Source organism: Lucilia sericata, unplaced genomic scaffold, assembly GCF_015586225.1.
Source record: "Lucilia sericata isolate MDLA Ls3-8-SP2 unplaced genomic scaffold, ASM1558622v1 Contig000017F_arrow, whole genome shotgun sequence".
NCBI lineage: Eukaryota > Metazoa > Arthropoda > Insecta > Diptera > Calliphoridae > Lucilia > Lucilia sericata.
This window is the reverse complement of record NW_023994056.1, coordinates 1,181,330-1,435,168: the sequence shown is the minus strand read 5'-3', so window position 1 is coordinate 1,435,168 and position 253,839 is coordinate 1,181,330. Positions and strand designations below refer to the sequence as shown.

At 29.9% G+C, this 253,839-nt stretch overlaps 18 protein-coding genes across 29 annotated transcripts; 12 read left to right on the top strand and 6 right to left on the bottom strand.

Annotated features, from left to right (window-relative positions):
* The first annotated feature begins 9,738 nt into the window (after window positions 1-9,738).
* LOC119606598 (chitin deacetylase 1) lies at window positions 9,739-22,285 on the top strand. Its single transcript, XM_037960168.1, has 5 exons — window positions 9,739-10,610; window positions 15,545-15,714; window positions 16,822-17,071; window positions 20,535-20,853; window positions 20,995-22,285. The coding sequence occupies exons 1-5, from the start codon at window positions 10,559-10,561 to the stop codon at window positions 21,821-21,823; spliced, it is 1,620 nt and encodes a 539-aa protein (XP_037816096.1). The 5' UTR covers window positions 9,739-10,558; the 3' UTR covers window positions 21,824-22,285.
* Window positions 22,286-53,251: 30,966 nt separating this feature from the next.
* Window positions 53,252-58,994, top strand: LOC119606607 (chitin deacetylase 1). 2 transcript variants are annotated; one of them, XM_037960175.1, is made up of 6 exons: window positions 53,252-53,359; window positions 53,441-53,557; window positions 55,560-55,680; window positions 55,979-56,106; window positions 57,386-57,535; window positions 57,609-58,994. In XM_037960175.1, exons 2-6 carry the CDS (start codon window positions 53,506-53,508, stop codon window positions 58,757-58,759), a joined length of 1,602 nt encoding a protein of 533 aa, XP_037816103.1. In that variant the 5' UTR covers window positions 53,252-53,359; window positions 53,441-53,505; the 3' UTR covers window positions 58,760-58,994. The 2 variants fall into 2 exon arrangements, with proteins under 2 accessions (XP_037816103.1, XP_037816111.1); XM_037960183.1 differs by lacking the exon at window positions 55,979-56,106 and adding an exon at window positions 56,843-56,955 and having other exon boundaries at window positions 53,259-53,359.
* A 1,064-nt stretch (window positions 58,995-60,058) lies between these two features.
* Window positions 60,059-62,371, top strand: LOC119606632 (guanine nucleotide-binding protein subunit beta-2). The gene is made up of 7 exons (XM_037960198.1): window positions 60,059-60,275; window positions 60,695-60,910; window positions 60,971-61,200; window positions 61,262-61,463; window positions 61,594-61,723; window positions 61,790-61,876; window positions 61,971-62,371. Exons 1-7 carry the CDS (start codon window positions 60,207-60,209, stop codon window positions 62,075-62,077), a joined length of 1,041 nt encoding a protein of 346 aa, XP_037816126.1. The 5' UTR covers window positions 60,059-60,206; the 3' UTR covers window positions 62,078-62,371.
* Window positions 62,372-70,867: 8,496 nt separating this feature from the next.
* LOC119606662 (ER membrane protein complex subunit 8/9 homolog) lies at window positions 70,868-71,801 on the bottom strand. The gene is made up of 2 exons (XM_037960220.1): window positions 71,485-71,801; window positions 70,868-71,418 (listed from the first exon to the last, which is right to left on the bottom strand). Exons 1-2 carry the CDS (start codon window positions 71,668-71,670, stop codon window positions 71,008-71,010), a joined length of 597 nt encoding a protein of 198 aa, XP_037816148.1. The 5' UTR covers window positions 71,671-71,801; the 3' UTR covers window positions 70,868-71,007.
* A 280-nt stretch (window positions 71,802-72,081) lies between these two features.
* LOC119606566 (GATA zinc finger domain-containing protein 10) lies at window positions 72,082-75,430 on the top strand. The gene is made up of 5 exons (XM_037960125.1): window positions 72,082-72,368; window positions 72,459-72,704; window positions 72,763-72,907; window positions 72,967-73,842; window positions 73,906-75,430. Exons 1-5 carry the CDS (start codon window positions 72,296-72,298, stop codon window positions 74,831-74,833), a joined length of 2,268 nt encoding a protein of 755 aa, XP_037816053.1. The 5' UTR covers window positions 72,082-72,295; the 3' UTR covers window positions 74,834-75,430.
* A 56,728-nt stretch (window positions 75,431-132,158) lies between these two features.
* On the top strand, window positions 132,159-157,530 carry LOC119606544 (protein Teyrha-meyrha). 4 transcript variants are annotated; one of them, XM_037960099.1, is made up of 8 exons: window positions 132,159-133,026; window positions 147,310-147,558; window positions 147,655-147,802; window positions 153,952-154,439; window positions 155,764-156,352; window positions 156,415-156,622; window positions 156,690-156,924; window positions 157,131-157,530. In XM_037960099.1, the coding sequence occupies exons 1-8, from the start codon at window positions 132,910-132,912 to the stop codon at window positions 157,377-157,379; spliced, it is 2,283 nt and encodes a 760-aa protein (XP_037816027.1). In that variant the 5' UTR covers window positions 132,159-132,909; the 3' UTR covers window positions 157,380-157,530. The 4 variants fall into 4 exon arrangements, with proteins under 4 accessions (XP_037816027.1, XP_037816018.1, XP_037816035.1 ...); XM_037960090.1 differs by having other exon boundaries at window positions 156,690-156,984; XM_037960107.1 differs by having other exon boundaries at window positions 156,690-156,984; window positions 157,135-157,261.
* A 2,771-nt stretch (window positions 157,531-160,301) lies between these two features.
* Window positions 160,302-164,780, top strand: LOC119606621 (ornithine aminotransferase, mitochondrial). The gene is made up of 6 exons (XM_037960194.1): window positions 160,302-160,614; window positions 160,761-161,086; window positions 161,803-161,971; window positions 163,757-163,897; window positions 163,969-164,473; window positions 164,545-164,780. Exons 2-6 carry the CDS (start codon window positions 160,773-160,775, stop codon window positions 164,703-164,705), a joined length of 1,290 nt encoding a protein of 429 aa, XP_037816122.1. The 5' UTR covers window positions 160,302-160,614; window positions 160,761-160,772; the 3' UTR covers window positions 164,706-164,780.
* Window positions 164,781-176,226: 11,446 nt separating this feature from the next.
* LOC119606575 (nuclear hormone receptor HR78) lies at window positions 176,227-180,136 on the top strand. 2 transcript variants are annotated; one of them, XM_037960137.1, is made up of 4 exons: window positions 176,227-177,017; window positions 177,116-177,424; window positions 178,066-178,371; window positions 178,435-180,136. In XM_037960137.1, exons 1-4 carry the CDS (start codon window positions 176,990-176,992, stop codon window positions 179,760-179,762), a joined length of 1,971 nt encoding a protein of 656 aa, XP_037816065.1. In that variant the 5' UTR covers window positions 176,227-176,989; the 3' UTR covers window positions 179,763-180,136. The 2 variants fall into 2 exon arrangements, with proteins under 2 accessions (XP_037816065.1, XP_037816074.1); XM_037960146.1 differs by having other exon boundaries at window positions 177,116-177,418; window positions 178,435-179,879.
* Window positions 180,137-182,017: 1,881 nt separating this feature from the next.
* On the bottom strand, window positions 182,018-185,086 carry LOC119606648 (probable aminoacyl tRNA synthase complex-interacting multifunctional protein 2). 2 transcript variants are annotated; one of them, XM_037960202.1, is made up of 5 exons: window positions 184,811-185,082; window positions 184,580-184,696; window positions 182,800-182,973; window positions 182,502-182,730; window positions 182,018-182,437 (listed from the first exon to the last, which is right to left on the bottom strand). In XM_037960202.1, exons 1-5 carry the CDS (start codon window positions 184,946-184,948, stop codon window positions 182,061-182,063), a joined length of 1,035 nt encoding a protein of 344 aa, XP_037816130.1. In that variant the 5' UTR covers window positions 184,949-185,082; the 3' UTR covers window positions 182,018-182,060. The 2 variants fall into 2 exon arrangements, with proteins under 2 accessions (XP_037816130.1, XP_037816138.1); XM_037960210.1 differs by lacking the exon at window positions 184,580-184,696 and having other exon boundaries at window positions 182,023-182,437; window positions 184,811-185,086.
* A 100-nt stretch (window positions 185,087-185,186) lies between these two features.
* Window positions 185,187-187,848, top strand: LOC119606535 (U3 small nucleolar RNA-associated protein 14 homolog A). Its single transcript, XM_037960079.1, has 2 exons — window positions 185,187-185,697; window positions 185,763-187,848. The coding sequence occupies exons 1-2, from the start codon at window positions 185,302-185,304 to the stop codon at window positions 187,737-187,739; spliced, it is 2,373 nt and encodes a 790-aa protein (XP_037816007.1). The 5' UTR covers window positions 185,187-185,301; the 3' UTR covers window positions 187,740-187,848.
* Window positions 187,786-193,093, bottom strand: LOC119606588. Its single transcript, XM_037960159.1, has 8 exons — window positions 192,431-193,093; window positions 189,885-190,036; window positions 189,658-189,808; window positions 188,921-189,331; window positions 188,727-188,852; window positions 188,514-188,664; window positions 188,348-188,454; window positions 187,786-188,134 (listed from the first exon to the last, which is right to left on the bottom strand). The coding sequence occupies exons 1-8, from the start codon at window positions 192,957-192,959 to the stop codon at window positions 187,839-187,841; spliced, it is 1,923 nt and encodes a 640-aa protein (XP_037816087.1). The 5' UTR covers window positions 192,960-193,093; the 3' UTR covers window positions 187,786-187,838.
* Window positions 193,094-193,806: 713 nt separating this feature from the next.
* LOC119606475 lies at window positions 193,807-195,926 on the top strand. The gene is made up of 7 exons (XM_037960006.1): window positions 193,807-193,872; window positions 193,933-194,103; window positions 194,160-194,736; window positions 194,802-195,046; window positions 195,123-195,294; window positions 195,359-195,747; window positions 195,813-195,926. The coding sequence occupies exons 1-7, from the start codon at window positions 193,807-193,809 to the stop codon at window positions 195,924-195,926; spliced, it is 1,734 nt and encodes a 577-aa protein (XP_037815934.1).
* Window positions 195,927-196,128: 202 nt separating this feature from the next.
* LOC119606671 (phosducin-like protein) lies at window positions 196,129-197,732 on the top strand. Of its 2 annotated transcripts, none has more exons than XM_037960226.1 (2): window positions 196,129-197,150; window positions 197,215-197,732. In XM_037960226.1, the coding sequence occupies exon 1, from the start codon at window positions 196,241-196,243 to the stop codon at window positions 197,078-197,080; it is 840 nt and encodes a 279-aa protein (XP_037816154.1). In that variant the 5' UTR covers window positions 196,129-196,240; the 3' UTR covers window positions 197,081-197,150; window positions 197,215-197,732. The 2 variants fall into 2 exon arrangements, with proteins under 2 accessions (XP_037816154.1, XP_037816155.1); XM_037960227.1 differs by having other exon boundaries at window positions 196,129-197,154.
* Window positions 197,733-203,126: 5,394 nt separating this feature from the next.
* On the bottom strand, window positions 203,127-236,771 carry LOC119606111 (rho GTPase-activating protein 20). 4 transcript variants are annotated; one of them, XM_037959499.1, is made up of 7 exons: window positions 235,919-236,771; window positions 218,252-218,453; window positions 217,966-218,149; window positions 215,697-215,759; window positions 213,744-214,867; window positions 207,295-207,832; window positions 203,127-204,701 (listed from the first exon to the last, which is right to left on the bottom strand). In XM_037959499.1, the coding sequence occupies exons 1-7, from the start codon at window positions 236,365-236,367 to the stop codon at window positions 204,340-204,342; spliced, it is 2,922 nt and encodes a 973-aa protein (XP_037815427.1). In that variant the 5' UTR covers window positions 236,368-236,771; the 3' UTR covers window positions 203,127-204,339. The 4 variants fall into 4 exon arrangements, with proteins under 4 accessions (XP_037815427.1, XP_037815433.1, XP_037815442.1 ...); XM_037959505.1 differs by having other exon boundaries at window positions 203,128-204,701; window positions 213,780-214,867; XM_037959514.1 differs by lacking the exon at window positions 207,295-207,832 and having other exon boundaries at window positions 204,409-204,701; window positions 213,780-214,867; window positions 235,919-236,767.
* Window positions 236,772-238,342: 1,571 nt separating this feature from the next.
* Window positions 238,343-240,454, top strand: LOC119606510. 2 transcript variants are annotated; one of them, XM_037960046.1, is made up of 6 exons: window positions 238,346-238,762; window positions 238,830-239,206; window positions 239,441-239,518; window positions 239,609-239,748; window positions 239,813-240,070; window positions 240,126-240,454. In XM_037960046.1, exons 1-6 carry the CDS (start codon window positions 238,500-238,502, stop codon window positions 240,264-240,266), a joined length of 1,257 nt encoding a protein of 418 aa, XP_037815974.1. In that variant the 5' UTR covers window positions 238,346-238,499; the 3' UTR covers window positions 240,267-240,454. The 2 variants fall into 2 exon arrangements, with proteins under 2 accessions (XP_037815983.1, XP_037815974.1); XM_037960055.1 differs by lacking the exon at window positions 239,441-239,518 and having other exon boundaries at window positions 238,343-238,762.
* Window positions 240,273-241,441, bottom strand: LOC119606525 (probable 28S ribosomal protein S26, mitochondrial). The gene is made up of 3 exons (XM_037960067.1): window positions 241,104-241,441; window positions 240,751-241,039; window positions 240,273-240,683 (listed from the first exon to the last, which is right to left on the bottom strand). The coding sequence occupies exons 1-3, from the start codon at window positions 241,310-241,312 to the stop codon at window positions 240,477-240,479; spliced, it is 705 nt and encodes a 234-aa protein (XP_037815995.1). The 5' UTR covers window positions 241,313-241,441; the 3' UTR covers window positions 240,273-240,476.
* Window positions 241,442-243,207: 1,766 nt separating this feature from the next.
* Window positions 243,208-246,022, bottom strand: LOC119606372 (UDP-glycosyltransferase UGT5). Its single transcript, XM_037959810.1, has 4 exons — window positions 245,136-246,022; window positions 244,649-245,078; window positions 244,360-244,591; window positions 243,208-244,301 (listed from the first exon to the last, which is right to left on the bottom strand). Exons 1-4 carry the CDS (start codon window positions 245,606-245,608, stop codon window positions 243,475-243,477), a joined length of 1,962 nt encoding a protein of 653 aa, XP_037815738.1. The 5' UTR covers window positions 245,609-246,022; the 3' UTR covers window positions 243,208-243,474.
* Window positions 246,023-246,058: 36 nt separating this feature from the next.
* Window positions 246,059-252,309, top strand: LOC119606380 (sideroflexin-2). Its single transcript, XM_037959823.1, has 7 exons — window positions 246,059-246,302; window positions 246,652-246,908; window positions 246,985-247,265; window positions 249,406-249,651; window positions 249,717-250,009; window positions 251,682-251,729; window positions 251,807-252,309. The coding sequence occupies exons 2-7, from the start codon at window positions 246,902-246,904 to the stop codon at window positions 251,916-251,918; spliced, it is 987 nt and encodes a 328-aa protein (XP_037815751.1). The 5' UTR covers window positions 246,059-246,302; window positions 246,652-246,901; the 3' UTR covers window positions 251,919-252,309.
* The last annotated feature ends 1,530 nt before the right edge of the window (window positions 252,310-253,839 follow it).

The window sequence follows — 253,839 nt, the reverse complement described above, 5'->3', positions numbered from 1 at the left end:
CTATAGTCTAGTCTATAGTCTAGTCTATAGTCTAGTCTATAGTCTAGTCTATAGTCTAGTCTATTAGTCTAGTCTATAGTCTAGTCTATAGTCTAGTCTATAGTCTAGTCTATAGTCTAGTCTATAGTCTAGTCTATAGTTCCTTGTCTATAGTCTAGTCTATAGTCTAGTCTATAGTCTAGTCTATAGTCTAGTCTATAGTCTAGTCTAGTCTAGTCTATAGTCTTGTCTATAGTCTAGTCTATAGTCTAGTCTATAGTCTAGTCTATAGTCTAGTCTATAGTCTTGCCTATAGTCTAGTCTATAGTCTAGTCTATAGTCTTGCCTATAGTCTAGTCTATAGTCTAGTCTATAGTCTAGTCTATAGTCGAGTCTATAGTCTAGTCTATAGTCTAGTCTATAGTCTAGTCTATAGTCTAGTCTATAGTCTAGTCTATATGAACTACAACCTAGTCTATAGTCTAGTCTATATAAACTACAACCAAGTTTTTTAGTATTGACTATAGTTTATTTAGCCTATAGTATGAATTATAGTATTTAGTTTGGACGAGGTTATATAGTCGTGGTTATAGTTTAGACTATAGCCTAGCTAATAGTCTGGACTATTTTCTAGACTATAGTAAATAGCCTAAAAAATAATCTGTTTTTAATCTAGATTATAGTCTCGTTTGTTGACTGGTTTATGTTTCAGTCAGGACTAAACATATAGTCTGCTCTTAAATCTTTGCTATAGTTTAGTCTTTATTCTTGTCTATAATATACAAGCTAATTATTAAAAATTCTATTAAAATTATTGACATTTAACCTAATGTCGAATATGAAAATATTTTTTATTACATGTGGCAAGGAAAGTATTTGTTTTTTTTTTTCTGTAAACATACTTCAATTTTATGAAGGATGTATCTATTTGCTGCATGCAATTTATTTCTCTCTCTAAAATAAAATACATGTACAGTTTTTTTTCTGTATTTAACAACATCATCATCATTATTATATATTTTTGATGATGTTGATTATTATGACTTGTTATTTTAATTTACCGCGTGTAGTGTTTTTATAGAGTTTTTTGTGTAAAAATAATATAGCGAAAAATGTTACTTTAGTAGTTTGTAGTTTTATTTATAGTTCGTGGCAATTAAAATATTATTTGAATTGTATTTTTTTATGTATTTGGGACATGCAAAGTAAGATTTGTTGCTATATTAGAAATATTAAAGTTGAAAGCTAGAACTTAGAACTGATTTAAAGGGAAAATAAATAGTTTGCAAAATTTTGCTTTAATTTTAGGGGAAAATGGATTCAGTTTTAATCCGAGAAAAGTTTTATAACTTATGTTTAGTTCACTGCTATTGTGATTGAATTAACACAATTGTGATTGATCTGTGACAACAGTGATTTAGTGACCATTGTGATTTAACCTCTTTTTTGAGGTGATTTTGCTTAAAAAATTAGATTTTGAATCTTTTTATAAAATTTAATTATTTATTACGAAATACCGGTCTTTTTAGGTTAATTAATTATTTACTACTCAAGATCAAGGGAGTTTGGTTTGGTCGTTTAGCTTATCTTAATATTTCTTTAAAAATGGCTATTTTAAAACAAAATTCCCATTAAACTTCCATATTTAAACAGAAATTTAAATTTATTTTTTTCTGCATTCATTTATATTAACATAAATGAATTAATTTTTTTTTATATTAAAACATGCAAAAATTAATTTATGTTATGTTTTATGGGTTATAATATTTTTACAAACATTATGCTAATTTTTATAAAATAATTATGACAATTTTGGCAAAAATTTATAGCCTTTTCAAATAAAGAAATAAATTTTATATATATATTTTTTTTTTGAAAATGTTAAAATAATAATATAATGAAATCATTTTAATTTTAAAAAATTAATAAAATTGTAATTTTAAATTCAAAAGAAATTGAAATTTAAAGTGTTGGTAGCAAATCTGAACAAAAAATACATAAATGGCATTAATAGTGTTGTTGTAGTAGTTTGATTATATTAAATGCTAAAACGATTGATGGCTCAAGGTCGAGTAGATCTTTAAACAGAAGAAAAAAGCTCTACAACTAGAAATCTTGGCCAACCTCAGCGTCATCAGCGTAAACAACTAATTTTGTAAAGTTAAGAAGATAAACAGAAAACAAAAAAAAAACTTTAGCTAAAACACAAACATTTTAAATCAAAACATCTACAATTAAAAAAAAAAAAAAAAAAAAAAAACTACCAACGTCAAACATTTGAAAAAAACAAGAAAGATTGACTATAAATGATGACGAACTATTGACAACAATACAAAACATATTTATTTAAAAAAAAACTACAAAACGATTTAAGGTTACTTTGCAAACTACACAAAAAACAAAACAAGAAAGCAACAACAACTACTATAACAATAAAAACATTAATAATAGTAGAGAAACAAAATTTAAATGATAAATATTCAAGAAAAAATTATAAAAAGTTAAAGGTGTAACCGGCCATATTATTACTGATGAATATAATATGAAAATTTATTGTACAGTGTAACGAATTCAATATGAATTAGAGAACAACTTTAATATTAGTTAAAGCAACCTCTAGCGGTGAAATCTCTTAAACAGATAATTTTTATGTAATATCTCATTTGTTTTATATACATTATATAGTATTCACTGAATGTATTATCGTCCAATGTTAAGAAACTTAGTTTCCTGGACGTAATTCCTAAGAATTTTCTAATCAGTGTTCGTAAGGGATGTTATATCTGGAATAATATCACTCCCAAGATATTTGGATGAAATTCGGCGAAAGCCTGACAGTGGCAAGAAAGTGCTCCATAGTTTCATTACTTCTCAACATGCTCTACATTCGTCTGAATCCGCACGTCAAATTTTGTATAGCTGTGCCCGTAATCCTATGTGTCTACGAACCTAAGACTTGCTCATATTGAGGAGGTTTCTCGCTTTGCCCACGTTAGGATCGCCCTTAAGATATCTGCAGTTCCACCCACCGTTTCACTATTCCAACAGGGTTTCTTTCACCTAATTATACCCTCGTTGCGTCCAATGCTTTTGCATCTGTCAGGTTAATTACTTCGAGCTACCTTCCCTTTCAAACTATTATTTGCTGACTAGTTCCGAGTCTTACGGTTTTAGATTTAAGTTTGTCATCTGATACCGCCCTAATGCCTTCTGGCTGTGCGTAAATATGAAGCCATGAAGGGCCATATTATTCTAATCCAGTATTTTGTTTCTGAGTCTTCAATATAGAACCCAACCCGAAGCTAGCGAGCGAGAGAGCGAGCGAGCGAGAGAGCGAGCGAGCGAGACGAGCGAGCGAGCGAGCGAGCGAGCGAGCGAGCGAGAGAGCGAGCGAGCGAGAGAGCGAGCGAGCGAGCGAGCAGCGAGCGAGCGAGCGAGCGAGCGAGCGAGCGAGCGAGCTAGCGAGAGCGAGCGAGCGAGCGAGCAGCGAGCGAGCGATCTAGCGAGAGATCGAGCGAGCGAGCGAGCGAGCGAGCTAGCGAGAGAGAGAGCGAGCGAGCGAGCTAGCGATCGAGCGATCGAGCTAGCGAGCGAGCGATCTAGCTAGCTATCGATCGATCTATCTACTATCTATCTATCTATCTATCTATCTATCGATGATCGATCTATCGAGCTATCGATGCTATAGCGAGCATCGACGAGCGAGCGAGCGATCTAGCGAGCTAGCGATCGAAGAGCGAGCGAGCAGCGAGCGAGAGAGCGAGCGAGAGAGCGAGCGAGCGAGCGAGAGCGAGCGAGAGAGCGAGCGAGCGAGCGAGCGAGCGAGCGAGCGAGCGAGAGAGCGAGCGAGGAGCGAGCGAGCGAGCGAGCGAGCGAGCGAGCGAGCGAGCGAGCGAGCGAGCGAGCGAGCGAGCGAGCGAGCGACGAGCGAGCGAGCGAGCGAGCGAGAGAGCGAGCGAGCGAGCGAGCGAGCGAGCGAGCGAGCGAGCGAGCGAGCGAGCGAGCGAGCGAGCGAGCGAGCGAGCGAGCGAGCGAGCGAGCGAGCGAGCGAGCGAGCGAGCGAGCGAGCGAGCGAGCGAGCGAGCGAGCGAGCGAGCGAGCGAGCGAGCGAGCGAGAGAGCGAGCGAGCGAGCGAGAGCGAGCGAGCGAGCGAGCGAGCGAGCGAGCGAGCGAGCGAGCGAGCGAGGAGCGAGAGAGCGAGCGAGCGAGCGAGCGAGCGAGCAGCGAGCGAGCGAGCGAGCGAGCGAGCGAGCGAGCGAGCGAGCGAGCGAGGCGAGCGATCGAGCGAGCGAGGAGCGAGCGAGCGAGCGAGCAGCGAGCGAGCGAGCGAGCGAGCGAGCGACGAGCGAGCGAGCGAGCGAGCGAGCGAGCGAGCGAGCGAGCGAGCGAGCGAGCGAGCGAGCGACCGGGATGAGCGAGCGAGCGAGCGAGCAGAGAGCGAGCGAGCGAGCGATGCGAGCGAGCGAGCGAGCGATGCGAGCGAGGCAGCGAGCGAGGAGCGAGCTGAGCAGCGAGCGGCGAGCGAGCAGCGAGCGAGCGAGCGAGCGAGCGAGCGAGCGAGCGAGCGAGCGAGCGAGCGAGAGGGGGAGCGAGCGAGGCGAGCGAGCGAGCGAGCGAGCGAGCGAGCGAGCGAGCGAGCGAGCGAGCGAGCGTAGCGAGCGAGCGAGCGAGCGAGCGAGCTAGCGAGCGAGCGAGCGAGCGAGCGAGCGAGCGAGCGAGCGAGCGAGCGAGCGAGCGAGCGAGCGACAGGGCGAGCGAGCGAGCGAGCGAGCGAGCGAGCGGAGCGAGCGAGCGAGCGAGCGAGCGAGCGAGCGACGAGCTAGCGAGCGAGCGAGCGAGCGAGCGAGCGAGGCGAGGCGAGCGAGCGAGCGAGCCGAGCGAGCGAAGCGAGCGAGCGAGCGAGCGAGCGAGCGAGCGAGCGAGCGAGCTATCGAGCGAGGACGAGCGAGCTAGCGAGCTAGCGAGGCGAGAGCTAGCGAGCGAGCGAGGCGAGCGTAGCTAGGAGATAGAGAGCGAGTCGAGCGAGCGAGCGAGCGAGGCGAGCGAGCGAGCGAGCGATCGAGCGAGGTCGAAGCGAGCGAGTAGCTGAGCGAGCTAAGCGAGCTAGCGATCGAGCCGAGCGAGCGAAGTCGAGCGAGCGACCGGTAGCTAGCGATGTCCGAGCGATGCGATGCTAATATGCTATCTTATCTATCGATCTATCTCTATCGATCTATCTATCTATCTAGCTATCTGATCTATAGCTATCTATCCTATCTATCTATCTATCTATCTATCTATCTATCTATCTATCTATCATTTTTTCTCATTTCTTCGGCACTCTTATCTTGGACTTGATTTAACTGACGTATCCGGCTTCACAATATCTTAATTGTTTTTGTCTCATTACTCGCAGGACTTGAAACTACTTCAATTGATGTGTAACTTGTTTTCTTCTTGGATTTCAGCTCTTTTGGATAACGGATCCTCATCAGATATCAAGAGAGAGACTCCGATACAGCCTTCAGAGTGTCCTGAGATTGACACAATATGATGTTTTCGATCATACTCTTCAACTTCTTTCTCTGTGCACCAGAGATATTATCAATATTGCAGCCCATCTCCATCCCATTACTTCATTATAATGGTATTATATATGATGATTTTGTTATTATCATCTGAGGATACAGAGTGAATATCCTCACCTCTATTTAAAGGCTGAGGTTTTGCTTATATCTCGCACCAAGTACATCATTTGCTATCACCTATAAACTTTTGCTATTGGCATGCTAAAACACCTAGTGCTTGTAATCTTGGTAAGCCAAGTACAAACCCTATTGATTTTGATTGAAATCAGCCAATTATTTCACATAGCCCCCATACAAAGGAATCTCCCTAATATAGCTTTGGAGGTCATAATTATCATGAATATACATGTGCCCAACTAGACCCATACAAAGCCCTAATTCAGCCACAAAACTAATTTTCATTCAATAGACTACAGACTAGACTATAGACTAGGCTATAGACTAGACTACAGACTAGACTATATACTAAATTATAGACTAGACTAATTTTCATTCAATAGATGATAGTATTCATTAATAGAATGAAGAAATAATATAAGCCTTAACAACATTTTATAAACTTTACAAGGGATATTAAGGTCTTAAACCAGCACTGACTAATAGGTCCTTCGAACCAAGCGTTGAAACATTTTAATAGAAACAGTGTTGATAACACTTTAGAAGAATTAAATTTTAGAGAATAAGCCATAGACTGGCGTCTATAGCTTATTAGACTTAATAAAGTGTTTAATATTAAATTGTAATTAATTTTATAAAATCATTTATCTTCATCACACTGTTCGAAAACGAATGAAAACATAGAGTATTTTTGTGTAAGCCCACATCTAATGCATATAATAACACTAATATACTTTTTAATTATTATTATATTAAAAATTAAGTTTGTTTTTTTCATATTTTTGGTTACAAAATCCTCAATATACAACAGCTAAACAATAAAAGAAACATGCAAAACAATTGATATTAAGCCACAACGACATTATAAACATACTGTTGGTTGGTCGGCCGATAAGTCCGTCTATTACACTATAAAGACAAACCACCATACATGGAGTTTAAGATATTATATGAATGAAACGAAATGAAATGCTTCGTTGATTTGATTTTTAACCATCCCATATAAAATTTTAAAGTTTCATCTTATTGCTGAAGCTGTAACATGATTTGTCTGTTGATATTAAGTGTCAAAAAATTGTGGCACACTTTTATAGCCAAAAAAAAAAAAAACAACATACACACAAAAAAACTATATAAATTTTTATTTTATAAAAATGTACATTATATTGGTTATATATGTATAAGAAAAACCAAGAAATTGTTGAGGATTTGTTTAAAATCAAGGTCGTCTTATAAAACCAACTAGTTTTTATATTTTTTGTAGATTTTTTTATTGCGATGACAAACATGCTGTAGCTGATTATAACACACAACTCGGGCTTTAATAAAACTAAAACACACACTTTTTTTTGGTGTGTTTGCTGGGGTATTGCTAAAGTAATAGGAGTTTTATATGCAGTTCTTTTTTTATTGGCGTTTTATTTTTGAAACATTTTTATTTTAAAAAAGAAAAAAAAAACTAATGAATTTGAAATTTGTATAATTTGCATAAGTAGAGCAAAAAGATGTTGCCTGCATGCAAATTTTAATTTGACATAATTAGTTTAAAAGCAAGATGACGTGTTTCTTATTAAGTTTAAATAATAATTTTTTTATTGTTTAATTAAATTTGTTAGATTTTTTTGTTAGAAATATTTTTAAACAAAAACTTTTAATACTTTTTAAAATATTTATAATTTGTTGCTTTTTAAAATAAATTTCAATTAACTGCATGATTCAGCAGCAACAAAGTAATTTTGTTGCTGCTTTTTTCAACGTATAAAAGCAAAAGAAAGAAATTATTAAACAAAAGACTTAAGACACAAACTTTATTAACATGCATTACTTAATCCCCCACCTCGTTCGCTCACAAAACAACTCAAAAACAATAACAACACTAAAAAAGTTACCACACACCAAACATGTAAAAAGTATTGAAATGTTACTAATTTATAGCAAAAATAGTACTTTTTTGGGTTTTAAAGTACTAAATTAATTTTCTAATAAAATATAGACTATAAAATTGACTATAGACTTAATCATAGACTATAGAATATAGATACTATAGGCTAGACTATAGACTAGAGTAAGAACTAGACTATAGAATAGACTATAGACTAGATTATAGACTAGACTGTAGACTAGACTGTAGACTAGACTATAAACTAGACTACAAACTAGACTATAGACTAGACTATAGACAAGAATATAGACTAGACTATAGACTAGACTATAGACTAGACTATTGATTAGACTAAAGACTATACTATAGCCTAGACAATATACTAGACTTTTGACTAGATCATAGACTAGACAATATACTTGACTTCTGACTAGACTTATGACTAGACTATAGACTAGACTACAGACTAGACTAGACTAAAGATTAGACAATAGACTAGACTATAGACTACACTATAAACTAGACTATAGACAAGAATATAGACTGGACTATACTATAGATTAGACTATAGACCAGACTATTGACTAGACTATAGATTAGACTATAAACTAGACTATAGACTAGACTATAGGCTATACTATAAACTAGACTTTAAACTAGACTATAAACTGTAGATTAGACTATAGACTAGACTATAGACTAGACTATAGACTAAACTATAGACTAGACTATAGACTAGACTATAGACTAGACTATAGACTAGACTATAGACTAGACTATAGACTAGACTATAGACTAGACCATAGCCTAGACTATAGACTAGACTATAGACTAGACTATAGACTAGACTATAGACTAGACTATAGACTAGACTATAGACTAGACTATTGACTAGACTATAGACTAGACTATAGACTAGACTATAGACTAGACTATAGACTAGACTATAGACTAGACTATAGACTAGACTATAGACTAGACTATAGACTAGACTATAGACTAGACTATAGACTAGACTATAGACTAGACTATAGGCTTGACTATAGACTAGACTATAGACTAGATAATAGACTACACTATAGACTACACTATAAACTAGACTATAGACTAGACTATAGATTAAACTATAGACTAGACTATATACTAGATAATAGACTAGTCTTCTGGCTCGACTAGACTATAGACTAGATTATAGACTAGACTATATAAATTAGATTATAGACTAGACCATATGCTAGACTATATATAGGATATATACTAGATTATGGACTAGACTATACACTAGATTATAGACTAGAATTTAGACTAGACTATAAACTAGACTATAGACTAGACTATAGACCAGACTATAGAGCAGGCTATAGACTAGACTATAGACTAGACTATAGACTAGACTATAGACTGGACTTTTGACTAGACTATAGACTAGACTATAAACTATACTATAGATTAAACTATAGACTAGAATATAGACCAGTCAATAGACTAGACTATAGACTAGACTTTTGACTAATCTTATGACTAGACTATTAACTAGACTATAGACTAGACTATAGACTAGACTATAAACTAAACTATAGATTAGACTATAAACTAGACTATAAACTAAACTATGGACTAGACTATAAACTATAATATAGCCTAGAATATAGAAGAGACTATAGAGTAGACTATAGACTAGTGTAGATTATGTAGTAGACTATAGACTGGACTATAGACTACTCTATAGACTAGACTATAGACTGGTCTATAGACTAGACTATATACTAGACTATAGTCTAAACTATAGATCAGACTATCGAATGTAATATGTCAGTTATGAAAAGTACTGAAATGAAAACGTCATGGGCATTTTTCGATGTCAAAAAGTACTGAAAAATGTACTGGATTTTCCATGTCTGTCACACACCACTCTACCACTTCTAACAAGACAACAACACACCTCACATATTTATCACTCACACATTCTCTCCCAAAAACCAGTTACATACTTCAGTTATGAGACTAACAACAACAACCAAGAAAAAAAGCTGTTTTAAGCAAGATCAGACATATTTCCCCTTTTTTTAATTGTTTACTTAATGCAAGGAGAAAAACAACAAACTCACCTCTATTGCTTAAAGTAATTAAAATTACCCCTGATAATGCAAGACTTGCATTTGATTATAAAAACCCTGCTGACGTGCGCAAGGCGCTCTCTCGTGTTTTGTGGCACGTCGCGTTATGTACATTTAAAACTAACAAAGGAAAAACAACAAGTGTCGTTTAATGTAGAAAAAAACTAACAATTAACTAACATTAACAATTTTATTTAAAAAAAAAATCATTTAAAGTTGAATTAAACAAAAACAAGATTTAAACAAAAAACATAAAAATTTGCATAAAAACATAAAAAATAAGGCTCTCTCGCTCTTTTAGCCTAAACTTACTACAAAAGAAAAAAACAAAACAATAAAAGCTTTAAAAAATCTACAAAACTCACCTCTCTCGCACAACAAGTTTGTATTTTGAAAAATAATTCACCTCTTTTTCATGTGCCAACAACAACAAACAGGGGTTTAAATTATTAAGTTTTTTGCATACAAACTTTTTGTAATAAAAGAAGAAGAAAATCGCTGTTCACTCTTTAACTTTTAAAAGAAGTTCGAGAAATTTTAGTGTGCTGCGTTTGAAAGTGTCAGTGTAAATGAAACATTGATACCGATCGGAAGGACAAATTGCAGCTCTTGTTGTGCTCTGTTTTGTGCTTGAAGATCAATTTTAACAAAATTGTTTCGTTTATATTTAAATTCATAAAAAATATATAAAAATAATATAAATATATATGAAAACATATAAATAAGTGTGTTATAACTTTAAAAGAAATCAGTTTATAACAAAGTTTTTTCTTAACAAATACACCCCAGACCACAAAAAATATAAATAGTTCAAGTGTAAAATAAGAACCGAAAATATTTTTTTTTTTTTTTGAAAAACGAAACTTTTTTGAAAGAAGATAACAAACAGTTCAAATATGGCAAAACTATTTGTAGTTTTTGCCGTTTTAGCTGTAGCTGCTACAACAGGTAAGTTTTTTTCTTAGTTTTTAATTAAATTAAAATAAATTTAATAAAAATCCTCTTAAAAAAGAAAACAGTTTGAACATTTTTTAAAAAAATATTAACATTTTGAAAATTTTTAAGTGAAATATTATTATGAATTTTAAAAAATATTGTAAAAATGTAAAAATTTCAAATTTGTAAGTTAAATATTTTGAAAATTTTAAGAATCTTGAAATATTTGTTTAAAAAATTTCGATTTTTTTTTTTGAAATTGTTAACATTTAGGACGTTTTCAAAAAATTTAAAATTTTCTCTAAAAATAAAAAACATTTATTAAAACTTCAAGTTTTGTTAAACAATTTTGAACAAAAATGTTAAAATTTTTTTTAAAAATTTTCTAAAATTCTTAAAATTAAAATATTTTTTAAATTAATTTTTTTTAAATTTGAAAAAAAGTTAATAATTTTTGAAAACTTTTCTGAAATTTATAAAATTTAATATAGTTTTTAAATACATTTTTTTCAAATTGTGAAAATTTTTGTAAAATTTTTTACAAAATTGTATTTTTGAAGAAATTTTTAATACATTTTTTAAAACATTTTGTTATCAAATACTCAAAATTGTTTAAAATTTCGAGTATTTGATATGAATTTACGAAAAATTTTATTCAAAATTCAACATTTTTCATAATTTTTTTAAATAATTGAAACTTTTGTTCAAAATTAACAAATTTTCATAGAATTCAAGAGAAATTTTTAACAATTTTTAAAATAATTGTTTTGAAAACTTAAAGATTTTGAAAATAGTTTTGATTATTTAATAAAATTTTAATAAATTTTTGTGCAAATTTTTAATTTTTCATAAAATTTTTCATTTTAAAAAAATTTTTAGATTTTTTAAAAAGAATTGTTTTAAAAACTTAAAAATTTTGAGAATTCTATACAAAATTTCTTATTACAAACAGTCAAATCAAATTTTCAAAAAAATTTAAATTTTTTCTTTAATTTTGGCAAAAAATTAGTATAATTTAAAATATTTAAACTTCTAGCATTTAAATTAAAAATTTTGAATATTTTTGTTAAAAATTTTGAATTTTTTTCTAAAAATTTTGAAATTTTTCTTAAAAATTTTACATTTTTTTACAAAATTTTAATTTTACTTGAAAATCTTTTCATTTTTCTATAGAAAATGGTTTGTCAAACTGTAAAACGTTGAAAAGTTTTTCAAAATTTTCAAATTATTGTTCAAAATTGTTAATTGTGGATTCTTTTTTTAAATTTTCATAAAAATCTTGTAAATTTATACATTTTCTTTGAAAATCTGTTAAATTTTCCTTTAAATTCTTAAACAATTTTAAAATGTTTAAAAATTTAACATTTTGAAAGAGTTTTAAAATTGTTTATTACAAAATCATTTCAATATCTTTTCTAAAAACCTAATATTTTATAATTTTTAATAAAACTTTCAATATTTCAAAGTTGTTTCAACAAAACAGATTTGAAAACATTCAACAAAACTTAATATTTTACAAGTTTAAGAAAAATATTAAATTTTTTTTAAAGATTTCAAATAAAATAAGACTTAATTTCTTTAAAAAAAATGAAATCTCTTGGAGAAATCTTTATGTCACACTTATTGAAAGATATTTCATAAATTTACTTTTAAATCTATTGATTTATGATCATTAAAACCCCTTTTAAAACAGTAACTAGCATTCACAAAGATTTGTTTATGTTTTGATAAACTTGTTATCATTTCCCGTGAATGCCTATTACAGTTAATGACGTTTAGGTAAAGATTTAAAGAAAATTTGCTTGGGTGTCTTAACATTTTATAAAATTTTCATTATTATTGTTTAAAATACATAAATTGCAAAAAACTTAAATATTTTGACAAAAACTCAATCTTTGTTAATTGTGAATTGAATATTTACTTTATTAAAGTTCAAAACTATAAAATTTAATTACAAATAACTGTCAGTATTAAATCTTGAAACTAAAATGTCAAAGTAAAACTAAATTTATGACTTATTAAAGAACTTTCAAACATGAATGTTAAGAAAAATAGCAATAAGCTTTTTTTTAAAATAAAAAAACAATGACATTTTGCACAACACTTGATTGATTGATAGTTTGATTAACTAATTGATAAATCGTTTATTTATATACAGTGATAAAGAAAACAAATACAAAAAAAAACTTTAAAGGATGTTGTTAAATACACTCAGGCGGCGGCATGTGTAGTTAACAATCCCTTTTACTTTTCTAAAAATAACTTTACAAAATGAAAATGCATGCAACCAAAAGAAAAAAGTAAATTCCTAGCAACAGACAACCTTGATAACAACATGTAGCAACAACAACAACAACTAAAAGGACAACTTGACCATAATCAAAATAAATGATTAAATGGACTTTAATAATTTTAAACTAAAATTTTTCGGAATAATAAAACAAATATACAAAAAAGTAACTGAAAATGTGGTTTAAACAACTTTCATTTTTTTCGCCAACGCTGCTAAAAGTAATAATAACAACAACTACGAAAAAATATATATAAAAATTTATATTTATCAAAAAACTATAACTCAATACCTAAAGGCTTGAAAGTTACATTCAAACAGTTAAACAAACATGTGTGTGCATTTAATACCTAAAAGATACAAACATACATTTGTATGTATAAAATGTACTTACACACATTTTTTTACATAATTTTTTTTTTACAGCAAAGTGTCTTTATAGATAATTTGTAATAAATTTCAAAAAGATATAAAAAGAAACAAACAATAATAATAAAAACACCTTTGACATTTGAGACATTAGCTTAATAGCAACAAAAAACAATGCAGCAACACTTTTTGTTATGCATCATTGACAATACTCAAATGGTGATAGAGTTAAACTCAACTTAACCCACCTCACTCTTTCTACCACACTCACTCCCACATGTAAATGTTAAAAATGTTTGTAATTTTTAATGAAATGGCTACGAAGGACCATTTTAAAGAGAATTTTTAAAGTTTTAACAGATTTTGTAAACTGTTTTGTATAATATGATATATCTGTCACATTTTCTTGTTACTTGTTGTTTCTTTACCATTTTGAAAACAATTTGTTTATTTCAAACATTTGTGGACTCGTAGGACCATTGTGAAAAAAGTTTTACTACAAACTTTAAGATGTTAAGTTAAAGCGAAAGAATTCAGTTTTATTAGCAAAACAAGTTGTTTTTAAATCAACTATTGGGTCCAACATTTAGTGGACTCGAAGGACCATTTTGCTATTTATATAAAATTTATTAACTTTTCTTAAACTTTCGAGCAGTAAATGAAAGTTTTCAGAAAGAATTCATTATAAAACAAAAGGGGTTTTTTATAATCCTATAACTAGTTACTTGATGGTTGCCTAGTGTATAGACAAAGCACTAGTTCTTATAATTTCACTTAAAAGTCGCTTAAATATTGTTTAGTTACTTGTTTTTCTTTTCTTCAAACACTTTTTCTATTAAAATATAACAAAAAGTTGACAGCAGTTCAGTTATTATAGAGTTTTAGATTAAAGAATAACTTAACGTTTCCTTATCTTATAGTTTACCGATTTATTTAACATTTACTATATAGTAAACTTAATTATTAATTAAAATTTACAATTCTTATTAACACCTGTCAAATGGTAATAAATTCTCAGCATTTTCTAAAGCATTCAACTTATACACCCCTGCGTATCGTTTGCTATAGTGTAACCACCTTTTGTTTACATAATTAGACAATAATGTCAACTTTTAAAAGAAAGAAAAAGCGCCAATAAACTTATACAACAGTTTACCACTTTTTTTTAAAGTTTAACACAAATTAATACAAAATTCCTTAAATAGTTTTAATATTTAATTAAAACACATTTGTTTTTTACTATTTAAAAGCCAATTTTAAGAGCAGATACATAACAATATTTAAGACAAAGCTAAAAACAAGACTTGTCTAGTTAAATAAAACACTTGTTTCAAAAAAAATCTTAATAAAAATGAAATAAAGCTTAATTTAATAGACCTGCATAAAATGACAAAACAAGTACTAAAACAAGACGTTTAATAATTTATGGTTTATGTTAATTTTTATTAAGTAAACCGGCTGTTAGCTAAAGGTTTTTTTCCAACAAACTGTTGCCAGCTTGTTGGTTTCAAAGTGTTATAAATATTTAACTCTAAATGTCAAAGTATTATTTGAATTAATTTAACAATTAATAGCAATTTTAAGGCTTTAAAATATAGAAATAAATATAAACATTTTATTACTTTTTAATTATTAAGTTAACTATTAAAATGTATAATTTTTTTATGTTTAAATAAGGCTAACGTTTTAAATTAGTTGTAACACATTTTTTCTTATTCAACAAATTTAGTAAATCTTATTGAATGTCGTTTGAACAGGAAGTTAACGTAACTTTGTTTTTTTTTTGTATTTCTCTTTAAGCCATGTTTTCATAGCATTGTTAACTGTTTATGTTTTTGGCTTTTGTTTATGGCTGTTAAGAGTCTAAGTTAGAAAAAAAAACCACCTACCTACATTTGAAAATAAAAAATACCATTTAAATGCTAAATAGTATTAATTATTATTTAAAATAGTGTTTAAGAAAAGAAAAACATTTCCGGCTAAAGAAAATTTGTTTTCAACAATTTAATTGTTGTTTAAATGTTTAAAAAAAGGTTCTAAATACTAAACATACTAATTTAACCTTGTTTAAATCAAGTACTTGTTACTGCTTACTGTTCTGTAAGTAGGCAACACTTAACATAAACAAGGTTGCATTTTGTGTTTACTTAATGCAACTCAGTTTGTTTACATTTTGTTTTTGACAATTTCAAACTGTTTTCTTTAGATTTTTTAGGAAAATATTATAAATTTTTAAATATTTTCATTTTATTTACCTTTTCTATGTTTTTATTTTTATTTTTTCCAGCTTCGGCCTTAAATTCCGAACGTGTTAAACGTCAAGCCACCACAGAAGAGCCCAAGAAAGAAGAATCTTTCGAAAAGGAATTGTGTAAAGATAAAGATGCCGGTGAATGGTTCCGTTTGGTAGCTGGTGAAGGTGATAATTGTCGTGATGTTATTCAATGTACCTCATCGGTAAGTGGACTAAAAATTGAACTAAAAAAAAAGAAAAAGCTTTATTTACACAAGGTTTTTTATAAAAGAACTTTTATATGGAATATTTTCTGTACAGAAAACTGTTATACAGCAAATTTTCTAAAGAAACGAATTGTTATAATGCTACAAAACTTGCTATAACGTTACAAAACTGCAATAACGCTAATGATACAAAAACTGTTATACACCAAATTTTCTAAAAAAAACTGTTTTACTCAAAAAATTTTCTGTAAAATAACAGTTTCCTATAGAAAAACAGTTATAAAGCAAATTTTTTTGGGAGAAAACTGTTATACACAAATTTTTCTATAGAAAAATGTAGTTATACACAAATTTTTTAAACAAATAATTATTATATAGAAAATTCCTCATTTAAAAAACTGTTATAAAGAATATTTTCTATAGAAAAACTTTTTTTTATACAAAAACTGTTATACCCAACATTTTTATAGAAAAAAAAGTTATATACTAATTTTTTATAAATTTTTTAAAGAAATAACTGTTATACATAATTTTTTCTATAGTAAAACTGTTATACAGAAAATTATTTATAGAAAAAAGTGTTATAAACACATTTTCTTATAGAAATATTGTTATATAATAGTTATACGGACATTTTTTCAAAAGAAATAACTGTTATACAGAAAATTTCCTATTAAAAACTGTTATAAAGAGAATTTTCTATAGAAAATACCAAACATTTTTATAGAAAAAACTGTTAAATACAAATTTTTTATAAAAAAAACGTTATACATAAAAATTTTTAAAGAAATAACTGTTATAAAAATTTTTTCGATAGTAGAACTGTTATACAGAAAATTTTTTATAGAGAAAAAGTGTTATACCGACATTTTTCTATAGAAATATTGTTGTAAAGACATCTCCTTTTCTTCTTCTTTAGAAAAATGGTTTCCAAACTATTTTTCTATATAAAAAAAACTGTTATATAGAAATTTCTTTAGAGAAAAAACTGTTACATATAAAATTTTCTCTTAAAAACTTTATAATACGAAAATATTTTATTAAAATCTTTGAAAATTATAAAAATTTATTGATTTTCCCCTTTCTTTTTTCGTATAATTTTAGGGTCTCCAAGCTATCCGTTGCCCAGCCGGTTTGTACTTCGATATCGAAAAGCAAACTTGTGATTGGAAAGAAGCCGTTAAGAATTGTAAATTCAAGAACAAGGAACGTCGTGTCAAGCCTTTGTTGCACACCGATGAACCTTTGTGTCAAGATGGTTTCTTAGCTTGCGGTGATGGTAACTGTATCGAACGTGGTCTATTCTGTAACGGTGAAAAGGATTGTTCAGATGGTTCTGATGAAAATACTTGTGGTAAGTTGAAAACAAAAAACAATTTGTTGTTATATTGAGTTGCAACTAAAAAACTTATTAAAACCGGTACTCCAACTTAAAAGCAAAAAATAAGTATGCAAACCACATTTTTTTGTAAAAAAAGCTTCGTTTCTTTGTAAGTTATACAATTCAATAACTGGTTGAACAATTTTTTTTAAATTTAGGCCTTTGATATTGAGTATGCACCTTGTACCCTCAGTACTTTAAAGTAGTACTTTCCTTTGTAACCAAAAAAAAACTTGATTTTTGTTGGTTACTTTTTATTTAAATACATTTTGACTTCTTCATAAATAAAACGGTTTTAACCTTGCTCTCAAAACCTTAAAAAAATAAATTAACACTTTCATTCAAAATTACATAATCGCGAGCAAAAACAGCCAAATACCAAAATATATTGAACTAATTATAGCTTTTGGAAAAAAATAACACAATAATTCAAATAATAATGAGTTATGAAAATATAATAACAAAAAAAGAGTAAAGAGAAGAAAAAAACAATAATAAACATAGAAAATAAAACAAAATATAAACAAAATAAATATAAACTTGAAATTGTTTAAAAAATATTACTTTCTTAAAGTTTTATAGATAAAAATACTTATTTTTTGCCTAAAGCAAACAAATTCTTAAAAACTTTTTAAATTTTATAAAATTTAGTAAATTTTCCAATAAATTGTCCTTTTCCTTTGATTGTTTACATTTTACAATTGGCAACACTTTTACTTTTTTCGCATATGTTTACCAAGAGAGGCTGTCACTTTAATTGAATAGTGTTGATTAGTAAAGACGTAACGTTATTACTTAATACATGATGTTGGTAAAACTCTAAATAAAATTGAAAACTGAAGGTTTTTTTATTTGAAAAACTAAGTTTATGTTTACAAGTCAAGCGTAAATAAAGGAAGAATAATATGATTAATACTTTTGCAAGGTGTTAAGCTTTACAAAATTGTAGTTTTGTTGTTACTGTTGTTGTAAATTCCTAAGCAATTGTTTAACACACAATACAGCAGAAAACTAAATAACAAAAGCAATTAGATTGCGAAAAATCAAATAAAACCCACCACCATAAATTTATATACAATTGTTGTTAAACATAAATGGTCAATTAACGTAAACAATTCAAAAGGCGGGTTTGCAAAAAAAAAATAAAAGAAATATTTAAACAAAATATATTTTTTATAAAAAAAAGTAAACATAACGATTAAAGCAATCAAACAAGTTAAAGGGAACGTTAAATTCGAATAATCGCTCACGAATAGTTCTTAAATCTAAACAATAATAAGTTACTAGCAATTAGTTATTTTTGGTTTCCCTCTCTGAAAAAGGGAATATTCGCTCACGATTAGTTCTTAAACCTAACAAGTGTTAAACAAAATTTGTTTTGGGTTCCCCGAAAAAGTGTGTATTTCTTAATGAAACAAAATTCTCTTTGGAAAAGGTTAAACCCCTGGGAAATTAAACAAACATTTAAACAAATTAAAATTCTTTTAAAGAAAAAAAAAATTTTAAATAAATTTAACATTTATGGCAAAAATGTTGCAATAATTTTTGTTGCTTATTTTTTTTTTTTATAATCCATGTGGTAATTTTAACCAGTACCGTAAGATGACATAACAACTTCTTCATACAGCGTGCAATGCAATATAAATTTACTTAACTTTTACACATAATCTTTTGAATTTTTTAACAACTATTTGAAAAAACTGCAAAACTAAACTGATTAACGTTAAAAACTGTTAACTGTTTAACGCGTGTCAGCAATTTTTAAATTACTCGTCTTGTTGTTGAATTTATATTATATTGTTGTTGAGTTATGTATCAGATTTCTTAACAGATTTGAAAAAAAAAAACAAACAGAATTTAAAAGCTGAACGGAATTTTATATGTATTATTTTAAAATAAAATTAAAATGTTTTAAAAAAAGTGAATTTCTCACTCTATTTAATAAACTTGATTTTATTTAAATACTAAAGGTTAGTTTAATAAATTAAATAGATTTTTAGTTTTATTAAAACCATTAAAACCAAGTAAAAGCAACAGTTTTTACACTTGATTTAAAAATACAACACTGCACTTGGCACAAATGGTGATATTTGTCAAGTCTCATTGTTTTTGTTTACATTTCTAGCTGTAATTTTCCCCTCTCTGTTATTATTACTTTAAGGAGAGAAATTTATACTTTGTTATTGTTTACATTTACATTTCACCTTACTGCAAGGAAAAACAGAGTTGCTCTTGCTATTGTTTACCTTTTTTTATAACAAGATTTCAACACACTTGAAGAAAGATTAATCCTTTATTAATGTTATTGTTTACATTAAAACTCAAAGTTAAAATAATATTACAGTTGTTTTGCTAATAAAACTCTGACATTTAACTTTGACAACATTGTTATTGTTTACTTTTGAGTGTGAAATTTTCACCACACCTTTCTATTAGCTTAAGAAATCTAAGCACAATTATCTTTTATTAAGAAAAAAAAAATTGTAATTTATTTAAAATTTCATGACACGCAACTGCAGAAAAGGAAATTTACAATTGTCTGTAAATTACCAAACAATAAAAGACTCTAAAAATAAACAAAAGAAACTTGAACTTTCGCAAAAAAATTTTGTAAAAAAAAAAACAACAAAATAACACTGCATATAAGAGAAGAAGAAGAAAAAACCTGGCAAACATAAAATATTAGAGTCATGCGATATTTGTAAGAAATTCCACATAAATTACATGAAATTTTAAAGTAAAAGTTCAATACTATAACATGAAATATTTGACCATAATTAAATGCAAACATTTGAAAACCGTTATCACTTGAAAATGTTTTTTTTTATATCAATTATACCCCGAAAAAAACGTGACAAAACTTTATAAATTTTTAACAAAAAAAAAGAAACGTTTAGTGACGTCATCATTAATTGTCATTAGCATTCATCAGATGACGTTTGTTATTTTATATGTCAAATTATTTTTACCTCGCTTGCATACTTTTCAATTTCAAATTAATTTTTCCTTATTTTATTTTATACATTTCTTTTGTTTTTCAAACTGTTTATTGGTTTTTTTTCGCTTCATTACACTTTAAAGTGTGGAAATGTTGGAAGTTCAATGACATTTACCATGGCCCCCTTGTAAAAAAACACCATACTGATGGTTATTAACACTTTACCGTTATTTTAAATTGTTTGCTGTAACTGTAAAAAACAATAAAAACAAAAAAACATTTAAGAGATTTTATTTCCAATGCATTTTTTTGTAAAAAGTTTAATGAACCTGCCGGCTAAAGAAAAAATCACAATTAAATTAATTTTTATTTTAAATTTAACGGTGAATGTTTTCCCAAAAAAACAAAGCAAATGTAGCAAAATATTGAAACTTTTACTTTTTTGTTTTTTTTCAACATAATTAACATGTTTCTGTTTTGTTCCTTTATTTTAAACAGATATTGATAATGATCCTAACCGTGCCCCTCCTTGTGATCCTGCTGTTTGTGTTTTACCCGATTGTTTCTGTTCTGAAGATGGTACCGCTATTCCCGGTGATTTGCCCGCCAAGGATGTTCCCATGATGATCACCATTACTTTTGATGATGCCATTAACAATAACAACATTGAATTGTACAAGGAAATCTTCAAGGGCCGTAAAAATCCCAACGGTTGTGACATCAAGGCCACTTATTTCATTTCTCACAAATACACCAACTACTCCGCTGTCCAAGAAACCCACCGTAAGGGTCATGAAGTTGCTGTCCATTCTATTACGTAAGTTTCAAATCTTTCTAAGAAAAAACTTAAAATTCAATCGTCTATACAGACTTATAGATCTTTTGCCCCTGCCTCCCCCCAAAATTTTCAATTTTATTAAATTTCTTTTCTCGCTCTTCTTTCTCTTCTCTCCTTTAGCCACAATGATGAAGAACGTTTCTGGTCTAACGCCACCGTCGATGACTGGGCCAAGGAAATGGCTGGCATGCGTATCATTATGGAAAAATTCTCCAACATTACCGATAACTCCGTTGTAGGTGTACGTGCTCCTTACTTGCGTGTCGGTGGCAACAATCAATTCACCATGATGGAAGAACAAGCTTTCTTATACGATTCCACCATTACCGCTCCCTTGTCCAATCCTCCACTATGGCCCTATACCATGTATTTCCGTATGCCTCACCGTTGTCACGGTAACTTGCAAAGCTGTCCCACTCGTTCTCATGCTGTCTGGGAAATGGTCATGAATGAATTGGATCGTCGTGAAGATCCTGCCAATGATGAATACTTGCCTGGTTGTGCTATGGTTGATTCCTGCTCCAACATCTTGACTGGTGATCAATTCTATAACTTCTTGAACCACAATTTCGATCGTCATTATGATCAAAATCGTGCTCCTCTTGGTTTGTACTTCCATGCCGCCTGGTTGAAGAACAATCCCGAATTCTTGGATGCTTTCTTGTACTGGATCGATGAAATCTTGGCCAATCACAATGATGTCTACTTTGTCACCATGACCCAAGTTATCCAATGGATGCAGAATCCTCGCACAGTCAGTGAAGTCAAGAACTTCGAACCCTGGAGGGAGAAGTGTACCGTTGAAGGCAAGCCTTCTTGCTGGGTACCCAATACCTGCAAGTTGACTTCCAAGGAAATTCCCGGAGAAACCATTAATCTCCAGACCTGCGTAAGATGTCCCAACAATTACCCCTGGGTTAACGATCCTACCGGTGATGGTTTCTTCTAAGTCAATCAAAAAAACCAACAACAAAGCCTTAAATTTTAAACTTTAAGCACAAAAATTTCTCTAACTTAATAACTCCCCCCTACATTTCCCTCTTTCGTAATTGTTGATTTTATATTCGGTTCCATTCTATTGTTTCCTTTTAACAGCAATTTTTTTCCCAAAATCACTTACTTGTATATATAATATTATATTTCAAAATTTTCTCCCTCGTTTATATATTTTTTTACCTTTTTTAGTTTGCCTTTTAGTTTTCTCCGAATATATTATTTTTTTTATTATTGTTACAAAATGAAAATTTTATTTTTCACCTTTGCAAGACTTTCTTTAGTTGCGTCTTTTAGACTTTTTGTTTTTATTAAAGTTTAAAAGACATTGCTGTGTTAATTATACATTATTAAAATTAAAAAAAAAAAAAAAAAAACAAAAAAACAAATTTATTTCGTTGAAAAGCAAAGAAAAAAACAACTATTAATGAAAATTAACAAACGAACAAATGTTTTTCTTTTGTAATTTGTAGAATATTATGTTATTTGTAACGTACTATATTTAAATATATATATTTTTTATAATAAATACATATCGTATCGTTCAATTTATATAAATTAAGAAAAAATAAATAAAAAACATATAAATTGTAATTATACAACACATTAAAAACAAACACAAACAACAAAAAAATTAAATAAAAAATTGAAAAACAAAAAAATGCTAAAAGAGTTTTTATTTATGTTAATGGGAATTTGGGTGGATAAAAAACAAATGGGTAACACCTTTTTATAAAGCAAACATGAGGTAACAATCCTTGTTTCGTACATTTAGCAATTGGGTTACATTTAGCAGGCTTTGAAAGATTAATACATTTTAGAAAACACTATAGACGATATTATAAACAAGTCTATAGCCTGTAAGCTGAACTATAGACTATGAACTAAGATAATAGACTAGGCTATAGACTACCTGTAGACCAGAATATAGACTAGACTATAGACAAGACTATTGACTAATCTATAAAGTAGACTATAGACAGACTATAGACTACACTTTAGACTAGACTATAGACTACACTTTAGACTAGACTATAGACTACACTTTAGACTAGACTATAGACTAGACTATAGACTAGACTATAGACTAGAATATAGACTAGACTATAGACTAGACAATAGACTAAACTATAGACTAGGCTATAGACTAGACTATAGACTAGACTATAGACTAGACTATATAATAGACTATAGATTAGACTATTGAATACTATAGACTAGACTAACGACTAGACTATAGAATATACTATAGACTAGACTATAGACTAGACTATACACTAGACTATACACTAGACTATAGACTAGACTATAGACTAGACTATAGACTAGACTATACACTAGACTATACACTAGACTATAGACTAGACTATAGACTAGACTATAGACTAGACTATAGACTAGACTAGACTATAGACTAGACTATAGACTAGACTATAGACTAGACTATAGACTAGACTATAGACTAGACTATAGACTAGACTATAGACTAGACTATTGACTAGACTATAGACTAGACTATAGACTAGACTATAAACTAGACTATATACTAGACTATAGACTAGACTATAGACTAGACTATAGACCAGACTATAGACTAGACTATAGACTAGACTATAGACTAGAATATAGACTAGACTATAGACTAGACTATAGACTAGACTATAGACTAGAATATAGACTAGACTATAGACTAGACTCTAGACTAGACTATAGACTAGACTATAGATTAGAATATAGACTAGACTATAGACTAGACTATAGACTAGACTATAGACTAGAATATAGACTAGACTATAGACTAGACTATAGACTAGACTATAGACTAGACTATAGACTAGACTATAGACTAGACTATAGACTAGGCTATAGACTAGACGATAGACTAGACTATAGACTAGACTATAGACTAGGCTATAGACTAGACTATAGACTAGACTATAGACTAGACTATAGACTAGACGATAGACTAGACGATAGACTAGACTATAGACTAGACGATAGACTAGACGATAGACTAGACGATAGACTAGACGATAGACTAGACGATAGACTAGACGATAGACTAGACGATAGACTAGACGATAGACTAGACTATAGACTAGACTATAGACTAGACTATAGACTAGACTAGACTATAGACTAGACTAGACTAGACTATAGACTAGACTATAGACTAGACTATAGACTAGACTATAGACTAGACTATAGACTAGACTATAGACTAGACTATAGACTAGACTATAGACTAGACTAGACTAGACTATAGACTAGACTATAGACTAGACTATAGACTAGACTATAGACTAGACTATAGACTAGACTATAGACTAGACTATAGACTAGACTATAGACTAGACTATAGACTAGACTATAGACTAGACTATAGACTAGACTATAGACTAGACTATAGACTAGACTATAGACTAGACTATAGACTAGACTATAGACTAGACTATAGACTAGACTATAGACTAGACTATAGACTAGACTATAGACTAGACTATAGACTAGACTATAGACTAGACTATAGACTAGACTAGACTAGACTAGACTATAGACTAGACTATAGACTAGACTATAGACTAGACTATAGACTAGACTATAGACTAGACTATAGACTAGACTATAGACTAGACTATAGACTAGACTATAGACTAGACTATAGACTAGACTATAGACTAGACTATAGACTAGACTATAGACTAGACTATAGACTAGACTATAGACTAGACTATAGACTAGACTATAGACTAGACTATAGACTAGACTATAGACTAGACTATAGACTAGACTATAGACTAGACTATAGACTAGACTATAGACTAGACTATAGACTAGACTATAGACTAGACTATAGACTAGACTATAGACTAGACTATAGACTAGACTATAGACTAGACTATAGACTAGACTATAGACTAGACTATAGACTAGACTATAGACTAGACTATAGACTAGACTATAGACTAGACTATAGACTAGACTATAGACTAGACTATAGACTAGACTATAGACTAGACTATAGACTAGACTATAGACTAGACTATAGACTAGACTATAGACTAGACTATAGACTAGACTATAGACTAGACTAGACTATAGACTAGACTATAGACTAGACTATAGACTAGACTATAGACTAGACTATAGACTAGACTATAGACTAGACTATAGACTAGACTATAGACTAGACTATAGACTAGACTATAGACTAGACTATAGACAAGACTATAGACAAGACTATAGACAAGACTACTTTACTTTAGTGTCTTTAATCTAGTCTTTAATCTAGTTTATAGTCTAGACTTTAGTCGAGACTGAACCATAAACCAAAGTCCTGACTATAAACAAGTGTTTTGCTTAATTTTCTTTTGATATTGCACATGAAAGCATTTATTAAATAAAATTTTAAAAAATCTATTTTTAAATAAAACTGCAATTAATTCTAAAGTATCTTTACTGGTTTTTTGAAAGTAACCTAAAAGAAGTTAATTTAAACCTAATTAATGCAAACATTTAACGGTAAACTTTAATTAAAAAATAACTTATGAAATGAAAGCTAATATTTCCTATTAACTGAATACTTAAAAAAAAAACATAATTGTAATAATAAATTATTAAAAAACATAAATTTCTTAGAAATTTTCAATATATAAAAACATAATAGGTTATTAAGACCCTAATCCCTAAACAGCTAAAGCAAACCCTAAAACCACTGTGACGCAAATGTTTGAAATGTTAATGGAAACATTAAAGATTTTGTAATATTTATTTTGAAAATTTTAAAATAAATTAATATTTAATTAACTTCCCATATTATTATGTTTTGATTAATATGGAAATATTAAGTTAATTTAAAATTCAAATTTTCTTTATGGTTATTTTATGTTTTCAATATTTATTGTTAAAAACTTGTAAAAATGAATTTTAGTTAAATTGGGTTTAAACACGTGTTTTAAGTTTTTTTTTTTTTATATATTTGTCCAAAATTAACATAGATTTTAAGTTAAGATTTGATGTTTTCAGTTTCTTGTTTCCAAATAATACCTATTTTGAAACACATGACATTTAGGATTTTGAACAAAAAAAAAAACATAAACCCCAAAAATGTTGAATACCCGTCGACATCGTCGCTTATCATTTTTGTGGGTTTAAAAATAAACCGCTCAATAAAAATCGTATACGTAAAATCATAAATTCGTTGAGGTAATTTAAAATAACCATAAAAAACCTACTAACTTAGTAACCAGTTTTGTTGTTTTTGTTGTGTTTCAATAAATTTCACACTTAAAAAAAATCGAATAACTAAAACTGCCACCTCAATTTGTTGGAGATTTTTGTGAAAAAGATTAAAATTAACACGAAGTTTTAATGAGCTATAATAACTACATTGATTTAAAGCTCAGACTAAGGACTTATCAGGAATCCAAACTATAGCTCAGACTACAGTCCACACTATAGTTCAAACTATATATAAAACTATAGTCCATATTTTAGTTTAAACTACAGTGAAGAATGCATTCCAGTCTATAGTTCTGCTAATGGTAGCCCCACTATAGTAGGGTATACCAAAAATATGCAAATTTAAAATTTAATTTAATCTAAAAATTATTCAACACAAATGAAACTGAAATGACTACATCCATACATACGTACAAACCGATATACGTCAAATAAAGTAGAAGAAAAAAAAAAAAATCGAAAAAAAAAACTGGTACACATCTATTTAGTAATTTTTGTTAACAAACAAATTAAAATTTAAATTTAAATCGTATTGAAACTAAAAGTGAAAATTAAAATAAAACCTCAAACAAGAAAAGACCTAAAAAACCTAAACATAATCATCACATAATAATAAATTTTAGCCCGGTTTTTTAAAAATCTTTTGTATTCCGATTTAAAAGCTTTTTTTCACATAAATGTGAAAACTAGAATTCATCACAATTCATTGATTATTGTGTATTAATAAATTCCTTAGCATAAATTTCATTTAATATAATTTATATTCATATTTCTGTTAAATGCTTTAAGTGTTTAAAATTTATATATATTATTTCTAAATTTATCTAAATTATTTCAAGTCGTTCCTTGGAAACGCGATTTTTGCAAAAACAAAACTCTTAAATCAAGTTTGTTTTAAACAAAAAAAAAAAAAAAAAAAAAAAAAACACAAATTTTGTTTAAATAAAAACTTGATTTAAGATTTTTTCAAGTTACTGAAATTTAAAGTTAAATTTGTGGTTGGTTTTGTCAAAAAAATTATATGCATACCAACAACCACCAGCCAACGCTGGCGACAATAGCTTTAACAACTACAAACAACTTAAATTCCCCCAAAAAAAAACAACATGTTTATGATTTTTGACATTTTGCGTAAGTAAATGTCAAATATTTACTCAGATCTCTGAAAACAAGGAAATTGTAGTATTTAAATTTTTCAACACAAAATTAATTTGTAGCAAAAAAAAAAAAAAAAAACGTACAACAAAAACTAAGTAACAAAAGAATTCTTTAACAAAATAGCGGCACAGTGAAACGACTGAGACAAAATTCTATAACATTTAGTTAAAATTCACTTAATAAGAGATGGATCTGAGTTTACAATCTAGTCTATAATTTAGTCTATAGTCTAGTCTAGTCTATAGTCTAGTCCACAGTCTTGTCAATAGTGTAGTCTCCAGTCTTGTCTACAGTCTAGTCTATAGTCTAGTCTAGTCTACAGTTTAGCCTATAGTCTAGCCTACAGTCTAGTCTACAGTCTACCCTACAGTCTACCCTACAGTCTACCCTACAGTCTACCCTACAGTCTACCCTACAGTCTAGTCTACAGTCTAGTCTACAGTCTAGTCTATAGCCTAGTTTAGTCTATAGTCTAGAGTAATGTCTTGTCTATAGTCTAGTCTATAGTCTTGTCTATTGTCTAGTCTACAGTCTGGTCTATAGCCTAGTCTATACTATAATATAGTCTAGTCTCTACTCTGGGCTATCGTCTTGGCTATAGTCTGGACAACAGTATAGTCTACAGGATGGACTAAGAAATAACCTTTAGTCTGAACATTAGTGTAGTCTATGTCTGGATTATAGAGTGGACTATGGTCCAGTCTATAGTTTGGACTATAGTCATATCTGATCTTTAGTTTAGACTATAGTCTATAGCGTTATCTAGTCAATAATCTAGTCTATGGTGTGGTATATAGTCTAGTCTACAGTCTGGACAACATTCTGTAGTCTAACCTACAGTCTAGTCTAGCCTATAGTCTACTGTCTAGTCTATAGTCTAGCCTATAGTCTGGACTAAGACTAGTTTATAGCTTGGACTATAATAGTTTCTACTCTTGTTTTTAGTCTATAGTCTAGTCTATAGTCTAGTCTATAGTCTAGTCTATATTCTAGTCTATAGTCTAGTCTAGTCTATAGTCTAGTCTATAGTCTAGTCTATAGTCTAGTCTATAGTCTAGTCTATAGTCTAGTCTATAGTCTAGTCTATAGTCTAGTCTATAGTCTAGTCTATAGTCTAGTCTATAGTCTAGTCTATAGTCTAGCCTATAGTCTAGTCTATAGTCTAGCCTATAGTCTAGTCTATAGTCTAGTCTATAGTCTAGTCTATAGTCTAGTCTATAGTCTAGTCTATAGTCTAGTCTATAGTCTAGTCTATAGTCTAGTCTATGTCTAGTCTATAGTCTAGTCTATAGTCTAGACTATGTCTAGTCTATAGTCTAGTCTATAGTTAGTCTATAGTCTAGTCTATAGTCTAGTCTATAGTCTAGTCTATAGTCTAGTCTATAGTCTACTCTATAGTCCAGTCTAGTCTATAGTCTAGTCTAAGTCTCTAGTCTATAGTCTAGTTTATAGTCTAGTCTATAGTCTAGTCATAGTCTAGTCTATAGTCTAGTCTATAGTCTAGTCTATAGTCTAGTCTATAGTCTAGTCTATAGTCTAGTCTATAGTCTAGTCTATAGTCTAGTCTATAGTCTAGTCTATAGTCTAGTCTATAGTCTAGTCTATAGTCTAGTCTATAGTCTAGTCTATAGTCTAGTCTATAGTCTAGTCTATAGTCTAGTCTATAGTCTAGTCTATAGTCTAGTCTATAGTCTAGTCTATAGTCTAGTCTATAGTCTAGTCTATAGTCTAGTCCAACGGTTCCCAAAAGGGGGTCCGCGGACCCCTAGTGGTCCGTAGCAAAATCCTAGGGGGTCCGCGAAGACGAACGAAAAAAATCATGAATAAAAAATATTCTCTATATGTTACAAAATATTAAAAATATCTCCAAATTTTTCATAAATACTAAAATACACAATTTTTATTCAATAATCCCAGATTTGTTGGTGACTCTTTGAATTTTATTGTTTCGGTCGTTTATCAGGATGAAGCTAGGCGCTACAAATTTATTGTTTCACTTTTATAAAGTAAAGTATTACGTGATTTGTAATTTTTATAAATATATATGTATCGAAATAAATGTTTTTATAGCAGACGGATAATGATTTGCCTTAGAATTAAATACTGATACTGGTATCCCGGAATATGAAGTTAGGTCACATTTCATAATATTTTTTTAAATTGCAAGCAAAAGTGTTAATCTAGTTAATTTTAAATATAAATATTCCATTCCAACGTGATACACAGATTTTAACTTCATTTTGTTGTCCAATATTATTAAATCAACATCAGAAAATTCATAGCGTTTTGCGTAAATAGTCAAAACCACGCAGTAAAATAATTCGTAGGTATTTTAAAATTCAAATTTAAGATCCAAATTCACAGTACATTCGCAAAGAGTTCAGGTCATATTTTATGTGGATAACGCATTCCGCAACAACATCGAAGAAGTCTAACTTTCACATATTTTCCCGAAAACTTAGCTTACATACTCAGCTCACTCCTATGCAATCGCAAAAAAATTTAGAAACATGACTCTTTAAGCACATGTCGACAATACTTGTTAAAGAAACCTTTTCTCTACCTTGACGAGAAATGAACATGAAAGCTCTCACGATCATAAAATTAAACATCATGTTAGAAGTCATTCTATATTTAAAACCATGAAATTGAAAACATCTCCGAAATACTAAATGTTCTCAATGTACGGGAATATTTTATAGGGTTTATGGACCAGGACTAAGACAATTTTCGGACGAACAATTACACAGTGATACAGCAAAAAAATGCAGGGGTTCTCATATACCAATTCCATTTCGTTATAGTCCATAGAGTAGGAATTTATTTTTAATTTTTCCCGATCACTTCGTTTAGTTCCTTTTTAAGAGCAAAAGTTGTGAAAAAGAGCTATTTTTGAAGTTTTAACTTTAAAAAAAATATATGTTTGGTAGTTTGCAACCGATTTTCAAATTGGATATTTTGTTTTAAAGATACAAGTGTTGTCTTTCAACCCAAAAAAATAAATCCAAAATTTATGATTAATGTCTTGGTTATGGCCATTTAAGTAAAAAAACTAACACTTTTTTCACAATTTTTAATTTTCATACTGCTCTACGTTGGCCATGAAGCGGTAACTTTAGCTTTTATTACATTTGAAAAAAGGCACATTAAGTTGGGTTTCCAATGATGGTCAATTTATGATAATCGATGAAAAAGGTTATGAGTTGTGCTAAGTTTTATAAAAATATAGCATATTTCTTCCATACAAAAACGTTCATGTTTCTGGTTTTCTTTGTAACAAGTTTAAAAAATGTTTATAAACATTTTTATACAAAAATTAATTTGTATGGAGAAAACCAAAAATTCGAGAAACATGCTATTAGAAAAATTGGCATAAATCATCCAGTTTTTCATAGATTTTTATGAAATAACAAGTTTTAGAAACCTTCCTTTATGTGATTCTTCAGGAAAGTAATAAAAGATGAACTCACTGCCTCATGGTCAAAGTAGAGCATGATGAAAATGAAAATTTTTTAAAAAAGTGTGAGTTTTTTTACTTAAACGACCGTAACTCAGACATTTGACCATAAATTTTGGATTTCTTTTTTTGGATTAAAAGACACTTGTATCATTAAAAAAAAATATCGGATTTGAAAATCGGATGAAAACTACTAAACTTATGATTTTTCAAATTTAAAACTTCAAAAATGGCTCTTTTTCGCATCTTTTGCTCTTAAAAAGTAAGTTAACGAAGTGATAGGGGAAAACTAAAAATATATTCGTACTCTATGGACTATAACGAAATAGAATTGGTATATGAGAACGCCTGCATTTTATTTTTCTTCACTTTTGTATCACAGTGTTATTTATAACAATACGATATCAAAATATGTATGGGGGTCCGTGAAATTAAATAAATTCCTCAAGGGGTCCGCGAAGTAAAAAATGGTGGGAACCGCTGGTCTAGTCTATAGTCTAGTCTATAGTCTAGTCTATAGTCTAGTCTATAGTCTAGTCTATAGTCTAGTCTATAGTCTAGTCTATAGTCTAGTCTATAGTCTAGTCTATAGTCTAGTCTATAGTCTAGTCTATAGTCTAGTCTATAGTCTAGTCTATAGTCTAGTCTATAGTCTAGTCTATAGTCTAGTCTATAGTCTAGTCTATAGTCTAGTCTATAGTCTAGTCTATAGTCTAGTCTATAGTCTAGTCTATAGTCTAGTCTATAGTCTATCTAGTCTAGTCTATAGTCTAGTCTATAGTCTAGTCTATAGTCTAGTCTATAGTCTAGTCTATAGTCTAGTCTATAGTCTAGTCTATAGTCTAGTCTATAGTCTAGTCTATAGTCTAGTCTATAGTCTAGTCTTATAGTCTAGTCTATAGTCTAGTCTATAGTCTAGTCTATAGTCTAGTCTATAGTCTAGTCTCTAGTCTAGTCTATAGTCTAGTCTATAGTCTAGTCTATAGTCTAGTCTAAGTCTAGTCTATAGTCTAGTCTATAGTCTAGTCTATAGTCTAGTCTATAGTCTAGTCTATAGTCTAGTATCTAGTCTATAGTCTAGTCTATAGTCTAGTCTATAGTCTGTCTATAGTCTAGTCTATATGGTCTAGTCTATAGTCTAGTCATAGTCTAGTCTATAGTCTAGTCTATAGTCTAGTCTATAGTCTAGTCTATAGTCTAGTCTATAGTCTAGTCTATAGTCTAGTCTATAGTCTAGTCTATAGTCTAGTCTAGAGTCTAGTCTATAGTCTAGTCTATAGTCTAGTCTATAGTCTAGTCTATAGTCTAGTCTATAGTCTAGTCTATAGTCTAGTAGTCAGTCTAGTCTAGTCTAGTCTATAGTCTAGTCTATAGTCTAGTCTATAGTCTAGTCTATAGTAGTCTAGTCTAGTCTATAGTCTAGTCTATAGTCTAGTCTATAGTCTAGTCTATAGTCTAGTCTATAGTCTAGTCTATAGTCTAGTCTATAGTCTAGTCTATAGTCTAGTCTATAGTCTAGTCTATAGTCTAGTCTATAGTCTAGTCTATAGTCTAGTCTATAGTCTAGTCTATAGTCTAGTCTATAGTCTAGTCTATAGTCCTAGTCTATAGTCTAGTCTATAGTCTAGTTCTAGTCTAGTCTATAGTCTAGTCTATAGTCTAGTCTATAGTCTAGTCTATAGTCTAGTCTATAGTCTAGTCTATAGTCTAGTCTATAGTCTAGTCTATAGTCTAGTCTATAGTCTAGTCTATAGTCTAGTCTATAGTCTAGTCTATAGTCTAGTCTATAGTCCAGTCTAGTCTATAGTCTAGTCTATAGTCTAGTCTATAGTCTAGTCTATAGTCTAGTCTATAGTCTAGTCTATAGTCTAGCCTATAGTCTAGTCTATAGTCTAGTCTATAGTCTAGTCTATAGTCTAGTCTATAGTCTAGTCTATAGTCTAGTCTATAGTCTAGTCTATAGTCTAGTCTATAGTCTAGTCTATAGTCTAGTCTATAGTCTAGTCTATAGTCTAGTCTATAGTCTAGTCTATAGTCTAGTCTATAGTCTAGTCTATAGTCTAGTCAAAAGTTCGATGTAAAATGACTATAATATGAGCTATACTTAGTACTGTCGATAATTTGAACTAAATATAATAGACCTCAAATTGGGCTATTTCCTAGGCTATAGTCTGGAATATTGTTTCGACTATTGTTTACTACACATGAGGCAATAGTTTAGACCATTGTCTCTGGAATAGTATAAACTACTGTTTAGCTTACAGACTGGACTATTGTTTATTCTATAGTCAAGACTATAGTGTAGACTGTGTAAAAAGGCAATTAATAATAGAAAGATATATAAATTTCCTATTATCTTACAATTCATATTTTCAATTATTAACAGTTTCCTGACTGATAAATTAAGACTAGAATAACAATTTAGCTTTAGGCCCAACTTCAGTTATGACGTGTGACAAACTAAGGAACAAAATTGAAGGTTAAATATTTATTTTTTGTAAAAAAAAACTAAAACATTTAAATGACAGCATATGCCGTGTTTCTTAAAGTTAAACACTATTGATGTGGTAATAGTTGCAGTATTTCCTGAAAATTCTAGTAATAAACTAGTTATGTTTTTGGTACGAAAACAAAGAAACCGAGAAGTACTTAATACTTATATTTAATAAACTCAATGTTATAAAGAAAATACAACTCATGATTATTAACACTTACAAAAGAAGACCACTCCCACCCACCACTTGATATTCTAAACAAAATAAAGAAATATTTTATGCAGTTTTAAACACACATAGAGACCTGCTGGCTTACAATTGAAAAATGTAGAACTATGAACTACTCTGGCACGAATGAACAGTAAAATGCAGAGTGCAGCAGCAGCAGCAGCTACTGCAATTTGCTATTGCCAATTGCCATTCAAATGAAAAAAAAATAAAAATAAATACTGGAAAAAAACGCAAGACGCCAAAGAATTCAAATGCCACAGCTTACAGTCTTATAAGCCCTCGCCTCAATTTTTAGAAAAAATATAAAAAAAATACACAGCAACGTATTCAAAACATGGCTGTTTAGTTTCAGTTGTTGGAGTTTGAAGTGCAGTTTGGTGCAATTGAAAAAAAATTCTTGGAATTAAAATGAGCTCATTAATCGTTGTTAAATTGCTGTTCGTTCATTCGTTCATCAAGCAAGTTAGTTAAATAAAAAGAGTAGACAGACAGACAGACATTATTAAGTAAACCTTTTTTCATATTATGTATTATTATTTAGTTATTGCAAATATTGTTTTTTGTTTGGTACAAATTATTTGCAATAATATCTTCTGATAGTTTGAATGAATGGTAAATTTAATTAACTTTAGATTTAATAATACGAGGGTGTTTAAATAATTTCAGTTATATGACTAAAATCCTCATGGAATGGAAAATCTTTATGAAATTGATAACTTAATTTGGTTTAAGTTTTACGTCTTAAAATAACCTTGGTCACGAAAACGCTCTGGGATAATTCCTACAACTGGACAGCTAGAGGCCTGTAACAAACTAGCTTAGCTTTAGCAGAGTTGTATAACTCTAAGATAATATTTCTATCATTAAAAACTATTTTTAGCAATAGCCCCAAACATCCAAATTACACAATTTCATCAGAGAATTTAATCATACTTGTACAAGTACTAACTTGCTTTAGTCGTAATATTATTTTTTGTTTATTGCAAAAATACCAAAAATATTATTTGTTGTGTGTGCTAAAAACCTACATCTCAAACCTAGAAATACTTGTATCTGGTGGATGGTAGTAAAATGATCATGATGATGATGATGAGTTTGGTGATGGCGGCGGGAATTTTGTTTGGTGGTGGGTAGGTTAAATGTACAAATATAACGTGATGCCTTTAAGGCGATAAACTTTGACTTGAAAAATAATTTTATTTATTATGCACTACGAAACAAATTATTTTTTGTGAGAAAAATATAATTAATATTAGAGTTAGGTAAACTTTTCAAGCATGTGTAACACAAATTTGTCAACCACTTTTTAACAAAAGAAAATTATTGATTATTATTTAAAATAAAATGTTTTTTAAAGATTTCTTTTTTTTCTCCCTCTTTTGTAAGATATTACATATTACAAAATTATGTAAATTTCATGAACAGCCATAATTTTGAATTAAAAATTTTAAATTTTTGATAAAAGAAATTTGTAATAATAATGACGCCAAAATCAATTATATGATTGTGATAAGAGTGCGTGTGTTTTGTTGTAAATTTATTTGTAATGAATTAAAAGGTTTTACATACATATTTTATATATTTACAGAGTAATTTGTAATAATTCTTACAAAGATTGTATGATATGAAGATTACAGTTTAGTCTACAGTTCAGCCATTTATATTTTAGACTAGTCTATGGTCTAGTCTACAGTCAAGTCTATGGTCTAGTCTATAGTCTAGTCTATAGTCTAGTCTATAGTCTAGTCTATAGTCTAGTCTATAGTCTAGTCTATAGTCTAGACTATAGTCTAGTCCATAGTCTAGTCTATAGTCTAGTCTATAGTATAGTCCATAGTCTAGTCCATAGTCTAGTCTATAGTCTAGTCTAGTCTATAGTCTAGTCTAGTCTATTCTAGTCTATAGTCCAGTCTATAGTCTAGTCAATAGTCTAGTCCATAGTCTAGTCCATAGTCTAGTCTATAGTCTAGTCTATAGTCTAGTCTATTGTGTAGTCTATAGTGTAGTCTATAGTGTAGTCTATAGTGTAGTCTATAGTGTAGTCTATAGTCTAGTCTATAGTCTAGTCTATAGTCTAGTGTATAGTCTAGTCTATAGTCTAGTCTATAGTCTAGTCTATAGTCTAGTCTATAGTCTAGTCTATAGTCTAGTCTATAGTCTAGTCTATAGTCTAGTCTATAGTCTAGTCTAGTCTATAGTCTAGTCTATAGTCTAGTCTATAGTCTAGTCTATAGTCTAGTCTATAGTCTAGTCTATAGTCTAGTCTATAGTCTAGTCTATAGTCTAGTCTATAGTCTAGTCTATAGTCTAGTCTATAGTCTAGTCTATAGTCTAGTCTATAGTCTAGTCTATAGTCTAGTCTATAGTCTAGTCTATAGTCTAGTCTATAGTCTAGTCTATAGTCTAGTCTATAGTCTAGTCTATAGTCTAGTCTATAGTCTAGTCTATAGTCTAGTCTATAGTCTAGTCTATAGTCTAGTCTATAGTCTAGTCTATAGTCTAGTCTATAGTCTAGTCTATATTCTAGTCTATAGTCTAGTCTATAGTCTAGTCTATAGTCTAGTCCATAGTCTAGTCTATAGTCTAATCTATAGTCTAGTCTATAGTATAGTCTATAGTCTAGTCTATAGTCTAGTCTATAGTGTAGTCTATAGTGTAGTCTATAGTGTAGTCTATAGTGTAGTCTATAGTGTAGTCTATAGTGTAGTCTATAGTCTAGTCTATAGTCTAGTCTATAGTCTAGTCTATAGTCTAGTCTATAGTCTAGTGTATAGTCTAGTCTATAGTCTAGTCTATAGTCTAGTCTATAGTCTAGTCTATAGTTTAGTCTATAGTCTAGTCTATAGTCTAGTCTATAGTCTAGTCTATAGTCTAGTCTATAGTCTAGTCTATAGTCTAGTCTATAGTCTAGTCTATAGTCTAGTCTATAGTCTAGTCTATAGTCTAGTCTATAGTCTAGTCTATAGTCTAGTCTATAGTCTAGTCTATAGTCTAGTCTATAGTCTAGTCTATAGTCTAGTCTATAGTCTAGTCTATAGTCTAGTCTATAGTCTAGTCTATAGTCTAGTCTATAGTCTAGTCTATAGTCTAGTCTATAGTCTAGTCTATAGTCTAGTCTATAGTCTAGTCTATAGTCTAGTCTATAGTCTAGTCTATAGTCTAGTCTATAGTCTAGTCTATAGTCTAGTCTATAGTCTAGTCTATAGTCTAGTCTATAGTCTAGTCTACAGTCTAGTCTACAGTCTATTCTATAGTCTAGTCTAGTCTATAGCCTAGTCTATAGTCTAGTCAATAGTCTAGTCTATAGTCTAGTCTATAGTCTAGTCTATAGTCTAGTCTATAGTCTAGTCTATAGTCTAGTCTTCAGTCTAGTCTATAGTCTAGTCTATAGTCTAGTCTATAGTCTAGTCTAGTCTATAGTCTAGTCTATAGTCTAGTCTATAGTCTAGTCTATAGTCTAGTCTATAGTCTAGTCTATAGTCTAGTCTATAGTCTAGTCTATAGTCTAGTCTATAGTCTAGTCTAGTCTAGTCTATAGTCTAGTCTATAGTCTAGTCTAGTCTAGTCTAGTCTATAGTCTAGTCTATAGTCTAGTCTATAGTCTAGTCTATAGTCTAGTCTATAGTCTAGTCTATAGTCTAGTCTATAGTCTAGTCTATAGTCTAGTCTATAGTCTAGTCTATAGTCTAGTCTATAGTCTAGTCTATAGTCTAGTCTATAGTCTAGTCTATGGTATAGTCTGTAATCTAATCTATAGTTTACTCTATAGTATATTATGGAATAGTTGATAGTCTGGGCAATATTCTATTGTATATCTAAACTATTTGTTTGACAAATTCTTAGTTCAACTGTTTCGTTCTTTTATTTATGATATTAAATTGTTCAAAAATTTTCCGGTTTTTCAATTTCAATTTTTATTGAAAAATTTCTTATATAGAAAATGATTTTGTATATTTTTGTATGCAACAACTTAAAAAAAAGTCTCAAAAATATGTAATTTGGTTGTAAGGTTGGTTATTTTTGTAATGTTTTTGTTGTTGCTAGTATAAATAGCAGCAACAGCCTCAGCAGTAGTAGTAGTTCGAATGCATAAAGTTTTCTCTTGAAATTTCCGAGGAACCAGTTTCTTTTGGGGATACAATATTGAACTAAATACCAAAGTACGAATAACAACTAGAAACTACAAACCACCAACTTAAACCACACACTGCCACCACCAGCAACACTCAAGAAAAAAAAAAGAAGTTTTTTCTTCATAATGAATGTTGTAGCTGCTGCCGGTGTTGGCCTGTTTGGTTTGGTTGATTGGTAGTAAGTAGTTGGTGGCAATGGTTTGGTGGTTGGTGTTGGTTACAAAGTTATATCACTTTTGGTTTCAGTTGATGTTTGTTTTTATCTTACAATTTTCATTGTAAACAAAAAAAAAAAAATGTTGTGCTATTTTGGTATTTTTTTATAATTGTCTGTCTGTGAGATAATTATGCAATTTTTATTTATTTTGTTTTCAAAATGAAATTTCTGTTTAATAATAAAAAAATCAATACAAATTAAAACAATAAAAAAGAAATAAACAATTAAAATACCATGGCTATGCAAAAAACTAATTAAATAAATAAAAAATAAACAGAAAAATTCATTAACTGCAACCTCAAACTTTAGCAAATACACACACAACAAGACGTGCCAACATTTCACGCAGATGTTTAAGCCCCTAAAATAAACTATAGACCCTCTTAACATGATACCAGCAGTATTAACTGCAACAATCTGTCCATCTTTTCTTTCAGCTCAATACCCTTTTATCGTTATTAGCACTGCGTGTGTGCTGCTATAAAAATTAGCCATATGTTGTTGCTCCAAAATGAAGATAAAAATGATGATCATGATACCCACCATTATATGGAGTAGTATTCCAATAACACTAAAGCCAATAAAAAAAGGCTGATGCCGCTTTTTTAAAACTGTTAAATGCATAACAGATTTTTTTAACACATTTTTACCAAAGTCAAAAATTACATAATTTTCTGGCTTTTTGTTGAATTTTAAGTTTTTGTTGAGTGTATGGTTGATTGGTTGAATGATTGCGCGATGGTTGTTTAAAGTAAAGGAGAAATAAAACGTATGTATGTAGAGATTTTGGGCGAGGAACACACCTTTAACCATTACCTCAGCTTCATCATCATCATCAGCACCATCATCAGTTTACTTGAAAATCTGAGGGTAAAGTTGAAATTAGTGTTGTCAAATTATTGGGTAACGAAGAGATGAAGTGCTGTATTTTAATTGATGGGTTAAATTGCTTACACTGTAGTCTTAAGCAATAGTTTTACCACAGCTTAACCTATAGATTGGTTATAGTTTAAACTATAGTTTCAACTACAGTTTGGTTATAGTTTAATCGTTATTTTTCATATAGTTTTAGTTAAAACTATAGCGTAGACTACTATACAGACTTGTAGTTTATTAGACTATGGACTTGGCTATAATATAGATTAAAGGTCAGACTATAGATTATACTAGAGACAATGAGTATCCAATATACTATATGCTAGACTATAGACCAGACAACAGTACAGACTAAACTAGAAACTAGGCTATAGGTTATACTAAAAACTAGACTATAGACCAGACTAAACTATAGACTAGACTATAGACTAGGCTATAGACTAGAATATAGACTAGACTATAGACTAGACTATATACTAGACTATAGACTAGACTAAAGATTATACTATAGATTAGACTATAGAAATCACTATAGACTAGACTAGAATATAGACTAGAATATAGCCTAGGCCATAGACTAGACTATAGACTAGCTAATAGACTAGAGATTAGAGTATAGACTAGACTATAAACTAGACTATAGACTAGACTATCGACTAGATTATAGACTAAACTATAGACTAGACTATTGACTAGATTATACACTAGACTCTAGATTAGACTAGAGAATAGATTATGGACTAGACTATAGAAAATACTATAGAATAGACTATAGACTAGACTATACATTAGAATTTAGACTTAACTATATATTAGACTAGACTATAGACTAGGCTATAGACTAGACTATAGACTAGACTATATACTAGACCATAAACTAGACTATAGACTAGACTATAGACTAGACTATAGACTAGACTATAGACTAGACTATAGACTAGACTACAGACTAGACTACAGACTAGACTATAGACTAGACTATAGACTAGACTATAGACTAGACTATAGACTAGACTATAGACTAGACTATAGACTAGACTATAGACTAGACTATAGACTAGACTATAGACTAGACTATAGACTAGACTATAGACTAGACTATAGACTAGACTATAGACTAGACTATAGACTAGACTATAGACTAGACTATAGACTAGACTATAGACTAGACTATAGACTAGACTATAGACTAGACTATAGACTAGACTATAAACTAGACTATAGACTAGACTATCGACTAGACTATCGACTAGACTATAGACTAGACTATAGACTTGACTATAGACTAGACTATAGACTAGACTATAAACTAGACTATAGACTAGACTATAGACTAGACTATCGACTAGACTATAGACTATACTATAGATTGGACTAGAATATAGACTAGACTAAAAACTAGACTATAGACTAGACTATAGACTAGACTATAGATTGGACTAGAATATAGGCTAGACTAAAAACTAGACTATAGACTAGACTATAGACTTCACTATAGACTGTACTGCAGACTTCACCATAGACTACACTATAGACTAGAATATAGACTACACTATAGGCTAGACTATAGGCTAGACTACAGGCTAGACTATAGACTAGATTTTAGACTAAACACTATACTATAGACTAGACTGTAGACTCAACTATAGACTAGACTTGGGTATAACCTAGTCTGTAGACTAGAATATTGACATTCTAGACTATAGCTTGATTATAGTTTTGACTATAATTGGACTCCTGTTTATACTACAGTTTGACTATAGTTTAATATACAATTCGACTATAGTTTAGAATTTACTTTAACTAAACTTTAACTATTAATTTTCTACGATTTAGACTTAAATTAAAAAATTTTTAATTTCTTGACACAACTTAATTATTAATGCATTTTTTTAAAAATAACAATTATTTTCCTATTTTTGAATTTCCACTTTTACATGATCGTAGGAGTGAAAGATGATGCATACATATGGATTTACTTTGTGTTCAATGATGAAGATGATAATGATGATTTTGCAATACCAGCAGGAGGGGATTAATAAGAAAACATCGGCAACAAATAGAGAAGAAACTAAAAATTTATGGAAATAAACATTTTTGTAAAAGCATATTTTAAGTCTAAACAAGTAGAGTCTGCAGTGAATCGGAATAAAGGGTGTGCTATGCAAATCAATGGTAATTTATCATCAGAAATGAAATAATATTTGTCATGACAATAAAAGAAAAAAACAATCACAAATATGGGAGTAATATTGGCTACGTAACGTGTGTTTTTTGTCTTTAAATTGTTTGCAATAGTTTTGAAGTTCCGTATAAGAGACTTTATGCATAAAGTTAAATGACAATCAATGTCAAGTATTCGACATGATTTTTTTGTTTAAATAAGAAATACTCCCGGTTTTAAAACAAAAAGATAAAAACATTTTATTGTCACATTATAGAGAATTCTAATGAGCCATAGAAAAACTATGTATTTTTTCTATAAAATCAAGGTTAAACAAACGAATTTTTGAATGACTCTAGGAGTTAAATTTCAGGCTTATGAATCATTTTTTTTTTCAAAACTTCTAAAATTTCTTCTTAGAATTTCAGTTTATTCTAGTTATTAATTAATATTAAACCACATCCGTCATGACTTAAAAAGACGCAACATTAACTAATGACGTATATAATTAAATTTAAATAAAGTATTTTTTTATAAGATATTGCCACATTCCAAAACTTTAATGCCAAATTTTTATTTAATACCCTTTTAATGAATTTTAATCATCATTCCGCTATTTTTCATGTTTTTTCTTAAAGTTTTAATTAAAAACTCCAAACAACACTTCACTGATCAATCATCATTTGCTTATATAAAATTAAGTTACATAATCAAGAATTAACCAAAAATTAAACTGAAAAAAAAATCTAATCTGCTACAAATACATTTGCACAAACTGTCCATTTGAATTACGTTTTTAATTCCTTTTGAAGCCATTTTAACATGAAATTCTCAAATGTTTATAGAAAATTTACATAAAATTCCACTATGAATGTTAATTAAAATTATTGCAAAATCATACTCGTATAAAATATAAATTTTTTTGTCTTTAATTCTTTTTTTTTTTTTTTGGTTTTCGGTTGACAAATAAAAATTCTGTTTAAATTTTGAAACAAGAAAATCTTTAAAAGATCTATATCATCAAGTATGACAGACAGACAAACAGTCATGGAATAATAACAACATTTATAATAATGATCAACAATATATTTTATTTCGACAAAACAAAAAAAAGATAACCAGTATCTTAAGGGAAAAAACAAGAAGTATATGAATCTGAAAGAAAGATTAAGATACATATTAGACGAATTTTAGAATCAGTACAAAAAAATTTTTTTTATTCCACTATAGAGTAGCCTATAGACTAGACTATAGATTAGAGTTTAGACAAGACTATAGACTAGACAATGGACTAGACTATAGACTAGACTATAGACTAGACTATAGACTAGACTATAGACTAGACTATAGACTAGACTATTGACTAGACTATAGACTAGACTATAGACTAGACTATAGACTAGACTATAGACTAGACTATAGACTAGACTATAGACTAGACTATAGACTAGACTATAGACTAGACTATAGACTAGACTATAGACTAGACTATAGACTAGACTATAGACTAGACTATAGACTAGACTATAGACTAGACTATAGACTAGACCATAGACTAGACTATAGACTAGACCATAGACTAGACTATAGACTAGACCATAGACTAGACTATAGACTAGATTATAGACTAGACTATAGACTAGACTATAGACTAGACTATAGACTAGACCATAGACTAGATTATAGACTAGACTATAGACTACACTGTAGACTACACTATGGACTACACTATAGACTACACTATAGACTACACTATAGACTAGACTATAGACTAGCCTATAGACTAGACTATAAATGAGACTATAAACTAGACTATACCACAGACTATAGACTGGACTATAGACTAGACAGTTGTCTAAACTACAGTTTAAACTACAGTTCAAACTTTAGTTTAAACTATAGCCAAACTATAGTATAAACTGTATTCCAAACTATAGTTGATACTATAGTCTTACGATAGTCTGATAGAAAAAATCTCTTAAAAATACTATAAATACAACTCCAGGGTTGCAAACTTTAGCACTAAACGTCAAAACCTTTCGTAGAGTATCTTTTGAAAAAAAGAACATTAAGGTAAATTATTAAGAAGACAAAATCACACACAAATATACAACTAATGACGCACAAAATCATTTGTTATGCAAAAAAAAAAAATTTATGAAATTTAAGAATTTAAATTAATTAACTCAATAATAAGAATATTGTAACTTTAAGAACAACAACGTTAAACCACAAATGTTGTTGAATTTTTTATTATTATGCAAAGAAAAAAGATCAGGAAGAATTTATCAACAAGTATTTAAATTATTTTATTATGCTTATTTATAGTTAACTTTTTTAGAATATTATTAGCAAAGTTTAAAAAATAAACGTTTGCAGCAACAAAGTTACTTTAAAGAAAAAATTGTATTTAACAAGTCATTTACAAGTATTTTTTTAAAAAAGCAATTAGTAAACATTTTATGCAAGTCCATATGGTCGTTATTTTTTTTTTAATCTAGGAATTTCTATATTCTTTTGTTATTTGTCTTTATTAATCAGTTTTAATTTTTATTAAACATAAAGTTGTTTATTTTTTTTCTTGTTCAGAAATGCATTTGAAATATTTTGTTGATCATGTAATGTGAATATAATATTTGTATTCAAGTAATAAACAAGGTGCAAAAAAAATATTTATAAAAAAAAACAAAATTTACAAAAACAAACACACATTAAGCAAAAGTAAAAGTTTCCTTAGCTACAAGTAAACTGATGGTAAAAAAACTTAAAGTTTGAGTACCATATTGAAATGGGACCAACTGTCATTACAAGGGGGACAAAAATATTAAAATATTTGATAGTCTAGGCTAAAGACTTGACTATAGACCAGGCTATAGACTAAACTTTAGACTAGACTATAGCCTAGATTATACATTCACTATACTATAGACCAGTCTATAGACTATACAATAGACTGAACTATAGACTAGACTATAGACTAGACTATAGACTAGACTATAGACAAGACTATAGACTAGACTATATAGTAGAGTATAAACTAGACTATAGACTAGACTGTATACAAAACTATAGACTAGACTATAAACTAGACTATAGACTAGACTATATAGTTTAGTCTGTAGACTAAACTTTAGACTATACTATAGACTAGATTGTTCACTATACTATAGACCAGGCTATAGACTAAACAACGGACTGAACTATAGACAAGACTAAAGACTACACTATAGGATAGACTATAAACTATACTATGGACTAGACTATACACTAGATAAAAGACTAGACTATAGACTGGACAATAGACTAGACTATAGACTTGTCTGTAGACAAGACTATAGACTAGACTATAGATTAGGATATACACTAGACTATAGAATAGACTATAAACTAGACTATAAACTACACTATAAACTAGACTATAGACTAGACTATAAACTAGACCATAAACTAGACTATAGACTAGATTGTACACTATACTATAGGCTATAGACTAAACAATGGACTGAACTAGACTATAGACTACACTATAGACTAGACTATAAACTATACTATAGACTAGACTATACACTAGATAAAAGACTAGACTATAGACTGGACAATAGACTAGACTACAGAATAGTCTATAGACTAGACTATACCTTGTCTGTGGACAAGACTGTAGACTGGACTATAGACTAGACTATAGATTAGACTATAGACTAGACTATAGATTAGACTATAACTAGACCATAAACTAGACTATAGACTAGATTATAGACTAGACTATAGACTACACTATAGACTAGACCATAAACTATACTATTGACTATACACTAGATAACTACTAGACTACAGATTATACTGTATACTAAACTATATATAAAACTTTAGACTAGAATATGTATACAAAAACTACAGACTAGGCTATAGACTAGACTATAGACTAGACTATAGACTAGACTATAGACTAGACTATAGACTAGACTATAGACTAGACTATAGACTAGACTATAGACTAGACTATAGACTAGACTATAGACTAGACTATAGACTAGACTATAGAATAGACTAGACTATAGACTAGACTATAGACTAGACTATAGACTAGACTATAGACTAGACTATAGACTAGACTATAGACTAGACTATAGACTAGACTATAGACTAGACTATAGACTAGACTATAGACTCAGACTATAGACTAGACTATAGACTAGACTATAGACTAGACTATAGACTAGACTATAGACTAGACTATAGACTAGACTATAGACTAGACTATAGACTAGACTATAGACTAGACTATAGACTAGACCTATAGACTAGACTATAGACTAGACTATAGACTAGACTATAGACTAGACTCTAGACTAGACTATAGACTAGGACTATAGACTAGACTATAGAACTAGACTATTAGACTAGACTATAGACTAGACTATAGACTAGACTATAGATCTAGACTATAGACTAGACTATAGACTAGACTATAGCACTAGACTATAGACTAGACTAGCATAGACTAGACTAGCTATAGACTAGACTATAGACTAGACTATAGACTAGACTATAGACTAGACCTATAGACTAGACTATAGACTAGACTATAGACTAGACTATAGACTAGACTATAGACTAGACTATAGACTAGACTATAGACTAGACTATAGACTAGACTATAGACTAGACTATAGACTAGACTAGACTAGACTATAGACTAGACTATAGACTAGACTATAGACTAGACTATAGACTAGACTATAGACTAGACTATAGACTAGACTATAGACTAGACTATAGACTAGACTATAGACTAGACTATAGACTAGACTATAGACTAGACTATAGACTAGACTATAGACTAGACTAGACTATAGACTAGACTATAGACTAGACTATAGACTAGACTATAGACTAGACTATAGACTAACTATAGACTAGACTATAGACTAGACTATAGACTAGACTATAGACTAGACTATAGACTAGACTATAGACTAGACTATAGACTAGACTATAGACTAGACTATAGACTAGACTATAGACTAGACTATAGACTAAAAGACTAGACTATAGACTAGACTATAGACTAGACTATAGACTAGACTATAGACTAGACTATAGACTAGACTATAGACTAGACTATAGACTAGACTATAGACTAGACTATAGACTAGACTATAGACTAGACTATAGACTAGACTATAGACTAGACTATAGACTAGACTATAGACTAGACTATAGACTAGACTATAGACTAGACTATAGACTAGACTATAGACTAGACTATAGACTAGACTATAGACTAGACTATAGACTAGACTATAGACTAGACTATGACTACTATAGACTAGACTATAGACTAGACTATAGACAAGACTATAGACTAGACTATATAGTAGACTATAAACTAGACTATAGACTAGACTGTATACAAAACTATAGACTAGACTATAGACTAGACTATAGACTAGACTATAGACTAGACTACAGACTAGACTATAGACTAGACTACAGACTAGACTATAGACTAAACTATAGATTATAGACTAGACTATTGACAAGACTCGAAGAGATTTCTATTGTAAATTGCCAATGGCAATAAATTAAAAAAGCATTAGAGAGCAATTTTCATAAAATGCTTACAATAGCAAGAAGTTTTCTATAGTAAATTTGCAACAGCAAGTAATTTTCATATAAAATTTGCAATAACAAAAAGTTGTCTATAGTAAATTTGCAATGGTAAGACGATTTTTGTATAATATTTCTATCAAAATTTTTCTAAAGAAAGTTTGCAATAACTATGAATTCAATCTAGCAAATATGCTATAGCTTTACATTTGCTTTAGATAATTTATAGTTGGTCTCATTATTTGCCTCTTTAGGTTGTTGTAATATAAACTTAATACTTTAAAATTGCATTCAGTGGTCAATTCATATAAATTGTTGTTGTTTTATTTTTCAAATTAGATTTGCAAACAAAATAAAAAAAGACCATTCTATCTAATAGCACATGATCCGTGTTAGCAGCAGCTTTAGCAATAGCTATAGGAAAGCTTTTTAATAAATATAAAAAACCGCAAAAATAAGCAACACCCTTTTGACCACTTCTTCTTCATTTCTTTATAAAAGTTTATTTAATACTTCTTCTACAGCTGCTGCCACTATGGCCGCTCTACTCTTTATAAACAACAAAGATCCTCTATATATAATTTATAATTTTTGTAAATTTTATTATTATTACTCTTTTTTTCTTCTTTTTCTACTACTTTTGCATTCATCTATTTGATTACAATTCACTCTCATAGTAGTAACATTTAATGGTTTAGAGTAGATCGATCGTTTGATCGAGCATTCAAACTATCGATCTATCTAGTATATGATTACTATATGTTTGTACAATGGTGGTGTCATGGCGTGTCGTGCACTCTGCAGTTTAAGTCCAGACTTGTTTTGAACGTTTCGTTATATTGAAGCCGCTCACCTTGAGCAGTGATAAAAGTTATTTATATGTGTGCGCAAGTAAATATTTTTTGATACGCTTCGCAAAAAAAGTCATGTATATATAAAGCAGACACGATCAGTCAGCAACAACAACAACATAAATTAAATAATATTTAACCAAACAGCAGCAGCAGTAATACCACACAATATTGATAGTATTTCTTTTGTTAATTTGGCAAAAATATATTAAAAATTCATTTGCCAATAATAAAAAAAAGAAGACGATCATGATGCTGTAATTAATAAATTGTATTGAGTTCATTATGTCTGGGTAATTCCCGGCAGGTTTTCTGAGGAATTTTAAATTTTATATATTTTTATATAGTTTATAATGAACACAAAGCAATTGCAGGAAGTTCTTAGAATTGTATTTCTTTCTTTGCTGAAAAAAGTTTTATTTTGAAACGTAATTATTAGTAATTAGTTTTCCTTAAAGTTTAATTGCTATAATTAATGTTAATAGCAAAATGTTTTATATAAAAAATATTAAGTTTGTTTTTATTTTAATGATTAATTATTAAGACGGTAGTATTGCTGCTGCTGCTCTAAATATCATTTATTATCACTTTATTAAAAACAAATTTTTCAAAGCATAAATATTATTAAAAAAATCATTAAGAAAGACTACAGTCTAGTCTACAGTCTATTCTATAGTCTAGTCTATAATCCAGTCTATAGTCTAGTCCATAGTTTAGTTTTAAGTCTAGTCTAGTCTATAGTCTAGTGTATAGTCTAGTCTATAGTCTAGTCTATAGTCTAGTCTATAGTCTAGTCTATAGTCTAGTCTATAGTCTAGTCTATAGTCTAGTCTATAGTCTAGTCTATAGTCTAGTCTATAGTCTAGTCTATAGTCTAGTCTATAGTCTAGTCTATAGTCTAGTCTATAGTCTAGTCTATAGTCTAGTCTATAATCTAGTCTATAGTCTAGTCTATAGTCTAGTCTATAGTCTAGTCTATAGTCTAGTCTATAGTCTAGTCTATAATCTAGTCTATAGTCTAGTCTATAGTCTAGTCTATAATCTAGTCTATAGTCTAGTCTATAATCTAGTCTATAGTCTAGTTATAGTCTAGTCTAGTCCTATAGTCTAGTCTATAGTCTAGTCTAGTCTATAGTCTAGTCTATAGTCTAGTCTATAGTCTAGTCTATAGTCTAGTCTATAGTCTAGTCTATAGTCTAGTCTATAGTCTAGTCTATAGTCTAGTCTATAGTCTAGTCTATAGTCTAGTCTATAGTCTAGTCTATAGTCTAGTCTATAGTCTAGTCTATAGTCTAGTCTATAGTCTAGTCTATAGTCTAGTCTATAGTCTAGTCTATAGTCTAGTCTATAGTCTAGTCTATAGTCTAGTCTATAGTCTAGTCTATAGTCTAGTCTATAGTCTAGTCTATAGTCTAGTCTATAGTCTAGTCTATAGTCTAGTCTATAGTCTAGTCATAGCCTATAGTCTAGTCTATAGTCTAGTCTATAGTCTAGTCTATAGTCTAGTCTATAGTCTAGTCTATAGTCTAGTCTATAGTCTAGTCTATAGTCTAGTCTATAGTCTAGTCTATAGTCTAGTCTATAGTCTAGTCTATAGTCTAGTCTATAGTCTAGTCTATAGTCTAGTCTATAGTCTAGTCTATAGTCTAGTCTATAGTCTATAGTCTAGTCTATAGTCTAGTCTATAGTCTAGTCTATAGTCTAGTCTATAGTCTAGTCTATAGTCTAGTCTATAGTCTAGTCTATAGTCTAGTCTATAGTCTAGTCTATAGTCTAGTCTATAGTCTAGTCTATAGTCTAGTCTATAGTCTAGTCTATAGTCTAGTCTATAGTCTAGTCTATAGTCTAGTCTATAGTCTAGTCTATAGTCTAGTCTATAGTCTAGTCTATAGTCTAGTCTATAGTCTAGTCTATAGTCTAGTCTATAGTCTAGTCTATAGTCTAGTCTATAGTCTAGTCTATAGTCTAGTCTATAGTCTAGTCTATAGTCTAAACTATAGTCTAGTCTATAGCCTAGTCTATAGTCTAGTCTATAGTCTAGTCTATAGTCTTGTCTATAGTGTAGTCTATAGTCTAGTCTATAGTGTAGTCTATAATCTAATCTATAGTCTAGTCTATTGTCTAGTCTATAGTCTAGTCTATTGTCTAGTCTATAGTAGACTTGCAATAGTCAAAAATTTTCTACAGTAAACTTGCAATAGTCATAATTTTTCTATAGTAAATATTTTATTTATCTGGCTCCTTTCACAAATGCTTCTTTCTTGGAAAAACTTAACTAATTTGCATATTTTTTTAATGAACTTCAAAAAACCGTTAATAAAATAACACCCCACAAAAAACCGTTAACTTTTGTAATATACCTTCGAATCAACACAAGCCTTGATCGAAAAAAAATCGTTTTAACACTCAACAAATTATTGTTTTTAAAATAAAAACGGACGTGTTTACACGCTTTAAGTTTTAATTTAAGTCACTGTTGACTCATATTTTATTTCAATTGGAAAATATCTAAGTACTTGTGTCCCAAAAAAAAATACACCAAACACACACACGTTTTAACTAACTAATTATGCATCAAAATTTAAAAAACCTTTAAAAAGTACAGACAACGCACTCAAAACTCTAAAGACTTATCATTTAAGTACCTGTTCTTAAGAATTTAATTAAATTTGGTTTGTATTTGTTAAACAAAATAAAGAATGTTTATTTATTTAAATTAAACTGCAATTTATTTATTTGTTAAAGCATTTGTTTACATAAAACAGAACTTTTTTTCAAACTTGAATTTTAAACGAAAATTAAAATTTTCATAAATCACTTTATAGACCAGTCTACAATCGAGAATGTAGACCAGTTTATAGGCAAAAATACAGAGACCAGTTTAAAGTAGAGATAATAACCCAATCTATAATCGAGACTGTAGGTCACTCTATAGTCAAGACTCTATAGTCAAGTCTATTGATCACTCTTTATTCAAGACTACAAATCCCTCTAGACTATAGATTACTTTATAGTCGAGACTATAGTCCAATCTAAAATCAAGCTAATGGATAACACTATAGTCCAGTCTATAGATGACTCTAAATCACTCTATATTCGAGACTATAGATCAGTCTATATTCGCGACTATAGATCACTATATAGTCGAGACTATACATAAATTACTCTATTGTCGAGACTCTAAATCAGGTTATACTCAAGACTAGAGATCACTCATAGTCAATACTACAAATTACTCTATAGTTAAGACTATAGATCACTCTATAATCTAGACCATAGATCACTCCATAGTAGAGACTATGTATTAATCTATAGTTGAGATTATAGATTACCCTACAGTATAGACAATAAACCATAGTCTCGACTATAGATCACTCTAAAGGCTCGACTCTAGATCACTCTGTAGTCGAAGCTATGAATCACTCTATAGTCAATACTATAGATCACAATATAGGCGACAGTATTGACCACTCTGTTGTCGAGACTATAGACCACTTTACAGTCGAGACTGTAGATCACTCCATATATGCAGTAATCACGACTATAGTCACTCTATAGGAGAGACTGTGGATCCCTCTTTAGTTCAGACTACAAATCAACTTATAGTCAAGTCTGTAGATCACTTTATAACCGAGACTGCAAAGCTCTCTATTGCCAAGACTGTAGATCACATTATAGTCAAGACTATAGATCACTCTATACTCAAGATTACAGACCGTTTTATAGTGGAGATAATAAACCGTTCTATAGTCGAGACTATTCGTTCTATAGTGGAGGCTTTTGACCAATTTAGTTGAGGTTATAGACCATTTTATTGCCTATACTACAGATAACTCTTTTGTGGACAGTGTGGATCACTCTATAGTCGAGACTATAGATCATTCTAAAATAAAGACCAATCTATAGTTCAATATAGTTTAACTCTCTGTAGTTCAGTCTATAAATAACTCTGTAGTCAAGACTGTAGATCACTCTGTAGTTGAGACTGTAGTCGAGACTGTAGATCACTCTGTAGTTGGGACTGTAGTCGAGACTGTAGATCACTCTATAATCATGACTATAGATCATGCTAAAGTAAAATTCAGAATATAGATCACTCTGTAGTCGAAAATGTAGAACATTCTGTAGTCACGACTGTAGATCACACTGTAGTAGAAACTGTAGATCACTCTGAACCCTAAAGTTGAAAAGAATTTTCTGAAATTTACTTTATTTTTCTCAATGCGTCACTTTGTTTCTGACAGAATCAGACAATTCAACAAAAATCTGATATTTTAAATTAGCAACAAGTTTAAAATTAAAGCAGCAAGTTATGTTTTTAACAAAAAACCCGACAACAGGCGTATGATTTTCAGATGTCAGCGATAAAGTCAGTTTAAAACAATTTAAAGAAATCATATTTTAAAACAATCTCTTTTTGAAAATCTCATTACTCCTTTGTTAACATAAGTTTATAAAAATTTTGAATTTTTCAAAAGTTTAATAACCTTTTTATGGAAACCTATAAAAATATTTCATTATTACAATTGAACAACCGTTAAAAAAAGGCTTTAACTTAAAGTACAATAATTTTTCAAATAAAATTGAATTGTTTATTATTATTATTGATAGAAACACATGGTTGATAGGTGCTTTTAACCATCTATAAAAACAAAAAAATCTAAAAGTTACTAGATATTTTTTGCCACGTTAAAAGAACTTTAAACGTGTTAAGAATTACAAAATATGTTTAAGAAAACAAGAAAAAACAAACAACAGTAAAGTGAATTATGTTTATAGTTTAGTTTTTTTTATATATTTATTTCTGTTATTTGCTAGAAAAAGGTTTAACGATATTTAAAACGAATTGTTTTAACAAATAAACAAAATAATTAGTATTCACCTCAGGTGGAGGTGAAAATCATTATAACTTCTTACACAAGCCGGCTTTAAAATTAAATTAAACAAAATTTTTATATAAAAAAAATTATACTAAGAAATTGAAAACAAAAAAACAGATTTTATTAAGAGGATATAGAAGGTTTTAAAGAAGAATTTGAATATTTAATTATATATTGTGGTTAAAGGTGGTTAATTTTTGTTGTTAAGTTTAATAGTAGTGACATTTAAATGTTTTTGTAATTTGTTTTTTTTTTAAGATAAAAAAAGTTTTACGCCTGCACGACATTAAATGTCAATTTCATCATTATTAGTTTTGTTTAAGACACTCCTTGTTATTTTGTTTTTTTTTTTATAATTTTAATTTATGTAAGTTTTTAATAATTTAATGGAGTTTTTTTTTGCTTTAAGTTCATATAAGAAATTTAATATATTTATTGTTTTCTTGAGTTAAAAGTTTTATTTAAATAATTTGCGCAATTTTGTTGTTAATAATAACTGATTAATTAAATAAATAACAACAATAATAACAAACAAATAAAAAACTGGATTTAAATTTAATAAAATAATAACTAGAAATATGTTGTTGCTGCAAAACAAAAGACTTAAGCAACAAACCTCTAGCTCACTGGGGAGAGTTTCACAGAGTGGTGAGTTTAAGCGTTTCTTAAACATTTAAACAAACCCCCTTCCCCTGTTTTTAATGAAATTTTTATTAACAAATTTGTGTTTTTTTTTCTAGTTATATAAACTTTAAAGATGAGCTCCTTTTAAATTTTATACCCAAAAAAAAAAAAACTGGATTTGAAGTGAATAAATATAAAATTTGTATGCATTTATGCATATTAATAAGGTTGTTAAAGAAAGAGCTTTTTCTTAAGTTCCCCTTTTTTTCCAAAAACAAATTCACCTCTAGCTTATGTTACAGAGAGCGAGCGAGTATGAGAAATATGGTTCTTTTAAGTCTACTTGGTGAAGCTGGTTTTGTTTAAAGGTTTTTAACCATTTCTTATTCACCATTCTGCAAAATTTTTTTACCTTTTTGTGTTTTGAAGTGTTTTGTGCATCTTAATAAATAGAACTTGCTGCTAGCAGCCAACACCTAGTGTAATCGTGGCTGTGTATTGAGCAAGTACGCTAGCTAACGTTTATAGTTTATTTACAAACTATAATAAAAAAAGTTAGTATTTTTTTTAATATATATATTTTTGGTGACAAGTGTTTTATTTAATTTTTTCTTTAATTTTTTTCTCCTTTAAAGGTTTTTGTGGTTAAAAAACCCACTCGTTCAGTCTACACTAAACAAAGAAAAAGCACATACGCAAAATGGCGCGTGTGTGGCCTGTTTTAGGTTTATTTGTATTGTGCTGTGCTTTGGGTAAGTTTTTTTTTATCAAATATTTTAACTTAAATTAAAGAAATTTCAAAAAAAGTATTAAAAAAAGTGTTTGTGTTAAAAGAAAAAATGGCCGTTTAAGTAATTACAAAAAAAAGGAGCTAATAGAGGGCGCTGTTAACAAAGTATATACAAATTAGTGCTGCCATATTACTAAAACAAAAAAACTTTAAAGGGAAACCCTTAATAAAAAGTGTTAAAGTTAAAATTTTAAAAAAAGTGTTTAAAATTTAAAAAATATTTTGAAAAAATCACATGATATTTGTAATTGTTGAAAATATTTAAAAGTTGTACATTTTTCTCTAATAAACTTTAGTGACCTTTAAAATTTTAGCATATTTCTTATAGTTTAATTACAATGTTAACTTTTTTCTTACTTTTTCCATTTAACTTAACTTATAATTATGGCATTTAATAATACAAAGCTTTCAAACCAAGGTTAACCACTTCAATTAAGCGAAGAAAAAAATCCAAATAAAATAAACAAACAAGAGTTTAAACTCAACAACAACCAAACAAAATGTTAAATAATTTAACAAACAACTAAAAATAATTGAATAATAATATATAAAACCCCAGCAAACATTTGCCAATTTTGGCAATAAATACCAACAGAAATTATTACAAAAAAAACTATTAAAAGTTGTAGTTTTCTATATAAAAATTTACATAATTTTTACTCTACAATAGTAGAAAATTTATGCAATATTCCCCTTACTTAAAGCAACATAAAAACTGGTTAAACTACTTCAACTGGCTGCTGCACTATTATATATTTTTTTACTACTTTATGCATTTTAATACTTTTACTCTTTACATCAAAAGAGTTTACAGGCATAATTACGGAAACTGGTTGTATATAGTCAATGTAAACGATACTTTATGGCATTTCCCTTTCATTTTCTTTATAACCATAATAATGGTTTAGTAATTTAGAGGATAAATATTTGCTAAAAACAAGTTTTTTCATTACGCAATTAAAAAGCCGGCTTAAAAGTTAATTAGGAAAATAAAATTGATGATTCAAAGAAAAATGTTTCAAATTTTTTAACACAAAATTCATATGCTGGTTATTTAGAGCTGAATAATAATCTTATTTATTATTTTATAAAGAAAATAAAAAAAAAATTTAAAGAAATTTACCTAAATTTCAAATATTTTCAATAATTTTCTTTAAAAATAAGTAAATATATTTAAATTTGATTGAAAATATAAACAGACCTCATAAAAATTTGAGAATTTTCTTTAAAATCTATTAATTTTGCTTAATTTTTAATCTACAACAATAAATTTCCTGTACTTGGTATAATTTTTATTATTTAACAACTAATTGTTTAGTAAATTATACAAAAAAAACCCTTAAAAATTCCTTAAATTTCTTTAAAATCATTTAATTTTCCCTAATTTAACTTAATTTTTATTATTTACCCATGAGTTTCTCTAATTACGCAGCATTTTTATTGTTTACCATCAATGTACACCAATTTACAGTTATTTACAAACATTTCTCATATGGCAACACTAATTTCTACAAACTTACCACTATAGAGTAAAACATAAACAAACAAAACAATGATAGTAAACATTATTTTAACGTCAAGCCGCAAACTGCACAACGTCAGTGGTATTTGTAATAAAATAGAAAACTAGCTGTAATTTTTAAAAGGCTAAACCGATTTGCATAAGATTTGGCACAAATACAGAAGAGGTATAGCTGAATTAAAATTTTGCTATTTGGACCTTTAAGATTTATAAAGAACAGGTATAGAAGCTGGCAAAGTGGTTAACCTCGGTTTTAGGAAAATTTTAAAATTGTTCTTTATTAATCGGTAGTTAAAGGGAGATCTATTGGTATATAGAAACTACTAAATGAGTTCTTCACAAAACTCTGTTAAAAACACCATTTAATACTTTTTTCTTTAAAAATTTTGTAAAAAAAAATCAATTAACTAAATGTTTTTTTAAATTTCTTTTAAACCTTTAGCCGCCAGTCAAGAAACAAATGATAAATTAGAAGGTATCGATGTAGAAGAAGTCTGTACCGATAGACCCGGTGATGAATACTTCCGTTTGGATACCGAAGGCGATTGTCGCGAAGTCTACAGGTAAGTTATCCTTAGTTTTTTTTAAACAACACATACACATAATTGAATTTCATGAAAAATCTTTTTTAAAAAAACAACAATATTTTTCCCCCAAAAAACTACTACAAAAAAATGGGCAAGATTTTGAAAAATTCCATAATATATAAATTTTATAAAATTTTGAAAACAAGAAAATTTAATTTTATGGAAATTTTTGGCAACTTTTATAAAAAAGACTATAAAGTTTTTCATAATTCATGTACATAATTATAATTATGTGATTTTTTAATAAATTTATATATTTTATATAAAAATAAAGATGTGATAAAGGTGAAACGGGTAAAACTCGTTTAGCATCAATTAAATGCTCTGGCGGTTTGGCATTTGATATTATGAAACAAACCTGTGATTGGAAAACAAATGTTAAAACTTGTAATGAAATTGAGAGTAAGTTTAGAGTTTATACTCCTACTCCATACTTCCTTCTACTTTCTGTTTTTTTGGTGTATATATATGATAATAACTTCTTAATCTTACTGTCAAAAGTCAACAAACGGAACAAAAATGATAAATTGTCTAAAAAAATTTCAAGTTTTTTTCTTTTGCTAAGACTTGTTCCTTTTTTCCAAGGCTCCTTTGTCTATAAAATTCTGTTTTGTGTGTCTCTAAACTTGGTGATTTGTGTATTAAAAACATCTGGCAATAAATGATATCAAACAATAACAAACAACTGGCAGCTTTGTTTAGAAACTTAGTTGTCAAAGGATGTGAGAGCGAGCTGTGTTTTGTTTGGTATTTTCTCTCTATTTTTTTAAAACAAAATTTTAATTAAATGTGTGTTAACTAACTTAAGTTTTCTTTGGTATTTTATTTTATATATTTATATATAAATGTATGTGTGATAATTATTTACACTCTGTATATGTGTTTCTTTATTTATATTTACAAAAAAAACAAAAAACAAATTTCCGCTTCCTACAAACCAAAGTTCTAAGCTGTCAAAAAAAGCCCCACGAAACCGTTACAATTTGAGATGTTTTTGTATATTTGAAAAAATTAAAAAAAAAAACAAGATTTTAAGGGAAAAATACAATTTATAATTTTGTGTGTAAAAATTACAAAAATTAAAGAAATCCGACCCTTAAATATCCTGCATTTTCCACCTTTCTCTGTGTGTTTTTAGATGTACCAAATCAGGTTTGAAAGAAATCCAATGCCCCTCTGGTTTGGCCTTCGATATTATGAAACAAACTTGTGACTGGAAGGCTAAAGTAACTAACTGCAATGAAAAAGAAAGTAAGTGGCCAAGCTTTACACTCCCCCCACCTACTCCACACCCCTTAAAAAAACCCATAAACAAAATAACAACAACAAAAACAACACAATTTGGCAACGGACACAGGGCACATAATTCTTTTATATTAATTTCTTTTAGTATAGAAAACAATTATTATAACTTGGTTTAAAAAAAAATTAGGAACTTTGGTTTTGGTTTTGTCATAAAAAAATTAAGAAACAAACCTTTTTTGGACTAACCCTATCTAATCTTTTGTCTGTTACTAATCTTCAATAACAAAAATTATACAAATATCTATCTAAAGCTATAAACTAATACTTTCTTAACTATTGAAAAACTAAAGCTTGCTTCAAAACTTCTTTAAATTTCCCTATTTAAAATAAAATAATCTAATTTAAATTAAAATTTTTTACAATTTAAAATAATTAGAGCCACGCAAAGTTAAGCCCATCTTGAAAACCGATGAACCTATTTGCCCCGAGGGTAAATTGTCTTGCGGTGATGGTGAATGTCTTGATAAAGAACTTTTCTGTAACGGTAAACCCGACTGCAAGGATGAATCCGATGAAAATGCTTGCTGTAAGTTTCAAATTCAAAACTTGCTTAAGGAATTAAGAAACTAATAATTTATTTCCTGCTCTTTCCTCTATAGCCGTCGACGAAGATCCCAACCGTGCCCCTGAATGTGATCCCACCCAATGTGCTTTGCCCGATTGTTTCTGTTCCGCTGATGGTACCCGTATCCCCGGTGGCATTGAACCCCAACAAGTACCTCAAATGATTACCATCACCTTCAACGGTGCCGTCAATGTTGACAACATCGATTTGTACGAAGATATCTTCAACGGCCAACGTCAAAATCCTAACGGCTGCTCCATCAAGGGTACCTTCTTCGTTTCCCACAAATACACCAACTACTCCGCTGTTCAAGATTTGCACCGTCGCGGTCATGAAGTGTCTGTGTTCTCTTTGACCCACAAGGATGATCCCAACTACTGGACCAGTGGTACCTATGATGATTGGTTAGCTGAAATGGCTGGTGCCCGTTTGATCATTGAACGTTTCGCCAACATTACTGATGGTTCCATTATTGGTATGCGTGCTCCTTACTTGCGTGTCGGTGGCAACAAACAATTCGAAATGATGGCTGATCAATTCTTTGTCTATGATGCTTCCATCACTGCTTCTTTGGGACGTGTTCCAATCTGGCCCTACACCTTGTACTTCCGCATGCCCCACAAGTGTAACGGTAATGCCCATAACTGCCCATCACGTAGCCACCCTGTCTGGGAAATGGTCATGAATGAATTGGATCGTCGTGATGACCCCACTTTCGATGAATCTTTGCCCGGTTGTCATATGGTAGACTCTTGCTCCAACATTGCCTCTGGTGAACAATTCGGTAGACTTTTGCGTCACAACTTCAACCGTCACTACAATAGCAACCGTGCTCCTTTGGGTCTCCACTTCCACGCCTCCTGGTTGAAATCTAAGAAGGAATACCGCGATGAATTGATCAAATTCATTGAAGAAATGTTGGGCCGCAACGATGTCTTCTTCGTCACCAACTTGCAAGTCATCCAATGGATGCAAAACCCCACAGAATTGAACGCTCTACGTGACTTCCAGGAATGGAAGGAGAAGTGTGATGTCAAGGGTCAACCCTACTGCTCTTTGCCCAATGCCTGCCCCTTGACCACCCGCGAATTGCCCGGTGAGACTTTGCGTCTCTTCACCTGTATGGAGTGCCCCAACAATTACCCCTGGATCTTGGATCCCACTGGTGATGGTTTCTCAGTTTAAGTTGCCACTCGCTAGCTAGGCCAGGGAAGTAATTTATATAATGTTTAAGTTTTTGTTAGGATTCTTAAAGAAAAAGAACATAATTTTTTATATAAAAATCTAAAACACAGAGAATTACGTTATTAAAGTAGTTCCAACTAGAGTCTGATTTAAAAAAAAAAAAAAACAAAAAATCGAAATAATAATTCACAAATTATAATGCTTTATAAAATTATACTAAATCCTAGAAACTCTACAAAATACTCAAACTCTACAAACTGTCATCTCTGAAAGTTTCTTTCAGTGTAGTTAATTTTTCTCTTACTCTCATTTCTCTTTCATACTCTTTTTTTAAGTGTTACTTTTTTTATTATTTTCCAAAATCTTTTAAATTGTATAAAAATTTTTCTGTTGATTATTATGATTTTTTTTTAATAATAGTAAGTGAACTTGTTTCCTTTTTGTTTTGTGTAGAATTTAAACGAAAAAAAAATGCTGCCTTTTCCAACTATTGTTTTCTAATTTGTTATAAGAACCAAAAAAATACGACACATTTTTTTTAAGCAGCTACAAAAATAATAATTTTTTTTAATTATTTTAGTATTTTTTAAGAAATACCAAGAAAAGAAAAAAAGAATTTGTAAAAATAAATAAAACAATAAAAAAAATTATAAAAAATTAAAAAAAAAACAAAGTTTGTTTTCATTTTGGTTTAAAAAAAAAGTAAACAAAGCAAAAACATGATGGTAACGTTAAGCGACTGGCGGCTTAAATAATGGTAGATAAAGCGAATTTTTGATAGTTTTTAAAGGAAAATGGTGGGAAATGTTTTAAAAACAGGAAATATGTTTAAATTATATTTCTAAAAGCAGGATAATATATTAGAAAGGGCTTAAAAGTACAATTTATAAAAAAAATGGACCACATTTCGATAGATTAGTTAGTTATCAATATTCCTTATAATATTTCTAATACTTAAATGGCCATCAATTCCAAACAATATAAGCTATTTGTTTGTTATTTATTTTGAACAAAAGTACATTAAAAACCTCATATATTTAACAAAATGTTTACTCAATTAAGGGTTGTTCTTTTTTTAAACAATATAAATGTCAGCAACTTGTTTGTTCTTGCTTGTTCTAAAGACCTAATTTAAATTTCCCGTAAGCAAAATAAAAACGCATTACTATTGCTCTAATTTTCGCTCACCCGTCTTTTGTTTCACCGCGCCTCAAGTATTTTGACAATACCAAATCCAATTAAATAGCAACTAATTGCATTAAGTTGAAAACTAACGGTAACATAACGTTTTATGAAAATCTGTAGTTTAGTATTGAAACGGTTTTGAAAGGGAGAACTTTACAAAAAAAAAAAAATTAAAAGAAAATTAAAAAAAGATAAAAGGAATAAAATCTATTGTGGGATTTCTAAATCAGTTATAAAAAGTTTAAGAAAATTTTAAATAAAAATGCCTAAAGTTGATCCAGAAACTCAAAAATTATACGATGAAATTAATGGATTAATACAAAAGTTTCAGGTGACATAAAAAAATTAAACATTTTAGAGGAATCTGAACTCTGAATTTTCTTTTAAATGTTTAATCCACAAAGTAAATTTAACAATTAGCAATAGAATTAATTAAAAACTTTGAAAAACTGATCAAATTTAGGACAGAATTAATAAAAATGGGCTTCCCCGGTAAAACACTTCGTTAAATTTGACAAGTTTCTAACCAGCTAAAAAGAAATTCTATCGCCAAACCAGTTATGTTTTCTATCAACTTACAAAAATGCTTCCTGGAATGTAAAAAACAAAACTTAAGAGGACACCCTAAACAGGGATTCCTTTCTGGTTTATCCATAATCCTAAAAAAAGCTTATTTAGTTAAACAAACATGAATATAATTAAAAATTTTAAGAATTTTCTTTAAACTAATTTAATTTCTTTCACACCCAGGATGATCAAAAAGCCAAAGCCGATTGTACACTACAAGAAAAATGTGGTGATATGTCTGATATACCAAAGATACGTTTAGCACCTAAAAAAATACTCAAAGGACATATAAATAAAGTCAATTCGGTGCATTTTGCCGGAGATTCAAGGCACTGTGTAACCGGATCACTAGATGGCAAACTTATCATATGGGATACCTGGACAGCCAATAAAGTGCAGGTTGGTATTAAAAACTTTCTTTAAAAACATTTTGACATTTGATAATTTTCAAACTTCAAGGTTATACCCTTACGTTCGGCCTGGGTCATGACGGTGGCCTTTTCTCCTTCTGGCAATTTTGTAGCATGCGGCGGTATGGACAATCAATGCACGGTTTATGATGTTAATAATCGTGATGCTTCGGGTGTGGCCAAAATGACTAGAGAATTATTGGGCTATGAGGGTTTCTTAAGCTCTTGTCGCTTTCTGGATGATACCCATTTGATAACCGGTTCGGGAGATATGAAAATGTAAGTGAATTGTTTAGTAACGACAATAATAAGAAGTAATATTTTGCGTTTTCGTTTTAAGTTGCCATTGGGATTTGGAGAAAGGCGTCAAGACTATGGATTTTAATGGTCATGCTGGTGATATAGCCGGTTTATCTTTATCGCCCGATATGAATACTTATATCACGGGTTCTGTAGATAAAACCGCTAAATTATGGGATGTACGCGAGGATACGCATAAACAAATGTTTTTCGGTCATGAAATGGATGTTAATTCGGTTTGTGTAAGTATTTTTGTGAAAAAAATATAATAAACAAGAAGTAAATTTAGAAAAACAAGAAGATTAAATAGACAGAAAATTGTTAATCTATAACAAATCTAGTCTTTTAAATAGAAAATTACTTTATTTTTAGTATCATCCTAGTGGCAATGGTTTTGCTTCTGCTTCTGAGGATCAAACAGCACGTTTATATGATATAAGATCTGATCAACAAATTGCTTTATATGAACCGCCACAAAAAAATACTGGTTTCACTTCTTGTGGTGAGTATCTTAAAGTAAAAAAATTTCCAAACTTTTCTAACCAAATTTTTTTTCTATTATTTTCAGCCCTATCAACCAGTGGACGTTATTTGTTGTGTTCAGGTATTGAGGGCAATATACATTCATTTGATACCATGAAAGTATGTCATAATGGTAAGTATTGGAAGCACTAAAAGGTTTTCTTTCAAGAAAAAACAAATATAATTCAATTAAATTATTGATTTTTTGTTTTCTTTTGTCACTTAAGGTATAATGCAAGGTCATGAAAATCGTATTACATGCATTAGTTTGTCACCCAATGGCATGTGTTTGGCCTCTACTAGCTGGGATCAACAAGTACGCTTGTGGCTTTAAGTTAACTTGCTGTAAAATTATTTGGAAAACTTTATATATTAATAATTTTTGGGGAAAAGCCATTACAAGCAGACAACATTTATAAATGATAAAAAAATATTTAGCTGAATTAATTAAAAAAATTATAAGGGTGTGAAGTTAAATTCGTCGGCCAGATACGTCCCACACCACATATGTCAAATACGTTCCACATACTATAAAATTCGTTTTCAAATGAATTAAAATTTATTTTTTAATAAAACGAGCACCAAATAATATGTTTTTTAAGAAATAAAGTAAAATTATATTAAAATATATTCAAAAAATTAATATATAAAATAAAAATTAGTTAAAATAATTTTATACTCGTCAAATATGGTAGTAAAATATAGAATTTTCAAATGCAAACAACAGACACTTGGAGAAGACATGAATCGGGGTACCGGCAGAGTGGAAGTAGCCCAGGACTAGTTCTTTCCAAAAACATATAGTTTGTATGCAATTCCAGCTCTGGATAATTTTGACGAATTTTTTGAAAAATCATCAAATTTTGCCAAAAATAATGGAATTTTCAAGTGGCTCCAAAGAGCATTTGGAGAAGACATGAATCGGGGTACCGAAAAACTGGAAGTAGCCCAGGACTAGTTCTTTACAAAAATATATAGTTTATATGCAATTCCAGCTCTGGATAATTTTGACGAATTTTTGAAAAATCATCAAATTTTGCCAAAAATAGTGGAATTTTCAAGTGGCTCCAAAGAGCATTTGGAGAAGACATGAATCGGGGTACCGAAAAACTGAAAGTAGCCCAGGACTAGTTCTTTCCAAAAATATATAGTTTATATGCAATTCCAGCTCTGGATAATTTTGACGAATTTTTGAAAAATCATCAAATTTTGCCAAAAGTAGTGGAATTTTCAAGTGGATCCAACGGGCATTTGGAGAAGACATGAATCGGGGTACCGAAAAACTGGAAGTAGCCCAGGACTAGTTCTTTCCAAAAATGTATAGTTTATATGCAATTCCAGCTCTGGATAATTTTGACGAATTTTTGAAAAATCATCAAATTTTGCCAAAAATAGTGGAATTTTCATGTGGCTCCAAAGAGCATTTGGAGAAGACATGAATCGGGGTACCGAAAAACTGGAAGTAGCCCAGGACTAGTTCATTCCAAAAATGTATACTTTATATGTAATTCCAGCTCTGGATAATTTTGACGATTTTTTGAAAAATCATCAAATTTTGCCAAAAATAGTGGAATTTTCAAGTGGATCCAACGGGCATTTGGAGAAGACATGAATCGGGTTACCGAAAAACTGGAAGTAGCCCAGGACTAGTTCTTTCCAAAAATATATAGTTTATATGCAATTCCAGCTCTGGATAATTTTGACGAATTTTTGAAAAATCATCAAATTTTGCCAAAAATAGTGGAATTTTCAAGTGGCTCCAAAGAGCATTTGGAGAAGACATGAATCGGGGTACCGAAAAACTGGAAGTAGCCCAGGACTAGTTCTTTCCAAAAATGTATAGTTTATATGCAATTCCAGCTCTGGATAATTTTGACGATTTTTTGAAAAATCATCAAATTTTGCCAAAAATAGTGGAATTTTCAAGTGGCTCCAAAGAGCATTTGGAGAAGACATGAATCGGGGTACCGAAAAACTGGAAGTTGCCCAGGACTAGTTCTTTCCAAAAATGTATAGTTTATATGCAATTCCAGCTCTGGATAATTTTGACGATTTTTTGAAAAATCATCAAATTTTGGCAAAAATAGTTGAATTTTCAAGTGGCTCCAAAGAGCATTTGGAGAAGACATGAATTGGGGTACCGAAAAACTGGAAGTAGCCCAGGACTAGTTCTTTCCAAAAATGTATAGTTTATATGCAATTCCAGCTCTGGATAATTTTGACGATTTTTTGAAAAATCACCAAATTTTGCCAAAAATAGTGGAATTTTCAAGTGGCTCCAAAGAGCATTTGGAGAAGACATGAATTGGGGTACCGAAAAACTGGAAGTAGCCCAGGACTAGTTCTTCTTAAAAATATATAGTTTATATGCAATTCCAGCTCTGGATAATTTTGACGAATTTTTGAAAAATCATCAAATTTTGCCAAAAATAGTGGAATTTTCAAGTGGCTCCAAAGAGCATTTGGAGAAGACATGAATCGGGGTACCGAAAAACTGAAAGTAGCCCAGGACTAGTTCTTTCCAAAAATATATAGTTTATATGCAATTCCAGCTCTGGATAATTTTGACGAATTTTTGAAAAATCATCAAATTTTGCCAAAAGTAGTGGAATTTTCAAGTGGATCCAACGGGCATTTGGAGAAGACATGAATCGGGGTACCGAAAAACTGGAAGTAGCCCAGGACTAGTTCTTTCCAAAAATGTATAGTTTATATGCAATTCCAGCTCTGGATAATTTTGACGAATTTTTGAAAAATCATCAAATTTTGCCAAAAATAGTGGAATTTTCATGTGGCTCCAAAGAGCATTTGGAGAAGACATGAATCGGGGTACCGAAAAACTGGAAGTAGCCCAGGACTAGTTCATTCCAAAAATGTATACTTTATATGTAATTCCAGCTCTGGATAATTTTGACGATTTTTTGAAAAATCATCAAATTTTGCCAAAAATAGTGGAATTTTCAAGTGGATCCAACGGGCATTTGGAGAAGACATGAATCGGGTTACCGAAAAACTGGAAGTAGCCCAGGACTAGTTCTTTCCAAAAATATATAGTTTATATGCAATTCCAGCTCTGGATAATTTTGACGAATTTTTGAAAAATCATCAAATTTTGCCAAAAATAGTGGAATTTTCAAGTGGCTCCAAAGAGCATTTGGAGAAGACATGAATCGGGGTACCGAAAAACTGGAAGTAGCCCAGGACTAGTTCTTTCCAAAAATGTATAGTTTATATGCAATTCCAGCTCTGGATAATTTTGACGATTTTTTGAAAAATCATCAAATTTTGCCAAAAATAGTGGAATTTTCAAGTGGCTCCAAAGAGCATTTGGAGAAGACATGAATCGGGGTACCGAAAAACTGGAAGTTGCCCAGGACTAGTTCTTTCCAAAAATGTATAGTTTATATGCAATTCCAGCTCTGGATAATTTTGACGATTTTTTGAAAAATCGTCAAATTTTGGCAAAAATAGTTGAATTTTCAAGTGGCTCCAAAGAGCATTTGGAGAAGACATGAATTGGGGTACCGAAAAACTGGAAGTAGCCCAGGACTAGTTCTTTCCAAAAATGTATAGTTTATATGCAATTCCAGCTCTGGATAATTTTGACGATTTTTTGAAAAATCACCAAATTTTGCCAAAAATAGTGGAATTTTCAAGTGGCTCCAAAGAGCATTTGGAGAAGACATGAATTGGGGTACCGAAAAACTGGAAGTAGCCCAGGACTAGTTCTTCTTAAAAATATATAGTTTATATGCAATTCCAGCTCTGGATAATTTTGACGAATTTTTGAAAAATCATCAAATTTTGCCAAAAATAGTGGAATTTTCAAGTGGCTCCAAAGAGCATTTGGAGAAGACATGAATCGGGGTACCGAAAAACTGAAAGTAGCCCAGGACTAGTTCTTTCCAAAAATATATAGTTTATATGCAATTCCAGCTCTGGATAATTTTGACGATTTTTTGAAAAATCATCAAATTTTGGCAAAAATAGTTGAATTTTCAAGTGGCTCCAAAGAGCATTTGGAGAAGACATGAATTGGGGTACCGAAAAACTGGAAGTAGCCCAGGACTAGTTCTTTCCAAAAATGTATAGTTTATATGCAATTCCAGCTCTGGATAATTTTGACGATTTTTTGAAAAATCACCAAATTTTGCCAAAAATAGTGGAATTTTCAAGTGGCTCCAAAGAGCATTTGGAGAAGACATGAATTGGGGTACCGAAAAACTAGAAGTAGCCCAGGACTAGTTCTTCTTAAAAATATATAGTTTATATGCAATTCCAGCTCTGGATAATTTTGACGATTTTTTGAAAAATCATCAAATTTTGGCAAAAATAGTTGAATTTTCAAGTGGCTCCAAAGAGCATTTGGAGAAGACATGAATCGGGGTACCGAAAAACTGGAAGTTGCCCAGGACTAGTTCTTTCCAAAAATGTATAGTTTATATGCAATTCCAGCTCTGGATAATTTTGACGAATTTTTGAAAAATCGTCAAATTTTGCCAAAAATAGTGGAATTTTCAGGTGGCTCCAAAGAGCATTTGGAGAAGACATGAATCGGGGTACCGAAAAACTGGAAGTAGCCCAGGACTAGTTCTTTCCAAAAATTTTTTGAAAAAACATAAAAAGCATATGTTACACAAAATCATAAAATACATTCATACAAACGTACAAAAATTACCTTTCGATCCTCAACACTTGTGTTGTTATAAACGATCAATAAAAGAATCGACATTTTGCGAATTTTCTCAAATAATTGCTTCATTTTTTGACTTATTGTAGAGTTTTTTCAATTTTCACAACGAATACGAAAAATATTACCTGAGAATGGTTATCGTGGTAGTCAACTAGCGCGGTCAAGTAGAGTCGAAGGGACTCTACTTTTACATTATTAGTACCTGAGAATATAAAAAACACAAGAAAAAAATCGTGCTGTCATAAAAAAATTACAGAAATCATATATAAAAAACGGCTATCCCAACAACAACTTAACAGCGCCCAAAACCATCAAACCTATTGGCAGCGAAGCAATAAAATATGCATAATTTTCATGGAAAACTTACAACAATATTTTGCTACCTCCATCACTCTCATTATTTATTCACAAAATAAAATTATGAACTACCGTCAAGATAATTCTTTAAAAAGAGTTCATTGAGTGATATTTAATATTAACAAAAGTGAAAAACAATATGAAAGAAATGTTTATTTTTTATTGAAAGTATTTTATTTATACGTAAAAACTGTTAACGAAAATTCAAATCAAATACTGAACAACAGAAGTTGATTTTTTAAATATTTTTCATAATAAGAATAATAGTATCGACCTGAAACTACCTACATTTTACGCAAAATTTGATGATTCTTCAAAAAATCGTCAAAATTATCCAGAGCTGGAATTGCATATAAACTATACATTTTTGGAAAGAACCAGTCCCGGGCTACTTCCAGTTTTTCGGTACCCCGATTCATGTCTTCTCCAAATGCCCGTTGGATCCACTTGAAAATTCCACTACTTTTGGCAAAATTTGATGATTTTTCAAAAATTCGTCAAAATTATCCAGAGCTGGAATTGCATATAAACTATATATTTTTAAGAAGAACTAGTCCTGGGCTACTTCCAGTTTTTCGGTACCCCAATTCATGTCTTCTCCAAATGCTCTTTGGAGCCACTTGAAAATTCCACTATTTTTGGCAAAATTTGGTGATTTTTCAAAAAATCGTCAAAATTATCCAGAGCTGGAATTGCATATAAACTATACATTTTTGGAAAGAACTAGTCCTGGGCTACTTCCAGTTTTTCGGTACCCCGATTCATGTCTTCTCCAAATGCCCGTTGGATCCACTTGAAAATTCCACTACTTTTGGCAAAATTTGATGATTTTTCAAAAATTCGTCAAAATTATCCAGAGCTGGAATTGCATATAAACTATATATTTTTAAGAAGAACTAGTCCTGGGCTACTTCCAGTTTTTCGGTACCCCAATTCATGTCTTCTCCAAATGCTCTTTGGAGCCACTTGAAAATTCCACTATTTTTGGCAAAATTTGGTGATTTTTCAAAAAATCGTCAAAATTATCCAGAGCTGGAATTGCATATAAACTATACATTTTTGGAAAGAACTAGTCCTGGGCTACTTCCAGTTTTTCGGTACCCCAATTCATGTCTTCTCCAAATGCTCTTTGGAGCCACTTGAAAATTCCACTATTTTTGGCAAAATTTGATGATTTTTCAAAAATTCGTCAAAATTATCCAGAGCTGGAATTGCATATAAACTATATATTTTTGGAAAGAACTAGTCCTGGGCTACTTCCAGTTTTTCGGTAACCCGATTCATGTCTTCTCCAAATGCCCGTTGGATCCACTTGAAAATTCCACTATTTTTGGCAAAATTTGATGATTTTTCAAAAAATCGTCAAAATTATCCAGAGCTGGAATTACATATAAAGTATACATTTTTGGAATGAACTAGTCCTGGGCTACTTCCAGTTTTTCGGTACCCCGATTCATGTCTTCTCCAAATGCTCTTTGGAGCCACTTGAAAATTCCACTATTTTTGGCAAAATTTGATGATTTTTCAAAAATTCGTCAAAATTATCCAGAGCTGGAATTGCATATAAACTATATATTTTTGGAAAGAACTAGTCCTGGGCTACTTCCAGTTTTTCGGTAACCCGATTCATGTCTTCTCCAAATGCCCGTTGGATCCACTTGAAAATTCCACTATTTTTGGCAAAATTTGATGATTTTTCAAAAAATCGTCAAAATTATCCAGAGCTGGAATTACATATAAAGTATACATTTTTGGAATGAACTAGTCCTGGGCTACTTCCAGTTTTTCGGTACCCCGATTCATGTCTTCTCCAAATGCTCTTTGGAGCCACATGAAAATTCCACTATTTTTGGCAAAATTTGATGATTTTTCAAAAATTCGTCAAAATTATCCAGAGCTGGAATTGCATATAAACTATACATTTTTGGAAAGAACTAGTCCTGGGCTACTTCCAGTTTTTCGGTACCCCGATTCATGTCTTCTCCAAATGCCCGTTGGATCCACTTGAAAATTCCACTACTTTTGGCAAAATTTGATGATTTTTCAAAAATTCGTCAAAATTATCCAGAGCTGGAATTGCATATAAACTATATATTTTTGGAAAGAACTAGTCCTGGGCTACTTTCAGTTTTTCGGTACCCCGATTCATGTCTTCTCCAAATGCTCTTTGGAGCCACTTGAAAATTCCACTATTTTTGGCAAAATTTGATGATTTTTCAAAAATTCGTCAAAATTATCCAGAGCTGGAATTGCATATAAACTATATATTTTTAAGAAGAACTAGTCCTGGGCTACTTCCAGTTTTTCGGTACCCCAATTCATGTCTTCTCCAAATGCTCTTTGGAGCCACTTGAAAATTCCACTATTTTTGGCAAAATTTGGTGATTTTTCAAAAAATCGTCAAAATTATCCAGAGCTGGAATTGCATATAAACTATACATTTTTGGAAAGAACTAGTCCTGGGCTACTTCCAGTTTTTCGGTACCCCAATTCATGTCTTCTCCAAATGCTCTTTGGAGCCACTTGAAAATTCAACTATTTTTGCCAAAATTTGATGATTTTTCAAAAAATCGTCAAAATTATCCAGAGCTGGAATTGCATATAAACTATACATTTTTGGAAAGAACTAGTCCTGGGCAACTTCCAGTTTTTCGGTACCCCGATTCATGTCTTCTCCAAATGCTCTTTGGAGCCACTTGAAAATTCCACTATTTTTGGCAAAATTTGATGATTTTTCAAAAAATCGTCAAAATTATCCAGAGCTGGAATTGCATATAAACTATACATTTTTGGAAAGAACTAGTCCTGGGCTACTTCCAGTTTTTCGGTACCCCGATTCATGTCTTCTCCAAATGCTCTTTGGAGCCACTTGAAAATTCCACTATTTTTGGCAAAATTTGATGATTTTTCAAAAATTCGTCAAAATTATCCAGAGCTGGAATTGCATATAAACTATATATTTTTGGAAAGAACTAGTCCTGGGCTACTTCCAGTTTTTCGGTAACCCGATTCATGTCTTCTCCAAATGCCCGTTGGATCCACTTGAAAATTCCACTATTTTTGGCAAAATTTGATGATTTTTCAAAAAATCGTCAAAATTATCCAGAGCTGGAATTACATATAAAGTATACATTTTTGGAATGAACTAGTCCTGGGCTACTTCCAGTTTTTCGGTACCCCGATTCATGTCTTCTCCAAATGCTCTTTGGAGCCACTTGAAAATTCCACTATTTTTGGCAAAATTTGATGATTTTTCAAAAAATCGTCAAAATTATCCAGAGCTGGAATTGCATATAAACTATACATTTTTGGAAAGAACTAGTCCTGGGCTACTTCCAGTTTTTCGGTACCCCGATTCATGTCTTCTCCAAATGCTCTTTGGAGCCACCTGAAAATTCCTCAATTTTCGGCAAAATCTGATGATTTTTCAAAAAATCGTCAAAATTATCCAGAGCTGGAATTGCATATAAACTATACATTTTTGGAAAGAACTGGTCCTGGGCTACTTCCAGTTTTTCGGTACCCCGATTCATGTCTTCTCCAAGTGTCTGTTTTTTGCATTTGAAAATTCTATATTTTACTACCATATTTGACGAGTATAAAATTATTTTAACTAATTTTTATTTTATATATTAATTTTTTGAATATATTTTAATATAATTTTACTTTATTTCTTAAAAAACATTTTATTTGGTGCTCGTTTTATTAAAAAATAAATTTTAATTCATTTGAAAACGAATTTTATAGTATGTGGAACGTATTTGACATATGTGGTGTGGGACGTATCTGGCCGACGAATTTAACTTCACACCCTTAAAAATTATTATTAAATAAAAAAAAAATTAAATTATAAATATTAAAATTTGTAAACTAAGATTTTAAATAAAATCTTGAATTAAAATACTTAAGTTTAAAAATTTAATTTTGAAAAGAATTGTAGTAGATTTTCGTTAATTTTAATAAACTACTAGATAGAAAGACAACTTTATTTTAATAAATAATTAAGGATAGAAATTTCTAACATTATAGCTAAGACTCCTTGTAATTGATATAAAAACAAACACAGATTTTAAATATTTTTCATAAATACGCTGTAAATGTGGATTTGTTTTATTATTGTTATTACACTATAAATTGCACCCTTAAATCTAAAAAAATTTACTTTTTAAAACAAAAATAGAAAGAAAAGAAACTCTATCAATTATCTACTCTCATCAATACATGGCCATGATTTGTTGCAAGTCACGATTTAAAAACTGATTAGTCCAATCGTTTTCAGGATTATCTAAATGATTATCAAAATCGACTACATCCTTCATAGCGCCTCTTTTCAATAAAGCTGATACAGCTTGCAACGTAGTCTCGGATTGTAAAAGTTTAAAGTCCGACTTAGACCAACGACCCGAATCGCTGGAACAACCAAAAACTTTAATGGCTGGCACTTCCTGGCCCAAAGTCATTAATTTATTATCTATAACCACAAAACAGGCATTTTTGTAATTCTCTTGAATCTTATCTGCAATTTTAGCGGCAGGAGCCTTATCCAGCGAGTTATCCAAGAAATTTTCGGCCGCACAATAATAACCGGCCACCACTAGATTTTCACGTTCAGCATAAGCATCAATCTTAAAACAGTTATTATGTACACAATGATTAACTATTTGCTTAATTAAATAATATAGTAAACTTACCTGCATAAGGGCTATTTCCACCATGGGAGTGACATACAAACATTGATGAAACAGCGGTATGGCATCGATAATTTCTGTATCTGATTTGCTAGCCAGTAAAATACCATTTACTGCCAAATGCGGATATTTAGCAGCATGGAATATCATTTTAGCATAAGCACGTTCACTAAATTTATATAAAGTCATTTTATTTTATTTAATTTTCTGTGAAAATTTAACTAAAAACACGTATTTTATGCAGGCAAAGTAAATGCAGAAAAAAATTAATGAGAAAATTGTCACAAATGAACTGTCAAGGCGACAAGAGAATAAAATCTGTTCGCAAAATAAGGTAATCACAAATGCAACTCTGTCTTAAAGAAATAAAGGTGAAATTTGTGAACAAACAAACTCACCATTAAGAAAAATGTAAACAATTGCAAAAATCAACTTAAAAATACATTTTAATTTAGTTAATTCCTTGAAATTATTGTTAAAATTGAAATAATTAAATAATTTAAGTTATTTTTTCTTAAAATTCCTTATTATTTTATTTAACATGTCTGTTTTTGTGCAAACAAAAATATACCTCTCTTTTTTAAACTTCAACTATTGACATTTGTTTTTCATTTTTTTCCTATTGTCAAATATTTGACATTTCAATTTATTTTTATCACTATAACAAAATAAAAATATAGAAAAATTTTTGTTTTTTATACCAGTTTTGTTATAAAATTAAAGTTAATTCCAGATAAATATTAAAGTACCGCCTTAGAATTTCAATAAAACCATAAAGAAAATGTGTAAACGTTGAATTAAAACGCCAAAAACTATGATGGAAACTTTAGCATTAAGCTCGACAGACAACCAAAACAATCAAACACTCCACGTAGCAGCAGCTGGAGGTATATAATTTTTTCCTTATAAATTTTTCTTAGTAATTTTATAAGTATTTATAAACTAGTTTGATGTGTTTTTTATTCCTAAAAACAAAGTTTTAGATAATCATCATCATTCGCCGGTGGAGGAAGAGCAAATGATGAATCTCAGTGATATGACAGATTTGTCACAGGAAATACAAGAAGATATGGTGGTCACCATGCCCGTAGCCAAAGAGATATTGTTGATATCATTGGTTTCCCAAGAGCAGGCCTTGTATAATCCTAAACATGAAAATTATAGAAATACCCATAGGAAAGATATTAAATGGCTAGAAATCTCCGAACAATTGGGCTGGACAGGTAATTATAGTTTAGTTCAGGATATAATCAAAGTATTTAAATGTATTTTGTTTAATAGAGCTGCAATGTAAAGCAAAATGGAAAGCCATGAGAGATCAGTATTGCCGGGAGTTAAAAAGATCCAAATTTAATAACAAAGTCAATGTGAAATGGAAATATTTCAAGGAATTAGATTTTCTAAGGCCCTATGCTTTGGCAAGAAAGTAATTACTTATTATGTGAAGAAAATTTAGAATATTTATTAATATTTTTTAAATTTCAGCTATCGTCCCCGTCTTCCACCTGCCATTAATACCAATAATAACAATAATTCCTTTATTTGCTCTACTGTTACCAACAACAATAATAATGGTATTACCAATGTAGCCAATGAGGATAATAATGCTACCCCAAAATTTACTACCATTAAAATAGAGGGCAGTACTACCATCAATTTTGCCACCTGCGACTTTTCATCCAACAAATCTGACACCTCCAACAATCTCACGGAGGAGCAGCTGTCCTCAGTTTTACAGCAGCAAACAGATGAACATAATTGGACTTATATAACGGGATCCAATAACTCCTCCAATAATAATACCAGGCTGGACAATCATTCACTGAGTGATACACAACATTTATTAAACACACATCATCAACATAATACAGATAATCAACATCATCATCAAACACAAACCACAGATGAGGCCTTATACAATGTTTTGGTAGATTGTATGGGACAAATACAAGAACAGCAACAACAACAGCAACAGCAGCAACAACAGGAACAATTGTGCCAACAGCAAACTACACCAAATAATAATGAGGATGAAGATGATGATCCTATACACACTTTCTTGAATATAGAAAGTTATTTTGAAAAGGAATTGATTGCTTTAATACGCAATGAGGATATGTTGTACAACAACTTCAATCCCAATTATCGTAATGTCAAATTAAAACTGGAGGCTTGGGATGAAATAGCACGCAAATTGAAAAAGACGGTTAAACAGTGTCGTCTGAAGTGGAAGGCTTTAAGAGATCAATTTATAAGAGAACATAAACGTCTAAAGAACCGGGAGAATAGTGAAACTTTACCGCGTTGGAAACACTATGATGCTTTGAGTTTTTTGCAAAAGTTTATAAAACATAAAGGAAGGTAAGTGTTAAAGGAAATTAAGGACAATTTTAAAAATTTTATTAAATTTAAATTGATTTACAGTGATTATATTACCCCCAAGAATCTGTTGGAATTGGCCAAAAATAAACTAGTGGATGATATGGATGATGGCAGCAGTTCACCTTTACAGCAAATGTCCGGGGTCAGTGATGATCAGGCAATGCAGCAGCAAACAGATCAACAAGATAATTTATGTGTTAGCACTGGCAGTGTGAGTGGTTATGATGATATGGATATAGATAATTATATTATAGGCGATAGTGGCAGTGTGGTAGATGAACACAATGAGCCCGATGATCACGAGCCAGATAATGAAGATCGTAAATCTCAGCAAGAGTTCTCAGTATTTAGTAATCATAATACTAATATAAGTATGGGTTCCAACGCCATGGATTCCACTAGCACTACTACACTGCAACAGACCTTTAAAGAAGAACATCCCCAGTTACAAACACAACATTTAGCAGAAACACAACAACAGCAGCAGCAACAACAACAACATATCAGCATGCCTTCATTAGATTTAAATGACAACACACCAAATGATCTATTAAATTCCAATGCAATGAGCAACAATAACGCGCCAGCCAACAACCAAAATAGTTATCAGAACTCCCTAAACAACAGCAATAACATAACTTTGGCCTCTACAGTACAAACTTTGGATATTTGTGCAGGGGGTCCCTTACAGCCACCACCGCCTTTACAGCCAGCCCCTAACACAACAGAAGCCTCCACCAATACACCTAGTAACCATCTACAGCAGGACAATAACAACTTTTCTAATAGCAATAACCATCAACCAGCCATTGCTGTTGCTAATAATCCTCCCCCGGAGGAAGATGAAGTGGGTGCATTTTTTAAATCTGTTGCCATGAAAATACGCAATGCTAATTTATCACAAGTGGCCTTAACTGATTTGGAAATTGATATCTTAAGGGTGATTAATAACGCTTTAAGGAATCACTAAAAACAAAACCACAGACGGACACCTAAACAACAATAAGGGATCAATTATTTATATATTAACCAAGAAAAGCAAGATTTTAATAAAATTTCCTTGAGTTTTTACTCCCAAAAGTATCAACGACTCAAAATTTTTAGATTTTAAACATATTTTTTTCGCAAAAAATGTTATATATTACTATTTATAAGAATTGTTAGTTAATATTGTCATATATTATTATTATTATTGTTTTTTTACATGTTTTTCCTTTGTTTTTTCTTTAATTACTATTTAATATATTTTTTATTTATTATTTAAAAAAAAATGTAAAACTGATCAAACAAATTAATAACAATTTGGCAAATTTTCAAAATTTAAATTTTAAAAACTGCAGCACAATTACCATAGTAAAACTCTCTTACAATAACAACAAAATAATAGTTTCAATTAAACCAAAAAAAAGTTTATTAGTTTGTTTAAAATAGTACCTATATTATATATTATATGTACCCCCGATTTATTATTATATATTCCAATAATATCTACCTACACACATACATTACAATACAAATACAACATACTTATTTTGTAAATAAATAAACATTGAGTTTACTAAATTTTGAAAAATGTTCTGTGTATTTATTTAAACTTTTTTTTGAACATAAAACACATGCTGCTGCTTAATTGGAAGCAAATGAGCAAAAAGCAAATCATTTTAAGAATTTTTAAAAATAAAATATAAAAACATTTTTCCTACAATTTTGAGAATTGGAGGCAATTTCATATAAAGGTCTTAATATAATATCAATAAATTGGAGTTATTCGAAGAAAATTAGAAAAGTGCAACAAAATCGAAAACTTTTTGAAATCGATCAAATTGGATTTTTAGTAAAAAAGTAATAAACTTTTTATAAAAAAATTTTGTTTATAAAGTTCTATTAGTAATAATTACAAATTTTTTGTAATAATTGAAAATTTTTAGAGAAAAACTTTAAATTTTTGGAAAAAATAGATTTTTTATGAAATATCGAGTTTTTTGAATTTTATTTAAATTTTTTTGGGAATTTGTGTTTTAACAGAATTGATTTATTTTTCGATATTTTAGTAAAAAATTTTAAAGAAATTTCAAGATTTAGTAAAATTTATGGATTTGGTGAAAATTTTATAATTTTTTTATAAAAAATTTGAAATTATAATAAAAAAAAAAATGATAAAATTTTTTGAACTTTTTATGAAAAATTTACTTTTGGTAAAAAATAGAATTTTTAATTTTTGTAAATTTCTAGAATATAAAGTAGAGTATAAACTAGACTATAGACTAGACTATATTCTAGACTATAGACTAGACTATAGATTAGCCTATAGACTAGACTATAGACTAGACTATAGACTAGACTATAGACTAGACTATAGTCTATAGTCTAGTCTATAGTCTAGTCTATAGTCTAGTCTATAGTCTAGTCTATAGTCTAGTCTATAGTCTAGTCTATAGTATAGTCTATAGTCTAGTCTATAGTCTAGTCTATAGTCTGGTCTATAGTCTAGTCCATAGTCTAGTCTATAGTCTAGTCTAGTCTAGTCTAGTCTATAGTCTAGTCTAGTCTATAGTCTAGTCTATAGTCTAGTCTATAGTCTAGTCTATAGTCTAGTCTATAGTCTAGTCTATAGTCTAGTCTATAGACTAGACTATAGACTAGAATATAGACTAGACTATAGACTAGACTATTGAATAGACTAGACTATAGACTAGACTATGGACTAGACTAGACTATAGGCTATTATAAACTATATTATAAACTAGACTATAGAGTACTATAGCCTAAACATTACAGACTAGACTATAGACTAGACTATAGACTAGACTATAGATTAGACTATAGACTAGACTATAGACTAGACTATAGACTAGACTATAGACTAGACTATAGACCAGACTATAGACCAGACTATAGACTAGACTATAGACTAGACTATAGACCAGACTATAGACTAGAGTATAGACTAGACTATAGACTAGACTATAGACTAGACTATAGACTAGACTATAGACTAGACTATAGACTAGACTATAGAATAGACTATAGACTAGACTATAGACTAGACTATAGACTAGACTATAGACTAGACTATAGACTAGACTATAGACTAGACTATAGACTAGACTATAGACTAGACTATAGACTAGACTATAGACTATAGACTAGACTATAGACTAGACTATAGACTAGACTATAGACTAGACTATAGACTAGACTATAGACTAGACTATAGACTAGACTATAGACTAGACTATAGACTAGACTATAGACTAGACTATAGACTAGACTATAGACTAGACTATAGACTAGACTATAGACTAGACTATAGACTAGACTATAGACTAGACTATAGACTAGACTATAGACTAGACTATAGACTAGACTATAGACTAGACTATAGACTAGACTATAGACTAGACTATAGACTAGACTATAGACTAGACTATAGACTAGACTATAGACTAGACTATAGACTAGACTATAGACTAGACTATAGACTAGACTATAGACTAGACTATAGACTAGACTATAGACTAGACTATAGACTAGACTATAGACTAGACTATAGACTAGACTAGACTAGACTATAGACTAGACTATAGACTAGACTATAGACTAGACTAGACTATAGACTAGACTATAGACTAGACTATAGACTAGACTATAGACTAGACTATAGACTAGACTATAGACTAGACTATAGACTAGACTATAGGCTAGACTATAGACTAGACTATAGACTAGACTATAGACTAGACTATAGACTAGACTATAGACTAGACTATAGACTAGACTATAGACTAGAATATAGACTATAGACTGGTCTATAGACTGGTCTATAGACTAGACTATGGACTAGACTATAGGCTATAAACTATATTATAAACTAGTCTATAGAGCCTAAACTATAGTCTATATATAGACTATACTTTAGACTAGACTATACTCTGGACTAGACTATAGACTAAACTATAGACTAGACTACAGACTAGACTATAGACTAGACTATAGACTAGACTGTACACTAGACTATAAACTAGTTAATAGATTCGACTATATTATAGATTAGACTATAGCCTATACTAGGTTATCTATTCAACGAAAACCAATAGTGTTCCATCCTGGATTTGAACTAAATAATCAATAAAACAATCTAATTGTCAAAAGTCTAATTACGTTTTTATTATTTTCTGGATATTTCTTTTTTAGTGAAAGTTTTGGCATCAAAAGACAATTTATAAAACTTCATACATTCTACCATTTACAATTTAAACAGCAGTAAATTCCATAATACACCCTCGTATAAAAAAACCAATTCATTTCTCATGACAAAAACAAACTATACAGGAAGTTAATTGCAGTCCTTAAGAAGATATATAAAAAAATTACGAAAACCCACAACATCACTTGTCAAAAATAACAAAAAATAAAAAAATTGTGGGTTTCACAATTTTTATCAAAAAAATAATAAAAAAAAAACAACAATACTACATAAAATACTTGATGACTATGAAATAACTACCAGCAGCAGTAACATGACTTGATTACTATATACTTTACTTTACCCACAATTGTACATACATACTTTTTTTGTAGTATATACTCCACACATAAACTTAATATACAAGGAAATTTCTTATAGACTGCTGCTAACTGCGTACAAACAAAACGACAAACAGCAACACTACACAAATCAACAAAAATTCATAATTTCTTTCTTTCAACTTAAAAATAAAACAATAACAAAAGTAAATAAGAAAGAGAAACACAAAATAATAACTAACAGCCATTGGTCTGACAACCACAGCCAATCATAAACAAGCATATAAAGAAAGAAAGGGATAGAGAGAGACAGCATATTAGGGAGAAGAAAAAATCACCGCATACTCCATTTGTATATATTCCAGTTATATAGAGAGTATTGTTGTTTTCCAACAACAATATTTACAAATTTCAGTTTTTTATGTTAGAGAGCTTATGAGTGTGTTGAAATGTGTGTTTGTTTACCTTAAAGTTGTGTTGTTTGTTTTTATTCCTATAACTATGTTGTTTCTTTAATTTTTCAGTTGCCATTTTGTTTGTTTTGTTCTTGTTGTTATTGCTTAAACATTTACAATTGTTTTCGGTGTGTAGTGATGCATTACTTTAGCGCTTGATTGATTTTTGTAGAATTCTGTTTAACTTTTTTCTCATTGTTGCAATTTGAATTTTATTATGCCCCGTGTGTGTGTTTGTGTGTGACAATGTTTGTTTTCACAAAAAAAAAAAAAAAAAACTTTTTTGTCTTCTATTTAGGTGTGGTTAGTTTTGACTGTTAGTTTTTCTATTCCGCTAATTTAAATTCTATGGTTTTTCATTGTTATACCGAAGTGGTTTTAGTAAATTTTATTGCCATAATATTGGAAAAATACAGCAACAAATATATTGCATAAACAATTTGCAATTCATCATTTAGATTTAAATGATTATTTTGAGTTAAAGGCTAAATAAAATTTATTTAAACATGAACATTATTAGCAATTGAACGCATAAACACATAAATCTTATGTTTAAAAGACAAAAAAAAAAAAAGAAATTATGCAAAATTATTGCTAAATGTTAAAGTTATTGGAAAAATATGTTTGAAGTGAAAAACGAATAATTGCAAATAAAAAAAAAAACTAATCAATAAATTTATAATAATTTACTCTTTAATGTAAAATTTACTTAATTTTTTTTTTTTATCAAAAAGAAAAACAGAAATTTTTTAATAGCATCCAAAATAGCATAGAAAATGTTTTAAAATATGTACTGTTTCGCACAATTTTGTTTAAATATCGCTTTTAAATTTTTACAATTTTGAGATTATTAACATTTATTAAAGTTTAATACGAGCGGAATTCTGATTCTGTGTGTTGCGAATAATTAAAATTTGTCTTTTTCTTGAAAAAGTGCAAAAAAGTTTTAAAATATAATGTTAATAAAAAATCGATTCAAATGTTATTGTTGAACTACGAGATATAAAGATGATTTACAGCTTAATATAAGGGGATAAGACTATAATAGCCTACTATATAGTTCAGTCAATAGTCCCGTCAATTGTCTAGTCTTCCTTATAGTCTAACCATTAGTGCAGTCTTTGGTCCAATCTATAGTCTAGTTTAAAGCCTATAGTCTAGTCTACAGTCTAGTCTAGTATAGTCTAGTCTATAGTCTAGTCTATAGTCTAGTCTAGTCTATAGTCTAGTCTATAGTCTAGTCTATAGTCTAGTCTATAGTCTAGTCTATAGTCTAGTCTATAGTCTAGTCCTAGTCTATAGTCTAGTCTAGTCTAGTCTAGTCTAGTCTAGTCTAGTCTATAGTCTAGTCTAGTCTATAGTCTAGTCTAGTCTATAGTCTAGTCTAGTCTATAGTCTAGTCTAGTCTATAGTCTAGTCTATAGTCTAGTCGATAGTCTAGTCTATAGTCTAGGTCTATAGTCTAGTCTATAGTCTAGTCTATAGTCTAGTCTATAGTCTAGTCTATAGTCTAGTCTATAGTCTAGTCTATAGTCTAGTCTATTAGTCTAGTCTATGTCTAGTCTATAGTCTAGTCTAGTCTAGTCTATAGGTCTAGTCTATAGTCTAGTCTATAGTCTAGTCTATAGTCTAGTCTATAGTCTAGTCTATAGTCTAGTCTATAGTCTAGTCTATAGTCTAGTCTATAGTCTAGTCTATAGTCTAGTCTATAGTCCAGTCTATAGTCTAGTCTATAGTCTAGTCTATAGTCTAGTCTATAGTCTAGTCTATAGTCTAGTCTATAGTCTAGTCTATAGTCTAGTCTATAGTCCAGTCTATAGTCTAGTCTATAGTCTAGTCTATAGTCTAGTCTATAGTCTATAATCTAGTCTATAGTCTAGTCTATAGTCTAGTCTATAGTCTAGTCTATAGTCTAGTCTATAGTCTAGTCTATAGTCTAGTCTATAGTCTAGTCTATAGTCTAGTCTATAGTCTAGTCTATAGTCTAGTCTATAGTCTAGTCTATAGTCTAGTCTATAGTCTAGTCTATAGTCTAGTCTATAGTCTAGTCTATAGTCTAGTCTATAGTCTAGTCTATAGTCTAGTCCATAGTCTAGTCTATAGTCTAGTCTATAGTCTAGTCTATAGTCTAGTCTATAGTCTAGTCTATAGTCTAGTCTATAGTCTAGTCTATAGTCTAGTCTATAGTCTAGTCTATAGTCTAGTCTATAGTCTAGTCTATAGTCTAGACTAGACTATCTATAGTCTAGTCTATAGTCTAGTCTATCGTCTAGTCTATCGTCTAGTCTATAGTCTAGTCTATAGTCTAGTCTATAGTCTAGTCTAGTCTAGTCTAGTCTATAGTCTAGTCTATAGTCTAGTCTATAGTCTAGTCTATAGTCTAGTCTATAGTCTAGTCTATAGTCTAGTCTATAGTCTAGTCTATAGTCTAGTCTATAGTCTAGTTTATCGTCTAGTCTATCGTATAGTCTATAGTCAAGTCTATCGTCTAGTCTATAGTCTAGTCTATAGTCTAGTTTATAGTCTAGTCTATAGTCTAGTCTATAGTCTAGTCTATAGTCTAGTCTATAGTCTAGTCTATAGTCTAGTCTATAGTCTAGTCTATAGTCTAGTCTATAGTCTAGTCTAGTCTATAGTCTAGTCTATAGTCTAGTCTATAGTCTAGTCTATAGTCTAGTCTATAGTCTAGTCTATAGTCTAGTCTATAGTCTAGTCTATAGTCTAGTCTATAGTCTAGTCTATAGTCTAGTCTATAGTCTAGTCTATAGTCTAGTCTATAGTCTAGTCTATAGTCTAGTCTATAGTCTAGTCTATAGTCTAGTCTATAGTCTAGTCTATAGTCTAGTCTATAGTCTAGTCTATAGTCTAGTCTATAGTCTAGTCTATAGTCTAGTCTATAGTCTAGTCTATAGTCTAGTCTATAGTCTAGTCTATAGTCTAGTCTATAGTCTAGTCTATAGTCTAGTCTATAGTCTAGTCTATAGTCTAGTCTATAGTCTAGTCTATAGTCTAGTCTATAGTCTAGTCTATAGTCTAGTCTATAGTCTAGTCTATAGTCTAGTCTATAGTCTAGTCTATAGTCTAGTCTATAGTCTAGTCTATAGTCTAGTCTATAGTCTAGTCTATAGTCTAGTCTATAGTCTAGTCTATAGTCTAGTCTATAGTCTAGTTTATAGTCTAGTCTATAGTCTAGTCTATAGTCTAGTCTATCGTCTTTCTCTATAGTCTAGTCTATCGTCTTTCTCTATAGTCTAGTCTATCGTCTAGTCTATAGTCTAGTCTATCGTCTAGTCTATAGTCTAGTCTATATAAATAAATAAATAGTCTAGTCTATAATCTAGTCCATTATTCGTTAACGCAAATCTTGCCTTAAATGTTGCTGCAACATACCAAAAATATTTTTAAAAATGTTTTTCATATATTTCTTCTTATATTTGTTAACTGATGCTCTGTTGTTTGACATCGCTGCTTGTAGCCTATGACTTTGACTAATCAATAAACAAATGGTAATCATAAAAATTTTGATTTGATTTGCATTTATTCGCTTGGCAGCCCAAAAATCAGATTATATGTAGCGTAATAAGATTTGTTGTAATCCTCACGATTTTTATAGCTCTCTAGTGGCGGCAAACACAATATGTTTTACACAAACAACATGTTTACTTATTTGTTTTATGTTTTGCTCAATTGATAGAAAGATTTCCAAAAACGATAGGTAAGGAAAAACAATGAAGAGAAAGAGAGAAAAGTAGTGAAGGCAATGGAGACTTGTTTGCACACTCTATTATAAAAATGACAAAGATTTAACCAAAACAAAAGATTAAAACAAACAGCGGCAAAGAGAAAAAAATAAATCTCCGGCTGCTTTTTAATAAATTTACGTGTAAATGAAAGAGATCAGATAATTGCAATTCAGCACGCATTGCCGATACCCGTTTTAAAGTTGTATAAATATTTGCTTAAAAGATATGTAATAAATAAAAAATTCACAATTAATATTAAAAATGTCTTAAATCCCTTAACATACCAAGTAGTCATTCTTAAACAATAATCAAATTTTCATCTTAACAAAAAAATAACACAAAAAGCCGCTTTTACCACTTGCAGTGACTACCTACCGACGATGACTGGTTACATTGCAGCTTCAACTACTGGTTGCACTGCAGCACTCTACACACTCACAAACAGTAATAATATATAAAGGAAAATGCTCATGATTTAAACGAGATATAAACGTGAAGATATGTAATGTGATCTGAAGAACACAGAGAGAACAACAACAACAGCAACATCAAAAAACAACATAAAAATTAGCATAGTGAACAAGTCAAGCGAGCGCAAAAACTCATGAATAAAACATTTTTTTATGGCAGTGTGTTCAAATACGGGCAAATAAGTACGTATAGAGGGACAGACAAACAGACAAATGGACACATAACCACAGATGCTGCAGTGATGCAGTACGACAAATGTAAAAGAATGTTTGTATGTATGGTTATATGGTGATTTACCATCATACCAACCGAACCAGCTAAACAGCAGGGCAATAACAACTAGTCTAATGTTAGAGCACAACAAACAGTAGCTGCTGCATCTTTGATTGCTGGTGATATATGTATTTGTGCATTAATGCAGCAGCGTAGCTAGGTATTAGTTTGGCCACATCTCTGCTCTCTTCAAAGTTGCACTATATTTTTCGCAAATAATATTCTAGCTTTGCAATCTTACAACTAGATATTAGTTGTTGTCATTTTTGTATGAGTTTTTACAGATTTCAGGGCGATTATTAGAGTTTTTTTTTTTTAACTTCCTGGAAGCGATAAGTTTGCAAACATGATCTATAGTCTAGTCTATTGTCTAGTCTGTAGTCTAGTCTATAGTCTAGTCTATAGTTTAGTCTGTAGTCTAGTCTACAGTCTAGTCTATAGTCTAGTCTACAGTCTAGTCTATAGTCTAGTCTATAGTCTAGTCTGTAGTCTAGTCTGTAGTCTAGTCTGTAGTCTAGTCTATAGTCTAGTCTATAGTCTAGTCTAGTCTATAGTCTAGTCTATAGTCTAGTCTAGTCTATAGTCTAGTCTATAGTCTAGTCTAGTCTATAGTCTAGTCTATAGTCTAGTCTATAGTCTAGTCTATAGTCTAGTCTATAGTCTAGTCTATAGTCTAGTCTATAGTCTAGTCTATAGTCTAGTCTATAGTCTAGTCTAGTCTAGTCTATAGTCTAGTCTAGTCTATAGTCTAGTCTAGTCTATAGTCTAGTCTAGTCTATAGTCTAGTCTAGTCTATAGTCTAGTCTAGTCTATAGTCTAGTCTAGTCTATAGTCTAGTCTATAGTCTAGTCTATAGTCTAGTATATAGTCTAGTCTATAGTCTAGTCTATAGTCTAGTCTATAGTCTAGTCTATAGTCTAGTCTATAGTCTAGTCTATAGTCTAGTCTATAGTCTAGTCTATAGTCTAGTCTATAGTCTAGTCTATAGTCTAGTCTATAGTCTAGTCTATAGTCTAGTCTAGTCTATAGTCTAGTCTATAGTCTAGTCTATAGTCTAGTCTAGTCTATAGTCTAGTCTATAGTCTAGTCTATAGTCTAGTCTATAGTCTAGTCTATAGTCTAGTCTATAGTCTAGTCTATAGTCTAGTCTATAGTCTAGTCTATAGTCTAGCCTATAGTCTAGTCTATAGTCCTAGTCTATAGTCCAGTCTATAGTCTAGTCTATAGTCTAGTCTATAGTCTACTCTATAGTCTAGTCTAGTCTATAGTCTAGTCTAGTCTAGTCTAGTCTATAGTATAGTCTATAGTCTAGTCTATAGTCTAGTCTATAGTCTAGTCTATAGTCTAGTCTATAGTCTAGTCTATAGTCTAGTCTATAGTCTAGTCTATAGTCTAGTCTATAGTCTAGTCTATAGTCTAGTCTATAGTCTAGTCTATAGTCTAGGTCTATAGTCTAGTCTATAGTCTAGTCTATAGTCTAGTCTATAGTCTAGTCTATAGTCTAGTCTATAGTCTAGTCTATAGTCTAGTCTATAGTCTAGTCTATAGTCTAGTCTATAGTCTAGTCTATAGTCTAGTCTATAGTCTAGTCTATAGTCTAGTCTATAGTCTAGGCTATAGTCTAGTCTATAGTCTAGTATATAGTCTAGCCTATAGTCTCGTATATAGTCTAGTATATAGTGTAGTATATAGTCTAGTATATAGTGTAGTATATAGTCTAGTCTATAGTCTCATAGTCTAGTCTATAGTCTCATAGTCTAGTCTATAGTCTAGTCTATAGTCTAGTCTATAGTCTAGTCTATAGTCTAGTCTATAGTCTAGTCTAGTCTATAGTCTAGTCTATAGTCTAGTCTATAGTCTAGTCTATAGTCTAGTCTATAGTCTAGTCTATAGTCTAGTCTATAGTCTAGTCTATAGTCTAGTCTATAGTCTAGTCTATAGTCTAGTCTATAGTCTAGTCTATAGTCTAGTCTATAGTCTAGTCTATAGTCTAGTCTATAGTCTAGTCTATAGTCTAGTCTATAGTCTATTCTATAGTCTAGTCTATTCTATAGTCTAGTCTATTCTATAGTCTAGTCTATAGTCTATTCTGTAGTCTAGTTTATAGTCGCCATTACAGTCTATAGTCTATTCTGTAGTCTAGTTTATAGTCTCCATTACAGTCTATAGTCTCGATTATAGTCTAGTCTATATTCTGGACTATAATGTAGTCTATAGTATGGACTATAGTCTGGACTTTAGCCCATAGTCTAGTTAATAGTCCACACTATATACTTCAGACTGGTCTATAGGCTAGCCGACAGTCTGGACTATAAAGACATATTTTGAATGAATTCTATAATACAAATGTATTAAATTTCTTTTTAAAACTCCAACTTTTCCCAATTTCATATAAAAACCCCAAATCCCTAAGGCCTATAAAAAAAGTACATATAACAAAAATATCACCATTTAAATATTTATATAAAGTGTTTAAAATGAAAATTGCACATTTACCCGTAGCTTAAGGGCAATTTCCTCTTATTTCTCTATTTTTTCAATTCTAATACTTAAATCATAAAAAATCATCACTAACATTTGTGTCACTCTTATATTACGTTTAGACATGTCGGCTGCACAGCAATATATGGATGCAAGGATGATGAGGGTGTTTAGGCTTGATTGTGATAATGATGCTGCTGATGACTTTTTTTTCTTCATGTTTATAAAAATTCTATTACTTTATAATGTTTATACATTTAATATAAAATTAGTGCAACCAGGCGCGAAAATAGTTTCCGTTATAGAAACGAAATTATAGGGATTTTATGTGAAATCAATTTAATAAGAAAGAAAATTGTTTAAAGTTTTATGTTTTTTTTAGAAAAAAGATCAAAATAAAAGGATGTTAAAAATTTTGTCAATTTAAATTATAGTAGAAATATTATAAAATTTGGCCTGATTTTGAAACCTATTTATTTAATATAATTAAATAGAAAAAGTTTTAAAAAATCACTTACCATTTTGTTTGAAAATGTTTTAAAGCTGTAAATAAAAGAAAATAATAAATTAAAAATTTGCACTTTTAAAATATTTTTAATAAAAAAATTTTTGGTGAGCTTTCATTTGATGTAAGTATTGTTATAGAATGTACATATACATATGTATATATAAAAAGCTCTTTAAAAAAAGTATCCCAATTTAGTTCTAAAAACCATTTACTTCTTATAGCTTTTTACTACATCAATTTTTACTACTTCGTTTCCTCACTAACTTTTCAAAAATTTCTCTAAATTTCTAAACTTTTTTTTCAGACAATTTATTATGCAAACCAAAAACAATCCTGTGTAGTTACAAGTGTTAAAAGGATGTAAAAAATGAACTAAAAAAGTAGTTGAAAAAGAAAAACTGTATGTTATAAGGAAAAAAAAAAGAAATAAATAAAAAGGGATGTTAATCGCTCAATTTACAAATATGCTTTAAAAACACGAGAAAGAGTAGTTTGCGGTTTGTTACGCTTTAAAAAATCGCAAATGGTGCAGAAGAGAATAAAAACGTTGTAAACGATTGTTGTGTGTTGGTGTGGAGTGACAATAGTTTTGGCAACTAACTGGAGGAAAATAATAAAAAAATCTTTTGGGAATGACAACTACAGCAAGGAAAGCAGATGATATTCTTTGGATCATAGTTTTGATGCTAATACTTGCCACTAAACTAGTCCAAAGTGTAGTCTATAGTCGGAAATATAGACTAGTCTATAATCTGGACTTTAGAGTAGTCAGGGCTATATTCTAGTCTATAATCGGGACAATAGTCTTAAATCTAGATCACAGCCGGGAGTATAGTCAGATCCATAGTATACACACTGGACAGCCTGGACTATAGACTATTCTATAGTCTAGACTATAGACTATTCTATAGTCTAGACTATAGACTATTCTATAGTCTGGACTATAGATTATTCTATAATCTGGACTATAGACTATTCTATAGTCTGGACTATAGACTATTCTATAGTCTGGACTATAGACTATTCTATAGTCTGGACTATAGATTATTCTATAGTCTGGACTATAGATTATTCTATAGTCTGGACTATAGACTATTCTATAGTCTGGACTATAGACTATTCTATAGTCTGGACTATAGACTATTCTATAGTCTGGACTATAGACTATTCTATAGTCTGGATTATAGACCATTCTATAGTCTGAACCATAGATCATTCTATAGTCTGAACCATAGATCATTCTATAGTCTAGACTATATACATACTATTCTATACACTGGACTATAGATCATTCTATACACTGGGCTATAGATCATTCTATAGTCTGGACTATATATCATTCTATAGTCTGGACTATATATCATTCTATAGTCTGGGCTATAGATTATTCTATAGTATGGACTCTAGACCATTCTATAGTCTAGACTATAGACCAACCTATAGTCTGGACTACAGACCAATCTATAGTCTTGGCTATTGGCTATTATATACTCTGGACTATAGGCCATTCTATAGTCTGGACTATAGACCATTCTATAGTTTGGATTATAAACCATTCTATAGTCTAAACTATAGACCATTCTATAGTCTGTACTGTAGAACATTCTATAGTTTGGACTATAGACCATTCTAAAGTCTGGACAATATACCATTCTATAGTCTAGTTTCTAGTCTATAGTAGGGTCTGTAGTCTATCCTACAGTCCCCTTTATGGTTTCGTATATAGTCTAATATATAATAAGGACAATAGTATAGTCTATAGTCAGAACTAGAGTCTAGTAGATAATTAGGATAATAGTCTAATTTGGAGCCTTGACTATAGTCTAGTCTAAAGTCCTATCTATAGTCAGGAAAATAGTGGACCATATTCTGGTCTATAGTCTAATCTAAAGTCTGGACTATAGTCTGGTTTATAGTCTTGACTATTGTATACTCTATAGTCTGGGCTATTGTCTACCCTACAGTCTACTTTATAGTGTACAACTAAGTCTTGTTATACCATTTCCTTATATTTTATACCGACTTTAAACAAAAATAGAAAATGTCATAGATAATAGAAACCAAAAACAAAAAAATTACAATAAACCAGGGAAAAGCATTTGAAAAATGTACTTTTTCTTGTAAACCAAGTGAGTAACGATAGCAGTGACAATGGCGTTGGTGATGATGATGATGATGTACAAAAATTTGGATACTTTTTCCACTAAAAGGAGGGGGTAGCTGTACAATGTACATTTTACAATAACAACTAAAATAGTTGCTGCTTACAATGTTACAGTTTTGTTGTTTTTATTTGTAAAGTGAATAAAAAAAATTCTCAAAATTTTCACGCTGTTGTTATTTGTGCTTTAACAAAGTTGCCAAGGATACACATGCTATCTACAACTGCTACTAAATAGCCACAGTAAAACAAGAGACAGAGAAGAAAGCATCCGGCCGCATATTTATGTGCGACAACCCACATGTGTTAAGTACTTTTCATACTTGCACACACATTTTAGAGCTTAGTTTTTGTAAAATATTATAGATTTTCTCTATTACTTTTCCTTAAAAACATACACACACAAAGATAAAAGTGGGTAATAAAGCGTTGTAAACGATGTTGATGATGATAATGGGAAGTGGGTTTGATAAAAACTGTAAAGTAAAGGATTTACAAAGTGTTAGTTTTGGTTACAAAATGTAGAAAATAAAAATGACAACGGGAAATTTGTGGTGTTTGGTCAAATGTAGTGTAATGTTGTTCTAAATATAAAATATCTTTATTGCCGAATGCTTCAATGAGTTTTTAAGGTAATTTTCAAAAAATAAATTGCAAATTTTCTAATCAGAAATAAAAAATATGATATTTAAAAACATACGAAATGTGTACACAATTTCGGTACTTTTTGTTCACAATTAGTGCTTTAATAGCCTGAACTATAATCCATATTCTAGATTATATTCAAGTCTATAGTCTGGACTATAGTCTAGTCTATTGTCTGTACTATAGTCTGGACAATAGTCTAGTCTATAGGCTGGTCTATAGTTGAAACAGTAGTTTTGTCTGGACTATAGTTTAGTCTATAGTTGGAACTATAGTCTAGTCTATGGTCGGGATTATAGTCTTGTCTATAGTCGGAATTAAAGTCTAGTTTATAGTCGGGACATTAGTTTAGTCTATAGTCCGGACATAAGTTAGTCTGTAGTTCAGAGTCTAGTCTGTACTCGGGACTATAGTCTAGTCTGTAGTCAGGACTATAGTTTAGACTATAGTCTAGTCTATAGTCGGGACTATAGTCTAGTCTATAGTCCCGACTACAGTTTAGTCTATAGACGGGACTATAGTCTAGTCTATAGTCGGGACTATAGTCTAGGCTACAGTCGGGACTATAGTCTATTCTATAGTCGGGATTATAGTCTAGTCTATACTCTAGTCTATTGTCGGGACTATAGTCTGGTCTATAGTCAGGACTATAGCCTAGTCTACAGTCGGGACTATAGTCTAGTCTATAGTAAGTATTATAGTTTAGTCTATAGTCGGAACTATAGTCTAGTCTATAGTCAGAACTATAGTCTAGTCTATAGTCGGAACTATAGTCTGGGATATAGTCTAGCCTACCGACCGGACAATAGTCTTGACTATAGTCTAGTCTCTAATTTGGACTATAGTCTGGTTTATAGTCTATAGCCTAGTATTATCTATAAATTGGACTATTGTCTATTCTATAGTTTGGACTATTGTCTGGACATAGTCTTGTATAAAGTATGGACTATAGTCCAGTGTAGTCTGGACTATACTCTAGTCTATAATCTGGACTAAAGTCTGGTCTATAGTCTGGACTATAATCTTGTCTATACTTGGGACTGTTGCTTTGTCTATAGTTTGGACTATTCTAGTATATATTTTGAATTTTATTCTAGTATTGTCTAGTCTACAGTCAGAGTTAGTCTGCTATAGTCATATCTTCCATTGTGAAACCCTTGTATTTGTTGTGTTCATCGATTTATGCACAATTTAATATTTTCTCAAAAAAAAAAAACAACCAACAAAAGATTTAAACAAAAACTTTAAAAAGGAAAAATCAGATTTTAAAACTGCGATAAAACTTAAACATAAATCTTGGCAAAATGCGAAATAAAAATCAAATAGGAAACGGATACAAATGGTTACATATGAGGAATTTAAACACACACAATGTACACGTGCCAACATAAAAACATATGAGACAAGATTACAAGGAAAAAAACAAATTCCAAAATGTAATGATTTGAATTTTATAAAAGCAGCGGCACAATACTAATAAAATCTCATAATGCGTAAATGTTAAACACAACGAAAGAGCAAAAGAGGGTTGTGTTTTAAAACACACACATGATTTCCAATTATAGGGGGCTATAAATGTAATGGTGGATGGATGGATGGAAGTATATATTACAAACAACAACCAGACAAATTTTATCATTAAAAACCTATTAATTCTAAAGTTACAACACAAAAATACAATTCGTCATGCTGCATTGACGACTGATGACATTTTCAAACTACCAACACCACAAATCACGCAGGACTAGCACTCTTCACGTACTTGGTCAATATTACTTAGACTAACTGTGTGTAAAATTACATTATGCTTTATGCAAAAGTGTGAGTTAAGGTGTTAAGGTATTAACAACATTCTTGATAATTAAGTTCCTTTAAAACAATACATTTAAGGAGGGTTAAATGGTTGCTGGCAGCATATGGTCTTAACTACTGCTTAAGTCCGAACACTATTTAATCAATGTCACACATAAAGTTTCTACTAAAAGATCAGACTGTTAAAAAGTTGCAAGGAGACATACATATTTTGTCTAATTACTTAAATATTTCTTTATTTTGTGAGTTTATGATTTTCAAAATGTTCACACCTTTAAAAAGAAACACTTTTTAGCCAAGAAATATTTCTTTAAAATATGTTAAAGCTTTGTTGTATTGCCTGAAAGCTCCTGTGGTTTCGCAACATAAGATCCTGCTAAATGATGTTGTCGCGACTACTTGCTGTGAACAACGCGTGAAAATTGCTGCCAAGTTACACGTTGCCCATTAAATACCTACTGCAGGAGTCGAAGATACAAACTTTAAGTTTGACTTTTTTTAACATTTCCACACACTTCGATTTAGCTTTTAACCCAACAAACATTAGTATTTGATTCAAAGTGTTATGGAAAATTATTATTGTCTTCTTTTTCCGTGATTTTTAAGGTTTGACCATCATTAGTTTCCAAATGGTTTGACCTTTTGTTCGATGGGGATCACATATATGTATGTAGGTTTGTATGTTTAAAAAAAACATCTTAAAGTTAAAATACAGCAAGACAGACATCTTCATCATAATCATTACTGGGTATGTTTGTAAAAATCAACAAAAACTCTTTAATAAAGATGTGACATGATGAAATTGTTTTCGAAGATTTTCTTCTTTTTGCTTTGTGAAATTTTAGTTATTAAACGACTTTTGAAGAGCCCTACAACTGCTGACCATAGTTCTGATTATAGATCTCGCAAAAAAACAAACCATAAACCACACCTAAGAACAGATTAAGTAAAAACAATAGAGTTGTTAGACTATAGATCAGGATATGGGCAAGATTACTGAGCAAACTATAGTCCAAACAATAGAGTACATCATGGTCTAGACTATACGCATGACTATAGACCAATCTATAGATTAAACTCAATACTAGACTATAAACTAGATTATAAACTTAACTATAGACTAGACTACAGACTAGACTATAAACTACATTATAGACTAGACTATAGACTGGAATATAGATTATACTATAGACCAGACTCTAGACTAGACTATAGACTAGACTATAGACTAGACTATAGACTAGACTATAGGCTAGACTATAGACTAGACTATAGACTAGACTATAGGCTAGACTATAGACTAGACTATAGACTAGACTATAGGCTAGACTATAGACTAGACTATAGACTAGACTATAGACTAGATTATAGACTAGACTATAGACTAGACTATAGGCTAGACTAGACTATAGACTAGACTATAGACTAGACTATAGACTAGACTATAGACTAGACTATAGACTAGACTATAGACTAGACTATAGACTAGACTATAGACTAGACTATAGACTAGACTATAGACTAGACTATAGACTAGATTATAGACTAGACTATAGACTAGACTATAGGCTAGACTAGACTATAGACTAGACTATAGACTAGACTATAGACTACACTATAGACTAGACTATAGACTAGACTATAGACTAGACTATAGACTAGACAATAGACTAGACTATAGACTAGACTATAGACTAGACTTTAGACTAGACTATAGACTAGACTTTAGACTAGACTATAGACTAGACTTTAGACTAGACTATAGACTAGACTTTAGACTAGACTTTAGACTAGACTATAGACTAGACTATAGACTAGACTATAGACTAGACTATAGACTAGACTATAGACTAGACTATAGACTAGACTATAGACTAGACTATAGACCAGACTATAGACTAGACTATAGACTAGACTATAGACTAGACAATAGACTAGACAATAGACTAGACTATAGACTAGACTATAGACCAGACTATAGACTAGACTATAGACTAGACTATAGACTAGACTTTAGACTAGACTATAGACTAGACTTTAGACTAGACTATAGACTAGACTTTAGACTAGACTTTAGACTAGACTATAGACTAGACTATAGACTAGACTATAGACTAGACTATAGACTAGACTATAGACTAGACTATAGACTAGACTATAGACTAGACTATAGACTAGACTATAGACTAGACTATAGACTAGACTATAGACTAGACTATAGACTAGACTATAGACTAGAAACGATTTAATGTGCATAAATATATTTTTTTACAATATATTTGTTGTTGTTTTTTTTTTAAGTGCTACAATATGCTAATCATTATATTAATTTATGTTTTAACATTAAGATCATTTGAAAAATATAATTTTTGTAAAATATTTGATAAATTTTTGCTTTAATCGTCATATAGATCGCAAATTCATTTCATTTTTTATCTTATATTTCTATAGTCTATAGACTAGACTATAGACTAGACTATAGACTAGACTATAGACTAGAATTTAGACTAGAATTCAGACTAGACTATAGACTAGACTAGACTATAGACTAGACTAGACTATAGACTAGACTATAGACTAGACTATAGGCTAAACGAGAGAATAGACTAGATTATAGACTAGATTGTAGACTGGACTAGACTAGAGACTAGATTATAGCCTAGACTATAGTCTAGACTATAGACTAGACTATAGACTAGACTATAAACTAGACTATAGACTAGACTATAGACTAGACTATAGATTAGACTATAAACTAGACTACAGACTAGACTATAGACTTGACTATAGACTAGACTATAGACTAGACTATAGACTAGACTATAGACTAGACTATAGACTAGACTATAGACTAGACTACAGACTAGACTATAGACTTGACTATAGACTAGACTATGGACTAGAATATAGACTAGAATATAGACTAGACTATAGACTAGACTATAGACTAGACTATTGCCTAGACTATAGACTGGACTACACTAATAGACTAGACTCTGGATTAGACTAAAGACTGGACTATGAACTCTACTATATACAAACCAAACCATAGAATAGACTAAACTATAGTCTAGACCATAGATCAAAATACAGTCCAGGGCAGAGGCCAGACTGTAGAGCACGTGAAGATGATTTCTGTTCCTTTTTCTTTTTTTTTTTCAAAACATAAAAAACTATCACCTCTACTTAAATACTTCTGAGATTTGTGCCGCTTTTATGGGTTTTTATTCACTACAATTTTTTGCTGGCACTCATTTTTTTGAAAAGAAAAATCATAACTTTTTTTATTTGTCAACAACTGCTGAAAGTTGCCTTAAATTACCAAAAACTAAGCAAGAAGTTGGCTGTTGACACATGACATCTTCTTTAGATTCTACGAACTCATCTCTACTAAAAACTTTTTTCGATGCAACAAATTTTTTTTTGAGGCGCAAAACGATCACTTTTAAAAATAAAACAATATTGAGAGTTTGATTTTTTTTTTTTTTTTGTGAAAATTGATCGCTTCTTAAATGACGGGAAGTCAATAAAAACCAATTTCTGAAATTATGGCCGAAAAAGGTAGCTCTACTAAAGAAAGGATGAAAAAAAAAACACAAGAAAGGCCCTATAACTTTAGTTTTAGAGTAGACATGTTGACGTCTTGTTCAGTTTGTGGCCAAAGTTATATGTTGCAGCTACAAAATTCGCCTTTTTTGGAATTTCAATTAAATTTTCATGACAACATAAAAATATCGTCATCAAAATTGTGCAACTCCCAGTACACCAACAGACAGACAGATATAGAAACTTAACTGCCAGCAACTACTTGCAACACAGTTCAGTTTAACTCTGCTCATCATTGTTGTACACATCTCTTCTTATCATCATCATTTTGGATGGGCGCTGGCAGGACAGGTCTCTAGAGTCTTTGTGTTTTTCTGCTGTATGGACATGTTTTGTCGTGTTTGTCATACCAGAAGGTGCAACAACAGTCGCGTTTCAAAACACGATTTAATCATTTTTTTTTTTTTGCTTTGGTTTTTCTTAAACTTTTGTTTTTATTGCTTTGCGTTTAAGTCCTTGTTGTTTTGTACCGCTAACGATAATTGTAATGAGTCGAAACATTTGTGATCGTGTCCGTCCGTTCGTCTGTTTGTCTGCGAGTGTGTAGTTGCAGACAGTTTTTTCTGTGTATTTTGAGGCAAGATCCTTTTGATTTGGGATTCTGAGGAGTTTTTTGTTCACTTAATGATGTGTGATCATGGAATTTTTTTAAAGCACTTTTTTCAGGCGTGTGTGTTGGTTGTACTATTGGACAGAATTCCAATATTTAATTTAATTTAATAAAGTTGTCATTTTGTGCATGTTGCACAAAAACATATATTGAAAGAAACAGACAAATAAAAACAAAATGACGAAGAAATCAGAAGCTAAAAAAATCAAGTGGTTGAAGCGTTAACACTAACAAATGAATAGTTTTAATTGAAAAAATCATCTTATAAATAAACTAATGAACAATTTTCATTATAATAATGAAGAATTTCTTTAAAATAAGAAAAATTTCATAATAATTATGAAAATTATTACTTTTTCGTTATATTAATGAAAATGTTCATTGATTATTTTTAAAGCTAAAGAAAAATTTCACCAATAAGTAATTTTCTGAAGATTGGATTACCAAACTTAAAGACTAACCTTTGCTTAACTCTTTTACTTGTAAGTTCTTTGCCAGTGTGAACACTGTTTAGGATTCGCCTGTAAGCTCGAGTTTTGCAGTTATTGTTGCAGGTACTGGTGTGATATTGTTAAGTAGATCATTTAAGAGAATGCATGTTATTAAATTGATCAGAAGTTTACTTAAAAGAAATATTTTATTGAAAACATAACAAAATCATATCAACGACGACTAACTGGATCATAAGAAGAAAACTGTAGCAACTTATGAGGATTTTAAGATTTTTGACATTTTAAAGTGTAGTAGAAAACCCATAAAGCAATAAAAGATAAAAACAACACTAATAGTGGGTATTTAAAAGTTTTTTTTGTAAAACAAGATCAATCTGGTAGAAAAACACATAGATCTTTTGTGTGATCAGTGATCACTCAAGTTATTTTAATACAAAAATAGATCTTCAATATAAAATTGGAAATTGATAAAGAACCTGAACTTTATTTTTATATTTAAATCGAGGATCAATATCAGATCAATCTGCGATCGCCTTATTTTCGTCCCAAAGTCTTTCTATTAACGTTTTATTTTTGAATCAGTTTATTTTCATCCAGAAAAAAATCAAGATCATTCTGCGATCACTTTCATTTTGATCAAAAATCCATCAAATTGTAAAAATTATCTCAAACTCTGATAACTTGTTTAAATAAAATCGATATTTCACTTGAATAACCACTTGAATAAAAGAAAGATCATTACGTGATCTTAAAAAAAATTAAAATCTAACTGCGATCACTTTATTTTCGACAAAAATTGTTATTAGATGATCGCCATAGTTATTCACAGAAGTAAGATCATTTCTGTGATCTTTCTGTAGCAAAAACTGGAGATTTATCTGCGATCGCTTTAATTTCAATAAAAATCTTTATTTAAAGAAAAACTTTAAGAAATATAAGATAAAAAATGAAATGAATTTGCGATCTATATGACGATTAAAGCAAAAATTTATCAAATATTTTACAAAAATTATATTTTTCAAATGATCTTAATGTTAAAACATAAATTAATATAATGATTAGCATATTGTAGCACTTAAAAAAAACAACAACAAATATATTGTAAAAAAATATATTTATGCACATTAAATCGTTTCTGTGAATAAACAAAATTCAATCTTTTTATTGTTAAACATGACTCTTAACTCGTAAGCAAACAACTGCAGCAACAATGAATTGAACAACAACAACAAAGAGCAGCAACAACATAAATTTACATTGAACGTATTTTATTTTTTTGTAAAAAAAAAACAGTCCAAACATGTTGACATCATTCAAAACCATTCAAAAGCCAAAAACAATTACAATATCAAATACGTAAAACAAACTACAAACAAACAATGTACAAAGTAGCCAAAGCAGTAGCAGCAAACTAAGGCTACAAATAACAAACAACTGCTGCTATTTACTGTTTGGCTACTTGCTACCGTTTTTAGCAAAAAGAAACAGCAAAACAACAACTTACATTTCTACTGAACGGAATACAACAATGACAGACAAACCGACGACAAAATAAAAATCTAAATACAATACAAATGTTCCTGGAGCAACAGCAGCAGCAGTAGCTAACAACTAAACTGAATGTAAAATGTTCTAGATATAATATTGTTGTGTGTATTCCCATCCCTCCTCAGTCTTTCCCTTTCCCCCTCTTGCAAAGAAACAATAGTCCAATGTTACACTCAAACAAACAAATATATAGCGGCATTCAATGTTTTATTGGAATGTTAAACACTCGTATATAAACAAATAATGATAAATGCTTAAACACTAAAACCTTGTCCAAAATCAACATCCAACATACAGCTACACAAAAGCAATCCTATAGATACATATTGAAAATATTTAACTAAAGATTGTTGTGATGATGATGATAACATTGCCAATGTGTGCTTGCAGTCTGAGAAGGATATTGTTGTGCTTGATGATGATGATGGCAATGACGATGATACCATAAAACAAACAAAAAACAAGAACTGAACCAAAAGAAGAAGTTTTGAATACATAAGTAGGAGGCAGAGAGACACAGGAAACTGGCAAAATTTTAGGCGATTTATTAGCGCAAATTGAGTTTAAAAAGAGGCTGGACTGTAGTTTGAAAAACGATAAAAAGAAAGACTAAAAAGAAAGGAAAAAGAAAAAAAGGGAAAGGAAAACGACATTGGAGCAGAACGACAAAAGGAGAGCGTGAAGAAAGAGGGACGTAGAATAGTAGAGCAAGCGAAGATCACTAACGAGGAGCGACAGCGAGCGAGGAGCGAGCGAGCGAGCGAGCGAGCGAGCGAGCAGCGAGCGAGAGCGAGCGCAACGAGCAAGCGACAGCGAAGCGAGCGAGCGAGCGAGCGAGCGAGCGAGCGAGCGAGCGAGCGAGCGAGCGAGCGAGCGAGCGAGGGCGAGGAGCGAGCGAGCGAGCGAGCGAGCTAGCAGCGAGCGAGCGAGCAGCGGGCGAGCGAGCGAGCGAGCGAGCGAGCGAGCGAGCGATGGAGCGAGCGAGCGAGCGAGCGAGCGAGCGAGCGCGAGCGAGGCGGAGCGAGCGAGCGAGGAGCGAGCAATGCGAGCGAGCGAGCGAGCGAGCGAGCGAGCGAGCGAGCGAGCGAGCAGCGAGCGAGCGAGCGAGCGAGGAGCGAGCGAGCGAGCTAGCGAGCGAGCGAGCGAGCGAGCGAGCGAGCGAGCCGAGCGACGCAGCGAGCGAGCGAGCGAGCGAGCGAGCGAGCGAGCGAGCGAGCGAGCGAGCGAGCGAGCGAGCGAGCGAGCACCGAGCGAGCGAGCGAGCGAGGATCGAGCGAGCGAGCGAGCGAGTCGAGCGAGCGAGAGAGCGAGCTATGAGCGAGATCTGAGCGATCGAGCTAGCGATCTATCGATCTATCTATCTATCGATCTATCTATCTATCTATCTATCTATCTATCTATCTATCTATCTATCTATCTATCTATCTATCTATCTATCTATCTATCTATCTATCTATCTATCTATCTATCTATCTATCTATCTATTTATCTATCTATCCACTTGGTAGCTGCAATGAAGAGTTGTTTGGCATTGTAGGGTATCCGACCTTATAAAAACTTTACCAACTAAAAACCCACAATCATACATTTCAAAAATATATGATTTTTTCACTGAATTCAACACACAAAATTTATAACATTCTCAGGTTTTAAAACGCGACGAGTTATTATATGAGAATGATGAGTTCCAAAGAAAAATATCATCAACCAAAAAGCTAGACAGACAGATCATCATACACTTGGCAAAGAAAAGCAAAACAAAAATTATAACTGAACCAAAGCCATAAACTATCGACCTTTTTTATTTAAAGGTTTTAAGTTTTTGTGATTTTATTAAAAACAAAATCAACAAAGTTTTCAATGATTTTTAAAAGATTACTTTGATGGGTAAGGTTTGAGGCGGCTTTCGTAAAAAAAAGCTGTGTATGGTAAACAATTCATTTCATCTATCACATAAATGACAAGTGTTTTGATTTTGTATCTAGCCATAGAGAAAGAGAGAGACTTTTAATGGGAATTTTTCATTTGGGTCTATGAAAATTTTTCTTCTTTCTTACCTGCCTTTTACAACTAACTGTCTGTCAATTTTGTGTCACCCAGTGAAATTGTTATGGGCCTTAACAGCAGATCAGTTTTGGACTTAGACACTTTGATGGTCATTGAGTTTATGTTTGGAGGAAAAGGAAAACCCAATAAAACGACATGCAAAAAAAACATTGATTGTCAACATAAACATAAATCGTCAATGTTGTTGTTGGTTGGTTGTCGTTACTTGTTTTATGGCGACAATAGTGAACAATTTTACATATATTTCAATGTTTTTTTGAAAAAATTCAAATAAAATGATTATTTTTTAAATTGTTTAAGACATTTGACTTGTTACAGCGACTATTGGGTAAAGTAAAACAGTGTGGTAAACATAGAGGTTTTATATTAAAAAAAAAAAAAAAAAACAAGTTGTTCTGTTGGTTTAAGTTTTTCCTTTTTAGTTAAATTTAACTGCCATTAATCAAGCTTAAAACAACTTATGCAAGAAATATGTGAAAAAATTAACTTGCAAAAATGAAAATGCAAAAAAGAACAAAACTAATAATAAAATTTACCACCCACTAATCAGCATATAAATTTTCCACAAAAATACTTCATCTTAATTGTAAGGCAATTTTCCTTTTTCTTTTAAACTCTCTCTCTCTTTAAGGCAAAGAGTCTTTGACACACTATAGCTTGGGTTGCCAAAGTAAACAAACCTGCATGCATACAGCCAACCAAACACATGTGTTTAAAAGGAAAAAATTAATAAAATCATATTTTTTTTGCACACTCACCTACAAACACATGCAGTTAAAAACATTCACACATACTACTGCCTTTATTAATAACTGTTTATTTCTCTTTACACCGTTTATACTCATAAACAAAACAAGACTGTGAGGTTTTTCCTTTTATATTGTTGTTTACTAGAATTAAAGCAAAGTAACTCTAGTCTTTTTTCTGCAGCCATATTTAATCATGTGTGTTAACATTTTTCTATAGCATACTTATTAGGTTTTGTTTACATACACTTGCGTTTGTAGGTTTGTTCGGGCGTATGTGTGATTTTTCTTTTCACTTTTATTTTATTACAAATAAAAATAACAATTATTATTATTTCAAGCAAAAAAGATGTATGCACGGCAGGCGTACATACGAACGAACCCATAACTAAAATGCTCGAAATTTATTACAATGAATTATTATTTTAATTTTTACGGTTATAACTTGTACTTGCGGTTATTAATGTGACATTTAACTTATAAACATAAAGGGACAAACAGGGGAGGAATGTGTGTAAGGAAGGAAAATTTGGGTAAAATTAAGAAATTCATTTGGATTTATATTTAAAAGCTTGTGCAAACTTAAGGAAAATTTAAATTTTTATAGAAAATTTTTGTAAAATTTCTATTTTTATAGAAATTTTTCTATTTTTTAGAAATTTTTTGGAAAATTTCTATTTTTATAGAAAATTTTTTGGAAAATTTCTATTTTTTATAGAAAATTTTTGGAAAATTTCTATTTTTTAAAGAAAATTTTAATTTTTATAGAAAATTTTTAAATTTTTTTTTATAAAATATTTTTGGGAAATTTTCTATTTTTCTAAAAAATTTTTGGGAAATTTTCCATTTTTATAGAAAATTTTTAAAAAATGTCTATTTTTAACAAAAATTTGGAAAAATGTCTATTTTTATAGAAAATTTTTGGAAAATTTCTATTTTTATAGAAAATTTTTGGAAAATTTATATTTTTATAAAAAATTTTTGGGAGAATTTCTATTTATATAGAAAATTTTTGGGAAATTTTCTATTTTTATAGATTTTATAAAAATGTTTTTTGGAAAATTTATATTTTTATAGAAATTTTTTTGGAAAATTTATATTTTTATAGAAAATTTATATTTTAATAGAAAACTTTTTGGAAAATTTCTATTTTTATAGAATTTTTTTTTTTTGGAAAATTTCTATTTTTATAGAAAATTTTTGGAAAAGTTATATTTTTATAGAAAATTTTTGGAAAAGTTATATTTTTATAGAAAATTTTTGGAAAAGTTATATGTATTTTTATAGAAAATTTATCTTTTTTGAAAAAATGGTTTTCATGGTTTTTTTAGAAATTTCGATTTTTTCAAGAAAATTGTCGAAAAAATAGTTTTTAATAATTTTTTTTTGGAAGATTTCGATTTAATAGATTTTTTTGGAAATTTAGATTTTATAAAAAATTAATTTTTTGGAAATTTTAGATTTTTATAAAAACTTTTTTTTACAAAATTTATATTTTTATAGAAAATCTGGATTTATATAGAACATTTTTAATGTAGATTTTAAATTTTCTATAAAGATTTTTAAAGAAAATTCATTTTTTTTTTGAAAATTTTAGATTTTTATAGAAAATAAATTTTTTTAAAAATTGTGATTTTTATAGAAAATATTTCGAGTTTTAAAGAAAACTTTTTAAAATTTGTATTTTATATTTTTTTTTGGAAAAATAACGATTTTTAAAAATAAAAAAAAAAATTAAAATTTAGATTACAATAATTTTTTATGGAATTTTTCTAAAATTTCGATTTTTATACCCAATTTTTTTAAAACTTTGATTTCTTAAGAAAATTTATATTTTTGAAGAAAAGGATTTTTAAGAAAATTAAAATTTTTATAGAATTGTTTTTTTTTTTTTTTTTTTTTTTTTTGATTTTCATAGAATTTTTAGGAAAATAATGTTTTTAATAGAAATTTTTTTAAAAATTAAAAAAATCGAAAATATCGATTTTTGAAGGAACTTTCGAAAATTTTGATTTTTATAGATTTTATTGGGACATTTTCTATATTCATACAAAATTAATTAAAAAAAATATATCGAAAATTGATTTTTTTAAGAAATTTTTGAAAATTTCTCTTTTGACGTTCAAAATTTCCCTTTTTTGGTAGAAAATTTCCCAAATTTTTAGAAATATCTCTTCTTAGCGTATATGAGTCTATGAATTCTATCTTATAATTGAAAAGTTTTAAGAAATTGCCCTTTTAATAAAACAAAAATTCAAAAATTTTCTCTTTAATATAAATTTTCAAATTAAATCTTTAAATTTAAGTATTTTCAATTAAGTTTCATAAAATTTACAACTTTCTCTGCATCAAGCAATTAAAAAATAATAAAGCAGCATAAACTGTAGTTTTTTCATATTTTTTATTAATTTAAACTTATTGCTGTCATAATTGGTATCAATAACAGTCGAACTTTTGTTTGTCATTTATAACGTTTTTTTTTTTTGTAAATTCAATATTTTTCCTCAACTCTTTTGCACAATTGCAAAAAAACAACAATATTTGCCATGTTTTCAAATGGTTTAAATTAAAAAAAAAGAAGAAGAGAAGCAAAAAAAAAAAGAATTAAATTGCAAACATCATAAATCAGTGGCCAACAGTTGTCGTTTGTTGACGTTTAATAAACACCATATTTGGTTAGCCATGATGTTTTTTAAGCCATTTTTAATTTATGTCAATAAATACATTTAAAAAAGAACAACAACAACAGCAACAACATGATTTAAAATACAAACACTCAAACATAAAAATACTTCAGCGTTTTATATAAATATACTCTGTAAATTGTGTGTAAATTTTGTGTATATTTCAGTTGTTGGTTGTATATACTTTACAATATATGAACAATTAAGACGATTCAAAGATTTTTTTTCAAAACGAAATTTTTCATAACTGTCCAGCTGCTTAACAAGGCAAGGCAACTTAATGTTTATTAATATACCAAAAATGCATATACATGGTTATTTTTTGTGGGCCTATATTTATTGTACATTTTTTGGTTAATTTTTCATCAACTATAAAGAAATGTTTTACAAACACTCCCAATTTGCTGCTGCTGCTGTTGCTGCTCAAACACATTTATTAAAAACTTAATGAATTTTTCATTAACATGTTGGTTGGCTGCTGCAAAAAGATTATTGTTTTACTATTTCTTTTTTATTTCTGGCAAACAGACAGACAGTCAGTCATTCCCTATCTCACAAAATGTTTAAATATTAAAATGGGTGGTTGGTTGGCATCAATGATTATGATGACGACGTTATTGGTTCTTTTGGTTGAGTTTTTGGTGTGGAATATTTGGTTTTTCAATGAATGAATGAAATTAATGTTTTTCATTCGGCTTATGCAAAATTGGTATCAAACGTATTATTTTTAGTTCGTTAACTTTTAGAATACATAATATGACGAGTAACTCATACCTTGTTGGTTTTAAACAAAAACAATTCTAACAGAAGAAAGCGAGAAAAAAAAAACATACATTAAACACAAAACTTACAACTTGCTTGTCACACTGGTCACTAAAATGAATTAGACTAGACTAGATTATAAACTCGACAACAGAATAGAACTATGTATACTGAAGACTAAAGACTAGCCTAAACTGTAACCTATACTATAGAATAGACTATAGACTAGACTATAGACTAGACTATAGACTAGACTATAGACTAGACTATAGACTAGACTAGACTATAGACTAGACTATAGACTAGACTATAGACTAGACTAGACTATAGACTAGACTATAGACTAGACTATAGACTAGACTATAGACTAGACTATAGACTAGACTATAGACTAGACTATAGACTAGACTATAGACTAGACTATAGACTAGACTATAGACTAGACTATAGACTAGACTATAGACTAGACTATAGACTAGACTATAGACTAGACTATAGACTAGACTATAGACTAGACTATAGACTAGACTATAGACTAGACTATAGACTAGACTATAGACTAGACTATAGACTAGACTATAGACTATACCAGACTATAGACTAGACTATAGATTAGACTACAGACTAGACAATAGACTAGCCTATAGACTAGACTACAGACTAGACTATAGACTAGACTAAAGACTAGTCTATAGACTAGACTATGGACTAGACTAGAGACTAGACGATAGACTAGACTATAGACTAGACTATAGACTAAACTATAGACTAGACTATAGACAAGACTATAGACTAAAATATAGACTAAACTATAGACTTGACTAGACTACGGACTAGACTATACTCTATACTATAGACTGGACTATAGACTAGACTATAGCCTAAACTATAGCCTAGACCATATACTAGACTATAGACTGGACTATAGACTAGACTATATACTTAAGATATACTAAATATTAGACTAGATTATACACTAAACTATACAGCAGACAATAGACAAGAATATCACAACCCAAGACTATTTACTAGACTATAGACTGGACTATAGACTAGACTAAAAACCGGACTATTGAGTAGACCATAAACTGGACTATATCATAGACAATAGACAAAACTATATATTAAAGATTAGACTAGACTAAGATTAGATAAACTATAGACTACAGATAAGAATATCACAAGCTAAGACTATAGACTAGACCATAGGCTGGACTATAGACTAGACTATAGAGTAAGCTATAAAGTAGACTATAGACTAGACCATCAACTAAAATATAGCATAGACTAAACTAGACTATAGATTAGACTACTAAAGACTAAACAATAGACTAGACTATAGACTAGACTCTGGACTATAGACTAATCTATAGACTATACTACAGGCTAGACTATAGACTGGACTATAGACTAGACTATAAACTAGAATATAGCATAGACAATAGACTAAACTATATACTAAAAAATAGACTAGACTATATACTAAATATTAGACTAGATTATAGACTGAACTATACAGCATACTATAGAATATCACAAGCCAAGACTATAGACTATAGAGTCTAGTCTATAGACTCTAAACTAGACTATAGACTAGACCATAAACTAGTCTATAGACTAGACCATAAACTAGACAATATACTAAACTAGACTATAGACTAGAATACAGACTAGACTATAGATTAGACTATAGACTAGACTATAAACTAGACTATAGGCTAGACTATAGACTAATCTATAGACTACACTACAGACTAGACTATAGACTGGACTATAGACTAGACTATAAGCTAGACTATAGACTAGACTATAGACTAGACTGTAGACTAGACTATAGACTAGAGTATACTCTACAGTGTAGACTAGAATATACAATAGACTAGACAATAGACTATACTATATATTAAATATTAAACTAGACTATAGATTAAACTATACAGTAGACATAGACTAGTATATCACAAGCCAAGACAATAGACTAGACTATAGACTAGACTATAGACTAGACTATAGACTAGACTATAGACTAGACTATAGACTAGAATATAGACTAGACTATAGACTAGACTATAGACTAGACTATAGACTAGACTATAGACTATACTATAGACTAGACTATAGACTAGACTATAGACTAGACTATAGACTAGACTATAGACTAGACTATAGACTACACTATAGACTACACTATAGACTACACTATAGACTACACTATAGACTAGACTATAGACTAGACTATAGACTAGACTATAGACTAGACTATAGACTAGACTATAGACTAGACTATAGACTAGACTATAGACTAGACTATAGACTAGACTATAGACTAGACTATAGACTAGACTATAGACTAGACTATAGACTAGACTATAGACTAGACTATAGACTAGACTATACACTAGACTCTATACTATAGACTGGACTATAGACTAGACTATAGCCTAAACTATAGCCTAGACCATATACTAGACTATAGACTGGACTATAGACTAGACTATATACTTAAGATATACTAAATATTAGACTAGATTATACACTAAACTATACAGCAGACAATAGACAAGAATATCACAACCCAAGACTATTTACTAGACTATAGACTGGACTATAGACTAGACTAAAAACCGGACTATTGAGTAGACCATAAACTGGACTATATCATAGACAATAGACAAAACTATATATTAAAGATTAGACTAGACTAAGATTAGATAAACTATAGACTACAGATAAGAATATCACAAGCTAAGACTATAGACTAGACCATAGGCTGGACTATAGACTAGACTATAGAGTAAGCTATAAAGTAGACTATAGACTAGACCATCAACTAAAATATAGCATAGACTAAACTAGACTATAGATTAGACTACTAAAGACTAAACAATAGACTAGACTATAGACTAGACTCTGGACTATAGACTAATCTATAGACTATACTACAGGCTAGACTATAGACTGGACTATAGACTAGACTATAAACTAGAATATAGCATAGACAATAGACTAAACTATATACTAAAAAATAGACTAGACTATATACTAAATATTAGACTAGATTATAGACTGAACTATACAGCATACTATAGAATATCACAAGCCAAGACTATAGACTATAGAGTCTAGTCTATAGACTCTAAACTAGACTATAGACTAGACCATAAACTAGTCTATAGACTAGACCATAAACTAGACAATATACTAAACTAGACTATAGACTAGAATACAGACTAGACTATAGATTAGACTATAGACTAGACTATAAACTAGACTATAGGCTAGACTATAGACTAATCTATAGACTACACTACAGACTAGACTATAGACTGGACTATAGACTAGACTATAAGCTAGACTATAGACTAGACTATAGACTAGACTGTAGACTAGACTATAGACTAGAGTATACTCTACAGTGTAGACTAGAATATACAATAGACTAGACAATAGACTATACTATATATTAAATATTAAACTAGACTATAGATTAAACTATACAGTAGACATAGACTAGTATATCACAAGCCAAGACAATAGACTAGACTATAGACTAGACTATAGACTAGACTATAGACTAGACTAGACTATAGACTAGAATATAGACTAGACTATAGACTAGACTATAGACTAGACTATAGACTAGACTATAGACTATACTATAGACTAGACTATAGACTAGACTATAGACTAGACTATAGACTAGACTATAGACTAGACTATAGACTACACTATAGACTACACTATAGACTACACTATAGACTACACTATAGACTAGACTATAGACTAGACTATAGACTAGACTATAGACTAGACTATAGACTAGACTATAGACTAGACTATAGACTAGACTATAGACTAGACTATAGACTAGACTATAGACTAGACTATAGACTAGACTATAGACTAGACTATAGACTAGACTATAGACTAGACTATACACTAGACTATAGACTAGACTATAGACTAGACTATAGACTAGACTATAGACTAGACTATAGACTAGACTATAGACTAGACTATAGACTAGACTATAGACTAGACTATAGACTAGACTATAGACTAGACTAGACTATAGACTAGACTATAGACTAGACTATAGACTAGACTATAGACTAGACTATAGACTAGACTATAGACTAGACTATAGACTAGACTATAGACTAGACTATAGACTAGACTATAGACTAGACTATAGACTAGACTATAGACTAGACTATAGACTAGACTATAGACTAGACTATAGACTAGACTAGACTAGACTATAGACTAGACTATAGACTAGACTATAGACTAGACTATAGACTAGACTATAGACTAGACTATAGACTAGACTATAGACTAGACTATAGACTAGACTATAGACTAGACTATAGACTAGACTATAGACTAGACTATAGACTAGACTATAGACTAGACTATAGACTATAGACTAGACTACTAGACTATAGACTAGACTATAGACTAGACTAGACTATATAGACTAGACTATAGACTAGACTATAGACTAGACTAGACTATAGACTAGACTATAGACTAGACTATAGACTAGACTATAGACTAGACTATAGACTAGACTATAGACTAGACTATAGACTAGACTATAGACTAGACTATAGACTAGACTATAGACTAGACTATAGACTAGACTATAGACTAGACTATAGACTAGACTATAGACTAGACTATAGACTAGACTATAGACTAGACTATATACTAGACTATAGACTAGACTATACTAGACTATAGACTAGACTATAGACTAGACTATAGACTAGACTATAGACTAGACTATAGACTAGACTATAGACTAGACTATAGACTAGACTATAGACTAGACTATAGACTAGACTATAGACTAGACTATAGACTAGACTATAGACTAGACTATAGACTAGACTATAGACTATAGACTATAGACTAGACTATAGACTACTATAGACTATAGACTAGACTATAGACTATAGACTAGACTATAGACTAGACTATAGACTAGACTATAGACTAGACTATAGACTAGACTATAGACTAGACTATAGACTAGACTATAGACTAGACTATAGACTAGACTATAGACTAGACTATAGACTAGACTATAGACTAGACTATAGACTAGACTATAGACTAGACTATAGACTAGACTATAGACTAGACTATAGACTAGACTATAGACTAGACTATAGACTAGACTATAGACTACACTATAGACTAGACTATAGACTACACTATAGACTAGACTATAGACTAGACTATAGACTAGACTATAGACTAGACTATAGACTACACTTTAGACTAGACTATAGACTAGACTATAGACTAGACTATAGACTAGACTATAGACTACACTATAGACTAGACTATAGACTACACTATAGACTAGAGTGTAGACTAGACAATAGGCCAAAGTTTAGACTATATATTATTTGATTGCCAGTGTAAACACTTCATTGGTATTGTATTCGCTGACAAATTTATTACACAAATGCAATTCACTCTACTCATTTTCTAGTAAGGAAGAGGGAAATATTTTTCCAAACCTAAAACAAAATGTCCTTTGTAAGGCCAAAATGATTGCACTTATGAATGTATAAATAATATTTTTTATCTTGTTATCTTTTGCTAATTTGACCAAAGAATTTTAAATGAATTTTTTTTTATCAAGCAACAAAAAAATTTAAATTAAAAAATATCTCTTTAGAGAAAAAAATTCTTAAAGAAACTGTTAGAATAAAAAACGAAATAAAATAGAATTACCAATGGTATTGCTAATTAAGTAAGCGTAAAGCAGCCCCGCTAATTGGCGGCGTTTGAAGTTTTACTTTACTTTTTAATAAATTTTTATAACGAAGAGAGAAAAAAGCTAAAGTTGTGAGGCATAAAAACACTTAATTTGTTAAGCTTTATTATATTACTTATTAATATTAAACATTTTAAAGGAAAAAGAGATATTTCTTTTAATTTCATTAAATTTTTTGTAACAATCAAACCCAAAATATGGCTTATTTGCTCTAACCCCCCAATTCGCTCTCTACCGCTACACTGGTGTTATAACAGGATTAACGCTAAAGTAATGTTTATAGTTGGCAACACCTGGGTGAGTATCTTTGACACTTGATAAACAAAATAGAAAGAAAACGAGGAAAAAAAGGAAATTATTTTACGGATCAAACTTCAAAGTGTGAAATAAATATAAAAAAATCTAAATCTACTGACAAAAAAAATAGAAAAGTGAGTGGAAAAAAATCAGTAAATGAAATAAAAAGAAAAAAAAAGAAACAGTTTATGCTTGAAAAATCCAGAAAAAAATTACAAAAAAATCTGAAGGACCAAAAGATAACAAGGATAAAAAGTTCATAGCTGGTAAATCAAAAGGAAGGGGTGTTTATAAAAAGTACAAAAACTGTATTTAAATTATTGTTTAAATCTTTATAATAAAAATTTTAAGGGAAGAAAATAACCGAAATTTTATAAAGTTCATTAAACAGCTTGAAAATAGATATTTTGTTATTTCCTACTAAATTGTTGTAAAACCTAGTGTAGAGTACCGTATATATAGCTTGAAACTTGATTTAAAATATGTTCTTTCTTTTTTATTATAATTCTTTATAGAAAATTTGCATATGCTTCAAAAAAATGTTTAAAATGCAAATATTTTTATTGTCATTGTTGTAGAAATTTTGGGCAAACTTATAACTTCAAAAAAAAAAAAAAAAACCTTAAAGCTTATTTACTCAATGGAGAAGAACAAACGAAGCAGCATCATTTGGAATTGTTTGCATAAATAACATACTACATGAAAACTACAGACAAACTGGAGCACAATCTCAAAAAACAATATGCAATATTATCTTACTTTTACACAACCCAACCAGGCAAAAAAAGGCATAAAAATCATCTGAAAAAAAAGTCCTTTAAACAAAGTAAAACAACTCCTACTTAGGCGGCATTGGCTACTGTATTACCATACAACAACATTCTACACTACACCACCTCTCTACACATCTACCTATACTACACAGTCTTAAACAAAGTTTTTGAAAAATTATTATCGAACACCTGTATAATATTGATCATGTTTAAGGCCAGCAGCTAACCAAACCAACTTAGACACACTCTCACAAACTGCAATCTTTTTGGTCGCAAAAAAAGAAAAATGGAACATGAAAGCGCAATGCCTGTCGTCGTATTCGTTGTTGTCTTCTTCTCTTCGGTTTATAATCTTTAGAAGAAGACAAAAAAAAACAAACCCAACATTTCCAAGAATAATTCAAATGGATTTGCATATAAATAGCTTTTGATTCTTAAGACATATGATAAAAAATTCATAGTAATATTTAACAGAGATCCTCAAACATATGTTTAAAGAAAGCATATAGACCAGATTATACCTTCTACATTGTAGTCTAGTTTATAGTCCAGCCTTCAGTCTAGTTTATATAAGAGACCATATATTAGTTTATAGTTCAGTCTATAGTTCAGACTGAAGTCCAGTCTATAGTCCAGGCTATAGCCCAGTATATAGGACAGTCTATAGTCCAGTATGTAGTCCATACTATAGTTTAGTATCTGGACTATATAGAGGTATAGCCCAGACTATAACCCAGTCTACAGTCCAGACTAAAGTCCAGTCTATAGTCCAGACTAAAGTCCAGGCTATAGTCCGGTATATAGTCCAGTATGTAGTGTATACTATAGTTTAGTATCTTGACTATATACTGTCTATAGTCCAGTCTATAGTCCAGACTAAAGTTCAGTCTATAGTCCATACCATAGTTTAATATATGGACTATATACAGTCTATAGTCCAGATTAAAGTGCAGTCTATAGTCCAGACTAAAGTCCAGTCTATAGCCCAGTCAAGAGCACAGAATATATTCCAGCCTACAGTACAGACTATAATACAGACTATAGTCCAGTCTATATTCCAGACTTTAGGCTATTCTATAATACGAACTATAGTCCAGTCAATATTCCAGACTTTAGGCTAGTCTATAGTCTGGTCTATAGTCCAGTCTATAGTCCAAACTATAGTCCAGTCTATAGTCCAAACTATAGTCCAGTCTATAGTCCAAAATATAGTCCAGTCTATAGTCCAGACTGTAGTCCAGTCTATAGTCCACACTATACTCCAGTCTATAGTCCACACTATATTCTAGTCTATAGTCCAGACTATAGTACAGTCTATAGTCCAGATTATAGTCCAGTCTATAGTCCAGACTATAGTCCAGTCTATAGTCCAGTCTATAGTCCAGACTATAGTGCAGACTATAGTCCAGACTATAGTCCAGACTATAGTGCAGACTATAGTCCAGACTATAGTCCAGACTATAGTGCAGACTATAGTCCAGACTATAGTCCAGACTATAGTCCAGACTATAGTGCAGACTATAGTCCAGACTATAGTCCAGACTATAGTCCAGACTATAGTCCGGGCTATAGTCCAGAGTATAGTCCGAGCTATAGTCCAGAGTATAGTCCAGAGTATAGTCCAGACTATAGTCCAAACTGTAGTCCAGACTATAGTCCAGACTGTAGACCAGACTGTAGTCCAGACTATAGTGACAGTCTATAGTACCGGCTATAGTCCAGTTTAAAGTCCAGACCATACTAAAACCTTAGTCTTAAGTCTAGACTAAAGTATTGTTATATTTCAGACTATAGTTTAGTCTATAGTTCAGATTATAGTTTAGTATATAGTCCAGACTATAGTTTAGTGTATAGTCCAGACTATAGTCCTGACTATAGTTTAGTGTATAGTCTAATCTATAGTTGAGTCTATAGTCCTGACAACAGTCTATTTCAAAATCTATAGTCCAGACTACAGTGTATTCTATAGTCCAAAGTCTTTTTTTCTTTTCAAAGTTTAAGCATCCCTGTTTACCCCCTTTTTTCGAACATTTACAATGTGACTACAATATAAATATTGTATTTTTACTGTTAAGGAATTTTCTTTCATTTTTTTTTTTATTATTTCTCTTTCAGCTTCAAAGTTGTTGTCACTTTTTCCTTGTTGTAAAAGATAGACGGACCCAATACAAACCAACTAAACAACTACAACTTGAGAGGAAGAAGTCTTTTTCTTCTTCTTAGTAAAAAAAACAAACTGACCATAGACAACAACAAGCAGGAACAAAGGAAGAAAAAAAAAACAACATCAACCAACAACATAAAAATTTTACATACAATGGACTTGGCAAAGTGACAGTGGTAACATGTCTAAACACACTAGATATTTTTTGTTTCCATTATTGTTTAGTTGTTGCTGTTGTTGTTGCTAGTTTTGTGAAATGCAAAATTATTAAAATTTCTCTCGGTGTTGTCTTGTTTTACATGTTTGAGTTCTTTTGAAGTTAAGCTTGAAGTTGATGATAAAGGCCAGGGGAACTGGGTGTACAAGATGTTTTTTGTACAGTAAAAAAGTGTTGGCCATGGGGAATTAATTATTTTAAATGAAATGCAAGTGTTTTTTAGGAATTAAGTGAACTTTGTGAGAAAAAAATGTTTAAGTAGAATTTGGGAAATATGTTTTAGTAGTTCGAAATAGTTGTAAATTTTTGGGAAATAGCAAGGAAAATTTTAAATAAAATTTTAAGAAAAGATTTGGATTTAAAATATCTCAAGAGATTAAAACTTCAGATTTAATAATAGACATGTAAATATCGGTATTCTACCCAACTATATGCCTTTCTACCTATCTATCTATCTATCTATCTATCTATCTATCTATCTATCTATCTATCTATCCATCTATCTATCTATCTATCTATCTATCTATCTATCTATCTATCTATCTATCTATCTATCTATCTATCTATCTATCTATCTATCTATCTATCTATCTATCTATCTATCTATCTATCTATCTATCTATCTATCTATCTATCTATCTATCCTATCTATCTATCTATCTATCTATCTATCTATCTATCTATCTATCTATCTATCTATCTATCTATCTATCTATCTATCTATCTATCTATCTATCTATCTATCTATCTATCTATCTATCTATCTATCTATCTATCTATCTATCTATCTATCTATCTATCTATCTATCTATCTATCTATCTATCTATCTATCTATCTATCTATCTATCTATCTATCTATCTATCTATCTATCTATCTATCTATCTATCTATCTATCTATCTATCTATCTATCTATCTATCTATCTATCTATCTATCTATCTATCTATCTATCTATCTATCTATCTATCTATCTATCTATCTATCTATCTATCTATCTATCTATCTATCTATCTATCTATCTATCTATCTATCTATCTATCTATCTATCTATCTATCTATCTATCTATCTATCTATCTATCTATCTATCTATCTATCTATCTATCTATCTATCTATCTATCTATCTATCTATCTATCTATCTATCTATCTATCTATCTATCTATCTATCTATCTATCTATCTATCTATCTATCTATCTATCTATCTATCTATCTATCTATCTATCTATCTATCTATCTATCTATCTATCTATCTATCTATCTATCTATCTATCTATCTATCTATCTATCTATCTATCTATCTATCTATCTATCTATCTATCTATCTATCTATCTATCTATCTATCTATCTATCTATCTATCTATCTATCTATCTATCTATCTATCTATCTATCTATCTATCTATCTATCTATCTATCTATCTATCTATCTATCTATCTATCATCTATCTATCTATCTATCTATCTATCTATCTATCTATCTATCTATCCTATCTATCCTATCTATCTATCTATCTATCTATCTATCTATCTATCTATCTATCTATCTATCTATCTATCTATCTATCTATCTATCTATCTATCTATCTATCTATCTATCATCTATCTATCTATCTATCTATCTATCTATCTATCTATCTATCTATCTATCTATCTATCTATCTATCTATCTATCTATCTATCTATCTATCTATCTTCTATCTATCTATCTATCTATCTATCTATCTATCTATCTATCTATCTATCATCTATCTATCTATCTATCTATCTATCTATCTATCTATCTATCTATCTACTTTTGTCTCTTTTCCTTGTAAAATATTAAAGGAATTTTTTTAGTTGTTAGTGCAACATTTTGTTTTGTTTGTTGCATTGCAAATTGCTTATCATCAAATAATACACTTGTAATGTACCGTTGTAAAACAAGTAGCATCATGTGTTTATACCAATCTCTCCCACCCCCTTTTCCTTCTTCGTAAATCCTTATAGATTTTTTGTATATTATGCCAATATATGAATAATTGCTTTACAATGGCAACAATTTGCCGAGAAAAAAAAATAGATAAAAAATACTAGAAAAATACCCGCATAATCCACAACAAATGGGCTAACAACCAAAAGAACAAGTGTAAAAAAGGACAATAAAATAACCACCCATCAAAAAATAAAACAAATAATATGATTTATAATAAAATGGAAATAAAAGAAAATTGACAAAAAGAGGAAATTACTTTTTTTACAAGGGATAAAGGAAGTAAAAGAATGAAATGTTTCGGGAGGAAAGAATGAAGAAGAAAGCAATAATCTGAAGTTTGCTCTTATTATTAGGCAATATTGTAAAGTTTGTAAAAGGAGGTTAGGTTTTTAACTTGCTCTTACATTAAAATGTTGCCAATTTGTTTAAAGCTTAAAATAATTACGTGGCAACATTGTTAGGCTTTTCAAATGTGTCATGTTGGCTAATTGTTTAGGCAATATTTTGATTCAAATGTTAACTTCCTCTATGATTTAATTCTTTTAATTCTATTTTTATAAAAGCAGAAGATGATTTTTGTGGTAACTATTGAAAAGGATTTTTGGTATTTGTATGTGTGTGTATCTTTGTTGTTAATTCGCTGAAATGGGTATTGTTTTTTGTGGGTTCCTTTTTTGCAATACCATCCAAGTTTGAAGTATCTTTTTGTTTTTACATTTTACACGAAAACATATGACAGCATATATGACAAGTTAAACAAAAATGCAATTTTAACGGGATTTACACAGTTTTTTTTTTTTTTTTTTTTGTAAAAACGAAAATAGTTACAGGGGTTAGAGTCAAGCAACCCTTAAAAAGAGAACAACTAAACTGTTGTCAGACTTAAATTGGCTTAAGTTGTCAGGCATAACATTTACAGATTTTTTTTGTTCAAGGATTTTGTGAAATTCTAACTTACACTTGCCTTTAGTGCGAGAAACTGTTGTCATTTTTCACACTTCTAAATATTTAGATGACCGCAAACAGTTTAATAAAAAGGAAATAAACCCAAAATAACACAAGCAAACCAACAAACAACTTTTTTGATTAACGTTTCATCAATATTATAAAGTACAAACAAAAAATTCTCTTTCGTTTTCAGGAAGCGTAGAGAATTTTAATGTTTGCAACAAAAAATTCTGTTGATGCATATAAATTAGTTAAAGCTCATACTCTATTGTCTTTTTCCTACAACTAATAATAATATGCCGAAGTATGTGTCCTGTTGATAATCTGTCAACAATGACATAAGGTCACTCACTTAGTTGTGTGTTAATGTTAAGTAATAATGACCACTAACGAAAGACAATAGACAATAGCAACACATCATCAGTTGTCAGTCCGTCATACGCCTAAAATAAGTCTTATTAAATAGATATTAATAAATAAAGTTTTGCCTTTAAAAACATGTTCTAACATGTTGCCTGTTCTAACATTGTCAACACATGTGACTCTTTCTCTTTTAGCAAAATTTGCAATTTTATATGAGAAAATAAATTTGTTAAAATATAATTGGTATGTTGAACTTATGAAAAGGTTTGTTACTTTAGTGATGTTGCTCAAAATGTTTCTCTCGCTTTGTATTATCTATCTATCTATCTATCTATCTATCTATCTATCTATCTATCTATCTATCTATCTATCTATCTATCTATCTATCTATCTATCTATCTATCTATCTATCTATCTATCTATCTATCTATCTATCTATCTATCTATCTATCTATCTATCTATCTATCTATCTATCTATCTATCTATCTATCTATCTATCTATCTATCTATCTATCTATCTATCTATCTATCTATCTATCTATCTATCTATCTATCTATCTATCTATCTATCTATCTATCTATCTATCTATCTATCTATCTATCTATCTATCTATCTATCTATCTATCTATCTATCTATCTATCTATCTATCTATCTATCTATCTATCTATCTATCTATCTATCTATCTATCTATCTATCTATCTATCTATCTATCTATCTATCTATCTATCTATCTATCTATCTATCTATCTATCTATCTATCTATCTATCTATCTATCTATCTATCTATCTATCTATCTATCTATCTATCTATCTATCTATCTATCTATCTATCTATCTATCTATCTATCTATCTATCTATCTATCTATCTATCTATCTATCTATCTATCTATCTATCTATCTATCTATCTATCTATCTATCTATCTATCTATCTATCTATCTATCATCTATCTATCTATCTATCTATCTATCTATCTATCTATCTATCTATCTATCTATCTATCTATCTATCTATCTATCTATCTATCTATCTATCTATCTATCTATCTATCTATCTATCTATATACTATCTATTTATCTATCTATCTTCTACTCCTTTTAAAGATTCCTGTTTAAAGACAGGTATAGCTCGTACAAAAATCGACTTCGCTCCGAAAAAAATGTTCTTTATTCAAAAGTTACAACTAACATGTTACAATTTAAACTTTTTCTCTTCTTCTAGCCTACATTACATCATCTTAATATATATTAAATCATAACTTACATAATTTTATTTAATATTGTCACATACTTACATCATGTTAGTAAATAGCAACACACTACAGAGGAAGTAGAAAGTTATGAGCAGTAATAGTAAGTATCAAGCAAAAGTTTTACATATCACTCATTTAGACTTTATTATAAAAGTTTTTTTCCTCCAAACAATTTTACACACATGTTCAGATTATTAAACACTTTTTAAGGCATAACTTTATAAATTTGCCAAGTAATGCCAAAAATAAAAAACCAACACATGTCATTGATGATGTATTATGTTAAGGCCTTAAACACCGATTCCTTATCCCAAATTATTTGTAAAATTTGTAAGCTTTAGCTTTAGCAAGTTAAGTAAATCCTGGCAAATTAACTAAATGACTTACTAATTGACATTTGGTGTTATCAGTTAAGCCTTTTTTGCCTTTGGTTGTCAAACAAACAACCACTTAACTTAACAACCACCATTGTCCACTTTGTTTCTGTAATAAATGTCTTTGGGGCTAAATTATCTATAGATAATTTGTTGCTTTTATAAAACAACATTTTGTGGCCAAAAAGTATTTATTAAAGTCATCTCGATGATTACTAAGGACGACCTCAATAAACTTTAGAAATTTTTAACACTAGTTTAGTTAAAGAGTTCAATAACTATGGTAACACTTTGGTGACTATAAAGCAGTGAGGTGCCTCAGCTTACGTGTGAAGCATACAACCCAAAAAGCTAAATTTTCAAAAAGTTTCGAAATTTTCCTTTAACAAATTCTCGAAAGAAACTAATAGTATATGTTAACAGATAAATTTGTCGCTTGAGCACTTCTACCTGATAAATCTTAAATTTCCCCTAACTGCTTTATAAACTTTAACCAAATATTGTATAAATCTTTTTTCTTTACCCTGATAAAACAATATTTGTGGTCTCTGTGTATATGTGTGTGTGAGAATGATAGTAATGATGGTTTTTGTATCAAGGACAAGTTAAGAATCTTAAATGTCCTTTGAAAACCACAAAGTAACATAGAAAATTTGAACTTAAGTGGTGGTATTTGTTTTGACTTTATCCATAGAAAAGAAAAACAAAAGATTTATGCAAAACTATTGTAAATAACGGAGCTTAAGGAGCTTACACTACTTTTACGGAAAAGCCAAAAGGAATTTGTAGTTTAAAAAAGGTCATAGTTGACTTGAAATGAAGAGAAAATTGAAGGGAAAATAAAATTTTGGATAAAGAAGAAAAATTATAAAATTTTGATTATATTAAATTTTTCTCAAATATTTGAAAAATTTTACTAAAATGTTAGATATTTGATCTATCTAACTAAGTATCTATCTATCTATCTATCTATCTATCTATCTATCTATCTATCTATCTATCTATCTATCTTTTTTTTTTTTTTTTTTTTTTTTTTGGACGTAGAGGTAGCATGCTACCATCTAGTGGCCCTACGACATCTATCTATCTATCTATCTATCTATCTATCTATCTATCTATCTATCTATCTATCTATCTATCTATCTTTTTTTTTTTTTTTTTTGGACGTAGAGGTAGCATGCTACCATCTAGTGGCCCTACGACATCTATCTATCTATCTATCTATCTATCTATCTATCTATCTATCTATCTATCTATCTATCTATCTATCTATCTATCTATCTATCTATCTATCTATCTATCTATCTATCTATCTATCTATCTATATATCTGTGAATTTAAACTCTTTGCAAACAACTTAAATTTTTTTTAAATTGTGTCATAATTTATTACATGAATATTTAAAGCTAATTATATTGTTATTAATCACTTTAAATAATTAATTCCTAACAGATTGTTACACATTATTCTTACAAATGTGTTTTTTGTTGCACCGAATTTGTAGGCTAAATAAAATAACTGGTTTTACGATTATTTACGCTAAAAGGACACAAATGTTTCAAAGTGACAGTCAGAGTAGTAAATAGCAACAAAATATTTGTTTTAAACACTAACAAAAACGCAAAACATAAATAAATATAAACAATATGTTGCCACAACATGGTGTGGTTGATTAATTGGTGGTAAAACAAGGTCATTTAACAAAATTTCGAGAAAAAAAACTTTAAAAAGTTTAAAACAGTAATCAATTTAAGGAAATAAAACTATAAAAAATTTTAAAACTCAGGTTTTACAATTTCAACCATAACATTACAAATTTCCTCTCCTCCCCCACAATTTCACTAACAAAACTTTCACTTTAAATTTACAACATCATCTATGTGTAAATCCTTTTTACAAGGACACAATTTTATTTTGTTATTACAGCAATATTTTCCAAAAAACCTACTTGATTGCCAACATTTGTTGTCATCTATTAATTAAGGGGTTAAAAACCAAAAGGATGTATGGAATGAGTACAGATATCCAGACAGACAAACAAGTCAGTTAGCAGTTTAGTTAGACATTTAGACAAATAGACATTTACCACACTCGGTTAAATGGAAAGTGTAAAATTTACAATATCAACACAAAACACTTTAAACAATTATACACATTAAACAGTGGGACGAGAAGTAAAATAATCGATTGGAAATAAACTCGACTGTAGACCAAAATATAATCCAGATTATAACCTAGAACATAGACAAGACTATAGACAAGACTATAGACTAGACTATAGACTAGGCTACAGACTAGACTAGAACAGACTATAGACTAGACTATAGAGTAGACTATAGACTAGACTATTGACTAGACAATAGACTAGACCATAGACTAGACTATAGACTAGACTATAGACTAGACTATAGACTAGACTATAGACTAGACTAGACTATAGACTAGACTATAGACTAGACTATAGACTAGACTATAGACTAGACTAGACTATAGACTAGACTATAGACTAGACTATAGACTAGACTATAGACTAGACTATAGACTAGACTATAGACTAGACTATAGACTAGACTATAGACTAGACTATAGACTAGACTATAGACTAGACTATAGACTAGACTATAGACTAGACTATAGACTAGACTACTAGACTATAGACTAACTATAGACTAGACTATAGACTAGACTATAGACTAGACTATAGACTAGACTATAGACTAGACTATAGACTAGACTATAGACTAGACTATAGACTAGACTATAGACTAGACTATAGACTAGACTATAGACTAGACTAGACTAGACTAGACTATAGACTAGACTATAGACTAGACTATAGACTAGACTATAGACTAGACTATAGACTAGACTATAGACTAGACTATAGACTACACTATAGACTAGACTATAGACTAGACTATAGACTAGACTATAGACTAGACTATAGACTAGACTATAGAAGACTAGACTATAGACTAGACTATAGACTAGACTATAGACTAGACTATAGACTAGACTATAGACTAGACTATAGACTAGACTATAGACTAGACTATAGACTACTAGACTAGACTATAGACTAGACTATAGACTAGACTATAGACTAGACTATAGACTAGACTATAGACTAGACTATAGACTAGACTATAGACTAGACTATAGACAAGACTATAGACTAGACTATAGACTAGACTATAGACTAGACTAGACTACAGACTAGACTATAGACTAGACTATAGACTATAGACTAGCTCTATAGACTAGACTATAGACTAGACTATAGACTATAGACTAGACTATAGACTAGACTATAGACTAGACTATAGACTAGACTATAGACTAGACTATAGACTAGACTATAGACTAGACTATAGACTAGACTATAGACTAGACTATAGACTAGACTATAGACTAGACTATAGACTAGACTATAGACTAGACTATAGACTAGACTATAGACTAGACTATAGACTAGACTATAGACTAGACTATAGACTAGACTATAGACTAGACTACTAGACTAGACTATAGACTAGACTATAGACTAGACTATAGACTAGACTATAGACTAGACTATAGACTAGACTATAGACTAGACTAGACTAGACTATAGACTAGACTATAGACTAGACTAGACAATGGAATAGTTCAGACCATATTCGATCATTGTCTTTATTTGTAAGTCTATTCCCCCACTGTGCAAACAATAACTGTAACAAATTTTATACAAGAGTTAACGTTAACAGTATTTAAAATTCTAACATTTTAATGTTTGTAATTAAGTGTTGTAATATTAAATTAGTTTAAATGTTACAATTAAATTCCTTACTTGTCTTATATGTATTTTGTATCTGTGTTAAAATTAAAAATAAAAAGCAATATTGATTTAATTGCTGACATTTACTCGAACAAAGGGTAATTTTAAATATTTAAAGTATGATCTTTAAAATGACACTATAAATGTCACATAAATATTTGTGTTTTACGGGTTAAGCAGGGGTATGACCTCCCCAATAAATAAACAACAAAGATATTTTCCCCCCAAATGAAAAGAAATTTTTAAATATTTGACGCGTATTAAAAAAATTATATTTTAAAATTAAAACGTTTTATAGGCATTTACCCCAATTTTTATTTTTGTGGGGAGCAAAGAAGATGATGATGTTATAAATTTCATACGTTGTTGAAATGATTTTCCACAATTGAAAGACAAAATCAATTTGTTTGTTGTACGGAAATATTATATAAATAATACAACAACAACAATAGCTGTGAATGGTTACAATAAGAAATTGTAATAAAAACTTCCTGCTTATTTAGACGATTTACAAACAAATGTTTTCTTTTAAACGAAAATATTTACAAGGGGTTAAACACACAGACTGACTGCCAGCAAAGTTGGCATCTTAATCTTTTTTTGACGTTTAAATATTAAGCTTATTTTACCTCCCCCCTTAACCTAGGCAATATATACAGTTTCAGCAAATAAATACTTTCTCCCTCCTTCTCTTGTTTTTACCTTCTGTAAGAGTTGTTGTTAGAAATGATATGTTTTTGTTTACATTTTTACAGAATGTGTGTGTGCGGTTGAGTGTGGGGTTTTGTTTATGTTACAAATTTCATTCTATTTAACAAGGTGTTACCATATGTTGCCACTTTAACTTGTGAGTGTAGTTTTTATTTAAACGTTTTTTTTTGTTCACATTTTTAATGGCATAATGATGTTTATAATGACTGTTGTTATTTTATTATTACTTCAAATGTACAAAAATTTGTTTATAATTTAATAGCAATTTCGATTAACATTTATGTGTGCAGTCAGTTTCACATCAAATTCAAATGATGACTACGAGATGAGTTGGTATTTTTTTTTTCTTTCTGCCATTTTTGTTTTGTAAATGTTTATTTGCAGTGAATGAAATGTGTTTATAAAGCGTAACCGACCCATAAGCTAAAAGAGTTTTTAACATTTAATTGTCTGAACAGATTTTGTTAGGCAATTTGCTAAATGACAGCAGAGAAAGAAATTTGCAATTTTGCAAAAATTGTGTTAACATGTTGCCACCAAATTTGAATGTCATTTTGGAATGATTGTTGCAATGCTGTTAATGTTTATATGCTTGCAGGCTATTAGCCGTGTCTGTAAACATTGCATTTTACGACTTGCAATAATTTCTTTTTAAAAATTTTTACACAAATTAAAAGTTAAATTTACCAGGAACTTAGATTTTATACAATGGAAAGAAAATAAACCCTATAAACTTTAATATAAATACAAATTTAAGTTTAAAAGTAATAGCTAAAACGATTTTCCCAAATGTATTTTCACTTCAATAAAAAAAATTATTTTCACAAGCTTTAATAAAATCTATAAAAGTGTTTACTAACATGACTTTTAAGCTAAAGTAAATAAACTATTTATTTCTTATAATGAAAAAATCAACAGAAAACGTATAGAAGCAAGAGTTGTTACTTGTCAAAAGACGCCATAAATGATGGCCATCTTGTAAAATGTTCATGAGCAGAAAATAAAACTAAAATAATAATAATAAAAAATACTAAAAAAAGAAAAAAAGTTAAATTTAAAATATATATGTAAGTATGTATGTATGTATGTGCACTGAAATATAAAACCAGACTTTATATAGATGTTAAAGAAGTGTATAAAGCTTATGAGAGAAAACAGACAAAAAAACTAAAGCAAGTAACCGAGGTAGTTGGAAATTTACTAAGAAAATTACCAATAAAAAGACAGATAAAGAAGTGAGAAACGAATTAAGAACCCGCTACAGTCGGGAGTGTAGATAGATAGATAGATAGATAGATAGATAGATAGATAGATAGATAGATAGATAGATAGATAGATAGATAGATAGATAGATAGATAGATAGATAGATAGATAGATAGATAGATAGATAGATAGATAGATAGATAGATAGATAGATAGATAGAAAGATAGATAGATAGATAGATAGATAGATAGATAGATAGATAGATAGATAGATAGATAGGATAGATAGATAGATAGATAGATAGATAGATAGATAGATAGATAGATAGATAGATAGATAGATAGATAGATAGATAGATAGATAGATAGAGTAGATAGATAGATAGATAGATAGATAGATAGATAGATAGATAGATAGATAGATAGATAGATAGATAGATAGATAGATAGATAGATAGATAGATAGATAGATAGATAGATAGATAGATAGATAGATAGATAGATAGATAGATAGATAGATAGATAGATAGATAGATAGATAGATAGATAGATAGATATAGACCGACAAAATGTTGCAAGATTGGGGAATGATATTCAGATCTTCAGTTCTAGCCTAATTCTAGCTCAATTCTAGTTCAGTTCTAGTTCAGTTCTAGTTCAGTTCTAGTTCAGTTCTAGTTCAGTTCTAGTTCAGTTCTAGTTCAGTTCTAGTTCAGTTCTAGTTCAGTTCTAGTTCAGTTCTAGTTCAGTTCTAGTTCAGTTCTAGTTCAGTTCTAGTTCAGTTCTAGTTCAGTTCTAGTTCAGTTCTAGTTCAGTTCTAGTTCTAGTTCAGTTCTAGTTCTAGTTCAGTTCTAGTTCAGTTCAGTTCTAGTTCAGTTCTAATTCAGTTCTAGTTCAGTTCTAGTTCAGTTCTAGTTCAGTTAGTTAGTTAGTTCAGTTCTAGTTCAGTTCTAGTTCAGTTCTAGTTCAGTTCTAGTTCAGTTCTAGTTCAGTTCTAGTTCAGTTCTAGTTCAGTTCTAGTTCAGTTCTAGTTCAGTTCTAGTTCAGTTCTAGTTCAGTTCTAGTTCAGTTCTAGTTCAGTTCTAGTTCAGTTCTAGTTCAGTTCTAGTTCAGTTTCAGTTCTAGTTCAGTTCTAGTTCAGTTCTAGTTCAGTTCTAGTTCAGTTCTAGTTCAGTTCTAGTTCAGTTCTAGTTCAGTTCTAGTTCAGTTCTAGTTCAGTTCTACTTCAGTTCTAGTTAAGTTCTAGTTTAGTTCTAGTTTAGTTCAAGTTTAGTTCTAGTTCAGTTCTAGTTCAGTTCTAGTTCAGTTCAGTTCTAGTTCAGTTCTAGTACAGTTCTAGTTCAGTTCTAGTTCAGTTCTAGTTCACTTCTAGTTCAGTTCTACTTCAGTTCTAGTTCAGTTCTAGTTCAGTTCTAGTTTAGTTCTAGTTTAGTTCTAGTTCAGTTCTAGTTTAGTTCTAGTTTAGTTCTAGTTCAGTTCTAGTTCAGTTCTAGTTCAGTCAGTTCTAGTTCAGTTCTAGTTCAGTTCTAGTTCAGTTCTAGTTCAGTTATAGTTCAGTTCTAGTTCAGTTCCAGTTCAGTTCTAGTTCAGTTCTATTTCAGTTCTAGTTCAGTTCTATTTCAGTTCTATTTCAGTTCTAGTTCAGTTATAGTTCAGTTCCAGTAGTTTCAGTTCAGTTCCAGTTCAGTTCTAGTTCAGGTATAGCACATTTCCAGTTCAGTTCTATCGACAGTTATTCATACGCCCAACTATACAGTATTAACTATAGTCTGGTCTATAGTCTACGCTATGAGTGGTCTATAGTCGCGACTACACTCTGGTATACAACCTTAACTATAGTAACATGTTTGACCTTGACAATCTGGTCTATAGTCTAGAGTCGGCTATAGTCTGATTTATATGTAGTCTGATGTAAAGTCTCGACTATAGTCTTATGTTTAGTAAAAAGTCAAGACTACGTTCTAGTCTATCCTCTCTACTATAGTCTGCCTAGTATGTCCGATTTATAGTATCGGCTATAGTCTGGTTTTCAAGTGCTATTATAGTCTGGTCTTTAGTCTTGATTATAGTCTCAAGTACAGTATGATGTTGAGTTTGGCTATAGACTAGCCTACAGATTAATCCAAATCTATGAGGCTAACATGTGCTACCTTAAACTTTATATACCACTATAAGTTCCTGTTAAAACTTAAAGCGTTTTGCAGCGCATTTAATTGGTTTGTTAGTAAATTTTACAACAATGTTCAACAACATTTTTGCCAAGTTTTTGCTCATTAGAACTCAACATTCCCAGTAAGATTTATAATGTTTAGGATTTTTATTAAATTGAACTGAAGTTTATGTCTGTTTTTTCCATTTTATTTAAACAAAAAGTTTTTCATTTTTCTTCACACAGAAAAAAAAAAAACACTCATTCAAGTGCGCATGATTTTTATTTGGAAATAACACACAGGCACAGAGTTTTAGAAAAAAAAAGAAGCCTAAAGTCTAGGGAACTAAAAATGAACATGAACGTACATTTCATATTATATTGTTTTTTGTTTTTGCAGAAAAATCTTTTCTCATCATCATCATGGTAGTAGGAATTGCCTTTTTTCCCTGTTGGATGAGTGTAAAGCAAGTAACGCCCTTTCTTTTTCTAATAATTTCTAAGTCTATATTAGAGACTTTGTGTGTTTTTATAATAAAAACACATGGTGGGAGTTGTATTGCTTTTGGTACATAATTTTATTTGTAGTACATAAGTACAAATGTAAATACATGACAAAAACAACAAAACGAACAGTCAGCAGTTTATATAAAGCATGAGTAAGAAGAGAAAGAACTAAAAGAAAAGTACTAAACTGAAAAACTGAGACTACATTTACACTTCGTCATATAGAGACTACAAGTAAAATATACACATAGCTAACTACTCCTACATTTAGCAAACTCCGTCCCACACACATTTTTTAATAACCCAGTAAACATAAACAGTCACTTGAAAGTAAAGCTAAAATGTTTAAAATTTTTATTTTAGTATAGGAATATGTTTATAATGTTTTTAGTTAAACATTTTAATTGATGTTTGTATTTTTCATTTGTTTGTTTGCTGGGTTATTTCCTTTAGTTTAGTTGAGTTCAGTAGCTTTAGCTTTATTTATATTCTTTGAATTTTTTTTCTATTTGTTCTAGTACTGTCAGTTCTGCTTTTTTATGTACAATATTTTTGTATACAAGAGAAATGTTATAAAAGAATATATTGTAGTATTCTTTACTTATATTTTGCCACAAAATTAAATTCTTATTTTATTGTCTTCTCTATATTATTAGACTTCTTTTCATATATGTATGTATAAAAATACATTTATTATTTATTGTAGGGGTTCCGAATATAAAGACTATAGGATAAACTAGAGTTCAGATTCTAAAATTTGCTAGTGTCATGACAATAGAGTAGACTATAGAACAATTTGCAGTCAGACTACATACCAAATTAAAGTCAAAAGTGTACAAAAAAAAACCGACTATAGTCCATACTATATAAACTAGACTATAGACTAGACTATATCTTAGACAATAGACTATAGTCTTGACTACAGACTAGATAATATACCAGACTATAGACTAGATTATATAATAGACTATATAGACTGTAGACCAGTCTAGAGCACAGATTCTGCAATATACTAGACTAGATTTTAGACTAGACTATAGACTAGACTATAGACTAGACTATAGACTAGACTAGACTATAGACTAGACTATAGACTAGACTTTAGACTAGACTATAGACTTGATTATAGACTAGACTATAGACTGGACTATAGACTAGACTATGGACTAGACTATAGACTAGACTAGACTATAGACTAGACTATAGACTTGACTATAGACTTGACTATAGACTTCACTATAGACTAGACTATAAAATAGACTAGACTATAGACTAGACTATAGATTAGACTATAGACTAGACTATAGACTAGACTATAGACTAGACTATAGACTAGACTATAGACTAGACTATATACTAGACTATAGACTAGACTATAGACTAGACTATAGACTAGACTATAGACTAGACTATAGACTAGACTATAGGCTAGACTATAGACTAGACTATACTATGGACTAGACTATACTATAGACTAGAATATAGACTAGAATATAGACTATAGACTAGACTATAGACTAGACTATAGACTAGACTATGGACTAGACTATAGACTAGACTATAGACTAGACTATAGACTTGATTATAGACTAGACTATAGACTGGACTATAGACTAGACTATGGACTAGACTATAGACTAGACTATAGACTAGACTAGACTATAGACTAGACTATAGACTAGACTATAGACTAGACTATAGACTGGACTATAGACTAGACTATGGACTAGACTATAGACTAGACTATAGACCAGACTATATACTAGAGTATGGACTAGACTATAGACTAGACTATAGACCAGACTATAGACTAGACTATAGACTAGACTATAGACTTGATTATAGACTTGACTATAGACTTGACTATAGACTTGACTATAGACTTGACAATAAACTAGACTAGACTATAGACTTGACTATAGACTAGACTATAAAATAGACTAGACTATAGATTAGACTATAGACTAGACCAGAGACTAGACTATAGACTAGAATATAGACTACACTACAGACTAGACTATAGACTCGACTATAGATTAGACTATAGACTCGACTATAGACTCGACTATAGACTCGACTATAGACTCGACTATAGACTAGGCTATAGACTAGACGATAGACTAGACTATAGACTAGACTATAGACTAGACTATAGACTCGACTATAGACTAGGCTATAGACTAGACTATAGACTAGGCTATAGACTAGACTATAGACTGCTTAGACTAGACTATAGACTAGACTATAGACTAGACTATAGACTAGACTATAGGACTAGACTATAGACTAGACTATACGACTAGACTATAGACTAGACTTAGACTCGACTATAGACTAGGGACTATAGACTAGACTATAGACTAGACTATAGACTAGACTATAGACTAGACTATAGACTAGACTATAGACTAGACTATAGACTAGACTATAGACTAGATCTATAGACTAGAACTATAGACTAGACTATAGACTAGACTATAGATCTAGACTATAGACTAGACTATAGACTAGACTATAGACTAGACTATAGACTAGACTATAGACTAGACTATAGACTAGACTATAGACTAGACTATAGACATAACCTAATAGACTAGACTATAGACTAGGACTATAGACTAGACTATAGACTAGGACTATAGACTAGACTATAGACTAGACTATAGACTAGACTATAGACTAGACTATAGACTAGACTATAGACTAGACTATAGACTAGACTATAGACTAGACTATAGACTAGACTATAGACTAGACTATAGACTAGACTATAGACTAGACTATAGACTAGACTATAGACTAGACTATAGACTAGACTATAGACTAGACTATAGACTAGACTATAGACTAGACTATAGACTAGACTATAGACTAGACTATAGACTAGACTATAGACTAGACTATAGACTAGACTATAGACTAGACTATAGACTAGACTATAGACTATAGACTATAGACTAGACTATAGACTAGACTATAGACTAGACTGTGGACCATGCTATAAACTAGACTATAGACCAGATATTAAATGAACTATTGTCCTGATTATAAGCCAACCTACCGACTGATCAGTCAGCAGACTAGACTATATCCCAGACTATCTCATTCTTGAAAGTTATAAATCTTTTAATAACCAATTGGCGAAATCCCTACAATAATATTATATACCTACACAATTTGTATACGTATCTTTTGCTATTTGTTAAGAGTGGGTGTTGGCCACTAGACAATTTTTTTTTTCATAATTTTTTATATCTTTTACTTATCAAGTATATTTATTATTAAGTATAAATATGTTGTTTCTATGTGTGTGTGTTGCTTATTTTATTTTCTATATATATATTTTTTTTTCATTCTTAAATACATCTAAATTATGGTTTTTCATATCAAAGTAGTGATAATTTATGGAGTGTCCATTGCTACTAAAGTTTCTGGACACTTTGAGGAAAATATAATAATAATCTTTGTTATTTAACAAAAATTATGAAGAAAACTAAAACAAATGTTATTTAATTGATCATAAAAAGTTGATTTGTGGGCCCATTTTTTTATTCTGCTAATAGACGTGAAATAAGTTAAATATTTAAAAAGTCTGAATATTTTTCTTTAGGAAAGTGCGTGTATAACAGTTTATTTTATAAACACAACTCAGTGTATAACAGTTTTTTTATAGAACATTTTTTCTAGTATAACAGTTTTTTTATTTAATTTTTAAGTTTTTTAACAGAAAAAAGTCCTCTATAGACAGCTCAGTGTATAACAGTTTATTGAAATAACAGTTGAAAAGCGTAGATTTCTTTTTAGAAAAATTATGTAAAACAGTTTTATATAGAAAAAAATATGTATAGCTGTTTTTTATAACAGTTTATCTTTAGAAAAATGTATTTATAACAGTTTTTCTATAGACAACTCTGTGTCTGTAACTGTTTAACAGAATAATTTGTATATAACAAATTTCAAAAAAATGTGTATAACAGTTTATTACATAGAAAATCACTTTATAAAATAATTTTTTACGAAAATTTTGTGTATAACAGTTAATTTTTTTTTTAAATTATGTAGAACAGTTTTTCTATAGAAAACATTATGTAGAACTGTCTTTTCTATAGAAAAATGTATTTACCTACAACAGTTTCTTCTATAGACAACTCTGTGTACAATAGTTTTTGCTATGAAAAAATTGTATAACAGTTTTTTCTTAAGAAAACTTTTGGTATAACAGTTTTCTATTCGAAAAAAATTGGCTATAAAAATGTTCTATAAAATATGTTTCTTTAAAAAATATTGTATAACAACACTTTCTTTTTGTAATATTGGAATACAACATGTTTTTTTCAAAAAATTATTTTATGTATAAAAGCTTTTATAGAAAATTTGGAGTATAAGAGTTCATCTGCAGAGAAATCAATGTATTACAGTTTTTTTTTTTAAGAAAACTTTTTGTATAACAGTTTTTTCTTAAGAAAACTTTTTGTATAACAGTTGTCTATACGAAAAATATTTGGCTTTTTCTTTAGAAAAAATTTCTATAACAGATATTTCTATAAAAAATATTGTATAACAGTATTTTTTTTTTTGGTAAAATTGGAGTATAACAGTTTTTTTCAAAAGTTAATTTCGTGTATAACATTTTTATTCTATAGAAAATTTGGAGTATAACAGTTTCTCTACAGAAATATTAGTGTATAACAGTTTTTCTGATGAAAAATTAATCTAAACAAATTTCTTCAACAGTTAACTCAATGTATAACAGTTTTATATAAAAAAATAATTTTATAGAAAAATGTGTGTATAAAGGTTTTTTTATATTAAAAATTTGGTATATTAACTTTTCCAATAAGAATTAATTTTCTTATTTTATTTAAATTAGTTTTCAACAATATGATTTCCATCTTTCTTTTACTCACAAATATTTGATTTTTTAGTGAAAAAAAGTTTTTTTGTTTGTTTTGAACACTGTTCATTTAACAAAAAATTTAAATATGTATTGAAAAAATTCAAAACTTTATAGACCAGGTGTTTAGAAAATAAAAAAATATAAAACAAACATAACTAAAACAACAAAATGAATGGACAAAGGATTTTAAAGAAAAAAATATTCAATAAAAAAGATTTTGTTTTGCTAGTAAACTTTTCAACTGAAGTAAAATAAGATACTTTACACAAAAAACAACAACAAGAGATACCTAGCTGATGGCCGGGCAGAAGGAACATGGTGAACATAAACATATAGCCTTACACGTTTAAATAAACATTGTAAAAACAACAACAACAAGCAAACAAGGAGCCAAAGTAAAGAAGAAACAACAGAAAAAACCTTAAACATCTGTGCTGCCAACAACCATTTTGGAATAGGACATAAAACAACAATATAAAAAAAAAAAGTTGTGAACATGTTGTAAATTACTAAAGTGTACTTAACTCACTCGTTGAACAAAAAACAACAACAACAAGGATATAACCAGCTAGCATTTACAGCAGAAACAACAACTAAAAACATATGGTTACAACTGTCACTTTGTTATACAGCAGCAACAACAAAACAAACTTACAAATCAGCTTCAAACAAATAAACAAACTGACAGACAAAGAATGTGCAGCAAAAAAAAAAACAACAAAAAAACTTAAAGAAAAAAAGCAACAACCAAAAAAAGTACCAGTAGAGTAGAGTCCATAATGAATATGGATGGGAGTGAGTGAGAGTAGTAGTACACTTCTAGTCTAGTCAGTATATAACTGTTACAAACACACACACACACACTCACCTAATAAAAACAAAATATTACTGTTTGTTTTGTAGTTGTTGTAGCCCACAATAAACCGGTTCAATGCGCACCAATCAAATGTGCGTAAAGGCAAAAGAGAGGCGGGTTTATAGGAGGAAAACAAATACACTACATACTACTCACACTTATCAAACACACTCATGCTAACAAAAACAAAGAGTAAACAGCTACCACAACAACAACTTAGCAGTGCGCAAGTATAATAAAATGGAATCAAAGTTGTTTTGTTGCTGCTTTTGCTGTATTTACTATCAAAAAACAAGTCCTCGTGCCAACCTTGTTGTTGTTATTGTTGCTAGCAGAGTTGTAGTATATGAAAGAGTAGTATTAGTAGCAGTGTTGGCAGCAGTAGCAGAGGAAAAACACAGCATTTGGTTAGCATTAGTAGACACTTTAGTTTTGTACTGATTTTACGTACGTGCGGGTGTTGCTTCTTCTACGCCACGGAGTCTATGAAAAATTAATCAAATAAGAAACAAAAATAAAAAAAAACAAGAAAATCATCATTATAATTGCTACACAAACAACAACACTAACAGAAAAAAAAACAAACGTAATAGTTGTAGTAAAAGTGGAGTGTACTGAGTTAAAAAACCAACAGCAACAACAAACAAAGCGATTAAAGTAATTGCAAATTTAATTAACTTAACTAGTAGTACTGCTATAACAACAGCAGCAACAACAACAACTACGACAACAATTACTCTTCTCTATATAATATAATAAATAGTCAGTGAGTGAGTGACTGTTATTTTTTTTTGTTGCTGTTACTTGTCAAATTGTGTGCGTTAGAGTTATGTTGCAGTAATTATATGCAATTGCCCTGGCATTCATGTAACAGCGGTTTGACAATTGTGACAGGTCACGTGAGATTTTAATTTAATAAAAAAAGTTTTTACTCAATAATTATACAACAGAATAAAATTTCTAACAAAAAAATTATAAAAAATAATTTAAACACAAAAGAAATTTAAAAAATAATTAATAAAAGTGCTTATAATAAAATTTATTTTTTAAAATTAAAAAAAAAAATATCTTTAAAAACCCCCAAATGTTGTTTTAGTGTTATTTAAAAAATAATTATTTTTTAAAAATTTGTTTACAACAAAAAACCAGCTGTGTTGTTTTGTTTATTTGACACACATCATTCTTTTGTTGTATTATGGAAAGTAACGCCTTTGGTAGCAGTCATATACCTTCACAAGCATTGGTTGTTTTATCGGAGGCTGCTTCCGGTTTGCATGAGGCCTTAAGAGGCCAACGTCCATTTCCTTCAAGGGTAAGTTGACTTCTTTTTAACAAAATTTTATCGATTTTGCATACCGACGGATGAGAAACCAAGAAAATGTTTCGCGAACTCATATGTTTATTATATTTTTGTATAACACCTATTTTTAAGAAGTAATGTGTATAACAGTTTTTTAATCAGAAAATCGGTGTATAACAGTTTTTTCTTAAGAAAAAAATTTTGTATAACAGTTTTATCTTAAGAAAAATTGGTGTATAACTGTTTTTCCTAAGAAAACTTGGTGTACAATAGTATTTTCTTAAGAACAACTTGAGTATAACAGTTTCTTATATAGAAAAAATTGTGAATAACAGCTTTTTCTTAAGAAAAATTGGTGTATAACAGTTTTTTCTTAACAAAAATTTGTGTATAACCATTTTTTCTATAGAAAAATTTTTATATAACAGTTTTTTGTATGGAAAATTTTGAGTATAACAGTTTTTTCTTAAGAAAATTTCGAGTATAATAGTTTTTCTAGAGAAAAATTAATCCATAACAGATTTTCCTTAAGAAAAATTTAAGTATAACAGTTTTTATTATCGAAAAATAAACGCATAATTTTTTTATATTTAAAAAGATTTGTGCAATAGTTTTTTCTTCATAAAAATACTTATATAACAGTTTTTTTGACGAAAAAGTATGTATAACAGTTTCTTAAAAAAAAAAAAATTGCAATTTTTTCTATAACAGCTTTATCTTTAAAGAAATTTTGCGTATAAAGGGTTTTAATATACAGATATTTAAGTATAACAGATTTTTTCTATGGAAAATTTTTGTATAACGGTTTTTTCTTCAGTAAAATTCATGTACAATAGTTTTTTTCAAACGAAAATATGTGTATAACAGTTTCTTTAATAGAAAAAATACAAATTTTATTATAGAATAGTTTGTATAACAGTTCTTTCCCACAAAAAAAATGTTGTGAATAATAGTTTTTTTCAGCAAAAATTTGTATATAACAGTTTCAAACGAAAATGCCTATATATTAGTTTCCTTAATATAACAATTGGTATATAACAGTTTTTCTCTAACAGAAATTATGTATAACAGTGTTTCTGTCGAAAATTTTGTTATAACAGTTACAGAAAACTTTATGTATAGCTGTTTTTTTTTTATCCAAAATAAAAGTCTGTAAAAGTATTGTCAAACAAAAAAAGGTGTATAACAGTTTTTTAAAAAGAAAACTTGGTGCATAACAATTTTTCTCTACCAGAAAAGTGTATGACAATTTTTTTAGAAAAATTTTCGTATAACAACTTTTTTATATAGAAAATCTTCAGTATAACAGTTTTTTTCAAACTAGCATGTGTATATAACAGTTTCTTTAATGCAAAAATTGGTGCTTAACAGTTATTCTCTAGAAATAATCTTTATAACAGCTTTTGTCTTAAAAAATTTGGTGTATAACAGTTTATTCTAAACGAAAATAAGTGTATAACAGTTTTTTTCATAAAAAAAATTAAAAATTGCGTATAACAGTAATTTTTATCAAATTTAATTGATTTCTCCCGAGATATTTACCATATAACAGTTATCTTAACTTCTAGTATTTGTTCCAAAAAGTTTTAAAATAATTTGTTATAAATATTTCCTAAACCTGCAGTTTCGATCTGCTCAAAAAACAAACATTCACCTTGGAATGTTAACTTTAAGGAATTCAACAATCATATTGGTTTGTTAGCTGTCCAATAGACAACTTTATTACTTCGGCAAATTAAAGTGTCAAATATTTTTCAACCGTCGGCAACCTGAGATGCTATTTCAAGTTGGAAATAATAAAATCTGTCAGCTTTTAAACCATATTACTGAAATGTCAAACATTTTCGAACCCGTCGGCATCTAAAGTTTCTTTCATTTTTTAATTGTTATCGATTTATAATAAAAATAAAACAAATATATTAAATATTTAAACGATTTTTATGAATCAGTCAGGGTTTTCAATCATTTTTGAACGCTGCAGCAGAAATAAGCATTCACTTTGAGGTATTAACTGCTAAGCAACTAACATTCACTTTGGATTGTCAGCTATCAAATGGTAATCAAAGTGTGCAGCAATTTTAAACCGTCGGCAATTAATGACTAATATTTTCACTTCTTTCTTTAAGTATGTTTCACATTCAGTTCAAAATGTCGACACTCACCACGAAGTGTTAACATGAAAACGTATCTTTACTTTATATTCTGACAATTTTTTGTGTTAAAGAAATTTTGATTAATCTGCGGCTTCTTTAAAATGCAAAGGCAAAGTTCTTAAACAAATTTTAGTTACCTATCTTTTCTTGCCGAAATATTTAAACAATTTAGAAGTCTTATGTGAATCTCTCCCGTTATTCTATTATGTTTAACTTGACTTTCAAGTTTCAGTATTTATTTTATTGATAAACTTCAGTGCATTTTATTAAAATATACAAAAATCTTTTGTATTAAGTCGCAAAAGAATAAAACCAAAATAAAAAAAAAAACTTTAAAATACCAAACAGTTCAAACAATTTTAAAATCAAATCACAAAAAATTCTTATAGAAAATGAAAACAGTTTTGTCTTTCAAACAACTATAGAAAAATCAAACATCACATCACACATAAAAATTGACAAAGTTCCAAGTAAAACCAAACGAAGTCCAGCACATTAAATATTAACATACATATTTATTATAACTCTACAAATTTCACCTTGCAAAAGGCACAACAGATCAATAGAACCATAATACAACAATAACAACAGCAGCAGCAACAACTCACAGATATTTATTTATGCGCCATAAACTTGTCTTTAGTGATCCTCAAAAAAAAACTGAAAACAGCAAAGCAGTTAAAACGATACAAACAGTTGCTGCTAACAAAACAATATATTCTGAAACAACTAATACGACTACTACTACTAACTGCAGGTATTGAATGGATAAATATCTTTTTGAATTTAAAATTTCGCGCTTATGGTAGCAGTTTATTTGACCGCAATAAATCAGCACACCCAATGAGGATGGATGTCGTGGACGATTGTTTAGAAACTTTTAAAAAAAACAACAACATACATTGTCTACTATAGTATTGAAGATCATAACCCACATTCTGTTATTGTTTCCTTTTTGTATTGAAAACATCCTAGGAGTGACATTAAATGTTTGGGATTTTACTCTCTTAAAACAGTTGATCAGTAAAGATCACCACAATAAATGCGGCAAGGAAAGACACACGCACTTCTTAAAACGGGAAAGATGGATTAGGGATGTGAAAAAGGGAAGAAGCGGGTAATCAACAAGTGAATTGGAGAGATAAAATGTTGCCACAAGTTGGAACTATAGTTTAACACAAGTCTGGACTATATAGTTTGACTATAGTCTGGAATATAGTTTGACTGTAGACTGGACAATGTTTTGACTATAGTCTGTATTATAGGTCAACTATAGTGTGGATTATAGTTCAACTATGGTCTGGACTATAGTTCGACTACAGTCTGTACTAGAGTTCGACTATGGTCTTGACTATAGTTTGACTATAATCTGTACTATAGTTTCACTATAGTCTGGATTATAGTTCAACTATAGTCTGAACTACAGTTCACCTACAGTCTGGACTATAGTTCGACTATAGTCTGGACTATAGTTTGACTACAGACTGGACTATAGTTCGACTACAATCTGGACTATAGTTCGACTCCAGTCTAGACTATAGTTCGACTACAGTCTTGACTATAGTTCGACAAGAGTCTGGACTATAGCTCGGCTACAGTCTGAACTATAGTTCGACTACAGTCTAGAATATAGTTCGGCTACAGTCTGGACTATAGTTCGGCTACAGTCTATATAGTTCGACTACAGTCTGGACTAAAGTTCGACTACAGTCTGGACTATAGTTCGACAACAGTCTGGACTACAGTTCGAATAGCCTGGACTATAGTTCAACTACAGTCTGAACTCTAGTTCAACTACAGTCCGGACTATAGTTATACTACAGTCTGGACTATAGTTCGACTTCAGTCTGGACTATACTTCAACAACAGTCTGGACTATAATTTGGCTACAGTCTGGACTATAGTTCAACTACAGTCTGGACTATAGATCCACTATAGTCTGGACTATAGTTCGACTATAGTCTGGACTATAGTTCGACTATAGTCTGGACTATAGTTCGAATAGTCTGGACTATAGTTCGACTATAGTCTGGACTATAGTTCAACTACAGTTTGGACTATAATTCTACTTTAGTTTAGACCATAGTTTCTCTATAGTCTGAATCCTATAGTTCGACTATAGTTTGGGCTATAGTTCTGATAAAGTCTAGGCTATAGTTCGACTATAGTCTGAATCAAAGTTCCACCATTGTCTGTACAATAGTTCGACTACAGTCTGGACTACAGTTTGGACTACAGTTTGGATTATGGTTAGGTTTTGAATATAGTCCCGACGTCTAAACTATAGATTATAGTACGACTATAGTTTAGAGTATAGTAGGACTATAATTTAGGCTACAGTTCGACCATATTCTGGACAAAAGTTCGACGATACTCTGGACTACCGTTTGATTACAATCTGTACATGTTTGGCTATAGTCTGGAATAGAGTTAGATTACAATCAGGACAAGTTTGTTTAAATATAGTTTGACTGCAGTCTGTACTGTAGTTCGATTAAATTCTGGACTACAATTCGACTATAATCTTTAGAGTATAGTAAGTCTATAGTTCGACTATAGTCTACAGTATAATTCGACAATAGTCTGGATTATAGTTTGATTACAATCTGGACAAGTTTATAGTCTGGACAGTATTCTGGACTATAGTTTACTATGGACTGGACTATGGTTTGAACTTCAGTCTGAACAATAGCTTTAGAACAGTTTAAGCTAAAGTTTTTAAGAGCAGACTGCACTATACAGTTTAATCTATAGTCTGAATTGTATTGAACCCTAAAGAAAATTACAATTACTTTCTACTTCTTTATATTCGATTACTTTTATTTTAAAATTCCCCATCACTAACTCTCCTCTATTGTGTGTAGATTTTTACTGTTTCTTGACAATTTATGATTGTATAGCTAAAGTTTTCAATCGAATATGTGTGATTGTTCTTTTTTTAAAACTCATTCATTCTTAAAAAAAAAGAAGATCTTTTTTACTCTTATTTTTTTTTATTATGAAACCTCTTAAGCGCGAAGCAACTTTATAGCCAGTGGTTTAGTCTGTCATCATAAAACATGATCAATGATCATGACGCTAAAGCTACAAATGATGAAAAATATTTGTTGAATTTTTAAAGAAAATTGAAATACATTATGTGTAATGGCAAGATATGTTAAACAAGGCATCAAATAAACAATATGTCTTAAATGTTTAACAGAGAATTAATGTAATTCTCTGTTAAAACTGTTAATTAAATGTTTAATAACTGGACAATTTAATCCAACTTCACGCCTTAATTTTTTTTCTTAAGTGTTAAAATTAATTAAAAAAATATTAACAAGTTGTTAAATATTTCTTGCTCTCTCTTATGTTAACAGTTTATTATTTTAGCTGATCTTTTATTAGGCCTTTAATGAGGTGTAGAGTAGTTTTAAAACAGTAGTTGTTTTTTAAACTGGTTTCATTATCAGCATGGCAACACTGCTTCTGTTTTTTTCTTAGGTTTACATTGGTGGCCATAAAAAAACCCGGTAACAAATGCCAGCAACACCAAGTGAAAACATGGCTTATTGCTCTGCTTGTAAAATGGTTGGTTGTTCTTGTTACTGATGATTATAAAATCATTCACGGACGTTAGGCCATTAATTAATAAAAAAAAGAAAACTACAATATTATGGTGTAAAAACAGCCAATAAACCAAAAATACAGTTACAAATGTTGCATATTACACATTATAAATTAGTTGATTGTTGTTGTTCTTGTTATAATTCAGTTGCACGATGCAGTTATTTTCGTCATTAATCAATAAATCAGTTTTGCGGTTTTGCAACAAAAAAAAAAAAAATATACAAATTAAGCCACATTTTATGCTTTTTAATTGCTCTAGATTTTTTTTAAAACAGCTATAAAATGTGTTACAGTTAAGCTGTTATAATATTTACAGAAACCAAAATGTATTAGTAAAGTTGTTGTATGAAAGATCGATCATTCATATGGAAGTGTTAGTTACAAAATACCTAACACTCATTTTGAATTGTTAGCCGGCGAATTGAAAACCTTATTACGGCGGCAAAATGTAAAAGGAACTATTTTTTAACCGTCGGCTACTTTTCGAAGAATGTTTTGAATAGAAAACTTTTCAAATATGGTTCTCTATAGAAAAGTTGTCAAAGAAAAACTTTAAAAACATCTAGAATTATATAAAATTTTCTATAGAAAAATCAAATTTAAAACTTTTCATTAATGTTTTCTATTGAAAACTTTTCAATGATTGCTTTTTATAGAAATCATTATGAATGTTTTCTATAGAAAACTTTCCAAAGAATTTTCTCTATAAAAAACATTTCAACGAAGGTTTTTCAAAGAATGTTTTCAGTAGAAAACTTTTCAAAAGAAGGTTTTTTTGTAGAAAACTTTTTAAAGAAGGTTTTCTATAGAAAATATTTCAAAGAAAGTTTTCTGAAGAAAATATTTCAAAGAAGGTTTTCTATAGAAAATATTTCAAAGAACGTTTTCTCTAAATAACGTTCCAAATAATGTTCTCTATAGGAAACTTTTTATAGAATATTTTCTATAGAAAAAAAGGGTTTCTTGACGAAGATATGTTAAAAAGTCATGAAGAGTAAATAAATTTTGGATCAAAGTAAATTATTAGCATATTTTTCGTTGTTTTGAATTGTATAAAAAATAAAGCATACCTTTAGGTGGCAGAATTATATTATTGCAATTTGATCATAAATCCTCATAAACTTACCTGAAAAAAGAAAGAAAAAATGAATATTAGTTTAGAATTATTAAATTTAAAATAAGTCTACAATCTGCTCTATACTTTAGTCTAATGTAAGATCTACAATCCGATCTACAGTTCGGCTTAAAACATGATCTATAGATTGAATTACCATCAATAGTTTGGACTATAGCCGAGCCTATAATATGGACTATTGTCTAGCCTATAATATGGACTATAGCCAAGTACCCTCTGTAGTCTCGACTATAGTGTAGGCTATAGTCTAGTCTATAGTCTGGATTATAGTCTAGTCTATAGTCTGGATTATAGTCTAGTCTATAGTCTGGACTATAGTCTAGTTTACAATCTGGACTATAACCTAGTCTATAGTCTGGACTATAGTCTAGTTTATAGTCCGGACTATAGTCTAGTCTATAGTCTGGACTATAACCTAGTCTATAGTCAGGACTATATTCTAGTTTATAGTCTGGACTATAGTCTAATGTATAGTCTGGACTATAGTCTAGTCTATAGTCTGGACTATAGTCTAGTCTATAGTCTGGACTATAGTCTAGTCTATAGTCTGGACTATAGTCTAGTCTATATTCTGGACTATAGTCTAGTCTATATTCTGGACTATAGTCTAGTCTATAGTCTGGGCTATAGTCTAGTCAATAGTCTGTACTATAGTCTAGTCAATAGTCTGGACTATAGTCTAGTCTATAGTATGGACTATAGTCTAATGTATAGTCTGGACTATAGTCTAGTCTATAGTTTGTACTATAGTCTAGTCTATAGTAAGGACTATAGTCTAATCTATAGTCTGGACTATAGTCTAGTCTATAGTCTCTACTATAGTCAAAGTCTAGTCTAGAGTCTGTACTATAGTCTAGTCTATAGTCTTGCCTATAGTCTAGTCAATAATCTAGACTATAGCTTAGTCTATAGTCATGACTATAGCATAGATTATAGCCTAGTTTATAGTCTGGACTAAAGTGTAGTCTATAGTCTGGACTAAAGTGTAGTCTATAGTCTGGACTATAGTCTAGTCTATAGTCTGGGCTATAGTCGAGTGTATAGTATGGACTATAGTCTAGTATATAGTCTAGACTATAGTCTAGTCTATAGTCTGGACTATAGTCTGGACTATAGCCTAGTCTATAGTATGGACTATAGACTAATCTATAGTCTGGACTATAGCCTAGTCTATAGTATGGACTATAGTCTAGTCTACAGTCTGGTTTACAATCTAATTTATCTTTTATGTATTTATATATGAATTGCCAGCAAATATTTTCTACTAAAACTGTGTGAGACAAAAGCATATTATGATTTATAGCGAATTCTAGGCCAAAAACTATAAATATTAAGAAATATTTCTTTTCGCAGTCCTTGAGTACAACAAACACATCCCTTTTTATTAAGCAGGATACCTTTACAAAGGAAAAAAGAGGACATTAATTTCATTACACTTAAGTTATGAGTTTAATTTCCGTCTTTAACAAGTAATATTTTCCCTTTCGGCTGCAACATATTAATGTTATAATAATTTAGCATGAAAACATACATTTTGTTAATACAAAGCAAATAAATATGAAAACAAAAACCTTATATGAAAAATGTAGTCATTTTAATATTATTGCAAGAAAAAAAAGAAACATAAATTTTATTAAACATAAGTTTTTTTTTCTTGCAATTTAGTTGTTACAACAAACCTTAAATAGTTAACAAATTGTATAAAAATCAATTTGTGGTTGTTTATTGAATTAAAATTGTTGTTGTTTATTGTTAAGAAATTTAATTTCAACAAAAATGTCTGTCTTAAATAAAAATCACATAAATCTTTTTAAAGTGACTTGTGACTACGAGAAGAGTGGAGGGAAAAAATAACTTATTTCAAATTATTTGTAAACTATTGTCATTGTCAATAGATATTATCTGTGTTGGGTGAGGAAAAAAAAACAAAAACAACCGAATAAAAAATTATCCAGCTGGAAGATTTATGAACCATGTTATTAATAAATTCCTTATTAAGAAAAAAACGCAGTGCAATGGATTACAAAATCACAAAGTAGTCTGATCTATAGTTTAGTATATAGTCTTGCCTAGCCTAAAGACTAGTCTATAGTCTGAACTATTGTATAGTCCATAGTCTGGTCTGTAGTCTAGTCTATAGTCTAGTCTATAGTCTAGTCTATAGTCTAGTCTATAGTCTAGTCTATAGTCTAGTCTATAGTCTAGTCTATAGTCTATAGTCTAGTCTATAGTCTAGTCTATAGTCTAGTCTATAGTCTAGTCTACAGTCTGGACTATAGTCTACAGTCGGACTAAAGTCTAGTCTATAGTCTAGTTCATAGTCTAGTCTATGTCTAGGCTATAGTCTAGTCTATAGTCTACAATAAAGTCTTCCCAATAGTCTGGACTATAGTCTAGTCTACAGTCTGGATTATAGTTTATTCTATAGTCTAGTCTATGGTCTATAGGACTATAGTCCGGACTAAATTCTAGTATATCGTCTGGACTATAGTCTAGTCTACAGTCTGGACTATAGTCTAGTCTATAGTCTGGACTATAGTCTAGTCTACAGTCTGGACTATACTCTAGTCTATAGTCTGGACTATAGCCTAGTCTATAGTCTGGACTATAGTCAAGTCTATAGTCTGGACTATAGTCTAGTCTATAGTATGGACTATAGTCTAGTCTATAGTCTGGACTATAATCTAGTCTATAGTCTGGACTATAGTCTAGTCTATAGTCTGGACTATAGTCTAGTCTATAGTCTGGACTATAGTCTAGTCTATAGTCTGGACTATAGTCTAGTCTATAGTCTGGACTATAGTCTAGTCTACAGTCTGGACTATAGTCTAGTCTACTCTACAGTCTGGACTATAGTCCAGTCTATAGTCTGGACTAGTCACTAGACTATAGACTGGCGTCTAGTCTATAGTCTGGACTATAGTCTAGTCTATAGTCTGGACTATAGTCTAGTCTATAGTCTGGACTATAGTCTAGTCTATAGTCTGGACTATAGCCTACAGTCTAATGTATAGCTTAGTCTGTAATCTGCTCTTTAGTCTTTCAGGAAAGTCTGATTTTAAGTGTATATTAAAATATTGTAGAAGCATTCATTTAGAAGATTTTGAAAATGACCCTACTATGTAATAGTATTAACTTTGTCCATACGCCAAATTTACAACACAAATTAACAATTATAATGATAACAAAACACAGCTGAGAGAGAGCGGAGGAACGAGAAGCTATCCATAGTTAACATTTTTATATTATTTGTTTAAAGTATTAATAATTTAAATTTCATAAAAATATGTAAATCACTGGCTACACAGACAATAAAACACCCTTTTTTCTACTTCCACAAAATCTGATAAAAACACTTGTTTTTTAAAAAAACAAAACAACTACAAGTCAATATATAAAATTTTAACATTTAATACAAATCACTGCTTAAAACCAACCGAAAAAAACACCCTCTTGTCATAAAAAAAAACAACTAAATCTTATTAAAAATACTGATAATAGCAAATGTAAACAATAGACAAAAATTTGTCATAAATAAAAAAACAAAAAAGAAGAAGAAGCTAATAATGCAAATTATTTGAATATGTTGAAAAACCACCCTAATGTCACCAGACAATTTAACGCCAAATAAATACGTTCTGTAGACAAAAGTCTGTCTGTAAATGGGAGGAGTAGTGTGGTTGGTTAGTGGACACCTGCTAATGTTACAATTGTTTAACAAATATAAATTATAGCGCAAAGTAATAAATTCTTTTAAAACAAATATAAATAATAGAAATCTATAGTGTAGTATCAGAACGAGTGGCAGTGATTTGCCTTGAGTTTTACACAAATAATTAGCAATTGTTTACATAAGTAGATGTCATATTGAAAGAATAATAGATATAACTTCTTAATATGACACTTCTACAGCTGCCAGACTGTCATTTGCATATTTAAATGAGAGAGTACGTTTTACAAGTGTCATTTTAACAAGATGTTAATTTTGACAAAGTGAGGATTTCAATATAAAGTGTAAGTAATAGAATAAAATATGAAAATTTAAATTTGAAATAGAAAAACAAAGTAGAAACGAATTACAATTCGGAAACCTTAGTGAAACTTAACTAAAATAGAACTGAACTATTAACAAGAACTAAACTAGAATTGAACTGGAACTGAACTAGAACTGAGCTGGAGCTGAACTAGAACTGAACTAAAGCTGAACTAAAGCTGAACTAGAACTAAACTAGAACTGAACAAGAACTGGACTAGAACTGAGCTAGAACTGAACTAGAACTGAATTAGAACTGAACTAGAACTGAACTAGAACTGAACTAGAACTGAACTAGAACTGAACTAGAACTGAACTAGAACTGAACTGAACTAGAACTGAACTAGAACTGAACTAGAACTGAACTAGAACTGAACTAGAACTGAACTACAACTGAACTAGAACTGAACTAGAACTGAACTAGAACTGAACTAGATCTAAACTAGAACTAAACTAGAACTGAACTAGAACTGAACTAGAACTGAACTAGAACTAGAACTAGAACTGAACTAGAACTAGAACTGAACTAGAACTAGAACTGAACTAGAACTGAACTAGAACTGAACTAGAACTAAACTAGAACTGAACTAGAACTAAACTAGAACTGAACCAGAACTGAACTAAATTAGAACTCAACTGAACTAGATCTGAACAACAACTGAAATAGAATTGAACTAGAACTAGAACTGAACTAAATTAGAACTGAACTGAACTAGAACTGAACAACAACTGAACTAGAACTAAACTAAAGCTGATCTAGAACTGAATTAGATTTGAACAACAACTGAACTAGAACTGAACTAAACTAGAACTGAGCACAAAAGGAATCATTTGTACCTAACCATCTTTTCGTCATAATACCTTTACCTCGTCTAATTTTACACTCTTTCTCTCTCCTCTAGATCTCAAGGTTATCCAAGTAATTATAGATTTTTTCCAAAACAAATAGAAAACATACTTGAAACCACTTCCATACCAAACGTCTGGGCACAATAATAACGCCAACACACAAAAGTTACAACTTGTGATAAACTCCATTTGTTATGTGGTTTTAACATTTTCAACATATCACACTTCCATACCAACCGAAAACATTCTCTATTTTATCAATGATATATGCTCATTAGCAGCTTAAGCCAAAACAAAAACAACACAACAGTAACCTTTTGTTATTGTCACCAGATAGTCCCCTAGTAACCAGCTAAACCATCTCCCCCATCTTCCCCCTCTCACCCTACTTTCATTCAAAAATAACACATAAATTATTTCAACAACAACCAGCATGTTTGTTAAAAGAGAAAGAGTAATTGATGTCTATGTTTTTGTGATATTTTGCTCTCCTCCTTCACGTTCTTTTGGGGAGATTCTAGTGTTGACAACATGTGTGTGATGTTTAAGTGTTAATTTAATGTCAACATTTAAACACTTCAAGTAAAGCGGGAAATTTTGTTTAAACGACACATTATTACTATAAATACTAATTTGTTTTGAACAATTTTATGATTTGAAAATTACACTTTTCTTCTTTTTTATATTACAGAACAAATTTTCCCATTTATGCAAATTTTCCACATAACAGACTTTTCCCTTTTATTTCCAAAGCAAAAATCTATATAAAAATAACATCAATTTTTACTCAAGCATGAACAATATACATACATGAACATGAGTTTGTAAAAAAAACCTCCCACTACTTGATATGACACACATCATTTAAGTGTAAATGATATGTTTAGGACAAAAAGTATGTTTGTCACAGTCACATTTCTTACCCCCAAACGACACCACACCACCCTTCTTCTTTTTATTTGGCAAGATTTCCTTTCAATATGTGAGAAAATAACGAAATAAATTTGCAGAAAAAAACTTTCACCCACTTTTTAAAGTGATAAAAGTTCAGTGATGTGTTTACATTTATGATAATCGTTTACAAATATTGTTGTAATAATGACAATTTCTTTAAATCTCTTTAATACTTTTTGTCTTTGTTATAAATAATGTGTGTTGTTGGTACATGTGTGTGATTTTAAATAAATTTTTTTGCAAAATGTTCAATATGCAAAATTTGGAACAAGTTATAAATTTTATTTTTCATGTCTTTAATAAAATGAAAATTTACATCATGAACTCATTTAAACAACCACAGTTTATAGAAAATAAAAAAGTTTTATGACACATTTGGAAAAATCTGAAATTATATATATCGACAATTTTTTCAATAAAGAAATTAGAAAATCGAGCAAGTGAACCAGAACTGAATTAGAACTGAACTAGATCTGAACTAAAACTGAACTAGAACTGAACCAGAACTGAACTAGAACTGAACTAGAACTGAACTAGAACTGAACTAGAACTGAACTAGAACTGAACTAGAACTGAACTAGAACTGAACTAGAACTGAACTAGAACTGAACTAGAACTGAACTAGAACTGAACTAGAACTGAACTAGAACTGAACTAGAACTGAACTAGAACTGAACTAGAACTGAACTAGAACTGAACTAGAACTGAACTAGAACTGAACTAGAACTGAACTAGAACTGAACTAGAACTGAACTAGAACTAAATTAGAACTGAACTAGAACTGAACTAGAACTGAACTAGAACTGAACTAGAACTGAACTAGAACTGAACTAGAACTGAACTAGAACTGAACTAGAACTGAACTAGAACTGAACTAGAACTGAACTAGAACTGAACTAGAACTGAACTAGAACTGAACTAGAACTGAACTAGAACTGAACTAGAACTGAACTAGAACTGAACTAAACTGACTGAACTAGAACTGAACTAGAACTGAACTAGAAACTAGAACTGAACTAGAACTAGAACTGAACTAGAACTGAACTAGGACTGAACTAGAACTGAACTAGAAGGGAACTGGAACATAACTTAGAATTAAACTAGTATCAACATAACATTGATCTAGAAACGAAATAGAACTGAAATAGATACAATTTGAAGAAGAAATTGACAATCTAAAGAGCAAATTTAAAAAGAAATTTAAAATTTTCTGTCAGTGCTATTAAATGTTTTTTTTATTTTGCAACTTTTTTCACATTCGATCAAGGTATTCATTCATTCCATTCATTTATACTGAAAACTACCATTTTCAAGAAAACTTTCAAATTTAATACAATCATAATCCCACCACTGACCCTTAACCCTTTTCAATAACTACTTTGAAAGCAACTCAATGCTCTGCATGACCCTGGATTATAAGGATAACTACTATACTGAACTGACCATCAGCAAAACTTATTATTAAAAATTTCTCAATATTAGCAGATTAAGCTGTCAATTTTTTGTTTGATGAATAAATAATTTTGTTAACACAAACTTTTCTCTATTTCCATTTACAGTTACCTGACGCCAAAGATCTCCACAATATGTCACTAGTCGGCAGTTATGGTTCACATTTGCTGCACAGCTTTCATCCACATCTCCTGCAAACCCTCAATCATCATGGCATGCTGGCCAATGGCTCAGCAGCGGCGGCTAGTTATTTTGCCAGCGAACGGGCTGCCTTAGGCAAGCCGTCGGTGTTATCGAATTTTCAATTGCCCTCAGCGTTTTCCCCACCAAAATATATAGGAATTTCATTGGATCAGGTAAATATGTGAAAACTATTCTCTTTATAAAAATATATGTAAATTTAATTTCTCTTAAGAAATAATGCTAAATTTTAATTTTTCTACTTTTTCTAGAATCTTTTCAATGGCAATGATTCATTTCGCACAGATTCAGCCAGCCCTACTTGCACATCACATGAGTCGTTAGAAGGCTCAAATGATTATGATGGTGAAAAGGGTGAAAGTCCGCGTAGTAATACATCCGATCCCAGAGATTTAAGGCGTAAGTAATACTTTTTCTATTAAAAGGAGGGTGGTTTGTGGCAAAATTGTGAATAAAACAAATTTGCATGTTGCCAAATATTTGCTGATAAAATTTAAATGAAAAGGTTTTTGATACTTGGTCGAGATAAAAATCTTTTTGACGATATGTTTATTTATTTTGTTACAAATTTAATTTTTTCCTTGTTGATTTTTTTTTTTTTTTTGCTTAATTTTAACGCTTGACTTGTTAGTTTGACAGTCAACCCACTTGTGTCTGTCAGGAGGACATCAAGTGGCAGTTTTTTTTTTGCATTTTTTTATGAAAAGTTTTTATTGGATTTAAGGAGTTGTTGCTTTTAAAGTCTGGGGAAAGAACTTTAAGAGGATTTTGTTTCTAGTTGAATTGAAATAAATTACTTAATACGCAAATTTAGTTTGGAAATTTTAAGATAAAAATCTAACAAGGATTATTTATGAAAAGTTTAAGAAAGAAAGCTTTTAAATTTGCCAAAAAATTGCTTCCAAATGATTAGAGTTACCGAAATGAAAAATAAACTAGAACAATATTAAAAAAGAGCTAGAACAGAACTAGAATAGAACTAGAACAGAACTAGAACAGAACTAGAACAGAACTAGAACAGAACTAGAACAGAACTAGAACAGAACTAGAACAGAACTAGAACAGAACTAGAACAGAACTAGAACAGAACTAGAACAGAACTAGAACAGAACTAGAACAGAACTAGAACAGAACTAGAACAGAACTAGAACAGAACTAGAACAGAACTAGAACAGAACTAGAACAGAACTAGAACAGAACTAGAACAGAACTAGAACAGAACTAGAACAGAACTAGAACAGAACTAGAACAGACTAGAACAAGAACAGAACTAGAACAGAACTAGAACAGAACTAGAACAGAACTAGAACTAGAACAGAACTAGAACAGAACTAGAACAGAACTAGAACAGAACTAGAACAAGAACAGAACTAGAACAGAACTAGAACAGAACTAGAACAGAACTAGAACAGAACTAGAACAGAACTAGAACAGAACTAGAACAGAACTAGAACAGAACTAGAACAGAACTAGAACAGAACTAGAACAGAACTAGAACAGAACTAGAACAGAACTAGAACAGAACTAGAACAGAACTAGAACAGAACTAGAACAGAACTAGAACAGAACTAGAACAGAACTAGAACAGAACTAGAACAGAACTAGAACAGAACTAGAACAGAACTAGAACAGAACTAGAACAGAACTAGAACAGAACTAGAACAGAACTAGAACACAACTAGAACACAACTAGAACAAACTAGAACAGAACTAGAACAGAACTAGAACAGAACTAGAACAGAACTAGAACAGAACTAGAACAGAACTAGAACAGAACATAGAACAGAACTAGAACAGAACTGGAACAGAACTAGAACAGAACTAGAACAGAACTAGAACAGAACTAGAACAGAACTAAAACAGAAATAGATCAGAAATAGAACAGAACTAGAACAGAAATAGATCAGAAATAGAACAGAACTAGAACAGAACTAGAACAGAACTAGAACAGAACTATAACAGAACTATAACAGAACTAGAATAGAGCTAGAACAGAACTAGAACAGAACAAGAACAGAACAAGAACAGAACAAGAACAGAACAAGAACAGAACAAGAACAGAACAAGAACAGAAACAAGAACAGAACAAGAACAGAACAAGAACAAGAACAGAACAAGAACAGAACAAGAACAGAACAAGAACAGAACAAGAACAGAACAAGAACAGAACAAGAACAGAACAAGAACAGAACAAGAACAGAACAAGAACAGAACAAGAACAGAACAAGAACAGAACAGAACTAGAACAGAACTAGAACAGAACTAGAACAGAACTAGAACAGAAATAGAACAGAACTAGAACAGAACTAGAACAGAACTAGAACTGAACTAGAACTGAACTAGAACTGAACTAGAACTGAACTAGAACTAAACTAGAACTGAAATAGAACTGAGCTAGAACTAAAATTGATGTAGAATGAAACTGAAACGTAAGAAGATCGAAAGTGAAGAGGGAGAACGGAACTAGAACTGATATTAACCAGAATTTTAACAATTTACTTAATAACCTTTAATTGCACTACCGTTAAATCTCCTTAACCAAACTAATGTCGCACACATATACCATTAAAAAAAAAGCATAAAATTACAATTTTAACATGATTAATTCATTTATAATTAGCTGAGGCCAAAACATTTGGTAACACTTGTGTTTAAAAATTATACAACGTAATTAATATTGAAAACTTGTGAAACACTTTCACACAAACAAAAGGAAAAGGATGACTAAGAAGATTGTGTTGTGTAAATAAATCTTATGAATTATGATTTTAATGTTACTAATTGTTTTTGTTTTCAATGAAACTATAACAATATTAAACAAAAATTCTAAAGCTGTAAACATATGGCTAATAGGAAGAGATCTAAATGAATTGGTGTTGTTATTTGGAAAAAAGTACTCACGTATGTACGTGGATGCCTTATGAACAAAAAAATATATATAAACATCAAAAGCAATAAACAAAAAATGTTGCCAATGTTACACAAATAAACAAAACCACCAAAGAGTGGTTGCTGCTGCATGCCACACACATCTATATATACTATATGGTATGTATAATGGCGTAAAACGGCAAAAGTCAAAAAGTCTTTGACGCCAGCCAAACAATACATGAATGAAATCTGAAATTGTTTTCGAAAAAGAACACACAACGGCAGCAGCCAACCAATAACCCTTTAGCTTTGGAAATGTTTCGAAAAATCATATGTCGAAAGGAGTAAGAGCAAATGTCTACGTTTGGTGGGGAAGTTGGGGTAGATGGTTTTATATTTTTGTGATAAAGTGTTTTAAATGTCGCGTGCTAAGCTTGTTGTATTTTAATGATTTTATGAAATTTTCAAAGGATTTACCATATTAAGTGTGGAAAACAAATAAATTTTATTTGTAGAGCTTAGAGAGAAAAAGGCTTAACATGCAACATGTTGCAAGTACGTGCATTCTTAGATAATTTTTGACAAAAGTTTATTGTATGTGATTTTATTTTTAAATAACAACACTTAATTATGCTTATTAGCTTTTTGTTTAGACAAGAGTTATTGTTTTAAGAAAAGCTCTTGAGAAACTCAAAAAGGCTAATTTTAAGATACAAGTGTAAAAAAATGGATCAAAGCACCCTAGCCGCAGGAGAACAGTTATTTATAAAGCTTTTTTTGAACTCGTTTTATGAAAGTTGAATAAAACCTATAAAACTTCTATGACTCCAATGCTTGGTTGGCTCCCTTTCACTTATCTCCTCTTCCTTTCCTATTGTTAAGCAAACTATAGCACTTTCTCTCTTCCCCTTGTTAATATCTCTATTGTAACAGTCCCCCATCCTGCAAAAAGAAGACTTTTTGCTATAAAAAGCAATTTGCTGCGATGATATTGAATGATTGATAAGTTTTGTGGAATTTTTTTATATTAAAATTCATATTACACGCTTAAAGAGACGCGACTTCAAACAGAAAAAAAAAAATTTATTATTTGCAATTATTATTTTTTTGAAAATTATAGACCAACAAATTTTTGAAAACACATTATTGTTGTAGTAGAAGTATCCATTACATTTTTAATAACTGCACACTAGCTCTCTAACCCCCTTAGAGAGAGAAAAAACGCTAGTTTGTTTGATTGTTTATAGTAAATCAACCATGTGTAAACAAATTACTCTTAAGGGGTAAGAGGTGAGTGTGGAAATTGTTTTGCCAAAATATTGTTTTAATTTTCCTCATGTGTTTTAGTTTGTTTTTGTTTTAATTGGTTAACCAAAATAATAGGCCTGTGTCTGGCAATGAAATTTTACCCATTTAAATGGTTTTGTTTTTTTGCACATATTTACCATTAAAATGTATTTATTATTATGTGGAAAATATGTATAGAAAATATCATAGAGATTTAAAGTGAAAGCTCTTTAAAGGGGAAATGAAGCAATAAATATGGAAACAAAGTTTTTAAATGAAATCTTTTATAAACAAAGTTTTTCTAAAAAAGAAAAAAAAGTTTTTTTTACAGAAAGCATTTTCTATAAAAAGCTTTTTTACAGAAAGCAAATTCTATAAAAAACCTTTTTACGGAAAGCAGTCTCTATAAAAAGCTTCTTCTAAGAAATATTTTCTACAGAAAGCTTTTTATATTAAAAGCTTTTTTAAAAAGCTTTTTTTAAAAGCCTTTTCTATAAAAAGCTTTTTTTACAGAAAGCTATTTCTATAAAAAGCTTTTTTACAGAAAACATTTTCTATAAAAAGCTTCTTCTAAAAAATCTTATCTACATAAAGCTTTTTCATAAAAAAGTTTTTCCTTAGAAAGCCCCTTCTACGAAAAGCTTTTCTATAAAAAGCATTTTTTTAAAAGTTTTCCAACAGAAAGCTTTTTGTATAAGACACTTTTTTTAGAAAACTTTTTGTAGAAAAGCTTTTTTCTATAAAATATTTTTTGTAAAGAAAACTCTTTCTATTAAATGCGAAAAAACACACAACTTTTTCTACAGAAAGCTTTTCCTATAAAAATGTTTTTCTTTAGAAAGGATTTTCTTTAAACAGTTTTCCTATAGAAAGCTTTTCCTACAAAGATGTTCAACAGAAAGTGTTTTCTATAAACAATAATCTCCTAAAAGCTTTAAAAAAAAAACATTTTTCTAAGAATTTTTTATACAATCTTTTTCTATACAGAAAGCATTTTCTGTATTAGAATAAAGCTTTTTCTATAAAACTTTCTATACAGAAAACTTTACCTATAAAATTTTTTTTAAAATAGTTTTCTTATAGAAAGCTTGTTCTACCGATAATGTTCAGTAGAACAGTTTTCTATAAAGAGTTATCTACTAAAAGCTTAAAAAAAAAACAATTTTCAAGCTTTCTGCAGCTTTTCGTATAAGAAAACGCTAAAAAAAAACTTTTTCTATAAAAAAGCTTCTGTACAAAAAGCTTTTACTAGAAAAATTCTATTTGTAGAAAGCATTCTCTATAAATACCGTTCCTACAGAAAGCTTTTCCAAAGAATACTTTTTTATTTTAGAAAGCTCTTTCTATAAAAGATTTTCTTGTAGATAGCTTTTCTTACAAAATATGATCAGTAGAGGCTTTTCTATAAAAAGTTATCTAGTAAAAGCTTTTCTATAAAACGATTGTTATATAAAGCTTTTTCAAAAAAAATTATAGAAAATATGTTTTATGGATTTTTTTAATAAAAAGCTTTTGTTTATAAAACTAGTTCTATTAAAATGTTTTGGTAAGGAAAGTTTTTTCCTTAAAAAGCTTTTGTATTAAAACAGTTTCTATGAAAATCTATAATATATGTTTAATGAAGATTTTTCTATTAATGAAAGATGTTTCAGTTTTGTTATCATAAAACATTAAAAAAAACTTTAAATATTTCTAAATGAAATGAATCCTTTTCAATAAGCTTTCACTGTTTCAACATTTGTATATTCTATCCCCAAATGTTAAAGGTCACGTTTATGACAAGTGTTTCCTAAAGGTTTTTTTTGTTCAAAAAAGAAATGTGGTAAACATTCGTTATTTTTTTTTTAGTTTTTCCGACGCATTTCAAATGCAAATGTCAGTTGCCAATTATAATTTTAATTTCAGAGAATAAATTTTGAACGAATACATGCTGTGATTTAAAATGGCAAAATTAAAAATATGTAAAACAAAAACCTTTAAAATCAGAGATTTTTTTGTAAATTCTCGACGAGATAAAAAAAAACATAAATTATCACTTTGTAGAGTTTAAATGGGCATGTAAAATATGCTACGTGTTGAAAATATTTAGAAACCAATTAAAATTTGTTATATATTACACAAAACCAATACAATACATATCCTATAAAAATAAATAAAACAAATCAAATAAAATTCCTGCATAAAATTTAAAAACAATATTTATGGCTTAACACATAAAACTCTTTAAACAAATTGCCCATTTATTTTTAGAAGATACAAATAATGTAGAATTTATTCCTAAAACGCTATAAAGTGTTAAGGAATTTATTAAATTTAAGGGGAGGAATTTTGTTACAAAATAATTTATTGTTTTTTTTTTTTTCTTTCCTATACAATTAAATCTTTCACAGATGCCCACAGAAATGACAAACCCTCTACATCTTGTGCCTCTTCAATGGCCGCTGTATCAGCAGCGGCTGCTGCTGCCGTAGCCTCTATAGCTTCCAGTCAAGCTTCTACTTCAGCCACCAACTCTCATCTACATCATCATCCCCACCCTCATCCTCATCATGCACATCATTTGTCCTCCATGGCTTCACATCATCATCACCATCATCCCAATAGCAGTTTGTTAGCTGCCGCCAATATGACTCATAATTTGGGTTTAGCCGCCCATGCTGGTTTGCGTCCTCCACCCGGTCATGTTCCCGATATGTGTCCGGTTTGTGGTATTAAGTTGTCACCCGAAGAATGGAATTCACATTTTCTTACCGAACTAGATCGTTTGTATAAGTTAAGTTCGGGTATGGAGAGATCGAATTTACAAGCTACCTATATGTTTGCCCCGCCCTGTCCCTCGCAAGAGAATGCCATACGAACAAGCCATAACAGATGGGAGGTGAGTACAAAGTTATTGCATGATTTTGTTATATAAAAGCTTTTTATTGTTTAAAAGCTTTTGATACTAACCTTTTAATGCAAAAAGGTTTTTAAGAAAGCTTTTGACAAAATAAGTTTTTTTTTTGTAAAGAACTTCTCTTATTCCAAATATTTATTTAGAAAATCTTTTTATAGAAACCTCTTCCTTTAGAAAAGCTTTTTTCAAGAAAAAAAGCTTTTGATAGAAAATATATTTTTTTTTGAAAATGTTTGAAAGCTTTCAATATAAAAACGTTCTACATAAAAGCTTTCTATAGAAAACATTCTATTGAAAAGCTCTTATTGAAAACTATCTATTAAAAATTATTTTTCTTTAGAAAATCCTTATACAGAAATGCTTTCTATGGAAACGCTTTAATAGCAAAGCTTTCTATAAAAATTACTTATATAGAAAAGCATTCAATAGAGAAAGATTTAATAGAAAAGCTCTATATAGGAAAAGGTTTAATAACTAAGCTTTCTATAGGAAAAGTTCTCTATAGAAAAAACTTTAAAACAAACATTCTATAGAAAAATCTTTAACATAAAGCTTTAACAAAAAAGCTTTAACAGAACAGCTTTAATAGAAAAGCTTTCTATAAAAATATTTCTATTGGAAAAGCTTTCTATAGAAAAAGTTTTAAAAGAATAGCTTTCTATAGAACAGGCTTCCTATAAAAAAGTTTTAAATTGGAAAAGCTTTCTAGAGAAAAATCTTAAAAAAAATCTTGCTATTGAAAAAGCTTTATATAAAAATTACTTATATAAAAAAGCTCCCTATAGAAAAAGCTTTAATAAAAAGGCTTTCTATTGAAAAAGGTGTAATGAAAGCTTTCTATGAAAATTACTTATATAACAAAGCTTTTAATGAAAAATATTCAATAGAAAAGCTATAATAACAAAGCATTCTATAAGAAAAGTTTTCTATGGAAAAAGCTTCAATAAAAAAAGCTTTCTATAGAAAAATCTTTAATTGAAAGCCTTTCGATTGAAAAAGCTTTAATAAAAAGCTTTCTATAGAAACATTTTTTTACAAAAATTTCTTTTATAGAAATTTTTAATCAAATGTTATGGAAAAGCTTTCTATAGAAAACATTTTTTTACAGGAAAAGCTTCATGTTCTCTATTGTGAAAACTTTCCATAGAAAAAATTCGGATTTTTTTTTTTTTTTTTTTGAAAATATTATAAGAAAATGCTTTCAATAGAAACAGGTTTTTATATTATAAAAGAAAAATAATTAGAGAAAAAAGCTTTTTGTAACATGAGACAAAATTTAATTTTCCTTCTAACTTTCCCTTCCCAGACCTTCCAACGTATCCGCAACAATCGCCAAAATCGCCTACGCATTAAGGTGCGCAAACGAAAATATGGCGACATGTACTTCATGGAAAATATGTTCTGCAATTCCTGTCCCATCTGTACGAAACGTAAATATGCCATAGAAACGGGTAAAATGCCACCCGACGATGAAACACACAAAGTTCAAGAGGAAATCGAAACAGTGGATGTAGAATCATGTAATGATGATGTACCCGATTCAGGTTCTGAACTACACCAACAACAACAACAGCAGCAGCATTCACAATCGGTACATCATGCTCATATGCCGGCGTTGAGCGGTAGTAGCAGCCATAGTAGTAGCCATAGCAGTTCAAATGGAGGCGGTAGTAGTATGGGTGCCAATCTTCATAATAGCAATAGTCAACCGGGAAAATTGGATGGTATTTTATATAGAACAGCCTGTGTAATGAATAAGGAGAGTGGGGGAGGAGAGGAAGATATTAGCACAAATGTGGCAACAACAAGTACCAACAGTAATAGCAGTTCGGGTAGTACGACTAACTGGACAGAAGCGCATGCTGCTAGTAATGCAACACATGGTCACATATCGGGTAAGTGGGGGACTGCAGGTTTTGAAACGATCTTTTTTTTTAATTTTGATGTGCTTTTTTAGTTAAAAATGTTAGTGAATTATCTTCGACTACACATCATTATTATAATGCGGATTCTTGTCATGAGGAAAGACAGGCTAAAGATATGTCCATGGAGACCTGTAACAATGACAGTGATGAAGATGTTATTGTGGACGATGATGATTCTATAAAAATGAGTTCTTACAACAAAAAGCGAAAATATGAAGAGGCCACTGTAGGCAGTAGTAGGTAGGTTAAGGGTTAATAATAAAAATTAAAAAGGAACAAGATTAATTTCCTATTTATTTACAAACAGAATTTTAGAGAATCCTTCCCCCGTAGAGGAAAGACCCAGATCAGAGCCTCAAGTTACTAGTACCGAGACAGGAGTGGAACATACACACAATAACAACAATAATAACAATTCCAAATATACCGCTTTTGAGGATTTAAGAAACAAATGCCATCAGCAGCAACAACAGCAGCCCATGGATACTGATTCTTCCCCGGGACATGGGATAATGCCAGGATTAACACAATTGGACACAAAGGTGGGAAATAGTTCGGATATAAAACCGGACAAAGATGAAAACAAATGTTTCATTTGTAAGGTAAATTTTTAAGTTGCTTATGATTTCTTTTGATTTTAGAAAGCTTTTTAAATTTTCTTTTTTATTATTAAGTCTCTCCAACTAAACACACTATAACCCTTATCAACTGATAAATAATATAATTTTCTTTTTTCTATATCTTCAAGACAGGTATAAAAGATCTAGCATCCGATAGTTTCTTAAGAGGTCGTAATTTTTATTTTCATCAAAGTTGTGCCAATGTTATGAGTAGTTATCGTCTGAATAAAGAATTATCTCATCAACCACATATATCCCAAACAGCAAACAACAATAAACACAGCAATAACAACAATCAAGAATCTGAAATATCGTCCGAACATAAACCCCAAATACAACAGCCCCAAATCGATACGGCCAGCCAGAATGAAAGTTAATTATTTTAAGAATTTATCAAAAATTAAGCATTAAAGAAGTAAACAAATCAATTGTAAAAAAAATATAAACAAAATTTTAAACTTATAGAAGAAAATATTAATTAAAGTAGAAATTTAGAAAAAAAATAATTATAAAAAAATTTAAGTTTTCTTCCAGACATATACAACAGAATCTATGAAAATTAGACTCAAATTCAGAAAAAAAATTTTTAAAATATTGGTTGTAAATGTCTTATCTAAGAAAATTGTATGTAATTGTAAAAATTTGTTTTTTTTTTAAATTAAAATTTTCTTAAAATATTTCTATTGTTGTAGTTAATAACAATAAAAAAAGAGTGTTTTTCAAACGAACAAACTAAGCCCCTTAAACTTAGGGCCTAATTTAGCAATTGAAAACCACTTGTATTTCATAACTAAGTGTTTCGTTTAATTCTCTCCTGTATAAAAAATATAAAATATTTTTGTTTTTTTATTATTAACATTATGTTAATGTTTTAGTTTTTTTCTTTCTCATACACTTTTTTAGATAAATTTTAATTTAAACTAAATTTTAAATGCTAGACATGTAATTTAAAGCTAATAATTGTTATTTATAATTTAATTAAATGAAATAATGCCACAGCAACAACAACAAAAAAATCATTTTAAATTGATTAAAATAAAAAAAATATATGATTAAAACAACAAAAAAATACTAACAATAAATTTAACAAAATAAATCACAAAGAGTTTTATTTCAAGCTAATGAGGAGTGAGTTTAAAAAGGTAAAAAGCAAAAAAAAGCTAACTAGCAACAAGAGAGGAGAGAGTAAGTTAAGAAGAGATTAACAAAATTAACAAAGGCAAGTGATAACTAATGAACGTTTTGTACAATAAAACGCATTCTACAGAAAAAACTTTTTATAATATAAGCTTTTTTTTAAAAAGCTTTATATAAATCATTTTGAAGATAAAGTTTATTTCATAAAACGATTTCTATATAAAAGCTTTTTATCATATATAAAATCTATTTATAAAAAGCTTTATACATTAAAACTTTTTATAAAAAATATCATATATAAAAGCTTTTCATAAAGATAGCTTCATAAAGCTTTTTTATAAAAAAGTTTTGTATATAAGAACCTTTTGGTCTTATATACAAAAGCTTTTTATTTAAAAACTTTTTATATGAAGCTATCGTTATAAAAAACTTTTATACATGAAACTATTTTTATAAAAAGCTTTTTAATTAAAATCTTTCTATGTGTAGCTTTTTATTTAAAAACTTTCTATATGAAGCTATTTTTATAAAAAGCTAATATATATGAAGCTATTTTTATAAAAAAGCTTTTTATTTAAAAACTTTCTATATGGAGCTATTTTTATAAAAAGCTTTTATATATGAAGCTATTCTTCTAAAATTCTTTTATATATGAAGCTCTTTAAATTTAAAAAAAAAACATTTTATAAAAAACTTTCTGTATAAAAGCTTTTTATGAAAAAAACTGAAAAAGCTTCCAGCAAATAAGCTAAAAGCTTTCTATAGAATATCATTTCATTTTCTACATATCATTTCACAGGGTAGCCTTATATAGAAAAAGCTTTTTATAAAAAAAAACTTTATAGAGTGCTTTTAAAATAAAAACTCTATAGAAAGCCTTTTATAAAAATTTTATATGAAAAGCATTCATAAAATTTGCTATTTTAAGGCTTTCGATAAAAAAGAATTTTAAGAAATTTTAATTCAGAAAAAGCTTTTTATATAAACATCTTATTTCGTAGAAAGCTTTCTGTTGGTAAAGTTTTTCTCAGAAAAGTTTTATTGAAAAAAAAACTCTTTATAGAAAAAGCTTTCTTTAGAAAATGCAAAAAGCTTCAAATAGAAAACGCTTTATTTAATTTTATTTTGGAAAAATAAAAAAAAAAAATTTTGGTAAAGCTTCCCATAAAAAAATATTTTTAGAGCTTTTATTTCAAAAAAAAAAAAAAAAAAAAACTTTTATTGAAAAGAAAAGCTATATTTCTAAAAAAGCTTTTATTGAAAAGAAAAGCTTTAGTGATAAATATCTCTTTATAGAAAAAGCTTTCTTTAGAAATTGCAAAAAGCTTTAAATAAAAAACGCTTATTTTGAAAAAAAATATATATGTATATTAAGAGCTTTTATTTCTTAAAAAGCTTTTATTGGAAAGTTTTTTTAGGGAAACATTATGAAAAATATTTCTGTGAAAAAATTTAGAAAAAAAATTTTAAAAAAAGCTTTTGCATTATAGACTTCAAAAATTGTTGCACAGAGAAAGGAGAATTATAAAAAAAATGGAATTTCACAATTGTTTTAAGAAACTTTCTATTGGAAAGCTTTATTAAAAAACTTTTATGATTTTTTAGAAAAACATTTATTGAAAGAAAAGCTTTTTTAGAAAAAGCTTTGTAAAAATAATTACTATAAAAAAAGAAAAAGCTTTTCCATTTTAAATTGTTGCACAGAGAAAGGGGAACTAAATAAAAATATAAATAAGTTTTTAATTCCTAGGAATAACTTTGAATTTTGAATTTGACTCCTTTTTCAGAGCAGAACTCAGATGTACGAAATAAAACTGTTTGAGTTTCTAGATTACATTTGAAAATAAAATTGTTTTTTTTTTATTTTATAACAAATTCTATTGCATTTCAAGTTAATAAAAGCGATCGTTAATACTTATCGTATTAAGTAAAAAATATCGATAGAAACTTAGTTCAATTTTGTCATCTCTAATGATTTCAATAAAACACACTTCCCTAATTTCAAAATGAACCCAACAAACGTTTTCAAAACAAATGAGAGTAATCGTTATAAATTAATTGAAAAAAACTCTTTGTTTAAAACAAAACTATGATCACTTATTAAATAAACTACAAATTGTTAAAACATATCTACCAACAGCCCTGCTCTCATAGTTATCAGTATTCTCTGAATTTTAGTAAAATTGTACAACAATTTATTCTCTACCCCTCCAGAGATAAGAGTTCTATGTTTTGAATAATTATTAATGCTAGCTGATCGTTGGAATTTTGAGCAGTTTTAGACGGTTGTCAGCTAGTTTTATTTTCAGTGTTGGTTGTTTAGTCTTGAGGAAAACACACACCAGTTGTCTGTAGCTATTGATTGGAATATTTAAAACAAATTTGAAAAAGTCTGACGTTTTAAAAAAAAGTGACGTAGAATTTTAATTTCATATATATTTAGCATACCAAGTATTTAGCTTTGTTTTTATTAAGGTAAGTTGATTTGTTTTTATAGAGGGTGTTTTTGATTTAAAAATTCAACAACAAACAAAGAAATGTGTCAAAATAACAACTTTTTAACACTAATAAGGTGGATTATTACTTTTTTTCTAATATAAAAAAAACCTCTGTCTCTTTAGAAAAAATCCACTATGTTTTCCAAATTAACCAGCAGATTGGCACCCCGTATCTGTGCAAACAAAGTCTCAACTGCCACCACTGCCACCTCCAGCAGACAATTATCTTCACAAGATGTTTTTGAACGCGAAAATAAATACGGTGCACACAATTATCACCCCCTACCAGTGGCCTTAACTAAAGCCGAGGGCGTTTTTGTTTGGGATGTTGAGGGTAAACGTTATTATGATTATTTAAGTGCTTATTCGGCTGTCAATCAAGGCCATGGTCATCCCAAAATCGTTAAAGCTCTTGTTGAACAAGCCTCCAAATTGGCCTTGACTTCACGGTAAGTTTCTTTTAGTTATTGTTGTCTTTTTAATGGAAAATTTTTTTTATAATTTTGCAAAACAAACAAAAAGCAACAACATAAGTGAGCAGATAAGCTTTTTAATTGGAGCACTTAAATATAAATTATTATTTTATTTAGCCAAGAAGTAGAATTACAATCTTTTTTTTTTCGAAAAAATAAAGTAATTTCTATTCGATATGTTTTCTAAAATAGATTAGACGTCAGGGACCTGCAATCTTACTATAAGAGTGAAATTTGCGATAAGACTTGAAATTGATAATTTTTAAGGTTGTTTGCTTTCCTGGACGCTTAGTTATTAGTTTAGAATTTTGTCGTTTATTATTTTTATATTAGAAGTCATAGGTTAAGATTACTTATCTGTACCGGTATTTTCAAGTAATTTGAAAAATTGTTTACAAATTAAATACTTTTTAAAGAAATGTCAGAGTAATCTTAAGATAATTTTAGAGGGGGAAAGAGATAAGATGTCAAATCCTAAATAAATAAGATTTTTCAGGTGCAAATACACTCGAAGAGAAATTAAACAGAAATATCTACAAGTTTGAGACTTGACACCCTTAATTCACTACAAATTAAAGTTGGCAACACTTACAGCACTAAGATAATATAACGATGTCATTCTTGGTAAATGACAACGAGATTTTTTATAAAAATCTATATTTTTTTAATAAATTTATTTTTTTTAATTCCAGTGCTTTCTACTCTGATGTTTTGGGAGAATACGAGGAATACGTTACAAAACTTTTCAAATATGACAAAGTATTGCCCATGAATACTGGTGTTGAAGGTGGTGAAACCGCCTGTAAATTGGCCAGAAAATGGGCCTACACCAAGAAGAACATTCCAAAGAATCAGGCTAAGGTAAGATTGTCACAGTTTTTAAGAAAAGATTCTTAATTATAGTTATAGTTCAGTTCTAGTTCAGTACTAGTTCAGTTCTAGTTCTGTTCTAGTCTGTTCTATTTCTGTTCTAGTTCTGTACTAGTTCTGTACTAGTTCTGTTCTAGTTCTGTTCTAGTTCTGTTCTAGTTCTATTCTAGTTCTGTTCTAGTTCTGTTCTAGTTCTGTTCTAGTTCTGTTCTGGTTCTGTTCTAGTTCTGTTCTAGTTCTTTTCTAGTTCTGTTCTAGTTCTGTTCTAGTTCTGTTCTAGTTCTGTTCTAGTTCTGTTCTAGTTCTGTTCTAGTTCTGTTCTAGTTCTGTTCTGTTCTGTTCTAGTTCTGTTCTAGTTCTGTTCTAGTTCTGTTCTAGTTCTGTTCTAGTTCTGTTCTAGTTCTGTTCTAGTTCTGTTCTAGTTCTGTTCTAGTTCTGTTCTAGTTCTGTTCTAGTTTGTTCTAGTTCTGTTCTAGTTCTGTTCTAGTTCTGTTCTAGTTCTGTTCTAGTTCTGTTCTAGTTCTGTTCTAGTTCTATTCTAGTTCTGTTCTAGTTCTGTTCTAGTTCTGTTCTAGTTATGTTCTAGTTCTGTTCTAGTTCTGTTCTAGTTCTGTTCTAGTTCTGTTCTAGTTCTGTTCTAGTTCTGTTCTAGTTCTGTTCTAGTTCTGTTCTAGTTCTGTTCTAGTTCTGTTCTAGTTCTGTTCTAGTTCTGTTCTAGTTCTGTTCTAGTTCTGTTCTAGTTCTGTTCTAGTTCTGTTCTAGTTCTGTTCTAGTTCTGTTCTAGTTCTGTTCTAGTTCTGTTCTAGTTCTGTTCTAGTTCTGTTCTAGTTCTGTTCTAGTTCTGTTCTAGTTCTGTTCTAGTTCTGTTTCTAATTCTGTTCTAGTTCTGTTCTAGATCTGTTGTATTCTGTTCTAGTTCTGTTCTAGTTCTGTTCTAGTTCTGTTCTAGTTCTGTTCTAGTTCTGTTCTAGTTCTGTTCTAGTTCTGTTCTAGTTCTGTTCTAGTTCTGTTCTAGTTCTGTTCTAGTTCTGTTCTAGTTCTGTTCTAGTTCTGTTCTAGTTCTGTTCTAGTTCTGTTCTAGTTCTGTTCTAGTTCTGTTCTAGTTCTGTTCTAGTTCTGTTCTAGTTCTGTTCTAGTTCTGTTCTAGTTCTGTTCTAGTTCTGTTCTAGTTCTGTTCTAGTTCTGTTCTGTTCTAGTTTGTTCTAGTTCTGTTCTAGTTCTGTTCTAGTTCTGTTCTAGTTCTGTTCTAGTTCTGTTCTAGTTCTGTTCTAGTTCTATTCTAGTTCTGTTCTAGTTCTGTTCTAGTTCTGTTCTAGTTCTGTTCTAGTTCTGTTCTAGTTCTGTTCTAGTTCTGTTCTAGTTCTGTTCTAGTTCTGTTCTAGTTCTGTTCTAGTTCTGTTCTAGTTCTGTTCTAGTTCTGTTCTAGTTCTGTTCTAGTTCTGTTCTAGTTCTGTTCTAGTTCTGTTCTAGTTCTGTTCTAGTTCTGTTCTAGTTCTGTTCTAGTTCTGTTCTAGTTCTGTTCTAGTTCTGTTCTAGTTCTGTTCTAGTTCTGTTCTAGTTCTGTTCTAGTTCTGTTCTAGTTCTGTTCTAGTTCTGTTCTAGTTCTGTTCTAGTTCTGTTCTAGTTCTGTTCTAGTTCTGTTCTAGTTCTGTTCTAGTTCTGTTCTAGTTCAGTTGTAGTTCGGTTTTAGTTCTGTTCTACTTTCTAGTAAATTTCAACTTCAGCTTGATTCCTAGTTCACTTTTTGTTAATATTTTAAACGTTTTGCTCTTCCAGATCGTCTTTGCCGAAAACAATTTCTGGGGTAGAACTCTATCAGCTGTATCAGCTTCCACCGATCCCAGCAGTTTTGAAGGTTTTGGACCATTCATGCCTGGTTTTGAAATTATCAAGTACAATAACACCCAAGAATTAGAGGTAAGAATCAAAATTAACCGTTAAAAACCTTAAACAAAAACTTTAAAATTTCCTTTTCCCAAAACCCCTAGAAAGCTTTGCAAGATCCCAATGTCTGTGCCTTCATGGTAGAACCCATTCAAGGTGAAGCTGGTGTCGTTGTCCCCGATGAGGGTTACTTGAAAAAGGTACGTGAACTTTGCACCAAATACAATGTTCTCTGGATTGCCGATGAAGTACAAACCGGTTTGGCTCGTACTGGCCGTATGTTGGCTGTCGATCATGAGGAGGTTAAACCCGATATTTTGATTTTGGGTAAAGCTTTGTCTGGAGGCATGTACCCCGTCTCTGCTGTTTTGTGTAATGATGACATTATGTTGTGCATTAAGCCTGGAGAGCATGGTTCCACTTATGGTGGCAATCCTCTGGGTTGCAAAGTAGCCATGGCTGCCTTAGAAGTTTTACAAGAAGAAAAATTGGCTGAAAATGCCGATAAAATGGGTACTCTTTTGAGAAAGGAATTGTCTCAATTGCCCAAGGATGTTGTATCCGTAGTCAGAGGCAAGGGTCTTTTGAATGCCATCGTCATCAACTCAAGTAAGTTTGGAAGAAAATGAGTTTTAGAAAATTAAAAATTATTAATTTTCTTTTGTTTTTTTCTTAAACAGAACATGATGCCTGGGATGTGTGCTTGAAATTGAAGGAAAACGGTTTATTGGCCAAGCCAACACACGGTGATATTATTCGTTTTGCCCCTCCTTTGGTCATCAATGAAGCCCAAATGATGGAAAGTGTTGATATTATCAAGAAAACCATTTTATCGATGTAAAGTCTGAATAAACTATACTTTTTGTACCCAAAAGCATTTAAAGAAAACAAAATAGAATTTTAAGTTAAATCTGTATGCAACTGTTTTATTACTCATTTAATCAAATTTCGAAAATGACAAAAGTGTGTCAAAAATGACAACAAAGTAGAAATAATAATGAAAAACCACCAAAATAATAATCATTTGACAACTGACAAAAGCTTCATTCTAATAACATTCTCTCCCTTAATGATTTTGAGTTAAAAAAGCATATTTTTTAATAAAATTTTATAATATTCTTTTTATGAATCTTTTAAGAAAGAAAAAATTTAATTAAAACTCAAGCATAGAAGAAAAAAATGAAAGAATTGTACTTCATTTAAATTAGTTAAGAGCAGGGGGAATAAAGGGAGGAGGTGGTGGCACAGCAAATCAAGTGGCATGCGGTCGTTAAGCAATAAATTGGCTACAAAAAGAGACATTTAAACGACAAGAAGATGATGTCAATGTTATTGTCTACTTTTCGTTGCTGTTGCTCCCGCCATTTGTGCTTCTTATCGCTGCTAACAAAGTTAAATAAATTTAGAAAAAATAAAAGAAAAATATAAAAATACTTAAAATTTTCTGCAAGAGAAAATAATAACTTGGAGAATTCAGGAATTTGGTGTAATAAAATGTTTACAAAAGAGGCAAAATTGAAATTATTACAATTTTACCGCGGGTTGCGTTTGAAGCCCGCAATCTTGAAAAAAGGGTGGTGGAAAGGGACAAAAAGGTGTTAATGGTAATTATTAGCAATTGTTAGACATGAAGAAAAAACAAACATTTAGATCTTATTTATTTACATTAATGGAAAAGTAAAGAAAGATAATCAAACAATGTCATTTCCGTTGACAAATTTCAAAGGAAGGGATGAAAAAAATGGACAAAAGTTAAACTGCCAGACAAAGATAACGATTTCTGAAATATCGAACATTCCAATTCAGTTCAAGATTAGTTCTAGTTCAGTTCTAGTTCAGCTCTAGTTCAGTTCTAGCTCAGTTCTAGTTCAGTTCTAGTTCAGTTCTAGTTCAGTTCTAGTTCAGTTCTAGTTCAGTTCTAGTTCAGTTCTAGTTCAGTTCTAGTTCTGTTCTAGTTCTGTTCTAGTTCAGTTCTAGTTCAGTTCTAGTTCAGTTCTAGTTCAGTTCTAGTTCAGTTCTAGTTCAGTTCTAGTTCAGTTCTAGTTCAGTTCTAGTTCAGTTCTAGTTCAGTTCTAGTTCAGTTCTAGTTCAGTTCTAGTTCAGTTCTAGTTCAGTTCTAGTTCAGTTCTAGTTCAGTTCTAGTTCAGTTCTAGTTCAGTTCTAGTTCAGTTCTAGTTCCGTTCTAGTTCTGTTTTAGTTCTGTCCTCGTTCCGCTCTAGTTCTGTTCTAGTTCTGTTCTAGTGCTGTTCTAGTTCTGTTCTAGTTCTGTTCTAGTTTTCTAGTTTCTAGTTCTGTTCTAGTTGTCTAGTTCTGTTCTAGTTCTGTTCTAGTTCTGTTCTAGTTCTGTTCTAGTTCTGTTCTAGTTCTGTTCTAGTTCTGTTCTAGTTCTGTTCTAGTTCTGTTCTAGTTCTGTTCTAGTTCTGTTCTAGTTCTGTTCTAGTTCTGTTCTAGTTCTGTTCTAGTTCTGTTCTAGTTCTGTTCTAGTTCTGTTCTAGTTCTGTTCTAGTTCTGTTCTAGTTCTGTTCTAGTTCTGTTCTAGTTCTGTTCTAGTTCTGTTCTAGTTCTAGTTCTGTTCTAGTTCTGTTCTAGTTCTGTTCTAGTTCTGTTCTAGTTCTGTTCTAGTTCTGTTCTAGTTCTGTTCTAGTTCTGTTCTAGTTCTGTTCTAGTTCTGTTCTAGTTCTAGTTCTGTTCTAGTTCTGTTCTAGTTCTGTTCTAGTTCTGTTCTAGTTCTGTTCTAGTTCTGTTCTAGTTCTGTTCTAGTTCTGTTCTAGTTCTGTTCTAGTTCTGTTCTAGTTCTGTTCTAGTTCTGTTCTAGTTCTGTTCTAGTTCTGTTCTAGTTTTGTTCTAGTTCTGTTCTAGTTCTGTTCTAGTTCTGTTTAGTTCTGTTCTAGTTCTGTTCTGTTCCATTCTGTTCTGTTCTGTTCTAGTTCTGTTCGAAATATGTTCTAGTTCTGTTCGAAATATGTTCTAGTTCTGTTCTAATTCTGTTCTAGTTCTGTTCTAGTTCTGTTCTAGTTCTGTTCTATTCTAGTTCTGTTCTAGTTCTGTTCTAGTTCTAGTTCTGTTCTAGTTCTGTTCTAGTTCTGTTCTAGTTCTGTTCTAGTTCTGTTCTAGTTCTGTTCTAGTTCTGTTCTAGTTCTGTTCTAGTTCTGTTCTAGTTCTGTTCTAGTTCTGTTCTAGTTCTGTTCTAGTTCTGTTCTAGTTCTAGTTCTAGTTCTGTTCTAGTTCTGTTCTAGTTCTATTCTAGTTCTGTTCTAGTTCTGTTCTAGTTCTGTTCTAGTTCTGTTCCAGTTCTGTTCTAGTTCTGTTCTCGTTCTAGTTCTGTTCTAGTTCTGTTCTAGTTCTGTTCTAGTTCTGTTCTAGTTCTGTTCTAGTTCTGTTCTAGTTCTGTTCTAGTTCTGTTCTAGTTCTGTTCTAGTTCTGTTCTAGTTCTGTTCTAGTTCCAGTTCTAGTTTTGTTCTAGCTCCGTTCTAGTTCTTTTCTAGTTCGTTTATAGTTCAGTTCTAGTTAAATTCTAGTAACCTCAGTACTGCTTCAGTTCTTGTTCAGTTTTGTAATAGTTAAACTACATTTCTTTCTTCCCTCTTTCTCTTCCTAATATAAAACCAAATATCCCTTGGAGGAATATCAATAACAAGCCAGATTTATCATGTAATAACTTGACAAATTAACCACTATTTAAGGGTGGCAAATCTACTCATACATATTCAATTCACTACAACTCTCCCTTCCAATATTGTTTACAATTTTCCTGTCACCTGTAAACAAACTCAGAAATGAGTACAATAAAAAAAAAAAGGTTCTTAAAAATTTAACACGGTTTGAATACTACTTGCGTAAAAAGTAAATACAATTTGCTGAGATGACAGGCACAGTTAAACACAATTACAAATTGTAACTTGTTTCTGTAACTTGTTAAACTTAAGGCTACATTATGAATTTGTAACCTATAAAATACATATTTTCTTTTTTTATTATTGATTGTTATTGTATTCAATTTCCTTTTAAAGATAATAATCTTAAATATTATTTACATTTTAGCAGTTTAGTTTAAAAAGGCGCTACAAGGGAAGAAATGGTTGTTAAAGAAATTGGATTGTTTAAAACGTACACACAATTATGGACGAATTAGATTTTATGGCGAGAAAAAAATTTTAAAAAGATTTATCTCTATATTGTTTGCTTACAATTTTGTATTCACAGCTTGTTATAGATTTGATTTTAATTGATTTGAGGTCGTTTATCGACTTATTGCTTTAAATTTTTTTCTATTTTATTATTCAAAATTAACATTTCTCCCCCAAAACGAAATCTGTAACTGCTGGCCAGATTTAATTGCGTTTAAAAAAATTGTTTTTAATTAACTTTTACTTTTTAACACCTCCCCCTGCCCTCCTCTTAAATTTGCTAGCAATTTTTTGTTTCCGGCACATATTTTCCATAAATTCTTAACGTATCTCTGCTCTTATCTCTAAACTAATAAAATCCTTAAGACTGAAAAGTACAAATGAAAAAAACAGAACTTTAACACTTCAACACTTCTTAGGTTTTGTCATGGTTGATGATTTTATAGCAACAGGATGTCTTGAATGCTTTTTTATTAGATTTTTTTCCTTTTTTTAACAGATTTTTTTGGTTGTTTTTTTCCATATACAAAACAAAATATACTTTATACTTAACAGGACTTTTCTTTTATCAACACACGCCATCTCTCTTTTAGTAGTAAAAAGAATGCAAGAAAAAATTCATATTTACTAAATAAGAAATAAATTTTTTGTTAGAAAATCTCCCAAAAAAAGTAATACATTTTTTCTAGCTGACCAACGTTGAGGGTGTATTTCAGTTTCTTTTCTTATTAAGGAAAAGGCCACATAATCTGATGGTTTTATCGCCACTTGTTTGAACTTTGTTCTAAGACAGTTATAACCTTAAAATGTCTTTATTTGAAAACAGCAACATAAAAAAAGGAAAGGTTTTTCTATTGTGATGTTGTTACAACAAAATTTGACCCGTTTTTTATCCTATGAAATGTTAAGTAGCAAAGTGTAATATTGTTGTCGTCTAGCCACTCGGAATATATTCATTCATATTAACATAAGTAGCATCACTTAGTTTTGCCCCGGTCATAATCTGTTTGATTAAATAATAATACGCAGGCTGAAAATCTTTAAGGATTTGTAATCTAAATAAGCCAAACTTAAACAGAACTGAACTAGAACTAAACTAGAACTTAACCAGGACTGAACTAGAACTGAACCAGAACTGAACTAGAACTGAACTAGAACTGAACTAGAACTGAACTAGAACTGAACTAGAACTGAACTAGAACTGAACTAGAACTGAACTAGAACTGAACTAGAACTGAACTAGAAATGAACTAGAAATGAACTAGAACTGAACTAAAAATGAACTAGAACTGAACTAGAACAAGAACTGAACTAGAACTGAACTAAAACTGAACTAGAACTGAACTAGAACTGAACTAGAACTGAACTAGAACTGAACTAGAACTGAACTAAAACTGAACTAAAACTGAACTAGAACTGAACTAGAACTGTAATAGAACTGAACTAGAACTGAACCAGAACTGAACTAGAACTGAACTAGAACTGAACTAGAACTGAACTAGAACTAAACTAGAACTGAACTAAAACTGAACTAGAACTGAACTAGAACTGAACTAGAACTGAACTAGAACTGAACTAAAACTGAACTAAACTAGAACTGAACTAGAACTGAACTAGAACTGAACTAGAACTGAACTAGAACTGAACTAGAACTGAACTAGAACAGAATTAGAACAGAACTAGAACTGAACTAGAACTGAACTAGAACTGAACTAGAACTGAACTAGAACTGAACTAGAACTAAACTAGAACTGAACTAGAACTGAACTAGAACTGAACTAGAACTGAGCTAGAACTGAGCTAGAACTGAACTAGAACTGAACTAGAACTGAACTAGAACTGAACTAGAACTGAACTAGAACTGAACTAGAACTGAACTAGAACTGAAAAAGAACTGAACTAGAACTGAAAAAGAACTGAAGTAGAACTGAAGTAGAACTGAACTAGAAATGAACTAGAACTGAACTAGAACTGAAGTAGAACTGAACTAGAAATGAACTAGAACTGAACTAGAACTGAACTAGAACTGAACTAGAACTGAACTAGAACTGAACTAGAACTGAACTAGAACTGAACTAGAATTAAACTAGAATTGAACTAGAACTGAACTAGAACTGAACTAGAACTGAACTAGAACTGAACTAGAACTGAACTAGAACTGAACTAGAACGAACTAGAACTGAACTAGAACTGAACTAGAACTAACTGAATAAACTGAACTAGAACTGAACTAGAACTGAACCTGAACTGAACTGAACTAGAACTGAACTAGAACTGAACTAGAACTGAAAACTAGAACTGAACTAGAACTGAACTAGAACTGAACTAGAACTGAAACTAGAACTGAACTAGAACTGAACTAGAACTGAACTAGAACTGAACTAGAACTGAACTAGAACTGACTGAACTAGAACTGAACTAGAACTGAACTAGAACTGAACTAGAACTGAACTGAAAAAGAACTGAACTAGAACTGAACTAGAAACTGAACTAGAACTGAACTAGAACTGAACTAGAACTGAACTAGAACTGAACTAGAACTGAACTAGAACTGAACTAGAACTGAACTGAACTAGAACTAACTAGAACTGAACTAGAACTGAACTAGAACTGAACTAGAACTGAACTAGAACTGAACTAGAACTGAACTAGAACTGAACTAGAACTGAACTAGAACTGAACTAGAACTGAACTAGAACTGAACTAGAACTGAACTAGAACTGAACTAGAACTGAACTAGAACTGAACTAGAACTGAACTAGAACTGAACTAGAACTGAACTAGAACTGAACTAGAACTGAACTAGAACTGAACTAGAACTGAACTAGAACTGAACTAGAACTGAACTAGAACTAGAACTGAACTAGACTGAACTAGAACTGAACTAGAACTGAACTAGAACTGAATTAGAACTGAACTAGAACTCAACTAGAACTGAACTTGAACTAGAACTGAGTTGAAAAAATGATACTGAACTAGACCCTCTTCTGTTTTAAAGTGATTTTGAAGAAGTATGTGTTAAAAATGAAATCTTTGAATTAGATTTATAACGACCTATAAACTTTATTACTTTTTTCTTAATTTCAAGTATGTAAGTTGTCATTTCTTTTTCCCTTGCATCCTTAATAATGTAAACTATATTTACAAACTATTAATCCAACTACTTCTAGCTTCAGGAAATAGACATAGTAAAATTACATTTTCCAACTACATCAGTTACATATTTTGCATGACAAAGTTAATGCCATTTTTTATTCGTTCCAAATAAACTCTATTTGCGTTTAACACTTCTGACATCTGCTTAAAATATCTAACCAAATAAACTGCTAGCAGATTATAAGGAAAAACAGGGAATTTTTTTATAAAAGTTAAAGTATAATAATAAGATTTCTTTATAACCTATAAATTTGTATTAAAATGGCAAATATAAAAAAATCAAATCATGTAAATTTATGCTGCAGCTTAACGTGAATATTAGAAAAACAAATCCCTGCAAAAAAAAAAACGGCGCAAAAAAAAAACAAATTGATGTAAACACCCACAAATACAACACACATATGAGTCTTAGAAAGGAAAAAACAACAAACTCCTGATACAAAACCGAATTAATTGTGTCCCATATGTAGAGCTATAAAACATTTACACATTCTCTTACATTTATGGCTTCGAGGATTTTGCAACACACCCACCGCTTTCAAATCATATTTAATAATAAAAATAAAACGTTAAACAAAATTTGTAAAGCCTACTTTAAGGGTAAGTGTTCGTTTGTTGGGTGTTTAAAAATTATGCGATTTGTGTTCTTTTTTTGCCATTGTTTCAAAAGATTTTTTAACACATTTTTTTCCAGCTTGTCTTTTTGATATCAAACACTTAACACATTTCCCCCTGTGCTAGAGAGTTAGTTGTCTTTTGGAGGAGGTGGTGGTGGTGTTGTTTTTAACCACAAACATAAAGTACATCTTAAGTAGCTAATAAACGTTTTTTGTTTCTTACCAGTTTTTTCTGGTAATTATGAGTATCTTTTTTCCTAAGAGTACTTGCTTTGTGGTGTAATCTTATTATGAGTTTTCTGTCGGTTTTTCCTCCTTATTTTTGGGTAATTTTTAACATTTTATGGTTATGAGGAGGAAAGTCTTGCTATAGAAAGAAAGAGCTTATTATATTCATGATAATTTTCTTATGAAGTTATAAATTTCATAAACGATAAAAGAACAAGCAACCATTTAGGTTTGAGGGGGTCATTTTTAAATTTTGGAAAAAATAATAGTCAAATAAATTTAAATGAAAAAAGATTTTACCAAAAAAATGTTCAACACAAAATTCAATTGTGTTTTTATATTTTATCTTTTGAATGCGTTTTTTAATGGCTAATAACATTTTCAAATGGCTGCTGTATACAATAATGAATACAGAGTCCAAAAATGATAATAAAAAAATCACTATAACAACCTTAAATGAGCAGCATACAACCATCCAGTCAGTCAGTTCAGTTAAGTTTAACAATGTGTTTTGAATACTAAATACTGTGTGTTAAAATGTGTTTAATTTTGTTCTGCAACCAAAATAAAAACACTCACACACAACAATGCAATCATAGTTTGATATTAAAATAAATATAAAAAAATATAAAATGCCAACACTAGAGCATACTGTTCTGCAACTTCCGCTTCCCGAGTCAACAAAAAAATAATAAACACACAAAAATATGCAACATTATTATTGCTGTGATGTTATTGTTGGGTTTTTTGCGAGAGCTAATACCCTACAATCCTTAATAATTGTTAAATGGATTTAATAAAAAGTTTAAATAAGACCAACTAGGACAAGGATAAACATTTAATGAATAAAATAAAATGAATTAAAACTAAAGTAGAACTGAATTAGAACTGAACTAAAACTGAACTAGAACTGAACTAAAACTGAACTGGACAAGAACTGGACTAGAACTGGACTAGAACTGAACTAGAACTGAACTAGAACTGAACTAGAACTGAACTAGAACTGAACTAGAACTGAACTAGAACTGAACTAGAACTGAACTAGAACTGAACTAGAACTGAACTAGAACTGAACTAGAACTGAACTAGAATAGAACTGAACTAGAACTGAACTAGAACTGAACTAGAACTGAACTAGAACTGAACTAGAACTGAACTAGAACTGAACTAGAACTGAACTAGAACTGAACTAGAACTGAACTAGAACTGAACTAGAACTGAACTAGAACTGAACTAGAACTGAACTAGAACTAACTAGAACTGAACTAGAACTGGACTAGAACTAGAACGAACTAGAACTGAACTAGAACTGAACTAGAACTAGAACTGAACTAGAACTAGAACTGAACTAGAACTGAACTAGAACTGAACTAGAACTGAATCTAGAACTGAATCTAGAACTGAACTAGAACTGAACTAGAACTGAACTAGAACTGAACTAGAACTGAACTAGAACTGAACTAGAACTGAACTAGAACTGAACTAGAAACTGAACTGAACTGAACTTGAAAACTAGAACTGAACTAGAACTGAACTAGAACTGAACTAGAACTGAACTAGAACTGAACTAGAACTGAACTAGAACTGAACTAGAACTGAACTAGAACTGAACTAGAACTGAACTGAACTAGAACTGAACTAGAACTGAACTAGAACTGAACTAGAACTGAACTAGAACTGAACTAGAACTGAACTAGAACTGAACTAGAACTGAACTAGAACTGAACTAGAACTGAACTAGAACTGAACTAGAACTGAACTAGAACTGAACTAGAACTGAACTAGAACTGAACTAGAACTGAACTAGAACTGAACTAGAACTGAACTAGAACTGAACTAGAACTGAACTAGAACTGAACTAGAACTGAACTAGAACTGAACTAGAACTGAACTAGAACTGAACTAGAACTGAACTAGAACTGAACTAGAACTGAACTAGAACTGAACTAGAACTGAACTAGAACTGAACTAGAACTGAACTAGAACTGAACTAGAACTGAAATAGAACTGAACTATAACTGAACTAGAACTGAATTAGAACTGAACTAGAAGTGAACTTCAACTGAACTAGAATAAAACAGGAACTGAACTAGAACCAAAACAATTACGAAACTAAAACACTCCATAAATTTTATAGCATATCCCAAGGCAACAAATAAACCCAAAAAATTATACTTTACTTTTTTATGCAATTTACAAACGAACAAGTAAAATGTCATGTAATGTCACAAGACAAGCAGCATAAATGTAAATGTTTGTTGCTGAAAGGATTCAAATAACAAAAAAATATCAACGCACAACTCTCTGCATGTAAATTTCAGGTGACCACACGTGCTTTAAATAACCATTTTTTTCCATTCTACTAGTGCCACAACTCTTATAGCAACATTGATTGTGACACACAATCAAACTCGCAACAAATTCAATGATTAAGGACAGTCGTTTTGTTGTTGTTTTTGTTGCTCTTGCCTCAATTGCTGTGACATTCAGTCAAAGTTTTGTTTTGTGTTTTTTTTTTTTCGTTCCTGATTCATTTTCATTTGTGTCCTTTTAACCACTTATGTTTGTGTCATGTTGTTGTGTTATGATTTTTTTCGATTTCCTTTTTTTATTGTCCGTGTTTTTACTTGGGCAATTAGATGTTGAGCGAGTGTGTACAAGTGTTGAACCAAAGCGACACCTTTTTAAATATTCCATGTACATCGTAAACATATTTTCCGCCACAAGTTGATTTCATTGATTTTTATGTCATAAATTGTTTTCTTTTTTTCTCGCTATATGACTATTTTTTACGAGCACCGGACTTATTAAAGCAACAAATTATAATAACAATTAGCAAATCGAGGGATTTGTTTGGGTTTCATTTTTAAATTTTTAATGTTAAAGTGTAACAATTAGAAAAATTCTCATTTGAGTTAAAAAGCTACATTATTCCCTTTGTTGTGTCTTTATTATAAAAACATTTATATTATTGCTAATCAGTGACGCATAAAATTTTAATTGATATACAATTTATTTTATTCCTCAATTGATTGGCGATGTCCATATAAATATTAAATTTGTTTGTACACAAATTTAGTATGTACATTTATTGATGAAATTAAAGATATAAGGGAGATTTATTGAAATTCAATTAAATATGGTCAAACATTTAAGCAGTTTCCAAGGTGAATTAGAACTGAAAAAGAACCGAACTAGAACTGAACTAGAACTGAACTAGAACTAGAACTGAACTAGAACTGAAGTAGAACTGAACTAGAAATGAACTAGAACTAAACTAGAACTGAACTAGAACTCAACTAGAACTGAACTATAACTCAACTAGAAATGAACTAGAACTTAACTTGAACTGAACTAGAACTGAACAAGAACTGAACTAGAACTTAACTAGAACTGAACTAACTAGTTAGTTATTTTCTAATTTTTAATTATAATTTGTGTTATTACTATAGATATGAACAAGAAGTGAACTAGAACTGAATTAGAACTGAAGTAGAACTGAACTAGAACTGAACTAGAACTGAACTAGAACTGAACTAGAACTGAACTAGAACTGAAGTAGAACTGAACTAGAAATGAACTAGAACTAAACTAGAACTGAACTAGAACTCAACTAGAACTGAACTATAACTCAACTAGAAATGAACTAGAACTTAACTTGAACTGAACTAGAACTGAACAAGAACTGAACTAGAACTTAACTAGAACTTAACTAGAACTGAACTAACTAGTTAGTTATTTTCTAATTTTTAATTATAATTTGTGTTCTTACTATAGATATGAACAAGAAGTGAACTAGAACTGAATTAGAACTGAAGTAGAACTGAACTAGAACTGAACTAGAACTGAACTAGAACTGAACTAGAACTGAACTAGAACTGAACTAGAACTAGAACTGAATTAGAACTGAACTAGAACTGAACTAACTAGTTAAAAGTAGCAATATATTGTAGTTATTATCTATTTTTTAATTATAATTTGTATTATTAATATATTAACTTTTAAATTTTTAGATTTATTTAATAATTTTTTTAATAATTTCCATTAATTTCTTTAATATAATCAACAACTTTCATTTTTCCCCATTCAATGTAACAGTTTGTTTCAGTTACAACCTATACACCACTTTACTACACAAATTCACCTCTTCACCACACACACACCACTTGTTTGCTTAAAATCTACTCCCACCACATAAATAAACATACACAGAGTTGTATACATTTAGTAGGTTTTCTTTTGTTTTGTCATTCATTGTGAAAAAAGATTCTAACTTGTCGAGATGTCGTATTAAGAAAAAATGTGCTGATTTAAACAATTTTTAAACATTAAAAGCTTAAAAATAACATAAAATAAGACAAAATATAATAAAGTTAAGAAGACGGTTAATATTTAGCAAAAACCTAAACAAACCTATAATAAAAATAAACAAAAACCGATAAGGAGCTACTAAAGAAAAAAAGCCACCAACAAAGTGATTGACCTCGAGTTAAAAAAACAGCAGAAAAAATTAAAGAAAAACATACAAAAGTACAAATAAAAAAAAGAATACCAATCCAAGTGAAGCAACAATTTCTATGAGTAAATGTGTATGTGTGTTTGTTGTTTTTATTAATTTTTATGGAGTACTGAGTAGCTGAACTAGAAAACAAGTGCTCGCTTTACTTGGCTGCCTGCATAGAGCAGAGCATATATAGAGGCTGACGGGGCTGGTGCCACTGGCTCTTCTGCTTGTTGAGGGGGGTAAAGAAAAAGGTCAAGAATTTCAGTTAATACAAGAACGACAACAACAACAATAGCAACAGCAAAACAAGTAGCGTATGTGTTGTGCATTTATATTTTGTTAATTGTTCAACAATTGAGCAGTAGTAGACATACATAAATATTTGAAGAGAAACAACTAATACACCAGGTAAACTAGAAAAAGGTGAGCAGCATTTGCAGCAGCAGCACTAGGAGAAGTGGGTACAAAAGAGGGGGCTTATAAAGCTCCGACAATGGGCACAAGTAGTTTTCAAGCTGAAGGTGAGGCTCAAGGCTTTAAAATTATAAATTTATTGTTGTTGTTCATTTGTTAATAAGTTGTTTTTGTTATTCTTTTGTTCTTTCTACTTAAATTCTAGATAACAAATTATTTGTGAATCATAATATACAACCAACAAGTAGTGGCGGTGTTGCTGGTGCAGCTACTCCTTCAGCAACGAACAATATGAATGTGGAATTATGTTTAGTATGCGGTGATCGTGCCTCGGGACGTCACTATGGAGCCATTAGTTGTGAGGGCTGTAAAGGATTCTTTAAGCGTTCGATACGCAAACAATTGGGTTATCAGTGTCGCGGCGCTATGAATTGCGAGGTCACCAAACACCATCGCAATCGTTGTCAGTTTTGTCGATTGCAAAAATGTTTGGCCAGCGGCATGAGAAGTGATTGTAATTTTCATTTAATAATGTCGACAAACATTTTAACAAACAACAGTTTTTTGTTTTGTTTTTTTAAAGATATTAGTTGGAAAATTATGTGTTTGGAATGTTTCCCAGTCCTGGTTTAATTACTACTAACATTTGTCTAGTAAAAACGGTTGCTGGAGAGATTATGAACAAATAATAACAACAAGTCTTTTGAAAAGATTGTTAAAATTCCAAAAATTTAAATTTAATTACGGAATTAGTTTTTCTATTCTAATTAGAAAATTTTTTATAAAGATCTAACAAAACAATTTTCATTCAAATTCGATTCAAAAGAGAATGTTTTACAATTTAAACTAATCTTTCATAAAGAGGATTGAAATTCCCAAAATTTCTTATTTCATTTTTCAATTCTTATTAGAATCAGTTTTGAAAACCATTGTTTTTAAGATTGTACTTTAAATCAAGTTATTTAAAGTTACAAAAATTATCTCTCCCCTCCAGCGTTAACTGTTTAATTTCCCCTTTTAACTGTTTAAACACACTTTAGCTCTGCATGTTCATTTTACATACTAACACTATATAAATTCATCAAATTAATCCTAAACACTTTTTTAAACACACAAATTAAAATAAAAAAAAACTCTTCTTCCTCCTTCCTATAGCTGTACAACATGAACGCAAACCTATATTGGATAAAAAAGACCCAAATGCCGGCTCTACAGCAGGACAAACAACTGCACAGTCGCTTACCGTGGGAGCAGGGGGCAGTGGTGTAAAATCCTCAAATGCTAGTCCACAATTTCAACAGAGATCAAAGTCCTCTTCATCTTCATCATCAATATTTAATCATAATTTAAGTGCAGCAGCAGCAGCGGCGGCTGCCTCTAATACTTTTGCTTTGGATACTAGTAATTTAGGAGCCCCGGAAATATTTGGTTTAAATTTTGCCGAATTAACACAAACGTTAAGTAAGTTTTACATAATTAATTTTGCAATGAAAAAGTAAAATGAAATTTCTCTTCCTTAACCAGTACAACAAGCTCAACAGCAGCAGCAACAACAACAGCAGCAGCAACAACAGCATCAACAGTTAACAAATCAAGTTTCTGCCAATGCTGCTGCTAAACCTTTACATTATTCCCCTGAACCCAAACAACTTTTAACGGACAACGATTTGGAGGAGGACGAAGATGAGGGCGATTGCATTGATATTGATAATTTACGCAATTTTGCCAATGCTGCCTCCCAGAATAGCGGAAATAACCAAGAGGCCATTGATTATGCCATAACAATGGGTTTAAGAAATTTTGCCAAAACCGTAATTAACAATAATAATCAAAATATCAATTTCAATATGGATGCCTTGACCCCTAATCCCACACCAGCAGTGGGTTTAATACAAAATTCTCTAGACAAAAGGGTCATAGATAAGGCTTTGCAAATGTTGTTGCCCATTAAGCAACAATTGGATACCCAAATGGCCCATGAAGGCAATGGTTTAATTATTAAAAATGAACTAAATGAGGATGATGATATGGGTGATACCAGTGGCAATGAGGAAGAATTTATAACAGACTGCATGGATTTAGATGAGCAACAAAATCAAAGAGACTTTGTTATTAATGAGTCTATATTTGAGAATGATTTGATAGCCCCCGGCTATGCGAGTTTCAATCTACAGACACCCAATTTAGTGTCATCTTATTTCAATGTCCATTATGTTTGTGAGTCCGGTTCACGCATTATATTCCTTACTGTGGTATGGCTGCGTAAAGTACAAGCCTTTGTGGATTTGTCTCAGCGTTCACAAATCATTTTATTGCGCAATGCCTGGCCCTCTTTGCTGGCCGTTGCAGTGGCTCAGGTGCGCAAACTATCGCAAAGTACCATTATCAATACCCTCATCCACAATGTGCGCCAGCTGGCGGATATAGAAAAAATTGATCCTCACAGAATCAAAAAGCTAAGTGAACACATAGCCCGTTTGAACTCCTTTATCCAAACCATACAAGCACTTGAGCCCTCCGACATGGAATATGCTCTATTACGTCTCGCCTGTCTCTTTAATCCGCATGCGTTTCTGAGACGTAAAGAACAATCGGTTCGTGTTTATGTGCAACGTGTCCAGCAGTATGTTCTTAACAGTCTACGCAAACTGATTGCCTCTCAAGATTTACCCGCCTACGAAGCTGAGGAACGTTTTAATAGTTTAGTTCTCAACCTGATGCCGTTGAGTGCCTTTGAGTCAGACTCTATTGAGGATTTATTCTTTTCAAATCTAGTGGGTCAAGTGCAAATTGACAATATGTTACCGTATATTTTAACACTGAGTAGCAGTGTGGGAAACTTAAATTGTTAAGTTTTTTTTTTCTTACTTTCCGTAGCGTTATAGTAATTAATGTTAATGTTTTATTGTTTAACATTTTTAAAAAAGTGTTTTATTCTTTTCTTTTTATATCTTTTACTAGACTGATAATTAAATATATATATATATATATATATATATATAGATGACTATATATTATTCTTATATAGATAGAGTATAAAGTGTGTGTTAAAAACACTTTAAATAGTTATAGAATTATTTTGATTTGAAACATCTTGCAGAAAGAATATTCTTTCTTCTTATGTTTGTTTTAAGGATTCTTTGTGTAATTCTATAAGAATCTTTATAATTTAATATGTTAAAAATTGAAATAAAATCAAAAATAAAATGAATTTAAAATAAAAATTCCAAGATTTTTAGTTGTTTTTATAAAATTTTTAGTAAACTTTTGAATTTTTTGAAAATTTTCTAGAGAAATTTTAAGCTTCTAGTGAAATTTTGAATTTCTAGTGAAATTTTGTATTTCTAGTTAAATTTTGAATTTCTAGTGAAATTTTGTATTTCTAGTGAAATTTTGAATTTCTAGTGAAATTTTGAATTTGTAGTGAATTTTTGAATTTCTAGTGAAAATTTGAATTTCTAGTAAAATTTTGAATTTTTAGTGAAATTTTGAATTTCTAGTGAAATTTAGAATTGCTAGTGAATTTTTGAATTTCTAGTGAAAATTTGAATTTCTAGTAAAATTTTGAATTTCTAGTGAAATTTTGAATTTCTAGTGAAATTTTGAATTTTTAGTGAAATTTAGAATTGCTAGTGAATTTTCTAGTGAAATTTTGAATTTCTAGTGAAAATTTGAAATTCCAGTGACTTTTGAATTTCTAGTGAAATTTTGAATTTCTAGTGAAATTTTGAATTTCTAGTGAAATTTTGAATTTTTAGTGAAATTTTGAAATTCCAGTGAATTTTTGAATTTCTACTAAAATTCTGAGTTTCTAGGAAATTTTTAATTATCTAGTGAAATTTCGAACTTCTAGTGAAATTTTGATTTTTATAATGAAATTTTGAGTTTCTAGTGAAATTTTGAATTTCTAGTAATATTTTGAATTTCTTATTAAATTTTGAATTTCTTATCAAATTTGGATGATTTCGTGAAATTTCGAAATTTTGACTTTGTATTGGAATTTCTAGCGAAAATTTTGATTTTTAGTGAAATATTGAATTTTAAGTGTGATTTCAAATTTTCCAGTAAATGAAATTTTGAATTTTTATTGAAATTTTGAGTTGAAACCGAATTTTTTATTGTAAAATGAGTGAATAACGATTGAATTTCAATTTTTTATAAACAATAGTATTTTGATAATGATTTTAAACAAATGGAATTGCTAAGAATTTGTTATAAGAGGTAAATTTTGCAATTTGGTACGTTTTTGGAAAAAGTACTTTTTTGAAAAAGGTACTTTTAAAGAAAGATATTTTTTTCGAAAAGTCTAATATTTAAAAAAGTATAATTTTGATTAGCTAAAGCAAATACTTTTGCGGAAAGAGTATTTTTTGGAACATGTACATTTTAAAACATGTTAAGAAACAAATTTAAAAAAAATTCTCTAAATCCTTAAATAACTTTTAACAAAAATACAGATATGATCTAAAAATTGCTAAATTTAACGACTTGAAAATGATGGTGGGAATCTAGAAATGTTAGTTTTCCTAATTGTTACGTCAACACCTACAACTTTAACACAAAATCCTTTTTAAGAAACATTTCACAATGAAAATTCATATATGTAGACAAAACTGGCACTTACCTTAAAACAAAATGTTGCTATTTTCTTTCTTGAGTCTTGATTAAATTATCTTGAGTCTTGATTAAATATCTTGAGTCTTGAATAAATTTCTTGAGTCTTGAATAAATGTTCTTGAGTCTTGATAAATAATATAGTTTAAATGTAAGATGAATTTGAATATTGCATTAAAAATGATGGGGGGATTCATTAACAAACCTTTAAAACAAAACAAATAATAAAATGTTAGAAAAAAGGAAAGTCTCTTTAAATAACTACAAAGTCAACAAATTCACAAAACTACAACAAATAGAGTACAAGATTGGTTACTATCATTTCTAACTTAATCCCTAACAAAATATATTTTCCATTCCAACTACGGAAATTATATTCAATTTTTTACAAACCAATCTTGTTTAATTTCGTTGAATAACAATACTTACACTATTTCACCAATTTTCAGTGAAATTCAGCATTAAATTTTACTTAAACTTTTTAGAAAATCTCTTTCGTATTTTAGACTTGTCATTTATTATGTTTTTTTATGCATTTAAATCAAAGTATACTTTTCCGCTCTCTTGCGCCATTCGAGCAGCGCAGGTGTAAGATCTTTGTCGTTAATGGAGGGCATACGTCTTAAAGAACTGTGTACACCAATATCGGCAATAGACATTTCATCACCGCCAAAGTATTGACGTTTCTGCAGACGATTATTAAGGATTCTTAACATATTAGCCTTACTTTTGGGTGTGGTGCAACGTAATAATTGATAGCAAATGTCCAGCACAGCATCAATTTCATTGCAGAGAGGAGAATTTTCGTAACGATATTCTTCGGGACCAACACGACCCAAATAACGTATGATATTAACCTCACCATAGATGGGAACATACATAGTGGGAGAACTAATCATTTCGGTGTGTTCACCTGGAATAATAAATAAACAAATAAATAATTAAAATTATATAATTTAAACACTAATAAAACTTACAGTTTTTCCAGATCAAAGTAATATTGATTTTGGGTAATTTGGTATTAACTTTAACAGCTTTTAAAGCTGCTTCAAAAGCTTTAGCCTCTTTGCCAATATCGTTCATGGTGGAGTGTGTAAAGGTTTTTACATCCAAAGTAAATAAGTCTTTCCAGGCATTTTTCATAGCCAACAAGGCATAAGGTATAAAATTGGGATGACCATTAATGACCACATCATGTAAAGGTTCCTGAGTTGAAACAAAAAAAAAAACTTATTAAAGCAAACACTTTCAACATTTAGTATAAATGATAAATACCTCTTTGAGACCACCATTATTTTTTGTTGTGAATGAGGTTGTAGTATGTTGTGGACCTTTTGAGCATAGACCCAAAGTAGAACGTATGCCAGCCAGTTGTTGTTTTAAATCATTCAACTGTTGCATTACCTTTTCTTGTCTTAAAGCCACATTTTGGGCATCATCACCAGAGACCTTTTTGTTGGGATTATAATAAATATTAAAAGATATTTTAATTACTAAAAACAAAATCAAATAACTTTTAATTTAGTGTTTAATTTATTTCACTTTTTAGGTTAGTTTTATGACATATGAATTAAAGAAGAAAAAGAAGCAATAAGAAAAAGCACCTCCGCATTCATCTCTTCTGTCTGTTGTCACTACTCTACTCTACTGTATACGGCAATATCACGTAGTTTGTGGCCTCAAAAAAAAACACCACCACCTCTTAAGAACTATTCAATAAACTAAAAGAAAAATGAGCAGCAAAACAAAAAGCGAAAAACACAAAACGCTAGAGTTGCCAATCTTCAGATGAGATCTGGGAAAGAGTCCGATAGGGACAAAATAAGAATTTGAAATAAGGCATCTAGACAATTTAAAGAATGGAGGAGATTGTTAATGAAAAAAAAAGGAATTAAAATCTAGTTCAGTTATAGTAGTTTTAGTTCCATTCTTCAGTTCAGTTCTAGCTCAGTTTTAGTGCGGTTCTAGTTCAGTTCTAGTTCAGATCTAGTTCAGTTCTAGTTTAGTTCTAGTTCTAGTTCAGTTCTAGTTCAGTTCTAGTTCAGTTCTAGTTCCGTTCTAGTTCAGTTCTAGTTCAGTTCTAGTTCAGTTCTAGTTCTAGTTCAGTTCTAGTTCAGTTCTAGTTCAGTTCTAGTTCAGTTCTAGTACAGTTCTAGTTCAGTTCTAGTTCAGTTCTAGTTCAGTTCTAGTTCAGTTCTAGTTCAGTTCTAGTTCAGTTCTAGTTCAGTTCTAGTTCAGTTCTAGTTCAGTTCTAGTTCAGTTCTAGTTCAGTTCTAGTTCAGTTCTAGTTCAGTTCTAGTTCAGTTCTAGTTCAGTTCTAGTTCAGTTCTAGTTCAGTTCTAGTTCAGTTCTAGTTCAGTTCTAGTTCAGTTCTAGTTCAGTTCTAGTTCTAGTTCAGTTCTAGTTCAGTTCTAGTTCAGTTCTAGTTCAGTTCTAGTTCAGTTCTAGTTCAGTTCTAGTTCAGTTCTAGTTCAGTTCTAGTTCAGTTCTAGTTCAGTTCTAGTTCAGTTCTAGTTCAGTTCTAGTTCAGTTCTAGTTCAGTTCTGGTTCAGTTCTATTTAATTTACGGTTCAGTTCTAGTTAAGTTCTAGTCAAATTCTAGTTCAAGTTCAGTTCTTATTCATTTTGAGTTCAAGACAAATATTACCCCATCAATTGACCAAAAAAGCATTTCCACCAATTGGCAACCATAATTTGCAAAACAATCAAAATTCTATGAGAAATTTCCAAAAATAGCTCAATGAAAGAGAAAATGAAATGAGACCAGCTGTTACATTTCATTGCAGACATAAAACCAATGAAATGTTAAGTTAACAGAGACAGGTGTTAAATGTTAGTGAATCCTTAAAATCTAATGTTAAGTGAAATTTATGATAATGGAATATTGCATTAGTGAGTTTATAAATGGGTTATATATTCCACGTTTTAGCCACGCCTCTATTACTAACACACTAACAATAATTAATTTGCAGAATTAGTGAACATGATAAATTTTGATTAGTAAAAAATGCAATTTTGGTATTAGAACGCACAAATAGAAATGTATGTAGTTAACCTTAAGTAATTGTTGTATTTGCAAACCCAGTTTATCCAAATCTAGGGGACAACACGTGCTAACAGCAGAGGCAGTGGTTGCAGACGTGGTCTTACCATTTTTTATATTAAAAAAGCCCTTAAAAATAATATAGAATTTGAGAAAAATAAACACACCAATTTATTAAAATAAAAATGAAAGACGGAAGAAATTTGTCTTGCTACTTTTGTATGTGTCACAAAAAAAACTCACATTGAAATTATTTCTGGCGGCAGCAGCCCCACTGACGCTTTCCACAGCATTTGCAGACAAACTGATATTTTTCATTTCATACATACACTTGGGCACATTAATATCAAATTGTGGTAGCAGGGTTTTTAATTCATACATTTTTTAACACTTTTATTTGTTTTTGGGGATTAAATTAATTATTTTTTAATTTTTTTCACTAATTTTCACGAGCACACACAATTTCGTCAGCTAAAATTTTCAACTATTCACTAATAACTGATAGCTGGAGGGAAAAAACAATGTTGACAATTTGTGTTTGCTGAAAAATCTCTTGAAAATGACAACAATTGTAAAGAGAAAGAGAAATTTTTCTTTTTCCTTTTTTTCTTTCATTCGTCAACAGAGAATTGTCAAAGTCAGTTGCGTGTAAATAACGTGGTGTCTGAAATTAATAATTTTTGTGAATTTTCTATTGGATTTTTTTTTTGTTTTTTATTAATTAATTAATAATAATGAGTGATGATGAGGAACAAGTTAATACCAAATCCCACAAACAACTGCTGCAGGCTATCAGCAGTTTGGGTAAAACGCAACACATAAGAAAATCAACACGTGATGAACCCAAATTGCAGCAAGATGAATTTCAATTGGTCAAGGCAGCTGCGGTGGCCAAAAAATCCCAACCGGTGGGAGTTAATGATATAGTGCAAGTGCTAAAGGGCACTAAGAAGCATTTAAATGCGGGCAAAGAATTGAAAACTGTGGTGACCACTAAAAAGGTGTTGGACAAACCTTTGGAGAAACCAGCAGCCGAGAGAATAAAACGTACCATAGGCTATGAAAATGTTAAAAAGAAGTTGGCCAAATGGGATGCAGTGGTGGCCAAGAATAGGTCCGCGGAAACTCAGGTATTATAGAAATATTTTAAGTCAAATATTTTAAACTAAAAGAGTTTTTTTATTTTGTTGTAAAGGTTTTCCCTTTGAAAGGTGAAACAATTTATGTTAATACTTCCCTTAATCGCAAACCTTTGGAGCAATCTGTTAAGAGTGATTTAATGATGCAAATGGAGGAATTAGAGAATAAATATGCCCAACTAAAACGTCAACAAATGGGCGATACCGATGATCCCCAAGAATTGGAACGTCGTGAGCAGGAGCTATTGAAAAAGAAAATGACCAAAGAGGAGCTTATAGCTAAGCGCAAAGAATTGGCCTATTTGAAAATACGTGAATCCCAAAAATCCGCCAAGGCACGTTTACAAAACAAAATCAAATCCAAAAAGTACCACAAACTATTGAAACGCCAAAAGATGCAAGAACAAATTAAACAATTCGAATTGTTGCAAAAGACCAATCCAGAAGCGGCTTTGGAAAAACTAAATGCTTTAGAAAAGTCAAGAGTTTTGGAAAGAGCCAGTTTGAGACATAAGAATACGGGCACCTGGGCTAAAAATTTGCAAGTAAGAGCAAAATACGACAAAGATGTGCGTAAAGATTTGTCCGAACAATTGCAAATCAGTAGGCAATTGACCCAAAAGTCACAAGACGATGAATCAGACAATGAAAATAAGGAAATGGATACCACGGGAAACTCTGCAGCAGCACAAGAAGATGAGGAAATGGATTATGATCCATTTAATCCCTGGACTAAAGTAGGCAAAAATTCCAATAAAGCAGCCACAGCAGAACAAGAAGATAAAGCTAATTGGCGTAAATACTGGCTAGAACGTAATGACAATGAAAAAATGATGGAAGAATATAAAAAGCTACTAAAGGATGAGGAGGAGGGGGAGGAGGAACACGAAAGTGGGGAAGAAAATGTAACAGACGAGGAAACTCCTGAACAAACTACAACAGCTCAACAAAAGGAAACTAAGAAAACTGCAAAGAAGAGTAAAACTAAAATGACAAAGCTCACAAAAAAATCACCTAAAATTGAGAATGGTTGGGTGGTAGAAGAAATAGATCCCACGACCACTAAATCTATAGATGATATATTCGATGCCCAGGAGGATATTATAAAAGAAAATCTAAGCAAAAAATTGGAAATTATTAAAGATAAAGCCAAACAATTGAAGGCTGGAAACAAAAAACAAATAAAACGTCTGGGAAAAACACCCGAAGATGCCTTAAAGAATCTTAAAGATTTGTCCTTCAAAAATGAAGTTAAAAAACCCATTATAGATGAAGAACTAACCAATGAGCTAGATGAAAAGAAAGAAAACTTGGAAAAAAGTAAAAATTTGTTAGAAAATAAAGAGAAAAAAGAAAATATTACTACCACCGCCTTAAGTGACACCATAGATCCTACTAAATTGGCGGCTGTAAAATTGAAACAGCATGGCAGTGGTTATGGCAACATTAATGAAACTCTAGATGATGTGGCTATGGATGAGGAAGATGAGTTGGATGCCGATGCCGAACAGCAAATGACCATTGCCCAGGCCTTTGAAGATGATGATATAGTGGCAGATTTTAGTAAAGATAAGACCAAGGATTCCGAAGTTAAAGATGCTGAAATACAACTTTCTATGCCGGGTTGGGGTTCATGGGCTGGTGCCGGTATTTCTAAAGAACAAATGGAAAAACGTAATAAACGTCTGCTGTTGAAATTGGCACCCAAAGAAAAAAGACGCGATGAAAACAAAGATGGTGTTTATATCAATGAGGAAGCTAGCAAACAATTAAGGCAACATTTAGTCTCCGATATACCCTTCCCCTTCACCTCCCTCAAGGATTATGAGGCCAGTATAAGGGCTCCCTTGGGTCGCAACTTTGTCACTGAAACCGCCTTTCGTTTGCTGACCAGACCCTCGGTGATAACACAAAAGGGTAAGATTATAGAGCCCATGGATGAAAGTGAATTACTGAAACCACAGCGTAAACTTAGAAACCCAGTAGATATAAGAATTGCTAAAATGTCCCAAGACAAAAAAACTAAAGCGTAGTTTTATTTATTTGTGTAAAAAAAAATAAATGAAATGCTAAGAGATGTTATAGTTATAAATTTTAATTAAAGTTTTTTAAAGAAATAAATAAAAAAAGTTTTATTCTACCACAAAACAATAGTAGTTTTTAAACATTAAGGGAGCCTCATCATCAGATATGAAATTACGTTCCGGTTTAACGGAGGCAAAGGGATTTTGTGAGGGCGCTTGTATTAGGCGCAATTTACGTTGACACTCTTCCGCAAAGCGTTGCATATCCAAAGGACTTTCATATTCGGTATAGGCAGTTACTACAATGGGTACCTGAAGATTGGCAGCCGCTAAAATGGTTTCAGGCCAAGTGTCTTCCATATTATAGCCAGTCGAACGATAAAGGCCGGCATTGAAAAAACAAACTAAAAGAAAATGTGATTTTTGTTTAAAGACAACACATTTGCTGACAAAAAAAAGCAACAGGAGAACAGGGAATTTAGCAACAAAATATATAGGGGCGTGTGAGTTTGGAGCAAGATTTGTTTATATTAGCAAGGGACAGTTTTGGACGAGTAAAGGGAAACAAAAATTTCATAACTTTCTCTCAAACATGCCTTAATTAGCTCTTTACTCACTTAAATTGGGCTTTAAAAACTTGTCCGATCTACAATAATCATGATAAATATACGATTCAAAGAAATATCTGACATTACGTTGCGACTTTCGACAAGCTGTACAACATCTAAAAAGTTCAATTTACAACTTAAGATAAATTAAATTGGAAAAAATATTAAAACTTACTTGGTTTTTTGTAGTTGATCGAAAGATATATTATTGGGATTCAGTTCAGGACCCACGAAAACAATATTTAGGCTTTTAACGCAAGGTGTTATATGCAAAAAGAACAATTCCCACTTGTGTAAAACATCCACCTCGAATTCGATTTCAGCGCCTTAAAAAGGGAAGGAAAATTAATAAGATTTTAGATTTGCACATAGTATTTCTTTAAATTACCTATTAAATGTATGGTAAGACTTTCATGATTCTTTAATTGATCGGCTAACTTTAGGGCATACCAGGCAGTTAAAGGTCCAGTAGAAATTTGGGATAAACTGGCGTATTCACTGTTCTCAGGAAGATCTAAAATAAAAGAAGAAATGGATATCTAATAAAAAAAATTCAATTTGAAGGCATCTTCCCATACTAACCACAACCCAGTTTATTGAAAATCTCCTTTGTATTCAAACAATTCATGGGCAATTCTTTCAAAATCTTTGTGGGCAATGTAGGATCTAAACGTCCAAATTTCTCCTGAAATTGCACCAATTCCTTAAACAATTGATAAGATTTACACCATTTGGCATGATCCTCTGGATGCATATGTTCAGGATGTTCCAGACAATAAGCAATCATACCACATTCCGAACAATCATGTAACTTATCATATTGATATTCACGACATTTTACATTATTACAAAGACGAGGAAATAGAATCACCTCCTGTTCAGTGGCATTTAAGTGACGCTCCAAGATAGATTCAACTTTACGTATGGTTATAATGCGATAAGAACGAAAATGATCGGCCGGCATGGTTGAGCAGTTTTTAAAAATGTGACCATCTAATAAAAAACCAAAAAAAAATATATATTAAAAAAAAAACTGCAACATATTTTCCTTCTGCTGCAACAGACTACATTTGTTTTAATGAATGAACATATCATTTGACTGAGTGCCAAGAAAGAAAGAAAATCGATTTTAATGCTTCGTACAATTGCTTGTCAACTATGTTGTAAATAATTTCTAGTTGCCACCAACAGAGCAGTCAGTCGATAATGATATTAATCATATCGTTACTTTCAAAAAAAAAAAAAAAAAATAATAAATTTAATGAATTTCCGTTTAAAGAGACGAAAATTTATAGTCGAACATATTCATTTATACTCACCACACGTTTCAGCAGCCACTTGTTGCAGGGCATAACATAATTGCTGATGTTCTGCATCATTTTGCATGTGTTCCATGCTGCAGTAAAATGTCATATGGCATTTTGAACATTCTATTAGTTGAGAAAGTTTACACAAATCGGTTTTGCATAACTTGAGGGTGAGAAAAGGATTTTTTTTTGGAAATAAATTATTAATTTTTGTTAGTTTTTTATGATTAAACTCTTACATTACACAAAGCCACCAGAAAGTATTTTCTTGGTTTATAGATGTATTCAATATATTCTTCCTCATCATCACTGGATTCGATGTCGGTTACGGGTCCCTGATCAAACATTTTTTTAAGATTCTCCATTAAGGTATTGGGTAGGTTTTCATCGCCTGAAATGCATTAAAAAACTTAAGTCACAAATATTTTTTAAATCACACATTTAAAAGCTTTAAAAATAAACTAAACTGTAATTTCTAATTTAAATTTAAACTTTCGAACATATTATGAAACTTAAATTAAATTTAGTGCTAAATTTGATGAACAAAAAACTCAAATCGATTTTTCAGAATTTTTTAATTTCGAATAAAACTAGAGTTTGGATAAAATATTTAAATTTTGGAAAAACATTTTCAATTTTGAAACATAAATTTTCCACACTGGATAAAAATTTCAATTTCGGATAAAAATTTTCAATTCGGAAATTCGTAAATTGGATACAATTTTCAAAAAAAAAAATTTTTATTTGGATAATATTTTTAAATTTTAGTTTTCATTTCAATTTCGGATTTTCAATTTCGAATAGAAATTTTAAAAAACAATTTTTAATTTTTAATAAAGATTTTCAATTTTGAATACAAATTTAAAATTTTGGATAAAAACTTTTAATTCTGATAAACATTTTAAATTTTTTGTTTTTATATTTAAATTAAATTTTAACATTGATTTTTCAGAAATTTTTAATTTTGAATAAACATTTTCAATTTTGAATATAATTTTTAAATTTTTGGATAAAAATAATCAATTTTGAATAGAAATTTTTAATTTTGAATAAAATTTTTTTAATTTTGTACAAAAATTTTGAATTTTGAATAAAATTTATTTTGAAATGGAAATTTTCTTAATTGGATAAAAATTTTCAATTTGGAAAAAAATTTCAATTAAAATAAAATTTTTTAATTTCGGATAAAAATTTTCAAATCTGAAATAAAAATTTTAAATTTCAAATAGAAAAAAGTTTTCAATTTTAAATAAACATTTTCAATTTTGTATAAAAATTTTTAATTTTATATACAAATTTTCAGTTTTGGATACAATTTTGAATTTAAATTTTGAATGCAATTCAAACTTTCGAACATATTATGTTCAATTTAGGATAAAAATAATGTAAAATTTTGGATGAAAATTTTAAATTTCCGATAAAAACCTCCAATTTTGGATAAACACTTTGAATTTTAAATAAAAACTTGCAATTTGGAAAAAAAATTTTAATTCTGAAATAGAAAATTTCAAAAGGAAATTTTTAATTTTGGATATAAATGAATAAAAATGTTAATTTTGGTATACAAATTTTTAATTTTGGAAACAAATTATCAGTTTTGGTTTATATTTTGTATATAAATTTTCAATTTTGGATATAACTTTTCAATTTAGGATAAAAATTTTAAATTTTGTATAAAAAATGTTCGTTTTGGATAACATTTGTGGATAAAAATTTTCAATTTCGAAATAAAAATTTTAATTTCGAATGGAAATTTTCAATTTCGCAAAAGAAATTTCAGTTTCGAATAAAAAAAAAATTAACATTTTTAGAAATTTTAAGTTTCGAATAGAAAATATCAATTTCAATTAGAAATTTTCCATTTGGTACATTTTCAATTTTGAATAATAATTTTTAGTTTCGAATAGAAATTTTCAATTTGGAATAGGAATTTTCAATTTTAAATAGAAATTTTCAATTTCAAATAGAAGTTTTTAGAAATTTTGAATAATATTTTTTGTTTCAAATAGAAAATTTTAATTTCAAATAGAAATTTTCCATTTCATATATTTTTAATTTTGAATAATAATTTTTAGTTTCGAATAGAAACTTTCGATTTGGAATAGAAATTTTAAATTTTAAATAGAGATTTTCAATTTCAAATAAAAGTTTTTAATTTCGTATAAAAATTGTTAATTTCGAATAGAAATTTTTAAATCCGGAAAGAAATTTTCAATTTCGATTTGAAAATAAATTAAATTTTTGACTGAAATTCACTATTTTAAAAAATTAAATTTTTCTTAAAAAAAATAAACTTTTTCGCTATATTTAAAAACTGAATTTTTAAAATTCTATTGAAACTAAAAATTAACGAAAAATAGTTTCCAAAAATTAAATTTTTTACCCAAAATTAAATTTTTCACTAAAAATTCGATTTTTCACTGAAATTTAAATTTTTTACTAAGAATTTATTTTTTTACAAAACTTTAAATTTTCCTCTAAAAAATAAATTTTTTTACTGAAATTTCAATTTTTTTTAATAAAAATTTTAATTTCACTTATAATAAAAATTTTTTAGGGAAAAAATTTAGTTTTTGGTTGATTTTATTTATATCTGCTTCCTGATGGCTTGAAGGGGATCTCTCTGTAATCCAACTATGACCAGTTATCAGAGTGATATCATCACTCAGACATCTCAACAATCTAAGAAAACCATCCAACATGCTCCTCTATCATCCATTTACTTTCTAAAATCACTTTTTTATTTGTTTTCTTTAAAATAAAACTAAAATTGTTTAATCTTTACCATTTGCCATCATCTGCTCCATTTTCTTTTGTAGATTTTGTATAAATGCATTCTTTTCACTTGCACTTTCATTTTCGCTTAATTTTTCTTTCGATTTTCCCGCTTTAACATTGACATTTTTCATCGATTTCTCTTTCGTATCTTTATCGTTATTTTTCACTTCCGTTACTTTGTTCTTTGTGTCCTTTGTATCCGAATTCTTTGATTGTTTTTGCATAAATTTACTTTGCATTAGATTTTGCAAAGTTTTAAGTGGATCCTGCTCCTGTGGTGGTTTATTAGTAGGAATATTGTTATCATCCATAAGACCGGGCATATCGTCATCTTCTTCTTCGTCTTCCACTTCGTCTTCTACTAAAGGTTCATTCAACTCACTTTTTGGCAAATTTAAATGCTCTTGTTCTTGTACGTTAGTAACTGATTCTTCATTGTTAAGGTTTTCATGATTTTCTTGATTTTCCAATAATTTCAAACGATTTGCTTTATTACGCGCTCTATTGCGTATTCTGGGATTTTTCTTATTAGGCATTTTTTTATTAAAAAAAAAACTTATTTATTACAAATTTTTATTTAAAACTTATGCAATTTTTTATTTAAAAATATTTTAGGGTTCTAATTTCTTTTTCAAAAAGAACCTGCTCTTTTGCAAGTTAAACACTCAATGCAATTTGTAGCAAAAAACGAAAATTTGCATTGTTCTCGCTGCTTTTACAGACAAATGGATGAAAGGACGGACGGACAGAAGAAAAAGATAAACCTAAGAACGATACTGTTAATTTTGGCTATTGGCCATCATGTATAAAACTTGTATAGGAGAAAAGGCAAGCAACGATGCATTATCATTTGCCTGTTTAATTAATCTCACTCAAGTCAACTAAACTCAACTAACAAATAGATCATTGCAAATAAATTTTGTTTGTAGCACAAAAGAATTTACATTTAAATTTACATATTTGTAGACAGACAATCAGACTGATAGGCAAGGAATTGTTTTGTGCGTCTATAACAACCACTAGCCAGCTACCACACACTACAGCGCAATGATCTTGAAAAGAAAATCTTGTAATTGAATTGAACAGTTTTTTAGTTTGCATTTTATATGGAGTCTTCCATTATGTTTATTTCTATCAAAATTTTCTCGCACAGAACTAAAAATTATTTGTTTAGATCCTAGACCTACATGCGTTATGTTCTCTTTAAGCCGACCACTGATTTGTATACACTTTTTGTAACTAGGAAGTATCTTAGAAACAACTTTGAGACCCATTTTGTGACCCTAGCAACCAAAGTTTGTTTCTTTTTAATCCATACATTAGTCTCACTTGCAGCCCCTTGTATTCACATTATTTTCAGCCACTTAAGGAAACACTATTACCATGAGTGTCACCAGTAGAACCGGTTTGGTGCCCACACCCAAAAAGACCCGAAGATATTTGGCAAAAGTAAAACATTTTCCAAATTTCGAAATAAACGAAAACTAACAAATATTTTGCAAATTACAGAAATCCCATAATAACAATTTGCCGCAAAACTTTGAGGCTCTACCCATGGCTTTATCCTTAAGGCCATTTGGGGGCCTTTATAATCCCTTTGCCAAGGGCTGTTCGGTTTTGTGCAATCATCCGGCACCGGCAGAAGTTAAACAAATCATCAGTCAATGTAAACAATCATTGGTAAGTTTTCATAAAAAAATTTACAAAAAATCAATCAAAAACTGTTATATACACAGTCCGTAGAGGGTAAAAATATCCAGCAAATACAAGCGGCTCTCACAGAAAAGCCCAGCTCCCCCAATGAGCCTCCAGATAACATACCAGAAGATTTATTTCGCCGCTATACCGATACCGACTCAAGACCCTTAACGCCCACACCCACTGTGACCAGCATACATACAAGAACCAGTGCCGGTTCTTTTCTAAACAATCGCCGTTGTATTACCCCCGAATTAGGTAATAATGATATGATTAAACGTAAGAAAATTATTTTGGATTTAAGAAGATCACACTCACAAGAGACTTTATACTGGAAACCCTGTTCGGATTTATCGAGTGGTGGCGGTTTTGCAGACAGTGATCAAAAGACACGTAGTGCAGGGGCTATAGAGGAGAAAAAGGGTAGAAAACAGAAATCAGAAGAGCAGCAAAGGCCCAAGTCGTCTTTGGCCACTGCCACTATACCAGAAGAGGGTGGCGAAGCAGCAACAGAGGAAGCGAAAAAGGTGATACACACTTGTATAAATGATCAAGACTTTGCAGATGAAGATATTAGAAGGGGTAAACGGCGTAAGAAGATTAAGACGGTAGCGGGTAGGTTCAAAACTGGTTTATATATGTATATTTGGCAGTGTTATGAAGTCTCTTCTTTCGTTTAGCTACCGCCACTACTTTTCATTTGAGTCAAGATCCTGAGACACAAGTGGCAGCTTTGGGTCCTGACTCCTTAAATCCTAGTACTAGACCTAGTTTGATACCAAATGCTGCTAATCTTTTGCCCAGCCAAGATAAACGAGCCAGTGAGGAGGTTTTATTAAAAGGCAGCTTTTTGACGGATGAAGCTTTTCAGGCTTTAAAAATTAAATTGGATGTAGATCTTATAGAAAATACATTTGATAGATATGTAAGTGGTTCAGAGACCTTTATATCACCATTTAACATCAAATTTTGCCTTTAATTAACAATTTCTCTATTGACAGCTTAATAGAGCCTATCGGGAGGCCTATAAATATTTACCCCTGAAACCTAAAGACCACAATGAGGTGATAAAAGAACTGGAAAAGTTAAATATGATTTGCGAAAAAATGCCACGCAAATTTTCCAAATCAGCCACCAGATTTGATGTGCCCATGGATTTGAAATCGGTGGAAAGTAAGAGAGAGGTCTTCCATTAAAACAAAGCTAGCAAATAATAATTGTTCCTTTTCTTCCCTAGAAATGTCTGTCTTTCATTACTTAAGCCAATATGTTTGGGTTTCACGGCAACGCAAACAAATCTATAAAAGAATATTTCTAAAATATCTTAAAACTTCGCTAGAGCAACAAGACCCGCCGCCAGCTTTAACAGCAGAAACTGAAATAAGTTTTCCTTTGCCGGATTATCAAGAGCGTTATATGAATATTAAGTTTCTATATCAAGCTTTAGAAGATGTTTTGGAATTTTATGGCACTGAAGAGAATATCAAAAGAGTTTTGGATCTCATCAAATATGAGGAATTAAAAGAATCTGAACAGTTAATAAATTTTCGCAGTTGGTGTGGTCTAGTAGCCTTTGCCGAACGTTTGGCTTTAGATGATCCCTCCTGTACGGATTCATGTGATGAGGTAAAGCTAGTTTAATTTGATCTAAATCTTCAGTATAATATTTTTCTTCATTTTATATATTTTAGCTGGAAAAATCAGATTTTAATAGCCTAGAACTGCGCATTAAAGCCTTTAAAATACCCGATAATTTAAGACAAGTATTTGAAATTATACGTAATACCCATAATATAAAAATTTAAAAAAAGGTTAACTTTATAACGAAAATTTTAAATTTAACCGTTTTTTTTTATGTATCAAACATGGCAATACTCTCTGTTTTTAGTCTAGACACAAACCTCAATAACATTACCATTTATTTAACTAACAACTACAGGGTTGTACTGTTGTTTACATTTTCTTTTGACATTTTAACAACTCTGTTTTTTATTAGTGTTTACATTTTCTTGCATTTTTTGACTGATTAGAGAAAAAAAAATCTTCATTCTGTGGTTAATTGTGCTAAAAACAACTTGTTAATTAAATTAGTTACAAATTTTATTGAAAAACTTCGACTATGGCTACTTTGGAAGATAAATTAATGGGAGAAAAGCTGGAATACTACTGCAGTAGTGATGAGGGTGAACCAGAAGACTGTGAAGATGGCGAGGAGGGCTCCAGCAAAGGAGCAGCTTGCAAACAGGGACCACAAGGTTTTGTAGATCCAGATGTTTGTCCACCAGCTCCTGCTGGTGGCTATCGCAGTCAGGGTTCCACTAATACCGGTCCCAAGGGTGTGGTAGAAGACTGGCAAAAATTTAAAAAGCTGCAAGCCGAACTACGTGAAGAAAGTGAAAAGCAGCGCATAGAAATGGCCAAAAAACTAACCATGACCACGGCCACTGCCCAAGAGGAAGAGGAGCGTAAGAAACAAGAAGAACTAGATGCAGAATTGGCTGAATTAATGTCTGAAGACTTTTTGCAACAATTTCAAAAACAAAGAATGGCCGAAATGTTGCGTCAATGTGGCCACAGCCAACAATTTGGCAAAGTACTTAATCTCACCTCTCATGAGGAGTTTCTCAATTGCGTGGAAAAGGAAAATAAACATACTACCGTTATAATACACATCTATGATCGTAATGTTACCGCCTGCGGCACTTTAAATAAATGTCTGGACACCTTGGCTAGTGAATATCCAACAGTAAAATTTGCCAAAATCTGCAGTTCGGTGGCAGGCATGAGTAGAGATTTCCGCACTAAGGGTTTGCCTGCTTTATTGGTTTATAAAGCTCAGGCAGTTATAGGCAATTTTGTTCGAGTAACCGATGATTTATCGGATGATTTCTTTGCCTCTGATGTGGAAAGTTTTCTTATAGAAAATGGCATATTGGTAGATAAGAATCTGTATAATTAAGGACCAATTTACAAAACAAGCTAATAATAAAGGACTATACTACTTAAACCACAAAACCAGAAATAATACTGTAGGTAAAATATTAACCCATAGGAAAAATAACATTTATTTATTCAAAAATTTCTCTTTTATAGATTGTGTTCACTGCTCACATAACAAGCAAACAAAACGGTTACACAGATTCAACAATTCACTCCCTCTTTCCCTCTAACATGATTCATATTTTCCTAATTTAACTCAGCTAACTCAAAACTCTATTTAAATGTTATAAATTATACATATAGTATTAACATATTTAGCTTTTTAAGAATTTTAGGGAATATTTGCTACAACATTATTTACATTTTGCATACTGATGTTTTAAAGTGTGCTCCGCTGGGCCGTAGTGTTAAAAAAGCGAGAAGAGTTATGGACCCACAATGAAATACTATATATTGCAAATTAGTTAGGATGTGCGTCTTTTATTGTAGTATTTACTAATTTTAATTTATATTTTGTTTAAGAAAATTTAAAAGTATATTTTTTAAACGCCTAACATACTAAAATACTATAATATTTTATGTAAACACTAATCAATGCATTATTTTTATAATGTAATAAATATTTATTTTAATAAACTAATTCTTCAAATCCCTTAAGACCCCAAACTAAATAATAGTTTTTTTTTTACATAAGTTAGATATAGTTTAGTTTTTTTATGACCAAACTTCTGAGAATTTCCACTAAACAAAATAATAATATACAAAATTTTAAACTTACCTAAAACTCCATATGATATGGGAATACTCCTTTGATTGCGCTGCTTCTTCATTATGGCATTATTCTTCTGTAAACTTTTGCTATCTATACAGAGGTGTTGAAACTATAATAACATCGTTTGTCCGTACAAACAATTTGCTGCCTTACGAGCCTCGAAATACAACAAGAAATTACTTTGCAACACCACTTCTACCAAAAACGTTCTTCCGGCTAACATATCGTCAATTAAGATCACATTCCTTTTTCTTTTTTCAACGTTATAGTAATTGTTTAATTAGTTTGTAAAAATCCCGCACGATTGCATTTCGCAAATAACCGAAGAAACATCGTTTGTCCGTACAAACAATATGCGGCCTTACGAAGCCTCAAAATCTTACAGAAAATTACTCGTCTACTAAAAATATTCTTCCGGCTAAACAAACATATGGCCAACTAACACCACAGTGTTCTTTTTTGAACATTATGGTAATTGTCCAACTATTTTGTAGAAGTCCCGCACGATTGCAAATGAACGACGAACATCGTTTGTCCATACAAACAATTTGCGGCCTTACGGAGCTTCAAAATCCCCTCATTGGTAGTCCCCCAATTCATTACCCCAAATGTTTACATGGATGTTAAAGTTCTTCCAGAACAACATCATTTAAAGGGATCACAAAGAGATTGAAAAATATTCCAAAAGTTTCACTTTGAAAACATTATTAGAGTGTATGAAAACCCGCAACTCTAAAGGCGGACTATTCCTATTTTAGCGGTAATTTCTTTATGATTAAAATAAGTAAGGAGAGTTACATATATTCGGCAAATCATTTGTCGTAAAAAAGCAAATTTCGGAAATGGTCATATACATATATATATGTATGGACTTTGATCATTAGATTAATAAGAACGTCACCGTGATTTTCGGATTAGAGACTTAAATGTGGAATTGGGTCAATTATGGACAAAGTTCTCTATAATTTAAAGTATTTTTTTTAATTCTACCATAAATCTATCATAATGATAACTTTTGGAATGATGTATTAGCTATAAACTGATTTTCTGTAAGAGGGTTATATTGGCGGACCGATCCTCAAAATTTTATTTTTCATAAATGTAGGTTTCGGTTCCTAAGTGTAATGAAAGTGAATTTCAACACTTGAAATTTTAATGTTTGACTGGAATTAAACTTGTTTTAAACTTTAATTCCAGCAAGAATGCTTATTTGGTATAGTGTGACAACTATAAGGGATCGACATAAAGCCCACAATGGTTAGTACCAATATTTTGCCCAAACAACATCTACATACCTAGCCAGGTTATATCCTCTAGGTCCGTGAAGACATTCTCTACAAAGCTATAAATTTGTATAAAAGACGGCTTAACAATTGTTTCTTGTAAATATTCGGCCACCATAGTGTTTGGAGACAACAAGAGCTTCACTGAAAGGCACACCAGACAGACATCGCGCTCTATTATAATAATAATGGTATAATAATAAGTATGTATCCCAAGGATAACCCCACCAGGGATACGGCAATCAGCGTCCGTCCATTGCCTCTAGGTGATAATATACCATGTCACCACTAGCCGACCGACCACCACACCCTAGGGGGTGACAATTTATTTCAACATTGGCATGTGCTCCTAGGAGGACATATACAATTGGCACTCTCCAAGAGAGTGGGACTTCTTCCACGACATAAGAGACAAATAATTAATTATTTAACATGTAATGTACTTACATTTTTTAATATTCTTCTAGATCTCACAAACAACAGGCCAAATCTATCAATATTTTTAGTAAAATACTAAAAATACTTTTATACTCTTCAATAAACAATTAATGTTATTTCCAAATTATATATATTTTATAATTTTTTTAAAAGAATTCAAAATAACTTCCAAATTTAACACGTTCTGCGTTTGTTACAAACTCAAAATGTATGTAAAATGCACAAGATGATAAAAGAAGAATTTGCTAAAAATTGGCGCGAAAACATGCAACTGCGCGCAAAAAATTGCAGAATTTTTCCTTCAAACAGATTTTGTTTGATGTCCCATTTAAATACATTGGTTTGACGACTTAGGAAACTTTGGTTTGTCAAACAGCAATGTATTTTTCGTAGCAAAGTGCTACAAACACTTTGTGTTTGAAGTAAAAGCAGCGAAATAAACTTTTCTTCTCTCAATGAGAGAGCGATCACAATTCTCTCCGAAAACAACTCCGAAACCCTGGGTTGCTGTTCTCTCTATTTAATACACAATCTATCAACTGTTAATGTAAAGTAGTATTGCCAAGGTATTATCAAGGCGATTTCAAATAAGGTGGTGTTATTCAATCAGTTGATTATTTTTTCTTCACTTGACTCGCCTTGGGTGCATTCAGTGGTGGCAGATCTGCAACAATTAAAAGTATTGTATTGAAAAAAATAAACTTTTCTTCTCAATCGGTATGACATACCAGCAATGTAAAAAGGTGTAGCTCCGTTGACGTCAACGAAGCTGGTTTGAAGTCAAAGCAGCTACTCGAATTAGGCGCGTAAAACACGAAAATATCTGAGGCGAAGCATATACATCGAACGTTGAGCAAAGTTCTACACCGGCCAAATTTCAAAGAGCGGCTTATTATTAGATAAAAGAAAACTTGCTTAAATGAAAACAAATTAATTTTATATTGTAAAATTCCATAAATTTAGCGTAAGTGTTCTGTAAATTGTACAAAATATGGCGAAATTTTCAAGCCGTATTAAGCTGAAAAATTTTCGGCGGCGGCGGCTTTGACATTTTGTTCGGCGGCTAGGCTTAGTCGGCTTAAGCCGAATCGGCGCATGTCTCTGCTGGCAAATTCCCACTATTTGCTGCTTTTTCTTTGGCATTTCACGCAATTTTTTGTTTTGTTTGTTAAAAAAAAGTGTTGCAAATTGTCATGTAAATGAAAGTTTTAATCGTTTTAAATTCTTATTTTATAAATTTTGAAAATCTTACTTTAAAATAAATTTTTAAAATAAATTCTATTAAAATAAACAATTTTATTATGCTTCAAGTGAAATTTAGCTAAAAGATAAAAAAACTGACAGAAAATTTTAATAAAATTGATTAAACAAAAAAGTATCAATAAAATATTATTGAAAGTTTACAACATTGATTAAGTTTCGCCAAACTTTTTAGCAAAAACAAAATTACGGTAATGCAGTTTCTTCTGTTTATTAGTTTTTCTGTTCCTTTTTATTTGAGAGTTAAAACTAAAGAAAACATTAATAAAAGTTTTATTATAAATCAATACAGTAAAATTTGTTTTTACAAAACAATTTTACTTTAATGTTGTTTTTTCCACTTCCTGTTGTTTTGTTTTCTTTATTTACAACAGTGTTGCAACTTGTTCTATTAATAAATCTCTTTAGCGTTTTTTATTTTTAATAAATAAATTATAAAAATCTTTCGTTAAACTCAACATTTATTAAAAAAATTATTAATTTTATTACAAATTTATGAGATTTATGTCAAATTAACAAAAATTTAAAAGAAAACTTCAATAAAATTGTTAATTATACAAATGTAAACAAAGTAAATGACATTTACAGTTTGCATCACTGATTTTGTTTTGTTTAACTTTTCTTGTCATAGACGGTCATAGACTACTCATTATCTGTGTAGACGGTGATCCTTCCATTAAATGTCTGCTATGGGCTCCCAAGCTTGATTTAGTGACCTTCTTATAAATATAGCCAACATTTGGCATATGCAAATAACATTCCAATGTATCCTGCACATATGTTTTTCTACATGTCCGTTAGAAATTCCATGATTGCCTTTGTCAGTAGGATGACATAAGGCAAAAGCCTTTAGCTAAGATTTTGTACCTATCAGATGGAAATTCCATAATTGTTTGGTAAATAGGATGATATGAAAAAGGCGCCTTTAGACACCATGGTTGTTATTAATGTAACAGTTCAACAGTGGCCGATAAAAAGGATTCTGGGAAAAACTTACGCTTAAAACATCGTTCGTTCGTTTGACAAGTTATGCCCGAATATGACACTGGTAGCTCCGGAGAGAACATCCAATTATCATGGGAACTAGTTACTTTGGTTACTAGATATTGGGGTCCCACTAAACATTTTTGCTGCTTTAACATTTGTAAATTGTTATAAACATTTTTCTAACTTTTCTTATCCATTAATCGCTCTAGTATTATTTATTGGTGCATTTGTGATCTTTACAACCCTCTAGGAATAGTACAACTGTGATATAGAGTTGAAAGTATAACAGAACTTCCTCTCAACTTCATAAATTTAGAGATTATCTGCAGATTTTTTCGAAGAAGCTCATTTTATGCCTGAAGTGTTGATTTGTGCTGAAACAAGATTCAGTTTTAGAAACTATAACCTGTAGAGTTAACTATTTAAAAAACCCAGTAAACAATTCCAACAGCAATAATTTTCATAAATTTATTTCATTTTTGTTTTTGTTTTTTTTTTTTCATTACTAACATTTATATTTTGTTCATTTTTTATGTTTAAAGAGTTGGTTTTCTTTTCCTGTCATATAGTTTTTAATAATTTAATTATATGTTTACTAAAATTAATTTGCTGTTTTACATTTTTATATAATATTATAATAAAATATAAATATTATAGATATTATACGATGTTTTAAACTTTCTTTTTTCTATAAATTTAATGATGAATGTTTAGAAAAATATGTTTACAAAAAAACTAAAATAAACTATGTTTATATAAAAAACTAGCATATTTATTAATAATTAATATTAATTAAAACAAAATAATATAATACAATATAAACAACCCTTTTTTTATATAAATTAAAGTTTTTTTTTTCCTTTAAACGGGGGGTTTTTAAGAGAATAAGGAATATAGGTAGCATAAAAAATTTAATTAAAAACTAAATTAGGTAGTATTTTTTTCTGTTTTACTAATTTTTTAATATTTTTTTCATTTATAAACTAATTTTGTTTTATAAATATTTGGTGTTAAATTTTGTGTTTTTTTCTCTTTTGTTTTTAAATTTACTTAAGTTATAAATATGTTTGAAGGTAAAATTTTGGAACCATTTATATTTTTTTTTATAAGACATATAAAAAATTAAAAAAATTAAATTTGGTTTTAAGGAATAACAACATTTATAAAATTGTTTTTCTTTTTTTAATTTCTTTAAATTTATTTTAGACATAGACAACATTTAATATCGTTTTCTTTTTATTACTTTTAAATTTAACTTGTTTTCTTTTTTGTTTTTGTTTTTTTTTTTCAAGAGTAATAATATGTTTTAATAATATTACGTTTAAACGAGGTTGTTTTTGTTTTTTTTTTAATAAATTTTATGTGTATAAAAAATAAATAATTGAAATAAATGCTATTTTACTTGGAATAGTTGTTCCTTTAAGAATTTGTTTTCTTGTTTGGTTTATAATTTTTTTGGAATTTTTATTTATAATTTAACGATTGTTTTGTTTACAGATATTTTAGCTTAGAGAAATCTAAAGTTGGAAAAAATGAAAAAAATAACAAAATTATAAGTTAAAAAAAGAAAATGTTTAATATTTTTTTACATAAAACATTAACTAAACATTTATAATTGTTATTTAAAAAAGTAAATATTTTAAAATTTATAAAACAAATAGATCTCAATGAAAAACTATTATTTAGAATGAGTTATTAACTAAATTATTTGAGTAGGTACAAAAAATTAAAAGAGGTTATGGACCTTGCAATCCTTATACGAAACTCTACAGTGTTTTGTTACTTTCATACATATTTTTCAAGAAACTTTAAAAAAAGAACTGGTCTTTCGGTTCCCAAAACATATCCTTGCAGTATTTTAGTACTTGGCTTTGTATAACAATAAATTAATCAAATTTGTAACATTATCAGAAAAGTAGTCAAGTGTGTCTTTTACTGCAATCTGTTTTTGAAACGATTACACTGTTTAAAGTAAAAAATACATGGTCCTTCTTCCTTCTATTCTAAAAACAAAATGCGTTAAACAAGAATTGAACCTCCTTCCATTTTCATTTTTATATTAAAATGCTTTCGTTCTCATACCAAGATCTATTTGTTTTTAAATTAAAGAAATTTATAAGATTTTTAATAACAATTTTAGCCAAAGTTAATGATAATGATATGAACCGAAATAACGTGATCTTGTTTCCTTAAAATAACGTAAAAATATAAATGTTTTGATGATTTCTTTTCAGAATTAGCTGCCTGTTTAGCTGTGAGTTTCTTTTGTCACAAATTTATGGGTTATTTTTAAAAATGTTTGGCAATTTATGTAATATTTTTAAACAAATAAACAAACGGAATAATAAAACAAAATAAATGTTAGATTAAACATTATTAATTAAGTATTTAATTTTTTTTTTAAATAAAACTTAAAAATCAGACTTTTATATATATTTTTCTTCTTCAAACTAAATTAGTTTTTTTTTTTATAAAAAAAAAGTATTTAAAAAAATATTAAATTCTATTTATATACAAATAATACTAATTTAAGGAAATTTATAGTCTAGGAGGCTTAAAAGTTATAGACGATTCCATGGCACAACATTCATTGCTGGTCGATGCAAGACCTTCGGAATTAGAGTTGCTTAAGAAACTGCCACCTCCTCCTAGTCCTCCAATTGCAGCACTAGCATTTGTTGTTGAGCTGTGTGCAGTAGCTCCTGTGGATTTGGGTCTTGAGCTGTTGTTAGTAGAGCCGCCATTGTTGGTACCCTTTTGTTTTTCCTTGTGACGCCTTAAGGAAGAACGTAAAGGATATTGTCGTGGTATATTGGCACCTAAGAGTATGCGTCGTGTTGAGGGTCTTCTAGCTGGATATTGTACAGACTCGGCACTATTACTTAAACGGATGTTGCCAACTTTTTTTTTGGTTTGGTTTGGGTTTAGGTGCAGGCAGGCATTTTTTGTTTGTTTTTATTTACAAGTTGTTTTGTTTTTGTTTATTTGTTTGCAATTTTGGAATTCGGTAATAGAGTTACAACACAAATGAACCAAAATTTTCATTTAGAAGTTTAAAAAGAGAGTTAAAAGTAACAAGTAAAGCCATAAAGAAAGAAAAAAACAAAGAGAAATAAATAAAAAAACACATTTAGGTTTATGTTTTCTTGATTTTTCTGTTAAAATTATTTCATAAAAATATTGTACGTTTAAAAAGTTAAAAGGTTCTTGGATTTTAAACAGTTTTTAAGTGTAGAAAATGTCCTCTGATTCATGATGACAGTCTGGGAAATTGTTTGTTTATTTAGATGAGTTGGGATGCTGTTGTTTGTTTTAAGGGGGAGACGGGTTAATGCTTTTAACAACAAAACTAAAAAACACAACAATTTACTGGGTAAAACAAAACAAAATGAGTAAAACAACATTTAACATTAACAAAATTATTAATAAAACAAATTACACACAAAAACACAAAATTTCACAAATTTAAATTGTTTTTACAACATTTTTTTTATTACATAAATATGATAAATATATAAATAGTTGTATAAATTATAAAGTAATAATAAAAATAAATTAAAATTATATATTTTAAATAAAATATTTTTAAAATAATAATAATTTTAGTTTTATGATAAAAAAAAATATATATAAATAATTTGTATAAGAAATGTGGCAAGTTTAAAGTAATAGTTTTAAATTTAAATAAGGATCCATTAGAAAAGGAAATTTGTTAAATGAAATTAATTAATAATATAAATCTGGCAAGAAATAAAAGCAAAATGGTCCTTCCATTTCGTTAAACAAACCCAGCAGTGTTTGGTTGATTACTTTTTAATCCTATTGCATATTGTAATCAGAGAACTAGTAGCTAATTTCCATTTAATTTTATAGAAAAAGCTAAGTACTAAAGATATGGTCCTCCCATTCCATAAACAAAACTTTTTTTGACAGCATTACTGTAAAAAAAGTGTTCCTTCAGTTCCATGAAATGATTCCATTCTATAATGTTTTGATTCTACATCTTGTAAGTCAACTGAATGTTATTATTTATAAACTAAATAGTTTATACTTTGCCATTTAACTTTAGTGGAAGTAAACGGTCATTCCGTTACCTAAACAAATTGCCACTTGCCAAGGTTTGTTTAACATTTTTAATAAAAAAAAAACAATAATAATAAAATTGTAAATAAAATAATTCTTAAATTATAAAAATACATAAAAAGCACTTGAACAGACACGTTACACAACAATTAACATAAAAATACAATATAATATAAAAAGTTTTTTGTTTAATACAAAACAATAAAACATAAAACTTATATTACAAGCACCTAAAACGGTGTTTTTTTCTGCTATTATTCTTTTTTTTTTTTTTAATAAACAAATTTTGTTTGTTAATAATAATTACAAATAATAATTATAATTTTTTACAATACAAAACAACGGAAACATAACACAAAATTTAAAATAGAAAATCTAAAACATTAAATATAATACTAACAAAATTGCTATTGCCACCACCACTGCTACTACTACCAGCAACACCACTGCCACCACCACCACCTGCACCAGCAGCAGTACTACTTGTTAAAGTTGACTGGCTTTCATAATTACTAGTGGAATTAGACGGGGTATTGCTAAAGCGATTGTGAGAACCCAGGTGGGCAGATGACATGGGTGCTTGTAAACTAGCATTGAAAGATTGATAAAGGGAGGAAGAATTGGAGGGTAAACGTTGACGTCTTAAAGCCTGTTGTTGGCGTAAACGACGACGTTGTAACATGGGTGTAGAATGGCGATAATGAGTGGAAACTACATAATCTATATCTTCTACATCGGGAGTAATATCTCCATCTAATAAATCTTTAGAGGAAAGATTAAGGTTGGAATTTGTGCTTTTAGCGGTGGTAGTGGTAATAGTATTAACATTATGGGGTGTTAAAGTGGAGTTAAGTTGTTGAGGAGTGTTATGGATTAAATGCTTTTCATCCAAGCGTTCACGTTGTGGTGTAGGTAGACGAGAACTTTGATAGGATAATTTAGAGGAACCAGGCTCTTCTAACAGTTCTTGATCGAAATCATGATCCTCTTCCTCGTCATAATCAATATTATGAGGATTTAATAAAGATTCGGTAGAATAATATTGTGAAATATTAAGACTACGCAAGGATTTTTTATTTTTCAATTGTATGTTGGAATTATTGTTGTTGTTGTTGGCATGCAAATGATAAAGTGACACGTTTGATGATGATGAGTTGTTGTTGTTGTTGGTGGCTGTAGATGATAATGGCAATGGTGTTGTGTTAAGTGTTTGTAAAGTCAAATCATTGGTTGTAGTAGAAGTTGTAGAAGTTTTCATTAAATGTTGACGATTACTTATAGTGTAACCATCTTTATTGTTATTGTTGTTTTCTGGTTTGTTGTTATTATTGTTATTATAATTAAAATGATTATCAGTTGTTGTAGTAGTAGTAGTAATTAATATATCTTTATCATCAAAATCATATCTACCATAGTTTGTATCCAAAAATAATCCTTGTCCCTCCTGGGCCTGGCGTGTATTAAATTGTGGTTGCAGCTGTTGATGATGCTGTTGTTGCTGTTGGATTGCTGTTAGTTGCTGTTGCATGGAATGTAAATTCATTTGTTGATTTATACTATTGCTACCGCTAGTAAAGGAGGCGAAACTTTCATCGGTATCCATGTGTTCGGGTGACAAATGAAAACTTTGTCGTTGCAAAGGTAATTGCTGATATTGTTGCTGCTGTTGTTGTCGCTGTTTGTAGTAGAGGTATAAGGAAGTATTAACAGCTTCGTTAATATGATGCTGTTGCTGCTGTTGTTGGTTTTGCTGTTGTTGTATATCCAACATACGTCTCATGTCTCGAGTACTACCACCGCCTAAATAATTTCCTGCTGTTTGTAGATTAACAGCTGAAAGACAACAATTACTGCAGGTATTGGGCGGTACACACAATAGATCACCTTCTTTGGGACCTAAAAACCATTCGGAACGTGTACGCATGCGTGCCGTTTGACGTTCATGGACCTGAGCGCATCATTATCATTAGTTGAAATTCAGTGTAGAGAAATGTTTAATTAGTTAAAGGTTTGTTTGTTTGTTTGGTTTTGTCAAGCGCCCATCAGGAGTGTGTTTTTTATTTTGATTTTGTTTTGCAATAAATCCATTATCATTTAGCATGTTGTTGTGGTTTTTGTTTGGTTGTTGTTGTTTTATATTTTAAGAGAAATATTTTGTTTATTTTTTAATATTATTTTATAAACGGGGAGTTTTTTCAATGCCAAAAACAAAAAATAAAAAAAGAAACATAAATAACTTAGTAAAAAGGATTGCTTTACATTAATTTTTGTTGGTTAAAAATATATTTGATTAGAGGGGGTAGGAAAATGTGTGTGAAAGGAAACAGGAAACAATTAAACTAAACATTAAGCATTTAAGAGAGATTTACAAAGAATAGTTAGAAGTCTAAAGAGAAAGAGAGAGTAGAGGGAAACACAAGTTGTTTTCAAAGCGTTGACTATATAGAACAAAAACTACTTTAGTATAACAAAATAACTATAGTAAAGGGTGCAAACAAGACTAGACTAGACTATAGACTAGACTATAGACAAGACTATAGACAAGACTATAGACTAGATTATAGACTAGACTATAGACTAGAATATAGACTAGACTATAGACTAGAATATAGACTAGACTATAGACTAGACAATAGACTAGACTATAGACTAGACTATAGACTAGACTATAGACTAGACTATAGACAAGACTATAGACTAGACTATAGACTAGACTATAGACTAGACTATAGACTAGACTATAGACTAGACTATAGACTAGACTATAGACTAGACTATAGACTAGACTATAGACTAGACTATAGACTAGACTATAGACTAGACTATAGACTAGACTATAGACTAGACTATAGACTAGACTATAGACTAGACTATAGACTAGACTATAGACTAGACTATAGACTAGACTATAGACTAGACTATAGACTAGACTATAGACTAGACTATAGACTAGACTATAGACTAGACTATAGACTAGACTATAGACTAGACTATAGACTAGACTATAGACTAGACTATAGACTAGACTAGACTATAGACTAGACTAGACTATAGACTAGACTAGACTATAGACTAGACTATAGACTAGACTATAGACTAGACTATAGACTAGACTATAGACTAGACTATAGACTAGACTATAGACTAGACTATAGACTAGCCTATAGACTAGACTATAGACTAGACTATAGACTAGACTGTAGACTAGACTATAGACTAGACTATAGACTAGACTATAGACTAGACTATAGACTAGACTATAGACTAGACTATAGACTAGACTATAGACTAGACTATAGACTAGACTATAGACTAGACTATAGACTAGACTATAGACTAGACTATAGACTAGACTATAGATTGACTATAGACTAGACTATGGACTAGACTAGACTATAGACTATAGACTAGACTATAGACTAGACTAGACTAGACTAGACTAGACTATAGATTAGGACTAGACTATAGACTATAGACTATAGACTAGACTAGACTATAGACTAGACTATAGACTAGACTATAGACTAGACTATAGATTAGACTATAGACTAGACTATAGACTAGACTATAGACTAGACTATAGACTAGACTATAGACTAGACTATAGACTAGACTATAGACTAGACTATAGACTAGACTATAGACTAGACTATAGACTTGACTATAGACTAGACTATAGACTAGACTATAGACTAGACTATAGACTAGACTATAGACTAGACTATAGACTAGACTATAGACTAGACTATAGACTAGACTATAGACTAGACTATAGACTAGACTATAGACTAGACTATAGACTAGACTATAGACTAGACTATAGACTAGACTATAGACTAGACTATAGACTAGACTATAGACTAGACTAGACTATAGACTAGACTATAGACTAGACTATAGACTAGACTATAGACTAGACTATAGACTAGACTATAGACTAGACTATAGACTAGACTATAGACTAGACTATACACCAAACTATAGTTCAGACTTTATTAACAAGACTGGATCTTGACTATAGAATAGAGTTTAATCCAAACTATTGACAAGACTGAATCTAGACAGAAGTATTATAGTTATGTCAACAATAACAAGTCATTGCCAATTACAACACAAAACTGTTTCTTCTCAATTATAAGAAACTAAATATTAAAACAGTTTCCAAGTAGTTTTTGCTTAATAATAGACAAACGCTTTTCAAAGAAAACATATGTATTTCTTCTTAATAAGTTATTTTTATTATTATATTTAATGTGTATACAGAAAAAAATATTAAATTATATAAAAAAAAATTAAAAACAAAGCTGCAGCGGGATGACACATTCAAAAGCAAACCACAAAAATGATTAAGTGTCTGTTTATTATTATGAAAAGTGGTGGTGTAGTGAAATTTAGAAATAGAAAAGTAAAAAAAAAAAACAAAGAAACTAAAAATTATTAAAAAATATACAAACTCTACAAAAAAACTACAAAATAAAAAATAAATATGTATGAAATTTAAAAATGTTTACTAAACTAAACTAGACAGACATAAATAGTTACAAAATTTTGGAAATAAACAAAAAAAGAAACAACAAACATATGGTGGGGATTAAAAAAAAAACTTTTTAACAGCATTAACAACAAACACATCAGGCCATCTCAATACAAAACAAACCGGCAAAAGGAATTGTTAACAAAACAGCAAGACAGTTTTTGATAAATTTTCATATTTTCAAAAAAGACACTCCAATATATTTATATTTAAAGGCAATTAACTGATTAATAGGTTAAAAATTATAAAAAAATGCTTGAAAAAAATAAAAAATAATAAAAGTGCTGGAAATTAAAACAAATTAAAAATAAAAAAGTTTCAACAAATTTAAAAAACAAACTTAAAAAAACCAATTAAAACAGGTTGTTGGGTTGAATTTAAATTAAAAAAAGGAAAATTTTTATTTAATTTTTAAAATAAAAAAATCATATTACAAAAAAAAATTAAATAAAATGTCAATTTTAAAGCTAAAGTTAGTAAAATTAAGGTAGATCTTTAAGATCTTTAGGAATTTATATAAAAAAATATGTATTTATTTTATGTACAAGTTTTTAGTATTAAAATTTTTTTTTTTTTATTAAAAAAAAATTAAATTTTGTTTTCGTTACTAATTATCATTTACTTTAAATAGGCAAATAATATTAGTGATTAAAATAATACAAGTAAATAAATAAATTCAAATTCTATTAAGTTCTGGCGTTTGTTTTAGTTTAAATACTATTTAATAGTATAGTTTATATATTAAACAAATTTGATTAATAATAAAACCAGAACCTAGAATTGTTTTATATTCAGTTTTGTTTTGTTTATATTTAAAAAAAAGGAAACAAACTAACAACAACTTAAAAAATATAACAAAATTTTTAAAATTATATTTTTTATTATTATTAAAATTTAAAGTATACAACAACAAAAAATTAAGCAAAAAAAAAAAAAAATAGAGACAATTTTCAAAATGACATTAAAACTGTAACATTGAATTTGCCATAAAAGAATTGCTGTACAACAAGAAAAAAATTGGGGAAAAATTAAAATAATTAAACAAAAAATATATATAAAGTGCTTTAACAAAACAATAAAAAATATACAGTTTAAAGATGATTATAAGGCATAAAACTAGAAATTAATTCCAGCTAAAAAAAAAGTGATAATAACTGATAAAATGAATGATTTCAAAAAAAAAAAAAAAAAAATACATATGAATATAATTTTAAATTTAAACTTTACAGAAAACTTAAAGAGAAGAGAAGTTAAAGAAGAGTTTAAAATTTTGAATTGGGTTGTTAGGATTCTTAAGGGAAATGTATCAGAAGACCCCAAACTAAGGCACCTCGTGAATATGTTACTTTTTATTAGAGATTTGCAATGGGTACAAATCATGTATCAGAAGACCACAAAATAGGGCAAATGTATCAGAAGACCCTAAAAGTAGGTCACCTCGTGAACATGTTACTTTTTGCTAGAAAATCGGTTCAAAAAAGACTAAATTGGAAAGTTTTTAAAGTTTATATGTGCGATATTCGAAGACCCCCAAAAAAGGGCATCTTGCCCTTTACTGATTTAAACTAGTAAACATGAAAACGTGAAAACTATTCGTTTTCACGGACGAATAGCTTTTTATGAAGGTCTTCCGATTATGCTCGACATAGGAGACGAATCAGGAGATCTCTAAGTAGAATACCTAGTGTTTTCATTCTGATTTGAAGTGGTAGATTTGAAATCGTTTCAAAGACATGAAGTTTGAATTGTTTTCTATTTTTATTAATCCGAAACGTCGCAATTTAGAAATTTCTCGTCCCATCAGCTGCGGATTAATGAAATCAGAGGAATCGACCTATAATTTTATTCATTTTTTTTAGAATCTTTTCCATAAAAATAAACTTTTTTTGAGATGGGATCAAAAACACAAACTTGCCATCATTTTAAAAGTTAATATGACTCAGAGGTCTTAATTTGGGACCTACTGACCCCACCAGCTATAGATTCATGATATCCACTCCTACATCTATATTTTTATACAGATTTTTTAAGACTTTAAACTGATAGAGTCAATTAATAATAATTTTTTCTAAAACTTTATCAAAAACACAAAATTGGTATGATTTTCAATGACCTTCTCGATTTAGATCCTTTTAACCCCCCACCAGCTGTGGATTTATGTAACAGTCTTCTCCAGCTGTATATTTATATAATTTTTAAAAGGTCTGAACGTTTAGGCTTCATAAATAGTAAAAATTTGTAAAAAATAAACAAAAAAATCAATCTTCATATAAACGAAACTTCCCAATTTCTGACCTAATGACCCCTACAGCTGTGGATTTATGAAAACAACTTCTTAAATGTTGTTTTTATAAAATCTATAAAATCTTCATACAAGAGAAATTTTATCAAAATTGAATCATTCCTTTAGAAACTATAGGATTTTTCTTAAACATAAGCTGAATATATATACCGAGATCTTTAGGGGGAATTGAAACAAATTCAAGGCGAATTCGTTAATTCAAATATAAGGAACTTGTCTTAAATTTACTCAAATCATCCTTATATTGGAAATATTTAAAAAAAAAAGTTAATAAATTTTAAGCATTTTCATAGACAAGGGCGTATTAAAGCAAATGTTGTGCAAATTCATAAATATTTGCAACCGAATTTACCTCAATTCACCCTTATACAGATTTGTCTTGGGTTCTCTTCTTTCATCTGGAATTAATTTCCGTGTTATGCCCAAATGATTAAATAATATATGTGTGTGTAAATGTTGTTTGTATGTTTGTGTATCGATTGTTATGATTATTGGAGTGTTTAGGGGTTTTTTTATCCTTCCATATAGTAAAGGCTTTAATAGGGGGGAAAATATTCGTTTTATTAGGTTGGTGTCTGTTTAGGTAGTATAAAAATATTTGTACGTTTTGTTTTTGTTCTTTTTTTCGTTTTAATGTTAAGTGTGTACAGGTTAGATTTTTAATTTTATTTGTTTAAGAAATTATATAAAAAATAAAAAATATTATAAAAAAAATCAAATCAAACTATACTTTTTTAAATTAATAAGGTGAGAGCTTTTTTTCAGAGATTATTACATGCTTAAAACTGCAACTAGTTAAAGTTTAGAGTATAATAGAAAAAAACATGCTCACAAACTGGGCGGGCATAGCTAAAATACTAAGCTTGTTTTTCAACTAAAGCTCTCACATTTGTTTGGTTTTTTTTTTAAAGAGTTAAAGAATTTTTAGAAAAAAACAATAAATAAATTCTATAATAACTAACAACTAACTAGGAAAAGAAATAATAATAAAAAAAAAAACAAATGAAAAAAAGGAATTTATACCGAAATCCTTGAAGCAAGCAAGTATTCATCCCTCACCTGTGGCAAGTAGGATAGACTTTTAGTACTTTCAGCATAACGATTAACAGCTCTTAATTCTTCCATAGTCATGCCACTGCCATTGGCACCACCAGCACCACCACCAGAAGCCGTAGATGAGGAACATGAAGACGAATGTCGTATGCCTCTTTTACAGCGACTACATACCCGACTCTTGGATTGTTGTACAGTGGCAGCATCCACGGCTAAAGCTTTTAATGTTAAGCTAGATGCTGTGTTTGTTGTTGTTGTTGTGTTAATTTTAGGTTTTGCTATATATTCGTAATCGTTCGTTATAAAATCACAATTTTTTGTTTCGAAACTCTTATTAAGGGATACTGTTGTATTTGTTGTTGTTGTTGCCGCTGCTGTTGTTGTGGACGTTCTAAAACGTCTTTGTTGCTGCTGTTGAACTCTTATCTGTGCCGTATTGTTTATGGCGGATTTCTTTTTGTTTTGTTTATAACGTCTTTTCACCACATTGGTCATTTCATCGTCCACATCTTCCTGGCTATCGGTAAATGTGTTGTCTGGCGTTTGTTCAGCTGAACGAGTTTTTGATTTACTGGTTGCTGCCGCAGATGAGTAGGATTGGCAAGTACGAAAATTTGCTTTGTATGAAAGATTTTCTATATTTTCATTAGCACCACCACTGCCACCATTGGAAATATCTAATTCATTGGCAAACTCTTCATCATCATCGTCGGCGTTTGCTAATGGCTGTTGGGTGAAGTGATGATGTTGTTGTTGCTGCTGTTGTCTAAAGTGTTGATTGAAATGATTGTTATCGTTGTCTTCTTCATCGTCATCGCCTTCATGGTCGTCATCATCGTCATCGTTGTGATAGTCATCTTCATCGATATCATCATCATCGTCTTCGTTATGCACGCCACTGCCCGGTTTGCGTGCCGGCAAAGGTGATGAAGTCATAGCAAATAGACCAGGACCCTCTAAAGAAACAGAGAGTCGAGCACATGATTCCATAAATGAATGTTCGGGTGTTACACCCAATGATACAACACTATTATCCAAAGCAGAGCTCGAACTTGTTAGCAAGGCAGGAGTAGAGCGTGATTCTTCTTGAGCAACTGTTGGTTGGTTGTTTTGTTTTGTTTGTTTTTATTGTTTTTGGTTAGATAAACATGCGGTGCCGTTTAATTGTTTTTGTATATTTCAATTTAAATAAATTTACAACAGCATTACAACAAAGATTTTTTTAGGGGTTTTATCAATAGTTTTTTTTTTTTTGTTTTAGAAGAAAAGAAGAGAGAGAGAAATATTTTTTATGCAAATTAAGTTTAAAACAAAATTTCTGGGCTAAGTTTTATATAAAAAAGTATAAAAATAGTAAGAATTAACAAAATATTAACTATTAATTATATAAAAAAGAGAGAGAAAAAATCGATAAAGAAACTTTAACATAATAAATTTCGTTTAACATACCCCCCTTTAACATTCCAATTGCTTTAAATCAAAACCCCAATTTCAACTATTTTCGTTTCAGATTTTTAATGTATATGAAATGTTATAATTTAATGATTAATAATAATAGTTAAAGTTAGTTAAACAGACAAACAGTTTGTTATTAAAGATGATGTGAGAGAAAATTACAGAAAAAATGTTTAGTTTAGTTTAATAGAAAAAAAAAAATAACACAATGAGAAAGCTTGAAGCCAGCTAGAGATGAAATTTTTTAATTAGTCACAATTTCATATCATTTAAATTTATACCAATTATCATCTTGTGAGTGAGTTGGTTTTAATAATTTTAATTCTTATATAAATAAACCACAATATCCACAAGTTGGAAAATAAAGAGATAATTTCATTGTGATACAAAAAAAAAAAACGAAGTGAGAAAACACAAATGTATGAAAGAAAAAAAATGAAACCATAATAATAAGAAAAAAATACTCACGTAGACCCCAACGTTCGCATTGACATTGCAACCATGTTTTTTCCGCTTCCAATGAATGTTGTACTATATTAAAAATTAAAAAGAAAATAATAATGAAATTGATTAAGGATTTTTTTATTAGGGCTGAAGACTGCAAGAAAATATTGCGCATTTTATCTCACTATTCGTAAATGAAAATGTGAAATTAATGGGAGGCATAAAATTGAAGATTTTTTTGTAGCTGGGGGCTGGTAAGAATTAAAAGGCAGAATAATTAATTTCACTACTCTTCACTATTTCTTTAGGTTTTAAGAAAAAAATAGTTTTCTATTGCTAATTAAGATAAGTTTTAGTACGATTTAGTTTAGTTCTAGTTAAGTTCTAGTTCAGTTCTAGTTCACTACTAGTTCAGTTCTAGTTCAATTCTAGTTCAGTTCTAGTTCAGTTTAGTTCAGTTCTAGTTCAGTTCTAGTTCAGTTCTAGTTCAGTTCTAGTTCAGTTCTAGTTCAGTTCTAGTTCAGTTCTAGTTCAGTTCTAGTTCAGTTCTAGTTCAGTTCTAGTCAGTTCTAGTTCAGTTCTAGTTCAGTTCTAGTTCAGTTCTAGTTCAGTTCTAGTTCAGTTCTAGTTACAGTTCTAGTTCAGTTCTAGTTCAGTTCTAGTTCAGTTTCTAGTTCAGTCTAGTTCAGTTCTAGTTCAGTTCTAGTTCAGTTCTAGTTCAGTTCTAGTTCAGTTCTATTTCAGTTCTAGTTCAGTTCTAGTACAGTTCTAGTTCTGTTCTAGTTCAGTTCTAGTTCAGTTCTAGTTCAGTTCTAGTTCAGTTCTAGTTCAGTTCTAGTTCAGTTCTAGTTCAGTTCTAGTTCAGTTCTAGTTCAGTTCTAGTTCAGTTCTAGTTCAGTTCTAGTTCAGTTCTAGTTCAGTTCTAGTTCAGTTCTAGTTCAGTTCTAGTTCAGTTCTAGTTCAGTTCTAGTTCAGTTCTAGTTCAGTTCTAGTTCAGTTCTAGTTCAGTTCTAGTTCAGTTCTAGTTCAGTTCTAGTTCAGTTCTAGTTCAGTTCTAGTTCAGTTCTAGTTCAGTTCTAGTTCAGTTCTAGTTCTAGTTCAGTTCTAGTTCAGTTCTAGTTCAGTTCTAGTTCAGTTCTAGTTCAGTTCTAGTTCAGTTCTAGTTTCTAGTTCAGTTCTAGTTCAGTTCTAGTTCAGTTCTAGTTCAGTTCTAGTTCAGTTCTAGTTCAGTTCTAGTTCAGTTCTAGTTCAGTTCTAGTTCAGTTCTAGTTCAGTTCTAGTTCAGTTCTAGTTCAGTTCTAGTTCAGTTCTAGTTCAGTTCTAGTTCAGTTCTAGTTCAGTTCTAGTTCAGTTCTAGTTCAGTTCTAGTTCAGTTCTAGTTCAGTTCTAGTTCAGTTCTAGTTCAGTTCTAGTTCAGTTCTAGTTCAGTTCTAGTTCAGTTCTAGTTCAGTTCTAGTTCAGTTCAGTTCTAGTTCAGTTCTAGTTCAGTTCTAGTTCAGTTCTAGTTCAGTTCTAGTTCAGTTCTAGTTTCAGTTTCTAGTTCAGTTCTAGTTCAGTTCTAGTTCAGTTCTAGTTCAGTTCTAGTTCAGTTTCTAGTTCAGTTCTAGTTCAGTTCTGTTCTAGTTCAGTTCTAGTTCAGTTCTAGTTCAGTTCTAGTTCAGTTCTAGTTCAGTTCTAGTTCAGTTCTAGTTCAGTTCTAGTTCAGTTCTAGTTCAGTTCTAGTTCAGTTCTAGTTCAGTTCTAGTTCAGTTCTAGTTCAGTTCTACTTCAGTTCTAGTTCAGTTCTAGTTCAGTTCTAGTTCAGTTCTAGTTCAGTTCTAGTTCAGTTCTAGTTCAGTTCTAGTTCAGTTCTAGTTCAGTTCTAGTTCAGTTCTAGTTCAGTTCTAGTTCAGTTCTAGTTCAGTTCTAGTTCAGTTCTAGTTCAGTTCTAGTTCAGTTCTAGTTCAGTTCTAGTTCAGTTCTAGTTCAGTTCTAGTTCAGTTCTAGTTCAGTTCTAGTTCAGTTCTAGTTCAGTTCTAGTTCAGTTCTAGTTCAGTTCTAGTTCAGTTCTAGTTCAGTTCTAGTTCAGTTCTAGTTCAGTTCTAGTTCAGCTCTAGTTCAGTTCTAGTTCATTTCTAGTTCATTTCTAGTTCAAATCTAGTTCAGATCTAGTTCAGATCTAGTTCAGATCTAGTTCAGATCTAGTTCAGATCTAGTTCAGTTCTAGTTCAGTTCTATTTCAGGTTCAGTTCAGTTCTATTTCAGTTTCTGTTCATATTCAAAATCAGTGTTTTTGATAAAACAACAAACTTACATGCATATTTTTGTTGAGCCTGTTTTCCACGGGGCGGTGGTGGATATTGAAAACTGCATATCCATTCATCTTGTACTTTTAATATACGTCCGGTAACCCTTGCATAATATTCATAATTTTCACGACCAAACAAATCGTGTGTAGCAAATTTATCAATAATATGTTTCATAATTTTTGTAGCCACCTAAAAACAAAATAAGAAACATTAGATTAACAATACATTTAAACAAAAAGAAATTTGTTTTAAAAGAGAAACATATTTAAATTATTTTTTAAGGTTATTTACCTTAAACTTAAGCACATCTTCCATGCGTGCTGTTTTGCCATCACTAACACATGATTGAAAGAAGCTGGGTGCAACGGAAACACCCAAAGCTTCACTGGTCATGCCGGTACCAGCATGGGCTGCATTGCTAGCAATCACACGGAATGTACCAAATAATAAAACTAATAAATGTTGTGTATATTTCGGCAGTGATTGTAATAATCTGTAAAAGTAAAAATATAAAAAAACATACATAAATAATTTTGAAATTAAGTATTTCTTTTAACAATGAATAGTATTAAGATAAATCGCAAACATAATTTATATTAAAAATTCGTAATATTAAACAAGGCCTTTAGGGGTTGCGTGCTTTTTTAAAAACATCTTAGATTTCTTATCATTTTGTTGTTAGTTGAATGAATCATGTCTAAAAGATCTTTTTATTTGATTGGATTTTACATTAATTTAATAAGAAATTAATGAATCACTCAGTCTTTGTTATACCCTTTTAAATAAAATGTTTAGAAATAAAAATAAATAATAACACACTTGAAATGACTACTAATTTGGCTAAATAATTTAAAAATTACAAAGCAAACTTCAAAACAATAAGCAGTACGCAATAAACAAACAAAAACAAAAAATAATAACAATTAACACTTTCATTTAAAATATACTGAAAATAATAAAACAGTGTTTTATTGTCTGAAATAAAATAAATGTTTGTTTTCAAACAACAAGTGGCTGTCTGTCAGCTGCTCACATTCGCACTTCATGTAACAGTAACTTTTTTGTTAACAACTTTTTAAAATTAATAATAAAGAAAGAAAAGCCGCCATTAACATGTAAACAAACCTATTAAGATCGACCCCGTCGCACTCGCCATTTTGATGGAGTGTATGAAGTTCCAAAAATGTTTGTTGCCAACAACAACATGAAGATCTTACACAATTCAAGATGCATATTCATGTGGGCATTGAATTTGTTGGCTTTATAAGCACAAGTTCCCAAACAGTGTTAGATTATGTTAAAAATTCATATAAAAACTAATTTCTATAAAAATTTATGTATTAAAAAAATATATATACTAAATTTTCTTTTTATGAACAAGAACTAGAATTGTACTAGAACCGAATTAGAACTGAACTAGAACTGAACTAGAACTGAACTAGAACTGAACTAGAACTGAACTAGAACTGAACTAGAACTGAACTGAACTAGAACTGAACTAGAACTGAACTAGAACTGAACTAGAACTGAATTAGAACTGAACTAGAACTGAACTAGAACTGAACTAGAACTGAACTAGAACTGAACTAGAACTGAACTAGAACTGAACTAGAACTGAACTAGAACTGAACTAGAACTGAACTAGAACTGAACTAGAACTGAACTAGAACTGAACTAGAACTGAACTAGAACTGAACTAGAACTGAACTAGAACTGAACTAGAACTGAACTAGAACTGAACTAGAACTGAACTAGAACTGAACTAAAACTGAACTAAAACTGAACTAGAACTGAACTAGAACTGCACTAGAACTGAACTAGAACTGAACTAGAACTGAACTAGAACGAACTAGAATTGTACTAGAACTGAACTAGAACTGAACTAGAACTGAACTAGAACTAGAACTGAACTAGAACTAGAACTGAACTAGAACTGAACTAGAACTGAACTAGAACTGAACTAGAACTGAACTAGAACTGAACTAGAACTGAACTTGAACTAAAACTGAACTAAAACTGAACTAGAACTGAAACTAGAACTGAACTAGAACTGAACTAGAACTGAACTAGAACTGAACTAGAACTGAACTAGAACTGAACTAGAACTGAACTAGAACTGAACTAGAACTGAACTAGAACTGAACTTGAACTAAAACTGAACTAGAACTGAACTAGAACTGAACTAGAACTGAACTAGAACTGAACTAGAACTGAACTAGAACTGAACTAGAACTGAACTAGAACTGAACTAGAACTGAACTAGAACTGAACTAGAACTGAACTAGAACTGAACTAGAACTGAACTAGAACTGAACTAGAACTGAACTAGAACTGAACTAGAACTGAACTAGAACTGAACTAGAACTGAACTAGAACTGAACTAGAACTGAACTAGAACTGAACTAAAACTGAACTAAAACTGAACTAGCACTGAACTAAAACTGAACCAAAATTGAACTAGAATTTAAATTTTCTATAAAAAATTATTCAATTTTGAAATCAAAAATTTTCTAAAATAAATTACTTTTTAAAAAAATTTGAAATCTGCCTAATTTCAAAACAGTTTAAGACTAACTGCCTAAAAATGTGTTAATTTGTATTGCCAAAGAAAGTGAAATTGTTGTTTTTATAAATAAAATTTTTAAAGAAAACTACAATAAAAATAATTTATGTGCTTTATAACAATAATATGTATAAAAAATAACAACAAATAATTTAAATAACAGTTATAAACCCCATTTAATATGAAAAATAAATAGTAAAAACAACTATTTAAACAAAATCATTGCCGTCAATGGCTAAATAGAGTTTGTCAACATTTTTTCTGTTATTTTTTTATGAATGAATAAATAATGGAAATTATGAATTAAAAGTCAAATAGCAACGACAAAAAAAAAACAACTAAAATAAAATGATTCATTATTAAAAGATGGTAAGTGTGTTGTATGTATAGTAGCGGCACTTTACTATGGCGTCGCTCGCTAGAGAGAATGTGCTCGTCTATAAATATACGTAGAGGGTTTGAAAAGTTTTCTTTAGGGCAAGCATTTTTGGATTAAAAATTACTTAAGAAATATTAACAAAGTTTTTTTGGTAATTTTATCAATATTTTAGTGCTAATACAAACTGGATATCATCCTATAGTGAATGTCATAGACATGCAAATGTTTGACAATGATGCCAATATTACCAAGAGATGCTGTAAACATGAAATCATAAAAAATCCTAAAACTTTATGCTAAACCCTCGTTGCTCATTTAAATTAATTATAAATTTTTTATAGTAAGAAGAAAAATACAACAATAATAACAAAAGAAAGAAAAAAACGTGTTTTTGTTAAAAATAAACAATGTGAAATTTTTTGTTGTGATTTTTTTTTTATAATTTTCTGTTGTTATTTTTATTAAATCCAATGAATTCATAAAAGTTACGTGGAATTAATATTTTTTTCGTTGGTTTATACATAACGATTCACAATTATTTACGCATAAATTAACAACTATTATACAATAGAAAAATACATGATATATGAGAGGAGGAGATTTTTACAAAAAAATGAAGAAGAAACAAAATTTTTAGATCCCACATATGAGATTAATGCAAAATATTACAAAACAAAGTTGACATTACTGGCAGCGGTTGAATGAATGAAAATTAATTTTGAAAACAATTTAACAGAACAAAAAATATTGGAATGACATTTTTTTTTTTTGCTGTTTAAAAACAAAAATAATATACTGTGGCATTGACATTAATAAAGTATTTAACAATAATTATGAAAACAAATTGTAATGTTTTTTGTATTGTAATTTTATTGTAAGTATTTAAAAAAATATATACACTTTAATTAAGAAGTTGAATATTATTTATATAGAAAACAAGTTAATGACCTAAATTTTTAGAATTTAGTTTCAAGGAATTAATTTACCCATTATTTTTAACAGAATTTTTGTATAACATGTCATTTTTAATTACAAAATTTAATGTTATTTATAACTGACTCATTTTAGTCTTGTTTTAGTTTTAATTTATGAGGGTTCATGTTAATTTTCAATTAGCAAATTTTGAAATAAAATAAAAAAAAAACATGTTATTCAAACCTAACCTTCATTTAGGTTATTTATTTGTTCTTTTTCGATTTTTGCTTTATTTTCCATTTATTTGCTAACCAATATGTTTAAAAACAAATATTTATGTAGAAGAAAATCACCATGGTCTTCTGGGAATTATAAAAATATCAATAAACTTATAATTGTTTAAGAAAGGTCAGTAATGGCAAAGAATGTTTTCAATAAAATTAAATTTTATAGTAAAAATTTTAAAATTTGTTAAATTTTCTAATAAAAATTGTACAATATTTCAATTTTTTTTATAAACATATTGTTTAATATTAAAAATTCTCTGTAATATTTTTCCGAAATTTCAAATTTTCTATAAAATTTTTTCAAAAATTTTAAATTTTCTATAACTTTTTTTCAATATTAAAAACTTTTAACTTTGTAAAATTCCTAAATAAAAAATCTGAAATGTTGTTCAATATTGAAAATTTTCTATAAACATGTGTACAATATTGAAATTTTCTATTGAATTTTAAAAATTTAAAATTTTCTTCAAAAATATTTTTCAGTATTGAAAACTTTCTACTAAAAAGTTATTCAATATTAAAGATTTTCTTTAAAAATATGTTCAATATTGAAGATTTTCTTTAAAAAATTGTTCAATATTGATTAAAGGCTCTTCAATATTGAAAAAATTCTATAAAATTTTGTTCAAAATTTAAAATGTTAAAAAAAATATTGTTCATTATTAAAAATTTCTTTTGAAATATTAATATTAAAAATGTTCTAAAAAAATTGTTAAATATTGAAGGTTTTCTATAAAAATTGTTCGATATTGAATATTTTTTATAAAAATTGTTCAATAATGAACATTTTCTATAAAAATTTGCTCAATAATGAACATTTTTTTTTTAAATTTGTTCAATATTTAAAATTTTCTCTCAAACATTTTTTCAATAATAAACATTTTCTATAAAAATTTATTCAATATTGAAAAAAAAATTATTTCAATATTGAAAATTTTCAATAAAAATTTTTTCAATATTGAAAATTTTTCAATAATGAACATTTTTTTTTAAATTTGTTCAATATTGAAAATTTTCTCTCAAAATTTTTTTTCAATAATAAAAATTTTCTATAAAAATTTATTCAATATTGAAAAAAAATTATTTGAATATTGAAAATTTTCCATAAAAATTTTTTCAATATTGAAAATTGTCTAAAAAAATGTTCTATTAAAATTGTTCAATATTGAAATTATTCTATAAAAAATGTTTCCAATATAATAATAATTTTCTAAAAAAAATGGTTAAATATTGAAGATTTTATATAAAATTTTTTTCAATATTAAAAATTTTCTATAAAAATTTGTTTTAATATTAAAAATTTTCTATAAAAATTATTTCTGTATTGGAATTTTTTTTAAATTCTTTTCAGTATTGAAAATGTTCTATAAAAATTGTTCAATATTGAAAATTTTTTTTATAAAAATTTTTAAATATTGTAAATTTTCTTTAAAAGATTGTCAATATTGAAATTTTTCTATAAAAAATGTTTCAATATTGAAAATTTTCTATAAAAATTGTTTAATATTGAATTGAAATTCTTTAAAAAATATTGCATTCATTTAATTTACTGTTTTAACTAATTAAATTTTATGCAAACATAAAAGTGATGATAAAGCATTTAAAAACTAACCAAAAAGAAAATGTGTGAAAATGTATAGACTCACAAGAAAATTATAAGGAAAATCAATAAATATAACACACGCACTTTCGACACACTCTTAAACAAACATACCAAAAACGCTCTCTCTCTCTCACTCTCTCTTATAATAATAATTCAATAAACAAAAATTATAAATAATATACAAATTAAAATCAAAAATACAACATATAAATAAATAAAAAAAACAAACAGCAAAAAATAAAAATAAATAATGTAATTAATAAACATTTTATGGCGAATTAATTAATTCAAAATGAAGAAAACAGGGGCAGCGCAGCATTAATAACAACAATAATACAACCTTTTAAATAAAACAAATACAAATAGCGTAAAACAATAATAAAATTAATAAACAATTGTTTAATAAAAAATATATATTTTATAATAAGATTATTACTTTTAAAATAACTCAAGCATTAAGTTGTTATTAACAACAATAACAACAAAAAACAATATATAATACAATAAATCATACGAAATATATTGCAATAACAAAAAATAATAAAAATAATTGTGTAAAAAGAAACAGGTTGTAATAATAACAGAATAATTTTACAAACAAGCACTTTTAGGGATTCTAAAGAATACATTCCTTTTATTTTGAAAGTTATAATATTAATTTGAAAATAATTAGTAATAGAAAACCGTGGTTAAATGACAAATTTATGACATTCTAATGACGCTAGTTTTTCAAGGAAAACATGTTTACCTGTGCTATTGCAGAAATTGCACTTTCTGTCAAAAAAAATAACCCTTTTAAAACTCTTAAAAAAAGGTATTTTGTGTAAATATCAAACGTTTTTTTAGAAATCTATAGTTCGACTATTTCTATACAAAACAATCTATGTTCCATTGTAAACTAATTTTTGTTTAAATTTACAACGCATTTTTCTTTCGTAGACTATTTTTCAGTTACGGTAGAAGACTTTTTATCTTATCAATAATATTATCTAATAAATTTACAACATTAAAGAAGTCTATTTCACAATTGATCTGATTTCATTAAAAAACATTATTTTATGGGAAAAATTAAAAATTTTAACAAATATTTTTGAAAACAGCTTAATTTTCAGTTAAAAATAAAGCAAAATTATTATTTTGCTAACATAACAGCTGTTTTTTGTTTGTTTACATTTACTTACAAAGAAGTTGCCATATGCTCTTAATACAATGAATTCTATTTTAATACGAAACTTTCAAATAACTAAAATCAAATACTGCTTAATTTTTATAAACATTAAAAAAATTCTTATCTCATTTTTCAGTTAATTTGTCTAATGTCCACAGAAATTTTTGTGTTTAACGAGAAAATTTAAATTCATAGGAAAATAAATATTTTGTTAATTCATGGGAAAATTAATAATAATTTCATTCTTTATCTTAATTTAATGTTAAATTTATAAAATATTTATTATAAATATGTGAGAAATTTTATAAAGAAAATATACTACAACAATAAAAACCCTTTGTTTTAAATACATTATATTTTTGTTGTTCGCTACTTTGTTAAAATATTGAAATTGAAAATTGACAATATCGTAAGTTTCCATAAAATTTAAAAAAAGCTAATCAATATTTAAACTTTTTTAAGCAATAATTGTCAAAATTAAAAGTTTTCTATATATTTTTTTAGTTTTAAAACGTTTTTTTTTTTTATAAAAAGTTGTCAATATTTCATTTTAAAAACATTTATTACAATCTTTCTTTAAGTTTAATTATTTAAAAATAAATTTCCCAGAATTTCCTATATACTTTTACTTACAAAGAAGTTTTTAACATTAAATTTCTTTATCATTTTTCAATTTTAAAAACAAAGAATTGTATGAAAGTTGTATTTTTATTTATTTAATTTTACTTCAAATTATAAATTATTAAAAAAAACTAAAACCCAGAGTTTACTTAATAACCATACAGTCTTTGTTAATAGTGATATTGTTTACATAGAAATTGATCGTGTTGAAAAATAAAGCAAAATTTCAATATTAATATTGCTTGCACAGCATTGACCACCCAAACATAAACAGATTTCTGTGAAAATTCAATATTAAGTTGCAGTTTATTTTTGTTACGGTTTTGTTTTATAAAAAATAAGTTAATAAACACAATCAAGCTGTTTTATAATTCATGTTTACAAAATGATTTGTTAAAGCTAAAGTTTCTAAAGAAAATATTGAAAATGAATTGCAATAATAAACATGATTATTTAGCAAGAATATTGAAAATTCATACAATTTTCCAATATATTCCATACATATTTATTTTATACTGTAAAAGTAATATTTACTTTAATTAAAAACAGTTTAGTAAATGGCAACAATTTTACTATATGGCCCTTTTTACCTTTTTTCAAATATGATTTTAGATTAATTTTTTTAATAATTGAATTTTAATATATTTTAAAACACACACACCACCTAAAATTTTAATGACTCTTACCCACACTTCCTGTCATAAAAATGTTGTTTATCAAAATTACTTTTAGTTAAACCTAAAAATTTAGGGCAATTTAATTTAAAAACTCTTTTTTATAAATTTTTGTGTTAAAATTTAAGAAAATAGTATGCAGCATGGTGTTTGTTGGTATTTTTTCAATTGTTCAAAGTAATTACCAGCAATGATGTCATCTGGCACAATGCAGCCGCGTGTGCGAGTTGTGAGTGAGTGACCATAACCCTTAGGTCATTAAATACAAATGCCACATGTGTATTTGTGCATAATTGCACCAACAATGGCTGCATATTGTTTTGTTGCAGCAAACATTTTATCTTTACTTTTTCATCTTCTAGTAATAAAACAGAAATGTGCAACACAATGGCTATTGTGCGATAGAGATTGTAGTATGTGTGTGTTTCAGTGACTGACACGCACTTTGTCTCAGTATTAATTCCCTATAGGTTTGATATAGATAATCATTTTAATTAAAATTTAAATTATAATTTCCTAGCAGTTAATTTTTATATCAATATAACTTTATTTATTAAGAAAAAAGTCAAAAGTTATACTTTATACTACTAACAAATCATATGTGTTAACATATTATCTACAAATCTATTAATTTATAACTAACAAATCTGGTAACTCTTAACATCTGTTTACTATCACTCTCTTGTTTACATTTTTAACAGTGTCACTACTGTATTGCAACATCTAATGTAAACAATGCTAATTGCATGAGTGATAAATTATTTGTGTTTGTGTGAGATGAATAAACATAAAGAGCTATGCATAATGATTGATAGCATAAAATCGTAGCTTTATAAGAAAAAATAACTACATATTACAAACATTTGTTTATTACATTTTATTTGTAAAATTTTTTATAAATTTCTTTATAAAAAACAAAACATTAAAAACTTTTTTATTTAAGTCGACAAGATGTTTACTAGTTAAAAATAGTAATATGTATTTAACATAGAAGATTTTATTATCTTATCATCTCACAAAACAAAAGTTTTTTATATTTGTTTTGTAATTTATGAATAATTTTACCTAGTTTTTTATAATAAACAACATAAAGTTATATTTTTTTATATTTGATGAAAACGCAGTAAAATTAGGACAAAAATCAAAGTTATATAAGACTTAACTAATCAAACTTAGCTGTTGTATAGTCAAAACTTTAGTCAAGATTTTAAACTAGTTTATAGTCAAGTTTTATAATCAAAACTATAAACTAATTTATAGTTAAGACTATAGACTGACCTATAGTAAAGACTATATACAGATCTATAGTCAAGACTAAATACTGATCTATAATCAAGACTATATACTGATCTATAGTCAAGACTATAGACTGATCTATAGTCTCGACTATAAACTGGTCTATAGTCAAGACTACAGACTGATCTATAGTCAAGACAATTGACCGATCTATAGTCAAGGTTATAGACTGATCTATAGTCAAGACTATAGATTGATCTATTGTCAAGACTATAGATTGATCTATAGTCAAGACTATAAACTGATCTATAGTCAGGACTATAAACTGATCTATAGTCAAGACTATAGACTGATCTATAGTCAAGACTATAGACTGATCTATAGTCAAGACAATAGACTGATGTATGTATAGCCAAGACTATAGATTGATCTATAGTCCAAACTATAGACTGGTCACTAGTCAAAATTTTATTGAATCGCTATTTTCCCAATCATATGTGTGTTAAATCGTCTATACATACATATGTATATTATATTAACAATATATAAATAGCAACAACATTAAATTATACATTGAAAATTGTTATAAATAAAACATTGCTGCTGTTATACATTTTTTTTCCAATTTAATTCTTTTATTTTTTTGTTTCTCCAGTTGTGTATAAACAACATAAAAAATTAAGAAAAATAAACAAAAAAAAGCTCAAATATAAACATTTATTTTCACATTTCACAAATTGTAAAATGTGAAATCTACGTCACTAATGACCATTGAAGAAATACAAAATAATATGGTTGTTGTTGTTTTCATTTGCATATCATTTAATTGAAATGTTATAAATAAAAGAAAAAATATCTTTTTTTATTTTAACATTTTACTTTAAACAAAATTTTTATTTTTGTAAAATCAAAAAATGAAAAAAAAAAAAAAAATTACAACAAATGAGTTAAATTAGAAAATGTTTATAAATGATTACATGCGCACATTTATACTTATTTCAGAACATACGTCATTGTTGTTTTATTTTATTTTTTTGTTGTTGTTTTTCTCTATACACATGTTTTTCTATTTAAGCAAATGTGGGTCGCTTAGTGGCCATATACGCCATAAACTTCTAATAACAAAAACAACAACAATAATAAAAAATCTAAAGAAGCTTACTTATTGTTCCCCTGTACGTATGATTGTTTTTTTTTTTTTTTTTCGTCTTCTATTTTCTTTGTTTTGTTTTTGTATATTATTATTATAAACTAAAAGGATGTTTTTACAGAAACCTGTTGCTTATTTTTTGCTGTTGTTGTAGCTAATAGTTGTTGCTAATGTTAAAATGAGGGTGTGTGTTCTTTTTTTTTTCTTAGTGTGTCTCTCTCTTTCCTGTATTTTATTTTATAAATAATGACACTCACTCAATTTAATGGTTAATGTCAACATAATATTTTTAATGAGTTTTTTTTCTTCCTCTTTTCTTTTTCACTTTTTATAGTTTTCAGGCATTTGTTTATTAGAGAAGCCCGTATAAAATATGTATGAGAAAAAGGGGTGTAACAAATTTTTAACATATTTTATTAATTAATATACATATTTAAAGTAATATTTGTATTCTTTTATTTGTAATAGGTTCCATGCTTTGCAAGGGATTATTCTGTACCCAAAAGGTCTATCACAAAGTTGTCTTGTTGCAGAATCTATTATTTATCTAATTTTTTGTAATACTTACAAAACGTTAATGATAAAGTTATTTGTCGTGCTAAATAACTACCCATGAATAAAAATTTTTTTTAGTAATTTACTAATAAATATGAGAGTAGACTTGAAATTAGTTTTAAAAACAGACTTAATTCACAAAATATGTATTTGAAATGCCTAAACTGCCAAATTTGTTCATTGTTACAAGTCTGCAAAAAAAAAAAATACTATTTTCACAACAAACATTTTTATGATATTGCCATATTTTGCTTATTGTTTGTTATGATAATGCCGTATTTTAACTACATATTTTACATCACTGTTATATTAATGTTGCCATATTAAAGCTAAAAACATAACAATTAGTGTGACTACTGTCAACTTGTGATATTGTCTTTGAGTTTTTAAGCATTTTTCCGTTTAACCTCGTAACAAAAATTAAATGTAATAAAATAAATATGACAATTTAAAATGCTGTATAGAGTAGTCATATTACATTATGAGTATCTTTTATTTTTTGTGTAATTTTTTTTAACTATTGTTGTGGTTAAACTTTTCACCATTTATTTATATTTTTTGCTGCTCACACACAAAGCTCATGTGTATTAAAAAAGCAAAAAAAAAGTTTAATGAACGTTGATGATGAATTCAACAATGAAAAACAACTACAACAAACACGACAATAGTTTATATACAAATGTACATTTATTTTTTTTTTCTTTAGATTTCATTTACGTACTATATAACGGTTTTTGTTTTGTTAATTGATTATGTTGTGCATGTGTGGAGAAAAAATAAAATAAAATAAATAAATACAAAAAATAAAAATAAATGTTCATATTGTAGAAATTATATACGAACGAACAAATAATATAATAACAACAATACAACAATTTTTTGTACACGCATTTATATGATCACGATAAAAAAGATGATGATGATGAAATGATTTATTGACACAAATTTTTTAATTGTTACAATTAATCGCTGGAAAGCTATACAAAATACAACAACTACATTAAAAGTCTATTGTATAAGTTTTATAATATTAAGTTTTATATAACATTTCATATTTGGAAATAAAGAAATTAATAAAAATATTATATTGAATATCAAGTTTTGAAAAGTTTTAGAGAAGTTAAAGTTTTGCATTTTTGATGATAAAAAATACTCAAAACATGATCGAATTAAAAAATAAAATTCTGTAAATTTAAATTTTACTTTAATTTCTTTTATAAAAAGTAAACAAAAAGTTTGCAAAAATTTAGAAATTTTAATTTTTTTATATAATTTTTTAAAAAATAAACACACTGTTTTTTAACTTTAATATTATTGCAATAGTTGTTCATATATTTGTCTTACTAACCCCTAGAGAGTTTAATTTTTTTAATGACACATGTCTTTTTCAACACATTTTATATGTTAAAGTTTTTTTTCTCATAGTGAACGCCCCTTTTATTGTCTCAAAATGTAATAAAAATTTTATTTATATTTGTCATTCATGCCAAGCAATTGTTTTCTTCAATTCTTTAAATACTTTTCAACATTTTTAAAGTCGGAAGTTATAATAAGATTGTTTTGTTGTAGTTGTTGTTTTCTCTCCATACGATTTTTTTATTTTTTATTATTATGTATTTTATGACCAACTGATAAATTGAAAAAGAATGTCTGGATTTTTGTGACAATAGCAGCAGCAGTTGTCTGACTTACTGACTGAGTCAGTAGCAAAAAAAATACAATAAAAAAAGTAGTTTACATAAAATTTATAATAAAAAATAATGACAAAACAATTGCAAAAATAATTAATGTTTATTTTAATGGTGCTACTAGAATATTTTTAAAAAATTAACAAAAATTATATGATAAGTTTAATACTGTTAAGATTTCCTAATAGTTCTTTTAAAATCTATACATAAGCTGAGTTATCATCATTTGAATATGGAATACTCAGTGTTCCAAGTGTTAATCTAAGGTTTTCCTCTCTCTAAAGGGCTTTTCGAAATTATATAGTCTAGATTTCTGGATTATTTCTGTTTTTAAGTTTTAAACAGTTTAAAATTTGTTCTGCTCAATATTTCTTAATATTTTGTAGTAATCTTTTATGTTTCTAAATTTTTTATGCTATTTTTTGCAATTTTAAAACATTTCTGTTTATTGTTCACTATTTTTTTATTACCTGCTGTTTAAAAATTGCATCTGATGTCAATTTTATAAATCTTCTTAAAATTACAACAGTATTCACATACTATTGCATTGCACGATTCAAAAATAAAAACAATTACCTCAATACAACAACAATAATAATGATTATTTTGGTAATAAATACTGCAATAGATAAAGAGAACAGTAGTGATATTCGCAATGCTAGAGAGTTACCAGACAAACAAATATTACACAAAAACAATAACAGTAATTTCTGTTGGATGTAAATAACACAAGAAAAATATTTTTATTGTAGTGACATTTGGTAGAATAAAAGGTTACCAGACATTGTAGTATTACAGCTTATGTTTTAAAGAACAGACAACATCACACTCTTGCAATTATTTACATCAATATATATGTTATTGTTATATTGATGTAAATACAACAACAAAAATAGTATTGACATTTCCAAAGCTGTAACATTAGCTAAAAGATGTATATTGTTTTCTTAGGCAAAAATTATGTTAAGCTATTGTTATTATTTACATCAATATAACAACAATGATGCATTGTTTTGTTTTGAAAGTACATAAAACAGCAACAAAAAGGGAGAGAATAGTGACATTTGCAAACAATAAAGTTACCAGACAAACAAATATTACATAAATAGGCAAAAACAGCTAAGTCTATACAAATTATTACAATTTCCTGCAGAAAAAAATGTGTTTTCTTTGTGCATAGGAAACTGTAACTATTTAAATAGCTTTGTAAAGCTAAATTTGTTTAAAACATATAATTCTTCATTATATTTGGCTTAGTGAAAGGATATGGGTGTAAATTTCTTTTATTTTAGCCCCCCTCCTGTAGTTACTTTCTTTTGCTGGTTGAGTTTAGTGTTAGTTTGTTCATTTTTTTTCATTTATTTTAAATGCTTCGTTGTGCATAACGTACCATATGTAAGACTCATATTATAATTGTAGGTAAATTGTACAAATGCGTGTCACAATTATGTACAAAAAGAAAAATATTATATGAACAACATATAAAACAAAATATGGTTCATCATGACAAAGTCAGTCATAATTGTAGATTTACACACATGAAAATCAACAAAAAAAAAAAAAAAAAAATAAACGTGATAAGTAGATAACAAGTTTCTGTGCGTGAAAAAGTTTTAACCTTATAGTTGCGCTAGAGATTAGTAAAGTAAAGAAAGGGTTTAAGTGAGTTGTTACATAAATTACATTAAATAAACCTAGAAATCACGATTATATTAATATTTTTTATGAATTTTATAATAAAAAATTTAAATTTTAGATCCCTTTTAAGTTTTTCATACAAAATGTTAAAGCTAATTTGCTTTTAATTTTCTTAATAATCTGTTCATATCATTTAAATATCTGTTTTAATATAAAAATTTTAGTTTTTTGACAGATCAAATTTGTTTTGTAGTTACATTTTAGGGTTAAATTATATTTTTATTTATTTAAACGTTATTTTTATCTTTGGCGTTGATAGTTTTATTGACATTTATTCATAATTTTTTTATGATACGTAAAATAGGTTTATACCCGTCTAATAATACAACAAATGTTTTGTTTAATATTGACATACATTTCAAATCTATAAAAAATGAAATGTATTTAATATGGTATATCTTAGAATAGAAATGAATGAAAAACGATTTTAGCAACAGACATTTGTTCCAGTTTTTTTTAGTAGTTTGAGAAAAATGTAATAAATAGGAAATTAAAATTTAATTTTAATAAAAATTAAAAAATAATTGTAATATACGAGGTTTTTAACCATAAAAAAATACTATTTTAATGCATCTTTTTCTAAAAAAAACTATTCGAAAGAACTTTTTCCGTAGAAAAACTCTTTTAGAGAACTTTTTCTTTTATGTAGAATAACATTTCTACAAAAGGAATTTATTTTCTGTACTGTGTGGGATATATAACAATATTTTAAGTGTTAAGTATCAAATTTACAATTTAAAAAATTTTAATTTTAAGAGAAAAAAGCTTACTTTATATCTATAATTTAAAAAAAAATAACACGCCTAATTAATTATAAAGATTTCGTAATGCAAAAAAAAAAATAGTTTTCAACACAAACATAGATAAGATTCTTTTAAACAACTGTCTACTGCTACTTCTTATATGCATCATAAAAGCCACTTATGAATGCATATACGTTTTGGCTTTTTTCTCTTCACAATTTACGAAATTTTAATTTTAGGCTACTTCAAGCCCTTTATTGTAGTCGTTGTTGTTGCTATTTTATATATTTATCTATTTCAGATTGCATTTTAGGGCGTCATATTCACAGAGAATTTCTTCATACTCTACCACTACTACACGCATTAGAGTTCGTAATCGTTTTGAATGAGACCTACATTTTGTGGTCATTAAACAACAAACAAAAACAAATATTGAAAAATAAATAAAAGTTTTTTTATGGCTATTTAAAAGAGCAGCATTTTATCAATGTAAATGATATTTTTATATAAAAAAAAACTTTATATATAAATTATACGATTAGGGAAAACCTACAACAAATGAATTTGTAGAGTGGGACTGATGAGTGACTATTTGAAACTTAAAAGAAATATGTTTGTGTTCTAAATAAATTTCTGATTAAAAACTTTAGGGAAAAGCTAAAGTATGAATGAATTGATAAAGGTGGAAATATATTGAAAATGTCTGAATTTTTATTTGTTTATGTTGCAATCATTAGCAGTAGTTGAAAAGAAGGAAATGTTTTAAAAACAAAATATTATTATTTTAATTTTAAAAATAATAAAAAAATATTAAATTTTACTTATTCAAAACTATTTAAATCAAGAATTTTAAACATTTCTTATAATTTACTAAATATATTTTCTATTTATAGTTAAACATTATGTTATGTGCCTTAAACTTTAAGTGGCACCTTAAACTAAATGTAAAATGTTTGTTTTTTAAGTATTTACGTCTGTAGGTAATTAATTATAGTAATAAAATACTTGTTGATTACAAATGTTCTGCTCTAATTGCAATGTTTACGTATGAACATAAAAATAAAAATAGAAAAACTAAAACTAAACACAAATTACAGGTAAAAAGAGCTTTAAGACAAAAGAAACTTGCACACAAAATGTATTTTGAACGCGTGAACAAATCAAATAATTTTGCAATATTTGTAAATAAATAAATGCAATCAAGTATAAAAGCAAGCAAAACAAAAAACTAATAATGGGTTTTATGAAAATAAATGCAAGAAATAAAATTTAATTATAAAATATGAAATATTGCAGTTTTTTCATTTATTATAGAAAAACTTTAATAAAAATCAAAGTTTTTTTGTTAATTATATAAAAATCTATTTTTGTGTAGTTTTATTTATATATTTTAAGATTGTATAACTTGTAAACCATTTTTCTTGTATTTCTAGCGATTTTTTTATTTATAATTTGGCAACTCTTTTAATTTACTGCCAGATAATAACAAATGACACAAGACAGGTTTAATTAAAAACAAAAACAAAAATTGTCAGCAAAAAACAGAAGAGAGTTAGCTTAATAACAAAATGCATTAAATAAAAAACAAGTGTTTTTTTTTGTTAAACAAAATAATTATAAAAAGAAACAAGTTTTTGTGTTTTGTAAAGTTCAAATTTAAAACAAACAAATAAATACTAAATGAAAATCAATTTTATTAAAGCAAAAATGCAAAAAATGGAAAACATAAGCAAAAACAAAAAACAAAAATAAGAAAAAACAACTTATGAAACTAAACCAGCCAGAAAAACTGGAAAATGTGAATGATCATGTTGTGTTATTAGGTTTTTCTAGTTGTTTGTTGTATTTGTTGTGTTTTCGAGGACAACATCTGCACTATTCATTCATTTAAACATACTTAAATATTACAGACAACATAATAAAACTGAAGACACGTAGGCGCTTATAGTTTTCGCCTGCATATAGGCCTAAATGCATATGAAAGAGATTGGCTGTCTGACTAGGCTGCTTGTGGTTATTTCACTGTTGTTGTTTTTTCTATTGACTTTAAGATAAAAGTGACAAAAAAAATTTGTAGCCAAATTAATGATTTCTCTTTTCACTTAATTTATGACTGTCAAATGGACCAAACAACTAACTAGGCAGGTACTATTTTAGAAACTTGAAGAAAGAGGTTAAAGAAAATTGTGTCTTTATCAAAAAATTATTATTTTATAGTGAAATTAATAAGTAAAATAAGGTCATAAGTATAAGCACGAAAAAAAATACGGATTCATTGGCGAAAATAGTGATTTTCATTAAGAAATTGATAGACTGGCAAAACCATTTTAAGTCCTCAACTGACTAAAAACGTTTGATTCAAGAAAATTTAATCAAATATGAACATTGCAAAATGACAAAATTTGTATTCAAAATATGACACTGTAATCACAATCTAGCGATTGCTCGTTCTACACACTAAGGATTAACATTTCCACTTCACAATTTTATTAAAATTTATTAAAATTCTGGGAAAAAGTAACAACTGTTCAGCTCATTTTACAAAAAAAAAAAACATCAAAGTTTTAGCAACATTATTGCAATTTCTTTAAAATAAACAATTTAAAAGTTCCCTTAACTTAATATTCTTTAGCAGCTAATCAAAACAAATTTACATCTAAAAACTATAACCCACTTACTTGTGTAAACGTTCAATTTGTTCCGATTCGTTGGACAATTCAATTATAGCAAATAGTTCCTCTTCACCCGAACGACCAAAAATACCATTTGGTATTTTGCGTAAGAATTTTTTCAGCACACTAGCAATCGTATATACTGAATAATTGTCCACATTAACCAAACGGCCGGCTTGTAGGAAATGTATTAGCTTCTTCATGGCACCCTGATGGCCGGGTGCTCGAAAGACATCGCGACGATTGGGTGACTCTTTATTCAGCTTAAGTATGAGAACCAGTAAAGGTCCAGGAATGTTGTCATTTTTGCACACCTCCTCTAAAGGTACACCAAATTTAACTTTTTCCAAACGATAGGGATACGTGGGTGCCGATGAACCAGGATGACCACAAGAAGTAACCACATTGCCGAAATCGGCAGCACGTCGATGAACACGTTCGGCCCAGCTAGACATGTTGCGCGTTTTTTTGTTTTTCTTTTTTTTTTTTTTTTGGCGTGTAGGCGTTTGGTTTGTTGTATTCTTGTTGTTTTGATTTTGTTTTTGTTGTTTTTTTCCTTTTACGAAAATCAATCAATTACAAAATGATTTTCGTTTGTAAATTAAATTGATTTATTTAATTTTTCTTAAAAAAAAAGAACACCCATATGATTAAATTTAAGAAATCGTTTCAATTTATTAAAAGTTTTTCTTAAAACATGTTATTCTTGGAATGCTATTTTTTCATTTCTCTTCTCGCTCTCGTTTTTTTTCACTTTTTTTGCTTCGTTTTTTCAACTTTTTTGCTTTACTTTTTCTTGTTGTTGTTATATTTTCCAAATATACACACACATTTAAACAATTTCATTTCATTTTCACACATAATTTTCAATTATTATTGTTGTTGTATTTGTAATTTTTTTCCTTTTTTTAATATTTCTTTTCTGTATGTTATCTTTTTTTATTCTCAATTTATTTTATTTTAATAGAAATCATTGGAATCAATTGGAATATAAACAAAAAAATAAATAAACACAACTTTTTTTTGTTATTTTGTGTTTGTTTTATGTATTTGTTAATTATAAAGAATAAATTTCATTTTTTTGTTGTTATTGTTGATTTGTGTTTCAATGTTGTCTTTACTGTTGGTTTAATAAATATTCTAAACGTTACAATAGCGAAATTAAAGAAATCTTCATACTTTTTACAAAAAAATTTAAAAATTTAAATATAAATTAGCACAGCCTGTGCCTTTTTTATGCAAAATTACTTCTGGTATGAAGAATTATTTGAAAACATTCGCTGCAGCAGCGCGCTACCAACTCCAGGATTGTTTTGTACGCAGCAGAGCAAAGAAATGGTAGAAAAAGCAGAGACTGAAAATTAACACATACAGACTTTTTTGTAACTCAAAAAAAAAATTTTCACTTTTTTCGTTTTTTCACTTTCATTGAGCTATTATACACTTTTTATATTATTTTCAATAATTTGCGGCTTTAACAGATGTTAATTAATCTTATTTCGTTTAAAATTTTATTTAATTGTTTTTTCTTTATTTAATTTAAACTTGTGTATATTTTACACTATTTTTTTCTTGTATGGATTCGTTTTGATTTTTTCTCCGTCACAGACATCTACTCTCTCCGAGTTTCGAACACAAAATAAAATTTTCTGCTCAACTTGTTTAACGACTCTGCTCGCTAGGGTTGCCAGATCAAGAAGAGAACGTTATTATCGACAATTACGTCTTTAAAAATTTGTTATTAATACATTTTCTGTCAAATGCAGGATTTTCGAATAGAGATCTATAAAATTTATTTATTATATTTTTAGAATTATGCTAAAATCATGAATTTTAATTAAAAAAAGTGAAAATATTGTTAATTTAAAAAATAACCAAAACTGTCTAGCTAAATTACAACGTTGCAATTTGTGTAAATTTATTGAACGGTATTACCAAAAAGGCGGGGAACAACAAAAATATGTGACTAATTGCTATTAAATTGAGTTTTAAATGTTTTTTATTAAAAAACGAGAACAATAAACATTAAAAACATTATTAAACACTTTTTCTAAGAATTATTTAAATTCATAAAATTGCAAAAGTCTCTTTTTAACAGCTTACCTCTAAATTTTAAATGCAAACTACAAACAGAAACTTTACAAATATAGTTTCAATATAAATAAAAATCTATTTTTATGAAAATATTTTTAAAAATATAAAAATTGGTTTCTTTTCTTATTTTTCTGACGATCGCTTTGATGGACACTCAAATAAGACTATAAATTATGGATTTATGTATTGAATTTGGTTTCAAGGCCCCTCGGAACCATAAACCCATAAAAAATTAGCTCGTGAGCAGTGAAGAGTTAAAAATTACAGCGCAGAATTGTTTTGCAAAATTTATTAAATAATTTACTCCATTTTTAAGCAACCCTGATATATTTTGACATTTGTCGTGTTTTTTTTTTTTCAAAAAACGTTGCTTTCATGTATTAAATTTAGCAGAAAAGTTTAATTGAATAAAAATAATAATTATTGCAAATAGTAAATAACGCACAAACTGCAAAATACTCTAAAGTGACGAATAAAACAATAACAAAAGCATATGTCCTCTAATAATGCCAATAACATGCCTGCCTCTACAGTGAAACCCACCTCCACGGCAGCTGTCAATGCGGCTGAAACTAATGCAACAACAAAAATTAAACGTGAGTCGTCTTCCACAACACTAATGTCCAATGGAACAGCGAAACTGTCCTCCCTAACACCGGCCCGGGATCTGACATTAGGTGGAAGAGGTGGTGGTGCAGCGGGGGCCAATAAAAAAGTATTTTTACCCAATCTTAATGTAGTGAGAAATAAAAATACGTTAGTAGATGATGAAATTATTAATTTTCAAGTGAAAAAATAAAATTTTTTGTATATCCTCCAACAGTAATGTGAAAACCTCTAAGGACACTACCCTAAGAGGTAGAGGAAGAGGTCGTGGTGCAGAACGTGGAGCTAGGGGTGGTTCGAGAGGTGGTCGCGGTGGCTCCTCCTCTTTAATACAAACGACTGGTGTTTTTTCAGAAGGTGCAGGCGCTGTCAATATACGCCAGGCCTCACGCTCCTCCGGTTATAGCCGGGATGTGGAAGACACCCCCTCGGCCATGAGAAAACCCACTTTATTGAAAAGTGAAAAGAAATTAGATATAAAGGCAGTTTTGGCGAAGGACGTAGATATTTTAAAAGCACTCGATGATGTTGAGGACGATGATGAAATAGAACAAAAGACTGATTTGGATAGAATACCTGTACAATTAAATGAAGGTAAGTTGAAAGTAAAAGATAAACGACAATGAAAGGATAACAAGAATATTAGCTGGGAGATTGGACTCTTCACTGCCGGTTATATTCTAAAAAGTCCCATATTAAGCAACATAGGATATGTTGTACCACAGACGCCTCAAATATTCCATAACAAAGTTAAAACAATAAACTTGATAGGTTTACTAATTTTCCTATAAACTTTAACCCCCTCTAACCCTTAAATCCTTTCCTAAGCTAAATGGAAATATGTTAAATCAGAGGTTAAATTGGAATCAGTGGAGGCACCGGCTTTAACAAATGACTCAAAAGAAGGTAAATTTATTAAAAACATAATTAGCAAACAGTAACAAAAACATAATTATACAAGTGCATGATTATTAATAAATGTTATTCCTCAAACAGATGCTGTAGCCATAGCTTCTCAAATGCAAGCCATGCATGTGGCTCAACACTTAGAACAACAAAATAAACCCCTACCACGTTATCCTCAAACATTAAAGGAACTGCTAGATAACTCGCAATCACAGATATTTTTAATGCAAGTAGGTTGAATTATCCTTAAAAATATGTTTATTGAAATTAGCTAAATTAAGCGCTTTTATTTAGCTGCCGGATACCCTACCCTGTGTAGAGGAAGACTCTGACTCACCGGAAACCACAGAAAAACCCTCCACCTCAGCAGATGCCTCTAAACCGGCAAATCCTAGTGAACGAAAGAAAAAACCAGTCAAAGCTAATGTCTTAAAGAAAATGGAGGAAGGTCAAGTGGGGCGTTTGATACGTTACAAATCGGGCAAAGCTAAATTAGTGCTGGGGGAAACCTATTTCGATTTGGATATGGGCATGGAAACAGGATTTTTACAGGCAAGTTTTTTTTTGTGAATTTTTCTTATAGTTTTCTGATTTTATTACTTTATAGGACTTAATGTCTATAAGCTGTAATCGTGATGAACGCAGCGGTAATATGATTAATTTAGGACCCATACAAGCCAAAATAACCGCCACTCCCGATTGGGAACAACTGCTTAAACAGCCTCTAAGTGGAGATCAACAACTGTAGCATAGATTTGTTTCACATTTAGGATTTTTCTATTTTATTATCATTATTATTTCTTATGTATGTTTGTATATACAGCTTTACAATAATGGACTACTATTGTTCGCTGCACTCCTTTGTTTTACGAAAAGAAAAATAACTTTTTTTTTAATATGCAACAATAAACAATAGTTTGTGGCTTAAAACTAAAACGTTAAGACAGATATTTCTTCTTTAGTTTTGCACTTCTAGACGATCTTCGGCTTCGGAAAGTGTCTGGAGATTTTGTCCACCTCCCGAGGTATTACCGGGTGTATTGGTGCGCCCTTGGTACATATTGCCGTGTAAGTCTATGGAGAAGTTATAGTCAACGGGATTGGCCAAAGCTTGCTCGATGGCTGTCTCAAGATTTTCACGGGTAATAAAGGTTTTGGATAATTCCTGTTCATAAATTAAAAATTTGTTTTTTTTAAAGAAGTTATTAAAGTTTTTTTTTGTTTAATTTTACCTTTTCCTTTTTAACTAAGGCCTCTATTTGTTCCATTCTCTCTTCCTCACGTTCTTTGGCTAAACGCAAACGTTCTTTAATATATTCCGCCTTTTCTTGTTTTTCCTTGGCCAAACGCTGCTCTCTCATTAGGGCAATTTCTTGATTCCATTTTTCATTCTCCTGTAAACAGCGCTGGAATTCAGCTTCTTCTTGTTCGGCTGTTAAAACAAAATGACCGGCTGTTGAAGTCTCATCCAAACGTTGATTTTCTTCTCTTAAATATTGGCGCACCGAGCGCAGTTGTGTTCTGTATTCAAAATAGAAAAGAAGTACATGTAAGACAATTCATTTTAATTCTTGCATGCACCTACTTGTAGTTATTATGCAAACGCAATAATTCGGCTTTTTCCTCAGGAGTTTGTTGTTTTCTTTCAGGCACACGGAACAATTTAGATTTGGCAGTGGGCAACCAACGGGGCTTACGTCTCCATCTAACAAACTCCAAAGCAAAACCAGATTGCCCAGTCTTGCTTTCATTTAAAGCTAAACGCTGTAAAATACCCGCAGGAGCACGCAACATATTGTTTATTTAATATTATACTTAAATTTTAAGTTTAATTAATGATTTTTGGTATTTTTATCGAAAAATTTACACATTCAATGTGTTTCAATTAAAAGCACCAAAAATATGTTACGCGATTTGACAGCTACAAAAAAGCCGAACAGCTGTTTGTGGTGTGAGAGGCGATAGAAAATTTGTTATCATTTCAGGTTGCATGACATTTAAAAAAACATAATCTACATTTAACAAAAGTTGGCAACGCAGCACTAAAATTAAAATTTAAAGAAAATATATGAAAGTTATCAAACAATCTTTGTTAAAATGTGATAAATTAAATAAATAATTAATAAGTTTTAATAACAATTAATAATTTTTTAATATAGTTGTTGCAAATTTGAATTTAAGCCTTGGCGGAAAAAGTTTTCAACAGGAAATGGCTCAAATATAATTTGACATCCACTTTCTGCAATTTCACCACCCTGTCAAAAAAGGAAATGACATTTGGTAAATGCGCCAGAAAAGGAAATGTCATTAGGTAAGTGCGCCAGAAAGGAAAATGTCATTTGGCAAATGCGCCAGAATGGGAAATGTCATTTTATAAGTGCGCCTGTTTTTTAAGCTTTTGTTAGTTTTTTCTTTACAATCGTTGCGAACAGTTTAACATCGGTCAATCGGTAGTGAAAATTTTGTGCAAAATTTATTTAAGCAAAAAAGTAAGTTATAAAATTGATTGACTATAATAAAATTATGAAAATTTATATAAGATGAAATTGTTTAACATGTAGAAAAAGAAAAATCATTAATTTTGTTGGTAATAAAAGAGATTTCTTGATTTTTGTTGTAAAGTGCTGGTTTGCCAAGTGGCTTGCAGTTTTTTTCGTTTTTTAATGATTCTCATTGCAAATAAAACTTATTATAAGCATTGATCGTACATTTATTATAGTTTTGTTGCAATTCCGCAAGTTTTTAATATATTTTTTATCAAAGAGTCAATTAGTTATGTGGTGTTGCAGTTACATACAATACCTGTCTCTGCTATTTGTTTACGGCGGTGCGCCGGAGCGCTTCTGTTTTACTTGCTATTCCTCGTTTTCGTTTTACAATTGTATTATACCACTTTTTTCCATAAACATTAGTAGTTGGCTGGCTTCCTGGCATGTTAAGGTTTGTCCAAAAGACTCTTATAACTTTTCCGTCTACTTTGATTCTCCGGCAACAGCTAAAACTAGGCAGGCTTTTCTATGAAAATACCACCTCTGTCCATAAACATTAGCAGTTGACTGGCTATCTCTCATGTTAAGGGTTGTGCAAAAGACCCTTATCACTTTTCCGTCTAGTCTGCTTGTCCGGCTGTTGTGGTAACAGTTAAAACTAGACAATTTTCCAAGCCGGAGTTTAGGTACACAACTACAAGTTGAAAATTTATACAGGATTGGACTATAAATATATTGGACAAGTTTAAGTAGGGTTGGACAATAGAATTTCTGAAAGTTATTTGGATTTCTTATTAGGTTCTTTATTCTGTTCTGTTTTTTTGTTTTCTTATGTAATCGATGAAAATTAGGCTTTTCTAGAAAATACCACCACTGTCCATAAACATTAGCAGCTAAGGTTTGGCCAAAAGACCCTTATCGCTTGCCTTCTTCTCTGAATGTTCGGCTGTTCTTGTAACAGCTAAAACTAGACAATTCGTCTTTTCTATGGAAATTCTACTTTTCTATGAAAATGCGACTTTTCTATAGAAAATTGAAAATTCTAATCGATTTGGTGAAATTTTTAATTTTAAATAAAAAGTCCGCGATTTAAACTAAAATAACTTTTTATGAAAATCTATTTCTCGAAAATATTTCTTCCAAATATGAGTAAATTACAATTTTAATTTTATAAACCAAAACAAATAACATTTTTAAAAACTTTTCATTCCAAGAATTTATTGATAAATTCATATATTAACACATAAAGATAGAGTGATGTTTTGAGTGTTTATTTTATAGTTTTGTTTATATATTTTTAAACATTAATTATACCATGTACTTAAAGCAAATACACACACACAAGAGAGTACAATGTAAAATAACAATTATTGCAAAAAGTATTTCATAAAAAACACATACATACACATAAAACAATATTATCGATTATATTAAAACTAATAAAAATGTAAGAGAAAATAAGTTTTCTCATATGTCTTTAACGTTGTCCCCGGAAACCTGATCGAAAAACGATGATTCCCTTTTAGCCAAAGGAGTAGTGGGTGCTGATGAGGAGGAAACCGAACAATTGCAACAGGAAGAGGAACTATTCGATGATAGACGTTTACGTTTTTCATTTACATCGGAATTTCTACGTTTGCCCATAGGTCTCATTAGGACATCCACATTGTCTTCTGTATTTTCCACACGCTGCTGTTTGTTATTACTGCAATTTCGAGGTGTTGTGTTAGATGTTGTTAGGAACTCGTTAACTTTGCAATAATAACGATGATTATTTTGTTGTTGATTGAGTAAATTAAGTTTAGTTTGATTTTGATAAGAACGTTTTAATATACAACTGGTCAGTAGAAAGGGAATGGCTAAGATGGCTAATAGACCCAAAATCAAGGTAAACATAACATCGATTAGTATAGAATTCCAGAAATTTAAATGGTGAGAGTGAGGCTTAAGATAATCTAAACCATTTGTAGTCAAAGTCATCTCTATGGCATTAAGAGTTCTTGTTAAGGGACTCATGTGGTCTAGATTTTGCAGTAACTGTTGTTTTAATTCCAAAATAGATGGTTGATATTGGGATTTGTCTTGTAATAGTTGTTGTATGGCATACATTAATTGATCATAGGCCAAATCGTTGTAATTAAGTTTGTAGGCGGCATTTTGTTGAGAAAGTTTTTCTGTTAAGACACATTGTTCCGGAGTAATGGGTATAGCCAGTATATATTTCTCGTAAAACAAGGCTTCGGTAATGCTCATAAAACCACCGGAGGTGATGAAGATTTTAACGTTTTTGTGGGCTAAAGTTGAGTAATGTAAAATGATTATTATGAAAGATTTATATGTGTCTAAACTTACCCAATATTGCCTGTTGGGACCACCAATTGTGTAACATTATTTGTTTGCTAATATTCAATGTTAAAGGCAATGAGTCTTGTTCATCGTATTTGATTATAAAACGCATATCCGGCAGTGTTTCAAAAACATCAAAAAATAGTTGTAGTTTTTCCAAGGGAAAATCATAAATATTGGCACCAAAGCTCAGGTAAATCACTCCCTGATTAGCTCCTTCTATAAATTCCCTAATATGCTAAAAAAAGTTAACTTTATTAGCTAAAAAGATTTAAAGCTCCTTCCCCCAACTTACATTTGGCAATTCTAATTGCTCTTCAGTGGTTTTCAAATGTATACCCGCAATACTCAACATATTGGGTAGAAATGCCCTTGGATATTGCAGTACTGGATGTGTATTTATTAAGGCCAATGATAGATTTTCAGTCAGTTCTTTATGGTGGGGTAGTTCTTTGCACCAGTTGGCAAGTTGACATAGTGGTTCAAAATGTTTCGTATAAACAGCCTGTTGTGAGATCATATGGAAAAAGGAATAGGTTAATTTTTCAAACATGGCCATCATAGTATTGACACAACGCTGCCAAAAGGACATGTGTTTGGCGTAAGGCAAAAAATTACTAGGATCCAAGGCAGCATTTTGAGGATTGCCAAAACGTTGATTTAACCAGGTATTCGAGCCACTGGGACTTAATACCACAGTGGGTATTTGATAGTAGAAAGACAAACTGCAAAAGAAATATATTAGTGAAAGAAATATAAGTTTATTTTTGACTGCAACTTACCCCAATAAGGCATCACTTAAAAATAAGTCTACTATAAGTAAATCAAACTTTTGTGGCGACTGCAGCATTTCCTTTACTTGTGAATTCTGCAATAAATTATCGGTATTACTGGTGGTGGCATACATTAGGCGTGTAAAATGTTCCATAACAGATTTATCATGCATTTCTTGCAAATCAAACGACAAACCCATTTCCAGCCAATTGTTTAGCAAACCCTCTACTTTTATTTCACGAAATTTTTCTTTGGTCATATTACCCCTTGTCAAGTTATCCATTTCATAGGGACTTATTAAGGTCACTGTATGATTATGCTGCTCCACTAATTGCGTTAGTATATAATGACCAAATAGATAATGGGATTTCCAAACACTAGGCATTACAGCCAAGATATGAGCACCCTGACAAAGCCAGGTGGGAGTTGCTAGTATGATATATAAAACCTGTAAACTCCATAATGTAAAAATGTTGGTCATTTTAATGCCTTCTTTTAGTTGTTCTTTTTTTATTTATTGTTTCGGCATTCCTTTGGGTATGACAGAATAATTATGTTGATATGTAGGTGTGCTGCTGCTGCGTTTTTAAGTTGATAGTCTGGTTTTTGCCATCCCCTCCCTAGAAGTTAATCCTGTTTGTTTTTTGCGTTTCAAAGTTTTTAAAAGCTAAATTTTTGGAAAAACTTTTTTTATTACTTGATTTCACACTTGTTTTACATAATGTTGTGCATAAGAAAACTATATTAATTTGTTTAGTTGTTATATATTTTTTTTTTGCAAAATGTAATAATGATTTTTTTCTTAGTTTGTTTGTCGTGAATGTGAATTGCAAAATATGTATGAGAATTATAAACAAAACAAGAAAAATATAGCAACCCCACAATAATCTGTGACAAAAGAAGCAGCAACAATAAAAACAACAACAATAACAATGTAAACAAATGTCAAGCAGACAGCTGTTTCGTGTGCTGCAAAAAGTTACCCAATCAGGTTGTTAAAAGTTTAAGAAAAACAATTTCATATGGCAACTCTCATGTTTCTTAACAGCTGTTTATGTCAAGCATGCGCTATAAACAAACAAATTTACAACAAGCAAAAAAATAATGGAAGAATAGATAAAATAAGAAGAAAAAACAAAAGTTACTGTTTTAACCGGAAAGTCAACAACAAAACGGTAAGTTTTAGCGGAAATTTCTAATTGGAATTTTAAACAATTTTTTAACAAAAATGTAATAATTAAATCGGCAAATATTTAAAACCCACAAATTTAAAATTTATGCTCAAAGAAATAATTGTTATGTTAAAAAAATGGCTAGACTAAAAAAAACAAAAATTGGACAATTGCCAAAGTATTTATATTGAAAACTAAACATTTTTTCTATTTGCTGAAAAAAAAGAAATGAAAAGTGTAAGTTTTTTCTCAACTAGAGAAATAAAGGCTAACTAACTAAATAATTAAAACGTTTCTAACAAAGTGTAAGATTTTCTTTAAATGTTTTTTTTTCTAATCTTTTTTTTCATAGAACTAAAATAAACAAACTATAAATTTTAGTTGATAAACACAAGCAGCTAGTAAGACACAAGACAAGGTCGTGCGTGCAACACAATAATACCCCACCAGTTGGTTTGTGGAAAAGTAAAATTAAAAAATCAAAAACGCATTAAATTACGTAATTATCCAAAACCAGTGGCAAGGAATACATCAAATAAAATAAATTATTCATCTACCTTGTATAATTAATACTTGTTGGGTTTAAAACAAATTGTAATAAAATGCAAAGTAAGTGTACTTGACAATGTTATAGAAAATCGATAATAAATTTCTGTTTATTTACATTTATGTGTGATTTTTGCAGATTTACTTACTCCCCGCATTGATGTTGACAAACCTTTATATGATTTATCTACCTTTGTCGGTCGTTTTAGGCATTTTGCCTGGATGACTGATCCACGCACTGTCATTGTGTCCAGTGACAAATTAATGCAAGCCAAACAGTTTGTTGAAAACTATCGCCAAGGCCAAGAACCTGCAGGCACCACTTCCGAAAAAGTTAAATATGCCATGAAATTGTATAATTCTGCCTTTCATCCCGATACCGGAGAGTTGCAAAACTTTTGCGGACGCATGAGTTTTCAAGTAAGTATTATAAATCAATATGTATGTATGTGTACCTAATATACAAGCACATACACGTATTTACTTAATACTGACAATTATTGCAAACGAGTCTTTTGTTAAGTGATTAAAGCAATTGCTGCCCCTCATCAATTAGTTGTACATTCTGTATATAGAAAGAGTACCAGCAATTGCATACTACTACATACAATAGTTGTCATTTATTTGCCCTACAGAAGGCCATGAAGCGTGAACAAATTTGTGTTGGTTTAAAATGGAAGTACATTTCAGTTGTAGTTCGGTTATAGTCCAATTCTTGTTCAGTTCTAGATCAGTTCTAGATCAGTTCTAGTTCAGTTCTAGTCAGTTCTAGTTCAGTTCTAGTTCAGTTCTAGTTCAGTTCTAGTTCAGTTCTAGTTCAGTTCTAGTTCAGTTCTAGTTCAGTTCTAGTTCAGTTCTAGTTCAGTTCTAGTTCAGTTCTAGTTCAGTTCTAGTTCAGTTCTAGTTCAGTTCTAGTTCAGTTCTAGTTCAGTTCTAGTTCAGTTCTAGTTCAGTTCTAGTTCAGTTCTAGTTCAGTTCTAGTTCAGTTCTAGTTCAGTTCTAGTTCAGTTCTAGTTCAGTTCTAGTTCAGTTCTAGTTCAGTTCTAGTTCAGTTCTAGTTCAGTTCTAGTTCAGTTCTAGTTTAGTTCTAGTTTAGTTCTAGTTCAGTTCTAGTTCAGTTCTAGTTCAGTTCTAGTTCAGTTCTAGTTCAGTTCTAGTTCAGTTCTAGTTCAGTTCTAGTTTAGTTCTAGTTTAGTTCTAGTTTAGTTTTAGCTCAGTTTTAGCTCAGTTCTAGTTCAGTTCTAGTTCAGTTCTACTTCAGTTCTAGTACAGTTCTAGTTCAGTTCGAGTTCAGTTCTAGTTCAGTTCTAGTTCAGTTCTAGTTCAGTTCTAGTTCAGTTCTAGTTCAGTTCTAGTTCAGTTCTAGTTCAGTTCTAGTTCAGTTCTAGTTCAGTTCTAGTTCAGTTCTAGTTCAGTTCTAGTTCAGTTCTAGTTCAGTTCTAGTTCAGTTCTAGTTCAGTTCTAGTTCAGTTCTAGTTCAGTTCTAGTTCAGTTCTAGTTCAGTTCTAGTTCAGTTCTAGTTCAGTTCTAGTTCAGTTCTAGTTCAGTTCTAGTTCAGTTCTAGTTTCAGTTCTAGTTCAGTTCTAGTCAGTTCTAGTTCAGTTCTAGTTCAGTTCTAGTTCAGTTCTAGTTCAGTTCTAGTTCAGTTCTAGTTCAGTTCTAGTTCAGTTCTAGTTCAGTTCTACTTCAGTTCTAGTTCAGTTCTAATTCAGTTCTAGTCAGTTCTAGTTCAGTTCTAGTTCAGTTCTAGTTCAGTTCTAGTTCAGTTCTAGTTCAGTTCTAGTTCAGTTCTAGTTCAGTTCTAGTTCAGTTCTAGTTCAGTTCTAGTTCAGTTCTAGTTCAGTTCTAGTTCAGTTCTAGTTCAGTTCTAGTTCAGTTCTAGTTCAGTTCTAGTTCAGTTCTAGTTCAGTTCTAGTTCAGTTCTAGTTCAGTTCTAGTTCAGTTCTAGTTAGTTCAGTTCTAGTTCAGTTCTAGTTCAGTTCTAGTTCAGTTCTAGTTCAGTTCTAGTTCAGTTCTAGTTCAGTTCTAGTGTCAGTTCTAGTTCAGTGCTAGATTCCAGTTTCTAGTTCAAGTTCTAGTTCAGTTCTAACAGTTCTGTTCTATCTGTTAAAATGCTAGTCTGTTCTATCTTTTAAAATAGCATTATTACAATATTCGAATAAGCTTTTGTAAGTCTATTTTATCAAACTCTTTTTTATCTAAACAAGAAAATAATCTATATGAAAACCTCTATCTAATTTTATCGCATAAAAACCATGAATCAATATGATTTAATTCTAAGCATTTATTATGTTATTTTGGCATCTCTTAACACTAATGAGAAAAGAGGGCACGTTTGAAAAGAAAAAAAAGTCTCGTGATTTCTAATGGCAATGAATATGACGTGACGTATGTAAATGATAGTGATGGCAATTGTTGAAACATTGCCAAATTTGTGCTAGTATGTAGTGTTATTTAGTAGGTTTATTTATAAATAAATGTTTAACACATTAACTATAAATGCTTACACAAATAAATTTAATTGTAATTTACACTAACTGAAATGTTGTTGTTTCTATAGGTACCCGGTGGCATGTTGATTACGGGTGGCATGTTGGCATTTTATCGCACAGTACCAGCTGTTGTTTTATGGCAATTTATCAATCAGTCTTTTAATGCTGTTGTCAATTATACAAATCGTAATGCTAATTCACCAACGTCCGTAACACAGTTGGGAGTGGCCTATGTCTCGGCCACTACCTCGGCTTTAGTAGCAGCCATTGGTTGTAAAAATTATTGGAGTAAGAGAGCTTCGCCTATATTTCAGGTTTGTTTTAAATACATATTGCCTTTTAAATCTATATATATATAAAAAGTCCTTTTTTTCTATAGAGATTTGTGCCTTTTGCTGCAGTGGCTGCTGCTAATTGTGTTAATATTCCTTTAATGCGTCAAAATGAAATTATCAATGGTATAGAGGTTAAAGATGAAAATGGCAATAATGTCGGTAAAAGTCGCGTTGCCGCTGTTAAAGGCATTAGCCAAGTGGTTTTCTCACGTATTGTTATGGCAGCTCCGGGTATGTTAGTTTTACCCTTTATTATGGAACGTGTCGAGAAACTGCCTGTATATAGAAGAGTTAAATGGCTGAATGCACCCTTCCAAACAGCTTTAGTGGGATGTTTGTAAGTACCCAAAGATTTTTATATATTTTCATTATAATTTTTTCGTATATCATTTGCATTTTAAACATTTCGAGCTTCTTAAAGGAGTAACATTTATCAAAATAATTTAACACTTATTAATTTTTTAAATTTAAAAAGAATTTCCCTACAATTTCTAATATGCTTATAAATCTATAAACGATTGTTGTATATGGAAATTTTTTATTGGATTTATGATCTTTATTTTGTGTGCGCTTTAAATTATGTCCAAATTCTAACAATTTGTGTCGCTTTTTTGATTGATTTTGCATGGCTAGAACTGAATTACAATAGAACCTGCACAGAACTAGAACTGAACTAGAACTGAACTAAAACTGAACTAGAACTGAACTAGAACTGAACTAGAACTGAACTAGAACTGAACTAGAACTGAACTAGACTGAACTAGACTGAACTAGAACTGAACTAGAACTGAACTAGAACTGAACTAGACTGAACTAGAACTGAACTAGAACTGAACTAGAACTGAACTAGAACTGAACTAGAAACTGAACTAGAACTGAACTAGAACTGAACTAGAACTGAACTAGAACTGAACTAGAACTGAACTAGAACTGAACTAGAATGAACTAGAACTGAAACTAGAACTGAACTAGAACTGAACTAGAACTGAACTAGAACTGAACTAGAACTGAACTAGAACTGAACTAGAACTGAACTAGAACTGAACTAGAACTGAACTAGAACTGAACTAGAACTGAACTAGAACTGAACTAGAACTGAGAACTGAACTAGAACTGAACTAGAACTGAACTAGAACTGAACTAGAACTGAACTAGAACTGAACTAGAACTGAACTAGAACTGAACTAGAACTGAACTAGAACTGAACTAGAACTGAACTAGAACTGAACTAGAACTGAACTAGAACTGAACTAGAACTGAACTAGAACTGAACTAGAACTGAACTAGAACTGAACTAGAACTGAACTAGAACTGAACTAGAACTGAACTAGAACTGAACTAGAACTGAACTAGAACTGAACTAGAACTGAACTAGAACTGAACTAGAACTGAACTAGAACTGAACTAGAACTGAACTAGAACTGAACTAGAACTGAACTAGAACTGAACTAGAACTGAACTAGAACTGAACTAGAACTGAACTAGAACTGAACTAGAACTGAACTAGAACTGAACTAGAACTGAACTAGAACTGAACTAGAACTGAACTAGAACTGAACTAGAACTGAACTAGAACTGAACTAGAACTGAACTGAACTAGAACTGAACTAGAACTGAACTAGAACTGAACTAGAACTGAACTAGAACTGAACTAGAACTGAACTAGAACTGAACTAGAACTGAAATAGAATTGAACTAAAACTAAGCAAGAGCTGTTCTAGATATTTCTTTTTGCATTTTTTAAACCTAAACTTTCTAGAAAATTTGTCCATCTAACTTTGTTTCACCACCTGCTTGGTTCCAACGAATCCCCTGCTTAATTATCTATTATAATTTAAATTCTTTGTTTAATTAAAAATCATTTTATCTAAAAAGCATTGCTTACTAATCCCACCAGCATTAACAGCTTTAAAACATTTTCATTTGTCATTCCTCATATTTTTTTGTTTCATTTCCAAATGAATTAAAAAACTGAACTTTAAATTAATTTAAAACTTCAATTTTACCAGCTTACTCTTTATGGTGCCAACAGCGTGTGCCTTATTCCCACAAACATGGTAGGTTTTCTATATTTTCTGTTAAAAAAAAAACTTCTGTTTATTCAAACAAAATTTTTCGATTCTTTTCTGTGCAGTTCTTTAAGCACTTCCACCATGCAGCGTTTCGAACCTGAACTCTATGAGGAAATGAAACAGACCACTAATGGTAATATACCCTCCAAAGTATACTTTAACAAGGGTTTGTAAAGTATACCCACGAATCGGCGAATAAAATCCTAGTAACAAAGACAATATTAACTAGTCTAGAAAAAAAGGCTACGAAAACCTATAAAAGGTTTATATAACAGTTAAAAGCATTTACTTTGAAAATGTTCCAAGTTTTTTAAATAGACTTTTAGTTTTATAAAGGCTTACAAATAATTAAAAACTGTGTGTTAATTTTTTGTTTTACAATTTTTTTTTTTTTAAATTGTGTGGTACAGTATTCTATATGTTTTTATCAAAATTTTGTTTAATTTCACAAATTGGCATAGAGTTTTTTTTAAGAATGTGTTATATGCGTATAAAAGTGTTCAATAACTATGTCTTTAAGTTTTGTTTTTTTAAACAATAAAGTTTATTGCTCTGATAATTATAATAAATTATTTGAAATTCCCCTTTCCCTTTGCGTTAAGGTAAGCTGTCATCAATTTTTGTGTTTTTTCTTTAAGAATCTTTATTATTTTTCAAAATATTTTGGTTTTTACAAGTTTTACAAATGTGCAAAAATGTTAAGATTTGTTTGTTTTTTTCTTATAAATTTTTCTTTTGTTTTTTTTTTTTCTAATAATTTGGCCTCGTTTTTAAATAGTGTTTTCATATTTCAGTTTTGTTTTATTTTATAAGGTAAAAAGTTTTTTTAACACCAACTATTATTTATACATATTTTTGTAAAAAAAGGAAAAACAAATTTTTTCAATTTCAAGTTGTTTTTTTTTAATTTCAATTTAGTTGTTTTTTAGTTTAACTAAATACATATGTATGTATGTATTTTATTTAATTTTTTCAAAACAACTACAACCATTTGGAAAAGCTTTTGCTTAGCTTTTCTTAATTAATGTGTTTTTTTTTTTAATATGAAAAAGAAAAAATGTTTTCTTTAATACTTTTTTTTTTAATTTTAGGTGGTTTTTTATATAACTTTCTTTGTTTAGTCCATTATGTTTTTTGTATTTAGTTTTTTATTTAAATTTTTATGCAATGAATAATGTTTCAACTTAAGTGGGTTGCTTTTTTCTCTAATATTTTGTTTACACAGCCTTTTATATTTATAATATATATTTTTCTTTTTAAAACGCCCTGATTTAATAATATAGTTCCTTTGTACAAATTCCAAATAATATGTTATTTCTGGGTTTATTAACTAAAATTTTAAATTCAAAGTTTTAGGAGATTTTTTTAATTTGTAACTTCTTAGGAAGCGCAGAAGTATATGGAAGAAGTAGAAAAATTAAAGTTATTAACTTTGTAATTGCTATAAACTTTGTATTGATTACACAGGTTACACAGGATTGAGTTGCGCTAAATCTGTAGCATTTACCCAATACATCGGTTTTATGAAATTAGGTTAGGTTTCACAGTTTGCATACTACCAAGAGTATAACTATATTTGGATCCTGGAACTTCTTTTTTTCTATTGCCTGTAAGAGAAATAATGGAAAGGAAATTGAAAGAGGGAGAGAGGGAAAAAAACTTAGAATCATTGGGAATTCTAAAACTTTGAAAACACGATGTATTTAACATACGTTTTGTTTTCAAATCGAGTTACGAAGTAATCCCCCAGATAGATCAGCAAAATATGTCGACTCTAAAGTTTGGTAACGAATTGTTTCCGGACAGAAGATGAATGATTGTTTCTTCTTCATTCTCACTTTGAAAACTTCTAGAGAAGTCATTATAAGGAAGACACATGTGCCTGGTATGGTTTCCAAATTTGCAATGACCACTAATAACTGATAAAAGTGTGTTCAAATGTTATACTAGGCGGGATATTTTATGCACTTTCTTATCTCATAATCAAACGCATTTTTCGTCATATTCGAGACGTTATAACAGCGCGAATTCCTGTTTATTAGTACACATTTTTATGCCATCTGGAAGTTCTATGTATTAGTTTCAAAATAAAGCT

Bases quoted from the DNA above. Each gene is read 5' to 3' on its own strand.
- LOC119606648 (XM_037960202.1), bottom strand. From the start codon at position 184,948: ATGTATGAATTAAAAACCCTGCTACCACAATTTGATATTAATGTGCCC. The intron at 182,731-182,799 runs GTATTTATCATT...GTTTCAACTCAG, and splicing joins ATAATGGTGGTCTCAAAGAG to GAACCTTTACATGATGTGGT. The intron at 182,438-182,501 runs GTAAGTTTTATT...TTATTATTCCAG, and splicing joins TACTTTGATCTGGAAAAACT to GTGAACACACCGAAATGATT.
- LOC119606575 (XM_037960137.1), top strand. From the start codon at position 176,990: ATGGGCACAAGTAGTTTTCAAGCTGAAG. The intron at 177,425-178,065 runs GTAATTTTCATT...TCCTTCCTATAG, and splicing joins CAGCGGCATGAGAAGTGATT to CTGTACAACATGAACGCAAA. The intron at 178,372-178,434 runs GTAAGTTTTACA...TTCCTTAACCAG, and splicing joins CGAATTAACACAAACGTTAA to TACAACAAGCTCAACAGCAG.
- LOC119606588 (XM_037960159.1), bottom strand. From the start codon at position 192,959: ATGCCTAATAAGAAAAATCCCAGAATACGCAATAGAGCGCGTAATAAA. The intron at 189,332-189,657 runs GTGAGTATAAAT...GTTTTTTATTAG, and splicing joins AGTGGCTGCTGAAACGTGTG to ATGGTCACATTTTTAAAAAC. The intron at 188,455-188,513 runs GTAAGTTTTAAT...TGAACTTTTTAG, and splicing joins GATCAACTACAAAAAACCAA to ATGTTGTACAGCTTGTCGAA.
- LOC119606671 (XM_037960226.1), top strand. From the start codon at position 196,241: ATGGCTACTTTGGAAGATAAATTAATGGGAGAAAAGCTGGAATACTAC.
- LOC119606598 (XM_037960168.1), top strand. From the start codon at position 10,559: ATGGCAAAACTATTTGTAGTTTTTGCCGTTTTAGCTGTAGCTGCTACA. The intron at 10,611-15,544 runs GTAAGTTTTTTT...TATTTTTTCCAG, and splicing joins AGCTGTAGCTGCTACAACAG to CTTCGGCCTTAAATTCCGAA. The intron at 20,854-20,994 runs GTAAGTTTCAAA...TCTCTCCTTTAG, and splicing joins GTTGCTGTCCATTCTATTAC to CCACAATGATGAAGAACGTT.
- LOC119606544 (XM_037960090.1), top strand. From the start codon at position 132,910: ATGGAAAGTAACGCCTTTGGTAGCAGTCATATACCTTCACAAGCATTG. The intron at 156,353-156,414 runs GTAAGTGGGGGA...GTGCTTTTTTAG, and splicing joins AACACATGGTCACATATCGG to TTAAAAATGTTAGTGAATTA. The intron at 156,985-157,130 runs GTAAATTTTTAA...TATATCTTCAAG, and splicing joins ACAAATGTTTCATTTGTAAG to ACAGGTATAAAAGATCTAGC.
- LOC119606607 (XM_037960175.1), top strand. From the start codon at position 53,506: ATGGCGCGTGTGTGGCCTGTTTTAGGTTTATTTGTATTGTGCTGTGCT. The intron at 55,681-55,978 runs GTAAGTTATCCT...ATAAAAATAAAG, and splicing joins GATTGTCGCGAAGTCTACAG to ATGTGATAAAGGTGAAACGG. The intron at 56,107-57,385 runs GTAAGTTTAGAG...TAAAATAATTAG, and splicing joins AACTTGTAATGAAATTGAGA to AGCCACGCAAAGTTAAGCCC.
- LOC119606525 (XM_037960067.1), bottom strand. From the start codon at position 241,312: ATGTTGCGTGCTCCTGCGGGTATTTTACAGCGTTTAGCTTTAAATGAA. The intron at 241,040-241,103 runs GTAGGTGCATGC...TTTTGAATACAG, and splicing joins CGTTTGCATAATAACTACAA to AACACAACTGCGCTCGGTGC. The intron at 240,684-240,750 runs GTAAAATTAAAC...ATTTATGAACAG, and splicing joins CCTTAGTTAAAAAGGAAAAG to GAATTATCCAAAACCTTTAT.
- LOC119606632 (XM_037960198.1), top strand. From the start codon at position 60,207: ATGCCTAAAGTTGATCCAGAAACTCAAAAATTATACGATGAAATTAAT. The intron at 61,201-61,261 runs GTAAGTGAATTG...TTTCGTTTTAAG, and splicing joins GGTTCGGGAGATATGAAAAT to TTGCCATTGGGATTTGGAGA. The intron at 61,724-61,789 runs GTGAGTATCTTA...TATTATTTTCAG, and splicing joins TACTGGTTTCACTTCTTGTG to CCCTATCAACCAGTGGACGT.
- LOC119606535 (XM_037960079.1), top strand. From the start codon at position 185,302: ATGAGTGATGATGAGGAACAAGTTAATACCAAATCCCACAAACAACTG. The intron at 185,698-185,762 runs GTATTATAGAAA...TTTGTTGTAAAG, and splicing joins ATAGGTCCGCGGAAACTCAG to GTTTTCCCTTTGAAAGGTGA.
- LOC119606475 (XM_037960006.1), top strand. From the start codon at position 193,807: ATGAGTGTCACCAGTAGAACCGGTTTGGTGCCCACACCCAAAAAGACC. The intron at 194,104-194,159 runs GTAAGTTTTCAT...TTATATACACAG, and splicing joins GTCAATGTAAACAATCATTG to TCCGTAGAGGGTAAAAATAT. The intron at 195,295-195,358 runs GTAAGAGAGAGG...TTTCTTCCCTAG, and splicing joins GGATTTGAAATCGGTGGAAA to AAATGTCTGTCTTTCATTAC.
- LOC119606621 (XM_037960194.1), top strand. From the start codon at position 160,773: ATGTTTTCCAAATTAACCAGCAGATTGGCACCCCGTATCTGTGCAAAC. The intron at 161,972-163,756 runs GTAAGATTGTCA...TTGCTCTTCCAG, and splicing joins TTCCAAAGAATCAGGCTAAG to ATCGTCTTTGCCGAAAACAA. The intron at 163,898-163,968 runs GTAAGAATCAAA...CAAAACCCCTAG, and splicing joins ATAACACCCAAGAATTAGAG to AAAGCTTTGCAAGATCCCAA.
- LOC119606372 (XM_037959810.1), bottom strand. From the start codon at position 245,608: ATGACCAACATTTTTACATTATGGAGTTTACAGGTTTTATATATCATA. The intron at 245,079-245,135 runs GTAAGTTGCAGT...TTTCTTTTGCAG, and splicing joins TTAAGTGATGCCTTATTGGG to TTTGTCTTTCTACTATCAAA. The intron at 244,302-244,359 runs GTAAGTTTAGAC...ACTCAACTTTAG, and splicing joins GTCCCAACAGGCAATATTGG to CCCACAAAAACGTTAAAATC.
- LOC119606380 (XM_037959823.1), top strand. The intron at 247,266-249,405 runs GTAAGTATTATA...TTGTTTCTATAG, and splicing joins GCGGACGCATGAGTTTTCAA to GTACCCGGTGGCATGTTGAT. The intron at 251,730-251,806 runs GTAGGTTTTCTA...TTTTCTGTGCAG, and splicing joins GCCTTATTCCCACAAACATG to TTCTTTAAGCACTTCCACCA.
- LOC119606662 (XM_037960220.1), bottom strand. From the start codon at position 71,670: ATGACTTTATATAAATTTAGTGAACGTGCTTATGCTAAAATGATATTC. The intron at 71,419-71,484 runs GTAAGTTTACTA...AACTGTTTTAAG, and splicing joins TGGAAATAGCCCTTATGCAG to ATTGATGCTTATGCTGAACG.
- LOC119606566 (XM_037960125.1), top strand. From the start codon at position 72,296: ATGATGGAAACTTTAGCATTAAGCTCGACAGACAACCAAAACAATCAA. The intron at 72,369-72,458 runs GTATATAATTTT...CTAAAAACAAAG, and splicing joins CCACGTAGCAGCAGCTGGAG to TTTTAGATAATCATCATCAT. The intron at 72,908-72,966 runs GTAATTACTTAT...TTTAAATTTCAG, and splicing joins CCCTATGCTTTGGCAAGAAA to CTATCGTCCCCGTCTTCCAC.
- LOC119606510 (XM_037960046.1), top strand. From the start codon at position 238,500: ATGTCCTCTAATAATGCCAATAACATGCCTGCCTCTACAGTGAAACCC. The intron at 239,519-239,608 runs GTAAATTTATTA...TTCCTCAAACAG, and splicing joins AACAAATGACTCAAAAGAAG to ATGCTGTAGCCATAGCTTCT. The intron at 240,071-240,125 runs GCAAGTTTTTTT...ATTACTTTATAG, and splicing joins TGGAAACAGGATTTTTACAG to GACTTAATGTCTATAAGCTG.
- LOC119606111 (XM_037959499.1), bottom strand. From the start codon at position 236,367: ATGTCTAGCTGGGCCGAACGTGTTCATCGACGTGCTGCCGATTTCGGC. The intron at 218,150-218,251 runs GTAAATAACCTT...TTTTGTTTTTAG, and splicing joins AAGATGTGCTTAAGTTTAAG to GTGGCTACAAAAATTATGAA. The intron at 214,868-215,696 runs GTGAGTATTTTT...ACCAACCAACAG, and splicing joins ATGCGAACGTTGGGGTCTAC to TTGCTCAAGAAGAATCACGC.